Genomic DNA, 285741 nt, shown 5'->3' with positions numbered 1-285741 from the left:
GATGACATTGAATGACTTGAATTACAGAGTCACAATCAGGACGTGTGTAAGAACCTCCTTATCAATCAATCACCTTATAACTGGAAATATTGTAGACAAATCAATTGAACACTTTGAATGACTTTCTTACCTTTTGTCCCATTGCCTTTATTTTATGGAATGTCACATGTTAAGTCTTTTGTTAGTTTTGCTGAATCTTTTTTTATGGGTGAGCCAGCCAAGACCACACACAGGCTTTTTTTGGGATCCTCTGTGACGTGGACATATAATGGTTGTTATCTACAATAACCATGTAATCGTAGGGATTAAAACATGAGATTTACTTGAAAGTGTTCTTCAATAAACTTGAAGACAAAGAGAAGCGAGCTGCTGCTGTCTTTCATTGTGACTCGACATGACTTGTGCTGAACTTTCTTTAACCTGCTAAAGCTTCCTGGTTTTTTTCCCAAACAAGGATTAGTGTGTTTGTGGTGTGTCTGTATCACCACTATCTTATTTTTATTTGTTGTATATAATGAATAGTATCGTACAGCATAAATGTGCGTATGAGATCCGAGTTGACACTAGAGTGGCGTTGTCCCCCAGGTATGTGTGTGTAGGGAGATAACTATTTAACTATTTAAAAGAAAAGAATGAAAAGTGAACCTTCCGGAAGGGGGAGCCTCAGTTGACCGAAGCTATCTTGGCTGTGCATGCACGTGAGAGCTGCGAGCAGTCTTAGGGGCTTGGTCAGAGTTGTGTGAGGAGCTTGACCAAACATGGTCACATAGAGTAACAAGAGACTCAATGAAATGTTCTCCTGCTACTACAGTCTGCGGTCACAGGAACAGCAGCACCTGCACACAGATGCACCAAAAAGCAGCGGTGGCGCTGTATTCATTTATTTTCCAAGATTGCGAGAGCATCATGTACGTTTTCCACAGTCTTCCGTCAGCTGAATGAAGTTGACGTCTTCTCTTTCCCCCTTTACGAGTTCCAATGCGCTTTGAATCGGTCCTTTATGATAGTGTACTGCATCAGTTCATTTCATATACAAATGGATCAGAATGAGCTGCCTATTTCAGGAGGGATTTATGTTGACGCTCTTTTCCAGACTTGGAGAAACAAAAACAAATCAAGAATCAACAATTCCAGACATCACAGCCATTACAAACCCAGCTGATGTTTTACAAGGTGCTTAAAGCCCCCACCTGGCGTTTGATAGAAATAACTTGTTAACGACTGGCACCGAAGTGTCATCAGCGACCTCACCCTGGAGATGTCTTCTGTCAGGAGCCCATCCCATCCCAGCCTGCCAGCTGGAGGCTTCAAAAATATTTCTACCTCATGCAGTTCAAACTAGAGGCTGTTTTTTTTTTTGTTTTTTTTAGTACGTTGGTCAAAAGGTATTTGCAATAGTTGAAATTCTTAAACAGCTGAAGCAACAGTTGGAGTACAAATATGTTAACTTAAAAATGAGTACAACTTCATGGTGTGAATGCTGAAAGGTAAGCATGAACATGAATGTCATTCTGCTTTCTATTACAGGATATATACTATTGTGTGAAAAATGTGAAATGCTAAAGATTTTAACAGGCAGTAATATCAAAGGGAATAGAACCTCAAATGTTGAACACAACCTCTTCCATAGCCGGTTGACTCACAATACGAGTTCTAATTTCAATGTCATTGCATAAAATGCAATGCAAAATAATTCATTCCTTGCTCGAACTGTCACAATCGTAAAGCATGTACTAAACTGTAACAACGCTACAGGCCACGTTTTAGTTGTGGTGGCAGAGCGATAAAGGCGATGGACTTAAAATCCATACAAGTCTGCAAGCTGAGTTAAAAAGGCTGCCGACAACGTGGAACCTTTGCAGAACCTCTTTGGCTGGCGTCATTGACAATAATGTTGACATGAAAACGTTAAGGTTAAGGTTATTGTGGCTGAGTGGTTAAGGCGATGAACTTGAAATCCATTGCGGAGGTTAAAATCCTACCAACAACCTTTTGGGAGGTTACGTGGCTTCTGAAAATTTTCCGGGACCAGACTTTTGAAGTTTGTTCTGTGTGGTCTAAAGTGCCAGACTCAAGGTGTACCTCCTTCCTCCAGTCATTTGGGGCTTCTGGTCTCCAAATGGAGGCATGCTTTTGAAAATGTGAGTGTTTACTCGGCTGCTGGTACTTCAGCGACCAATTTAGTTTTCCGAAGATCTGAGAGTTGCCACATGTCAGCACAGCCCAGTATTCTCAGGCATCCAACGCAAGGTGTGACTCTTTCAATAGCAAATTGCTCCCTCAAGCTCCAAAGGGAGGCGTGGGTTCAAAACCTACTACTGAGAAGTGCTTTTGGATGTGGGATTATTGACTTGGCTGATGGGACTTATCAGGGACAAGACTGTTCTAGGATTGAGTGTGTTTCCCAAAATATACCAGCTTCTACATGGCAGGATGTCTGATTGCTCTAAGGTGCCAGACTCGAGGTGTTCTTCCTTACTGAAATCCTCAGTAAGGATGGCGTGTGTGACTCGGGGCACTCGCCATCCGTGTTGAAGCCTTTAAACTGGTTATCTTAGCTTAGCTTAGCTTAGCTCAGCTAAGCTTAGCTAGCTGCTAAGAGAAGAGAAGAGAAGAGACATGTTTGTGATCAACGCAATCGCTCAGCAGAGACCACGTGTGAGTAAAGTGTTGTGAATGTGATTGTAGTGTGAAAATGTGTGGACAGTAGAAATGCTGAGAGCGTTGTTGAATGTGCTGTTTCAGGCTACAGAGCAGGCTTGTTCACTATTTTATTATTTCGATGAATCGACCAAAATCCAGGTTTGTTTGAAGCTTCCTGTCCGAGCGCAACCGCCGGTAGGGCTTACGATGCCGTCAGACCTCCTCTTTAGCTGTACAGGAACTTGAGGCCTTCTACCATAAATAGCCAGGCAGAGCAGTCAGGAGAGGGATCGGTGGGTGGGGAGAGCAAGTTACTCCAACTACTGTAATCCCCCCCCCCCCCCCCTTTATGTCCTCTCCATTTCCCCATACAGTAGCTCTGCATCTTTTCACCATGGCTTCAGTCCTTGCATCCTTTTGTTCGCAATCTCATTCATCCTGTGTTTAATGTGGAGCTCCCAAACCATCTGAAGGTGTTCAGCCACTGATGTATCTGAACACTGAAATATTCCTTCTGGAATGTGCCATAGAAAGGAGAACATTTTCAAATTGTCAAAGAATAAGATCAACGGTTTTTGGGTTGCTGACATTCATGCCTTCAAAATTAGGCTTTTGAAAAATGCAACCTTATAAACATCAGTGGCTAAGTGGAGTAGTGTAATTATAAATACAACTGCCATTATCTTTTCACTTTCTATATTCCAATTAATAAAGTCGCAAAACATCCATCCATTTTCTGTCGCGCTTCTCCTCACGCGGGTCGCACTAGGCGTGCTGGAGCCCATCCCAGCTGTCATCGGGCAGGAGGCGGGGTACACCCTCAACTGGTTGCCAGCCAATCGCAGGGCACATACAAACAAAACAACCATGCGCACTCACGGGTCATTTAGAGTCTTCAATCAACCTAGCACGCATGTTTTTGGGATGCGGGAGGAAAGCCACGCAGGCACGGGGAGAACACGCAAACTCCACACAGGCGGGGCCGGGGATTGAACCCCGGTCCTCAGAACTGTGAGGCGGACGTCCGCCGTGCCGCCAGTAGCAAAATAAGTTCTTATTACTCACCAGCCATGCTGTCTGTGTGTGACACTGTAACAGTTCAAGTAGCCACAAGTAGCCAATTAGTTGAGACGTCAGGTGGAATGAGAGCCAACATAAACAATAAACCCGACCGCACAGTAAATATCAGACCGTACTCTGTTATTTTTAGTGTGAGGGATTCCTTTTTCACAAGACATTACTTCTTAGTCGGCAGAGCCTCTCTCTTCTCCCATCATGCCCAAATAAAGTGTCCATTCCACAAGTGTGCTGGCTCTTCTTCTTCTTCTGTTTGAAATGTTTATAGGAGCCTCGCTTAGTGTGTGTGTGTGTGTGTGTCTGTGTGTGTGCATAAATAAGTCAATAATGTATAACCCTCACCCGTTTTTTTTTTTTTTATTCAGCTCATTTTCAACAGCTTATCTCAATTAATTGTCACATGGATGGAATGTATCCTATCCGACTCAGGGACAAGGGGTACACTTTGTTCAGATTACCTGTCAGTCGTAAGGTTGACACAGCTAGACAGACAAACATCCCCACTCACTTCACTGAGACATTTGTGTTTCTTATATGACAGTCAATAATGTATGACGTAAATTGACAGTATGGTTCATACATTTATGGTCGAAGTTTGATCCTGGAAGTGATTATTTCTATTCCCGACCACCACTTCAGAATGCTTTCTGTTCAACCTTAGAGGCTCCACTGTACATGTTTCTGACCATTGGAGCTTGGAGTACCAAATGACAAGCCTGACTGCTTGTCAGTGAAAACATGCAAATAAATATATATACACATATATATATATATATATATTTTTTTTTTTTTATCCTGGGGCAGCATGGTAGACGTCCATCTCAAAGTTGAAAAGTTCTGGGTTCATTTTCCTATCCTCCCCATCCTTGCTTGTGGCTTCCTTGCACGTTGCCACAAATATGTGTTGGCTTCACTGCAAACGCTTCATTTCCCACAGGTGTGAATGTGAGTGTGAATGCTTGTTTGTCTGAAAGCAAACAGTTGTTTTTATTTTTTAAGAGCAATTTAACTAGGCCTGTGAGAGAAGCCATTAAAGTTTTTGCATGTTGAATTCTGTTGTATTCTAATCTAATGATTCACTCACAATTATGCAGCACGTCACTATAGGAAGGATCATTAAATAAAGTGTAAAACCTGTTACTAGTCATCCTTAAAATTGTTCATTTTTGGTTGCTAATGCTTCGTTACTTGACCGTAATAGAAAAATCACTGTTCCAAACATTGAAGTTGACTGTGATCAAGTTTTGGAATGATGCGCCTGAAAGAGGCATATTCATATTTGGTGTATTATAGGTAGGGCTTGACATTATCCATCCATCCATTTTGTGAGCCGCTTCTCCTCACGCGGGTCACGGGCGTGCCGGAGCCTATCCCGGCTATCTTCGGCCGAGAGGCGGGGTACACCCTGAACTGGTCGCCGGCCAATCACAGGGCACATTTAAACAAACAACCGGTCGCACTCACATTCACACCTACGGGCAATTTAGAGTCTTCAATCAACCTACCACGCATGTTTTTGGGATGTGAGAGGAAACCGGAGTACCTAAAGAAAACCCACGCAGGCACGGGGAGAACATGCAATCTCCACACAGGCGGGGCTGGGAATTGAACCCCGGTTCTCAGAACTGTGCGGCAGACAGACTAACCGGTCGTCCATCGTGCCGCCAGCTTGACATTAATGCCTGCCAAATGCGGGTGAATTTCCACCATCCATCTTCGCACAGCACTAGCCACTTAGGCTGGTTCGTTCTCTGGCCCGTTAGCTGCTAAATTACCCATGAGTGAAGCTACTTGCTTAAAACGGTCATTGTTAACATTAGCGTAAGGCAAACGATTATGATTTCATTATTTCATTGTGTTTGATGTAACATTGTAACCACCGATATGAATAAGAGGCAGGACACGCCAGCGCACTGTCGCGGCCCAGTTAAGACCGATTCACTGCCAGGGCTCCATGTTAACATGGATATTTGAGTTCAACAGCCGTCAATGGCAGTGAATGAGTTTTAAGCGAGACGTCAGCCTGGCGGCCACGTTGGTTTGCGGTCGGCGTTCCGTCAAAGGCGATGCGTGTACGTTGAAAATAAAAAGCGGTGGATAGAGTAGCCAAATATTGTACTCAAGTAAGAGTACTATTACTTGAGAATAATATGACTCAAGAAAAAGTAAAAAGTAGTCATTCAAATATTTACTGGAGTAAGAGTAAGAAAGTACTCAATGATAAAACTACTCAAGTAAAGAGTAACTTGTGAGTAACGTCTGATTTTAATTTTTTTAAATCAGAGCATGAACTTCAAATAAAATAAAATCAATAATATGATATGGTAGTCGACACAGACCTGCCACCATTTCAATATTGAACTGCCCAAAAACCAACATTACATGCATTGGGCCCTACAGAAACATTATTGACTTTATTCGCTTAAATAACGTCATGAAGAAGCTGTTTGCTCACCAGCCTTTGTGATGGTGTGTGCGTGTGCGACACCATAGGATAGGGCGAATGTTGCCAAAACAACAATAGAAACAGCTGCAACTTACCGCAAAGTGTTTTCTCAAGTTAGAAGTGGGCTGAAATATCCAAGTTTGGGCAGTCACAATTTAACAGCTGCATGACAAAGCTGTTGTTTTTCGGAGTCTGTAAAGTAAACTCAGTCGCGAGGCAGTTTTTTTTCCACAAAATGAGTCATTTTGATTGGCTCGTGAAGGCTACGTGCGCGGTCATGTGACTGCATTCTGTTGTCTGATTGGTGAATTGGAGTCAAATGACATACGTGATCCCGTTTGATTGGCGCAACGGGCGCCCTATGAGCAAGTCGAAGATGGAGTCTAAAAATAGTCGCGCACACGCAAGAATGGATAAATAAATGTAGCGAACGACATGTCGATCATTGTAGGGGAGTAAAAGTATCGATCCTTCTTCACATAAATACTCAAGTAAAAGTAGAAAGTACGGTGCATTGAACGTACTTTGACAAATACAGTTTATTGAAAACGTTATTTGTGTATATGCACTGCGTTACGAAAGCCCTCTGAAAATAAAGCACAACTTGCTCATTTAGCAACTGATTTTCCTTAGGTTGACTTTTATTGTCAATGTCAAATCATTTGCATAACATTTGAAAAAAGAGCCCAAAAATATTCTTAGTTCCCTTGTTTTGATTGCACGTGATTGTGTTGAGTTTTTGGTTCCATTTTAAAGTGCACTAAACATTTACAGCTAAAAATGAACTATTATCTCAATATCGTTGTTTGTTTTTTGTTTGCCTTAAACACTTCCCGATAGAAGCTAATGATGGTTATATAAGAGTGGCGGCTTGCTAGTGCAATAAGCTGCAATTTACATTTGATCCGATGAGTGGACTAATCGCAAAAATAATCGGTGACTAGTCGATTACCAAAATAATCAGCCCTAATTTCAATTGTTTCATCATCTGTTGTCATCCGGCATGACATGCTGATCCATCCCATGCTAAACGCTGCTGCAAGAAATGATGAATTGGATTTAGATGTTGAAGTGATTCGGTCACAAGACAAGTGCATTGTAAGAGAACAGTGAAACTTCCCAGGTTAGTGCAAGACTGCAGCGGTATATCATCTGAGGTCACTGTGTTTATGCGTGCGTGCGTGTGCACTCTCATTTTTCTTTGTGCCATCTGTCCATTCTGTTGTCCCCTCTCCGTTGGATTGGCATGTCGCCCGTGTGTCTGCTAGCGACACAAACAAAAGAGACAGCATGGGGGTGAATCGCGTTCTCTCTGGGGAGGCCTTCCCTCTGTCGCTCCGCTCCACAGACCCCCTGGATCTGCCGCATTCCATCCCCTGTCATCGGCCCGTGTGCGTGTGTGCACGAGGCACGGGGCAATAGAGAGAGATTAGGTGAGGTTAGGGTTAGGGTTTACTCAGTGGAAAAGAGGAAACAACGGAATTGAGTGATGTCAGCCTCTGCCGAGTCACTTCGACGCAAAATCCTACGCGTCAGGCACGCTACATTCCGAGAACTGTGAGTGCAGACATACGAAGACATTTGTCAGGACTGACGTTCATTTATATTGAAACAGCTTCTTATCATTTAATGAATCGCTTTTTTACATGTTGGAGGAGCAGTCGCACAATACAAATGCAGTCGCCATATCAAAACCAATTGACACATTTCTTCCGGATCCCTTCGGAGAGATTAGAATGCAGTTTTTTTTCAAGAAGATAATCGAAAGGAATACATCCATCCATTGTCTGAGCCTATCCCGGCTGTCTTCGGGCGAGAGGCGGGGTACACCCTGAACTGGTCGGCACCCCATCGCAGGGCGCACATAGAAACAAACAACCATTCGCGCACACATTCACACCTACGGGCAATTTCGAGTCTTCCATCAACCTACGAGGCATGTTTTTCTTTTTGGGATGTGGGAGGAAAGCGGAGTGCCCGGAGAAAAGCCACGCAGGCACGGGGGCGACATGCAAACTCCACACAGGCGGGGCCGGGGATTGAACCCCGGTCCTCAGAACTGTGAGGCGGACGCTCTAACCGGTCGCCCACCGTGCCGCCGGTTGAAATCATAATCATAATAATAATAATAAATGTCATTTTCTCAAGATCATCGTGATATCTATGAATGTGAGCTATCAGAAGTGCGACTCTTCCCAGAGGGCACCACATGGGCAAAGCCTTGGAGAGAAATGGATTCAATTCAAGAGGGAATCCCAGAACGGCAAACCTCGACTAATCTGAGCTTCATGGTGGGTGGACCCACAGAGACGCACAAAACAACTCCAGCACTCTCTCCTGGACTGTGAGAAAGAAGACCGGTCTCATGGGACTGAGGTGGAACCCTTTGACTTGAATTTGAAGCAGGACGTGCGGCGGAAGGCTTAGTTAGCACTGCTCGTCTTCTGGAACATTCTCACGTTTCCCCACATTATATCTGGAGCGATGAAAATTCCTTATCATATCCTCCTAAATTGTATGGATTTGAAACTGTTCATGAGGTACAGAATGCTATTAATTGATCTAAGCCTAAACAATGTCTATCTCTAATGTATAGTATGTGCTGACTTATGGTCAATGTCGCTCTTTATAGTTATTTCTTAATATGTCATTAGTCTATGATATGACTAATGGCATATTAATAGTAATATATATCATATGTTTGTTTATTTGATTACTGTCATTCAATCTGTTTGTATTTGAACGCCTTTATTTGTGCATCCATCCTTGCATTTTCAATGCTGTTTATCCTCGTGTTATATTGGTGCAGCTTCTCTTCGAGGCCGGCTGGTTTACTTGCACGCCAGTCATCATTTTCCGGGGGTGAGATGGAGCCGATCCCAGCTGAGAGGCGGGGTACGCCCTGGACCGGTCGCCAGCCAATCGCAGCGCACATATAGAAAAACTACCATTCACACTTGAGTCCTCAATGAACCTAACACGCGTGTTTTCAGAATGTAGGAGGAAGCCAGAATACCTGGAAAATGTTTACACAAGCACGCGACCTCTACACAGGAAGGCCAGAGCCCGGTTTCAAACTCCCAACCGCACGACTGTGAGGCGGAGAAGCGAACCACTTTTTCACTGTTTGAGTTGTTTGTTCGTTGATTTATTTGAAATATGAAAACAACATCTTGGGAAATGTTCATAACGGTTCATTACTAACGGAATAAAATTGTATCTTAATATAGAGATAGATACATTGATATGACTGTTGCTTTGGGGGGGGAGGAATTATTTATTCTCAATGACGTAAGAGAAAAGTGACCTAACTTTACCAAAGTCAGTGCAAAGCATCCCTGAGCAGCCTGGAGGTGGAAAAAGTGACTGATTGGACCTAATACCAAAGCGATGACATCACTGGCTTCGATGAGGAAGCTGCGTCGTGATTGGACAAGGGAGTGGGCCAATCACAGGCGACGCAGTTGGGAAGCGTTTAAAACGCATTCTCAAAAGTGTCGGAAAGTTGCTCGCACCCTGAATTCAGCACCAGGTCCAAACGGGACGGCTCCGAATAAACTTAAGATACTCGCGGATTCGTTGGGGACTTTCCCGTGTGCTTCCCTCGCCTTGGACTCCCAACCGTGACCCGGTCGTCCATTTTTAAAGCTCTCCCCTACTCTCATTGTTGTATCGCGATATAGACTCACCGGCACCATGTCACAACATTTCAGGAGTGGACCGGCATTTGGACTTTCTGCCGAGGTCAAGAGTAAGGTAGGTTGCTGCTATTGCAACCGTGTCTACTCGAGCAAATGTATTTGGACACCGAAGAGGCTTTCCGTTTCAAAGGGGCTTTAGTTGACTTTGTGCTACAGACGACTGAATCTGTCCAAAGTCGGGATACATTTGCTCGAAGTTTCTATTGCTACTGTATATTTTATATTTCCAGGTACGTGGTAAGTAGTTGCAGGTTTCAGGAAACCGTTCTGTTGGAACAGTCCTGCCTTTTGTTTGTTTGCAACCCCCCCCCCCCATCGTGAGAACCATGATTATGATCAAGTTGAAAGTTGAAAGTAAATGTATCTCAACACAACACAAGTGAATTTATTACAAACAAACATTTGACACGAAATGATGTGCCTGCCTCATGATCAATAAAATAGCTCACAGCATTTAAAAACAGATCTTGAAAAAAGTAACTGAATCCAGGCCCAAACCCAAATAAATGACTTGGATCACAGATCATCAGTCAGAGATAAAACAAGGCACATTGGCTACACCAATCGTATCTCTGGAAAAAAATAAAATCATGCAGTAACAACAGCAAAAGAGCAGGAATGTTGCAGCGCAGATCTCCGAATTTGGATCCAAACCCGATTATCCATCTTCATTGAAGGCGCTTGCTCGGCTGACGTGAAATTGGCGCGTATGGCATGAAGGGGCAACATCATTAAAGAGTAATGGGCATGCATGAGTTTTCAGATGAGAGAACTTTTGATTTATTGACCATCCTATTTGCTTGCATAGTCGTGCACTTGGAAGTCATTGCTAAGGCAGTTAGTTGCTAGTTTGACAAATAGACGTTGCCTGTCCAAAATTATTCGGACACTTTTTCAGTACCGTCATAGCTAATGTTCTAAATGTTGATTAGAAATTCCCTCGATGATGCCAGAAGTTCCCAGGATCCTTTTGACAAAAGATGGGCTATGGCATGGGAATCATTTTGAATTCTTATTTATTTCAACATTTTTCATTGCAGATCCCAATTCAACAAATAACAATTGACTGGAAATCTGGCCAGGGTGTGAATCCTCTCAGGCTCTTCCACATGCTATTTTGTCATTAGAATTCTTCTATTATCCGTTAAGGGAAATGTCAACAAAGTAGCCATACCTTTCTTTTTGTGTCATTTACTAAAATGGGTACTTCTAAGTTACTTACATTGCGGATGGGCTTAAAAATATAAACACTCAAATTGTTCAATATTGGAATAAGATTTCAAAAATGGGATGAGCATTTGGAAGCCTTCCATCAACAGAAAAGTTTGACACGAGACATGAGAGAGAATATTCCGAGCATTTCGTGTCATCGACTTCCACTAAGCAGGATTTGATGATACAGCAGGTTGCTTTGTTTCCCCTCTCAGTTGGCTATTGGATGTTGTGAGGAATCAGAGCAGCTCAAATTCAGTGTGCAGAAGCTCAGACTGGAGTTATTCCCACAACAGAAGATGTGCGCATCCTAAGCTCCAGATTCAGATTGTTTTCCTTGTTGGAATTCAGATACAGGATCATGGCTACTTTGCCGCCACGTCAGAGTTATTTGTCGTGTTGACCGAGTGCTCCTCCGACAGTCAGACGGTACGTTCCGGCATGGTGATGTCAGGGAGGAGCGCACGCATTTATGACAGGTACATCAGTCAGAAACAAATGGCCTTTTAAGGAGTGACCAGGGCCCTCGCTTGGAACTTGAGAAAGTGTGCTTAGTCATGGCAGAATGACAAAACACCGTCCTGACGGAGCACAGCGGGGCGCGAGCTCGTCTGGTCGAGGCGAAGTCGCGCCGGCGGATCCGTCAAAGAAATCCAGCCGAGCCTCGGAACTCGGGCGTCGTACGATCCCGAATGTTGTCGCACTTGTTCGGATTGGGGATGTATTTTCTTCCTCTACAACAATTGGTGGAAATAGAACTAACAGTTCCCATGCTGAAACTTTTACACTTTCACAAAGTTGTCGGTCATGTTTAGCATAGTTACTTGTCATATTGGTGATGAAAGAAGGAACTGTTGTTAATAATAAAACAGTTAAACGTTGTGCGCAACGTAGCCTTTGATGAGGACGAAGTTCTGTCGTTGTTTTCACCAACATCTCTTTAGTATATTAGCGCAGAAACCGTTATGAAAAGTGAACAGAGATGGAAAATTGCACACACAAAATGGAAAGTCGCTTTGTGCAATATTACACCGTTTTCATTCAGATTCGCAGTTCTCGTCTATTGGACTGCTTGCTTGCTTGCTTACCGCTGGGGGAGAGCGAGCCTGAGCCCTAGCGGGAAAACCGAAAAGCCTCCCTCAAGTAATTCATGCCCACCAAAGAACAACATTTTTTCCGACTCCAACTCCGTAGGTCCTTTGCGCCAAGAAGCCAAGAGATGGCAGCAAAGCACTATTTTCCTTGAAATGAAGCTCCTCACCTCACGTCAACGTAGTTCTTTGCCATCAAGATTGGGCCAAAGTAATGCTTTTGTTGCTTTGGCCTGTGCACAAAAGCAGGGGAGAGTTGCATTTTTCAGTGAATAACTGACGATGGTTTCCCTCCCCCCAAATCTGTCAATCGGTGAATTTGAGAATGCCAAACCACGTACGTGTATGTCAGGTTCCGCTTGAATGTTCACGTGCGTTTGATTGCTCTTTCGTGTTACAGCCCGCTCACCCGGACATCAATTGATTCTTGAAGGCATTCGGGCACAGTGTGCATAGGTGCTGCTCATTCATTCCGAACTAGTTTGCGATCAGAAGAAGAATGACACGATGTCATCCGCAAGAAATGGAGCTATTTCATGAAGATGTCTGCTGCGGCAGTTCCTCCGGGTGACATTTTTCGACGCGTCATTCAAAACATTCTGAGATTCTCCCATTTCAATGATTACAGTAATTACTCTTTTAACTTGAGTCGGAGCTCTCGATGATGGTTGTTATTTGGCTTTGGAGGAAGGAGGAGCTTCATGAGCATGTTCAGAAAGCAAAGTCGTAGGAATTTGTACATATAAGGATTGTGATTGATAGAAAACAGAGCCGGTTTTGTAAGGTTGCTTGGAAAGCCCGGCCGCCGATACATTTTCAAGAGCAATTCAACCTCCCAGATGACTTTGGCTACACCCTGGACTGGCTACCGGCCAATCGCACAGATCGACAAACACCCGTTCGCACTCGCATTCACGCATATGGAGAATTAACAGTCTGCAATGAACATAACGGGAATCGTTTTGGAATGTGGGAGGAAACCAGAGTACCCGGAGAAAAGCCGTGCAATCACGGGGAGAACACACAAACTCCACACAGGGAGGCCAGAGCCAAGGTTCAAACCCCAGAACTGCGAGGCAGGCATGCTAACCACTCGTGCCTGCCCTCCTTGAAATGGGTTGAAACTATGAAAATTTGACAGCGCCATTAAACTGACCAGAACTATCACAAGATATCAGTATTGCTACAAAACAAACCGAAACAAAACCCAAAAAATACAGAAATTGAATTGAATTTTGAATACAACAAATTTGAAAATGCAAACCATATGCAGTTTTTGCACTTGAGAAATTGGAACAAAAACATTTACAACAGTGGCGATAGTGATCATGGAGATCATTTGAATGTTGCCTCCTTCGCAGACTTTTCCCAGAATTTTCTGCATCGTGTCATTTTCCATCTGCGGTATTAAAAAAAAAAAAAAAAATCCTCTTTGTAAGTCAAAAATCATCAATTCTTCTTTTCTTCTTACTTTTTGCTGTAGCGCTGTGCACCAGAGGGGAGAAGCTGAAAAGTAGCCACTACTCTTTGAGACGGTCGTAACGATCATTCAAATTTGATTCTACATGCCTAATTCCAATGAAGTTGGGAACAGAATACAAATGATTTGCAAATCATGTTCAACCTACATTGAATTGAATACATAACAAAGACAAGATATTTAATGTTGAAATTGATAAACTTGATTGTTTTGAGCAAATAATCATTAATTTAGAATTGGATGGTTGCAACACGTTCCAAAAAAGCTGGCAGAGGTGGCAACAAAGACGGAGAGAGTTGAGGAAAGCTCATCAAACACGTGTTTGGAACATCCCGCAGGTGGAACAGGCTCATTGGGAACAGGCGGGTGCCACGATTGGGTAGAAATTGCTCAGTCATTCACAAGCAAAGATGGGGCGAGGTTCACCTCTTTGTGAACAAGTATGTGAGAAAAGAGTCCAACAGTTTAAGGACAATGTTCCTCTACGTACAATGGCAAGGAATTTCGGGATTTCATCATCTACGGTCCATCATGTCATCAAAAGGTTCAGAGAATCTGGAGAAATCACTGCATGGAAGCGGCAAGGCCCAAAACCGACATTGAATGCCCGTCACCTTCGATCCCTCAAAAACCGACATCGATGTGTAAAGGATATCGCCGCATGGGCTCACGAACACTTCAGCAAACCAACGTCAGTAAATCCAGTTCGGCGCTACATCCGTCAGTGCAACTTGCAAACTCTACGGTGCAAAGCAAAAGCCATTTACCAACAACACCCAGAAACGCCGCCGGCTTCTCTGGGCCCGAGCTCATCTAAGATGAACCGACGCAAAGTGGAAAAGTCTTCTGTCCACATTTCAAATTGTTTTTTGGAAATTGTGGACGTCGTGTCCTCCGGGCCAAAGAGGAAAAGAACCATCCGGACCTTGTTGGACTTTGACATGTTTGTCTATTTCGGAATAGTCCAAGGAATAACCATTCAATTCTGAGTCGGAAGTTATTTGTTACTGTTAATACGAATTACAAATCGGTATGTAGAGTGCAAGACTGAGCACTAGTTGAATACATGAGTGGTCTCGCCACGCTGCACTATTTGCATATCTGTTGTTGACCAATACTGGCCACTCATGCCAGAGTAGCATCTGCCCCACTTGCACACTGATTGAGGAGTATCTGCAACATTTGCACAATCGACATTGTCCCGGATGATGGCGCTACTCGTCACTTTAAACAGCATCCGCTCCTTGAAGTCTCGGCGCCCTTTGCACGATGGTCATTGCGCCGGACTATTGCGAGGTTAGTCATTCCAACTGTTCGAAGTGCAAGAGGACTCTGCATCTTTTTGCACAATTGTCCAAATTTGTTTTTACTGGCATTACCAGATAAGTAGCAAGCCTTTATTGCTCAGTGACTGTCTCCAAAGTGTTCTCTGTCAATTGACTGTCCGTCTGCTGTCGCACACGAGCGGCTCCAACTACCGGAGACAAATTCCTCGTGTGTCTTTTGGACATACTTGGCAAATAAAGAGGATTCTGATTCTGATGAGGTCCATGTTGTAGGTTCTTCACGTGATATGGTATTTATCTTTTTTTCTGTTTTATTGACCCACTTAATCTGAAGTCAAATCAGTTCGGACTCCACAAGGAAGTCAAACCATCCAACTCAAGCACCTTGGCTGGAAGCAGGACCTGTCTGCGTTGGCTCGTCTTTATCAGGCTGAATGCCATTCACTGTAAAAGGGAATATTCTCCAAAGGCCACACTGAGAGAGAGAGAGTGAGAAATGTGAGCTTGGCCAGTCAGTGGGAGGGGGGAGGGGGGAGGGGGGAGGGGGGCGGAGTGTCTGGGAAAGCTGTTTCTCCCAAGTTTGGTGTGATCAAGTGGAAGCTACACCATCCGCATCCCTCCGGCTTGGAAATGTTGCTTGTGTTGGCTGCTGATCTTAGACCGCCAATCCTGATCTGTGACACAAGGGGACAAAAGTAAACAACAAGGGTCCACAGACCTTTTCACGCTCGTCTTCCTGGCATGTCGGCATCCATTAATGAGAGTGCATTTCAGGTTTGTCATTTGCTGTCCATGTATTTGAAAGAGAGGATTGTTGTCTTGTCTGCAAGTACAATCACGTTTGTTTAATGTCAACTCTGTGACATTCCAGTTCATTTATATCGCTGCAGTTATTCCAAGGACACCCAAAGGACATGGAATTCGTCTCCCCCCCCCCTCCCCCCTTCAAACTGTTTTCCTGTTTCATCATCATAAATGCAAAGAAATAGTTGCTTTATTGTCAGTTATTTTTGGGACATAATACAGTAACTGTGATTAAAATACTGTTGGGTAAAAGGATTTTTTTAAAAACATTTCAAATGAACATTGCAGTCATTTTGATTAGAGGCGGTTATGGAATAGCAAATACAGATGCTGATCAAATAAGGGCTATTTGACCTTGCCCAGTAAATGGACTTTTCTGTTGTAAATGAACCCATTTGAATGATAACGAGACTCATGGCTCCACTTTTTCAAGGCTTTTTCGAAATTGTCCTCGGGTGTGAGTGTGCGTTTGAATGCTTTTTGTGTGTGACCTGCGATTGGCTGGCGACCAGTTCAGGTGTACTCCGCCTCTTGCCCCAAGTCGGCTAGAATAGGCTCCCGCACACCCGCGACCCGAATGATGTTAATTAAGCGTTATAGAAAATGGATGGACGGATGGATTTCAATGGCTACATGAATAAATCTGCTCGGTTCTTGGACTTTAGGTGAAGTTGAATGATGCCCAATCAAATGACCTTTAACCACTAATCTGTCCTTAGTTGGCAGGGAAGTATGACCCTCACATGGAGGAAGCGCTAAGGCTATGGATTCAGGACGTGACCAGCAAGACGATTGGAGAAAACTTCATGGAGAGTTTGAAAGATGGAGTTGTGCTGGGCGAGTAAGTGAGCTTTCTACTTGCACAAACACCAATATGATTCATTGAGCACATCTCCACAATGCAATTCAATCCAATACACTTTCAAAAGTTCTGCCTTACAATGATGTACTAATGCCATCCATCCGTTTTCTTCCGCTTATCCGAGGTCGGGTCGCGGCGCCAGTGGCTTTAGCAGGGACGTCCCCAGCCGCTTCCGAGGGGATCCCGAGGCGTTCCCAGGCAAGCCGAGAGACGTAGTCTCTCCAGCGTTTCCCGGGGCATCCCCGGGGTGGGACGTGCCCGGAACGCCTCACCTCTGGAGGCCGAGCCACCTCATCTGGCTCTTCTCGTTCTTTCGGTCGCGATCCACAGCTCTTGACCATAGGTGAGGGTCGGAGCGTAGATCGACCGGTGAATCGAGAGCTTCCCCTTTCGGCTTAGCTCCTTCTTCACCACAACGGACCGATACAAAGTCCGCATCGCTGCGGGCGCCGCACCGATCCGCCTGTCCATCTCTCGTTCCGTTCTTCCCTCACTCGTGAACAAGACCCCAAGATATTGGTACTCCTCCGCTTCGGGAAGGATCTCATCCCCGACCCGGAGAGGGCACGTCACCCTTTTCTGACTGAGGACCACGGTCTCAGATTTAGAGGTATTGCGGCTGGGATTCTTATCCCAGCCGCTTCACACACTGCTGCGAACCGCTCCAGTGAGAGTTGGAGATCACGGCTTGATGAAGCCAACAGAACCACATCATCTGTAAAAAGCAGAGATGCAATACTGAGGCCACCAAACCGGACCCCCGCTACGCCTCGGCCGCGTCTAGAAATTCAGTCCATAAAAGTTCTGAACAGAACCGGTGACAAAGGGCGGCCTCGGCGGAGTCCATCCCTCACCGGAAACGCCTCCGACTTCCTGCCGGCAATGCGGACCGAACTCTGACACCGGTCGTACAGGGACCGAACAGCCCGTATCAGGGGGTTCGGTACCCCATCTCCCTCAGGACTCCACGAGGGACACGGTCGAACGCCTTCTCCGAGTCCACAAAACACATGTAGACTGGTTGGGCGAACTCTAATGCACCCTCGAGGACCCTGGCGAGGGTGAAGACGAAAACCACACTGCTCCTCCTGAATCTGAGATTCGACTTCCCGACGGCCCCTCCTCTCCAGCACCCCTGAATAGACCTTACCGGGGAGGCTGAGGAGTGTGATCCCCCTGTAGTTTGGGACACACCCTCCGGTGTGTGTTTATACCTTCTGAAAAAGGTCTGCCAATCCAGAGGCACTGTCCCCGATGTCAACCAGGACAGCCCCACAACATCCAGAGCCCTTAGGAACTCCGGGCGAATCTCATCCACCCCCGGGGCCTTGCCACCGAGGAGCTTTTTAACCACCCGGGTGCCCTCCACCCCAGAGATAGGAGAGCCCGCCTCAGAGACCCCAGACTCTGCAGCTTCCCTGCCAGAGAGGTGACATTCCACGTATTCTAGAGCCAGCTTCTGTAGCCGGGGATCGGATCGCCAAGGTCCCCGCCTTGGGCCGCCGCCCGGCTCGCGCTGCTCCCGACCCCTATGGCCCCTCCCGCACGTGGTGAGCCCACGTTACCCTTTCGGGCTGCGTCCGGCCGGCCACCGGGCGCTCGCCTTCGAGCCCCGCCTCCATGTACTAGTGCTCATTTTTCATTGACGCTGTCAGAGTGGTATTTTATAGAACAATATGTTTAGTGTGTGTGTGTGTGTGGTGTACAGCATCATACTTGGAGCTGTTTGTAATATGTGCTCTTTCTATTTCAATGCACCTTGCAGTATGACGCAGTTGGGAATGATTGTTTCGTTTCAATCGTACGGGAACCATACTGGAATTTCACGATAGTGGGAAAAATACAACATAAATCTTTAAAAACATCCAAAACATTGAAAACCATTGCGCACAAAGAAATTCAAAGTACTCTATTCTATGACTGAAAAGGGAATAAGTTGAAGGATTCGAATCAGACAGAACAAGCTACCTGCAGCACAGAGGAAAATAGCTTCGGAACCACAATCATGGACAGTGTCAGTCAAAGATATTAATATTATCATCCAGCGTTCGTAAAGACCGAGTGCTTGATCCCGTTCTCATACAGAAGTATGGGACTGGGGTGTCTGGGATTGCAATTGAAGATTTTTTTTGTTCTGCTTCTTTGTAGACTCATTAATGTTCTCCAGCCAGGCTCTGTGAAAAAGATCAACCACTCCAGTCAAAACTGGCACCAGGTAATGTCAGCCCGAGTTGTCATGTGTTCTCTCGTCTATGGCACGTCAGTCTAGTAAATTCACCTTATCATACAGGGCAGGGCAGTGTATATCGGATGCCGTACCGAGTTCAGCTCGTTTCCTCACGCTGGCATTTTCGGAGCATGTCGCGCCACGAAAAGCTTACTTCAACTTACAAACGCACACGTTGGTTGAGTTGAAGACCAAATTGTCCATTAGTGTGGTGTCCCCTGCCATTGCGTGGCAACCAGTCCAAGGGTTTCCCCGCTCTGCACCCAAAGTCGGCTTGCTTGGATACCCTCCAGCTCACCCGCAAAGCTGAATAATGAGGTGGTAGGAAATTGACGGAGGCTTTAGAGTCGTGCTCCAATCATGCCTACATCTCAGAGTAAGCCCAATATTTAGTAACAAAGACAAATACCGATCCACTCGAATTATTATGAATGGGGCGGCAAATAAATAGGATACCATTTGTTGCCGAAAGTGTTTATTGTCATCGGATCATATGGGCAGCACGGTGCACTCGTAGAAGAAGTAGGGTTACATGCTGCTGCTTTTCGCGCAGGCGGCACCGGTTTGATTGACAGGCAGCACCCCGATGCCCAGCCACCGAGTCGACCCTTAAAGGGACAGGCCAACCGCAAAATATGGGCAGCAGGATGTTGAAGTGGTTAGCGCATCCTTCTCATAGTCTGGAGCATGTGTGTGTGTGTGTGTGAAGTTTGCATGCTCTCCCCATGCTTGTGGAAGTTTCCCGTGGTACTCCTTATTGTGGTCCCCGCCTCTCACGCAATGTCAGCTGGCATAGACTCTCGTTACGCAGGACCCGAAAGCGGAATAGAAAATGAACGACATCATACCTTCGATACGTCGGACACTTTGCATGGGAATGTCATTTCGATTTACATTGGTTTATGTGTGAATACTGTAGTGTTTTGAATCAAGATATTTCACTGAATGAAATGGGGGGGGGGGGGGGGGAACCATGGCTATTGAATAGAATAAATATTCCCTGTAATGACATGAATTCAACTTTCCAACTTCTGTTTTACCCAGATTGAATTCATTCTGAACATGTGTGTTCCTCAAGTGATTCTATTCTGCTGTCTTCCTCAGTTGGAAAACATTGGAAATTTTGTCCGTGCAATCACAGAGTATGGCCTGAGACCTCATGACATCTTCGAGGCCAACGACTTGTTCGAGAATGTCAACCACACTCAGGTCCAGTCCACTCTCATCGCTCTGGCCGGAATGGTGAGGAGAAACCTTACAAACACTCTACTCTTTTTGATTTTTGTTGCCCTTTGATTCTTACGAAAAGAAGCCAATCATAAGACGAGGGCAGAGCGGAGAAGATCTCTACCACTGAGAGCGGAAGACCGAAGGAGCAGACTCATCAGGAAACTTTTACTAACTGGGGGTATTCTTTTTCAAAACTGCCAGGAGAAGAAGGGACACTGTACCCGAGAGCCTGAAGATGGGAACAGAAGGCGCAAAGTGGTAGTCCTTTACGTGACGCAGCATACTTTTGTGTATCTTCGTGTCGTGAAGAGTGCGATGACTTCCACGTTGGGGAGACCGAGCAGCCCTTTCCACAAGCGCCTGGTACAACATCGGTCCAGAATCGGTAGTTCATTAGCATCTCCAAAAGAGGGGACAACCATGTCCAATTTCTTGATGGGGAGAACCGCTGGATTGAAAGAAGCCATTCATGTCGAACTACAAAAGCTGGCTCCGAACAGAGGAGGTTCGAGGCGTCGCCTATGATCCGCTCATGCAATGTCATTGCGAAGACCGTCTCAGTCCACGGGAAGAGGAGTACCAGCCGGACGGTCTTTCACCAGGCATGTCTGGCAAAAACGGCAACACGCGCCCATCACAGGCACACGACAACGGAGAACTCGAGAAGCCTTTGGGATTAAAGGTGAAACGTCTTCAACAAACCAAGAAAAATTGCCTCAATTCAACCTTCGCGGAAGACCGCCACTTGCAATTTTCGGGTATGACACTGGATCAGACTAAAAATGTTGTTGCGCAGCAGCGCTGCACTCGTCCCTTTATGATGATTCTTCATTACGTTCTGTTTTTGTGGAGTCACTTTGAAAAACGTAGAAACTAAACTGTCCCTTGACATGAAGTGCAGCTCTTCTATAATATTCCATACCTAAATTAAATCAAGACTATGGTACAATAACTGAACTAAAAAAATAACACTACCTAATACAGTAAACACACATTTTGATTACTACTGTCATTTTTCCTCAGGCCAAGTCGAAAGGGTTTCACTCCAAGTACGACATTGGAGTGAAGTATGCTGAGAAGCAGCAGCGTCGCTTCGCTCCAGAGAAGCTCAGGGAGGGACGCAACATCATCGGCTTGCAGGTCAGCGGCAACCTTTGGACAGAACGCTCACATTCGCCCTTCATACTACTTGCACAGGAGTCTTCTGAGTTGCACTTAATCTGACCTGTCACCTAAAGTAGCGGTCCCCAACCATGGACTGCTTTCACAGAAAGAGGTTTCGATAGAAACAAATCAAAACAAATGATTTCTTTTACAGCTCCCAATTATGTCGAAGCCCTTGCGCTTGTTTCCCTTCGACGGTCCCATCCTGGGGTCATCTTTTTTTTTTTCTGAAAACTCCAAAGGCTTGTCCTTTTGATGCCAGGTGCTCGGGCTCCATGTACCGAAACAGCTTTGACGGCTTCACCGCCTCGTTCGCGTGCCTGTCGTGACGTACTATGCGCAGCAATTTGGATGCACGTGAGTCAAGTAGCAATAAAGCCGTACGTCAAGTAGGACTGCCGTTTTTTTTTTTTCTTGGAGGTTTTAAGCGCTTCTTCTGTTTGGCCTATTCCCCTTTTTGAAACAACAAAATATTTTTTTGTTGCGTCTCTCTGTGCCTGCCCAATAAGCTGCCAAATGTTGGGGACCCCTGATTTAGAGGATGCATGTCAAACATCTTTCAACATGTTTGTTGTTGGTTTGCAGTATAACAATAATGCCTGAACATTTGGAGGAGAAAGTCTGTTTAAAAAAAAAATAAAATAAAATAAATACAAATAAAAAATCTTCATAATAATTCAAATACACAGCTAACTCAAATTGAACACAGATTTGTGGAAAGAGGGAAATTAAACTTTGAGACAATCGTCACAACAACCTGTTTTACATCGTCTCTTAGATGGGCACCAATAAGCTTGCCAGTCAAAAAGGTATGACTTCTTATGGCACAAGACGCCATCTCTACGACTCCAGGATGGGCATGGACAACCCAATGGACCAGTCGACCATCAGTCTACAGATGGGGACCAACAAAGGAGCCAACCAGGTGAGGACAGGAGAAATAATAATAATGGAAATAAAAGTACGGTTGAACCTTGCTTTTCGAATGCCCTCGTTTTAGTTCCGTACAATTTATGTTGTCACCGTCTTCGTACAGCCGCTCTGTTGGTCCAGTTGAAAATGGACTGTACCAAACTTGACCGCGCGACTCTGACACTCCTTTCCTGGAATCTGGCCCCCTCATAGAGTTTTCCTTTCATCAGCCCCAACATGCGCAATCATTGGAAATATTTGGAAAGTTTTTATGTGCGTTTTTTTTATTTAGCAACTGTTCAGTAAGCCACCACGGCTTACCACCAAAGAAAGTTCCAAGTGATTTAATAAAGATGACGAGAAACACCATAGAATTCAAGAAAGAACTCATAGGAAAGTATGAAAACGGCGGAGTCCCCTTTCAAACAACAACAACAACCACCTCCCCTTCTGCCTTTGCTCTCTTTCATATGCCATTAAGAGTCTTCAATAAAGGTAAAAGTGATGTTTAAAGTTTGTTTCTCCATTGCATTAGTCAGATTTCGTCTGTATGTTAAACTATATCTTCTATAAAATGCATTTTTGTTCATATTTGAGGTTGTCTGGAACGGATTAATTGGATTTCTGAAGGGAATATTTAGTTTTTCATACAATTTAGATTTTTGTCAGACTTTTTTTGGATTAATCACGTAACACCCGAGGCTCCACTGTAATCCTTTCATGGGGAAAACCTTGAGTAACAATACGGGCTTTGCTAAAACATAAGTAACATTCTAAAAATCTCAACTGTTATAAGTCTAAAAATGAGTTGACCATTGTTAATATTAGGCTTTACACGATCAGAAAGTTTAAAAAAAAAAAAAAAAACCATAACCGATCGATCACAAGATGGAGCAATGTGTCCACTTACATGACTTGTTCATTTATTGTATATACTTGTGTACTGCATCCATCCATCCATTTTGTGTACAGCTAACCCTCACAAGGGTTGCGGGCGTGCTGGAGCCCATCCCAGCTCAAAATTCTTCTCGAGCATTTTAGACAAAAGCTACATCATCAATGACCACTAGGGGGCGTTCCAGGATTGGCCACTGACATAAGTTTAGGTCAGATCAACATTACAACATGACAGAAATAATGTGTGCCAACTTACTGTAACTAAATTACTTGCATAAATACTGTTAATGACATGCTTACTCTAACTTTGTCACTGTATGGACGGGTGTTGTCCAGAGTTTGCGTCCGTTTGGCTTTTCCTTCCTCTCCCCTCCTCGTGTATATTCTTCAGGTGCTCCATCAAATTTGTTGTGTTGAAGCATTTAGATGACGTTCCCCACGACGTACTTCAGTTGTGCACAACATCAATATTGACGTTGAATTCGATAGCACCCCAAAACCTATTTAGCCATAGTAATTGGTTTTTGCAATTTCTCTCTCCAGTCTGGTATGACGGCGCCAGGAACAAGGAGGCACATCTTTGACAAGAAGCTGGAGCTGGAGAACTGTGACACCAGCACTATATCGCTGCAGATGGGCACCAACAAAGTGGCCTCCCAGCAGGGCATGACCACCTACGGCCTCCCCCGCCAGGTCTACGACAACAAGTACTGCGCCAACCCGACCGAGGCCTTCAACAACGGGAGTGAGGCTGAGTTTGATGGCTACAACCAGTACTCTGACTAAGAAACCCACAGGCAGCCACAAAGCCCGCCCTCCCACGTCGTCGTCTTTGCTAAATTTGAGACAACCAATCATGACTTTGTGATGAGCAACTCCCTCTCCCAGACTGTTATTTAAACACCAATTGGATGTCTTTTTCTCCACATTTTTACTCTTGGGAAATGTTTCTTTCCACGAGTAAAACGATAGTGTTTACTTAACATAACAACTTTCATGTTGTGGCCAACTTTATTCCTTCCTAAATGTATTCAGTCACTGCTAAAGACCCAGACACTCAAGAGGTTGATATTTAATATCTGTGCTATTTATACCTCATTTTAAAGAACATTATATTCCTACTTTTGTAATCAGACAACAGCGAATTTGACAGTTTCCGCTACGGACAAGTGACCATGTTGGTGCTACTGACCTTTTTGGAGTGCAATCTATGTCCACATTGAAACTTCACAGGCCCAAGGAATTGCCCCCCCCCGACCCCTTCTGCCCATGACTGACAAGAATGGAAGATGCAGGACGAATAGATTTACAGTATATGGACATTTTCTTGTGAGCACCTACATTGATTTATATCGTCATCCACCCATCAAATTACCAATGAATCCAGGTAAAGGCTATCCCGGTTGATGTGGTTTGCGGAGAACGTTACCTCGAACTTTGGCTGCTACGTATAATGAAAACTACAGAGAGGGCCAAGGCATGCATGGAATATGGTTACATGGCACGGCAACAAGAGCGTTGAAAATTGAAATAAGGTCACGTAATCCCACTGCATAGAACTTTCTTTTGCCTGTGAATTCCTCCCAGCTTGATGCTGTTGCTCCAATTGCTCTTTATCTGCCTTTGCTTACGTGTGCAGAAAACAAATTGATAATGTTAAGTATGCACGCGAATCTTTGTTTTTGTTTTGTTTTTGAAGATAGCATATCGTATTGCTGTACCTCACCAAATGTCTTGAATGTAAATGTTGCTACTAGTGCCACAGGCTGCTGCCGGATACGTATATGTTAAGAAACCGCAAATATGTGCAGCAGTCCCACCAGTGTTGGAGTACATATTTTAGATTCGTATTGTTGAGATTTACAGTCACTGTGGTAAAAATTGGTAGCCTTGCGGCTCGGCGTAGAACACCACCGAGTGTTTTAAAAGTTTCACACAAGACAAAAAGCGTGTGCCGAGTTGTCAGTCAAATCTTTGAACATTCCTTTAATTGAATAAAATGAATACGAGCAATGAAGATTAGCATTTTTACAGTGGATTTATTAATCTGTGTAATCTAAAATATATCAAAATGTTGAGTCAATGGTAAAATGTCACCTTTCATGAGTAGGCTGTGTTTCAACAATATTGTCTTTCTTCTATACTGGCTTTCACTCAACATGACATTTGTGCAATAAAAACACTTGAAAACAAAAAATCTGATTTGCTGTAATGATCTTAAAATGCATGCAAAATATAAATGGGAAAGATGTGATTCGAAAAAAGAATTCAAATCGAGAACTGGCGCGGTACACAGACAATACCAGATCTGCACACCCATCATTATATATAGATCTAAAAATCCTTCCCCCCGCCGCCCTTCACTCATCACTTGCCTGTCTGTACATACTTGACCTTAAGACATTGGCAGGTATTACACAGCAGCGTTTGTATCAATGATGGGATTCAAATCAACACTGAAAAAGATCACATACTAATGAGAACAAATACCAGTGGTGAGTATATATATATATATATATATATAACGTATAATAACCGTGACAGAAATATCATGTTTCATGGCTATTTGGTCCTAAGAGATAACAAATACCAACACCTACTTGCATAATGCTGGGTTTAATACACGGATGGAGTAAATACTAAGGGTTTAGAAGTCGAAATGAGCTTCAATCAAACAACACATTACATATTTCAAGAAAATATTTCATCGCGCTAACCATAGATATACAGGATACTGTATACATAGGCGCGTTGTTGCGTTAGGTCACTGTGTCTGCCATATTTGATGTGGAAGTTGTGCCGTGTAAACGAACGCAATTACGCAAATGGACTACAGAGTGCTTGAAGTGAATGCCTCCCGTTTACCCAGCCACACGCGCGCAAATCTATTTGGGAAACGGATAGAAAAACCTACGCAACTTTTTATCTGACGAGTATGAATGTTTACTCCGCTACCTCATCTGTAAGATACGGAGTTCCATACCCACTGGGGACAAATGTCCAAAGTCAAAATAGCAACTGGTTGTTGGACAGACTGTAGTGTGTGTGCTTTCTGGCTACTGTCCTTGAGCAAGACACCATCCCCAGCGCCCCAGCAGGCAATTTGTCGAAAGGAAAATGGGTCAGTACGGTATTCACACTGGAGAGGTTTGAAAATGTTTCGATTCATTTACATTTTGTGTGCAATCATTTTGCTGGCAAGCATGGTATTTTAGATAGTTTTTGTGTTCAAGTGTGGCCATTAGGCATTTATTTATCTGTCATTGAGCTTCCGTCACTAACAAATGTGTACAAGCCTTCTTACTCTGCGCACAAGTTGAGCTTGTACTCGGGCTGTGGGGGGAAATCAGTAAAACTCAGCTAAGTCGATTTAACACAGTCATGTTGGAAGGGGAAAGGCCCACTTCCAAACTGTTACCGCAAAGTTGGGAGCATGGAATTGGACATTCACTTCCTTTCACTGCCGAACCCAGAGCCATCCATCAGACTGCCAGATGGAGAAGCATCATTCGTCGCTCCGGAGAACGCGTCCCCCCCCCCCCTCCTCTAGAGTCCAGGGGCGGCGCGCTTTACACCGCTGCATCCGACGCTTTGCTTTGCACTCGGTGATGCCTGGCTCGGATGCAGCCGATCGGCCGTGGAAACCCATCCCACGAAGATCTCGGCGCACTGTTCTCGATTCCACGTGCAAATGGGTTTATTAAAGCCCGGATGCAAAAAAAACTCACCCTACATCAGACAAACAAATCGGCGCCTGGCAGGCAAAAGCTGAAAGTCACTTCTTTAGTGGGATGCAGACTACAAGCTAATTTGATACGTGCTAATAGTTGGAGAGGGCTTGCTAATTGTTTGTGCACACCAATGTTAAGCTCATATACTGTCGATTCTTTGTTTGCGTTTTCAGCTTTTGATGGCAAGCTACCGGGTGACTATTAAATGAGCAGCTAATTGAAGTTTCTATTCTGCACTTACTGTGGATAAGTGCCCCTGAAAATGGGCAAATGCAATGAAAGGTCCTTGTTCAGTCTCACCTGTGAACGGTAATCCCATGAGCGCTGACTTTGAATGTCAAACGATTGCAAAAACAGAACGACGCATCTTCGCCCGTCGCTCCGTTTTGCCACATCCGACACGGTGGCAAAGTTGGCATAGGAATCGGCGCTCGATGTGGCGTTGAAGTAAATACTGTGTAGCTACGGTGCTAACAAAACAAGAACTTGTCGTTGTACCAGTTGATTGGAGAGGAAACGATCACTGATTGGCTGCTTCACATGCATCGATCCAGTCACTGTAAACATCCACCGGTTCTGACAGATCTGTCGAAAAAAACTTAAGGAAATTTGAAAATACGACAATAAAGTACAGTTCAGCTTAAGGACCTTCTGTGGAAAGTTGGCATGTTCTCCCCTTGCTTGCTTCTCTCCGAGTCCTCCAGCTTCCTCCCACCTTCTAAAAACATGCATTTTAGTTTCATTGGCGATACTATAAATTGTTCTGAGGTGTGAATGGCGATCGGCCCAGCGTGCGCGTCACTTTTGTCCCAATGGCAATTATTTGTAAAAGCGGTGTGTTTACTTGCAGCAAAAGCCATACCAAACGTAGCTTCATGTTTATGTAGAACTGTCGAAAGAATCTTCTCCATTTTTCTGCAACTACAGTGAACCCCGGCATATTCGCAATTTGGTGCCAATGGACTACGATGAAGTGTGTTGAAGAGTTTCATTGATACAATATTGTAGCATCTTGGTGCAAAGGAATTCTGTTGAAGTGTGTTAAGGAGTTTCATTTCGACAAAAGTATTGCTTCGCAGCCATCTTGTGGCATCTATAGGCAATTGTAAATCTTTTAAGGGGGGAGTCAAGACTTTTGCTATTCACAGGCTCAGTCAATAGCAGGAGTTCACTGTACTGTACTTTGGTATAAATACTACAAAATGACTCAAAGGAAGTGATTTACATACATTTGCCCTGGAAGTCTGGAAAACAGCATTTAAAAATAAAAGATACAGGTTATAGGAGTCTGGAACTCCTCCAAGCAAACGCTGCATGATATAATTCCTGTGTTTCGGGTTCGCTCCCTGGAAAGAAATAGTAGTTGTCGACACGTGCTTTACATTGCGCTTTGCAGGCATTCTGAGCAGAACTCACATTTTCACATCGCACGACTTTTCGTGGTTACAAAACGGGCACGTGAACTGGGTGTCCAAGTTGCCGGTCATTTTTTTCTTGGGGGGGGGCTTTCTCTTGGATTTTCTGCGCCCCATTTTTCTTGTCCTACAGTTGAGAAAGCAAACCGAAAATGAGGCATAACATTTCACGTTCACTACCTTTCCAAACAATAACAGACCTCAATGTTTATTCCAGTCAGAAAAGGTATTGTGTTGAAGTTTGGAGGCGCTAATTTCATCTATCACTATAAAACCCAGAGAGATAGGTAAATACATCCACTTCACAGTTAAGCTTACCGAAAGCCGGTCAGAAATGAAGTGAAGCTTCATGTCAGTTATGCATTTCATTTAGAAGACAATAATGTACACTAACAGGAAATAAGGAGACTGGTTTGGGACCATTACAAATGTATTTGTGAATTTGTTGGTACAGCGAACTAACGCAAGTACAGATACTGAGTTCGAAGTGGCTCATGTGTAAACATATACTGTGACCAAGCAAGATTGTATGACTTATGACCCAACTAATGTTTATTGGCTGTTTTTTCCCCCGTTTGTTTTTAGATGCTTTTTTATCACGTGAAGCACATTGAGTTAGTTAGCGCGTTGCATTGCTAATGTCTGGTCTTGAGTTGCTTGAAATTGAGCAGGAACTGAATTTGCCTTGCTCGAAATTTGAAGGTAAAGACTTGAGCCATCCTTACGACTGGCACAGATGCGACGAATTCTCACCTCTGGATACAAAATGCGCATATAGTCACCGACTGATAAACTCGTTCAAGGTCGGATAACATCGCGAGACTAACACTATGACGACGGTACTGTAGTTACTGTAGCCTATGGTACTATACATACATAGTTACATATTACTTAACTAGTCCCTTGGGAATTGATGCCTGCATGTTATTTGTTTACATTAAAAGAAAAAGAAAACACGGTCCGAAACCCGAATAATGCATTTGACGTCATAAAATTGCTAGCCTTTAGCGAGCTAACTGACCAACAACGGCTAGCAACTGCAAATATGGAAGCATCACTACAATGGTGATTTTTTTTTTTTTTTTAGGTTTGGCTTGTCCTTTCTTTAGTGCATTATAAATAAAGGCTGTACTAATTCAATTCAATTAACCAATACATTTTCGAAGGTGCATGATACGGAGTAATACGGAAGCAAATACAATGGCGTTACGTTAACCTCCGTGCTATCTATCGCACGTGAACACTTCCCCCTGTTATGCTGGTATGATAATGATTTGGTTGTTTTTTGTAGAAATACACAGAATAGAGAACTGCATACATGGGTTTATGAAGCCACTAAAAGAGACAAGTAAAGCTCCCGTTATGCGAGAGCTAGTTTGCGACATTGTTTACCAAATACGATGAGAAAAAAAACGTACCTTCGAATATGTTGTTTCCCGTTCAAAGATGTTGTTCTGTGGCCTGATATTTTTTTTGTAAGCTGACTATTTCGTAAAAGCCACCACAACAACAAAAAATTTCTTTGAACTTGATTTTACGAAATGTTTCCCCGAGCGCCAGGTTTGCGCAGTGACGTCATCGCGTAGACCTCAAATCCCGAGTGTTGATGAAAACTGTTCATTTATGTTCCTCATTTAATAGTTGTATTTTACAACCCCTTGGATCCTTTTTATACGGTTCTATGTATTAATGACTGTGCTGTCTGTTTGTCTGATTTTGTTACTAATTTAAATATGAGATATGAGATCAAATTCGGGGGGAACCTGACAATGCGTGAGTACAATATTGAACTCCAAAATTAAAACATCTGTTAAAATTGGTTCATGTATGTTCTTCATTTATTTTATATTTGATTGAAAATCCCCCTCGCTCCTATTTTGTACTATTTTATACACTAATGTATATTTGTTTGTAAATTTAATATGTTCAATAAATTGTGAATGTTGAATATTGCACACAAAAAAACGTCTCAAACACAAAAGTTAAACACAATTAAATTCCACACTGTTCCTCTCTTGAATGTTACCATGTGTACCAAGAAAAAATGTGAAAATCAAAACTCATATCAGGCATATTCCGACGAAGAACCTTATACGCTTCAAAGAGGCAATGGTTCAAATGTCCTATCGCTAACAATAATTGAGACGAAAAAGCGTAACAACACATGACACATCAGTCACTTAAAAGGTGCAAAATATAATGTGTTTTCATATAAAATATATAATGTAAGTACATGCCATATATATATTTCCTTGTAACTAAGTGCATCTTTCGTAAATGGTGATAAATGAAGCGATGCAAAAGGCTGCATTGAAATCCAAATTGTCGCTCGGCCAACGTCACGGCGTGAGGGCGTCGTTGAAACCTTTTCCAAGAGTGCTATTGGTCAGCGTCGATGCTAGGGGGCGGGGTTGTGACGACAGAGGAAGTCAAAGGCAGCAGTGGGATTAGTCAGAAAGGCAGTATTGAAGTCGAAATAACGCTGGACAATAAGGTATGTCCCGACTTTTCCGTGCTATAAATCCTCATCATCATCATTATAATGCGTACTGTGCTTATGAAACAAATCAAATGATCTGGTGCTGATCATTTATCCTAAACGAAATGATCGAACCGATGTCACTGTGCAGGTTCACTGTTTGTCTATCAAACCTTTTCTTGGCTCGAAAATGTGTTTCGTAGTCGCTCGTAGATCAACTTCAAGCGTTCTTCCTTATCTGCGAGCAGCAGGCTGCGAGATTAACACTTTCTGTTTATCAGCTCGGAGCATCACGACTTTGACGTAAAACGAATGACGACGTCCGCATGCATGAAATTGTACTAACTGTCTAGAATTTTAATGCAGTCATATGACTTCATTTGATTTCTACGATGTTTCATATGTTTCCCATCTCGGCCTTGTGTTTTCAACCCTTGTTTGTATCTCTTTGTGCGGGTTGTAGTGTCACCATGGCAACAGAGGGGGATCCCCCCCCCAACTTGGTGAAAGTGTTCCACCTGCTGGTACTCTCCTTCTCCTGGGGCATGCAGGTCTGGGTCTCCTTCATTGCAGGTGAGAAGGCAGACAATTCGACTTGGAGAAGTTGAGAAGCTGAGCGCACTCGCCTTCTCCTGATGTTTTACTTCTGGTGTCTGCAGGTTTTGCTTTGGTGCGGCAGGTGACTCGGCACACCTTCGGATGGGTGCAGAGTAAACTCTTCCCGGTTTATTTCTGCTGTCTGTTGGGAAGCCATTTTGTCAGTTTGGCCGTTTATGCCGCGTATCACCTGAGAGAGCTGCCGGACACGCACGAAACGGCGCGGGTAAAGCCGAGCAGAAGCAAATCTGCGCCGCCACACACTTACTACTTGGAGCCGTTGTTTTGTTGACCTTTTTTTTTTTAGAATCTCCTTAGCCTTTTACATCAGCCGACCGCAACGTGACCATTTGAGACTCTCATCTAAACGAAAATCTTTTTTTCCAAAATGAGATGAACGCAAAAGTAATAATAATAATGAAAAAAATAAAATAAAATTCACACTGTCTGTTGTTTAACATGTTTTTACAGGATACAATGAATGTGTAAATATTTCTAAAGTTTGCACTGCTGAGTAATTTTTCTCAGAATAATGAAAATGGATTTAAATCCATTAGAACATGGCTCTTCATATATATTTTGGACTATTGCAGGTGTAGTTGTGGCCTAGATTGGCTGTGTTGAGTATTTAGTTCCCTAATTCAGCTACGTCGGCGGCAGCGGTATGCAACGGGTGGGTGGGGGGTTGCAATGGGGCATCCACTACTTTGCCCCACACCCCGTTGATACAAACTAATTCCGGCCCCGGGCAGCGCCACTTGATAACCACAGTAATAATTTTTAAATGTTCTTTTTTTTTTCCCAAAATGGTTACCTCTACGACAGTATCAATCAATACTCTATGTAAAGAAGTTCTATTTGCTACAGCTCTCGTATTGGCGCTCATGTGTCAGTGGTCGCCGATGTATGTGTGTGTGTGTGTGTGTATATGTTATGACGCTGGCAAATGTTCATGATGTTGTCTTGGATTCTGTTCTTTTGCAGATGGCTCTGTATTTTGTGGCGTTGATGATGGCGGGTCTAAACGCTCAGCGGTTTGGTCCGGCAGCGACTGAGATTATGTTCCTGATGAGGGAGGTGGAGAAGGAGCATGGTCTCGGTAACCGGGTTGGACTGGGCGCCGAAAAGGAAGGTTATGCCAAGCTCCAAGAGCAAGACCCCAAGTATAGAGCCTACAAGAGAAAGTTTGGCCGCTACCACGGGTTGTCCAACCTCTGCAACCTGATAGGAGTCATCTGCACCACAACTAATTTGATCTACACTGCTCTCAATCTATCTACAATTTAGACATGCCGAGGTGTCAAGCTTTCATTGGGTGGTTGGATTTGTCCTTTTTGTGACCAGTCTTTTCTTTTGCCCCTTTGTCAATGAACACTTTTAATTATGTTTGTTTGTAATCGTGCAATCTGACAAGAGCTTAACATGTTTTATCATCGCTGCAATGACTGTTAATGTGCCCGACCCGGGCAGTACGGTGCAAGAGGTCGATGTGGTTATCACATCTGTTCCACGTTCTGAGGGTCCGGGTTTGAATCTCGGCTCGTTCCTTCCTCTGTGGAGTTTGCATCATCTCCTTGTGCTTGCATGTTTTTTCTCCGGGTATATACCAAAAAGAAGAATATTATAAGTTCATCTGGGACTCTTAAGTTGTCTATAGGCGTGAGTGTAAAACGTTCTTTGGGATTGGCTGCTGACCACAGTCCAAGGGTGTTCTCGGCCTCCCGCACAAAGTCAGCTTGATATTGAAAAGCGTTCTAGGAAACGGATGGATGGATGGATGGATGTCCTCGAGCCATGCCTGGGCCACGTCTCCAGAAGGGGGCGAGGGCTGAACACGTTTAACAATTACTATACCAAAGCAGCTGTGATGATTGACCTTGTTTGAAAACGGCTGCGCTTCCACTTTAAGTGACGTTGGGAGAGATCATGTCGAATATCAGGAACCATACTTTGAAACAACATTCAACTTAAGCACACAGTTTGATAGTTTGTATTTGATTTCGCCAGCTAGAAGGCCATTTACATTGACAAGGAATTGTTCAAATGCTGTGATCTTAAGTGATTCATGAGCTTTGTACGGTTTTTGCTTCTAACAAATAAAACTGCACTGTGTGTTTTGTTTAAGTAAAGCGCTTTCTTTAGTGGAAAAAAACCCAAAGGAAAGACGAGTCAACAATTTTTCCTTCCGGGGAAGGTCGCAGTCAGGAATTCATCCCTCTTTTAAGCGAAGAACAAGTTAGTCAAGTAGTGAAATCATGTTTACAGGAGTAAGAAGCTGTGTGTTCATATCATCTGTCACAGGGTTGTTTCAAATGATAACGCGAGAAAACAAATACAACTGTAAGGTGAAAGATGAAAAACAATCCTTGACTGTGGGTGTGTGAACAAGAGGAAGTACAGAAAGAAAAGAATGTTTCTGTAACGTCATCCTCATTCCGAACACAAGGAAGTGGATTGAGGCGGGTGCAAGACCGTGGTCGCCTCAGTCAGAAAACAAAGACATCCAGGAAGAGTGGCGCGATTACACTGGAGCGCCAAAACTGGGCTGTTTTGAAGTCCAGCTCCGCTTTGCACGTAGGCCTACTCTGGACATACTGTGAAGTCTATTCTACACCCCTGGGCAAACGCTCGGGTTTTGTGATGTCAACAATTTAGACCAAGACAAATCTTTTCAAAACCAATGTTCACGTACGACGCAATGTTTTTGCGTGGGGAAGCCAAAAAGAAACAACTGCGAGAATGTTGCCAGAGTGCGCACCCTCTCTTTAGTTGGGCTTGCGGCCAAGGAACCAATCCGATTCAAAGCCGTGTTGACCGGGAGGGAGTCGGCGCACACCTGCCATTCAAGGTGCCTCTGATTGACCCCCGATTAAGTCAAGTTCAGCTCTTCTACTGGTCTTTTCCTGGCATTTTTCTATTCACGTGGTGCAGCACAAGCCGACATCAGCGGGATCTCGTTGTTCGAGGCGTTGAATATACCGTGGAAGTGAAGACGCTCATCATTAAGGGGCTATGGCTCAACAGCGACAGTGTGAAGCGGGCGAGTGCATGACACCTGCTGTCTCTGATTGGCTGTTCTTCCTCAGGGCCTCTTTCCAATCATGTGAGCAATCTCGAACGTCATCTCAATAATTGGTGCAATTTCAACAATATTATGAATCTGTGTTTTCATCGACAGTTGCAACGTAGAGATCACAGTCCATCTATTAACCGTATGTACCTTTCATAATTAGAAATCTTTTAAAAAGTACATGATGTTGTAGCTTGCATCTGACGAAAAAGAAGTGACTCCCAGCTTTTCCTTGGGAGGGGGGTCTCCACCACAGCGAGTCACTCACATGATTTGTCGGTCTGACGTCACCTAACCGTGTTCATCCGGGCTTTAATAAACCCATGTCCCGATTAACGTCACAAACTCATTTTTAACCGCACGTGATATAATACTTACATTGGCAGTGCTTCACACAAAGCCTCACTCTCTTACTGCAAATTGATTGGAGGCGTTTTTTCCTTCTCAGCTGCGTCCGTGTCACGTCACGCGACTCACAGCACTTCGGGTTCGATCGTAGTTACGTCAAAATAAAAGCATCGGTTTCAAAATAAGAGTCTAAATGAACTCAAACTCGCGCGATGGGCAGAACAGTGCCCGCGGGCCGGATTAGACCCCAAGACGGGCCGGTTCCGGCCCGCGGGCCGTGCGTTTGATACTGGGCAAAACTTGCTTTCAGAAAGAAAAACACCAAGTACAATTCAATGACGACAAACAAAACAAAATTCCATTGTCAACCCACAAGGCCAAAAATGGAGCCTAATAGCAATTGTGCTATTCTATCACTGCAAAGCCTGAAGGAAAACTTTGGGAAGAGGCTCAATTCTCACGTGAGTCAACAAAGAGGGATTGCCCCAAAAAAGGCCCCAGCATTGCTCATGGACGACTGATGAAGTGGTTTGGAGTCACCGCTGTGCCCGCCAGCCCGCCCGCCCGCCAGCCAGCCTGCCGCTCTTGGCGCACGCGCACGCGCAAAGCCACCCAGCCTCAGGTGGCTGACGGTTGCTGCGTTTTCTCCGCCACACGCGAGCAACTGGGAGCGGAAGCAGACTGCCGTCGTCTCGCTGCGGTCAGTGGACGTCTTGCTTGCTTTCTTTCTTTTTTTTTCTTTTACCGGGGGGGGGGGGCTACACCCGGCACATTTCTCCCAACGGCGCCGAGTTTGGTTGACTTCCTTATGAAGGTATGTCGTTCACTTCCTTCCTTTGCCCCCCCCCCCCAGGCTCAAGTGACTTTTGTCTCAGTACTTTTGTCTCATCTTATCCTGGTGAGGGTCGCGGGACCCCCCCCTCCCCCCCAATCTGACAGCCTCATTCGCAGGCAGCCGCTCACTTCTTTTGACCGCGTCGTGTTTTGTGGTCCCGGAGAGAACGGAGAACTCGCGGCTCTTTTTCACTTCATTTCTTGAACGCTCTTTTCGACTTGATTGCTTTCTAGACATCGAATTGGTTTTATTTGTCCTTACATTTCATTGTTGTTCTCGCTGTTGTAGTTTTCTTTTAAATCCATTCAAAATAATGAACCCGATGAGGCTTTTACAGGAGATGCATAGTTTGCGTTTTTTTTTTTACTTTTAGTAAGTCTAGAAAATATTTAGCATCCCACTTTGTGCTTGAACCCAGTCCACATTTTCAAAATGGATTTATGACACTCATTCTAGTCTCCCATTGGGAAATCCACAAATGAATGATGGATAATCAATATTAGCGGCATAACTGGGGGGGGCCCAAAATCCAGTTTGGCTCAGGGCCTCGTGTCGGCATGGACTTGCAAAAGTGGATCGAAATGTATTCGCCTGCGGGCAATGCGAGCGGTGCAGCGTCAACACGATTGACATGTGACTGGGTTTATACCTCAGGCTTAGGATGAGCTCCTGGGAATATAGGAATGTGAGGGAAGGTGGCTTTGAAAGTGCTACGGCCCTTAGGCATCATGTGATTGGGGGAATGACAAAGACTTCAGAACTGGAACTTCTATTCCATGCTCTTCCTTCTCAAGCAACTATTTCGAGGTCGCGTCGCTATGATCCAGACGGACGACGAGGAAGTGCAAACTGCCGAGATCGTTACGACGTCAGCCTGTGCGCAGGCTTGCACGGGCCGGAGTGCACCGAAGACAGCAGATCGGCCGTAGGAGCTCAACGTCTGGGCGGCATTATTCTGCTCGGCGCAACTCTAAATCCAAACGGGAGTTCACAAAATGCACCGCACATCCCAACAACCCCTCTGGGATGTGCATCATTTTCCGGATCTGTACGAAGCTCGATGTTTTTCTTGGGCAAAGCTCAAAGGAACTTGCTCGTGCTTGTGTGTTTGCACAAATAAAAAAAACGAGCTCAACGACATTACATGCGCACATTGTTACTTCCATTTCTCAGGAACAGCGATAATCATCTCGGATCATTTTGGAAGTTTCAGAAGCCGGAAAGCCAATTCATATGGATGATCGACTCAACTTGCACCCACCTGAAATGAACCACGTTCACTGCGAATGTGAAGTTTCACAAATAGGTCGCAACGTAACAGGAGCGTTAAGCCAATCTATCATGTCAGCATATTAGCGGCCAGTGAAATAAGTGAGCGGACCACATGCGCGCACACTAAGTGCTTTCGGCAGGTGGAGTTTCTCACTTCTGTGTGATACAGACATCGCTCTTGCGCTAGCGGCTTCCTCGTGGCCAGTTAAAAGCTGAAGCGACTCGCCGCTTCGACCGCTAATGGGTATGGTCTCCACGGAGACGGGTCCCCTCGGAGGGGCGGGCCGCGCCGATGGATGGGCCGTGTTTGTGCGGGGGATGGAAGCTACGATAAGCAGTGCGGATACTTTTCCTCCTCGCACCGCGCGCATAATAGGGCCTGCTGACGGACAGATGGCCGAAACATCCTGTAATTTGAGAGCACGACTACCACGTCACTCTCGCTCAAGTCCGCAGCAGCACGATAGGACTGTCGCCGAATCCCTAATGCACGGCAGTGTTTGGACTGCCGTCTGCAAGAGTGCATCGGTTGGTTGGTGTTGCGGTTGCATTTTGGAAGTAGGTCAGGAAAACGCTTTGTTTGGAATTCGTCAAACCTTCATCTTTACTACTCGAATGAGGAATTGAATATGATCAAATATACCGTATTGCTCACATTTCCAGAATACGCAGTTGAAAGCAGCCAATTGAGTGAATGTACATGCTAAAAATGAACGGAACAAATAATAAAAGGAACATTGTTGGATAATCAAAGGATGCTACAAACATTGTACAAGCATTGCAGACGTCTCAGTATAGTAGTTGTACTCGTGATAATAGTAACTTTAGCAAAGTTGCTTCTGCCGATGCAGATTTACTGTCATCCTTTGCTCGCCGGACTGAGGTCGCTCTTGAGCACGCTGCTGATTAAAACGAAGGTGAAGCGTGTTTTTGGAGACAAATTCAAAATGGTATTACTTCACCTTCAGAAGTTCCACAGATATTCAGGTCTCGCAAAGTTAGGTCCTCCGTATCAGTGATTGCAAACCATTGGTGCAAGGCGGAAGAGATCATCAGGGGCGCTGTGGGAAATTATCCAATTGCACTTATTTGCTCAACAATCATTATTTTGACAAATCTATATTTGTTGATCTATCTATGCCAGCGACGTACAATGAAAGACTCTTCCATTGGGAAGCTACAATCAGGATCAGGATGAACTTTATTGTCCCACGGGGACATTTCTTTTGAACGCTACAACATTGCTGCATATGTCTACAATCGTTCATTCGTTCATAAAGAGGACAATTCGCAACGTTAAAACGCTACATACGACAACCGACATAACCGCTGATCATATTGAATATGCTTGGACAGAAACAGGCGGCAACAATAAGGAAAGAAGTAATGCAATCAAATATGAAGTCAAACCCACCGAAACAATAAAACCATGTCATAACTCATAAATAGGAGGCGATAGTGATGACATCTCGCCACGAAACAGTTCAACGGGGCCTGGTTGTTCATCGCGCTCTACGAAGGAAGTGGAACCTTTGAGATAGTTTCGTACGTAGCAAGAATCGCATCTCAAAGATTTGTGAGTACTTCGAAGAGTCGGGCCGCTCAATTCGAGGTGGTTGGGCGACAACACCGCTCGAGATCCGTGTTTTCCCCCCCCGACCTTTTAGCGATTTGAAATCAAATGTCATTTTCATTTGAAACGGGCTATTGAGTGGGTGTTGATCTCAAGCCACTTCCACCAAATTCAACCATGTGCACCACCACCGCCGGTTCGTCATTTGAACGTTTCCGTCTGCCCTCTCCAGATGGCGTCAAATGATTCGCGCCTCCAACAGCCGCCGTCCCAGAAGGATGCCGCTGACCAGAACTTTGACTACATGTTCAAACTACTGATCATCGGCAACAGCAGTGTGGGGAAAACCTCTTTCCTGTTCCGCTACGCAGACGACTCCTTCACCTCAGCCTTCGTCAGCACGGTCGGCATCGACTTTAAAGTCAAGACAGTCTTCCGCAATGACAAAAGGATCAAACTGCAGATCTGGGTGAGGTTTTTCTCCTTCCGTACAAATAGAACACACAAACCGGTTTGCAATTTCAAACCTGTCTCAGCAAATGTTTTTTTTTTTTTTTTTAACTCTGTGATCCAAAAACTTCATCTGACCTTCTCTGAACTTTTGAAGGCACACGTGCAACACTTCAAATGTTTCGTACTTTTCGCACAACTTGAACAAGGAGCCGAACAGCAAAATTCTACGACTGGACCAATACAGTTCCTGGTTCATTTAGAATTTGTAGTTACACAATCGTTTTCATCACGCCGTTCCGATTTGGACACGGTGAGATTAAGACGACAACTAACTGTTGCAAGGCTTCAAACGGGACGTTTTCAGAGGGAAGTGGCACAGAATGTCCTCAGCGGGTTGCGGCAGAGACTGGAAGAGTCACAGAAAGGCACGGACATTTAAACACTTCTCTTCTGTTCAGCTCCTTGTTAAAGAACAGCAAGTTGTGTAAGCAGCGAAACATACGTGCGTTCAAAAGGTTAGAGAAGGTCAAATGAAGTTCCCCTCGAGAAGCTGTAGTGCTTTCTGAGCGCATTCTGAATTTCCACCCGAAAGTTGAATATCCCTAACTTTTGGTGAGAAGTGAATTTTAAGATTATTAGATGATGGAGATTCTTATTCTTATTCTTATTCTTATTTTGTATAGAACAGGTCAGACACAAGGCAATTGAAGGTGCTTCACACAAGGCATAAAAGGAATCAAGACAACACTTAAAATAGGCCCATTTACTGAACACAACAGAAATCCAAAGTCCCAAATGGAAACAAACAAAACCAAGATTATAGAATGAGATAAGATGAAAATGAAAACAATAAGACTAGTAGTACTTGAGTTGTAACTCGGGCCAGATGGCAGACCCGTCCTGAAAGGTCGAGGTCCATCCAGATCATTGCGTGCAATCACAAATGCACCCTTCGGCGCTTTTTTAGCCCGAGAGCAGCGGGGCGAGTCGGACGACGGCATTTCGAGACGACATCCTCGAAAGTAAAGCGCTCGTGGTTTTCCACGGACATTCGGTCGTACGCCACACCCTGGTCGGGCATCCAATACAAAGGTAGTAAGTTGAACCCGAGTCATGTCAGCCTTTTTTTCCCAACCTGAACCTGCTCGTTTGGAGTCCAACCCTCAATATCGCTTCTCGAAAAGAAATGTCCCGAGTTCACACCTTAGACACACGTCAATGTCCAATTGCGTCCGGGTATTCATTTCAGGAGTGTTACATTTGTCTGTTCATTTACATTGATAAGACTAATCAAACAGATGATTCACTTCAACTAGTAATGCGTGAGCCGCTGCAATGATGACGACGATGACGCCCGCACCAAAACACACACTCGCTTCGCTGGACACGAACATGTGCTTTTGTGAAAATGCATGGAGAGAATATGCCCAAATGGCTGCAAGGTAAATGCAGTTCAGTTAGAATGCGGGCTCACTTGTTTTGTCGGTTTCATGGCACACGGACCGGTTATTTCCCAAGTTCAGGAAGCCGAGTGAGGAAGTTCGCTGTCAGCGTGTGGCGGAGAGTAGACATCATGAAGATATACTGCAGCATATCCTGTATTTAAAGGGGCGTGGACGTGTTTAAATAGGAGCACGATCGAAATGTTCACCGTCAACTCTCACGGAACGCCGAGCCTGCCGGCTGCCAGGCTCTCCTTCGCGCATCACGGAAACAAGATGGACTGATAATGCGCCGCATGGCTCACGCGCACACGCAATGTTGACATGCCTTCTCTTCGGCACGGCGATCTCTGCGCAAACACACGCCTTTCACACACAGAGCATAAACAGCACATGCGGTTACTGGAAGGCGAAAGAAGATCTCTGCAATCCTACGCTGGTGGCGATGCCACCGGGCACCCTTCAATTGTATACCAAACACGATGTTTTTACGTACCCGAGAGTTCCCCAAAAGGCTGGCAACCGTTTCCATTGATTTGATGAACTGATTTGCGTGTTTTTCTTCTTCTAAGACCGACCGGCCTCCCCTTTGATGAAATAATATTGCTCCATGTTGAGCGGTGTGCTCAGTGAGGTATTCATTCAGCAAAATAGCTCCTTTTTGCCAATATTCTTTGCAGTCGTGCAGATCTGCTGCAGGGATAAACACTGGAAACGTTGCTTTCTTCTGGACTTAAGCCCTTTCTGACACGGGGACTCGACATTCTTCGACTAAAACCGGAGGTCATGTTTTTACACTTTCATATAGCGACAGCAAATGAGATGTCTGATGTCTGACGCAGTTCAGTTTGGCATCGCGGCAAACGCAGTAATGTGAATATTGTTGAATGGGTATACTTAAAACAATATCTTTTCAAGAATTGAAATAATGAATGAAAAATACCCTTATCGGTTCAAGTTCCAAATTCACATTCATTTGATAAAGATACAAACTCCAAATGTAATCTAATCGGTGGGATCCGATCTTTATTATTGTCGGCCGTGCAGCGATCCGAGGTGTTTGTGATGTTCGGGTTGAATGCCCCAATATGGCGACCGATTCTCAAATCTGCGCATTGTCATCAGATCAGACGCCTTTATTAGAGCTCGTGTATTGGATCTCGTGCAAGTATTGCGGGCGGCTGTGCGGCACATTGCGTATTGTTCTCTCCCGCGGGCGCTTTGTTGGGCAGCCCGTAAAAACACGCGTGACGTCGGGAGTCTCTTTACTTCACACGTTACATGGCAGACAAAAGCTTCATTTTGAGGAAAACAACGCTGTCGACATTTGCCCTTTCATATTACAGCTAAAGACTAGCTCAGAATCTGAATCAGAATCATCTTTATTTTGTTTTAAGTATGCCCCAAAAAAGGAATTTGTCTCCGACAGTCGGAGCCGATCGAGTACGACGATTGACAGAGAACGCTTTGGAGGCAGTAAAAGGTCGCTCGTGATCTGGTATGGCTGTATGATATCGGGGGGACGACACAAATGTCGCCTGATATCTCGGTGGGGGGATGGAGCCGATCTTTGTCTGACCACACCGCAGTCCTCACTGGAATTGAACATTCGTAACCCTGACCGCCCCCGCGGTTACCTGGACAACCCGCTCCTCTCCTCCGCGTCGGGAGACGTCAAGCGCACACGACCCCCGTGCAAATCAAAGGCGTTACTAAGTAACCGAGTCCCGCTCGGTCGCCCTTGTTGATCTTTATTTCCCATGTGCGCCCACAAAACCATTTGGAACTGGAAAGTTGCGTCGGCCCTACAAGACGTTTGGTCCTTATTGCTCGCAGCAACCGGTGTCTCAACAACACAGAAATGGCAGAAGAAATGAAAACATAGCCATTCCCTTAACACTTATCTATCGCCACGATATTGTTAGTGTGTACTATTTGTTTAGGTGCTACAAATGAAACAACAGTACGTGTAAAGCTCGCGGCAATAAACACAGTTGTCCACTGAAAGGAATCCCGGCTATGACCGTCGCCTGTCGGAGTGCCCTTGGGCAAAATGCGGAACCCCAAATTGGAAATGAGAAACTGTTCTCAGTTCCCTTCGCTGGTGACACAATGGAAATGAATACGCATTCGTCATGGTGAAGATTTGCTTTCATGTACATACATTGACAAGACGTACAATTCCAAAAATTGCTTTTCCGGAACAAAGTGGACAACTGTACTATATCGTACTGGATTAACGGCTTGGGCGCAAAGTTTGGACAACGGTGCTCCCTTGTGGTAAAAAAAGTCTGTTGACTTTTGAATAAACACTGTACAAAACATCCATCCCTCCATTTTCTGGAGCGTTGCCGGAGCCCATCCCAGCTCTCTTCGGGCGGGAGGCGGGGCACGCCCCCAACCGGTCGCCACCCAATCGTACAAACAAACAAACAACCATTCGCACTCGGATTCACACCTACGGGCAATTTAGAGTGTCCAATGCACGCATGTTTTTGGGATGCGGGAGGAAAGCTGAGCGCCCGGAGAAAAGCCGCGCAGGCACGGGGAGAACACGCAAACTCCACACAGGCGGGGGCCGGGTCCCGAGAACCGTGAGGCAGATGTGCAGCCTGTACATACAAATATGCCTTAGAAAAATAACACTGATTACCATCCATTACTATCACTACTTGCAGTACATACTGAGATGTGTTAGGATTTTTGTTAATGTACATTCAAGAAAAACAAACTCAATACGATACAGTACAATTTTGCAAACCACAAAAACAATTCTAAAAATAAAGTATTAAATGCACACCTCAAAACATGATGATCTCTCTCTCTCTCTCTCTCTCTCTCTCTCTCTCTCTCTCTCTCTCTCTCTCTCTCTCTCTCTCTCTCTCTCTCTCTCTCTCTCTCTCTCTCTCTCTCTCTCTCTCTCTCTCTCTCTCTCTCTCTCTCTCTCTCTCTCTCTCTCTCTCTCTCTCTCTCTCTCTCTCTCTCTCTCTCTCTCTCTCTCTCTCTATATATATATATATATATATATATATATATATATATGTGTGTGTGTTAAAATGCAGGACACAGCAGGACAAGAGCGCTACCGAACCATCACCACAGCGTACTACAGAGGCGCCATGGGCTTCCTGCTCATGTACGACATCACCAACCAGGAGTCCTTCAACGCCGTTCAGGATTGGTGAGTTTTGAGATTGCATATATTCAATAATTGCTTCTGTTCCTTTTGTTTTGGTTTGAAAATATGCACATGAACGTTTTGTTGTATTTTGTCGTCCGCTCGACAGGGCGACGCAGATTAAAACGTACTCGTGGGACAACGCTCAGGTGATCCTCATCGGTAACAAGTGCGACCTCGAAGACGACAGGCTCGTGCCCACAGAAGATGGCCAGCGCCTGGCCGAGGACCTCGGTGCGTAAAACTTCACGGTTGAGAATGTTGACCTTGAATGCACACCGCCACTCTCCCAACTGTCGCCATCAGGTTTCCAGTTCTTCGAGGCCAGCGCAAAGGACAACATCAATGTGAAGCAGGTGTTCGAGCGCCTGGTGGATGTCATCTGTGACAAGATGAACGAGAGCATGGAGGGAGACATGAGCTTAGCGTCTAACCACAGGAACCTGAAAGACTCTTCTTCCGAGAGCCGAGGGAGCTGTGCTTGCTAAAGTGCACGCGCGCGCGCACTACTGCTAATGTACTCCCCTCTGCCTCGACTCTCGGAATCGCTGCTCCTCTTTCTCTCTGTTCACTGTAGCCACGCCCGACACGATAGGCCGAAAGCTGAGATGATCATTGTCACGGACACTACTAGAGTCCCCCGTTGCTCCTCGCGGCTTCTTCTCTTCTCTTCTCTTCTCTTCTCTGACACCTGGCTGGCCCGTTTGTGGCCTCAACCGACAGCTCCCGGAAGACGGCCCTGTGCTCTGTCCGCCGCGACCCGCTGCGCTCAGACATTGCACTTCCGACTAATTCGTTGGCGACATGTGGGCGTGCTTTTGCAATGCTCATGTTGCTCAGTTTTCATTGAAAATTCTCCATTATTGTGGTCGCATTTGGCAAGAGGACTCAATTACGGAGAGGGCTTTGTAATCAGTTTCCCATTTTAGCTCCATGAGGGAACCGGTGTATTAGAAACAAATAACTGTTTAGCTCCAAGTGCAGAATTTTCGTGTGGCGGATGTGTGTCACAGGAAATCGATGGCAATGACAGGAAAGTGGCAAAAGACTGTAAGACCTCGTGTGAAGTTTACATTCTGACAAAATGTCTGAAATGGTTAATACCTTTTCGATATCGTAGCCCATATGCTTCATTATTTTGGTGAAAGTCTTCAGACTGACTTGTTTTCTCCAAATAAATGCAATTTTCCAAACAACTTCTCCCACTGCTTTTGCACTTGCTTGTATTTTCGGGAGCCAGAAGACACGTGAGCGAGCTTCGAATCCATCCCGCTGAGCCGTGTCGGAAAGGTAAAGGCTGTTTGTTTGCGTTGGATTCCATCGACGTGTACGTAATGCGGTGCCCGGTTCGTGTGTGTCTTTGAGTCGTCTCGAGTGTCATTCCGTTTTCCACGAGCCTTGAGATGGTTTCATCGGGACATTGCTCCGAAGACGCGATGATGAATCTTTGGCATTCAACGGGCCGTGCAAATACGTGCCGAAGTCTCCGTTGTGTGATTTTCATGGCGATTTTGCTTCTCGGGGTATTTTCCCCAGTTGAAATCGGCACGGAGGCTGTCGATCCCCGTGAGGAAGTCGTCGTACGCCGCTAATGCTGTCGCATGACTCACCGCTGGCTGTAAATCAAAGCGATCGATCACCTTTCGGGAAAGGAAATACGGGCACTTGTGCGCTTGTGATGCAAGCTAGCAGCCTCTGCGATGAAGGCCATGAATGTCATGGCGAGTGAAACGTGCACTCAATTCGGCACACTCTGACGTGAAAATGCCGTCAGAGAGCTATTGCTGTAATCATGAGAGTTGAACTGCGTTTCTGCTCATGTTCATTTTCGATTCTTTGGGGGAGCGCTTGGGTACACCCTGGACTGGTCGCCGGCCAGACAACTGTTTACACTCACGCTGCAATTGCAGAGTCTCCAGTTAACCGAAGAGCATGCAAACGATACACAAAACGGCCGAAGCCGAAAGTGAGCACGAAAACGTCTTGTTCAATTGCTCAATCGCCAGCCCTTTGAATGTCAATCAAACGCGAGCGGCATTTTGGAAACGACTCTTGTATCGGGTCACTGCTTTGAGCGCTCTTAGTTTTTTGGACAACTGAATATGAAAAGAACATCCAAACGCCATGTGATTTTGAAAGAAAGCGCCATAAAAGAACAAATCCCCCAAAAAGTGTTTTGGCTCAGCGTTCAACGCGCCATTGTGAAAGCAGCACACTGCGGTCTCGTCTTTTGTTGGCAACCCAAAGCCGTTCTCGATTGGCCGGTTCGGTTGCGTTCGGCCGCGTCGCTGTTCGTTGCTGAGCCTCGGCGTGTCTTTGTGCTTTCGGATTATTCAAAGCGCCATCTCACATCATTCAGTTGATTTGTGCTTCAAGAATCTCCTGAAATGTATATATTCAAATAAACAAGTTCAACCTTTGTCTGCAGCTGCTCCTTTGCTCTGTCGTACTCACAACCGACGTAGAGGACACGATATAAATGAGACAAAGTTATTAAACTGTTGGCAATTGAATGGCAACATTAGGAACCGTATTCACAAACCAATGAAATTGAAATCTTTTTTGCACATTACACACTGCAGTTAAAGTAACCGTGACTTCTTCGGCCGAAATAAAGTTGACATTTGGGATGTTAATAAAGCAAAACAAATAACGGGACCTCAATCCACTTCAACAATCAATACAAACGGAATGAACGCCCTCATAAAATCTTTTGGGGTTGTGCACATCCACTGTAGTCGTTATGTCGTGCGGTTAGCGAGTACTGTCCAATATTGACCCGCATCCATCTGAACATACCTTTTTTTTTCTCCTTGTTTTATCGAAAGAAGCAGCGAAACCACACTTGGCATTGTTCTGCTCAACAATACCGATTTCCACAGCTTCCTTTTCCTGTCACCAGTTCCCTCCGCGTGGCCTCCGCTTTCGAGCGCACGCAGCTTGAATGAGAGTTGCCACGCATTCGCTATTTTCTTGCCTCAGTATAATGCACTTGCCCTCCCTCTTTCCAATGGTGTGAGGAGGCACTGAAAGAGACCAGGATAGGTTGACAATCCCCCTCAGTTACCTATCGGGGCCAAGAAACAGCCGGGTCTACTGCTGTGATAACTTGGCCAAGCGAAGACAGCCAGGGTGGAGTACGGTGATAAGAAAGAAACCCTTTATGTCGGTCTGTCCCGTAAGGTAAAGAGCGCACCGTTTCTTGAAATCCTTCAACGCACGTTAGTCTGTGTGTCTATCAATTGACAGTACGTATTTAGAACATGTGTCTTTTCAAAGGTGTTTGCTAGGGACAGGGCTTTCGAGTTCTGCCACACCGAACTCGTTGATGGAAAAGAGCCTTCCCGCAAAAAGTCAGTTGGAAGCATACCGTAGTCCCGAAAGTCGTGTTTAGACGAAGGGTTACCGTTTCCGAGATCTACACGTAGTCAGTCGAAGGTCCAATCTATTCGGAAGGGTCTACATCTTCCATGTATTGATTTGATCTCATACCAAGAAGTTGGTGGCGAACTAACAAAATCACAGCAGTTTTATAGTATACTCCTATGATACATTTGAAACATGATTGGTAACTTATTGGACCGAATTCTATTGAGTTCAAAGGGAAGAAAATAGCATTTACGGTTGATCTATGACTGAAGTACAGTACATTATTTCCATGTCAAATGATGCGGCAGGGCAGGTAATGTACATTTCCATTTTTTGGACAAGGAAATTCGGAATTGGCTGATGTCGAATAGCTCTGGCCTTCATTTGCAATTACTGAAGGGGACTTTGTGGAAATAGGCCATTGCGATGAATGGCGTCGTGAAAAACCTCTCGAATTGGACCCCGAATGCCATTCGTTCACCCTGAAAATTCACGATTTTCCTTCAACTGATAGAAAATACACAAACATTCAAATGGAATTCTTTTTTTATTATTATTTTTCTTTTTACAGGTGCCCAAAAAATGTGTACACCGAGGCTGTCAAATTTGGCCCACGTCGAGTAACATTTTAGATTTAGATTTAGAAATCAAGGAGAATGGGACTCTTGAAACTATACACGCCATAAATGTGTGTCGAGCATTTTCTATGGAACAGTGGCAACAGTTTGAAAGAGAGAGAGAGAGAGAGAGAGAGCTTGAAAAAGCACAAAGACCTGTTTTCGGCCCACCGCATTTTGCACAGGATCCCGCGGAATTGGTGTTCAAAGGCTCCTGGGGGAATCGCAAAGCAGCAAAGGAGGAATGATGCATCCTAAACATGAGGAACAGAAGTCATACAGAGGTCAATGGGAGCCTTGACACACTTTCGCCAGTTCGACCTGCAAAAACAAGTCACTGCAATGTATAGATAGATAGAGATATATCATTGGCTCACGTCGTCTTAAATCGTCAGTGAGTCTAATTCCTTTCTACCGAGAAAAGAGTACATTCAAAAGAAAAAAGTTTTGGATGTGCGCTCTTGCCCCTCCTCCTCTTCGTCTTGGCTGATTTGAGGAGAACGTAAACAGCTCTGCGCACGTCTTATCAGCGAGGAGCAGCCTTGCAACCGTGTTGCCCTATCCGCGCTATCTCGGGCCAAAACAGGACGAGCCCCCCCTCGGTGCAGATGCGCGCCTCTGTGTTTCAGCTTGTTCTCATGTTGGGCACAACGAGACAACACCGGTCTTTGCGTTCATCGACAAGACAGGAGGATGACCTGTGATCACCTGAGACGATTGTTGGCACTTTCCATCATAGCGTGCGTCGCGAGCGTGGCCTCCGGCATCCCGGGCAGCCGAAATTTCCAGAGGAAAGGTAGGGCCGATCTTTAAATAACCATATGGCTCCATCGCCGGACGGCTATAGAAACAGATGGCTGACCGAACTGAGAGGAGTAAAACAAAACCAAAAAAAACCCCTTTTCTTTTTTGCCACGGTGCTAACCCGTGTGACGTGCGGCATCGAAACATCACCTCTCCAGTCGCTATTACGCTGGAAAAGGAGCCAGAAACCCCCAAATGCTTTGCAGAGCGCAAGAAGGACTTCACCTGCTTCTGGGAGGAAGATGAGGAGAGGGCTGGCCCTGTGGAGGACTATTCCTTCACATACACCTACCAGTAAGCACACGCCGTGTGATGTCAACATGGAGGGCGCGTGTTTCGTTTCACGCTTCTTTCACGCTTCTTTCAATGGAAATGACAAGACTTAAAACTCCAGCCTGGTTAACACTGAACTACTTTTCAACCGCTAACCCAAATTATTGAGCAAAGTATTTGGGGGAACTCGGATTTTCCTCAATAGTCAATGCCAACAACAGTCGGCATAATTCTCAAGTCATCAAACATTTGAGCATCATTCAAATATTGTTGAAAATCAGAGAAAAATATCATTTGCATCATGATTTGGAACGCTGTCGTTTTTTTTGTGGTATGCTCACAACTCAAGCAACACCATTGGTTACGCCCGCTCAGTCTAAAGAGATAGGAGCTGTAACAAATATTCAATGACCAAACATAATAATCAGCTTTAGAATAATAATCAGAGGCGTACTAAATGAGGACAAAGTATCGTATTAGTACAAAGGTACAAATATGATCGTGAATAGTCGTTTCGTTGGTTCTGCGATTGGCTTTTGCGGCCTTTTGCCCAAAGTCGGCTGGGATGGGGGCTCCGACGTCATCAAAGTACACGTTTGCTATTAGGAATACAGAAACCCATAGACACACCAGAACAATGCAGCGCAGTTCTTCATCAGCGCAAACTTTTCGGAATTGTGTTTCTGCCTTTGTGTGTCCCCGACAGAAATACAAACAGCAGCGAATGCCCACTGACAGCCCGCAATATGCCAGGGGGAAAGACGCTGTACAGCTGCCACCTGGATCAAGCTTCCATGTTTGTCCCAATGGACATTGAAATTCGTCGAGACGGAAACCTGATCCACAATCGCAGCCTTCTGGCGGAACTTTTCTGTAAGTCGGCAACATTTAATTTATCGGAAATTCCAGCATGTCCTCGGTGACATTGGAAGGGCTAATACTTTTTGGAGGTCCAACACAATCTGTTCTAGGAAGCTGGTCAACCTTAAATTAGTATATAAATAAGGTTACCATTCAAATCAAATTGATGTAGCACTTTGCATACGTTAAAATGCAACACAAAGTGCTTTACGGACATAAAAGCAGACAATTCAAATAGCAAGAATCAGAATCGGAATCGGAATGGGAATCATCTTTATTTGCCAAAAAACACACTAGGAATTTGTCTCCGGTCGTCGGAGCCGCACAGAACGATTGACACAGAACGCTTTGGAGACAGAGAGACATTGACAAAAAAAAAAACAGTCCCTCCCTACCAAGTCCCACATATAAAGGCGAAACATGCCCGCGCATACACACGCACACAGCACATATGGATGAATAGCGTAGAGACAGGCTGAAGGCACCGCGGATCCAGGTGAGAAAGAGCACCTGCGAGAGCCATCCGCAATTGGTCTCAAACTCTCAGCGTGAAATCTGGGCCCGTTTAGTTGAAATACAGCCCGCACGACGATCATTCACGTGAAGCGCTTGGGAATCGTTGGATCGGCGGGTGTGTCGACATACTTTTATCCGTAATAGTGTGTCACAGGACGAGTCGTGAGAAATAGCATTCCACGAATCGCCCTCCAAATCGTGCGGTTCTGCCACAGTTCTGCTGGACCCTCCCGCTAACGTGACTGTGAGTCGCACCGGCCAAGAGGGTCAGCTGAATGTCAGCTGGATACCTCCTCCTCTCAAACACATGGACGACAGCATGATGTACGAGGTCTCCTACGCCACGCTCGACAGTCATACGGCACAGGTAATGGCTATTTTATGAATGCTTCCGTTTTTGGAATCAGTGGGGGTTTATTACTGATCTGACAGTTGGTTTTGCAGGTCGAGGTGGTACAAGCCAGCTCCAGGATGATCTTGAGGAGCCTGCAGCCAGGCACTAAGTACACGGTGCGGGTTCGGGCAAAACTGGATGGAATTAGCTACAATGGCTACTGGAGTTTGTGGAGTGACCCAGTATTCATGGAGACACCGCCTGCAGGTCTGCATTTCTTAACAGAATACAATTGTGTAAGAGGGAACCATACTGTGCAATTGTAAAATCTTTCACGTAAGGGTCAATAATAGGATTTGTAAGAGGAATGCCAAGAGAAGGATGGCATATACAGTATACACGATGGCAATAATGGTCTGCATAATACAGGAAATAAGATTGATCAAGGTGAACAGATTTGAAACAATCAGCCATATTTCAAGGACAAGTTTGGTGGTGAGTGGAGCGATGCTAACAAAGTTCAAGTTTGTAAAAGAGCGCCTTGTTGCTCGAGTGGCGCTACTCACCCCGAGACAAACTATTCATTCATTTCCTATTTTGCTTATCCTGCCTTTGGCCGTGGGTGAGCTGGAGCCTATCCCAGGTGACTTTGGGTAAGAGACGGCCACTACCGTGACCTACTTGTTGGCGAGTGAGGGTCTGGGTTCTCATTTCAGCTCTGGCCTTCCCGTCCGTGTGGAGTTTGCATGTTCTCTCCGTGTTTGCTCACATTTTGCTCCGGATACTCCGGCTGCCTCCCACATTCCCAAAATATACACTATAGACTAATTGCTGTGCGACAAAAGTCAGGTGAGATAGACTCCGGCTCACCCGTGACCCTAATAAGGACAAGCGGTATTGAAAAGGGATACGAATGACAAAACGACTTCATTGCCAGTAGTTAATAAGGCTGCAGAGATGGTGACTGTTTGACACTGGAACTTTTTTCCATGGTCAAAATGTGTTTGGAAATTTGAACAAAATAGAGGTCCTTCGGTCTCCACACTTCAGAAACTCCTCTTCGTAACTCACTGATACTTAATGGGTCCGAGGGGGAGTACTCCTCATATTAAACTGGGTAACCGCTGCTGCCATGGAGGAAAAGAAACTTTCAAATGGCCTCAAAGCAAACACTTGGACTGTATACGATCTTGGAATTTTCATTTAATAGTGTTAACAAAGTTCTTTGGTTGACAATGACGAGGTATTAATGAAACAATATGTTCATTATTCCGAGTGTCGATTGCAAGGGTGTAGAACTGCACGACTTGAAGCTGAGAGCTGTTCATCTTTAATATACTGGAGTTAATTGAGGGAACCAAAACAGCGTATGGTATGGTTGTGGGTATTTTGTATCAAGAAAACCTTTTGTGGGAGTGTTTGCCTTTTGAGTTGCAAAGCTACTGATTTAGTTTTCAACGAGCAGTTTTCTCGGAACTTATCCATTCTTGTCGCTGTGAAGAAAAGAAAGCTCTGTCCGAAGCTAAATATTGAAACCATTGTATCAGGAGCTACGTTTGAGCTCTTTGCATGAACGACTTGTGGTTTTCCAATGACTCTTTACAGAACTCAACCCACTCATTGTGTTCCTAATCTTCATCACGTCTTTCATCCTAATGGTGCTGTCTTTCGCTGTGCTCGTGTCCAATCGCAGGTCAGGATTTCCCTACCACAGAAAAAGTACAAGCAGTATCAGTTGATGGTTGGGGGCGGTGAAATATTTCAGCCTTTGCGTTCTTTTCAGGTTTCTAAGAAAGAAGATTTGGCCAACTATTCCAACTCCCGATGGAAGGTTTCAAGGCCTTTTTACTGATTACGGTGGTGACTTTCAGGTAAGAACAAGGCGAGAGTCAAAGAAGAATATACTGTAGCACTGTGTACATTTTACATACATTTTAGATACATCATTTATTGTTTGATGTTGACCATGTGCATTATTATATACGTTTGCTATACACTGATAAGCCTAAAACACAGAAAGGGATAGCTTAAAGGCAAGACCCATAGCAGAAAATCATTCATAGCTGCTAAATGAGTCAACACAATCTTCACTCAATTGCTTTTGCTTTTGCAAAGGAGTGGTTGAGCCACACAACCGGGGGCTTGTGCTCGACCCCAGCGTTGTTCTACAACGAGGAATACCCCACTTCTCTGGAGGTTCTCTCAGAGCTAAGCCTGAAGCCCCCACTACCCCCTCCACCTCTACCACCAAAAATGTCGAGCGCTTTCACACTCCAATACACAGAGGAGGATGTGCAGAAGGGTCTGGATTTGGCACAAATGCCACAAAATCACTGGCTGATGGAGAACTTAAGTGTGCAGAACCAGCACCCAGTTCCTTGCTCCCAGTCATCTCGACTGGAGTCTCAGGATACCTATGTCACCCTCACTGAGAACAACCACAGCCAAGAAAATAACACTTTGCCCCTGGAGGTGCTTTTGGCCTTTAAAAAGACAATGCTGACTGAAGCTCACTGACCTGGGTCTGTACCACAGCTTCAGTAACCAAAGCATGGCTGGATACCCAAAAGACATGGGGTACACACTCCAAGTCCTCTGTGGAACATAGTCCCATGAGTAGAGCAGATTATTTATGCCTGTTCAAGGATGAACCTTCCTGCCAATGCAGCCATTAGCCCAGGATGACTCCCGAGTTGACAAAAACCCAGATGGATGGGACTGAGGCAAGCAGGAGACCATTTGGATCATCAGCCTTCTCATCGGCACCGCCACAATGACAAAGAAGTATCTCCAGTCTTCCGAGACCTGTCAGAGTACTTAGAAATGCTAATCTCTGTGTTGTTCTCGCTAAACACTAGTATTCAGGTTGGCATATAAATCTGGTGTCCCTGTAGAATGTGTATAACTTTACAACATTTGATTGGCCTTTCCTTAGAGATTCTTTTACTGTATATTCAAGAAATTGTAATATCCATCCATCCATCCATTTTCTGAGCCGCTTCTCCTCACTAGGGGCGCGGGCGTGCTGGAGCCTATCCCAGCTGTCATCGGGCAGGAGGCGGGGTACACCCTCAACTGGTTGGAAATTGTAATAATTGTTAGCAAAGAAAACACAGCTGAGACGTTGAAAGACTGAACAGAGAGCAACGAGCCATCAATATTTAAATGCTTCGCCGACAGATGATGGCGGATCTAAAAGTCCATTCATTCATTTGCTATGACTATTCAGTCAAGGTGTACTACATCCCCACTGGTCGCCAGTCAATCGCAGGGCGCGATCATGGAGCGTGCATAGAGGGCCACACCAGCGAAATGAAAATCAACCTTGGGAAACACTTCACTATATGGCTCTTCTTTTAAATCTGACAGAACTTATTTCTCTCTGCCATTATAACCTCATTGTCAGAGCAAAGGAGGTACTGTAAGTCCACTGCCATCCTCTGGGTGTTTTGGGCTACAGCTCCACATATTCGCCCACTAGCCATCCATCCATTTTGTGAGCCGCTTCTCCTCACGCGGGTCGCGGGCGTGCTGGAGCCTACCCCAGCTGCCATCGGGCAGGAGGCGGGGTACACCCTGAACGGGTTGCCAGCCAATCGTAGGGCACATACAAACAAACAACCATTCGCACTCACAGTCACACCTACGGGCAATTTAGAGTCACCAATAAATGCACGTTTTTGGGATGTGGGAGGAAAGCGGAGAAAACCCACGCAGGCGCGGGGAGAACATGCAAACTCCACACAGGCGGGGCCGGGGATTGAACCCGGGTCCTCAGAACTGTGAGGCTGACGCTCTAACTGGTCATCCACCGTGCCGCTTCACACGCTATGTACTAAGAAATAACGTCTGTTCCCATGCTAGTACCGTTTTGTGCACATCAATGCTGCCTCGACGAGTTGTGCCATACTGGAGGTCCGCGTGGAAGTAGTGCAACTTGCCGTAATTGGCATCATGTCGTTCTTCAAGAGACCACAAATGTCTTTATTAGACTGAATCAATAGAGCCTTTACTGGTTGCAGCCAAGTAGTGCACTCCACTCCATTTTTCCTCAATTGCTTTGAGGCATGATGAATCAAGAATCAATTATATAGCAATTCATTGATTACGACCATCCCCACTCAGAATCTTGGTTGCTACAACTGATTAGAAACACCCCATCTTCGTTCATTGCATTAGCATGTGGGCATGCGCAAAGTTGCGCAAAACACACAGGCAGAGGTGGGACCAAGTCATTGCAAGTCAAGTCCCAAATCCAGATAGGCAAGTCCCAAGTCAAGTTGCAAGTCCTAGACTTTGAAACTCCAAGTCAAGTTGCAAGGCCTAGACTTTGAAACAGGACCTGCGCCTTGACTCGGGACTTGCCTGTCTCGACTTCAAATTGCAGTCAAGTCGCAAGTCCTAGAAGACAATCATTTAACAAAGCATTTAATGGGACTTGGCACTGAACTCGGGACTTGCCTGTCTCAACTTGGGAAGTTGGGACTTGACTCGGGACTTGAAGGCCAAGACTTGAGTCTTGTGACTTGCAAAGCACTGACTTGGTCCCACCTCTGCAACTTTGCGCATGTCCACATGCTAATGCAATGAACTAAGATGGGGTGTTTCTAATCAGTTGTAGCAACCAAGACACTCAAAAGTCAAGTCGCAAGTCTTTTATTGGAAGAGAAAAAGAGGCTGCAAAAAGAAGAAAGCAAATGTTTGGTCATGTCAAAGGCTTGATGCAGTTATTGCAAGCCAACGATTTGGATCCAACGAGAAACTCACTGGAGGCTATTTTTCAGTCTCTTCGTTCCAATACTTTTGCTCACCTAATCATATGGTGTAACATAACAAATCATGCTAAATTCTAAGGTTTATATCAGATGTGGCTGTAAATACTGATCATTCTACTTCGATAATTTGGATGTCAAACCCATAGCTTTTAAGTCTGTCGTGGGAGCAAAAAGTATGTGAATTTTTTCAATTTCTGCATAAATTGGTCATAAAATATAGTCTGATCTTCATCTAAATCACAAGAATAAACAGAGTCTGTTGAAACTAATACCATACAAACAATTGGATTTTTTTCATGCCTGCGACCCTGGCGAAGATAAGCAGTTCAGAAAATGGATGGATGGATATCTCTATAGAGAATAACATGTTCAAATGTACAGGACATAGAGGAAAAAAGTAAGTACAACCGGTTGACTCTCCTTGGCCAGCAACAAGCTCGACCGAACATTTTCTCTGCAGGTAGTTGCAGATCACACATGCACAATCAAGGAGGAATTTTAGAGCATTGCTCTTTACAAAAGTGTCGCAGTTCAGCAAGATTCCTGGGATGTCTGGTGCGAAGAGCTCTCGAGGTCAAGCTACGGCATCTCTATCGGGTTGCGCTCAGAACTTTGACTGGGCCACTCCGGAACACTTCATTTCTTCCTCTGAAGCCATCGTTGTCCTGTTGCAACACTCATCCTCTTTAGATAGCTTCCTTCTTGGTGTTCTCTCATGAAGCCCATTCTTGGTAGATTTGTCAACAGAGATGTTGCATGTGCCAGTCATTTCTGTAAGTCTTCAGCTGCCACGCAAGGGTTCTTTTTTTTTTTTTTTTTTAAACTGTTTTGCACTTTTTAAAAACTGACTGTATTTTTTTCCTCAATGTCCTTCTGTCTCCAAAGTGTTCTCTGTCAATTGACCGTCTGTGGTCGTACTCGAGCGGCTCCAACTACCGGAGACAAATTCCTTGTGTGGTTTTTGGACATACTTGGCAAAATAAAGATGATTCTGATTCTGATTCTGATTGTGATTGTGATTGTGATTGTGATTGTGATGAACTCACTGAGCATTCTGCATTGTGCTCTTGCAGTCATCTTTACAGGATGGCTACTCCTTGGAAGAGAAGCAACATTGCTGAACCTTCTCCATTCAGACAATTTAAATAACCATGGACTGATGAACAAAACTTTCAAGATGCTTTTGTAAACTTTTCCAGTCATATACAAGTCTCCAATTCTTAATCGTAGGTCTTCTGAAAGCTCTTTTGAGCGAGGCATTGTCCACATCAGACAATGGTTCTCGACAGGAGACAACGCTAACCTTGTGTGTGGTTTCTAGTGGTCAAAGCACCTTCATGCCACACCTCCCATTTTGTCTCATTGACTGGACCCCAGGTTGGCTCACATCTGACTCTGATTAGCTCTTGGAGAATCGGTAGCGTAGAGGTTCACTTACTTTTTTCTCTCTCTGTCCTGTGAATGTCTACATGTTACTTCAAAATGAAAAAATAGGAGAACATATACTTGTTTGTGTGGGAATAGTTTTTGCCAGACTCTGTTTGTTTATTCTTGTGATTTAGATGAAAATCAAACCACTTTTTATGACCAATTTATGCAGAAATTTAAGACATTAAAAAGGGTTCACATACTTTTCCCTCTCACTGTAATAATAAAAAAAGGAATCGACCTCAATGTTCTAATTATTTTGTTGAGTAGTGTAGCTTACCAACATGGAGCCTATTTTGGGGGTCTGAGTCATTATCTTTCCACAATTCTTGCGATAAGAGTGATTCATTAATGTTGGCCCTTCGGACGGATGACTTAATACAAATAAATCGTGAACTACCTAACTATTCAAGTTGCGCAATAATGTCTATGAAATGTAAAGGAACCTACATAATGATAATTAACAAACACCCACTGTAGTGTAAATAATCTGTTTTCATCTCGATGTGAATGTTGTCCCCAACTGTTTGGAGGCATTTCCCGAACACACAATCCTACAAGACAAGTGGGAAACTTCCACTAGAGATTCTGTTGTGGGTAGAGCCTCTATGTATTGCTTTTATTTTGATTATTTTAATAAACTCACTACTGCCATCTGAAGAGCAGAAAATGTAAAGCTGACATTTTTCTAATGAACTCACACTAAATTTTTCTCTTTGCTTTTATACTTTTTCTTACAAAACTATATCGTGAAAAATTAGGCGGCACGGTGGACGACTGGTTAGAGCGTCTGCCTCACAGTTCTGAGGATCGGGGTTCAATCCCCGGCCCCGCCTGTGTGGAGTTGCCATGTTCTCCCCGTGCCTGTGTGGCTTTTCTCCGGGCACGCCGGAGAAACCGAAATATTGTATTGCTATCAATTTCCATGACTTGAGATCAAAATGTGATATGCCATTATCTACATATTACTTTAATTAGAAGCGCAGTGTGATACTTGATATACAGTAAGCATTTGTTTTCAGAGATTAAAAACAATATATTCACAATGACTTCTTATATATTTTTTTTTTTCATGATTATCTGCTACATTCTTATACACCCCCTCCAAAAGTATTGGAACAGGGTGGCCAATTGATTTACTTTTGTTTTCCCATGAAAACATTTGGGTTTGATGATTATGATGACGTCGAGATTTCAGCTTTTATTTCGTGGTACTGTATTTACAAATGGATCCGATATACAACTTAAAAGATGGCTACACGTATTTGTAACAAAACACCAAAAGTACTGTAACTCGTCGTGTTAAAATATATGAATTGAAATGTAATATTTGGTTGAAAATCATTTGCATCACCAAATGTTTTTCCAGGCTGTCACCGCAGCCTGTTTGAGTTTCGGGCATAACTGTACGGCGCTCCCTTCAGTCTCCTTTGAAGCAGTTGTTATGGTCATGCCTTTTTGCATAATAAAGGATTTCAAGATCCTAACCTTTTTGTGCTTTTTCTTTTCCTCAGTCTACCCATTTAATCGGTCTCTTCCTTAGTACACCAGTAGTTCATTTCTTCTTCAGGGGCCTCATGTACAAAAGGCGCATACGCACACAAACGTGGCGTCCGTTCTTTTTCACGGCAAAGTTCAGATGTATCGAGAGTGAAATGAGCGTGGAACTGTCCGGTGCCTCACGCCAACTTCATGACTGGCGTACGCACGTTTCTACAGCTTTTGGTGCTTTGGCGACACTTCGAGGTGATGCTGGGAAACCGTTCTCATAAATGTGCACATCAGAGACACATGAACGATTAGCACTGATGAACAATTCATGCCCGTCAACGTTTGATTTCAACAATGGAAAAGAAGCAAGGACTCGCAATTCACTTGTTGACCGGTGTATTTAATGAATGACTGACATTTGTGAGGACAGGTATCAAATTGATCAAGGTGATCATTCATGCCGCCTAGTGCCCTCTCAATTGCTTCTTGTGACTCCAGCACATGCACTGAAAAAAATGGGATTCAAATGACATAATTTACCCCTCTTCTCCGAAAAAAATTCAAGATTTTTTTTCAGTATGCGCGTCCTCTCCTGTGTGTTAAAATAATCAATTGAGTAATCAAAAAGGACTCAAAGTTTTTGATATCCTCTTTGATATGAATTCAAAAGATTGATTTTCTCCACTTCATTGAGCAACTTCACATTGAGAACAATTCTTTTTCTTCATGACCTTGCTCATTGCCCTTTTTTCCTGATCATGCAGAGATCAGGATCTGAGGAGCAGGGTTGATTTCAACACGATTTGCATATTTCAATGTGGGCGTGGACGGACGGGCAGGGCTCGGCTACTCCAACACGTGCGCTCATTTCCGCGTTGATTGGAATGTACGAAGGAAATGTGCTTGGATTCATGCGTACGCACAGATTCATACATCTGGATATTTTGGCGCGTACGCCATGTTTCAGTTGGAAATCCACGCAAGTCTTTGTACACGAGGCCCTCGGTCGTTTAAATGACGGTAAAGGCGATGAACACCGTTTGTGCGGTAGCTGGATTTTCCATCTTCTCTCAACTTCACAAATCCTTGTTTTTCACCCAGACAGCTTTTGGTTACACCTCTTCAATTAAGAAAAATGTAGAATCTGAGGTTATACCATCAGCACTATTTATTGTATGAATAACCAAGTAATGCTCACGAGCAACAGAACATACTTAACTGTACATGGTCCAATATTTTTGGTGCACATGAAAAAAGGGTGGGCTCAAAAAAACCTGTTATCCAATACAGACATAAATACTTGGAAATAAAAGCTGAAATGTCAATGTGAGGTCACGTATTCAGAGACATTTATGTCAGGTATATTGGTCAACAGACGTAGTCCTAATATCTAACATCTGATAGGGTGAACCTCAGACAGAAGAATGTTAATCAGGACCAGTATTATATGATAGACTTTACTATTAACGAGCTACGTCAGTGGAAGAAAGTGCATTAAATGATTGATGAGGGATCAAGAATCATTGCAGTTGTAACCTAGAAATGCTGAAAGTCAGAATGCAGAGGATTTCTTAAGGTTTAGTGTGAAATGTGCAATTTAGTGGAAAACAAATGTATTCTTGGGGTTACATAAAGTGCTCAAATAACAATGATTTGGAAATCAATGGTCTAACAGCAGCAGTTCAGGAGTCACACTTATGTCGCTGAATAAAGTCAGTCATAAACGTAAAGCTAACTACAAAATTCCAATGAGAGTATGTTGCTCCTCAGTTGAAGGCGCAACATAAAAAAGTGGCAATGAGATTATCCTGATCTGATACAAATGTGCTCAAACTAACTGAAACTCTATTAAACCACCAGGAAACATTAACAACTGCCACTCTTGGACGAAACATGGCCTGACCTCAGTGTCTTTGGTGCAAGGTTCAAGGGTGATACCTGTTCCAGAAAAGTAGATGTTCCACATCTCCTGCAGTCCAGCTGCTCCAGCTTTGTAGCTTCTGTCTTGGTCCAGAGTACATCGTACCTGAAAGTAGCGGTCAAGTGTGTCCAGGACTTGATCCGAGACAGAGGATTCGCCACTTTGCTCTTTTGGCTTATAAGAGGCGATGACACGACAGGGGGCGGGGCCAGATGTTTGCCGCTCAAGGATTCCTGTGAGGAAAGTCGCTGTGTCGCACAACAACGCTGAGAGGTGTGCGGCGCAGGACTGCTCCCCGGGGTGACACCCGCTGTGGCTGTCACCTGCACGTCCCCACAGAAAGTCCTCCAGTCTGTCTACGATGATCAGTGATGGAGGAACGGGGAAAGTGTTGGCGGACTCGTGAAGGCCTGCCACTTGCTGGAGCAACTCCTCCAATGTCCTCGGATAGCAGAATTTGATTTTCTTGCAAAAAAATGAATAAATACATTAGAATGGAACAGCTGACAAGGTATTTCATGCTCATTAATGTATTAACTATAGACATGATACAAACATTGAAAAAAAAAAAATGAATGATCATTTTTTTCAATCTAGATTACCTTGTTAGTGAGCCATAAATCCAATGAAATAATGAATAAACTGAGTTCACTTCTGAACATCCATCTAAAGCTAAAAGTATTAGTAATAATGAGACTTAATAAAAGTTTTATGCACAATGTGTGTGCATTAGGACAGTTTTCAGCTGTCACTCCAGATCAGGTAGGTGAACTTTCCTTTCAAGGTTTCCCAACCTGATCAGCTGCTTTTAAAGATACGTCACACCAGGAAGCAGGAACAGCTTTGACAAAAGCTGCAGCGAAAGCCGAAACTGTCAGCAAGATAAGCGATTTCCTCTTAACTGGAAAAAATTGTCTTGAACAAAATAATTTCATACATTTTTTTTTTTTTTTTAAACAAACTTAAAAGACGACGACGACTAGATGAACGCTTTTAGAGCAAGGAAACCCCATAGTCTATCAGCAACCTAAGATACAGCAGTAAAGTCCTGATTACAGTAAATATTTGAACGAAAAAACATTCTAGGCTATAAATATTCTTATGCTGCGTGACAACCTATTCTTATTAGTTCATTGTGCGTTGTTCATAAACTCGAAACCATGACGACCTGTACTCAAAAGTAGTGGTTGGAAGTAACAAAGTATAAATCCTACATTACTGTACTTGAGTAGATTTTTCACACATCTGAACTTTACCTGAGTAATTATTCTTCTGACAACTTAAAATGGGCTTATTTATTTTTCAACCTCTGCGGATGACGATGGTATGTAACATTGACATAATTAGAGAGAGGTCAAGTCAACTACAGTTGACATGTTGATGATTTCAAAATCTTAGTAATTTATGAGACTGCGGGGGGAAAAAGGACAACAGCAACATGAAGTAACGTGAACCAGGAAGCATTATGTCGACGGCAACAGATTTGGAGAAGCACGATATTCCCCACCCATGGCTGTATTTAAAACGCATTCACTGCCATTGATGGCTTTAGAAGTCAAATATCCATCCATGTTAACTGGGAAGGCTGGCAGTGAATGAGTTAAGAGAACTGATATTGTTGGCCACAAGAATGATTGGTGGTGGTGTTGTTGTGTCTTGTGCCAGCAAAAACAACAAGCTACTGGTGTTACAAAAAAAATTTTGTTAAATCTGGAAAAAAAACACAAACACTTTTGAACGTCAAGGCTAGCTAGCTAGCTAAAACATTTTTTCCCCTCAGTAAAAGCACTATGCAAGTTTAAAAAGAAAAGAAAAAAGAGGGACATTTTATTGTGTGCAGTTACTTTCAGCTGGGTCAAGCAATCAAAACGGGTATTGTTACACATTTTTATATATAATTGACAGAGGGGTGGGGGACCTAAGTATATTTTAGTGACTTTACCTTTTTTGTTTCTTCAACTTAAGGACAGTTTGTAATTAGTACTTCTCCTTTGAACATACTGTATTTATTGAAACACTTCTGCTTGAGTACACAGTACGTGTACTTTAGCTAGCTCTGTCCACAAGACGTTAAAACTGGTGTCTGGTTTTTATTTACCTTTAGACTCTCCGGGCTCAGACATGGTACACAATTCTGCAAAGACACTGGCAAGCTTTGGATTTGCGTTCGGGCGAAGAACACCACTCTTATGCCCATCTGAGAGGCAGCTGTAACAGCCGCTAGAAGCAACACGGAGCGTCCGAGCGCTTGCTCTCCGACTACTAGGACCTTGCATTGTGTCGGTGCTGGGGGAGTCACCCTGAAGTCCTTCTTTGAGTCCGGCTGTGACATAAAGTTTGTGAAAGTATCCGTTAAAACGTCTGCCATTGCCTAAGCTCAACTACAAGTCAGTAGTCTATTTATACGTTGCACATAGGTGTTTGTGTCAATCTAGTCCGTGTAGCAATCACTGCTTGATAAGCTGTCCGCTATTTTTCATTGTGTTGACTGGGATGCAATTTACGTTAATTTCTATGTCTATATTAATTCGATAAATGATACTGAATAACGTGTTAGATGCTGCTAAATAACGTTGAATACGGACATGTAACGACAGAAGCAGACGCGTGCTTTTGTTAAGTACTTCCGGTTACGCGCGGGGACAACTTCCGGATGATAACAGCATCAGCTGTTGTTGCCAAGATGGCGCATAACCTGGCAGAATTGGAGGTTCCCCTGGTAGTAGAACCGGCCGGCGACCGAGGGAAAGATGTCTTAAGGCGATGCAGGGGGCGACCCAGGCTTACAGACTCAGACCGAGCACAGCGACGCCTTGAATCCCGGAAGAAGTACGATATTCGGAGGGTTTACCTAGGGGAGTCGTACAAGCTCTGGAGTGAGCTCCGAAGGCGCACAAGTCTGAGTGATGCTGGACTGGCAGCCATGTTAATCGTGCTTCATTCCACATTTGGGGAGAAATATCAACAGAGACTCTCGGGGTGAGCCTCCGTGCAGTTTATTTTGACATTTTTATTGATTTCTATGCTTTAGCATCCTAACCTGTGCACAAATGCCATTCTCTTCTGCCACAAGTTTTTGCTTGTCATTTTTCTAAAGTATACTGTGCTATTTAAAACTGACCATCAATTCATCAAAAATAAAACGTACAATTTGATATTGCAGGAAAGCTATTACCCCAGAGGGACCAGATAAGTCTGCGCAAAAAAGAGAAGGTGAGTTTCAGTAATAATTACAGTGGCAGCCAGTGCATTTGTTACCTGGGCTTACATGACTTAATCCACCTCTTAATACCACCACTATCAAGAAGCAATAATAATAATAATAAAACATCAGAACAATACAAAAACACAGTAAAGATCGCTGTAACCGTTTTGCTCTGACCAAGAGGATTGTAAAATGCTGACTAGTTAGCTGGCCCTGCTGAGTTAATTCGCAATCTGATTGGTTAAAGAAGACTCAAGCTGTCTGTCACTGTAAAAAGACATTGGTAGCACTGAGTAATGGAATTCTTACCTTACTAGTCTCCCACCACTTATACAAACAATTGAAAATATAAAAAGAGAACACTTTTAAATAATGAAATATGAAATAAAAAAAAAATGATATAATGCGCAAAGATGCATTCATTCGACTATTGAAGTATTACATGTTGAGGAGGTGTTCCACAGTGTAAACATTCAAGTGAGCAGAAGAAAAAATATTGCACAGTGTTGTTCACAGATTGTGATGTAACTTGTTCGAGGAATCTGATGGTCTGTGGGTAGAAGCTGTTTTCAGTCTTGCTCCTCTGGCTGTGACGCTCTGCCAGATGAAAGAAGTTTGAGAATCAGAATCAGAATCATCTTTATTTGCCAAGTATGTCCAAAAAACACACAAGGAATTTGTCTCCGGTAGTTAGAGCCGCTCTAGTGCGACAGCAGACAGTCAATTGACAGAGAACACTTTGGAGACAAAGACATTGAGAGAAAAAAAACAGTCACTGAGCAATAAAGGGTTGCTAGTTGTCTGGTAATGCCGGTACATTATTATTATTATTTTTTTTTGACAATTGTGCAAAATATGCAGAGTCCTCTAGCACTTCGAGCAGTTCGAATGACCAATATTGCAATAGTCCGGTGCAATGACCATTGTGCAAAGGGCGCCGAGACTTCAAGCGAGTAGTGCGATAATCTGGACAATGTTGATTGTGCAAATATTGCAGATACTCCTCAATCAGTGTGCAAGTGGGGCAGAGGCTACTCTGGCATGAGTGGCCAGTATTGGTCAACAACAGATATGCAAATAGTGCAGCGTGGCGAGACGACTACAGCGAGTGCACGAGTCATGTAGAATTGGCCCCACAGAAATGTGTGTGTTGTGAATGTGATTTCCCTCTCTGTTTACTCCCGGCATTTTCTCATTGCAGTCAGGCCTGGCGAAAAGTTGAAGTCAAGTCAGGCCACGACCTGCAAAGATTGCCTGCTTAATCTGTCTGTCGTTTTCATTTGACTCATTATTACTAACACAGTCATGTGCAAAGATTTTAATTACTTTATGAAGCTAGCAAAGCTAATAAATCTATCTATCTATTTATCTATCTGTCTGTCTGTCTGTGTGTGTGTGTGTAAACCCTGTTGATAGGATAGGCATATGAAGGTGCTGTCTGTGCAAAGTTAAAAAGCCCGGACTCCTTTAATGATGATTGTGTTGTGGTAATGCTGAAGATTGAGTGGTTTTCCCAGGGGAAGAGAAATATTTATGTTCCTGCGATCCAGCTGGATCGATCCGTGCTCGGCAAGTTAGCTTTCCGGACGTAAATATATCGACTGAAATCATTTTAAAAGCTAATCAATCGATTAATGCGCCACAGAAGACTGGTGATTTAGCCATCAGATACATTTTTTAAAAAGGCAAAAGAAAATGTCTCTATTTTGTATTGAAAAATATCGAACCATGAATTTTGTCTACCCCTAATCTATGTATATTTTTTCAAAATTGTTGACCAGTCTAAAGTGTTAAAATTGACTTGCTCTCTTTGAAGATGCAATAATATAATAAAGTGAGGTTTCCTGATGCCACTGATCACTAACAAGTGGGGTCAGTGTGTTCTCAACAACCATGTATTTCCAGTTTTTCACGTGAGAAATAGTGGAGCACAGAGTCCAAAGTAAACACGGTGAAGCAGCATTTGGCTATTATGCTGCACACAAATGGGAGAAGTTGCCAACACAAGTGAGGTCAGCCCCAAGTGTGCATGTTTTGAAGTCCAGGTTCAAAACTCTTCTTTTTTCCCATTTCCACTTTGAAAGGATATTTCTTGCACTGTATGCTGTTTCAATTGTGCTCTTATTTTTTCTCTTTCTTTTAAATGTTTATAAGCTGTTCTTTGTTTTGAAATGCTTTCAATCATGTAAAGCACATTGAGTTATCTTGTGTATGAAATGTGCTCTATAAATAAATGAGCTTTGCTTTGTTTTGAGAATTTTCATTTCACTCTAGCACAGTAGTTGCAATTGTTTTGACAGCTTGATTCAAAAGAAGTTACAAGGAGTTAAAAACAGACCAGCCAGCGCTGCGAGGAAGCGGCCATGTTTTCAAGGGCAGACAGCACAGACCGACACCATTTCGATTCACTGTTTCCATGATGACAAGATTCTTCTGAACGGTTTGGCGAAAGGAATACTCCCCCCTGTTTATTCCAATTGAGATGTTCATATGGAGCGGTTTCATTCGGTTTGGGCTTCTCAACAATTCTAATCGGAATACAAGGCTCCATGTACTGCTAATATTGCCCTTCTTTCGACCATTAACTATGGTTGCATCAACAACAGACAGACGCGGTGTTGGTTTCAGAAAGCCCAGGAGTGCATGACATGCTTCCTTAATTGTTTCAATTCCACAGAATAAACAGTTCAACAATTCTCAATAGTAAATTATAGGGAAATCATCCATTGTTGTGCCCGTCCGTCCCTAATGGCCAGCTTTGCAAAATCCTTGACTCTCATGTGTCTTTCGCCTGTTGTTTGCCAGTTAAGAGGGAGCGTGAGTCAAGTCTCCATAGCCTGGTGTGTTGGTACCAGGAGCACTTACGTTCCTGCCCTCATGAGCCCCATCTCAGATCTCTGGAGCCCCAGCCCAACTTCTCTACCGCCGCCATCTGGCAATGTGACTCCGACCATTCATTTGTGCAACACCTTTTCTCCCCGCTGAGGGAGGCAAGCGACTCCGAGCGGGAGGAACGAGAAAACGGAGAGGACGATGTCGAAAGTGCTGCAAAAAAAGATGTATTGGTGCCGAAAAGGTTCTCAAGCCAGAAGAGAAAAACTAACGCTCTATTAAAAGGTGCATCTCGAGCGTTTAGTTCGTGAGTACCAAACTCCTCGATTTCTTGTCGAATAACATTTTTTTCTTATCTGCTTTCTGTAGATTTGGGAGAAACAATGGTTGCTTCCGAGGGTCAGCACACGATCACAAATGACATAGAACAGACTGAAGTTGTCGCACCCCATGCAAGTGTGGAGACCTCCTCCAATGATGTCTCTCTGACAGTCCCGCACGCGTGGGAAATGGAGATGGTGCTGGAGCGGCGACCGCAAGGCTCCCCTGAAGCAATGTTTCACTCCCTCGCCTCAGAAGAGGAGATTGAGGACGTGAGGCGAAGCCAAGCTGAAGGTGCAAGAGAAGAGCAAGAAGAACAACAAATTGGGTGCGATTACGAGTGCGTTACTGTGGGAGCATCTTTTGTTGATAAACTGCGGAACACCGATGAGGACTTAAGTAATTCGGTCCCACCCGCCCAGCAGGAGCTGTTGGTCCCGTCTCCCATTCAGGCGGAAGAAAAAGGGCAACTGTTTGATCCACACTCTTTGCAGACGGTGGTGACTAGTTGTCAGATCCCTAACCAGCAGACCAATTTAGAAGGCTCACAGGTCAGTATGTGTGTGTGCGCGCCGACTTTTCAAGTCGTGAGCGAAGCTGTTTTTTTTTATCCCTGCTATTTCCATTGATTTTGAATGGCGAGAGTTGATTTGAGATTACAAGCATGGTCACAAAAGGAATGAAAGTCTTAAGACTCGTTGTCGCCCATTGCATGTCTCAGCCTTTATTGAACGCCGGGAGAATAGTAAAACAAAGACAATGAGTTGCACAAAACAGAAACCGAAACTATTGCCCATACATAAACTATCCAATTCGATCTATCAGCAATGTTATTTGTTGACTGTATTATTGAATTAGTCTAAGGTTATCATCTTTCATTTTTGTCCACAGCTAATTATCATAACTGGCGCCACCTATGATGGCATTCAGCTCAATGTGGGTGCTGGTCATGTGGAGGAAGACGCCTGCACTGTCATCGGGGGCGTCACCTACAACCAAGTTTGTGAGCCTGAATCCAAAATGCAGCAAGCAGAATATGAAGACTCCATGACAGGTGTGTTACAGTGAGAGCCACTTCTCCCTCAGCCAGGTGTTAGTTTCTTTTGTGGGGTTCCCGTTCGGTCTACTGCTTCCCGCAGTCCTGTCAGCAGGATACTGAACACCCAGTAGCACCTGATGCGGTGGCACTGAAGTGTGCTTCCTTTGTAATGAGGCAACATTTGAAAAGTACCTTAAAGGTAAAAAGGTGTTCTTTCAAATCTTAGTATTAAAGTCATAGCTGTTGCAAATCTGTAAAGTGGCATTAGGGAAAGATTTATTTGGAGTTGGAATTGTGACCTGCAAGCGCTTGCTATGCTTACAAACAGCAGACAGTGCTAAGGCAGGTCGATATGGATTTGATATCATGCCTTGTACATAGTGTGGTATTATTTTCGAATGAGAATTGATCAATTGCTAACGTAACAGTTGGTATAAGATAGCAATCTGAGTAACTCAAGTGTTCGGGCAGACCGATAAGGAGTTTACATCTTGCCCTGTATTCAGGGACTATTTCTCATGAGAATGAAAAAAACCGAATATGCTACTTTACAGCACGGTGGCAACCTACCGAGAGAAAGTGCCAAGGCCGAGTGATAAGGGTTTTACGTCTTGTCTTGCATTCAATTTGTATTTCTAGAGGGAACTGTTCAAATGCTAACATGATAGCAGTTGGTATTCATACGGTAACCTGAATGCAGAGGGCACCGTGAGTCCCGAAAGACTTGAACATGGTTCCAATCGGATAAGAAATGGGCATTTATCAGATGTCTTCCTCCATTTGAGCATTTCCAAATACTATAAATAAGTGATTGCCTCTCAATAGTAGGCTTTCCACGATCCCGATTTTTAGGTTTGGGAAAAAAACGATAACCGATCAACGATCCGGTCGCAAGCTGGAGCAATGTGTCTGTTTCCGTGACTTGTTCATTTATTGTATATAGTTTGAGTCCGTTTGACTTTTTATTTGTATTTTTCCCCACATGCGTCGCTTGAACGCGACACGCTCCTCCTCGTGCGCATTCCTCAGGTGCTCGATCGAATTTGTTTTGTTGAAGCATTTAGACGACGTTCCCCACGACGTACTTCACTTGTGCACAGACTGCCAATAACTTGCGTGTTGTTTGTCCGAGACGCCGCAAAATAGTCCCACACCGACAACGTGTTTTTTCACAGACAAGATGAAACAACTTTATTGGCCGTCGGATAGTTACAGTACTGCGCAACAAGACACGCGACAAGGCTAAAAATAAACGAGCTTTCGGATTCATACGCGACGACGACGCGGAGTTAAAAGTCTTGCGCGGTCATCGGTCGGATCGGCGACTCATGACATGAAAGCCGATCGGCATCAAATGCTAATTATGGGCCGATAGCGACGACACCGATCGGATCGGCGTAAAGTCTACTCAATATATTCTATTGTGTGTAGGATTAAGTAACAAGCTGCTGCTACAGCCCACCGTTGACAATCTGGAGCTAAATAGCGACCGAGAGTTGCAGAGGCGTCTGAGCAGGTGTGTCGTCGGAAAACAAATCTGCATAATAATGAAAAGTGGGGATCTGTATTGTAAGAATGTAAACAAAGGTGTTTTTGTCATCGTCACGTCAGATCAAAGAGGAACAGGCGAGGTCCAGTCATTGAGGCTGACGGGATGCTCAAGATGTTCCATTGCCCTTACGAGGGCTGCAGTCAAGTGTACGTAGCCATTAGCAGCTTCCAGGTGAGAGAAGCCATTTCCTTCCTATTTATCATGGCAGCTTTCATGCGTGTTGTGTCTCGCAACACTTTTTGTAGAATCATGTGAACCTAGTTCACAGGAAAGGCAGGACAAAGGTTTGTCCGCATCCGGGCTGTGGCAAAAAATTCTACCTATCCAACCACCTACATCGCCATATGATCATCCACTCAGGTGGGTTCGCAAAGACGTGCCTATGAATTTTGATCACGATCACTAAAGCATCGATTTATCCTCTTACGCTCGCAAGAATATCAAGTTGCAAAAAATGACAAAGGGGACTTTTTGTCTCTAGGTGTGCGAGATTTCATCTGCGAGACGTGTGGGAAATCTTTTAAGCGTAAAAATCACCTGGAAGTTCACAGACGGACTCACACGGGAGAAACACCTTTACAGTAAGCTGTTCACGTTACCGGTGCACCGTCTCACCCCGATGTTGCCATCTTTCAGACAAGAGCATGAAACATCACCACCGACCACCACAAAAATTCAAATCATAGTTGGAGACCATTGCTTATGTTCCCTGGTATCCTCCAAAGTTATCAGTCATCAATGTTGATATGATACTGTTCCAAATTGCAAACAAAAAAATCAAATAGGCAGCAACGTACACGTTTTCTTTTAGAAACAAGAACAAAATAAACACTGAAAGATGAAATCTGTTCCCCCTGCTAAACATAATGCTAAGCAAAGTAAATGGTGTAATCCCATTTTAAAACAGTACCGATGATGTTCCCATAGTAAGGTCCTCTCAAATGAAACTGTTAACCCTCTCAGAGGAAGAAATGTCATCACTGAAGGAAGAGGTTCCATGTTTGAGCCACGTTGCGATCTCAAGTACGTTTACACACACAATATGAACGCAATCTCAGTCATGTTCTTGCACGAAACGCTCATGCTGAAAGCTCGAGGAAGATTTGCGACCTCACTGAATAATAACACAAAGTCCTTTGACCTTCTATGCAGACATTACATGCAGACTCCTCTCACAATCATCTTCAAATATTGTTCCAATATTGTATCATTGTCGATGTAATCATATTCTGGGGTCTACGGCGTTTATCTTGTCTTCTATAGCGTCTATCTTCTTTATAATAGTTGTTTTGGTTTGTTTTGAAAAGTGAGGGAATTTAACGCCCCACACATTTCTTTGTGCGGAAAGGGAAGCGACTGCAGATGCCGAACTTTTAATGAGAGTCAGCGGGGAAACCGGAAGTCGCGTCATAAAATGAGACAACAGAGAGGGATGAAACAATTGTATTCATCACTGTATACTATTTATTATTCGTCTAAAAATAGATATACACATTGTAAAATACTTTTATGATAATATAGAATGTTTAGGGCGGCACGGTGCGCGACCGGTTAGTCTAGCGTCTGCCTCACAGTTCCGAGGACCGGGGTCCAATCCCCGGCCCCGCCTATGTGGAGTTTGCGTGTTCTCCCCGTGCCTGCGTGGCTTTTCTCCGGGCACTCCGCTTTCCTCCCGCATCCCCAAAACGTGCAAATTGCCCGTAGGTGTGAATGTGAGTGCGAATGGTTGTTTGTTTCTGTGTGCCCTGCGATTGGCCGGCAACCGGTTCAGGGCGTACCCCGCCCGCCTCCTGCCCGATGATAGCTGGGATGGGCGACCCTGGTGAGGAGAAGCGGCTCCGCAAATGGATGGATGAAATGTTCCTTTTTTTGTCTCATTCGAGGTGACTCAACGGAGCAGCACAGCAGCAGGGTTGCTCCGCAGTGACCAGTCACCACTGTCGTGGGCTGAGCATTGGCTCAGCTGCAGGCCCACAATTCAAACGGCTTAGCAAAACGTCACTCCTACGCTCTCATCACTCTGCTAAGTTGTTCGCATGATCTGTCATCTGCATATTTCTTGCTTTCCATTTCCCCCTCAATATTGTTCCAAAATAGATGTGAAATCTGCGGCTACCAGTGCCGTCAGCGCGCGTCCCTGAACTGGCACATGAAGAAACACACTCCGGAGGCTCACTACAACTACCCCTGCGAGTTCTGCGACAAGCGCTTTGAGAAGCTGGACAGCGTCAAATTTCACAAGTTGAAGAGTCACCCGGAGAAGCTGTCCTCTTGAGGCCTTCACGCTGTGACGAAAAGCGAGCGGACCCTCGACGACGACAAAGCTGCGCAGGACGCGGCGTCTCGCGTGCGATCCTCTCGGCCTGCGAATTGAAGCGCTTCCAAATTGAGAAGCTCAATTTTGACCATTTATTCAGCTTCATTTCAAAAATGCTCAAGAATAATATTTGGTTTACTTATGGGAATAGGTTTATATTGTAAATATGTAAGTCGATATCTATATAAGTACATGCAGACTATTCCTTACTTCTACTTCAAGTTGAGTTTTTGACTATTTGTTAAGTATTTATTCATCAAATCTCTCTCTGTTAATATGATTTTGTGCAAATTGCAATTCCCAAGGAAAATCATGTGACTCTCATGGCTTGGTTTTAAGGCATATTTAAGTAAGTAAGTAAGTAAGTAAGAATATGTTTCCCAATAAAAGGAACCATCGTAGCTATATGTTGGGTTGTGTTTTGCACATCGTGTGAGCTTCGGTAAAATCATGTTGAACACGGCTGTCATAACTGTAGTTCTCCAACGAAAGAGAATCGTGTATTTTGTGAGTATTAAGCGCTTGATTTCAATAATGGCAAAAGACTGCGACAACATTGAGGTTCATTGAGATTCGGTGTTTCCCAAAATTCTTTTGTGCTGTGTGTGTTTTCAGAGCAGTCACGAGCTTCACTTGTTTTCAGTTTGATAAGTGAATATCGACGGAAGTCTTTCTCCGGGAAATTGTTTCCCATTTTGTCATTTTGTACTGTACTGTATATATTTTTGTCTCAGCAAATGCACTTTTTATTCCCCGTGTGTCCTCTCAACTGACGACTCATTCAAAGGTGTGGCCTCCATTCTTTAACCAAATGATATTTGCCTCGCATCAGTGGTGATTAATGTGCAACACGCCTTTTACGTAAGTAAAGGGCTCACTCGGTGTTTGTGATCAAGTGCACAAAAGAGTCATGCAATGACTGATGCGGAACCTTTCGCCGTGTGTGACGTTCGTCAGGTCTTGAGATACTGGTGTTAACACGGTATTGGGCACACTGACTGCATGTGGTATTTACGTCGCCCACCCCGCCGATAAAGAAATCCATTCAACATGTCGAACCGCCAACGAATTAGCTTCCCGCTCATATTCATCGTGTGATTTTCGCTTTAGTCAGGTTCTGTGCGTCGCTCGTGTTCTTTCATCACAGTGTGAAGGTCAATTGCATTTTTTTCAAGCTTTCTTTTCTGTTGTCATGTACTGTCATCACAAAGATAATGTTCGGTTTTGATTGACACTGTCGGTCATTTAAGGATAGGACTGTACTGTAGCTTATTCGAGTTTACAGTTATACCTAATGTTAAAGTATTGCCAACAGTAAGTTCATGGATGCCTGTAACCCTGGAGACCATTTTGGTTTTAAGAATCATAAAAATGCAGCAGAGACGATTATTATTCTTCTTCTTATTATGTTTAAATAAAGAAAATCAAACTGATTGTAATACTTTTATCGAATACTCATGGAAATACCTGAACAGACTCCGATTTCACCATCGAAAATGCAGTGGCCCCTCCCTGCGTATTTGCGGTTTAGCACCTGCGGATTCGCCTGTTAGTGGATTTATTATTATTATTATTATTTTTTATTTTTTTATTTTGGGGGGGCAACCTCGGTTTTTCGTGGAAAACTGTTATTGGCGATATCCCCGCTTATTCAAGAATTACGGGGCTTGCAAAAAATGGCCTTCAAATGAGTTGTGGGTTTTTGCTCTTGGCGGTCAGTCGTGTCCAGTCGTGTCCTCTGGTACATTGCACTACTTTGACTTTAGAGTGACTTTTCAAAAGTCCTGGTTGGGTTGCTATCTTCACAAAAATGATACTTGCTTTCTATTGAAACGTCTCTTTTTTTTGGGGGGATGATTATGTTCCTTGTGGGATTGGCTGAGGAATATGTGTGTGGTGTCCATTTGAATTGAAGTTACCAAATATGTTCCTCGCTGTATAAATGGCCATGGGGCCTTTTTTTATGGTCCATCTCGCTCGATTTAGTACTGGTGGTTGGCCTCATTATTCATCATTGTATAAATGATGGTACAGACCCAATATTACTATCATTTTCCAACAAAATAAAGTCATCAAAATGTTTTGTGTCTCAGTGCGCTGGTATGGTTTGTTTTTCGGGAAGAACAAATTGCAAAGTTGTTCAGTTCGCCAGAATATGGCAAAAGGCTCTCGGGGAAGCAGAGCTTGCCACTAATCCAAGATAGTGTATTTGTGTACATGTAGTTATGCATTGCACATAGCCCTTTGTTGCTCCAGTGAGTGGAAGATTTCCATCGGCCAAAATCTCTGCCTTCAACTTGAGTTTGCACAGGTGATCCCGCAGCCTCCTCCCCCGCCGGTAACCATCTCCATGGCGATATTCTATGCGGTGATTGTTACTCAGCTGCTTTGGTCACGCCCTCCTCTCCTCCCTCTATAGTGCTGAACTCCTTACAAATAAACTGGCCGGCGAAAAGCGTCTAAACCTCTTACAGATGTAACAGAGCCGCGGGCGGCATATCGGAAGGGATTTTTCAAAGACGGAATTGAGTCTCCCGGTCTTCACCCACCGTTTCCATCACTGCAGTCAAGGAAGAGCCTCCCTGTAGGCGACCCAAGCTCAGAGCACCGCCTTGGATTGTTTTTCTCAGAGGTGAGCAGGACTTCACTTGACTTCGTTGCACATATTTCCCTTTGTTTCTTAGGAATTGAGAAAGGAAGGAGAGACTCGTATGAGCCGCGTCCCACTTGAACATTTACGTACAGTACGTATGTGTGCGACTTGACTTGACTTTGCGTCGGATCGGAAGTCCGTGCGGTCTCATCTCGCTGCGTGAGGAGGAAGAGTCCAGTCGGAAGGCGGGGGGGCGACCGGGCAATTAACCTCTGACCCCCAACTGTATGATTAACTTGATGTGGACCAGCGGGCTCACTGAGCTGACAAGGCCTTTCCTGTTTTTGTTTTTGTTCCGTTGGTTCTTCGTGTGCGTTGGACAATCACACTGAGCGAGGGGACGGGGCAGCGATACTAAACTAGGTAGATGAAAGTCCGAGAAATAGGGCTTGTCTTTTCAGTTCACGTGTTGTCTAACAACACACAAAGGCCCATATCGCTCTTCACACGTGCGAAAGAGGTAATAACCGCCCGCCTTTGTTGTTTGGAATTGAATTTCACCAAATCTACGTTCAGCGATCGTAACTGGACTGTTGCGGTTGTCTCGGAAGACGTTTGGTTTCGACCGAGGAAGCCTGACCGGACGGGAGGCCAGACATCTTTTACGACAACCAGGACAGTCCGGTTGCGATCGATTCAGTGCCCTGAGAATTGTCGAATGTACGTTTGACTGTTTTTTCAAAGTCAAAGCTCTTTCTTACGAGTGCCAAGTTCAATGTGACAAAATAGCAGCACACATTGAACAGAAATCCTGTTAATGTTGTTTGGACTTTTCCTGAAAATACAGCAGGTAGCCTTCCTCCTCGGTTTAAGTTGAACCCAAAGAAACCGGCGGGCGTAAGGCGATACGCGTTTGTTGAATGGCATGTGGATGAATTGAAAGGCCTGATGTTTGAGTAGCAAAGGTTATGATGTTCATAAGCAGCAGGTGCCACTCCCTTTTGTTCGGTGCTCCCACTTGAAAGAGCTTACAGTCTTCTTCAACGTGAAGGAAATACATCGAGATGAATAATGTTACTTGTTACTTGCGCACACAGCAGTGCAATGTTGTTCTGTCGAAAGCTGACAGCGAAGCTTTCTTTCTGACGGTTGGCCAACGAGCTTTTTCTCTCTGCAGATCGGGGACGCAACTGCTGAGGAAAAACGATGGGATGCTTTGGATTCCTCAAGTTTATGATGTTTGCTTTCAATGGCATTATCTTTGTAAGTTGATGCCTTTCCTACGCCGTGATCAATGTGAAGTACACTGTAGTGCATCGAATGCAAAGCACAATCTCGCGGTGTGTCGAATGTGCCACAAAAGGAATCCTCGCCTAAATGTAGCACCTAATTCCATTCCAAACTCGATATTGGGTATTTGCCCGACGATAAACATATTCGAGACCCCCCACAAAAGCAATTGTACGAGAACTCGTACCACAATTGCACATGAAGTTCCTCAAATAATAGTGTAAGATGGAATATTTGCTTGAAGATAGATAGTACATGGGTTAAAAAGAAGCCAAACGTGAAAGTTGTCCACTTGACTGCCCCGCAGTTGGCGGGCGCGGCCATCCTGGGAGTTGGCATCTGGGCGAAGGCGGACAGCGGCTCCATCCTGGGCTTCCTCGGGACGATCGAAGGCGCCCCCGCCGAGCTCAGTCGGGTGCTCAACGTGGGCTACCTGCTGATCGCCGCGGGGGCGCTGCTCGTCGTCATCGGCTTTCTCGGCTGCTGGGGGGCCGTCAGAGAGAGCAAGTGCGCGCTGCTGCTGGTACGTGTCGCCAACTCGGCAAATTCATCTCTTGGCGCTGAGTGAACATTTTGCCCAACGAGAGCAGTCCCCAAAACTACTTGAGCATGCTGCATCTTCTTCTCCCTTGCGAATATGCGTGCTTGTCACACAAGATATGAAATGGACATGGACCTTGTCATATGAAAGTGGAATTGATTGTGTTTTACAGGAAGTTTAGGAGAAAGTCGACAGCACTCGCTCAATGTTCAAGTGTTCACCGGTGACTATCATATAGAAACACAATTGCTCAATTTGCCTGTTATTCGAGAGTTGATTGCATATTTGTCATTTAGCGACTCACCCCTTGAATATGAAATGAATATTAGAAGGCATACAAGCGACGGGATAAGATTATTGGGTCTTTGGTTTTGATTGTGACCTTCTTCTTTGGAGCTCTTGTCACTTGAACAATATACAATACTTTGAATTCCTTTTTTAATGGAGTTGAGACAGCAGCCGTTCTGTGGCTTGTAGGTCGCAGACCCAAATGCTGAAGAATCCCAGCCAGTGTTTCGCTGTGTCTTGAAGTCCACAGACTGCAGACTTTCTTTTTCGGGGAAAGGAAATATCATGTTTGGTCCATCCTTGATAACGACCACTTAAAGCGGATCGCCACAACAATGACAACAGTTCAAATGATTCCGAACGTCACAACCTATCGTCGCTTTGCCCTCTAACATTACAGGTCCAATAACATTGTGATATTGTGTCCTAGTTCTTCATCATAATCCTGCTGGTCTTCCTAGCGGAGGTCGCAGGAGCTGTGGTGGTCCTGGTCTTTCGACCTTTGGTAAGTTGGGAAAGGGGAAGGGGGACATCTTCCCAAGTGACTCGATGTTTGTACGATAGGCCGAAGACGTATTTCGAAAGTTCGGCACAGCGGCAGTCGGGAGCATCAAGAAGGACTATGGGAAGAATTCGGACATCACCGGACTGTGGGATACCGCCATGAGCGCCGTGCGTATCGCCGCTCAGCACCGCGTTTGTCCGAAGCTTTGTGTGACACGTAGCCTCTCTTTTTCTCAGTTCGAATGTTGTGGAATCGCCAACTCCTCGGACTTCGTGGACTCTCCATATTACGTGGCCAACGACAATCAGTATCCGCCTCTGTGCTGTCCACATGCTAACAATCAGCCCTGTAATCAAACGGTGATTGACGATTTCACGGTATGGGCTCCGATAATATTGTGAAAACCAAAAGTAGCCACTGCAGGACGATCCGCTCACTCTCTCCTCTCGTCAGGCGATCCCGGGTTGCTTCGTGAAGATCACGCAACTGATTGATGACAACACGCTGGCGATCGTTGCTGCGGCACTGGGAATCGCAGTACTCGAGGTAGGGACTCTCTTCAGGTTTGAGGGCGTCGCAACTCCTCATCGAATCTCAACGTACGCTTTCGCATTCAACTGGACTGAAGGACTCCAGCTAGCCGTGCATCTCAACCCATTGGAACGTTGTACAACAATTCATTTCTTGCAGTACAATACATCCAAGTCTTACGTACATACCGTATTGTTCAGGAAGAACAATTTCGATACTGAAATTCATTTTTAATTGTTTATTATGCGCTATTGCCGGCACGGCGGACGACCGCTTAGAGCGTCCGCCTCGCAGTTCCGAGGACCGGCCCTCGGAACTGCGAGGCGTTTGTGTGTTCTCCCCGTGCCCGCTCCGCTTTCCTCCCGCATCCCCAAAACACGCATTCATTGGAGACTCTCAATTGGCCGCAGGCGTGCGTGTGAGTGGGGATGGTCGCTTGTTTGTTGATATGTGCCCTGCGATTGGCCGGCGACCGACCGGTTCGGGGCCGATGACAGCTGGGACGGGCTCCGGCACGCCCGCCACCCGCGTGAGGAGAAGCGGCTCGGAAAATCGATGCATGGATGGATATTACGCAATATTCAAATCATCTGAGACGATGACATTTTGAATTTCGAAATTTTAGCTGTAAGCAGTAAAAAAATAGTTACAAAATGTCATTCATTCAAAAAGTTGAATCGACAAAGTATAATACAGCATACTGTACGGGTGTTACGTTATTTTATTGGTCTACTGGAACAAATGGGATATTCCTTTCTTCTTTGTCCTGTCAAGTAGAAAGGAAGACCTGCATCCCTTTTGGGCCGCAACCGTCGACTTTTTACGCTGCCACTGTGCTTTCTTTCTATTCCGATGGATATTTATTGAGAATGACAGCCGTTCGGTCAAACAGAAGCGAGTTTTAAAGGGGAGTGACGGAAAAAAAAAACTAAGCAAAAGAGAGAGAGTGAAAAGGTAACTCAATAATAATACAGGAAAAGAAGACAACAAAGGACAAAAGCTGGACAACTGAAGCGTGGTGTGGCGGGAGTGGCTCTGTAAACCAAATCTTTCACGTTATTGTTTAAACAGTTGAGTACAACAGTTGACCTTTGTGCAAGGGCCCTTGAAACGAGACCTCGCTCAAAATTCTCTATGGTGTTTACCATTCGATTTGCTCCTCTTACCGAGTGGATGTGTGTGTATTCTCCGCAGTTATGTGCCATGACGGTCTCCGTGATCCTTTACTGCAAGATCGATTCAAAGTCAACCTGACGGCAAAAGTCGACAACTCCGGAAGCACCGTTTGAATCGCCGGACGAGTTCTACTCACCGTACCGCCACTTAAAACACACTGCTCATATTTCGATTGAAATGTCGCAGCCGCTCGAGCGGCATGACAGGATTGCGTAACAAACCCATTTTTAACATAGCAAAGAGGAATCGGTGAATGTGAACATAACATTTATCAATGATTTAATGTGACAGAGTACTTCACAGCATTTGACACACAAATTGTGATTGTCATAATGAAATAGAGCTTACCATTTCTGTGACGATATATAGCAATATCAATGCAAAAGGATCGTGTTGTAATCTACGTGATCCATTTTGAAATAAAATGACCACATTTGTCGAGCTGGTTTCATTGAGGTGATCTTTACAGGAAATCAATCACTTGTAAAAACGATCAAATGAACATTCAAATAATTGTTATCAGTTGATCCGCAAGTCAAACAAACACACCTGCCTGCTCTGTATACGCAAGAACAAATGCTGACCCCGGAGTGCTCGGAGCCATCGAGCAGACGCCATACGATATCGATCTCGTGGCATGGATACGAGTCGACACTTACGGTCACACCCGGTTCAACTGAATTGACGAGAACGACGGCAATCGAGCAAGGGCATCGCTGTCAAACTCAAGGCCCGGGGGCCAGAGGCGGCCCGCGAAAGCAAATCATTTTTGCTCAAATTCCAAACGGTCATCATCATGAACAATAATGTTGAGCTCTGTTACCAAACCTTTCTTCTACAGTAACTCCAACAATACTTGAACAAACTAGGATCCTTGTCTTCCGATTTAAAAACTAGTTATCCCTCAATTAGTTGTGTCATGGTCATAATGTTTTGGCGATGAAACATTTCTACCCTTCCACTTTTCTAACAAAAAAAGTTTGACACCCCTGCTCGAGGGGAATTCAATTATCACATATGGATATTGATATAGTTTTAGAATACACTTTTAGATCTTTTTCATTGATATTTGTATTGCATTCCGCACAGAGAAATCTAAAGTCTAAATGAATGAACGGATTTCCAGTCCTGACTTGCGTTTCGAGTTGTTTGTGTCGTGTAAAGCAATGCGGAAGTGAGAAGGAAAAAAAAAAAAAAAAAAAAGTCAAATGAAATGAAATGAAAATCCTGGTGGATGTAGGACGCCGCAAGCCGCAAGCCGCAAGCCGCAAGCCGCAAACACCGCAGCATTTCCCCGCATTTCCATGCTCGTCTCCCGCGACGACAATATTCTTGTCGATTGTGTTGAAATGTCGTTTCCCGGTCGGACCGGTGACGTGGTCGAGGCTCCTCCCACTTCGCGTCATTTGCCTTCCTCGAACTGCCGAACTGTCCAACTCGGAAGCGGAGGAGGAGTTCTCGACTCGAAAACCGTGAGCCAGTCGATGTCAACACTCCGTGCGGAGCTCGGTTTCAGGGTGCAGACAAGTGGTCTCAATGCGACAAGTGCAAACCGGTCCTGGTCCTGGTCCTGGTCCTGGCTGACAGGGAACCTAACATGTCCGATGGAAAAGACGCCAATGCCGCTCGCAAGTGAGTACGACCCAAAAGAAAGAAACAACAACACTTTCTTTACTTTAGCGGAGTAAAAGAGCACTTTACGCACAAACGGCTCATTTGGCTTTGCTTTGCTTTTCTTTTCGAACACGTGTGCCACTCGAGCCACTTTGAAAGGGCGCTTCTGCCTCCAGGATTTCGGCGTGTTACCGCACGACAACACGTGACCCTTTGGCCATTTCCTACGTGTCAATGCTGACTTCCCACAATTGCAGCGAGTCCCATGACAATGGCGTGAAAGCTCAGGGCCGGCGGGTGCTTGGTGGCCCACGAGCGCATTTGCTCTCGTGGCCGTGCAATTCAAGTCACCAAATCATCATTTTAAACAAACCAACCAACCAACCAACCCTCAATGCTACCGTCACTTGTTCAGCAAGGACGAGAAGAGCTCAAGACTGACGAGGGCTTAGAAAACAGCAGGCACCAAAGTCAGACCCTCGTGGAGTTTGCATGTTCTCCCTATGTTTGCTTGGGTTTGCTCCTGGGACTTCAAGCTCCCGCATCCCAGAGACCGATTCGGTTGATTGAAGACGACATTGTCCATAGGTGTGAATGTGAGTGAGCGCGTGTGTCCAGAGGGTGCGGAGGTGGCCCCGAGCTGCATTTTTCTTTTTCTTTTTCGTTTTCTTTGTTCACGGGGCCTCCGATCCTTGGCATTGCCCCCTGGCAACTGTTCTAAAAAGCACCACCCTCACAAATGCTCATGTGATCTAATAATATCGATAATACGCAGAAACAATCAACAGTCATCGCGTCGCTTTTTTCATTCATTTACACATTTCTTGGAGATAAGATGGAGTCATGTTTTACTGCATACGCAAACTCCGCCCCGCGCGTGCGTGTGTGTTCTCTATAGCTCGCTGACAGCGCCAATCAAAGCCGAGCATGATTTCAACTCTCGCTTTGGATCTTTGATAGCGAACGTCACAAAAATGGCTTCTCTTTATCTTGAGTGCACATCATGTTGTTTGCCCAACGATGAGCTACGTTTCGAGTTTCCATCCTCACGTCCCACTTTTTGTCCATTTTAGCAACTCCTCCCTGATGAAGGAGAGCCTAGAAGAGAGCCTGGACGAGTGCATGGAGGCCCTGGATCTCTTCCTAAACAATCACTTCAGTGAGAGTCTGGAGAGGCTGCGGTCAAAGTAAAGGATGTTTTTAGTGTCCGACTTCGGGTTGGTGGTACAATGATGTGTTAGGAGGAGGTCGGTAGTTTTGGCCCCAGGAGAAGTCGTATACGGAGCAACGTGCCTCTTGTTCGCTGACACACGAGTGTAACTCGGCTAAGCTTCCGTTCTCCGGGATATTTAAGTGTTTGCTGAAGCTGACGCCTGAGGTCTGACTGTTTCAACAGCCAAAGAAGGGCAGCCTCGCTAAACAAACATTATGCTGCGAGATAGTAGCGCTGCTACGACACCGTCAAAGAAAACTACTCCTGATCTAAAAAGTTTCAAATAAGCTTTCGCTCACCTTTACCGTTTGAAGTAGGTTCCAGGGTTCCTGAGGACAAGTGTTCAAAATGACTAGAATAACACTCAGTAGAAAGCTGACCTGTGAGCACACCTTCACCTTCGTTACGCGTCCTACATATGCCGGAAATCCGTCATAAACGCACATGCGAATCGTTAAATAAACATTGCCTCATTTTAAAAGAAATAGTGAAAACACAGGGGTCCTTGGATTGCGGCGAAGTTGTGTTCCTATGGCGGCTACGTAGCCCGAATTTGCACTTTGAATTTCAGTCGAAATGCATACAATAGTCTATCGCTGACCTATGCGCTAACGCAGTACTTAAGTTGTAATTACAGTAAAAAATTGTTGGAAAAATGCTGATGGAGAAGTACAGGGAAGGTCAGAAGAAGCTGCATTGTATCTGTGGCTTTATAAAAAAGCATAAGACGGCATGCCGAGGGAATAGCTGTTGTATCATATGAGGAAATCCCGCATGGCCGACAAGCATATTAGACCGGTCTAAGACATGTATGATAACAGTAAGACGGTAATGAGGTGTGCTCCTGGAATCGTGGAAGAATTCAAGGTGGAGGTGGGCCTTGCATGGTGACGGACAGCTTGACACATCGAGTCAGACCGTAGTATCTGTGGACTATGATGCTTGCAGATGACGTTGTGAAGGTGGAAGGCCACCTAGAGAGGTGGACGTAGGCACTGGAAAGATGAGGAAAGACAGTTGCAGTACATGTGTGTGGATGGAAGGGAGGCCAGAGGTGGAGAATGGGCAGGACTTTGAGTACTTGGGGTCAATTGTGCAGAGTAATGGGGGGGGGGGTCGGAAAAGAGGTGAAGAGGAATGGCAGTGTCGACGGTGAAAAGCGCAAGCTAAAGTGAAGGGAAACGATATTGGACGGCACTGAGACCGGCGATGTTGTATGGTTTTGGTACAAAAGACGAGAGAGCGATCTGGCAGAGTTGAAGGTTCTGAGATTCTCTTGAGGAGTGGAACCAATGGGCGGCAGGGTCAAGAATGAGTTCATGTACTGGAGGGTTTGGAGACAAAGCTGGAGCGGCCGGATGGAGATGGTTTGGACATGTAAAGAGGATGCACAGTGGATATTGGACAGTGGACAAGCATGCAGAGGCAAAGAGAAAGTTCAAGAGGTTTCTGGAGGTGGGGAGGGAAGACTTGCAGGTATGGTACTTGGGGTTAAAGCAAGGCTGAAGGGAAAGAAGATTTGCACAAAAACACTTCTAGGCCATAAATCTAAAACAAGTTACTGAAGTACGGCAGTAACTGAGCTGAGTGACGACGTATTCTTCCGCTGCGACTGTTTGGCAACTCCAACTGTCATGTTTGTAAACCAAAGACCCCCCCCCCTGTACTGTAAACACAAATACGCCAATATTTCTGCACCATTATGGATGGATGGACGTCAATATGCTTACTGTATATGTAAGAGGTCCAGGACTGGCGTCACAAAAGATGATCTATTTCAAATCCAAACTCCAAGTTCAATAATCCCCCTGGAGTCCAAGACACTTTCCCAGCCTTCCTCTGCCACGCACCCCTTGAAAGAATTCTTCCGGCATCCTCCGTAGCTCCGTCGTTCTGGGCATCTCGATGTCATCCGTTTCTTCCAAAGCAGCCCCCTCGATGAGCCCGTGAGCTTGGAACGAGGAAAACTCAATCGCAGGGATCAAGGTTATGTGCTCCAGCACGGTGATGTTCTTCTCTACCGGCAACTGTTGGATGCTCAGGACGTTGAACAGGTGCGTTTCTAGAGTGAAGCAGCGACGTGTTGTCCCGCCGCAACTCTTGCCTCTTCTCGCACACTGAACGAAGCAAACGAAGCAGCGATCGTCCGGCCCACATTGAAGAGGGAAACTCCGAGTTTGTGGTCTGGGTTTTCTGGCACACCTTCCTCCTTGTGTTTTGTGTTTTTCCACAAATACCGCCACTGTTTTCAACTACTAACTTTGCGAGCCTTTTTCGAGGTCCGCGCTCTACTCGTGTTATTCAAGTTTTGTGTCGTTAGACAAAGACGGGAGAGGCGAGAGTGCAACGTTTGCCTCGTCAATGGAGTTGAATGGGATTTTTTTTATTTTATTTTTTTTTTTACACCAAATAGGAAATGCACTTTTGAATTGCTCAGTTAACTTCCAAAATTTGAGGGGAAAAAGAATGAAGACATCATCGATGTGAAACACTTCAATACTCCAGGCTCGGTTTGCTTGCTGTGTGATATGGGTGTCCTTCTATGTTTCTCGTGTAGAGTGGGTGAAAGCATGTACCACACTCTTATGTACGCCACAGTCCTGGAAATGCAGGCCATGATGACCTTCCAGCATGACGACATTTGCAATGCCGGCGCTACAATGAAGAGCGCTCAGGAACTGTGTCAGAGGTCCGTTTTTCTCCTCCACCTACAATAATATCTGCTTGTACGCCAATTGCTGCTTGTTTGCTCTTGAAGAGACCGCATTAAGAGCCACGATGTTCCTGTTTTAGGAGCTATAAAAAGCAAGTTGCACCCATGCACTTATTATTGCTCCAAACATGTCGCTGTTTGGAACACTTGGATGCATGGTTATTATCACTATTATCATCTGCCTGCTGTCACATTAGTTGACATACAGATGTATTGTGATAAAGTGGTTTGTTATCACGCATACATATTTTGTTGCTACGCTAACATTGTTTCAGGTTTCGCCGTAAATCTCCAAATTTAGGGAAGTCCGCAGGGGAGCCGCTCACTGAAGGTAAAAGTGAATTCAGTTACTTCATTTTTTTCTTCACAATTCAAAGCCGTTCCCATGTGTCTTAATAAACTGGATCTGATATTGCTCTGTCAAAATCCGTAAATGATAAAGAATGACAGCGCATATCAACGATCATCCTACCTGCATACGCTGCATACGGGGGTGCTTGTATCTCTTACAAACGCAAAGGGTTTTGTTTTGTTTTTCCTCGCCCTGGCGACCGCAGGCCGAGCGAGGATACGAGACGAGACGCATTGAGCAGCTGCTCATTGTTGCCGACTATCCGCGCCGCTTCTCCCGACGAGGGTCGCGGGTCGCGGCTGAGCCGGAGCCCCCGGTTATCCCTGCTGACTTTGGACGAGAGACAGGGTACGCCCTAAAAGGATCGCCAGCCAATCTCAGGGCGCATCTAGACAAACACATTCACACCTCGAGTCAATGTAGAGTCGTCCGTCTCCTAACCTAAGAAACGTGTTTTGTGACGTGGGTGTAAGCCGGAGTCCTGGAGAAAACCCACGCAAGACCTCAGAACCGCTCTACACTGCGCTGACCCCCTGGTGTCTTTTTTTGCCCCTCTCTTTGAAAAGTGTTGAGCAACATACGAGTGACTTTTGTGGCGTGACCGGAGACATCTGCAGACTCTGCCACATTGGCACTGCCAATGAGGGGTGCTTCTGCAACGTCATCACTGGCTAATTTAACTCCTAATAATAATAATAATAATAACAATAATATTGTGATGTCACTTCAATACAGCTCTCTCACCGACGCAGTTTACGAAATAGGCAAATAGCAAAAGCTTGACTTTAATTTCACACTTGATTGGGTGGGCGGGAGACTATTTTGATCTAAACAAATAAAAAGTCCATTTCTCCATCATGTATGTGTTGTCTCCACCCCTACACTTCGGAATTGCCCATTAACTTTTAAACATGGGTAAAATATACTCACTTGTATTTAAAGTAAATTTTCATGTCATTTGTTCGATTACCATAAACACACACACACACAATCTTGTGTAGCAGGTTTTTATGCTACCTTGCTTTTATCTGGGTAAATGCAACCCAAAAAAGGAACCGCGACGACACCAAGATGCGTTTGGGTTCGTTTTCATTGAAATCCTGTTTGTCAAAAATTTCCAACACCGAACGATAGACATTTTGGCATGAAAAGTTTGAACAATGTCTTAAACAATTCTGACCTTTTGACGGAAAACAACTGCCGATAATTCAAATACTCCTATCAGTAAAAAGAATAGATTTTCAGTGGGAAAATCATCTTGATCATAATTGTTTCAACGATATGAAAAGGACCCTCACCCTCTGTGTGGAAAAGTGAGCAGAACGGCCAACATTATTATTTTTGCTTCACTACATTTGCGAAATGTAGGATTTCTGGAGTCATTATGGCCAATATCAGGCCTACATCAAATTTTGGAACAGTATACAAATTCAAAATATGAATGAAGAGGAAAAAAGATGAAGCCCAGTAGGATATGCCTATTTGTGTTTCAATATGAAAATCAGTCGGTGTGCTTTGTAAATGATGCAAATGAATGGAAAGCAGGCAAATACTGTATGCCTGACTCACAGCACTCAATTCTGTTACCTTGCCTCAGGATTGTATACATTTTAGTACAAAATAAGTCGGCATGGTGAATGAAGCGAGTAGCACGTCTGCCTCACACTTCGGCGGTTTTCCCGTGTGGAGTTTTGTTCCCCCCCGTGCTCGCGTTGGTTTTCTTTGTGGACTCCGGTTTCCTCCGACGACAAAGCACGTTAGGTTATTTGGAGACTCTAGATTGCCAATCCAAATTCTGCATTCTGAAAAACCCTTCCTTCCAGCACGGCGGGCAAATGGTGGAACCCAATAGGAGCTGACCGGGACAAAGCACCTGTAGGAACTTTAAACGTCGACAATGTCTTTTGTTTCAAAGATGACAATATCCCATGTTTACATAGATCACGATTACACATGTATTGATTTAACTTTTGTCCGAAGACACCAGCCACAAATCAAACACAATTTGAGTTCGTTTGGCTTCAAACCGTGACGCCGCCGACCCGTAGCTACGCCCGTTAGCACAGCATACGCGGGAAGTCCGCTAACCTGTTTTTGGGGGGTTTGTTCGGGTGACGTTCCTAATATAGCGGCGTGGTGTGAACGGGAGTGTAATTGGTTGTTTTTCTGTTTGCATATACAGGAAGTGCCTTGCCATTGACCAACGGCCAACGTCTTGCCCAAAGTCAGCCGGGATAGGCTCTGCGGCCCTCATGCGGTTAAGCAATACAGAAAATGGACGGATAGTACAAAATAGAATATAGTCAGACTGAATTCAAGCATTTCAATGCTATTTGGTCATGAGGCGATTTGAATTTCGATCCGAGAATGTCGCCATATGAATGGCTACGCAAGTCATTTGTCTTTATCCTCCAAGGATTTCCTCCCATACCTTTTCAGCTCGATGTGTATTCGTGTATTGCAACAAACAAAGCGTTTGCCAAGAAAACGGTATGTGCTCGGTATCGGTGCTATAGGATCAGTACGATAGCAATACTGTGACTGACTTCCTGGCGGCCCAGTAAAAATGGACGCCTGACCTTTAAGATTTTGATAATATATATATATATATATATGTCTTTGTTTGGTCATGATTCTAACAATATTGAACGTTATTCCATGTATGTGCAGAGCAGCTCCATGCTGAAGTGTGTTACGCAGAATGCCAACTGCAAAGAGCTGCTCTCACCTTCCTGCAGGTACACCAAGCTTATTCACTGCAATGATGTCAAAGCAAAATGGGCCCTTGCGCTTTACAGCACAAAATATGTCTTTGTAGGATGAGAATATGGTGAGTTTTATCAAAGGTGGGATCAAAGTACGAAACAGTTACCTGATTTACAAGTAAGTAGCGCTACATGCTGTACCCGCAGTGACGTGTCGTAACAATATGTACAATGCAACTGTGAATTCTGGCCCGCACGATGATTAGAAACGAAGCTCTCGTCACATTTCTAGACTACTTCCACCTCTAATTGAAGAATTGATTCCAAGGGTGTGTCATACACAGTATCGCTGTTATTCAATCGCGTTAAAGGTTGCGTGACAAAAACACTCGAGACATGGGAAGGAGGTTGCCATACAAGAATTTGTCAGTTCCTGTCGCTCTGTGCTGCGAAAGGGCTTTGTCTGACATTGTCAACTTTGTTTTCCAGACAGTTGCATTCCTATGTCAAATCTCAAACCTGTTTTAAAGGACCCAGCCACAATCACTTAGAGGGCGGGATTTCTTTTGGAATAGGAGCATTTAATCTGGTATGTCGTCACTGTACTATAAATAGACCTTGTGTGTCGTGTATTTTACAGCTCCCTTCCTCTGTATTTTTTTAGACGCTCTCTTTATTTCCACCGCGGATCCTCAAAGTTTTAGAGTTTGCAGGCTTCTCGGGAGATAAGGTATGTGACGGGTGTACTCGATCGTGTCGACCCTCGTTTGCATATGAATGAACGTGTATAGATTGCACAGTGATCTCTTCTCCATACCTGTTTAAGGAGTACGGTCTGTCCCTGCTCGATGATGGCGCGACAGCATTAAATCTGCGCTCCATGCTGTGTGCTCTGCTGCTGCTTTGCTACTACACCTTTCTCACATTCATACTAGGTAAGGCGCCGGCCCGTAAACTCCTCGAACGTCTGAGTGATCTGTCAGATGTCCTACGTCTCCTCCTCTCCTTCTCAGGAACGGGTGAGGGACATGTGGTAGAAGCCGAAAGACTGTTGAAAATATTCAGGCTCCGCTATCCTCGGGTGAGTGGGATTGCACAATCTCAAAGACGGACAAATTCTAGCTTGTAGCGACATCGGCAGAACAAGTAACATTTTTAGCGTGACGACGAACGTGAAGAAGTACATACTGTATGATGGCAGAGTAGAACACTGTGCAGAATACGGTGTTCTCCCCCCCCCCCCCCCAAAAGAAAATTGGACATCATTTCGTAGTCGAATGACAAAGCCGGTTCTCGCTCAGATGTGAAATCTTAACAAGATGTGGAAAAACAAAGTCAATTATTACTTTATTCATGTACACTGAACACTTCGCTATATTGTGGTTCACCTGTTAAGGATGCAGTGCATTGCAGATTTTTTATTTCCCATATTCATATTACGCATAACTCGTCATATTGCGCGATTTGGAGTGTATGCAGTCATTTTTTGGGTGAGAGAATAAACACTTTCTAGCCTAAAACAAAACTGTAACCAAAAAAAGAAAACAATCATTAAAAGACATTGCAAGGAAAAAAGGCTCATAGTGTACAGTACTACTGTCGTTTAAAAGGTGTTTAAGAGTACAGAAAGTGTTTATCCACCAAGTATGCCGGAGGTTGATAGGAGTGTGTGAAAGATTGCTAAGGAGGAGGTTCATACAGCTTTCAAATATGTATAAATAATCCCCCCTTCATTGTCCTCCACAAAATGAGGAGAAGTTTCATTTCAAATTGGGCCTCCAGCTAAGCTGACAGCAATGTTTCACTCTAGCTGAGAGGCAGGGCTGAATTGCCATATGGACCAAAAGTTAGTTTTTCTGTACCTACACTTACGTGAGTTTAGCAGGCGAGGTCGTGGTTAATGGAGAATAACTGACAATATCGTTATCGTTATCGTTGTGGGACGGGAGAAAGGGTACCATTGGCAATACAATTCTAACAGACTGAATAAACCCCCGTATGCACGTTTCTATTCTAATTTGCACAAACATGTAATCAATTACGGCTCGAGTTGCTTGAAAATGGGTGCGTTTTCTGTCTACCCGATAGTATCCGAACTGAAAATCCAGAAGATTTCCGGTGGGATACGTTGCAGTTGTCAGCAACGATTCATTCCCAGAGTTACTTAAGAGAAGAGCATAGGAAGACTCTTGTCGATTTGTTGATGCGTCACGGCGGTTGTAAATCTAAGAATGGCTCAAATGATTCCTGTTTGAACATTGTTAGCCAATGTTTTTTTCCAACTTTCCATTTGACAGCCTGTGTCCGCTCCACCTAGCGCATACATGGCTGCCCTGCCCACAGAACAAACGCTGTGCAAATTCCCGGGAATGCCATTAAACACACGAAACGAGGCGAAAGTAACTGCTACCGGGCGTGTAGCGGATAAGGACGATCTTGAATAACCTCTTTTCTCTTTTTCTGCACAGGGAGCAATATTCCTCTTCTTTGCTGGCAGGGCAGAGGAGATGAAAGGAAACATCGACGAGGTGACTGTGTGCTTTTGTCATCAAGTCTTCCAGAAACCCTTCTTGAATGAAAGAAAGCTAGCGTTCACTTCCTGTTCCCGTTCATTCCCTGAGTGGCAAAGAGTCTGTTGTTCTCACAACTGAGGAATTATCCACTACCCGAGCTCAACGTTAGGTGACCGCACCCTAATGAGACATTGAATCCAAAATGTCAGCCTTTTGGAACGATGATGCTCAGTTTTGATTGAACGATGTGTGACGTTTGAGGGGGCCGCCGTGTCTGCGTCGCAGTTCTGAGGTTCCGGATTGAAATCTCGTTTCTGCGTTTGCGTGGGTTTTCCCCGGGTACTCGAGCTTCCTCCCACGTCCCCAAAACGCGCACGCTCGGTTGATTGAAGACTCTTTGCACGCAGACGTCAGTGTGAGTGGGAATGTTGTGTTGGCGAAGGCAGAAATGAAAGCTAAATGTCATCTTTTATAGACGTAACGTAAGCTCCAGGACAAACGCAATGTGGCTTTTGCATGTTACGCATGTCGTTCCGCTTGTGTCACCAGGCGGTGGCTCTATTTGAAGACGGCTGCAAGGCCCAGCAAGCGTGGAAGCAGTTCCACCACATGTGCTACTGGGAGCTGATGTGGTGCTTCACCTATAAGCGAGCGTGGAAGATGGCCTATTTCTATGCAGACCTGTTAAGCAAGGAAAGTCACTGGTCCAAGGTGCACGTTAGAAAAAAAAAAAGCGAGTCCAATTCTTGTTGTTGTCCTTTTATGCCAGTGATTGTGACATTGACTCGAATGTACGTGTAAGAATCCCGTTTGTTTCTCCTAGGCTATGTACATCTACATGAAAGCTGCTTATCTCAGCATGCTGCCTAAGGAAGAGGAACGCCCCTTTGGAGAGGATGAGGTGGATCTCTTTAGGTCGGTGATTCCCAACCAGGATGCCTTGGCGTGAGAGAGCTTATTAGGGAAGCTGCAGAACATGACTTTAATGGACCTTTTTATATGTACACTGATGAAATGCGGTACAAGAGCTGTAGCACGTCTTACTGTAAGAAAAAAATGGTTCTCATACAAATGTTCATTGAGCAACAAGTTTGAGAATTGCAAGCATGTTGTCGTGGTGCTCATCAATCAAAGCTGAGCGTTCTTGTCCTGCATCCAATTGCATGTGCTGTGGCCAGTGTAATTAGTCATAATGCATATGCACACTATTTGAAAAGAGTAGATTTAATCCAAGTGCATTTGTTTTTTAGTTGGGCTCTGACAAGATGTCTTTTTTTATTTAGACTTGCTTCCACTCATTCGTGGACTTTGTTGGTGAATAGTTCAGATATTCTACGCTAATTGCTACACTATTCCTCACAGTATTTTAAACCGCAATGTGTCAATAAAGCAAACTTAGCTGATGAAAATGTAGTTAGTTAGTGGATAAGGAGATGGATCAGTAGTCCCTCAGAAGATTCAGGCACTTTGTCCAACTCCAGACCCAGATCTGGCCCAAGTCTCCATGGAGCAAAATAGGATTTGTCAGGCCCTCTGTTTCTCTGTGTTTGGCTGGCAACCAGTCGAGGGTGTACCCCGCCTCTTGCCCGCAGTTAGCTGGGCTAGGCTCCAGCCTACCCGTGACCCTGGTGAGGAGAAGCGGCGTCGTATTATTTCTGCAAATAATACCGATACCGATAAAGCTTTCATAGTTACCCTGTTGTTGTTGTTGTTGTTGCAGCTCTGGCAGTGTTGTGGACAGAATCCTGGCCCGTCTAGTCCGTCAAGTATACTATGCATGTACTATATATATATTTGTTTTGAGGTTATTCTTTTCTTCCTAAATACTCCACCCACTCATTGAAACCTGTGCTTTTGTGGAGGCAAAGTCATTTAGGGCATCACCTTTGTTGGCCAGTCCACTCAGTTGTTCGCGTGCCTTGGAAGATCTCAAGCGATTCATCGGTAGTTTGAGCCCCATTTGGCAGGCGCTCATGACTTGTGGCATCCTCTTCTGTTTAGACAAGTGCCTGCCTTCAAGCAGAAGATAGCAGGCAAGTCTCCCCCCACTGAGAAATTTGCAATCCGCAAAGCTCGCCGCTACACTGCCCGCTGCCCAGTCAGGCTAACAGTGCCAGTGCTGGTAAGACTCGGGAATTGTGGAAGTAACCTCGAAAAGCCCTTTACATGTATCCACTGCTTGATTCCAGGAGATGATGTACATGTGGAATGGTTTTAGTATGATCAAAAAGCAACCGGAGCTGACTGAAGGCGTGATGCAGACGCTAGTGGAGGCTGAGCGCACCCTGTTGGAGTCTCCAGGTCCGCAGATGTCCCCTTCAGTGAAATGCAACAAAACACAAAACAGAAAATGGGACAACTCCGCTTTTTTTGTCTTCTCGCACCTCCACAGAGAACGAGTATACGCTGGATGACCGGTGTGTAATCCACCTACTGAAGGGAATGTGTTTGAAAAACCAAGGGCTCCTCCAGGGTGCTGAGGAATGCCTTCAGAAAGTTTGTTCTCGGTGAGCGCTTGTTCTATTCCTTTCCAGTGCAGGTAATTAACTCTCCTTCACCACACGACAACAAAGCAGACAACCATAACCAGAGGGCTATTTTTATCTGGTGCGAACAGAATGACAGACTGCGCTGTGGTTTATGGCCACACGCTATGTCACAAGGAGGCTTTTTTGTTTGTTTTTTGTTCAGGGAGAAGAAGCTCAGGTTCGACCACTATCTCATTCCCAACGCCCTAGTGGAGCTCAGTCTCCTCTACATTGAACAAGGCCGAAGAGACGAGGCCATCAAACTGCTCCACAAGGCCAAGTAAGTTGCTCTGAAACCAAGTTAGTCGTGCATATAAAGCATTAGATCGATACCGACATAAGCAAAGTGCGCGTGGTACGCGGGTACCCTCTAGTGGTACCAGAATGAACCACGGAATTAAATGTTCACATTGTATGTGATGTTCCAGTGGATTCTTTTTTTTTTTACATGTTTTTATTCCAGCACAGTACATTTGTTGAGTTCAGTTGCATTTAACTTTTAAGGAAAATACACTTGCATTTTATCTTTTACAACTGTTTAGACAACTGTTTTTCTTTTACTTTTATTTGCAATACATTTGAATTTAGTCATTTAAGCACAGTATTACTGTTCAAACTGTACATACTATTACAGTGGCTTACAATATTAAGTATACCTTTTAAGAATAAACCCTTGGTCCTCCTATGCTACTGCATTTACATTTTGGTCCTAATGACAGTACTTTGACAGTAAAGCCAAATATTTTTACAAGGTGGTACTTTGTAACATTTTTGAGAAACGCTGCATTGAATGAAGATATTATATTTTTTACAACTAGTAAAAAAAGAATAATAATAAATCCAATCTTGGTTAGGTGTTTGAGCGTTGCTCGCACCCTCCCCAGAAAAGAAGAAAAGGAATAATTTTCACTTTGCTCAAGATTAGCATGATTGATTTATTCATGACCTAATTGTAAGTTTGCCCAACTAATTCCAACACAAGTGGTGTTTGCCGCTGCGGCTCTTCGGTGCACTTGCGCAGTTCCGCTCGGGAACAGTGTAGGGCAGTCTCCGCCTGTTACATTCGGTGGCGTAGCTTTGTGGAACACAAAGTTGTTGCGATAGCATCATGGCTATTTCTTGTACATTGCTATATAAACTGGCCTTAGTGCTCACGAAGTACCTCAGAGCTCTGCTGCTCCTAGACAAAGTCAAAGTTATTATGGCAGGACTGCAAAGTCATTGCGCTGTAACGTAATGGTAATTGATTCAAATGGACTACACCCGGCTTATTGATTGAAACAAAGGGATGTTAACCCTTTCCCTGAACTCAACGGTCTTTCTTTTGAATTCTAGACACAACTACAAAGAATACTCTATGGAATCTCGTACGCAGTTCAGGATCCATGCCGCTCTGGCCAAACTGAAGGCTGGCTCTGTCGATGCGGAGGAAACTCGTCTGTAGGGAGACTGGACAGCCATCATTGGAGACGATCTTCATCTGTGGTCATCGTGACGCTCCCGGCGTTGTAGCGCAGTTTTATACATCTATACATTTTCATCAAGGAAATGCTGGGTTTCTATTCAGCTTTGCCTTTTAAGACCCGATTGGCCTCTAACAGTTGAAAAGGGTTCGATAGTATTGAAGAGAGCTTTACTTTTATAGAAGACTACAGACTTGTGTATAAAGACATTTCGTTTAATGGACGATGTTTACATTTAAATAACCTGAATCAACCGCTGATTAAAGTCACTCTAAATAACAGTCGCAGTCACTGCATCATTCTGCTGAATTAACATGAGAGAAGTATGGTACATTTTTATAATCGGAGGTCAATATGTGTTATGTTGTCAAAAGGTACAGTGGCTGAAATAAGTATTTAACACGTCACCATTTTCCTCATTCAATATATTTCCAAAGGTTCTATTGCCATGGAGTTTTTTCCCAGATGTTGGGAACAACCCAAGTAATCCATGCATAAAGAAAGTACAACAAATAAGTTGAATGGAATAATGTGAAAAGGTATTTATTTCATAGTTTGTACAAAAGCCTTTGTCTGCAATGATGGCTTCAAGACGCCTCCTGTATGGAGAAACTAGTCGCACGCATTGCTCTGGTGTGATTTTGGCCCATTCCTCCACACAAGCAGTCTTCAAATCTTGAAGGGTCCGTGGGCTTCTTTTATGGACCTTGAGTTTCACTTCTTTCCATAGATTTTCCATTGGGTTCAAGCCAGGTGATTGGCTGGGCCATGCGAGCAGCTTTATTTTTTGCCTTTGAAACCAATTGAGAGTTTCCTTGGCAGTATGTTTGGAATCATTATCCTGCGGAAATGTCCACCGTCATTTCATTTTTTCATCATCCTCGTAGATGGCAGGAGATTTTTGTCAAGAATGTCTCGGTACACTTTGCCATTCATCCTTCCTTCAATAAAGGTGAAGTTTACCAGTACCATTTGCTGAGAAGCAGCCCCACACCATCATGTTCCCGCCTCCGAGCTTCACTGTCGGTATTGTGTTTTTAGGGTGATGTGCAGTGCCATTTCTCCTCCAAGCGCGGTGTGCATTATGGCATCCAAACAGTTGAATTTTGCTCTCATCAGACCAGACGATATTCTCCCAGTATTTAACTGGCTTTTTCCGAATGTTGTTCAGCAAACTTGAAATGAGATTTGACATGCTTTTTTTTCCACCAATGGGGTCTTGCGTGATGAGCATCCATACAGGCCACGGCGGCGGATTACGTTACTCACCGTTTTCCTTGTGACAACAGTTACCTGCTAATTGCAGGTCTTTTGGAAGCTCTCCACAGGTGGTTCTTGGCTCTTGGACAACTCTTCCGATTATTCTTTGCACTCCTCTGTCAGAAATCTTACGAGGAGCATCTCATTGAGGCAAATTTATGGGGGTATTATCGGCTTTTCACTGACGTATTACGGCCCCAACCGTGCTCACTGGAACGTTCAGAAGCTTGGGGGGGGGGGGGGGGGGCACCTCCTCGACAGCAGCCAGCAAGCAAGCAAGCAGACTAACATCTCTGAAAAAACAACTAGCTCCCATTTTCAAATTGGATCCGCAGCGGGACTTTGGCCTCGCTTTAGCTTTGGAGCTGGAAGTTCCCAGTTTCAAGAGATGAGCTACTGCTGCCTCATTTAGTGTCAAGTTTTCAGTTCTACTCACTTCAATTTGTAATATTCACAATATTGCTTGAAAACAAACTGCAGTCTGTACAGAAATATTTATTACAATGACAGTTGAGGAATGAGACGCCATTGTGGAAAGTAACTCATTCTCAGTTAAGAAAATTGAGCTCTTGTAATTCCAGATGGTATTAGAAAACAAAATGTGGGCTCATTAAGTATACAGACTAACATTTATTAGTTAATCAAGTCCAAGTTTATGAGGAGGTAACAGGAGGAGTGACAGGGATTGCCAACTGTTCTTCTCTCAGTCTGCGTTTCATGAGTTTCCTCTTTTTCTTCTCTTCTTTTTCAATTTCAGCAACCATTTCCAAGAACTTGGGGCTGCGGGGGTCCACTGTGTAGCCAAAACGCTCTTTGGCCTCAGCCAGCAACTTATCGCGACGCGCCTTCTCCTCTTTTAACTTCTGCTTAGTTTCACGCTTCGCTCTGCGCCAGTCGGCGATCATCTTGGGCATTTTGGCCATGTTTTCTGCGATGAGCTTCTCCCTGCGACAGGAATAAAAACCATCGTTAGAACAGATGTTAATGGAGCTCATCACTTGATTGACAGTCCGCCACAGTGGCTCAGAGCAGCAAGCGTCAACTATTGGATGGATATCCATTGCACTTGGATGAACTGCGGCGGGCAGCGCTATTCACGACATAGCGGCATAGCAGCGTTTTTGAGTTGATCGACGCGTACAAACGAGTAGGAAAAGACAAACCCACGTTACAAAACTGTTGTGATGCACATTGTCTTGCTTTCTCAAATCATGTCTTTATATACATATATTTTTTACTATTAGGATTCAAGTGTGTTGCAGGTAACTTGTAGATAAGTGACCAGTGTAAGGTACAATTGTCTCCTGTTGTGAGTAAACCTAAGCACCACAGAGACGTGTCTATTAAATGATGTCAAAGTTCAATTATCGTTTTGGAAAACTGTTACTATTCAACCATCTGTGTGGTAAAGCCATGCACGACAGACACGGTGCAGCTTTAAAAAAAATATGAAAACTTCATATTATTGAATGTCAACAAATTTCTCTTTTTTTTTTTTTTTTTTTTAGAATTATGGCTTATTAAAATAAGAAAGACGAAAAACTAAATTCACTATATTTTGGGGGGGTCAGTCACCAGCAATACTATAAAAAAAAAAAAAAAACCACAGCTAACTCAGCATGGGTGTTTTTGTTGCATGTTAAAAGAAACAGTAAAAGGTATTTATTTAGCGTCCCGAGGAAAAAAAGTGATTGAAAACACATCCTCGTTCTTGAGAGAATGTCTCCAATCATGTTGTACCGAAAACTCTGCGCCAAGCTTCAGGTCGGGTTTATAGCATTTGCACAGAGTCCATGCTTGAAATGTGAGCGCGTGAACACAGACGAGGTGCAGCATCGCCTTCAGCCTTCCGCCTTCAGCGTCCACGCGTTGTCCGGTAAGAAAAGGCATCACTCACTTTGCGATGCGTTTTCCGGCCTCTTCCTTTTGCTTGGCCGCGATATTGTTCAACATGAGCTCTAACGGAGGGCGCCACTCCTTTTCCTCCGCGACGACGTCGTCCAGCTGTGCGTGGCTGGGCCACAACGAGGCAGGGTCGACACCCGACGCCGAGCCGTAGCGGCCGTATAGCTTGCCATCGTATTTGCTCGTCTTCTGCCATTCCGACGTCTTCTCGCTGCTCTTGTCTGGAATATAAGGAGCACGAAGATTCAGTTTCAGAGGTTTGGGGTTATACGAGGCTGTCTGTAGCAGGAGCCCGCTCGGATACTTCGCAGAATTGAGAGTTTGGGGTGTCGAAATCCCTCCAAAAGCGTTACGGACCATCACCAGCGTCCTTCTGCAGAGAACGGACGCGGCCATTTTCCGCTCACATCCGAAGGACCCCTGATAGGATAGGTGGCTTCGCAAGTGCCTGTTTTTCGCCGCGCAACTTTAGTGCAGACGTTAAATATGACATCGAGCTGACAAATATCCATTTTCTGAGCCGCCATCCCAGCTATCTTCGGGCGGGAGGCGGGGTCCACCCTGAACTGGTCGCCAGCCGATCGAAGGGCACACAGAAACAAACAACCATTCGCACTCACATTCAATTTCGAGTCTTCCATCAACCTACTAGGCATGTTTTTTCTTTTTGGGATGTGGGAGGAAAGCGGAGCGCCCGGAGAAAAGCCACGCAGGCACGGGGACAACATGCAAAGTCCACACAGGCGGGGCCGGGGATTGAACCCCGGTCCTCAGAACTGTGAGGCAGATGTGCTAGCCGTGCCACCCTGTTTAAATCCATCCATCCATCCATTTTCTGAGCCGCTTCTCCTCACTAGGGTCGCGGGCGTGCTGGAGCCTATCCCAGCTGTCATCGGGCAGGAGGCGGGGTACACCCTGAACTGGTTGCCAGCCAATCGCAGGGCACATCGAAACAAACAACCATTCGCAACCACAGTCATGCCTACGGGCAATTTAGAGTCTCCAATTAATGCATGTTTTTGGGATGTGGGAGGAAACCGGAGTGCCCGGAGAAAACCCACGCAGGCACAGGGAGAACATGCAAACTCCACACAGGCGGGGACGGGGATTGAACCCCGCACCTCAGAACTGTGAGGCTGACGCTCTAACCAGTCGGCCACCGTGCCGCCCCTGTTTAAATCATTGAACAAAATATTACCATTGGGAATCCCTGATCTCGTAGACGGCACGTGAAAAAGGGAGTTGCAAGTTTAGTGGATGTGGCAATTAGGAATTGCTTTGTCGGGAGTATTTTTTAGCGATTATGGACGCGAGAGAGCAAAAAAGGCTAAGCTTTTAGGAAAAGACACTTCAGTGTGCTTCTGAATGATTTAAACATTTGAAAGGTAAACAGAAAATGAACTCATTCTCAATGGCCAACATATTTTTGACATCAAATCACGTGGGAAGAGAACATGACCAAATGTAGGGCCTTCCCTGGTGGGAAAAAAGATTTGGCCTGGAAAAAAGCATGTTTGCTTGAATCCCTGAGGTTTCATTGGCTAAATCAAATCTGGGAGGGGACGCTTTTAACTTCTCCTCGTGACTGAACATAAACTACAGAAAAAGGGTTTAGCACATAGTGTGATGGGTAAAGGTCAAATGTTCTCCAGGGCAGGGCTCAAATGAAGTGGCGGGAGCCAGTGTTTGACTCTCACAATTAATGTTTTGGATTTTGGATTTTTTTTTTTTAAGTTGTGAGTCCAAGTGACATAAGGATAGGCCAGGCATCCTTTGATTTTTCCCTCATCTGCTCCACTTTGAGAAGCCACCACCACCCTAAAACTTGGATCTGCTCAAAACAACACCGATGTCCTCACTTTTTGTGTCCTGGGAGGAAAAAATAAAATCAACAAATAATGTTTTCAAGATTGAAGGTTCCCAGGATCCGGGTGCAGCGCGAAGCTGGAGGTGGCTGTGGGCGTGACACAGGCTTAATTTGTTTGAGGAGCAATCTGGTGCCAAGCTTGTGACTTAAGGGATCATATCAGTGTCAGTCATAGGCGCAAAAAGGCTCCTTAGCAGTTAGACAGGAGAGGATAGTGGCAACGTGACAGCTCTATTTCCGGCTGCTTAAGTAGGACGCTTGCGAGCTGTGTTGAACACATTTTCGCCAGCGATACAGAACAAAATCATCCGTCCGTTCATTAGCTAAGCCACGTGTCCTCATTAGCTGACTTTAGGTGAGCGCTATGGTATACCCTGGACTGCCCGCTTGGCGAAAGGCAAACAAACGTTCCCGTTCACGATTGTACCCGTGGACAATTTAGTCCTGCACGAACCCAGTGATTCCCAACCACTGCGCCGCGGCGCGATTAATCGTTTGCCTTGAGATCACGGCGTGCCAACGGGAATGATCCATTTGCACTTAATCGGGCCCCAAATGTGGATTTGTTCATCACGACTACTATATCTTTGTTCATCGAACGATGCCAGTGACGTATAGTGACGGGCGAAACGTGAACTTGCTCTTCCACCAGGTGGCAGAAGGGGCATAATGAATTTTTGTACCCACTTTTTGTGACATTTTTGTCTGATGGTCTGCCATGAGCTTTTTCATTCCACCGAGTAGGCATGCGTGTTTTCGGCAATGTTGGAAGAAGCTGCCGTGGCAAGAGAAAACTCGTGCAAGCACGGGGACATCGTGGCGGCTTCGCGCAGAAAGCAAGCTGAGGGAGTTGGGATTCAATCCCCGAAGCTCAGAACTGCGAGGCAGACATGCGAACCGTGAATTACATGTTACAATCGCAGATGGTAGTGACACTTGGAGCACGTATCAAACTGGTAGCCGCATTTGTCAGTACCAGGGGAAAACAAAGTTCTCAGTTTCCAAAAGGTGGATGACGGCGGAACGCATCCTCGGGTTGTTTTCATTGTGTGGCCTCCCTCCTTCGCAGACCGCAACCCTGTCAGGATGGAGAACAACTGGAACATTGTCAAGCAAAAGGTCGTTTTGCATCCGAACAACAGCTCTGGGAGGCTATTGTGTCATCGCGCAAAGAAATTCAAGCAGAAAGCTCACAATCCGCTTCAATCCACGTAGGACGTGCGACGCTGCGATCCGATCAGGGTTCCTCTATATTCGAATATAACTTGAGTTACGAACATGTTTTGGATGGATTTCAACCACAAGATGACCTCGTGATGCTGAAAAAGAATCAACGAATGACTATTTTCAGCTCTTCACAACCTAGAAAGTGTCTTGAAAGTCGATTGTGCGTTGATCGTTTGGAACAGCGCATTTCATGTTTTGATTTTTCAAAACATACTGCTATCATTGGGAGGTTTGTTAAAAACATTGGAATTATACCCTAACAGCTTGCATGATCATTTGGAACACAGTGTGCAAGCCAAATCTGGTAAGATACTCAGCCACGCATACGTAGGAATTTTTGCATGAACTATTTCTCTCTGACAGCCATTCAGATCTCAGTCTTTCTTGCGCGCATTGAACAGTTCCTTTTTGCGTGCGGAGGCGACACCGGGCGACGGGCCAGTGCATCAGGAAAGGTGGAGCAACAGCATTTTTGAAGAACATTTCCAGCTCCTTACCAAATGGTTGGACTTTCTCGGAATGAGGCTTGCTACTCTCTCCCATTAGTCTTAGGTAAGGCGCATTCCATGTTCGACTCACGGCTTGTATTGTACATTTTCTGTACCATTCCAGACTTTTCCAATTGTATTTTTGTACAAGAGCAGCCCAACCGCCTCCGCACGCGCACGCGCACGCGCAGAGGGCGAGCCAAGTCAATGAAGAATTTTGCCAAGCCAGCGTTACAATTTGCTGACACAAAGAAGAAATGATCATAAATCGAGTCCAATTTTGAACTCTCTTCTTGGCCCCAATCAAGGACGATGTTTTACTCACGATTTGGCAGAGACTGTATGATTTTCGACACCCAGAAAAGGGGATGAGGCCAAAATCCAAGTAAAAGAGAGCTGAGCCCTAAAATATCCCCATTTCAGAACCCCGTGGTCCCGATTACACTTTTCTCATCTCACAGAAATCGATATTCCGAACAAATGTTGTTCTTGGCAACAGGTGCATCCCCTTAATTACCCACAGACAACGTCAGCTTGTCGTCAAACACGTTGAAAATCGAAGCTTTGTCAGGGATTACCGATGCTGCGTTTGCGGGCGACAGAAAAGACCATCACGACAAGGTTGAGCCGCGATCGTTCACGCGGCTCGCCCAAACCGATGTCGACTCGTGTTGAACCCACGTTCGACCGAGCCCAACTCCGAACTATACGGCGCAGTGCGAGGCGGGCTGGATTTGGGGTCCCGTTGTCGGGGAGCCAAGCGGAACGGCGGATGTGCCGCACGGCGATGCGCTTTGCGATGGTAACGTCAGGTGGACTTTGGGAAGGAGGTCGCTCGCACGAGAGAGCTTTTATTTTCGGCGCCAAACAGTTCCCAAAGGCACCGCGGTGCATAACAGCTGTAACCTTTTAGCGGAATTGTCTCGCATCGCAAATCTTTATTTGTAAGCACCGTAAGTGGAAACATTATCGTGAATGTAGACACATTAGGCTAATGTAAGGATTTATTATTTGCTTCTTCGGTGAGAATAGCAAATGAGATTCCTCCCTGATAATGACTATGTTAAGATTTTACCCTGTGAATGGTCCAACGGCTTAGGGAATTGAACAGAAACAACAACAAATATTCGCACACTTGTAAACGGCGATGACCTGACCGCATCTGTGGTGGGTTTATGACGGCGCTAGCAGTTTCGCCTAACCCTCCCCGGGAGTCCGCAGACGCGCGCGGCCCAGCGCGGGCTCCTAATGAGATGATGAATGAGAGCACGCAGGAGCCACCGGTGACCGCTAATTCGAGGGGGAATTCATCAAAGCGGGCCCGTCCTCACACGCGACCATGCCCGAGTCCGGCGAAGATGAACGGAGGTCGTTTTCTTCATAACAGTCCTCTGCTTCTCTCACAGTCTGCACAAAATGCTGACTTTCAAAGAAAAACGCACCCAAAAAAAACCACTACACCTGATCAATCATCCCCTATTTTTGGAATGATTTCAACCCAATTGTTTTTGTCGTCACGTGAGTACGAATGCCAGAGCGGTCGGCGAACTCATGTGAAAAAGGCTCGTTGCTGTTTTGGTGACATTTGCGACACGCTGCTAACTGTCATTGGAGCTGCAGCTCATAACATTTGGACCCCTTGCGCATGCAGACGCATAACAAAAAATAATCTGCCTTGGATTATAAATATTATAATGCTCAAAGGAGTTACAGTCGATGGGAATCAAACGCAATCACAGGAAGGTATTCCTCTAACATTCTGAATATGGTGCGTTTAGATCGCACAGTGGCGTTGTACTGCATTATACCCGGAGGTGTTCTTCATGTTGTTATTGTTTGACGGAGTCCAAATGTTGGTTTCGGTAGAATGTAGTGCAGTTCTACACTCCTAACGATATAATAAAACATGTCCATCAAAGATATCTTCATAAATGCGGAAGATTTCCCAAACTGGATTCCAATTTATCGAAGATATTATCATCCTCAATATTCAATGTATTATCATTCCGCCCCATTTTTCTGACGTTGTTTTCTTTTCATCGGCGATTTCCAATGAACTGACCTCTAAATGTTCAGTTTATTCAGGAAAATAAAATGTCACGTTAATTCTTTTCCAAATAGTGGGTGGAAGGCAAAAAGAAGCACGAGATGCTGCCAGGGGCCTGTTGCCACTCTTCATTATTGCAGCATTTGTGATTGTACTTTGATCAAATGAATTCCCTTGAAGGCAACTAATGCTTCGTTTTGACTGATGCGTTCAAATCGCTAAGATTTGCTTTGTCTATCGTGGTGATGTGGAACTGGGCAGGACCCTCATGAGAAGTGGGCCTAAATTTCGCTGAGCTTTTTAGCCGCGTAAGGTGAAACCCATGACAATAATTGGATATAATACATCATCATTGTCCTTTGTAATTGCGGCACGGTGGATTTTCAATCAAAGATAAAAGAAGGAAAAGTGCCAGTTGTAATCTTTTCTTTCGTTCACCCTGAAGATGCCCGTACTCTGTAGACTTGCTTGCCATCTGCATACGACGAGGTTCCTTTGGCCTCTTCGTGTTGGATTCGCTCGTATGAAATGTGGCGCCTTCCCGACTTTCACGAGTCTCGGCATGTTTACACCGGCCGGATAAAGAGATCCCGCAGCAGACTCGGTGTCGGGGGGGGGGGGGGGGGGGGGCGGTTCAGTACGACGGGGAAATCAAGAGGCAGGGGGTGCGCGTGGCACCAGCCTGGCGCAGACATCCTTCCGTCGCTGCCTTGGCCGTGCGACCGCCATCTGTCATCTGCGTGAACATCTGCACACCCAAGGTGCCCTTGTCACCCGGCGTTAGAGCAGCAGCTTTGCTTTTTCTATGAAGGAAATGTGAAAATGTTGCGGCGAGCCATACGAGACCGCAGCGGCGTTGGAATCACGATAATCATTTGCGCTCAATTGGTCGTCACTCGGCTTTCGTAGCTTCTTTCAGCTAATCTGGCTAATCTTTGTGCAAAACAAAGAGTTGATATGTTATATGGCACAGTCGCCTTTTCTTTCATCGTATTTGATCATTACTTCTCACGCAGTCCGTTCAAGCTGGGATTGATCTGCCTTTTTTCTAGGTCAGCGTTGTGTATAAATATCAAAGGCGTGGAATGAGGGATGACTTGGTTGCGCCCCAAATTTGCCTTCAAATTTCACACTCTGCCTTGAAAGCAGTCGCCGTCCGACCAGAATTCGGATCTCGGCGCCGGCGTGGTTGTCTCACGCTGGCTCAATTTCCCACCTTTGCTGGATTCTGTGTGAAAAGCAAAGGTGGCTATTTTGCATGAGCTCTCTCTAAATACGACTGCAGGTGGGCTAGCAACAATTCAAAATGAGCCCAAATGTAATTTAGCGTGGACGCCGCCTCTCGGCCGAAGCGGGCTGAGGATAAGCGGTTCGGGAAATGGATGGATGCCAATTGACCAAACGCAGCCAACAGAAAAGTCTTTCTGTGCCGCCAATTGGAATTGCTTTTTTGTTTCTACGAGATACGGCCGTGACGTGTCTAACCGGAAACTGAGGAGACTCCGGCACCAAGACATGGTAAGAAGAAGATGGTGCCAAAGTACTACTTTTACATTAGACAGTTCTTTGGCTCGAGCACAAATCAGCCAATAGGCAAGTTTGTCAGCGACTAATGGAGGATAGCGCGTGCGAGGAACGCCGTACGCCCCGCCGCTCAGACGTTAACGTTCCGAAGCAACGTGGGAAAACCGTCGTCCGACGAAGCTCCCGGTGGAAAACTGCACCGGCGCTGTCTCCCCAAAAAGAAAAGAGTGTTGCTGTGTGTTGCATATGGCGCTGAGCTGGATTACGGCAACAAAATCACAACAATATGTTCATTGTCCATCGTGCGAGCGTATCATCCGAAGGATTATACGCTGATGAAACTAAAGGCTGCCTTTCCGTGTTGTGGTTTTCCATTTTGATCTTCCACACCGGTGAGTTTTACTTTTTGTTACGGGCGTGAAGCTGGATGCCGCTTTGCCACAGCTGCCTCTCCAATGAAGTGGACACACAAAAACACATTCGCACGTACCATCTGCTGCGGTGAATGAGCGAGGATGCCGGTTGTGTGTTTGAAACAACAGCTGAGAGGACACACTGCGCACTGACCACACACTACTGCTGCCTGGCACAGCCCTCTGACACGCTGATGGATGCGCGCACACACAAACCCGAGCTAAAGAAAAGATTGAAACGCTGCGTCAGCGTGAAAGAAAAATGATAGGGACACTCATTTGGAGTGTCTGGAAATAGGTTCAAGGTAACGAGCAGCCGCAGACAAAAAAGCAAAGAAGGCAAACAAACACCGTGAGAGCATTCAGCCCGGGCCAAGAAGGGCCTCCATTGAAAAGAGCACCTGCAACTTTCCGACCTTTCCCTAACCCTCCGCTTGTCAGGATAATGACGCGTTTCGCGCCATAGACGGACGGGACCCCCGTCGTTGGCTATTTGTCGCCGACTCGTTTACTTTTCCTTCCGCTCCGTTCCCGTATATCTTTGTCCTTAATTGGGTGAGTAGCAGTCGGCTTCATTTCAGGCGCGGCAGGTCAAAGGCCACGTTCTTAAATGGGGAGGATTCGGACGGAGCGGCCAACGGTATGGACGCTATTTTCCTTTGCTGTTTGACCGCAGCTGCGCTTCTGTTGGATTCTTTGTTTGTTTTGGTGCGAGCCCGTTTACAGTTGCGGGCACCGACAAATCCTATTATTGAGGACCGAATGTGTCCGGTATTCTGTATTCTGTCGTAAAATACATTGAAAGTGTGCAGACATATTGCAGTATTATGTACTGCACCGCGACCGTAGACCACTCTAGTATGAACTCTATATATACGATAGCACATCGTTTTAAAAGGTGGCGTGTAATTATTTGAAGGTGCACATATTGGCAGCAGCCTTGGTTACACATTGGAAGGATGTCTTGGCTCAAGTTTGTAAATGTCCTTATTTCCCAGCAAATAACATTTTTTTTTATGGTACTCTACAGTATATGTATATTTTTGCTCACCACACTGAAAACTGTTGACATCATTTCAGGCAATAGAAAATCATATTTATCTATAGTAATTAAGAAACATTTCAAATATGTATCATTACTCTTCTGAAATTATATTATATTAAATTAAAAAGAAAATTCAGCACATTGTCCTCTGAGTATACCGTATATATATATATATATATGGATAATTAACAATCATTTAGTTGATAATTGATTGATTTTACAGTCAACTGGTCTGCAACCGATTGTGCGGCGCCTTTGACAGAGCGCCGATTCGTTGGCAATTGTAAAAGAATGACACTGTACTGTGACACACGCACGCACACGCACACCCCCTTTTCCCATATGGATTTCAGTATGTGTCTCAAGCTAGGTGACTGTGGAAAACTCGGCTCATACAGCAATAAAGAGCAGAAAGATTTGATGAGGCCTGAGCAGATCTTCAAAGTCCTGCTCTGGAACTTTTTCTAGGCCGCCTCATCAATCCATCTGCCATCACACTTCATCCCGAATGCTCTATAAAGATGTCATACGTACAGTTAATAGCCTTATTTTGTTCTGTTTTTAAGGCTTTTTTTTTTTTTACTGCTACTGCTAAGGGTGTGTATCAGCACATGATGGTGTCGCAACGGCCTGATTGGTGGAAAGTGGAAAATAAGAGCAGGATGAATTGGGATCATACAAAGATTGGCTGTAAGCAGGCAGAGAGGGAGGGAAAAGTGAAAGCAGATGGCGGAGCTGGCACCTGTTTTACTTTTAAATCTGTTTGGAGCCATTTTCCCCATGTCTGTAGAAAAAACAAAAAAAAGCCCATATTGCATATGATGCCAAAATAATACTCTGCAGGTTTGAACCTTTTGTGACCATGCCTTCCTTCAGCTTTTCCGACATAATGGGACGCACGCCTCTGAACGGGAGGGGATACGAACAAAATGTGTCCACTTTGTCTCACCGGGGCGGCGGAGGCAACGAGAGGGGCCGTTCGCAAGATTTCAAGTGTTAATCTGCGGGCCGCATGGCGCACGAGAGCCTTCGAGCACCTTCACGCCGGTCGAGCCGGGCCCGGCTAAACATGGCGTAGATTTGCATCCGTACAGCGAGACCGACGGTGGAAAAACGCTTCTACCGTCGACTCTGTGGCTCACATTATTGTGCATTTAGTCCACACGGTACAACCGTGCTGTGCAAAACATTCCTTGATGCAGTCAAGATTTCTTTCTGTGGGCCATACCATCAGCGATGTCTTTCAGAGGGGTCATTCGTTGCAGCTGACGTCCTGCCGACTGTTTTCTTTCTTTCAGCCCCGTTAGTGAATTGTCGCTCGGATGCAGACTCTCGTCACGACGGTGTCTTTCGTCTCCTTGCATGTTGACGACCGATGGCGCTGCTATTGTGTGCCATGTTGTTGTTGTTTTTTTTTTTACAATTTCTCTTCTATATTCCTTGTTGTCCGATCAAATCATCATTCCAAAATGGATCTGTGTCTCATAAAATGAAATCAGTTGAAAGTAGCTTGAGTCTGTAATCCAGAACGTCATGTCGAACAATGTTCTGGAGTGCGCATGTATGATAAGCAATTGTGAATTATAATGATTGTGTTGCTGCATTGGTTCTCCATCACAACATAATTGAATGAGCAAACATTTTGCGACGGGGGGGAAAATGTTAAAAATGTGACGTATTTGAGGGCTTGCCTGAGAATCACAAAATATTATTCCATGATTAATATGCGTCTTGAACCGACAAAGCACAAGAATTCCATTCTTAGGTGTGAATTATGGTGGTTCTCCCCGCGCCTGTATGGACCTTGCCCAGAGACAAAGGTCACCGGGGTCAGCACGTGTGTGAATCGTTGCTGGGCTGCAGAGCCGATTGGCCCAAAGTCGGCCGTGATAGGCTCCACCGCACGCGCCAAGGAGAAAATAGCCCCACGATGCCATAACGGCGATGAGGCCATGCGAGTCAAGCAAGTCGCCTCGAAGCTGAGCTAACGCTCTACAACGTGACTTGGAAAGTCAGCCTTTTTCAGGCAGACATTGATATTAGTTGGAATACTTTGAACGTCGACGCCGCAAATGTTATTATAGACATATAAATGCATAAACGTTATCGAAGCAAACCTACAATTTTTTGCGAACATCGTTTTCGATTGTCAGACTGCAGACATGGCATTTGATGGAATTTGCGTGCTATTTGAATACAGCACCGAAGTTTTGCTTATTTTCTGAACGCTGAACGGCGGGACACACGCAAAATGAAAAAGGGAACTTCCAAATAGCCTTTTGAAAGGCTGTGCCATGAATATAGTGCAACCACGCAAATAACATTCAATTCAATCTGTCGAAACCAAAAGAAATGACTGGAACAATAAGTTACAAATATTGAAGATTTTGAGCTTCATATCGATTGCACTGAAAAACATTTGTGTATTATTCTAACATCATTTCTTTATTATTATACCATCACCACCATGCGTGTTTGCTTGTTTTTTGTCGCTATGGATTTTCCTAACGCTATGATGATCTGCGTAGATTTTCTGTGGAACTGCAGTCTAGTTCATTTGGTGAGATTATATAATGTATCGTATAACCGTGCTTTAATTACCATTGATGGATTATTCCTTACATGTAAACTAATCAAACAGCCACAATGGCGCGATGTCTGTGTAATTAATTTGACGAAGCGCTCATGAATCATCAGAGGTCATTCATTAGTTATCCATCTGTTAAGGGTGTGGTTTGTTCTCTCAGGGCCAGATTAAATTGTGAAAAGTAAAGAGCATTTTACAAACTAATGGCCCAAAAAAAAGACTCGCGCCCGACTGGGCGAGTGTTCCAAAAGGCACCAGCAGAGTGCAGCAGAGCACCCACCCACATGTCTGGCCTTTGGGTCCTTTCAGGAACGACGTACACAAAATGCCAACACCAAGTCTGAGTGTACACTTGTCAAAATTTGTTGTCACCCACGCATTTCACCTCCTAAAAAAAAAAAACCCAAACAACTGCTCTCCTGCTTCTTTTCTTTTTTGTCTTTTTCCATTTGCCGCCAAAGTAACCACAAATTGTACCCAGATTTGCACGCAAGCCAACTTGGTGTTTTGGCCCACAGTGTTTGGAATTGAAACAATTCCAAATAAACACGCGTGATTCCCTTTTCCCAGCTAATGGATTCGACTAGTTACATAAAAGAAAATGTTTTCTTCCCTCAAGTTGTTTTTGATTGCGGCCTCATTTGTTAATTCTGGTGAGCCCGAGAGAAAACCTTCAACCGTGCACGGCATAAAGTCACACTGGTACCACGTCAGTCCTTATCTGCTGATCTCTTTATGTTAGGGAATGACAACAAAATGTTTGCGCATTATGACAGGTTATCCAAACGGAGAATCTCCTGCACGTTGTTGCCCCGCACACAGGATTTGGCCTTCTTGCTATTGGTGGTGATGCCCAGAAGTTGTTGCCACGCAACTCTATCTGGCACACACGCATGCAGGGGAGCCAACAATGGTCTGCTTTATGAGGTGCCCACCGATACCATGGTAACCTCCTCGTTCTGGGCAAGACAGACCGAGCACTGTGCCAAAAAAATGCCACGGTGCCTTATTTTCCCGTTCTCCGACCACGTTGCCCAGAAACCTTTTGAAAGTTAATAAGGAAAACCAGTGGGCAGACAAATTACGACGGGCGTGCGTGAGGGACGGCAAACGTTATGCTTGGGAGCCATCTTGCATCGATGACATCTCGAGTGGAAGCACCAAAATGTTAACGGGATCGGACACTGCAAATGTGTGTATTTGTTGCAACCGAACTCTCGCTGGGGAAATGCAGCTGTGGTAAATGTACGCCACGTGGACAACAATATGAGAACATCGCTCGTTAAGCTCTGCGTGCACTACCGCTGTTTCCCAACCTTTATTTGGCCAAGGCACATCTTTTGTACATTCGGACCAAATCTCACAGAAAGCGGATACACGGTTAAAGTGGCTTCATGTGCCCTTTCCTGGAGCACCGTTCATTGTGCCACCTGTCACTATACGTCATTGGCACAAATAGATGAACAAAGATGCAAAGATTATTTTGTAGCAAATGAACCGAGGGAAATTGGTTCATTTGGTGATGGAGCCCAGCAGCACAACCATAATGTGCCACGACACGGTTTGCACGATACTATTTCGCAGATGTGTTGGGAGAGCTTTGCTAATGTGCTAAAAAATGCACCTTGCGAGCGATTCCACTCCCATTATTGATACCGCTTATCAATCCAATTCCATTCCATATCGTCCAGGTGTCAATCAATCAAGGCCCGGGGGCCAGGTGCGACCCGCCACAACATTTGATGTGGCCCGCCAAAACAAGGTAGGTGCATAAACTTCCACGCTTCTCGATAAAATCTCTTCCAAAATTGCAAAGGTTAAGGAAAAATGATCTTGGGTTTCACGCTCTGTTCGGTTTACTCACAGTCTTGAATTTTGTGCTTTTTCTCGCGTCGCATAAACATCATTAGCTTCGCGCTTGAGGTATCTTTGCGTTTTGCCTAAAATGGCCGCCGCATCCCACAATGCAATGGGAAAGCTGTGCCGCCTTGCCGGAGGCGGTGGCCATTTTGGGTTAGCGGTAGCCGCACTGAACATAAACATGAAAAGGCTCACACGCCGCTGACTTGCTGTGATTGCATCATCATAAACGGTCTTTTCGCCTTGCTCCGTATTGCACAGTATTTCTTTTTGACCCCACAACGATCAAAATAAGGCAGCTATAATGGAATGGATTAATTGCGTTTCCATGAATTTTAAATTCATTACCTCGGTTTGCAAAACGTTTCAGTTTGAGAGCGGGGTGATGGAACAAATGAAATGCTTGAAATACCCAAGTTCCCAGTATGGAATAATAATAGTAATGGTGAGATATTGCATTTGTTTTCTCTCTCTCTCTCTCTATATATATATATATATCTATATAGAGAGGACAAAAGGTGATTGGAGCAGACACAGAAGTGGCAAGCCACAAGTGTTGATAGACTACGAATAATGACAGCGGGCATGAATGAACGACACTCGATGGTGGTGGGAAGTGATTGGCTGGACACGAGAGGCCAAGGCGGATCACATGCTGGAGCTGCACACAGATACAGAAACCCAAACAAAGTGTAAACTTAGTAAGTCAAAAAGAAAAAACCCAACAACCCCATTTGTTATTGTGACACTGCAAGACACCGCGGTGTGTCTGGTCTGCAGAGGCATGCTGGGGAACAAAAGTGCTTCAAGAAAACAATATGCTGTACTGTACCTTTACTACATGAAATTGCTATGATTGCACATTAACTTGATGGTCCGTATGTATATATATATATATATATACACGCTAATGCCTTGGTGTGAGTGAGCGGGTGCGTCCGCGGGGGGCACTGAGCGGAGTCGCTTCCAAGCATTTCCATATTACCGCGGGTCATCTGGGCACAGCGCCAATCCCGGCGCTTTTCGACCCCGCCGAGGCCTAGCGAGATTAAAAACAGCGCTGAATCACGGCTGGAAGCTCCAGACTGATGGGAAGTGTGGAAGGAAAAGGCGGAGAAATGGGCTGGGTCACACAATAGGTCGGCTCGCGCTTTTAAAAAGGGCATTCCGTGCCAAAAGCGGCGCATTGAGCTGGCTATCGGGCCGTAAGTGCCCTTTTGAATTGCCACTCGTCACACATTTCATCACCTCTCGTCAACCGCCGCGGATGTATAACTCGGAGACGAGTGCGACACGTATCCATCGCTTGGGAATACATGCAATGATAACAGCCCTATGAAGCTGTGCGTCGGGATGGAGGAACCGAAGAGCGAAGTCGGCGAGCGAAGCACACGCGCTGGCAGCGGGCGACGCGGCGAGCGAATAGATACAACGCGTCGGATTGAGCACGGAACGCGAAGCGAGGGGCCTCCCGATGCGGCTCTCGGACGTTTCTTTTTTCATTCCGGCTCTTTACAACCACCGCGGGAAAAGATTTGTATTATGTTATCAACAACAGATTGCCCTCCACTTTTGGAATGCATAACAAGTAAGAGAAAGCTAACTGGAGGCGCCAGGGCCGATTTGTAAACGCCACCTGGCGATCAATGAATGTTAAATCGATACCATTGCGGCATAAAAATCGATTCGGAACTCTGTCGTGTGTTTGACCAAATCATTTGTATGAATGATGTGAACGTCGGTTTTTTGGAGGTCGGGCCGCTTTGGGCTTTTCTCCATTTGCGGGTAACGACTCTCACCGTGGTTCGGAAGCTTTCCGAATAGCTTTGTGAGCCTCTCGTGACTGCGACATGTCGATGACTTTATTGCTCGTCTGTCCTTGAATATCTTTGGATGGTGGACTTTGGTTTTGAGCTCTTGCGGCCCGCGGGTCCGGAGGGCGCGAGGCTCGGCTGCGGTCCGTCAAATGAACCAAATGCGATGAACCACAATCCTGTTTTAAGAGGACTTTTCCCACGCAGGGCCAGCTCGCTTTGCATTGTTTCTTTTTTTTCCTTTAATAAATAAAATCATCGTTTCAAAACGACATTGTCTGCTATTATATTTGAAATACTCCAGGAATAATACGCACACAAAATGTTGAATTTCCAACTCCATGTTGAATTTGCAGGCGAATGTGCGGAATTTCCGAAGCTGAAAAGTTTTGCTGGTGAAAAAAACCAAATTCAGTGTCAGTAATTGAGATTCCAAATCTGAGAGCGCAGACATACTTCCATATCATTTCTTGGTGTCCGAATTATAGGAATTATCGGCGAGTTAACGAGTGGCTCACGAAGCATCGTGTTCCATTATTTACGCCGCAAGGTTCTAGGAGAAGCCGCTCGGTCGCCGGGCCAAGACGAGAATTTCCTCGAGCCTTTCTAATATAGCGGCGCAAATTCAAGCTTCACAAAATGGTGTCAAAAGTCTTTCCAATCCGCAAAGGCCGCCGTGCGAACAATACGCGTCGCCGAAGGGACGTCAGAGTCGGTGGCTCGGCGAGAGTGCGCATGGCAGAAGATGCGTTTGGACCAGCAAAGCGAGAAGCACAGCTGCTTGGAGAGGGGGTCTGTGGCATTTCTGTGTCTGTGTCCCCCTCTCCATCCAAACACACACACACACACACACAGTATATACCCATACATACACACACTCTCTACCACTCGAGCTGTATAGCAGCATCGTACTGTCGCAGCTCTTAAACAGTGTTTTGTTTTGTTGTTTCCCCCCCCCCCCACTGACTTTGTTGACATATTCATATATTGATCAGAAGCCGCAGGAAGAGGATTCTGGCGTGGCAGTGTGGAATGGCGTGGGAAAGGTGGCAGCTGTGTTATGACTTCTCTGCCAGGTCATGGCGCATGGTAGGACGGATGCCTCGTGTCTCTCCTTCGCTCTCTCGTCATGCGTCAGTCTGTTTGTCTTTCCTTCCTCCTTCTCTGTTTTGAACTCAAGCGCGACCCGAGTCCTTTTCGATTTGGATGCTCGAGAATACGAGAACACAATGTGGGATTTTCTGTTTCGCGCTGGACTAAAAAAGGGGCTTGCCGAGTCATTTGCTCTGCTAAGTATTGAATGGTGGCTTGAAGACTTTTTCAAATTGCAATTGCAAACATCTAAAGTCTAGCTCGCTGAGGTGAAGATGGCGGTTGTGAGATACTTTTCCCTTAAACCCGAGTCGCTAGATACTTTGGATGATTGACGACATCAAACATTTCTAGGATGGGAGATTTTAATTGAAACCCAGCGGAGCAAATCCATTTGTATACACTCGAGAGACAGAAATCCATATTTGAAGCGGTTTTGACCAGAAATTTCACCCGTTGTGTCCTTTCTGACCCCAACACACCCGACGCCGTTGCGCCGTTGCTTCTCTATTTGCGACCTTCACGTCATTCATCCTCGATTCCGCATTGACAACATCAATGGTGCCCATCGCTTGCTGTTTTTCTTTTTTTTCTTGACTATTTCCCTCCGCGCAGCACGTAGTGTTGATCACAGAAGCGTCTCGAGGCCTGACACAGTTTGGAAACCCGAGGGTTCCCTTTCGGTGCCAGCCCGCCGCGCTCGCCGCTATATAGGGCAGAAGTAGACCCTCTGCTCGGATGGGCGGGAATGTGAAGGGGGGGGGAGAAAGAGAGACGGGGGAGTCACGGAGGGATGGCAGCCAGAATTGGGGCCCCGTGCAGGGACGCGGGAGATGGCGAGCAGGGAGGAGGGGCGGAGGGGTCGCAGGGTGCTAAGGGGCACAAAGAGGGGCACAAGCTGGGCACGGGCAGCCTGGCAAAAAGAGCAGCCGTCCATCTGTGCCACTCACCGCATCAGCTCCATGACATACACGTTGTGCCAGTTTTGGGCGCAAGCCACCGTGTGCAGACTTTATTTGAGCAACTTTTGGGCTTGGTGCTTTCCAACTGAATTTTTTGACCGTTGTTTTTTTTTTTAGTCTTGTAAATTATTCATCGAACGGGGAGCTGGTGAGTATAGAAAGATGACGAGGGTGGTGCTGGCGGGCAAGAGAAGGTTTGTCCATGTGTGCAGGGCTGTAGGAAGACGCGACCATTCCAAAAGGGCATTGGTGTCCTTTCCTGTCGATTTGGCTGACTCTCGTGTAACTCCCGTAGCACGGGCTGCTTTTCAAATCGTTGACTTGGGTTGCGTTTGAATGAATTGGCTGGATCCCTTTCTTTTGACTGGAAAACATTCATTGCCATCTACAGCCTCCTTCTTGTCAGAGCGCAAGCTGCCGATCGCGGAAACGGATCTCGCCGCAATGCGCTTCAATAAACAAACACAAATCCTTTTTTTTTGTCCGCGTCTTATTTGCGGGATAGCGTCTTGTCCGCTGCATGTGGCACAGGCTCATCTTAGCAAGAGTGAGCCAAGTTCTCCAATTGATGATGTGATTCCAACTGCCATTTATCATGGTTCGATGAGGGCAAATCCGATGTCATTTGCTTCATGTACGGCGGGAAGCTGTAAGTTTCTGCCAGATCGCATTTGGTAGCAATTTAATATTGTATATCTCGGACGCATCTTATCAGATCGGCTTGTCGTTTGTCATGCTTCTGACGCTACAGAAGTAATCCAATGAACCCCCTTGTAAGTATTCGGATCCTAAGTTGTTGCGGTTCACTGACTGCGCTGTCTGGCTGATGTTTTTTTGGAGCGCTTGGTTCGTTTGATTTTTGTGGCAGACCTTCCCGCATTTGGGTGGATACGCTCCATAACGATGACGCGTCCCTGCGTCTCGCTCTCTTTCGTCTTCCGGCTCGCCGTCTCTCTCTCCAGCCCTCCCGTTGGCGGCCATTCCCCTCGGTCCTCACAGCCGGGTGGACCCCGCCGCACCGCCGCCTCAGAGTGTCTGTCTGTCCGCTGTGCGTCCTCACCATCATATTTCATGGTTATCTCCTCTGCTCTTCCGACTCCATCTTTGTTTCTCACAACGCAGATGATTTGCTTTTCTTTCTCCTCTTTCGGTGCACAGATGTCTTGCTCGGCCTGCAACACCTGTCTCGCCATGTGTTACTACCAAGTGTTGCCTTGAACTGCAGCGCCCCGTGTGTGTGTTTGGGGAGGGGGGAGTCGGATCCACAGAGTGGATTAGTCATGAATATTAATGTTCTCGTGGATATAGCCCCACGTAGAAAACGGTACCGCAGACAAGACTCCACCCATTGGGGAAGAAAGGAAGGCGGTGAGACTCAAGGAAGTACACGCGGCCGATGCGGAAGAGAAAAAAGGTGAAAGGGAGAATGAGATTGCAGTAGACATTTTGTTGAAATCCTCATCTCGCAACTTCAACCAAAATGAGGAAAAAAAAAGGCAAATTCACACTCAGTTTCCTGGGTCGACGCAGGAAAAGACCTCTGCTAAAGCGTGGCACAACCTTACCGATTCTTCATATCTTAAGCCATTTGCAACATTTGGATTTGACATTGCTGGACTCGAGATGAGCAACGTAGCACACCGCACACGCGACAATGTCTCCGAGATTGACCTGGCAGGCTTCTGGCGAATACCGTACAGAGAAGAAGAAATAAAAGAAGCAATGCTAACTGTTAGCTTGTCTAGTACTGTAACTCCATCGCAGTGGCAAGCTCTTTTCCTTTTCCAACCTTATTTACGTTGTGGTTGAATGACTTCATCGACATGTTAGCCAAACTCTCAACACAACCATTGATGCAATGTGGCAACGGAACGAGCTTCCGGTCGCCCCCTCGTTGGCCATGGCTCCGTCCACACGCAAGGATTTCAACGTCAACTTGTTCAACATTTACGACCGTTTTACGAGCAGATCGTGGAGGGGAATCCCTTTTAACACGGGATCATCTTTACGGACATCTCTTCATTGGGCTTTAGCTGACTTTGATCAGAAATGCGTCCCGATTGTCAGCAAACACGGTATGCAACCCTTGAACTCTTTCCTTGTTTGTGTCAGCGGTCTTTGCAGTTAGCAAAGTGTGTTCTGACTACAACGCGGCCTTCATAAGCAGTAAAAAGGGCTTTTATTCCCAAGCCACAGTCAAATGGTAACTTCAAGCTGCTACTCCAGCGCGCCGTTCAACTGTGTTGGCTGGCAGATTGTAGAGAGCTACGGATTTTGCAGGTGCTGTCCATCTGCGCTCATTGGAGCCCGTATAAACCAGGGCGGAGATGGAAAACCGTTCCGCCAGGTGCGACAGTTCGGTGGAAGGACTGCAAGCGACACGAGAGGATAAGTGGATACATGCGCGCGCGCGCCGCGAAAAGTCTCAAATATTTTGCACCGAGCGAAAGCTAAAATACGAGCGAGACAAACTCGTCGCCTCAGCTATCACAGGACGTCGTCTGCTTTTGGCGTACGTTCGACACAACTTCAATGACATTATCTTCCGCAGAGCGCACCTCACCGCCGTTGCCCGCCTAGCCAACGACGCTCAAGTAATTGTTTTCTGACAGAGCCCGGAGCCGAGCCTGTCGGCTTGCCTCGTCTGCTCAAAACTAAGTTTCGAAGTGATCTTCACTCCCAACCTTGTGTCACAGCAGAGCTCTATGCCTCGCAAGTAAGGATGACCGTGGTTGTTTTACTGTTGAATTGTTATTCCCTACACTGATAAGAATGCTTCACATTTGGGCTTGAAAGCATCTGGCAAGTAAAGGTTATCTATTGTTTTTAAAGCACTTATTAACAGCAACACAGCAAACGGCAATCAAAACTCAACGTCTCAGCGTTGGCGGACTTTTGGCGGATGCAATAATCTTCATTGTAACGGGGAGGCTCTTCTTGTGACTTTGCGAAATGACACTCAAAACTAAGAGAGTACTCCAAATGAGAAAGTGCGATATGTTTGAGACGTAGGTTGGAAGAAGGACGAGGAGCATCAAAAGCAAGGAACATACAGGCAGAAACAAGGCGGGAAAGAACCGGTCGGGGTGAGGGGCAGCGCATCTAAGTGGACCGAGGCCCTCGTGGCTCTTCCTCTCCCTTTCATGGAGTGCCAAAAAAGGGGATTAGACCAGCTCGGCTTTCTCCTACGGTGTTGGCGGAGGATTTCGGGAGGGTCAGCGGACCCGTCCCTTCCCCGCCTCCCCTCGTTTCTCTCCCCCACAGATGACACTCTCCGGTGGTATCGGCTGCACCCCGAACCAGAGCGAATCACATTCATTCTTCATTCTCTAAGACAGTATGTCAACGATTTGGAATGACCTGGATTTCTGGATCGATTGCTCACGAAGTGTGAGCTGATCTTCATTTAAGTCGCAACAACAGACGAACGCGGTCTGCTTGGAACAATACCACACAAACGGCACATGCTTATAGTTTCGTTGGACACACCACGCAAGCATTCACAGGCTAATATTAGGCTTCTCAATCTTATTGGAGTCAGCCATCCTGGAGTCCAATCGATGTGACAAGACTGGAGGCGTTGGTGGAAGCTGGAAGGAACACACAACCCGAGCCGACAGTACGTGCGGAGAGAAAAAGACACGCAGCCGCCCAACATCAAAACCTCATCCCAGACGTGAAGTCATGGTTTAGGACTGCTTCGCTCTGTCGGGGCCTGGACACATTACGATTATTGACAGGAACAATTTACTCCCAAGTTTATCAAGATATTTTGCATGAGCACTTAAGATCATCTGTCTACTTACTGAAGCTTGACAGAAGATGGTCGATCCAACAGCCCGAGGAGCCAAAAGAGATAAGTCAACAACAGAATGGCTTCAGGGGAAAATTCCAGTCCTCGCATCAACCCGAGACAGCGATTCGCATCAGATATCCCAAGAATATTGCTGAACTCAAACAATTTGGCGAAGAGGAAATTCTGACCTGCAACGTTTGGGTTCGGTTATTGCTGCCAAAGAAGGGTCAACCAGTTCTTAAAAGCACCTCGCACTGTGACGTCGTTGCGTTCGGTTGTGTTCTGTGCAAATGTGTCATTTAAGAAAGTTGTTGTTTTTTTTTTTTTTTTTGGTCTATTGTTGTCACTTAAGATGACATTTTACAAACAATTTACGCAGAAATCCAGGGAATTCCAGAGGGCTCACCTGCGACACAGAGCGAGTGTTTGAATGCTCGGAGCTTTGCAATACACTTCATTTGGGATGCACTTCAAATTAGCGTTTGACGTGTGTCAGAAATCCCTTACCAAAGTACACCACTACACTCTTCACATCCACTAAAACAGACGTCACGATGCGGACGGGCATATCTACAATCACAATTCCACACCGCTTCTCACTCTCCCGCCCTGAACGAGGCAGTCAAACCGAGAGTTCATGAGACCTGTCGCGGCCAGATAAAGCGCTTGAGCGGTAGCGGTGCCCCGCCGAGAGCGGCGCTCCTCGAGCGGGGCCTCGCGGCCGCCTGACGGGACACCCCGGGAGATCCAGACTTGCGGAGGCTCCTCTCCGTGTCATTCGGACAGATCCTCGACGTAGCCGATCGGCCCCGGGCTCGACCGATCGCTCGTCAGGGCGAGAGGCTCTCCCTGGGCAACCTGTGAGGCTCACATGCCAAGCGCAACAGCGCCTTGCCGCCACTGAGGAGAAAACAATATGTTCACTCTTGCGCTTACACGGATGCAGAACTGCGCCGCTTCATCTCTTAAGATGCTTGGAATACTCCACAGTATATTTAGGCATGCGCAGATACCGGACATCGGTCCTCGTGAAAACCCTCCAATACTACGATATCTGATAGCAGCCTGTCGTATAGCGGGGACGTACTTTACTCTTCTGTCCTCCCTCAGGGTGCGTGTACAGTTTGGCGGCTAGCAAACAGTTCTGTAAAAAGAGTCAACTCGGCTTCCTTCAAGCTTTTTTATTGACATTCCAGTTGAAGTTAACTGCAAAACCAAACACCCAATAAGTACAGACCCTGGGGTCCCCACCAACACCTTCTCCAAAAGGCCATCGGCATTGGTGTCGCAGTGTAAGCCTTCGAAGAATGACTATTCAAACACAAACGGTGCAGCAACATCCACACACACACACACACACACCAAAATCATATCACCATACTCACAGGTATATTGTGTCTTCTTCCTACTCTGTGAAAAAAAAAAAGTTCTATTAGCGAAGCACAACGGCTACTCACGTCTGGTGGTCCAATGTGTGTGCGTTAGCTTCCTTTGCGTGCAGCACACGGCCCCCTTGGAGGCCAAGGCCGAGGTGCGCGCAGCGGAAGGGGAGCATATTCCTCCTGCCAAGTGGAAGAGTGGGGAGAAGAACAAAAATGCGCTTGACCAAAAATAACCGTGGTCCCCAGCCTTAGAAACAATTTGTATTTATGTTGTTTTGCTCCCTTAAATTCAAATGAAGCATTTGTTGTTGTTGTTGTTGTGGGATTAAAAAAAAAAAAGATGCAAGTAAAGCTCCGCTGTGGGATTGTTTTCCCCAAACTTTGCTCCCCGCTCAAGTCAACATTTCGACTTTTCCTGCTTCATTACTACTCCTGCTGGTTGCTCTTTTTGCCTTGCCTTTGTACAAAGGCCCAGCGCACTTAAAAAGGCGATTTCGAGAGTCTCACGTGAACTCGTTAAGACCTGCGGTGCACTGTACAATGAAGGATAGGCACATTTGGTCAAAATCGCAACACTGGAAATGATTCGAAGCGAAGGAACGTGTAGAACGAGCACATTTCAATCTCCCAAAAACACCCAGCAATGGAAAGCGGTTGTCATAACAGCGTGAAACGGCTGCTTACGTCGCCATCTCGGCTCACCTGTAGAAATCATAAATCACACAATGCAATGCGAGTTATACACGCAGCTTCAATTAGCTCACGTTCAACGATCGTGGCAGTCATTTTCAGTCAAGTCATGCAATCTGCACCATTGATATATCACATTTCCAATTTGATTTGGCAATATCTGCCTATATGCAAATCGTCAGCAGAGTTGACGACGTCGTGTTCGAACGTCTGGCGGATATCGTGACTGTATCATTTCAAAATGACTAACCAAATAGAAGAGAAGAAAAACATTGCAATATTTCCAATATTGAAAAGTGTTGATTTGTGTTTGTCCCACTGCAATGGCCCCGAAACGAACCTGCTGGGAGACGAAAGTCCGAACCTCCGGCCGAGAGCGCGCAGATGCGGCGTGCACGCGCATGAGAGGCAACTTGCTTGTTCTAACCTTCTAACCTGACGGCACCTTATATGATCGATTCGATTCTATTCTATTCTATTCTATTTTCTATCCGGGCTCGGCTGCGGCCTGCTGCAGAAGTCGAACGTCGGCGACGACGATCAAACGGGAGCGTTTGGATGCCAAACTTCCGGTCATGTCCAAAAAAGGAGAATTTGGAGCCCGGATGAGATCCGACAGGATTTCTCGGGCCTGGTTCGTTCATTCGGCATCGAAGAGGCTTTAGCAGACGAGTTTTCTCGGCTTTAAACGACAAGAGCCGCGTTCATTTCTCACCATTACAGTCTTCGCGGATAATTGCGGCCTTTTTTTTTTTTTTTTTTTTTCATTGAAATGAGTGTGGATTTGTACAAAAAGACGCACGTGGATAGATTTACAGGATTTTTATGGAGCCGAATTCTTTTACACAATGTTGAAATATACACAGGCGTTTATTAGAATTCATCAAAATGCCTTTTGATCGATTGTCGTTTTTAGTATTTGCCTACGTTTTGAATTCATTGTGATCAGCTCACCATCGAGGCAAATATGTCGTGTGTGACGTCCAATCGTATTTAATCAGCTTCGAACAAAAAAACAACCGCTCGTCGAAATACACCGTTTGAATATAGAACAGAAACCAAAAACAAAAGCGACAAATAGAACGGAGCCCAATGGCAGAAAACGACACTGATCAAAATAGAAGCACAATAATAGAAAGGTTTCGAATGAAATGTTTCTATTCAAACGAGAAGTAAAGAAAGTACATGTTGGTGGAACAGATTTTCCAACGTGATCGAGTATCGAAGAGATGTCAACTTGCTCCTTTTTCTTGCTGTCCTTCAAATGGAAATGTGCTCGCCTCCTATTTTGCTTCTGCTTCTGTTTCTGTTCCAATGTCTTTCTTGCCTGTCAAGCGCGCGTGTGGCTGCGGCAAATGCAACAGCGGGGATTTCGTTGCAGCAAGTTGGGCAAGCGAGCGCAAGACCTTTGCAAGGCGAGGCGAGGCGAGGCGAGCATGTCTCTCTCTGCTTTTTGCTTTTGTCAAGCAACCAAATCACTCAGATCATCGAAATCCGAAAATGGCATCCGATTTGCTTCTTTTAATTGGCGAAACGACCGACTTCCTCCTTCGACTGCAGGTCGGTCGCCGTCCGCGTCCCGGTCCCGGTCCCGGCGCAGGCTCGCTAATCCCCCCCCCCCCCCAACCGCTTGACTCTGAGCCGGTGTTTAATCCCCTTAAACCCCGCAGCTGCCGCGCCGCTTCCTCACTCCTTCTTCCTTTTTCCTGCGTTGTCCTCGAGCACAGTCGGCCGCCCGCGAGGCCCGTCGACGCCCGCAACTTTGGCCGCGACACGCGGAGCGAGCGGCCGAAGTTGGCCGAAGTTGGCCGGAAGCGGCGGGCGAGACTCGGCGCGAGTCCACGCGAGAGACCGCAGCCCAAACCGGGGGCGATTTCCACGGAAATAGCAACAAGTCCGCTTGGATTACATGGAAAAACAACAGCCACGGTTGCCGGACCGGGGTTGCTTCCGGTTTTATAAGGCCGAGCCCGGTCTCTTCTTCTTCTTCTTCTTCTTCTTCTTTTTTTTTTTGTAAGAGTGGAAAATGGCTCTCTGAGAGGGTTTTGGCACCTTTCCCTACGCCACAATGGTACGTGCTGTGTAAACCAATCATTTGCTTGAAACCTGATTGTAGCAGTTTGGGGTTTATTGCTAATGTGTCCGTGTGCGTGTTGGTCCCACCGCCTCGCGTTGACGTCACGTCATCGCTAACGTTCGACATGATGTGACGTCATTAGCCAATTTCCCATCTGGGTTTCTCCATCTCTCTGAGCGGCTTCCCATATGCTCCCAGCCGACGATTCACAGGTGCATTTATTATCTCATACGGTCCGAAGTTGCGTAAAGGTTGTTGGTAACGTGCGAAGTGCTTGCAAAATCCAAATGCACTTTGGAAACTTTTTGTGTAATTGTGCAAAATGTGTCCTTTATGCACGTCGGTTAGTGGTGCAATTCGGGGATATTCCCAAACACCGCCGAGCAAAGTTGGCGAGACCCCTTTGGGGTCATTTCCTCGCCTCCTTTGACCGATGCCACGCCCGAACCCGTTCGCACAAATTGTCAAATGTATTGATGCGAAACCTTCCCGCAGACTTTCTGCCACTGTCTAAAGAAATCTGTGCAGTTCACAGATGAACCCTCGGATGCGTTCTATTTTCTCTCCTTTCTGACGGTCAACTTGAGCATACAACCTTGGCGCTTCTCAGATACCAGAAAGCCATCTCGTTCGCACACGAATACGGGAGATTATTCGTACGAATCGTTATTTGTTGACAAGAATCCGAGCTAATGTGGCAGCCGTTCAAAAAAAGATTATCTTGACTTGCGAGTCTCCTGCTACGGCGGCTCGTCTTATTTTTCAAAGTTTGCCACAAATAATGTTGCCGCGTGACCAAGTATGCGCGCAGAGTGAATCTTCCTCGGTGACACGCGAACGCCGCTTAGACGATTTCGATCTGGCACTAAAGCGACTTGTGCAAATGAGATGTTGAAGCTCTCGCGCGGTTGCCCTCGATAAGTGTTGTGCGGAAAAAGGGTCAAATTGAACAAAGAAAACACGTCTTTCCATGCAACTATGGATGCATGAACACAGACGGCAACATTTTGGGCCTTATTTGTGTTTCTATATGCAGTGCAACACATGATTTGCATCATTTGGAACATTTTGGATTGTTTTGCCGTTGAAAAAAAAGTTAACCCCGATGAATATTAAGATGTCGAAGCCATAAAACACCCACCATTTGAACGGCGAAGGCGCCTCGCACTTTGTAACCTTCTGAATGTTCCCGTGTAAAATAAGCTCACGGGCTGAGGTCTCATGACATTTGACGCGTGTCTTGTACCACGGCGGTTGTAACTCCCTAATTCCAAGTTGTGTGGCTTCAGGGGCATCTCTGTGCGTGCGTGGCCTGCTTCGTGATTAGCGCTTCGTGCGTCGCGTTGCGTGATTGCTGTCCTGAATCCTGAATCTTTACTCTTGGCCTTCCTTGACATTTCCCTGGAAAAAGAAAGCTTTCATGCAAAAGAAGTCATTGAAAGGTGAAAACTGTGTGTTTAGCATTTTTGTTTGAGAAACGATAGGAATCTTTTTAGGCCGATGCCGATTCCGACATTTGACAGAAAAAACATCGGATTCATCGGTCGATGAATTAAAAAAATATATCCATCCGTCCATTATCCGAGCCGCTTATCCTCACGCTGGAGTTTATCCCAGCTGTCTTCGGGCGGGAGGCGGGGTACACCCTGAACCGCTCGCCCGCCAATGGCAGGGCACGTAGAAACAAACAACCATCACACCTACGGGCAATTTAAGAGTCTTCAACGAACCTAGCACGCATGTTTTGGGGATGTGGGAGGAAAGCGGAGGGCCCGGAGAAAAGCCACGCAAACTCCACGCAGGCGGGGCCGGGATTTGAACCCGCAACCTCAGAACTGTCAGGCGGATATGCTAGGCAGTCGCCCACAAAAGCTTCATTGTCGAAAACGGTGGGAAATGGATAGAGCTGGACATCAGCTCTTATATGAAACCTTTATGGGCTGTTTTCATTGTGGTTATTATATTTGTTCAAACAAAGATACCTTGAGTTTACCTCGGCACGCACCGAGGCTAAGTTGTCCCACGCCATCGATGCTATCCATCGCCTCCTCGGAACTCCGAGTCTCGTATAACAGCGACTGACTTTTCTCACGTAGCCTCGGGAGCCGCGGACTCTGAGGTTACGTCCCGGTGGCCGACGTTAATGCGTGCCGATGTGTCCGCAGGAGAGAGGACCTCGTCAACGCGGCACTCTCCAGCCATTTCGTACTTCCGGCTTCCACGCGGTCGCGCCCGCACAACTTGTCGGAAGACAGGCAGTCCTCGACTGCCGGCCTCTAAAACACCGTATGAGCTGTCGCGGACGTTTTTGTTGAGTTTTTTAAACTACCGATACAGGGGGGGGGGGGTGAAATGATACCGTGCCGTTTTTCTCACGTTAAAAAAAATACCTCGGTACGGTACTGGTATCGGTACTTCAAACCAAAGTAATTTCATCAGAATATTCATTGAAGTCATTTGAATGAAGGCATGTTTGGCCATCCCAACATGCGATATGATGTTCCTCCTCGATGGGGCCCCTGGAGAGCGCAAGAGCAAAAACACCCAAATCTTTGGGAAAATGCGCGCTAGGCCAGATTTGACAGGGAGCGCCCATATCTAAAGGTTGCTCCACCCAGAGCTGTCCTAACTGTCTGCAAGGTATGCAAATGGCAGATTTAAGTAGACCTCACGAGGCCACGCCCCCTTAAAGGCACAGTTGTGACTTTCACGCCTTACAAGACAACCAGTTGACTTATTTTCATGGTCTTTAGTCAACTTTGATGTTTTTACACTTTATACTAATATATTTAGGAACATTTACACACACACGCAAAAATTGTCTTTTTGGAATTTCAATTCATTTCAATGGGGAAATGTGATTTGATATGATATATGTCCCGTTTATCGCTCCAGAGACCCAACTATTTGCATACAAGAAACCAGAAAGTAAGTCTTGTTTCATCCTATGTAACATCATCATTCTAAAGGAACAAATATTGCCCAAATTGTACAAGAAACTAATAACTATCTAATGTTAAACATTCATTGCGTCAATAACAGAGACGTTATAGTACTTGAACATATGAAATAAAGACACATGTTGCACCGTGTTAAGTAGTCTTAACTCTGTCTTAGCGAGTCTCCCACTGTTAACGCTCTCACAGCGACGCCTGCTTCAATTCTTCATGAGTTTCACAGGACATCCATGCGACGCAGCAGCATTGCAGCATTGGAATCGGCGCCATTTGGGAATGAGTTGCCGTCTGACTGCTGTGTCCTTTTCATTTGGAAATAAAATCACAGCGACAATACATGCCCGTTCTCTCTTCTCGCTCCTCTTTCGGGCCTTAATGAGGAATTAGAGCCAATAGCATTATTCATTACGCAGAGCTTGCCAGCTATTTATCACTGCAACAATATTAGCATATTTCCACCCCTTTTTTTAAGCATTCATAAGCAGGTTTAGCATTTTTAATAATCTGGCATCAAATGCGTCTCACCAAAACAGGACCAGTGGCGAGCCCCAGAAACATCGTGAAAAATCCTTTTAAACACACGCACGCGCGCGCACACACTCTGCTCTAATTACCGCTTCCCTCCCTGCGTCCTGCCTTGTATTCATCACCCCTTAGATACAGGTGTAAAATATCACATTTTCCCAGCATTTCCCCCCGAGGTGGCGTTGGCTTGGGCTCAGACAACACCAATTTCCCCTTTCATTTTTTTCAACAAACAACATCCTCTTCCCATCCTTCCCATACTTTGATGTGCTTGCCACATCTGCACAGGTTTGTTCGCTTGTTAGCAGGTGAAGAATGAGGATGCAATTAGGGCGGAATGAAGTGGGACGAGGCAAGGCGCGTGCCACGTCCTCACGGAAGCTCTAGAAAGCGCGGAGCTCATCGCCTCCAAACGGCGGCCGAGCAAGCGGAGGTCTGTTCGCTAATTGTGAGGGGGCCTGCCTCTCACGATGGCTCGGAGACCGCTGAGACCCAGGTGGTTTAGGAGCTCCGGTGTGCGAAGCCTGAGAAATGGCGACGGCTGGGCCATATGTATACGTGCTCTGTTTAATCCTACGCCATGAAACCGGGCCAACTTCAGCATCCCTAATTAAGAGCTGTCGTCCTTTATGAGAGGTGGAGATAACTGAGCAGGCAGATGAGGAACTCCACAAACCAAGATGAATACTTACTACACACTTTACGGTACTTGCTTTACTGCAGTAAGTAAATGCTCACTTGCTGACATCTCTGTACAGTGGCTGATGGGGGATTTGCCGCCCAAAGAAATCATGTCCTTCCACTATGCGCCCTATGCGGAAGGCCTAGAATCTTGGCATGGTCACGTTTATTCAACCGCTCCCTACTGCTTGTCGAATCCACTGAGGTCTTCATCTTTGGAGTCGGAGTTGAAGAGAAGCGGAACAACTTTGCAAAGCACATCTTCGTATCGGTCCGAATGCTTTAATGTGTTCAGATTTGACTGAAAAACGTGAACTGATTTTGGTGCACGCTCCAGGGATTGGTAAATCGTCACGGCTTATCGGCCGAACTTTGAGTAGGCCACGTCTCACTTGACAACACAAACCGTGCTTGGGCTTGCTAGATTTGTCGAAAGCGAGCGTTCAAGCATCGTAGGCTTTTCCAGCTTCAGCGCAATTGCAACACGTACGCTAGAGCGTGGCATTACGTCTTATCCGTGAGCCGGCCAAACTTGAAGCCCGAGTGTGCTTGCTCCTGTTCCTCCTGCCACTTTTGAATGATAACCACCTCTTTGCACAACAGAAATAACCAGAACAAGTGGAAATAGTCCACAAAGTCAGGACAGCTGCAGTCACGCAGTATTCTATTATGATCAGAGCAGCGCAGTGTGAACGCATCGCGACTTTGCTTACAGGAGAAAATGATTATTCGCTCATTACTGCGCAGCGCTTAGACTGACAATCCTGTTGCTCAATCTTCCTGGTCGCTGTTGCGTGCATTTTTATGAAGTACTGCATAATATTTATAGGAAGCTCAATTTAAAAAGAAACTCGATTGAATTGGCACGAGATCGGTGACAAGGCGGACGATAGCGTTTCACGGCACCTGCGGGTGACACTAAGAAGCATCAGGCCCGCCGCACACCGAGCGCCACGGCCGATCGCGACTGAAGTGGAATATCTTGAAGAAATGACAGTTGGAAACGCTTCAACTCACACCAATCTACAGGTGCGTTGCAACGTAAAAACCGCAGCCCTGTCTCAGCTTTTGAGGCTCCGCATACAATGTGCTGCGCTGAATTCGTCTTGTTTTTTGGAACCACAAAAGCTTGGCGCGGTTGTCAAGGAGGAAGCCAATTGCCACAAAGAAAGGAAATGGGAGACAATATATATAGGATATAGGAGTGTGGATATTTTAAGAGGCTGTTGGCGACATTCACTCATGTCCGGCACCTGTGCATTTCGGCGTTAGCATCATGCTGCTGATGATTCCAGTTTGTTATGTTTGTATTCTTATTATGAAATTCATATTGAGAGAATACGCAAGCGGTAGAGGTTTGACAGAGCCAGGTTACTGTTTTGTCTCTTTTGCTTGCTTTAGGCTCGTCAATTCTCGTCTCGAACTAGTTTGTGTCCCTAAACTGTCAGTTTGGGCAGCATATCATTACCCAAAAAGCTGTTGTCATAGCATGATATAAATCCGCCTGCAAGAAATAGGATCAAGCTGTGAATGCCCGACACTGGCATACTGTATATCCTTTTATCTGCTTATCTGGTTTGATAAAGGTCAGAAAACATTCAACTATTTCCACTCTCAGTAGAAACACAACGTTAACTCAACTCCACTTTATATTAGTGCACTTTCAAAAACAACCGCAGCCGTAACACAGTGCATAGCGAATCAAGATTGAACATAAAACACAATGCAAGCTGCTGATTGGGGGGGGGGGGGGGGGGGGGGCATGCTTTCTTTTGGTTTAAGCTTTTATTAAACGGAAATCCATGTTGAGTCTGAGCCAGAAAAGGCCACTTACACGTGAGACGTATTGCTGTGTGACAGAATACTAATGTTGAACTTCTACAGTGCTAATATGCCAAATGCTGCAAATATATTGGGCGACATGGCAACAGCAAAACCCGTATTCCAATCTGTTTGCGTCATGTAGTACGCTTTCAGCCCCGGTCAAACGTTCACATCTTAGAAACACTCAATGCTGACTTTTATGTCAATCCTCTGAAAAACAGCAACTCTTGGTCATTGCAAGAGATCCCATACTTGGCAGAATGCGATGCCATGTGAAACGTCAACATCCAAGGATTCAACTCCGTGAAAGACGGACCTGGCCGACGGGTTCGCACATCTGCCTCACGGTTGCGGGGACCGGGTTCAAAGCCCGGCCCCCCCCCGCCTGTGTGGAGTTTGCGTGTTCTCCCCGCGCCTGCGTGGCTTTTCTCCGGTTTGCCTCCCAGAAACATGCAGAGGTGGGGAGGAATGTGTTGCCTTTACTCCAGTAACATTTTGGACTAATTGTTCTTGTCAGAGTAGTTTTAATGAAAGCATACTTTTGACTTTTACTCGAGTATTTATGTTCAGACGAAACGGTCCTAATTGCGTGCGCGGCCTACATTTTCGACTTCCGTCGCTCCAGTCCACCGGGATTACCACAGCTCGTCGATCAAACGACACGGGTCACATGTCCGCGCACCAAGTCTTCTATTGGGCTTCACGAGCCAATCAAAGTGACTCATGTTTACATTACAGACTACGAAAACCAACAGCTTTAACGTACAGTATGAAAGCCTCGTTAACGGCATCATTAACAAGCTCCGTCTTGTTTATCCGCACAAGTTGCCGCTGTACAGCGGCTGAAGGCGGAACCCAGGCGGGCGTTCACCCGTCTCGTTAGCATGAGGCCTCGCCGGCCAGGACCGCTGCTAGCTAACTCCGTCAGCTAGCCAACTAGCCTCCTTCAGCTTCCAAGCGGATGGGCTCAGGCGGACGAGTCTATCCATCTGTCATGCTGCGGTGGATCCTGCTCCACCTTCTGCCCCTTCGTCTTTTTTTTCTTCTTCTTCTTCTTCTTCTTCTTCTTCCTTAATCTGTCCTTTTCAGCTGCTTGGTCATGCAGAATGGAGGATCAGGAAGCATTATATACTCCATCTGGGGTTATTTATATTGTAATGGGTGTTTATTGGAACATGCAGGCGGGCAGAACATGGTTTCAGAGGGGACAGACAGAGAGAAAAGGAAAAAATAAAAGACGGAACAATAGAAGTATGAAATTATAGAGGAATACAATACAAATGACATGGGTTCTATATTTATGATGAGGACTGCGAAAACAGTGTTCCACCCGGTGAGGAAGCGATGAAATGCAAAAACAATCGGACAGGACAGGACAGGACAGGACAGCGGAAGTGTGAACAGCGTGTGGTGGGAGTGGCTATACGGGCCCTCAACACCTGAAGAAATTGAGCACAAGAGAGAGAACAGACCTGGAAGAGTTGTGCATAGTGATCCGACACCAAGCAACAAGTGTCCTGGACTTTTGCTGTGCAGGCATCAAAAGGGAGAGTGGATTCAGTGTGAACCATGGCACCCGGCAGGCAGGACAATACCTAGACTACGTGATGCGCACAGGGAAGGTTTCCACGAAGCAACAGCGAGAAAAACAACATCCTAGCCTTCTGTGTTAAAGCCAAGACTGTTCGTGAACCGAGGCAAGATTTCTTTGAAAACAAACCAAATTGTTCACAAACCAAATTGTTCATGAACCGCGTTCAATACGCTGTATGACATACATCAGTACCCTGACTTGTGCCCGAATTCAAAAAGTTGTTTGTTTGTTATGAGCTGTCGCTTGGTGAATTTTTTTGCTTCGTCTTTGAGCCCAAATTTGCATGACGAGCAAGCTTCGTATATGCCGTCGCTCAAGCGAAGTGGGAAAATGGAGAACAGGACAAACAGTCAAACACACAAATAGAAAAGGAAAACCCTTGCGAGGAGCACGGGGAAGACGCTAACGCTGAACCAAGCACGTGATAAATGGCCGAGCTGCACGCCCCCTTAAAGGTACGCATCAACGCACTCATGCCAAAGTCAGATATAAATAGCGCACGCTGTGAACTCACGGCACTGCTCTGTCATCGGTCAAATCGGCATGGCGTGTTTTATGGGCACCCTGTTGTTACCCCGCGTCTCCGTCCCCCCCGTAGACGTGCGGTTAACTGCGGCGGCTCTGCCCGGTTCTCGTCCGAACGGTTTGTCGCGTGGCTGTCGGCTGTTCCGCTCGTCCCAGACCGGCCGTACAGATGCATGGCTTCCCGACAAACCCAGAAAGCCTACGTAACCCTTTTACAAACGCAAATAAACGGATTCTCTTTTTCCCATGTGAGGCTCTTTGTCTCTTTATGGTAAGTAGTTTGCTACTTGACGTGGAATATTCCTCACGTTCAATTGTTTTCGATTGTTTTAGCTCGTACTGAACGTACTTCGACGTTGGCTGCGTCGACGTGATTATTCAAGCTAAGTACTGCGCACGAAAGCTGTATAACAAGAAATGTATTCGATATATAATTGTATATGGGGTTAACATTATACAGTATTGAACACACTGAAGTGTTTATTTAAGGATATTGGTTGGGATGAGCTGATAGTTTGGTCATGCAATCAACATTTGCTAACAACATTTTGCGGGCCAGACTCTCTTTATATCCGACTTTGTGACTTTGTTTCATTGTGCTTCATAAAAGCAGGTTCTTTCTTTCAATTGTCCTTCCATTCATTGTCGCCATCACTAACCGTGACTAGGATTGCCAGCCAATCGGAGGGCACAAACAAGCATTCACACCTACGAACAATGATCGAGTCTTCATTTAAGCTAAGAAACGTGCCTTTGGAATGTGTTAAGAAAGCGGAGTGCCCCGAGGAAACCCACGTGAGCGCAAACTCAGCACAGAAAGGCCAGAGCCCAGAATTGAAGGCAAAACCTCCGACCTTCTGCCTTCTTATATGCTCTTTGTATTTCTAGTTTACAATAGAACAGTCCTCTTGTTCTTTACTAAAAAGGGGATAATCATTTTACAAAGGGTTAATGGCATTTGAATTCATTTCAATATATTTCTTGCTCTTTCTCATTGGTTTTTTTTTTGTAGCTCTTTTGTTGCATTCGAATGTATGAAAAGTGCTCCGTAAATAAACTCGATTTGATTTGTAAGCCTTTGACGGCGTGCGCCGCAACGGACGGACGGACGGCTGACCGAGGATGGCCGCGCGCTGCTGCCGGGAGCTGCGGACATCAAACCCTAAGCCCAAAATAAACAATGCCACTCTACGTGTGTTGCTCGATAGATGGCGAAAGAAGCATTAGCTTTTGAATGGGTTCTTTATTGTCAGTGTTTTCCACTTGAACCCGATTTGATTTCTCGGTGTTAAAACTCTTAACAGAAACAGGCACTTGGAATTGCCAGTCTGCCTTCTTTTGCGCTACTCTGTGATTATAAGCAGAGTAAAATATATCCCTCAGCTGGACCGGCCAGTTTAAGAGCTTAAAAGAAAGCCCAGAGAAGTTGACAAGGGCACCATTTAGCGGGACAAATGGTTTCAAATGGTTTCCCTCCGCTGTTATCCCACCAATTGACGATGACAAGAGAGGACGGATGCCGAGGCCGAACGCCACGAGCGATGTTGTCTTTGTCTTAGTCACTGGGATAATTCCGATTCTGAATTTGTGCGAAGCCTTCATGTGGCTTGCGCTCGGCTCGTAACGTGCTTAACGAAACCGATGTTAATCTCGCCCTAATCGGACCTTTTGCCCAGCGAAGGGGCAGTCAAATCACACGAGGAGGAGATCGCCCTTCCCGTGTTGCAGTGTTGCAAGGCAAAAGGCTCGAGCTGCAACCTCTCATTCAGCACGATATGAATAGCCCGAGTCTCTCTCTTTCAAACCGCAGCTCGGTCGGCCAAAGTCTGGGACTTATTATAGTTGTGTGTTTATGTATGTGTCTGTTCATGTATTTGCTCAAGTGCAATCCCATGTCATAGTTTGCACATGTGTGTGTTTCTGCATATGTAAAAGCTTATGTGACCTAATGTCTGTTTTGATTCCATAAAAATGTGTTTATCTGAAATGCCAGTTCAAATCGCGTAGCTTTACATTGTGTTGCTCGCCGCGAGATATATTTGGCGAGTGTATTCGTTCGGGTTTTAGGCTCCATTTGTTTGTTTCTGCTCAAGATGTGATGAAAGATCGCAAAATACAGATGTGGGAAATAGGCTTAGATGCCTCCTTGCCCTCTGCCCAACAACTACATCAAGAGCCCTGATCTAAACTTGCTTTCTTTGGAGTTATTTTTATCACCTGGCAACTTCAATATTTTTAGAACAAGTTCAAAAAACATCCATCCATTCTCCGAGCCGTTTATCCTCACGCGGGTCGCGGGAGTGCAGGAGCCTATCCCAGCCCAGCTGTCTTGGGGCGAGAGGCGGGGTACAACCTGAACCGGTCGCCGGCCAATCGCAGGGCACATTGAAACAAACAACCATTGGCACTCATATTCGCACCTACGGGCAATTTAGAGTCCTCAATCAACCTAGCGCGCATGTTTTTGGCATGTGGGAGGAAAGCGGAGCGCCCGGAGAAAAGCCAGGCGGGCACGGGGAGGACGTGCAAACTCCACACGGGATTGAACCCCGGTCCTCAGAACTGTGAGGCAGATGTGCGCTAACCCGTCGCTACAAGACAACATTCACATTGAATAGATTCTTCTCCTTCAGACTCCAAGTCTCACATTTCTCACAACACACAAATTGCTTTCAGGTCATGTCTACAGAAATAGTATTACTTGTAAGTAACTCACTTAGTTCACACCAAATGGGTTTATTATAATATACTTTTGGTTTGCATAGGTAGTTCAAAAGTAATATTTGGCAATGTTGAAACCAGATGTTTATATAAAAAGACGTCCACTTTTTTTTCCTGACATGAAATCGGACGAAGCTTTTCTCGTTTTAGGATTGCCCAAAGTATTTCAGAATAATGAGAGAATGATTATTTTTGGTAGCATTGCCTTGAAAGTGTATAACTTGGGTCAAACATTTGGAAAGTTTGGAACTGAAGCCAATGCGTCTGTTATGATATTGTGTTTGTACAAATCTGGTTTCAACTGTATAGCCGTAAGGGCCTTTTAGTCAAACCCAAGCAAAGAGGAAATCGTTTCAGGAAAAGGCAAAAATGAAGGTAACGGATTTTGGAAAAGAAAAATCCCATTTGGATTCGCAAAAGGACCAGGCACAATTCAAAGTATATTCCTAGCTATTTCTAATGTTGTGAAAGGCCCACCCCTGCTCCTGAATTCAATCATTGAATATCAAATTCACAAAACAATCCGCCAATAAACGCAAAAGCCCACAGTAGCGGACAGACTGAACATCTGTGTTCTGTTGGCAGTTGGGATGTGGCTTAACAGCACACCTTTTCTTCTTAGTAAGTCATCCATTTCAAGACAACAACAACAACGGCAATGGTACTTGGCCCGTTGGACACGGCTCAGTTAGGTAGTTTTGGAGTTGGCCCAGTTGTTAACTGACATACATACAAATGCTAAAATGCAAACAAATGGATTAGCTTTTGAGCTGCCAGAGTTCAAAATCAGCTCAAATAAGGAAATAACATCGCTCACCACCAGCGAAAGCACATTTCCCCCAAATCTTGAAATAACTGCCGCAAATGCTTGCGTTCTAACTGCGTGACTCCAAGACCACGATGGATTGCTTTATGGGTGACCGGGGTCCGAGTGTATTTCGGGCTTCTACGCATGTAACGGGAGTGTGTGTGTGTGTGTGTGTGTGTGTGAATGATTTTTGCTGAATCAGAGTGCAATGCAGGTGAAATGGCAGCGACAGGAAATGCCATTGTGCTGGAGTATTGTGTGCTGCCACCACAGCTAAACATTTTGCTCCCCATTCAAGTTGCAATGAGTGATGGGCTTCGGGCCTGCACAACACATGGGCTCGGGCAGGCGACACACGCCATTCGGCATCCGGAAAGCGAGCGAGAGAGAGAGAGAGAGAGAATGCCTTTCAATCGAATGATTTGAATTCGATGCGATTCGATGCGGTGGGACCCGTTCGTCACGTAACAGTTCCAAACGGACCACGACGTAACGTTTGTCGCGATGTTAAAAACAGCTGTTGAACAGTACGAGGAAAAGCTATTTGGCCGTCATTAGATCTGTCGTCGTAGCAATGCTGTGATGAACCCGTAATTATAAGGATTTCACAAAATACAATCCGGAGAAACACACATTTTACATGACATACATTACAGAGTTACACTATCGTACGGCGTACAGCAAAATGCACCTCTGAACCGTTCCTGAGAAGAAAATGAACATCTTTATCGGTCATATTTCATGACAAAATGCCTGCTGGGAAAAAGCTCGTCAAAACAAGCACACAAGGGGTGGCCTAATGCTTTTGCACAATACTGAATAGTTGTCAAATTATGAAGAAATAACTGTTGTGTTATTATTTCAGGCAACCGAAAACTTTCTGTTGAATGAAGAACCCTCCAGAGGTCCTGGGATGCCCGAATGCTTTGTTGTGTCCGATTCATACAGGGTATGCTTTATTATTCTCATTCTCATTATTATTATTGTGAGTCATTTGATTCATTACTCATTAGTACTATGTCGGACAGTAAATATTCAAGCTCTTGGTAATTGCCACAATCATACAAGTCAGCTGCAAGCCATTGCAATCATTATTTCGCATGTTCAACAAAAAAAGGGGACCTTTGCGACTTTCAGAAAATCCCCCTCGCCGTCAACACACCCAGGAATGAAAATGATGACCAGAACGTGCGGCCAGTTGTATGAAATGTAAAAAGAGCAGATGATTTGCACAGCGTGATCAAAACCAAAGAGAAAACGGGACGACCGGCAGCGTGATTGCGAATGAGACGGGAGCCGCAGGTTTTGGAGGCTGTTTTCGCGGAGTTAAGACTCGCGGGGAATCTGCTTTGCTCCAGAGTATCGCGTGTCCCGGGGTACAGAGACGGACGGAGCACGGCGGCCGTAATTGAGGCGCACGGCTGGCCGCGGCGTTTTTCCGGGCTAAGAGGAGGAGTGTCGATGTGGCTCTTTTGGATTCCAGGGGCAGCGAGTTCAAGAACATCCACATGAGGGGGTCTCACCTTCTTCCACTTGTCCGCACCGCGTCCCCCTCGTGGGCCGTGCTCCCCTTTCCCCTTTCCGAGGAAGACAGTGCAATTGCTTTATGGGTCATAAATCCAGAGCAAATTGAGCTAGCAATGGCAAATTCCTCAGAAATTGCTTGTAGATATTGTTCCACTAAAACGCTGGTCGACCGCTGCATATCAGAGCAAAATCCAGATTTGGCCCCTCGAGGCTGTGAGCCAGACCTTTTTTTTTCCGTACACATCCTTAGCTGTCACACGCCCTTAAGACGCCCAGCATTTCAGATTTGTACGCAATTATGAATTGTGAATGCTGAGGAAACAAAGCAAAAGAAAGTAGTATAGCGACTAAATGCTAATGCTTTATGAGTGTGGTGAAAAGAAATACTTCTTTATATTCTCTCTCTATATATTTATAACTCTAACACTATTGCATACATCACTGCATATCATAGCGATTGTTGGCTATTATTAGGCTCTAAGCAGGATGGGGATCGCATCAGAAAGTAATGCTATGACATCATTGCTTTAACGTCCATTAGTTTGCCTGCAGAAAAAAACGTACGTATTTTAGAATCGGTCCCAGATGGACCCGGTGCTCACGGCTGTCGGCATTCACACACAAACAGTACATATCTATCCCGCAGCCATCCATTTTCTGTACCGCTTATCCGCATGCCGGAGCCTATCCCAGCTACACCCTGAACTGGTCGCCAGCCAATCGCACCCACATTCACACCTACGGGCAATTGAGCGTCTTCAATCAACCTAGCACGCATGTTTTTGGGGATGCGGGAGGAAAGCGGAGTACCCGGAGAAAAGCCAGGCAGGCACGGGGAGGACGTGCAAACTCCACCCAGGCGGGGCCCGGATTTCAACCCCGGTCCTCAGAACTGTGAGGCGGACGCATATCTATCAATTAGCTTCAATTAAGGAAGTCGATGCAGCCTCATTGCTAATATCTGTGCCGAACTCATTATGAGAGAGAAGTTTGTCGCGGTTCAACGTCTTCATCACACAATTTTTACGATCGTTCGAAAGAAACAAAGCATCTGGTCACATCATAAAGTCAGGCAAATGTACCACGACTTCCTTCAAGTGGAAAGAGAAAATAGTAACGATTTGTAAATTGAACGCTGTCAAGCGAGGTATTCGTTGAACAATGTGTGCTTCTCGTTATGCTCGGCCTTTTCAGTGCTGTAGAATTCGACTGCATCGTACACACAGCTCTTTATATATATATATATATATTTCTATATATATATATAAAGACAATACAGTTATGGCTAAAAAGTGTTTTTTGTTTTTCTGAACGTTTTGATCGAGATCATTTTCTTCATTATAAGGAATTCAAATGCCATCCTTTCCCGTCCCGAAAGAGAGATCACCCTTTTTTTTGGCAGGAAGAAGTAAAATAGTGTCTTGTAAAACCTAACAAAAGAGAATGTAAAGGAATAAACTTCATGAAACATAATGAAGCCACAAACACACCCTGTAGTATTTGTGTGATGTGTGTCTTTAAGGCCGCGGGGGAGCGCCGACTCCGGGTTAGGGTTCACCGCTGGTTAGTTCATCGTACGCTGAACCGCGCGCCAATTGGGCAAATGGAGACGCTGCCCATAAACTATGTGACGCCCATTTAACCGCTGACAGAGCAGCGTCCGCTATTTTGATTTCCCGCTTTTCCTGGTTCGGGTCGCGGGCTCGTGAAGCCCAATAGAAGACTTGGTGCGCGGACATGTGACCCGTGTGGTTTGATCGACGAGCTGTGGTAATCCCGGTGGACTGGAGCGACGGAAGTCGCCTATCCCGGCCGACTACGCCCTGAACCGGTCGCCAGTCAGTCGCAGGCGGGGCACAAGCGTCGGCGCTCACATTCACACCGTCACTGAGTGGGACGTGAAAACCCACTTCGCTCGAGTGACGGCCCAGGCCCGCTCATAACGCAGAGCGACAAAATGGACCCGTGACTCGAAAGACTCGTACCTTAGGGCAATCGTGAGTCAAAGCGTGCAGCGGTGGAGAAGAGCACCCTAAAAGCACAATCGTAAAGATATCCTTCCCTGAGAGATTCTAAAAGCGAAGCATTCTTCTCTATCTATCTAAAGTCACAATTTGGAGAATCTCGCTCGCTCTGATTGTGCAAAGTCCAGCCGTCATGCGTTTGCCACCAAAGCAATTCGGATATCATTCAAATTCGAGGAGTTTTCCCCTCGGAAGTAACCCAACTGAAGTCCCGACACCCTTTCCCAGCCTTCTCTGCCGTGCCCTCATCCGCTCCCGGGAGGGTTCTTCCGGAATCCTCCGCAGCTGCGTCGCCGTGGCCACCTTGTTGTTGTCCACGTCTTCGAACGAGGCCTCCTCCTCGATGACCCCCCCCCTCGTGTTCGGACACTGAGCCAAGGTCGGCCAGCACGGCCGATGTTCTTCTCGGCTAGGGATGGCGCGTGGGCACGGCGAAGCGATCGCGGGTCTCGCCGCAACTCTCGCACCGAATAAAGAAAACGGCGCAGCGTCTCTTTGTAGCACGTCTACGGTTGATCATCTGGGCCACGTTGAAGTGGAAAAACGCATCGTTGGTCGTCGGGGTTTGTGACACCGGGCCTGGAATATTTCTGAAAGAACTTTATTGGGAAAACTTCAAGTACTCAAGTTACAGACACAATTGACTTGAGAAGTCAAGACTGCAATTTGGAGCGGTCGAGAGTCTTTGGCGGGTCACGGCTCCGATATTTGGAGCCAGATAGACGGCGTATCGCTTTCGGGGTGTGCTGTTATTACTGCCTGTCATATCGGACAGCGTGTTCGGAAAAACTTCGGATTTCCATCCCGAAGCGAGCGGTTTCCTTCATTGATATCGTTTGATATCAGCCTCGGTCCCGCTAAAAGCGCACGTTTGCGCTGTGAAAAGCGTCTGGCTCCAGCGGGTGCTCCTTAATGACAGATGAAGTCACACGGACGGCTAAACGCGCGGCTCGTTCGGTGCTAGCGGCCTCGTCTCGAGGCTTACGATCGCCGCTCTCAAAACCTTTTGCACCCGTGCTGCTGTTAAGAATTTGCATGAACTAAAAAAGGAAAAAGAGTACAAAATCCGCTACGGATCCCCTGTTGCGCTGTCCGGTTGTTACGGTGGCTTTTGTTTGTTTGTTTGTTTGTTTTTTTCTGGCGGGGGGTCTTAGGCTACACGAGCGCAACAGAGTTTTCCCCTGTGATTTTCTGGCTGTTGTGAGCAGTGATTGGTCACTCAGAGCCCAAAGCTCTTTTTTGTTCGACCTGCGCAGGCCTCATACTGTCAATCTGCTCTTCTTCTTTTGAAAATGACTTCACTGCCTCCCAAAATTCGGGATCTCGTCCAAGAAACTTCCGTTTTTTTGAACGGGACGATTTTTATCGGTCGCTACTGTGTGTGCGACAAAACGATCCACACATTTCTACTCGATGGTATTTTGCTACCGCTTGATTATACGTCTGCCCCTGAGTATTTGGCACGCCGTCCCCTTTCAACTCCAGTCAATTCCGAGCGTTTGGCATGAAAAGTACAGACGCGGCCTCCGGACGGGGTGCAAAACGGTTGAGTGGCTGGACAAATAGTCTCGGCCTGATGAAATAATGCGTCCATTCACGCGCCCTTGAATGGACGAAGGTGTTAAACGGCGGAGCGAAACGGAGCCCGGCTGCAACGATCGCGAGGGAACAGTTGAAAACAACATGTGACATGTTGGCGGCTCGTCGTTGTCTTCCACTTTGAAGCTTTGCTCGGCCCAATTCGCCTCGCAGGTGGCGGCTCGGTTTTCATGACGCGTTTACGTAGCACGAGTCTCAAAGGTGCCCATTTGCTTACACGCTGCAAATCCGAAGTGTCAGTGAACGCAACTGGAGCGCATGACACTAGCGTGTGAGGAAGCGATGACCTCGTCGTTCAATGGCCGAAATATGCGCGCGATTTGATATTTCCGAGTCCAATTGAAAGTGTGCAGCGCGGCGTTAGACGAGACGAGGAGAGGGTGGGAGGCAAACTTTTCCCCCTGAAAGTTTGTGTAAGCGTTCTAGGCGGGGTTACTGCGAGCTTGCGGCACGGAGCGAGAGAAGCAGGACGGCGAGCGATTGCGATGCAGCACCGCGCCGAGCTTCCATCCCGTTTCCATCCGATCTGCGCTTCTTCTGTGTGAAAACCAAACTCGACATGTACTCCCCGTACTGCCTGACACAGGTAACCCGCCTCCTCTTGTTTGCGTCGCTTTCGCCGGCTTTGCTCGCGCTGGCCGTCCGAATTCGACTTGGCCCGAAACAATTGCGAGTCTCACTTGCGCTGCCATACTTTTTTTTGGTCGCGAGTCATACGCCGTATTTTTCTTTTCTTTTCTTTTCTTTTCTTTTCTTTTCTTTTCTTTTCTTTATTTTAGAGGAGGGAGGGAGGGAGGGTGGGGGAGAGAGAGAGAGAGAGAATGGCGCTTATCCCCAAATGTATTTCATACAAAAAGAAGGAGGAGGAAAACGTCAAACTGAATTTGGGAGTTGAATATTAGCGCCGGGCGCGAGGGCTGAGTGTGTGTGTGTGTGTGTGTGTGTGTGCGCGCGCGCGCGTGCTTCCTAAATAGCTTTGCATCTTCTCACATTTAATGTTGACTTTTCCATGCGATGGGACACGCGCGGCCTTTGCCTCGTTCAACGTTTCGCACTTGAACGCAACACGTGATCTGTCTTGCAGAGGATCAAGTTGACGGTTTTGTATCTTACACGCGGGGGTTTTGTCGGTGAAAGACTTGATCCAAACTGTCATTTTGTGCACATCTGCGTGGAGGTTTTGCTCGTCAGCCTCCGAGATGAGTCGAGTTTGATGAACCTCGAAGGAGCGAAGGAGTCTGAACCGCCCCCCCCCAAAAAACACGCCAAAGTTGCTCCTTGCTGTTCACATCCTTTCAATTTCCTTTAGTTGAAATTATATCGTTTCATGCTGCGACAAAAAAAATCCGAATTTATAGATATAAATATATATATATAGAATATCAGAATAACGCAATAGTATTGATTCTGGAGTGTAGCTATAATACTTGTGTGTGTGTGTGTGTGTGTGTGTGTGTGTGTGTGTTTCCCTCCAGCTGACTGTGATTAGTTTTAAAAAATATATATTTTGAATTTTTTATCCATCATCGATCTATTTTCTGTCCCGTTAATCCTCATCAACATTATTATCCAATTTTGGAGACAGTCACACCAATCCAACGTTCCTTGCTGAACATAAACATACATCAACTACTATTACAATACTAACCTTATCTTTTTTGCTGTTGTAAAATAATGGTTCCTATCGTGTTTTGCAATTTGAAAAAAAAAAAATATATATGTAGATATATATATTACAAATGTAATTGTTTAAAAAAAAAAAAAATGTATTGCTTTTGTGTTTTGAGTGAAAGCTCTCCTTTCAGGTCAATATGATTGGAAGTATGTTGTGCATTCTTGTGCTGTTAAAAGGCTTCCTTTCATGGAGTCGACTCGGCGGCGTGAAATGCATTCCTGATTTTTGTGCACAAGTTACTGTTGACTTGCTAACCGAGGCGATCGCAGCGTCTTTCGCATACGGGCGATCGATCTTAGGTCTGCTTTCCACTTAAGAATATCACCAAGGAAATCTCTTGGTGACAGCGCAAAAAGGGAAAGTTGATTTATTTCCCCCAAAATCTTTTCCCCACTTTAAATCACAATGTTACCGAAGCAGATAGAATTGGCTGTTAAGTGTTTGGACCGAGTCGAAGGAGGGAGAGTCGCTCCATGCGACCTTGTTATGAGCACCGAAACATACACAGAAAGGTTTGCAGTTTTATGCTTATTGCCTATAAAATGGCTGTTGTTATGAAATCATTTATTTATCTGTAGTCCAAATCAGGTCATGTTATGTCTTTTTAAAAAAAGGGCTTCATTCCGACATTTACCATTGCTGGTCAACAAATTGCATGTTCTATTCCCTCAAACATTAAGGCTCATTTTTATATAGGCCAATTAATGACGGTAAAGACCCTTGTAATTATTATTATTATTATTTCGTTTAAAATTCAGCAATTTTGGGGGTATCCCACCGTGTGTAAATCTCTCCCATGCTTGAAGACAGTCCTATTTGCAAAAAGTTCTGGATTTCAAATTGATTCCATCTCGATAAAGACAATCAAGAGATAAATACACGAATTTCATGGCAGTCCAATGCAAATGTAATCGGACCAAGATTTCTGGCATTTGTATGGGAAAAATCCTACACGACGATAAGGACTTCAATCTGAGTTTATGGAACCCATTGCCAGAGCAAACGGCGGTGGCCCACTGAAATGCACTTCTTGCATAACGGTAGAGACAAGCAGCTTCAAAGCAAACATGTGAGTTGCACAATTTACACGTGTCGCCCTTCAAACGCTGCAGATACAAATGCAGACATGATCCTAAATAACTACTCATTAAACCCATTACGGTCTTGGCTTTTTGCATTGATAATAACGGTAAAGACGGTAAAGTCATAAATTCTTACATAGCTCAGAAATAACAACGATGACTGCTATTGTGTGAATGCAAAGTGTCTGCCTCACCCTGGCACTTTAGATGACAGATCCCTCTGGTGTGTTGCAACAACCTAATGAGGCGGCCTCATAACGCTAAAGACAAGTTGAGTGACAAAGAAAGAACTACAAAAAGGAACACGGCATTTCATTTGTCTTAGTTTTCTTTGAAAAGGCATATTAGAGCAACTATGTATACTGAACACACACACACACACACAAACCAAAAGGTCATTGCCATCTTCAGAAAACTCAGGAAATTTTATTTGGGCTCCATAATGTTAAAAGACATTCATTCTGGCATTAAAGTGTGAAAAATATCACTCATGAACATTTTTTTTCTTTGACGAAATGATTACCCGATGGGCAACTGCCAATCATTCAAATACTCAGATGAGTAGAAATAATGGATTTTCAAAATGAAATTCAAATATCCTGAGAAGAACCCGTAAGCTTCATTTTGCTCTTCTTCCATGCAAACAGCCCCACCCAAACACGCGCGCGCGCACACACACACACGCACGCAGAATCGTTTGGAGACAGACAGACAGCACATTTTGTCGATTTCATTTTTGTTAATAATTGCAGCAAAATCAAGCTCAGGCGTGTAATATTGCGGCAGTCACCGAAAGATAAAATGATGAGCAATGACGTACGATTGCTGGAAAGTGGGCCACGTGCCGTAGCGCCGTCTGTGGAACTGAAAAGTGGATGCGTGTGCATGTGATTTGGATTCAAAAAGTTCAAACCGTATTTCCAGCTCGGATCACACAATGTCCTTCATACTTATGTACTTAGAAATTCATGCTGCTATAATTATTATTTTTTGGGGTCAATTTGTGTCACTTTTTCAAAATGCGTCACCTGTCGGCCAGAATGCTGATACAATTTGTAAAGCTTGTGATGTTGTCATTGTCACACTATTTTCCCCGGTGCGACATTTTTAACTTATTCCTTCCCTCTGCCCCCTCTGCCCGCCTGGACGCTGACCCCTCTGCTCTCCTCGCCTCTTAACACCCTCTCAACACTAAAGTATTATCCTACTCACCTTCTAAACAATGCCCTAGTGGTAAGTCTTGTCCCTATTTATTCAGCATTAGAGTCTTTTTTTAAATATTCTATCTTGACAAAATGTTTTTTTTGTGTGTGATAATCACTAGCACAAAAGCGCTAACATTTTGTCTATATTTGCTTGAGCCTGTCGTCTTACTGTATAGGGTTTGACCACATTGCTATTTGGCATTCAGCATAGAGTGCAAACAGAGTTGAACTTGGTTGCCGGTGTCGTCACGTCGCCGGAGGTTCTTCATAGACATGAAGTTCATGGTTCTGACCCATTCGAAAGTCATTTCAACACACTCTGAAATGATAATAAAACCCATTGGAAATAAAACCGTAAAATAGCAGCGTATTGTAATAAAGCCTTTTGATTCAGAATTTTACTTTGCGGTTGTGTAGCTCTGCATTGCATACAATCTCAAAAATCCAAATATTGGTGAATGAAGACTTCTTGCTAAAGCTTCGTAGCGGGAACATTTTGGCTCCAGGTGCAGAGGTGGGTAGACTAGCCAAATGTTACTTTAGAATCATATGACTCAAGTAACAGTAAAGTAAAGTAGTCATCCAAATATTTACTTGAGAAAAAGTAAGAAAGCACTCAATGAAAAAACTAAATCCAAAAGTAAATAGTAACTTGTGAGCAACCAGATTTGTTTTTAAATCGGAGCATGAACATAAAAAAGTGTGTATATATTTAAAAAAAAAAAAATATATATATATATATATATATATATATATGAGTCGACACACACCTGCCACCATTTCAATTCTTAACTGCCCAAAAACATACATTGGGCCCTACAGAAACATGATTTGCTTTATTCACTTAAATAACTTCATGAAGAAGCTGTTTGCTCACCAGACTTAGTGCTTGTGTGTGCGTGTGCGGCACCATAGGATAGGACCAATGTTGCCAAAACAACAATAGAAACATCTGCAACTTACCGCAAGGCGTTTTCTCAAGTTAGAAGTGGGCTGAAATTTCCAAGTTTGGGCAGTCACAATTTAAGAGCTGCATGACAAAGCTGTTGTTTTTAGGAGTCTGTAAATTAGTCATTTTGATTGGAGGCTACGTGCGCAGTCATGTGACTGCCTTGTGTCGTCTGATTGGTGAATTGGAGTCAAATGACACGAGTGATCATGTTACTAAGGCGCAACGGGCGCCTTATGCGGAAGTCAAAGATGGAGTCTAAAAATAGACGCACACACGCAAGATTTTATAAATAAAAGTAGCGAACGGCATGTGGATCCTTGTAACGGAGTAAAAGTCTCGATCCGTCCTCACATAAATATTCAAGTAAAAAAAGTAAAACGTACGGTGCATTTAAAGTACTGTGACAAATGTGACACGAGTAAATGTAACGGAGTAAATGTAGCGCGTTACTAGCCACCTCTGTTTAGATGTTGATCTTAAATTGCCATCTGGGCTTTATTATTTTAAAAATTAAGTTAACATACAGCGGCAGGGTGGACGACTGGTTAGCACATCTGTTTAAATGTGCCCTGCGATCGGCTGGCGACGGGTTCAGCGTGCGCCCCGCCTCTCGCCCGAAGATCGCCTTTGTGAGGACAAAGCGGAACAGAAGATGAACGAATGAATGAAGTTGATTTTCATTCATTCTTGCAGCAGTTGCAGATCATTTGAAACTTTAGACTTTGCAGCTTCTCATCATATACGGCACACTGTAGTGTATATACTTTCAATATTTACAGCATACATACATGGAGATGAACGATTGCTTTGTGGTACCAGTCCGGTGCAAACCCTTCTACGATGCTCCGAGAGGATGTATTGTATTTTTGTTCCATCCCCACCGGACGTTATCACCCTGTTAGAGAGCAGTGTTGTGAAAGAAAACAGCAAAACATTATTCAGAGTGGCAAACCTGAGAACGCATGAGAACACATAGTTTACGATGGTTTCGAGGAATAGAATATACGTGATGACTTTACAAAAGCTGTTTTCATACATGTTCAGGTGGCCTCCAATATTCACACAATTGCTGTTTAGACCCGCAAAATGAAGTTAACAGCACATTAGTGGATTCTAATTGATGGAACGGAGCCATAATACGAAATAAATCGTCGTTGTTTTTTTTTTAATGACTATGTCTGCTATTTTCTCAGTTGTCAGTGGATCAGCCCCCCTTTATTGTTCTTGCTCCAAATGCACAAGGTAGTTTTTGTGTAACGTCATATGGTTCACAATAAAACAGACCCCCAGAACACCAAATTAGACACACTTTTAAGACCTTCGGTGCCAGTTTCCAACCTCGCTGGCGAATATCATTGGTTTCACTTTGAAAAGCGTCATTAGCTGCTTGCTTAGTGGTAAGCTTGAGGTCGAGTCCACATCCACACCAAAACGTCCATGTTGATATCTGTGTGGAAAAGTGGCCCATCAGCTTGTTTTTACACACTAGACAGACCAATCAACTCATTGTCATTTTGATTGACAGGTAGGGCTGAGCAATTGCGCTCCCTCGCAGCCAAGCTGCGTCCGAGTGGATGGGTGAAATCAGAGTCCCTGATTGGTCGTGTTGCTGTTGATTGGCCTCCGTGTAGCGCTGTATCTTTTCCCCTATCACGGGACACCAGGAGGTGGAAATGCCAGAGGCTGCATGGGACAGCAAGCTTCCTTCGACTTAACCATTCCTGCCACATCCTGCGCTCGCTGTCATGCAAAGATCACCGCATTTAAACCATGCGTTTGTCTGTTGGCCTTCAGCTCTTGTATGTCCTGCGTTTTGATTTGAGAATTCTGTCTATTTAAGAAAACCACCGGGCATACTTTTATGCAAATCATTCATCAACTCCTTTATGCGACACATTTAACGAGGGATGTTGATAGCAAATGATTCTCTTATGAATTGATGAAGAGTCTTGTCCATTGTGCGGCGTGGAAAAGGCGTTGCAGCAAGGAAAACGAAGCGCATTCAGGGTTGGCACGGAGTCACGAAACTTCTCAGCCGATGTGGCTCAACGGGATGAAAATCTCCAAGCCTCGCTTGTGTTGCCACAAAGTCACGCTAAACCTTTAGCCACACTTAGCCAGTCCTCGTCACTGGGAAGCCGATAAGCCTTAACCACGTGGGCCCAATTAAAACCCGGTCATCAATCAGGAGTAGGGCTGAGCGATCTGAGAAAATACTCTTAATTGCCAGGATTTTTTCGTTTGTTTCTTTTCAATAAATATTGCCGTTGTGATTTAGCATGCAGTTTTGTGAGGAAGTTTCTTGTGGTCAGAAATAAATTCTATAGTCTGACCAACACAACATTGGATATAGCCAACAAATAAACAACTCTTTCCTGTACGCCAGGCCTAAACGTTACGATAAATTGATGTAAAGAACAAATTGTAAAAATCAGAGTATTGACTTCTTGATTTAACTTGGTGCTTTGTAAAATGTAATACTGTATAACGATGCGCTTGCCAACAGAAGTAGCACTGCTGTCAGTGTCAGCCGAGGATAGCCACTCAGTCAGTTAAGAAAATCTAGCTAAATACCCATCAGCATCTGTGGCTTCTTTGGAATTTTATTAAATAACATACAAATGAAACTCTATTTCAGGAGTTGTACTGATTAATGATAAAAACAAATAGCCTATCGAATTTTACTTTTCAGTACTGATGAAAAATGAAAAGTACATGACGGATGTTAGCTTTGCTATTTTCGGTGACTAGCACACAGTTCTGTTCTGCCATATACAATAGGTGTTCACGAAATGCATGCCTGACGACATAAATGACCATTGTCCTGGCCATATTCTCATTGGACATTTTGCCTGACAACCACGGATTCACCGATACGTGGATTTCTTTTTCCATTTCCTAAAAAAACAAAAAGTTTTTCCTTTTTGTATATATATATAGCAGGGATCCACTGTATATATACGTTTTACTCATGATAAGGACTCAACTCTGGTGTGTACATAGTTTGCAATAGCCCTTTTGTACCATTGCCGCCATAACGGGCTAAAAAAGGTAAAATGAGATAAATGAGCATACAATGACATATGCATGTTCCTGTTTCTCTGATAAATGTGACATTTGTAGCATCCATTTTCTGCTGGGGAAGGAGGCCCGCTTGGACTGAATTCATGGCAATTGTTTGCAAAGAATCACAAAAAAGACAAAGGTGCGCTGGGTGCTTTTTGGCAGAAGGCGCTATAGATTTGAATTAAGTGGCATGTAGTTTTTATCTTGAACTGCACACAGCGAAGCAGAACTCACTGCGTCTAATTCAATATCGGCACAGCTGTCCCAGCATCCGTGGAGAATGGATTCTTCCCGCTATTGCCACGGGAGGCTCTAGCCAAAGTGAATGGGAGGATATCCAGTGTTGTGTGCTCGCGTTGTATGAGGCAGGCGACTGAGTGGAGGTCGTCTCACACTGGTTTGTTTACGTGTGAGATTTTGCATGTGTGTCCCTTTCCCTTCGTTCCTGTCACCTCTGGCTTGGATTAGTCTTTGGCACAACCCTTGCACTGCCCACAGGCCCGGTGAGGCTCTGCGGTCGGCGATATGTTGTGCTGTTGCTGTGGCAACTGAACACACACACACACACAAGTGCTATATTACATAATTGAGCTACAATATACAATGGCGAGCGTGCGCAATACGGGAACAGTGAAAACAGAGGTTGTCAGCTCCAAAAAGCGGCCCAGTACCAGAAAATAGAAATTCAGCGGTGAATATTTGAGCGCTTCGTCATAACTGAGTAGCAGCCGCCAGTACAGGATGTTCTTTCCTCAGATTTTGAATCATAAATCTAAATAACAGTGCAGCCATTATGCGCGTATTTGGAGCGCCGACAGAGCGCTTGAGGACAAGGTGCTGGTGGCGATGCGCACGTGCTGTTTATGAAGGATGGAATCATCCGTGGTTGTGTGAATGAGGGAGGGGCAGCTTGGATTTCTGACAAATACACTTCACCACGAGGCACATGCTCCTATTTCAGCGTGGAACCCACAACCACCCCTTGTTGTGTAAGGCTTTATTTCTGTTTGTTTGTTGGATGTCATTATTGTATCAGAGTGACTGGAGGGGAGTAAATGTGTAGTTTTCTGTAGCTCACTATATCGTCCACAGTTAGTTTGGGAGCAAGTCCCACAGAAGTGTTGGGAGAGCCGTGAAGGTGACCCTGGAAGCTTGGAGACGATGAGATTAGTGTCAACAGTTTTATTACAACTGGAAAACACGTGCTTCATCTTCATCTTCATCTGCTTTACTCATCGTTGGCGTCGTACCTCCAAAACGATCACTTTTCAGGAAACCCCATTACACCGTATGGTCGAAGACTACAAGCTATTTTTAACACTTTAGATCGCTCAACAATTTGTAAAAATAACACACACGCATGGTGACTGAGCAACGGTATTGATTTGTGACAAAATATTAAATTGACCACATTTGGACATGGGTGTTAGCCTCATGCCAGCGATTTCATGTTTATTGAAGTCAAGAAAAAATCTGAAATGAAAATCACTGTGAACCCACTTCAGGCTGTGCACAGGTTCCTTCAAATCCGTTGCTCCCGAGATGGACCAATAAATATAGCTTCAAAAACAACTATGATAGTTAGTGATGAACATGGCGAGGAAGCTGATTTGCCTTGAAAAGTGTGGACCAATTCCAAATGATTGGAATTTAGATGTCCCACAGAAATTGACAACAAATTCCAATGACGTTGGGACCTTGCGTTCAACGTCAATAAAAACAGAATACGATGATCTGCAAATCGTGTTCGACCTATATTTCATTGAATGCACGACAAAGACAAGATATTTCATGTTCAAACTGATCCACTTGATTGTTCTTCGCAAATAATCATGAACTTCGAATGTTACGGCTGCGACACGTTCCAAAAAGTTGAGGAATGCTCATCCGACACGTGCTCGGAACATCCCGCGGGTGAACGGGCTCGTTGGGAACAGGCGGGTGCCGTCATTGCTTCCCTCAATTTCCCAGTCATTCGCAAGCAAAGATGCGGCGAGGTTCACCTCTTTGTGAGCAAGTGCGTGAGAAAACAGTCCAACGGTTGAAGGACAATGTTCCTCAACGTACAATTGCGAGGAATTGAGGGATTTGCAGAATATCATCAAAAGGTTCAGAGAATCCGGAGAAATCGCTGCATGTAAGCGGCAAGGCCGAAAAGCAACAGTGTACAGTATTTTGATGACCTCAAGCTGTGTGCTTGCACTGCATTCCCATTGGCAGATATGTGTATTGCACGTCTAGGAGTTGTATCCACATTTGGGAGATGGAATTCCAACGTGACGATTTTCAGATCCTTTTCTCGTCTCACTGCCACGACACATCTCGGAAGTGCTGCGCTGGAGAGCAAAAATCGCAATTGTGTCACGTGAACCGTGTCGTGTAAATCCAATCTTAAATACAATTTTATGGAATCATTGTGGCATTAAAAAACATGTTGCATTGTGTTAAGGACAGCCTGGAAAATGCTGGTGAGCATGTTTTGTTCTCGCTTTGAGTGCATTTGAACAAAAGCCAGTACCAACAAATGGAACAAATGTTGACAGCAATTCACCCTCTGTGCTTTCTTTAATCAGTCACATTTCTGACAAACTGAATGTAATTGAATTTTAAAGATCCCCCCACACACAATGAAGACAAAGGGTTGACTGTGCACAACAGGGAGCGTGCTGTGTTGGTCTGTCACAGGTCGACAGAAATAGATGGAGTTGTTGTTTCAAATCAATGGCGGCCCATCAAGGTCACTTCAGTGTGGGCATACGGGGATGTTGTCCGGCCTGGCTGGCCTGTCTGTCTGACCTATATCTCCCTGCGACAGCTAAATATATACAGTAGACCCCTCATTACAAAGCTTCCAGATTAATCTGGATGACATCTGAGCCGGAGTCGTCTCCGGGAGTCCGACTGCCGTTGCGTTCTCGTCGCAAGTTTTGTATAGGCTCACGATATCTTTATCAACCATTCTGTCTTTAACACGCATCGATGATATTTTCTTCTCGGGCCCAACCGTTTTAGCTTCTGTCTCTTTTCGGCCTTTTTCTTCTGATTTCTTCTGAACTGTAAATGTATGTATTACAGTTTCCTAGTCTTACTTCTTATTTTCAACTCTTGTTAAACATACTGTACTTCTAACCACAATGTAGGCCTATTACTCCCAATACAAAGCAACAATACATAGTAGTTTTACCTTGAAATACAGTAACGGTCTTGTTGCTTTGCTAATTAGTGGGACAGCTACATTAAGCAGGATTATGCAAAGAAAAAAATACAGAACCAATTTGCATGAAACCTGGTGTAGTGGACGAGTAAAGAAAGAACTCGACTTTACACGATCTGATCTGCTTGATGGGTATCCGCCGTTAATTAACATTTTATGCCGATCGGCTTTAACGTCACGATTTGCCGATCTGATCATTGATCCGCATCGCCATCGGGTACAGTATATTTGAATCCAAAAGCTAGTTTCTTTTTAGCCTTGTCTTTTGACGTGGTACTGTAAATATCGGACCGCCAATAAAGTTATTTAAAAAAAAAACAAAAAACATGTCGGCGTTGTGGGACAGACAAGACGTAATGCCCGGATCAGACTACAAGACAAATTTGCTCTTTCACGATTGCACTGTCAGACTACTGCAATAAAATCTTGTAGTCCGATACCACCGCATCCCATCTTTTGATCTTTTACGATCACTGGGCTTTAGCTTGTCAAATCAAACGCGACCGGATACACTCGTTACCATGGCGACGACACCGACAATGGACCGCGCGGTGTGTGTTATAAGAACAAAATGGGGGAAATAGTGTGGTGGTGGTGGTCATCGGTGCTCGCGAGAAGACTTGAATTCAACGATTGCTTGTGGTATGCTCACGTAATTTTAATATGATACGGCTCGCAAGCAGGCAACGAAACGTTATGTAGCCTTGCAAGCTAGTCCTAGCACTAACGGTTGTACGTAAACATGCTGGCGTTCTGTCGAATCATGCGCTAAAGTTTTGGTGTGTGTGAAGTAATTGAATTACAGTAAGTTAGCGCCCATAATTTCTGTCATGTTGTAATGTTGGTTGGACCTGACTGACGAGAATACATGACACTGAATCAAGAACACTTTTGAAGATACTCAGTATACAGTACACAAGTATATACAGTAATGAACAAGTCATTTAAATAGGCACATTGCTCCATCTTGTGATCGGATCGTTGATCGGTTATCGTTTTTTGGAACTCGGTGATCGGTGATTGGCCCCAAAAATCCTGATCGTGTAAAGCCTAGAAAGAACCAATTACATTTTGGTGAGGATTTGGATACAATTGCAGATTCAGGGGTTGATTTTCCCCGTTTAAGTTTGTGTAGCATCAATGAAAAAGCCTTGGCCGCAGGTCATCTTAGCATTGTAAAAACAACAAATTTGACATTGATGAAATACTTTTGCACAGTCGTGTACTTTAGTTGTCTATAATATGGGCGAACCATCTCAAGAGGCGTGACCTAGCTGGGACGTTACTGTTCAGTACTTACGCGTTTTAGCACATACTGTATTGAAATTTTCCATTTTTATTTCAAGACCTGTTATGTTATGTTATGTTATGTTATTGTAATACAGTGCAGCAGAGAGTTAAAAAAAAAAAAAAAAACCCATCAAACTATTATTCCACGTTCTTTTAAATATGCTATTCTATAATCAATGCAGAGCAGCAAATGCATAAACACACCCTGAGCTCCACATAGAGCTACATATTCTATAGTGGGCGATGCATTTGTGCATCAGCTTTGGTTCCAGTGCTCTATCGACGCATATCAAACAACTATGGTTGCACTTAGGTGGAATATACAAGGAGTACGGCACCTTTCCAAAAGCTGATTCTCCTAAAAGCACCTACATGCACCCGGATTGGTTCCTGCACACCTGGGGAAACCTGCAGAGGCAGTTGCAATCATTTTGTGCCTCAGATTGGGAAGTCATTGCAGGATGACATAACCCATAGAGACCGACAATTAATGTCAAAGCATTCATCATCTTTTCATCGCGTCTTTGTTTCCAAGTTGAAGTTGAGGTCGGAGAAAGAGGCATTGATTGGCTCGCTGATTGCGTTTCGACTTTCCAGACGTTTTCATCATCATCCTGCATTACCTCATGTGTCCGTTCCAAAACTCAGCCCGAGGGTGTGTTGAGCCACACGTGCGCGGCTTTTAATATACACTGCAAAAAACACGTAGACTCGTTATCAGATGATGGAAACAGTTTTTAAGTCATACCTTCTCAACTTATCATCTTGGCTTCTCTGTCACTCAAAATATGAGTGAAACACAGTGACTACTAAAAGGCATTTATTGGGTTAATGTATGAAGGAAAATCTTTTCCTGTCTTGGGGGTGGGTGGAGGAACGTTGACGCTTGGAGGCTTATGAACCCGCAAGTCAAACAGTAATGAAAACAGTTGTGACCTGATTTAGAGAGCAGGCAAACAAGACGTAAAGTGGATAGGGAAGGGAGTTTTGTTTTTTGTTTAGTTTTTTGGGCAAAAGGCAGGACAAAGAATGACATGGAACACTGTCACTGCATGCATGTTTGCTTTTTGCTTTCTTAGGCTTGGTTGTTACCTCCCCTCTCTGTCAGTGTATCTAAAGGGGCCACCCTGTCCGGTAAAGCCTCACTGTCACCCCGTGGAACGAAGTGCTAGCGCCGGCCCTTTGGAGCAGGAAGCTGCCGTTGGGCCAAGGGTGGAAAATCTATACTCTGTTGCATAATAGAACATAGCTTTACCTCGGCTGAACTGTGAGGAGACCCGGCAGCCGAGAGCAAACAGAGGCTACCGGGAGCGTTTGCACTGTTAAATGACTGTCTGTGGAAGTGTGTTTGTTGGGCATTCTGAGTGTTCGTTTTACGGTTCTTGTGACTTGCCAAATATACCCTTGTTTTTTTTTTTGTTGTTAAGGATCTGAGTGAGAGTTGTGTGAAGGAGGCCAAGGAGGGCTCAGGGTTATACTCAAACACAACTCTGCGGCTTCTCCCTCGGGCTCAGGCAGCCAGTAACTACTATCCTGCTCCAGCGGCACCATACGCTGGGCCCGAGTTCAAATATGAACTTTCTGCTCTGTTTAGGCCCAACGAAATAGATTTAAGATCTGTGGAAAGTTGCATTTTTTTTTTAATGGAAATTTGAATTTGGCAGCAGTGTTGAGATAAAAAACACAAGGATTGATCAGATTTCTCTCTGTCTTGAGAGTCTTTGCTTCTAACATTCCAGTTCCTGCTGTCGACTACTTACTCTCCTTATTTACTGAATGTGCAGAGGAACTTCCAGTGTTAAAGGTCCCAAAAGTGGTAGAATTTGGGCTTCAACTGAAATGTGCCTCAAACATCACTCCTGTCACTGGAGGTTGAGGCGTCATCATAAGTGAAAGTCATACTCGTCATCAGGAGATCCAGAGAAACTTGACAACAAACGGCACCTTTATCTATTTTCATGTATTATTCATTCTTTTCTTCGATTTCATAGCGATCCGTGTTGGGTACAAATCTCTTAAGCACACCATGCAAATTGAGAAGTGTTCCTTAATGTTTCCTGCAGACAAAAAAAGTATTGGAAAAGTGAGCCGAATTCCTTTATTTGTGTTGACTGAAAACATTTGGGTTTGACTATAAGACAAGCGATCAGTAGTTCATTTACTTCCAGGTACTGTATTTACATCGGAGACAAATCTTAGAAGATAGAACCTTTTGTTTAAAGTCAACCCATTTTTCATGGGAGCAAAAGTAGTGAAATGTGACGGTTGTTTTGGTTCCTGCCCCAGTGTGTCCTGTTACAATGATCATACAAACACAAAAAAATGGTGCTTTCAGAATTGGGGTTTGGCTATGACTACATTTATACTAGTTCGATGGTGTAACATCATTAAAACACACAGAGCTGTCTATGAGTGAAAAATGTAACTAACGTAAATTGCGAGGTTAGAGAGGACGGAATATAAATCAGAGCCTTTGCACAAACGTTGGCCACAGCCAATACCTTGAACTCATTCGCTGCCATGCCTATATGTTAACATGGATATTTGAATGCAGTGATGAAGAATCCGCTGAAGAACATTAACAACAACTCAAAAAAAAAAACCCACCGGCGAACACAAAACATCCTGATAAAACAAAAAAAGAAGTGGAAGGTTTTTGACTGGCCAAGAAAATCCCAAGACCCTATAGAGCATGTATTTTACTTGCTACGTAAATGACTGAAGCGAGTAACCATCCAAAATAAACAATACCCCAAAAAAACTGCGGCAAAAGCATCACAAATGGAAAAAATGTAAACTTTTAGTGAGTTATTGCAAGCAAAGGATCTGAAATAAAATATCAAGTTCTTCATTTTATTTGAAGTCGATCTGTTCCAATATCTTTTGGTTGCTGGAAAATGTGGCTTTTGGTTACAAGTAATGCTGCCTTCTAAGTTGGCTGTCAGATTCAGATGTAAATACCTGGAAACAAAAGCTGAACTGTTGAGCTCCTGCCACATATTCCTCGTAATTGATGTAAAACCCAAATGTTTTCAGTCTCCACCCAAAAATATTGGATCTCAATGTTCCAGGACCTTTGGATGTATGCATTCCCGTATTACCTATAAAACACCTTCCTGTTACCTCGGCATTACTTCAGGGTGTGAGTAGTTGTATTAGTGTGGTTAACTTCTCTTCCAAAAAAATCACTTATGATGGCGAAGTTTAATCCTGGGACAAATACTGTAAATGTATTCACTTAACGTTAAATGTTATATAACGTTATGTAATTGGAATCAGATGAACTGGAAAGTCGGCCAGTGTCCGGGAATGGATTGTGTTTTACTGTAGAGTTTCCACTGTACATATTCTCGGAAGAATATTCACGTTCAATGTGGATACGGAGAAAAATGTGGGGGACGCGCATTTGGCGGTCAAACAAACATGTCAAGTCCCCTCTGCCGCCACATCTTATCTTGATCAAATCCTGGTGAAACTCAAAGTCATCATCATCCACCACCTGTGGAAAGCGCTTCTCACAGTTGCAGACATCGAACCCATTCATCGCTTTTTGGGTTTTGTCTTGTTTTTCCCTTTCAATGTACACACCTGAATAGAAGAATTTCGGAGGAAGGAAAAGTTAAGAGTCACGTGGGGACCACAAATTGACCGTATATTGCAGCCAGGCTTCGGAGATTTACGATGAAAGCGAATAGGGATGTGTGGGCGGGAATTCAAAGGTGCATGTTTTTTTAATACTTGGAGGAGCTGAAGGCCTTGAGAATGGAGTGGAAAAACTTTAAAAAAAAAAAAAAAAAAAAAAAAAAAGTGGCTGTTATTTCTCTCCCTTTCAGCTCAGGAAAAAGAGATGAAAAAAGAGGGAATTTGGCGGGAAGGAACGAGGCCCACTCTCTTTCATAATCATATTAAGACTTTTTTGTTTTCTTGCTGCACAATTAGTGTGAGTTTCAATCAATGAGCGCATGACGTGTTTAAACACGCCGTTTGTGTTCTCCCTTTGCTTTGAAGCGGAGCGTGATTAAAACACACGATATAGGCTAGGCGTATTGTATTTCCTGGGGGACTGGAAGGAATGCAAATGCATCATAACTATATTATACTAGTTTGCGTTGCCAAGACTCTGGAAACAGGAGACACTTAAATTCCCTTAAGTTACACAAAAGAAACGTCCGTCCTGCAAAGAGGCAGAATCCCACAACTGCAACAACACAAAAAGATATCTGACACTGTTGGACTACATTTGACATTTCATAGAATACACAAGTAGCAACGCTTTTGCTGCATATTTTCTTCTCCCCTTAACAGGGGAAACAACCGCCACCCAAAAAAGATTTCTGCCCCTTTGTTCGTGTGTGTGGATGTGTGTCCGAGCTCCGCGGAACCCGTTTGGCATTTTTGTTGTGAGGGACGTATGTTGCTGGTGGGACTTTGGCCCGTACAATCCCTTCTCTGTTGAAACAATGCAGCAGTTGTCCTCCCTAACCTAATTACTCCCTCCAAGGGGAGAAAGGCAACAGCACCAAATCCCATAGTTAGGAGTTGTGATCTGGGCCCTCCTGCAAGGCAAGGCCTCATTCAATTCATGTATAGTCACACACTTGATGTGTTTCACCGCTGTGCAATTTCACCGGTATAGATGTCAAATAGGCTCTTAAGTGTATTCGGCTATATCTTTTACCATCTGTGATTATTGCTGCCGATGACATAAGTGTTGCTCAAGTTTTGGACAACATCGTGAAAGTCACAGTGAGATGAGTGAAATGTTTTGTTTTGTTTTGTTTTTGATTCCCACTCGTCTTTCCTTGCATACTTCTAATCTTTCTTTGCTGCATGCTGTCACTTGTTGGCACTAGCATTGCGTTTGTTGAAATGTTGATACTGTCAAATCCATCAAGGAAGCCCACATAGGAAGGTGAGAAATGTTTGTATGTGTGTGTGTGTGTTGGTGAAACACTACACAAAGAAAATGGGTTTTTTTCTACTCTTTTTCTTTCCCTGGAAGATCTTTAAAGCTAGTCTATAGAGGCTTGTGAATGTTTTATCCTTTTTTAAAATTCTAGCCGTTGTGAGGATAAATGTGGTTTCTCCAAAACAGTTCCTCATGGGGGTGCCTTTAGTATGGTTCCACGAATGTGAGCAAATTAGAATTACAATACAGACCTCGACTGAGTACAGCTCAGCAGGTTTATTAGGAAACGTTGAGTTTCCCATTTAAACAACATTTTCTATGGCATACCATACTATAAAATACTTCCGCAAATGTGGACCATTGATTGCAAATGAGATTTGTCATTGAGCACACACAAAATCATTAGTATTGTTTCTAAGAAATTCACTTCATCTTGCATTGTTGAAAAAAATAAATGCCTGATGAGACCCAATGGAAGACTGTATTCAAAATCTACCTTTTCAAAGATGATGCCAAATTTTACTACTCGAACAGTATCTTTATTCATGTGGCTGCAGTTTTCAGTTGTGTTCAATTTCTAATATGTTGTGCCTAGGCCTGTCGCAATAGCAATCTTTTGAAGACTATATATTAGATATATATCGATAGATAAAACTATCACGGAAAACGATATTGTTGTTTTTTTATGCTTCTGGGATCACGAAAAATAAGGCCCACCCTTATTATTTATTTTTATTTTGTTTTGTTTTGCTTTTAAAGCAGTGTTGTTGTTATTATTATTATTATTATTATTATTATCCATCAATCCATTTTCTGTACCGCATATCTCCAGCTATCTTTGGGCGAGAGGCGGGGTACACCCTGAACGGGTTGCCAGCCAATCGCAGGGCACATATACACAAACAACCATTCGCAATCACATTCACACCTACGCTCAATTTAGAGTCTTCAATTAACAATATTATAATTTCTTGTTTCTCTATTATATTGGTTTTCTTTACTCTATGATATGGATCTGAAATAGAGAATAATAAGCTGCAAGACGAGCCCTTCACCTGTCAATCAGATCTACTGTACGTTGACTTATGCTGTTGTCAACTACTGGCTGAATAACGTGCCACTAAGGTTATGCTTCATAAACAGTTAACTTACTCAGTTAACTCGGACAAAGGCGCTGACGTTTGAAATGACATTGCCGCGGTGGAGCAAGCTGTTTAGGTCCCGAACCCGTTAGCTCCAAGGCTAGCTCGTTAGCTTGCGAGCAAGCTCGTTAGCTCCCGACAACAAACGCTTAACTTTCCATTCAGTGTCTCTGTTGTGTGAATCTACGCGCAAGACACGGAGCGAGCCTCACCACAACAATAACTATTTATCGTGTCCGGAAAAACTATTGTGTCCATTTTATTTATCGAATGATAAGTCGATATAGTAATTATCGTGACAGACCTAGTTTTGCCTCTGTATGTGGTTGGATAACACATAAGGATCTCAAATTGGATCCCAATATTCTGCGGTGTATCTCATGAAACATCCAGTGAGTGTAGCAATTAGGGTGTAACGGTATGACCAAAATCAGGAATTGGTTACATTCCTTGGTTTTAAGCTAACGGTGCCGTTCCTATTCGGTGAACAAAATGCAAAACAGAAAACTGCTTATCTCTCTCTAAACAGGAAAAGAGGAAATATTGTAAAAAAGAATAATTTAAATAGAAACATAAACAAATGCAAACTTTAATAAAAAGATTTTTTTTTCTTAAAAAAAATGATGTATTGCGTAAAACTATTATTTAATGGTAAAGCAGGTTAAATATTTTTTGTATTTTTTTTTTTTTTTTTTCCAAAAATGTAACACCAATCGTCTTCTTTTTAGGAAATGAATGACGCAGGCACGTGCAACAGGTCAACTTTGACCGTGTGTATTATTATGCCAATAATAATAAATAAGCAATGCAATTTGTTATTACTATTGCTCAACTGGAAAAACTTGGGAGAAATGCTGCTGGATGTTGCGTTTGCACGTTGCTATTTAAAAACAAAAAAGTTATTTTAATTCATTTATTTTGGTTCTCACGTTGAATTGACAATTTGGACTTAGTGCCAAAAGCATATCGCTAGCCATGACGTCCACGAACCAGAGGCTGAGCTGCACTGTATTTGTTTGCGGAGGAGCCCTGTGGCTAGAGCATGAGCCAGTTAGAAAGTCCTGTCCCTTAGTTCTGTACTGAAAAGTCATAGTATGAGTACTGCGACCACTTAGGATCGAACCAAAGCCCATTGAAAACGGGGGGTGGCAAATTGGCAAATGTTCCAACCAACCAACCTTTGGGGTTTGTTTATTCCATAGTGAATTTAGCTTGACAAAATGGCCGGGAGGAAAGCGGAGTGCCCGGAGAAAAGCCACGCAGGCACGGGGGCGACATGCAAACTCCACACAGGCGGGGCCGGGATTTGAACCGCGGTGCCCAGAACTGCTAACCGGCAGCATTTGCGTATGCGACACGTGTATGTGTTCACTGTGATGGGTTCAATGCGGAGAACAAATTCCGTGTGCATGCATGCATGTTGATGATGATGATTCTTCTTCTTCAATTACAATGCACATCCCTATGACATGTATCTGTATCAAAGTGGCCCGCGGCCCTAGTGAGGAGAAGCGGCTCAGAAAATGGATGGATGGATGGATGGATGGATGGATGGATGTATCAAAGTGCTTATTAACTCTGAAGTGACGCAGTGAGGCATGATAGGAACGGCTCTGAACCTAATACATTTACACATAGTTTTGATTGACATCCCTGAGTTGTTTGTCATATTTGTGCCTTATTTGGCTATTTATCTATTAATGAATTATTATTGTACGGATTTATCTCAATGTATATAATGAAGAAATATCTACATATTCGTTAGTTGTCTAAATATAGTGCAGCATATTGCCGATCATATTTGTTCTCATTATGTTATGCAGCTGTATCTTACGAGTGTACTGAGAGCTTTTCCAATATTGGACTGGACACAAGGTTTGTTCAGCTTCTTCCACGGTTGTAAGAAAATGTTGAAATGCTTTTCAAGAGACGGGCGCGATGGCGTGCGTGTTTGCGGTGTGCGAGTGCGGGTTCGTGTCGCAGCCGGATTGCGCGACTGGCCGCGTGGCAGAAGCGGAAGCTGTGCTTCCAAATGATTAGTCGGCCTGCTGTATTAGCACAGTAAGTTTTATACTGTCTCGTGCTAACGTCTTGCTCTGAAAACCTTTTGGCTCCGTTATCCTTTTTGGTTTGACCAGTACAACTCGAGTCCAAATGCTAAAAAAAAAAGATATTTCAATGATTGTAAATGTATCGCAATTAGCTGTGAGAGCGTTTCTTTCGATTTCCCTCTCCCCTTCCTTTTCGTGCGCTTTCCCTCTGGCCTTTATCAGGGCTCGTGCAGACACATGCAACCACACCTCTGCTAAATATTTGCCCCCGGTTGGTGTTTTGTACAAGGTGATGGCCTACAGGCTTCACATTGAGCTTCCTGCTCTCGTCAAGGTCCGTGCAGGCAACATTTGAGATGCTTCCGACGTTGAATTTACAACCGCCCTTCGGTTTAAAGCGGCCTCAGATAGGAAGCTTTTTAAAGACGGGAGGCCGTGCGGCACAGACGCGGATGGTTGCGAGTTAGAGAAGCATTTGCATAAAGGGCAGGGCAACATGCCCAACGGTGGAAAAGGTTGGCATCACGCCTTTCAGACTGGCACAGAGGAAAGACTGGAGAGACAGACAGAAAGAGCGGGGGTGTAGTCAATAGTGCATCCCTTGTTCAGAGAGAGGTGGTGCCTCGTTGTTGGCAGGAGCACAGGGGAAATCTCTAGTTTGATTGTGTGCTAGATTGTCTCTTTATTTGTCTGATTGCAAAGCATTCAACGCTGCATTAGTAGTGGACTTTATTTTCCTGCAGCTTTTATTTTGCTTTCTCCCGCCTTGGTCTGCCATTGTGCTTTTGCATACGTCTCTGCGTTTATGGCCTGTCAGCACGGCAGGCGTTTTTGGGGAGGACTTTCGACTGTCTGCCGGATCCGCTCTGCTCTCACGCGTCCCAATGAGGTTAACGGAACGATTTGATTTCTCCATACGCAAATGTGCTTGCGACACCTGCAAACGAACACGGGGTGTACGTATAAATACGGGCCTCGAGACAACCACGAAGAGGCAGCCGTATGCGCGTATGCGCGTGTGTTGCATTGCGCTTCTCCGAGCGCACGGGCCGTGCACGTGTTACGGTAGTGTCAGACTGACAGGGCCGAATATTTAGTAGGGCCCCACCCGTATGTTTGGATAAACAATTTCGATCAACAATTCATCGGCTTATTAATTTCGAGACTGTACAATGAATAAAAGAGTGTGTTTTTTCTTCTCTGAACGCTTACAACAATAAAGATAGGAATTGCAGGCAGAACATGTGACTGTTTTACAATACTTTGTCTGATTCTTTGTCGATAAATCGGCCGGCTGACTGATTAATCGGTTGGGTCTCAATATTTATTGTTGGACTGCTTCATTTGGTATTTGCCCCAAAGTTAACAAGGACCGCATCCAGTAGTCTGTGCCGACATTGCTATCGCGTCGACACATCGGTGTAACGCGCCACCGAACCCGCTGGCAATTGAACCCGTACAACTCCAATTGAGCCTTTGAATTCTTTTTATTCTTCTCTTTAATAAATGACTGTAAAGTGGGCTAAAATGGATTTGATGACTCACGGAGGGCGCCAACACAGGATGCAGCAGCGATCGTGGGTTTTAGTGGGTGAAGTTGCTTTCCATCAAGTTGAATATTTCCGAGTGATCGGCATGCAACGAACGGTAAAAGGCCGGAGCGAGAAAATGCAAACTTGAATGAGGAAAAGCATTTTCCAATGTTAAAGCTGTTCTTAAGAGGGGAAAAGCCCAATAACAACAGCAAGCCCTAAGTATCCGTGCATCCATGTGATGGAAAAAGAAGGTGTAATGTCTTTTAGTCGTGCTAATAGGGTGTTAATGCTTGCTCATAAATCAGTCAAACACTGTGCACCTTGAGTGGGGAAAGGTGGCGCCAACGCCATATTACTCATTAGAAAATGCTCAAGTATGCATTTTCCACACGTCGCACAATGTGAGAGATCAACACTTAGTGCACTTTCCCTATGAAACTGACATTGGCATTCCTAAAAAGAGAATGGAGTTAATACTTGAACGTTGACATCTCTTCCTTTGAAAAATGGGAGGGCTTACGTTATACGTCAAACATCGCCTTCCTTCGGCCCGTTGACGAATCAGCGAGCAATTCTGCGCGAAGTTCATGTCAACCGAACGTCAGACTTTGATCAAAAGTAAAGCGAGGTAGTAAAGACGAGCACTAACCGTGGCCACACGAGCTGCCTGCAGCGGACTCTCGAAGTAGCGTGTCTTTTGCTTTTGTTAAAAAGATATCACCTTCGATCAGGTCACACGCGGACAGTAGAATAAATTCGACGCGGTTCTTTGTTGCCGCTCGACCGCAACGTGTTTACCGATTGCACGGCTGCTTTTCAGCAGAGTAGAAAATGAACGCCCACTGACGGCCAAATGCTGCTAAAAGCCGCCCGCGGTTTTTGAAGATTGTCACATTGTCGCGCCGCGACCAAAGAAGCTTCGATTCGACGCGTCGGTTGTCCGGATGATATAACGAGAGCCGAATCCAAAAGTTCAGCTCTTCCAAAGATCACGGTCTACTCGGCTTGGATCGATACTGTTGAAGATGTCGTTTGCGGCGTTGTACAACTCAACTGTATCTCATCAACATGTCTTTCTCACGTCATGTTTTGGGGTCTCGCGAGGCTGTCGGAAGGCAAAGCTGCCATCCGAACGCTCTACTGGCGCATCACGGATGTGGCTCCAATGTTTGTCCTGGTGTGCATCAACACTGCTTTACTTCTGTCTGCATGTCTACGCGTGCATTTGAATTGGAAAAAATGGCATCGATTCTTTTGGTCGGCAGTGATGTCATCACAACGGGAACAGCTAACGATAGTGGGTTGCAAATGTATCCGCATCGCTTCGTTTGCCTGCAATGTGCAGAATGTCACACTCCCGTTGACGGAGATGTCAACGGGACAAAGTAGGGCGGTCAGATGCAGAGGTCGCAGCGAGAGCCTCTTTGTCGGTCTGGAATGTGCCGTGCGGGCCTCTTCCTCGCTTGGTCCGACCGTGGACCACCTTGGGAAAAGTTAGCATGAGGCCGCCGCAAATTGCTTGCAGATTTTTCACACATAGCGAGATGCGGCTTTTGCGCACTCAGATGAGTGCAAGCCGTTCAGGATGTTGATGCATAACTCGCTTGCCGCAGCAACAAAGAGTGTGGCTTGTTCTGGCCTACTTTTTTCTCCTTCATTTAAAATGTAATCATTTGATGTCTAACCGACGTAGTAACTGTGGCTAGGTCAGCGCTAATGCCAGCTTTGACTGTACGGGAAACCAGTCAGCGCGCATTCAACCCGTTTCCCTCCAAAGGTCAACGGTTTGTGGAAATGTGCAGCGGTCGGGTCGAGGGGATGCGGCGTCACGCTCTGGCCGGGGTCAGGGTCGCTCAGTCGGGCAGGAGAGGACAGCGGCGCTGCGCTAATGAAGGACCCGGCGACCGGCGGTTCCTCTGCTCATGCGCGCTGCGTTTTAATTGGCCCTAATGAGATGCGGCGCCACCTCGGCGAGGTCACGTAACACGGGACTAGGCGACGCGACGGGCGCACGAGCCCGGAGCCGGCCATTGTGGGCCGGCGAGGCTTTCTTCTGATTTGCGCACTTTGGCAGTGGCCAGATAAGAGCACTTGCACAGAATGCTGCAATCCATTCGAAATTGGTTCCATTTTTTAGCAGGAACAAAAATCAATGTTCGCCTACCTGAAAGAAAAAGAAAAAAGGAAACACTTTTTTTTTTGGAAAGAATTCATCGAGGCCCGTTTTAGTATTGGGATAGTATTTGTTGAAAGGATAGCATCTTCTGAGGAGGTTATGATTACTAATGGCAACGCCCTTTGATTTCATAAACACAGATGCAAACATATTTCAATATTTTGAGCGTAAGCTTCGGTTTGGTTCCATATGTAAATGGATGGGAAAGTCATGACAGAATGTATACAAATACATTCCATAATAATAATAAGATTTTGAAATATCCCCTCAATGTAATGAAATGAGGCGAGCGCAGTTTGACGGAATGGCGCCGCTTTTCCGTCCACAGCGAAAGAGTTCATCTGAATTGGCAGCCGCCGGTCGCACGTGCACACAATTGAGACAAAGGCGAGAAATCGCGTCGCGTCTCGAAGTCTTCGCAGAATGAAACGTGGCTTCGGCGCAAAGCACATCGCAGCAATCCTCTTTGCATGCGCGAGGCAGACCCGATGGACACGCAATTCTTTTTCTTGGCACACACACACACACACACACACACACACCCGGGTGCGCGCCGGCCTGACGAACGCTTTTATGCGCTTGCACAAATGACGACAGGTCCTTTAAAGAAGATTGACGACTGTTTGTCTTATTTCTCGCACTTAATCGATCATGTGCTATTTATATTAAAAAAAAAAAAACAACAAGATTTTGTGTATTTAAGTTAGTTCATGTGTTAGTTAGGTTGTTTTCCTTTCTGGGCGATGCACCCTGACTAATTAAGAGACGCCTGCGAGTGCAATGACTTTCCAATTATGACTACATCGATGATACAATTTCTATCTTTTGAGTGTCTTTTTTTCTGCCTGCCTGCGAAAACGAGCTCAGTTTTTGTCTTCAAACCCGGAATTAATCATAAGCAGTACGTTGGCTGTGTTAGTTTAGGCTAGAAAAAAATCCTCGCGGAAAATCACAGATGTGTGTTTGTAAGTGGAAATCTGAAGTCCAAGTGCGTTTGGCCTAATTGACTTCCCGGGTAAAAAGGGGTTCACCTCAAGTCACCTCCCACGCGCCGCTTGCTTTCTTTGTTGAGCGGATCCGTCCGTTCGTGTGAAGCGCATCTGCCGGCTTCAAGATTTGGCAATTGAAAGCTATTCCTAGAATTGTACCTCCAGAGGCAAATAGTATGACGAAGGAGAACGAGCAATTTTGGTGACATTTGAATGGTGGTTTATTTGCATTTTGGCAGCGTCACCCGCAAAGCCGTCATTTACTTTGAAAGGCGAACGCGTCCAAGTGCCAGTTTATCTCATGCCGTCGAGTTTCCGGATTTTTGTTCCCAAAAACCCAGATATATTTAACTATGAAGCCACCTTAGTTTCCACACACGCTTAGCACAATGACACTTGTGAATCCCTTTTCCTTTCTTGGCTTCTTTTGTCGCTCGATCTCGTTCGGCCTCGGTCAGACGAGAGCGAAGAGCGAGGACCAACGCGGAGGTGTCGGGAGCGCGAGTCAGTTCAGTTCTCCTCCGGGCCCGCGTTGCCCGCGCGGCCCCCGTGATGAAGCTCCGCACGAGGTTTTCGTAGCGCAACAATGCTGGCTGCGTTGCTGAATGCACATTTGCATTGATTACATGAGGAATTCCAAGCTTGATGCGAGCCACGACATGTAACCTCAGTTTTTGTGGGGTTTTTTGGGAACTTGGGTTTTACACGAGTCAGCGTAGTCTCATGAAAATGAATCACGGGGGTTTTGATAGCAGCACCACGAAACCATCGAAATGTCAGATTTCTTTTCTCCATAATTATTGGCTGCAGCAGTCTCATGATTGTTTTTTGTTTCTTTGAGGTGGACAGGGCGGCATTCCAGCTATTTGCACAGTTGACCTTGTGACGAGCTGCGTGCAGCGCAGGTGCAACCCGGAAGCGGCGGCCGGCGCCACTCGCGGACTGGTTTGGGAGGATGTGTGTCATTTGAGGATTCATAGGCGGCACATCACACTGTGTCGAGCGTTTATCTTGTGTTGAAACAGCTGAGGCCGTACATTCGGTTGCCCCTCCAAAATCTGCATTGGAGCGCCCCGACCGACCGTATCGGTGCCCGGAAATCATCTCGCCGTTCGTGCGTATGCGCCCGGGCTGGCCGGGCTGCTGCGCCCTCCTCTTTGTTTGCAGCGGCAAACGCACGAGCGGCTGCGGGCGGTGCTGGTCAGGAGGGATTCTGAAGCCGCGCGTCCGTCGCTGTGCCATCCTCTGCCAAGGTGGCATTATGCGAGCGGAGCGCCTGGCTGGGCCGGGGGGGGGGGGGGGGGCGATGGCAGCCGTACTAAAGACGGAGGCAGTCTGAGGGCTGCGGGGGATTGGTGCAGGGGAAGACTTACTCCCCTGAACTTTGTCTCTGTGTCAGAGTGGAACTTGTGGATTTGGCAAATTGCGCGACGTTCGACAAGGCCGCACACTCTCCGGCGGCCGCCCCCCCCCCCCCCCCCCCTTTCCTCTCTCTCCCTCTCCTTGCCACCCTCCCTCCTCCACGCTCTTCCTCTGTCTCTCTTCCCTCCCTTTCAGCTCTCGAAGCTAACGCATTGGCTGAGCTACGGGCGTCGTGTTGCCAAATAGGTGGGCCTTCCTCGCGCTGGCAAAGGCTCAAGCGACGGTCGGGGAAAGAGCGCGGCGAGGACGGGAGACGGCGAGCGGGAAAACAGAAAGAGAAAGAGAGAGAGTTGGAGAGAAAAGGGGAAAAAAGAAGCGACACTCGGCTTTGCCAGCGGTCGTATGCGCTCGTCCAACATTGATTCGACTCTCCCTTTTTCCCCCCGTTCTGTGCTCTGCTCTCCCTGCCCCCACCCCCCACCCCACCCAGCCCACGGCCCGCGGCCCCTCTGTGTGTGTGTGAGTGTGTGTGTGTGTGTGCGACTCTTGCACCGGGCCCAGGGATCAGAGCAGACACCACTACCAAATAACTCCTTGCCAAGGATTTTTTTGTCAAGGTTTTTTTTTTGGGCCGCGGGGGGGATGCACAACGGAGCTTTTCATTTTTAAGTGCATCATCTATGTTGTCCTTTTTTTTTTAATTCTCACAATTCAAATCCAGTTAATAATTGAATTTTTTCTGGACATTTTTGTTGTTGTTGTTGTTGTTGATGTTTTTTTTTTTTTTTTTTTTGCTTTTGCCTAATGACCTGCTGGCCAAGTTCCTATTGCGGTGAAACCTGAACTTTTTCCTTCCTGATTTTTTTTGTTGACAAAATCTAACCCACTGCTTTTAGTAAGCAGCTTATTCTGCTAATTATTTTTGACATCCCATCCATTTTTTCCCTCTCCCCATTAGTTCTCCACCCTTTGCCAAACCAGTACTCGCTTTTACATTGGGGAGCGCAGGAGGAAAAAAAAAATACTGTTGCAGGAGATTTAGAATTTTTTTTTTCACTTTAAGTGCTGTGCCAAATTTAGGATGAGAGTGCAAAATGGTAACTACCAGGCCGTCTGTCTTCTTCTAGCTGCGTGGTGTTCTGTGACCATTTCTGTCTGCTTTCAGTTTGTTGTGGAAATGTGAGTCTGCTTGGAAGTCCTTTGCATGATAGCAGAGACAGGAAACGGTATGGCCGATCTTTTAGCAGCGCATTTCAACAGTGGTCTCGCGGCGGCAAAACCCGGCGACGGTGAGCGAGCGGTGCGTGGCGAGCCTGGCACTGGATCGCTATGGCGAGATCTGGGCTTTGTTTCCCACAGATATGTAGCGAAGGTATTACGGTACAGCAGAATGACTTCTCTTTGACTGCGGAAAGTGGCGAGAGTGCTCAGCTTTTCCACATTTTGTATTTGCATCCTGGCGTGCATTATTCGTGTGAAAGGAGACAAATGAAAACTGTTCTTTTTTTTTTTTTTTTCAATTGAAATTGTTCCCGTTTTTATTTTTGCTTACATCATATTAGAATATACATTGGTGCCGTCATTTTGACTACGCTTACAAAAAAAAAAAGAGTTGTGTTGTTAAATATGTAGTAGTTTCAGTTGACTGCATGCGGTTTGTCTCGGATAGAAAAGCACATTTGAAAGCCCTTCTTCTCTCTCATTCCCCAGGATGAATTTCATCCCTTCATTGAGGCCCTCCTCCCCCATGTCCGTGCCTTCTCGTACACCTGGTTCAACCTGCAAGCCCGTAAGCGCAAGTACTTCAAGAAGCATGAAAAGAGGATGACCAAGGATGAGGAGCGCGCGGTGAAGGACGAGCTGCTGGGGGAGAAGCCCGAGATCAAGCAGAAGTGGGCCTCGCGCCTGCTCGCCAAGCTACGCAAGGACATCCGGCCCGAGTTCCGCGAGGACTTCGTGCTCACTATCACGGGGAAGAAGGCGCCCTGCTGCGTGCTGTCCAATCCCGACCAGAAAGGAAAGATCCGCCGCATCGACTGCCTCCGTCAGGCCGACAAGGTGTGGAGGCTGGACCTGGTGATGGTCATCCTGTTCAAAGGCAGCCCGCTGGAGAGCACGGACGGGGAGCGGCTGGTCAAGTCGCCCCAGTGCTCCAACCACGGCCTGTGCGTCCAGCCGCACCACATCGGAGTGACGGTCAAGGAGCTGGACCTCTACCTGGCCTACTTTGTCCACACGCCAGGTATGTCTTGCCGGCGTAGCGAGCGCACCTCTTGACCTTCATACACAAAGTCACGTCCTCACACGTTAGCTTGTTGTTCAAAACTCGACCCAAACTGGTGACCCTACGAGACAATCTCTCCTGTATGATCTTAAACATGTTTCTGAGATTGAGGTGCATTTCCGGTTGGAAGAATTGACAGTGAGGATTAAAACCTGTGTTTACCTAGGGACGTGTTTGCATCAGTACATTTGTTGAAGTATTTGCATGCAAATTTGTCTAAATCCAAATGTGCACGCTTCCCAGCACCATCAGTAAACATTAGCATCTGCAGACCTGCCTGTTTATCTGCGTGTGCATGCATGCGCCCGTGTGTACGGGTACATTTGTGTGCCCGCGCGCAACAGTATGTCATGTGTCTATAATCCATGTGAATGTTTTTATGAGATTGGTGTGTATCAGTAGCAGTGCGCTGTGCGTGGCTTTCTTTTTTGTTTTTTTTTATTTGTGTGTGTGTGGCGGTCTAGAGAACGCCGTGACAGCTGGCCTGATCCCAGGTAGTTTAAGAGAAAGGGAGAGTGTCCGCCTGTCTGCTTCCTCTGCCTGAATGAATCCAGCTCAGCTTTCTTTCCTCTAAAACTCAACACACACACACAGAGCACATCTCTCCTTCAGCTTCCATCATTGACCATTTCATTACGGTCATACAAGCAAGTTGAGACTTTAGTTGTTGTTTTCGTGCTCAACTGAGAAAGATATGGCATTAATGCATGGAAAAATTGCTGGAATTCTACAGTAAGAACATGAATGAATGCTTTGAAATTTCTAATCGTATATTTTGCAGCGCAACTATTGGCTGATCAAACTTTGAACATAATTGCCTTATTTTCTATGTATTAGTTTGTAAATAGTAATCTACATGCAAAAAAAAAAAAAAATGTACAAAAGACCCATTTATTGATAAATGAATAAAAAGCAAGATATAGCTCATTGAAATGCCAGTCGGGTATCGATTGCATTAGTCCTGAGACGTTATCATTTTGACTTAATGTGCAGCTTCAACCCAAGCAGAATCAAATGTCGTCATTGAAATGAATTGAATACCGTTGTTTTCATCAGATACCTTCATGCTGTTTCTTAAAGTCAATGCAATTGATCGAAATAATGGATCATTGATTATTTTACATATTGTATATTTCAAATTTGTGAACTATTTTCAGTCACAGTTTAGATGGCTTCGTTCCATTGGAAGGTGTAAATATTGACGACGCACGCACGCACGCACGCTCCCTGCCTTTTTATTATTATCCCAGTTTCATTTAGCACAGACTGGCCTGCAGTTACTGGGCCTTAATTCTTCTAGTTGGCAGGGAGGCGCAGCCTTCCTCTGTTCCAGCGAACCCCATGCCAGGCTCTTTTCAGCCTAGTGTGTAACACCGCTTGAGTTTGCCGGGCCTCCGCGAGCGCCTCTTCCTCAGATTAGCTCCCGGCGCGGCCCGGTGCCCCTCGCGGTAAAGCCTTTGTTTACCCGCCGGCCGCTCGCATGCGCTAGAACCCGGTTCATTTATCTGCTGTGTTTGTGCTTACGTGAAATGTGTTCCGTACATATGTAAGCATTGCTGCCTCAAGAGCTTCATTGTATTATTTATGCATATTTGTAAGGACAAAAACATTTTTCCACATGCGGGCTTCCTCTCCTGACCTTCTTTTCCTCTGTTGCACCTTGCACCGACGAGAGCGGAAAGTGACTCGAATGACTTTTTTCCCTTTTCTTCCTTCGCTATTGTGCCGTTCGGAGCCCGCGGGGGTTAGCTGGAGTTTACAGAGCGTGTGTCCGTTCTAACCTTTGGGGTGGCAGTTGAACACTTTTATTCTTAGCCCCTCGTCGCAGGGTGTCGCTTGTCTTTGCGGAAGCTATCGGTCGCCAAGCCCGATGATTGGACCGGCGGCCGTCTCACCCCCTCCCCGCCCCGTGCCGCACTCTCGTCCCGCTGATGTCCCTTTCGCCAGCTGCAGGGGAGGCTCTGCGTTCAAGCGGTATGATTGACAGAGCAGCCCCTCGTCTGCGGCTGCTTCTCAGCTGGACATTGTGTGTCTCTGCTTTTTTTTTTGTGTGTGCAAATTTCAAGACTCAGGCCTCCGCTCTGTGCCTGAGCAGCTGAAAACAGCATTTGGATCAGCACTTCTGTGCTGCAGCTGCAACCTTACACGAGCAAAGAGGCTTTTTCCCTCCTCTTGATGAATGCACACATTGTCTGGCACTAATGATTTATTTTCTCCTCACTCATTCTGCATTTGAAGATGATTTAAAAAAAAAAAAGAAAATCATTCCGCAACGTGTGTGAAATGTAGAACATGAGGAGGGTGGGTGGCTGAGTTTTCTCTTTGAACACGTATTTGGCTCCCCGCTTTGGCCTCGCTTCCACCCGGAGGCTCGGATCGGGTCATGTTCTCTGAGCAAAGTGTTCCGTATTTGTCATTCTTACTCATCCACCGAGTTCCAGCATGAGTCACGTTTAGAGTCCGAGATGTCTCGTACGACTTTCGTTACTTGTGCCCTTATGATAAAAAGAGAGTGAGGTCTGCTTTAAACCAAAGACATCCCAAAACCCACAGAGAGTGTATGTACCGAATGCGTGTGTGTACGCGGTCACCGCATCCGCACTTGCTGCTTCTATGAGGTGTTGGGTTCCTCATTATGTGTCAGGAGGCATTCTCACGTGGCCCACAGATTACCCTTAATCCAGATGACCAGATTGAGAGACAAATCAAATCTATCTTTTTGAACCCAAAGTGTAGATAATATTAGCTGTTGCAGAAAGGAGGAGACAATGCAGGTCCTGCTGCTGCATATTTGTAGGAAAGATTATTTGAGAAGGTGAACCAAATGTTTTGTGCACAGCATTTTGTGTTGTTGTTGAGAAAAGAAGAAGAGTTGTTCCCTCATATTCCGGCATGCGTCCGTAACCGGGGCACACATACAGATAAAACATCGCTCGTCCGACGCGTTGACGGAAGCTTTTTCACGCCGTTGTCATTTTGAGCGTCGGCAACCTCCTCGCGTGGCGGGCGAGTGACAGTGGCGCGGTTGGGTTTTCAGAAGAACCGCGGCGTAGGGCCCCTCAAACTTGGCCCTTTTTCAGAGCGGTGTGTGTGTGTGTGTGTTTGTCTCTGTTGAAGGGGGAGTGTGAGAGAAAAGGAGAGTGCAGTGCGCAGCTGGTAAACACATTATTCCATTACAATACATCGTCACCATCTTCTGAGCCGCTCCGTCGAACGGCTCGACACGCTGCCGGTAGTCCAAGCCGCTTTCCATCCGCTGCAATTATCCAGTTTCGTGGCGAAAAGAAGACACCATACATATCATGCTGTGTGTACCATTACATGAAATGAAATTTAGAAACAAAGGTTACGTTTCGTTTTACAAATAGAAAACCCGCTGCAGCAGAAAGTGATTATTGGATTACTTATATTTCCTAATTTCACTGTACAGTAGTTTCTAATTGTTTGCATAATTCATGCTAATTAATAAATGCTATGCTGTGCACATCTTGTTCGGCATTCTTTTTTTTGCCATACTCAATGAACAAATGCTTGCTAATGTGTTTAACAGCAATGTATTTATTCCATTGATAAGCATAGTTAACACATTCAATAAAAGAGATGGGCTTACTCCATTGTTTTATACTGCTGCATTTATTGGAAAACGGTGGCAAAAGGCTTGCTTTGTCTGGTCTGCGCGTGTGAATTTCAGTGACGAGTCTGCTCCTTCACTGTCCAGCGTCTGAAGACATACGTAGACCCGCGGCTCGGCTCGTCCGCGAGCAGGCCCAGACGAGGGGTAGAAAGCGGACAGCGACGTCTTTTGTGGGGGGCTTCCCAGCAGCCCCTTTCCAATCAGGCTCCCTCTTCCCTTGTTCTCCCGGAGCACGGCGACACGGCCTCTGGATCTCTGCATCCAGAAAAAACGCCGCTCTTCTCCTTTCATCTGAAATTCAGGATATTTTGGAAAGGTGAATATAGGCAAATAATAATATCGTCATCATTTGTAGTGCGTCCAACATTTCTTAACAGCAATAAATATCCGTCATTGGATTTAGGACGATGCCGAGCGCTGATGTAAGGTAAGAAGAAAAGCTTGGCATCAAGCCGATGCAGAATGCCACGCTGAAAACAAAGGGAGAGGGAGGGCAGATATTCAGGCTAGCGGCGCCGCTTGGCAGCGGTCGGCACCCGAAGCTGCGGCTCCGTTTAGAAGATGCCAGCTTTTCGAAGCGACGAGTCTCTGCCAACTTCTCTCCTTCAGATCCTTTCTCTCTCGCTTGCTCGCTTTCCCTCTCATTTGCACACTTCTCCCTGCCACGGCGGCCGTGTTGACGTTTCACACCTTTCCCCCTCTGCGCATCCCTCGTGCCCCTCCACCAAGCAAATCGAGCGACTGGACGTTAGAACCATTTTTCGTTCAGTTCTATTGCGAAGAAAGTTGAATTAAAAAAAAAAAGGCCTCGTTCCTATTTTCCTTTGCATTCTCGAAATATTCCACCAGGTCTTGTCGTTCAAAGCGCGCCGTCGGTAATGGCGCCGCTGTACATACATTCATCTGAATCGTTTGTTGCTGCAATTTCGTAAATGGACCGGACAGGTGGGTGCCCGATGGACTTCCAGGAATGGAAGCAATGCGCATGATTATTGCGGCGCCAGAGACTATGGATCCTCGCAGGACGCGAGCAGCGATGAGAGCAAGCGTTAAACGCCGGGTTTGGGGGGAGGATAAAATGACTCAATAATGATCCGAAAATTAGAGGCATTATTGAGGGAGAGTAAACAGGCCTCTCTAAGTGTGAAAGGACCCCATTCAGACGGACCGGGAGCAGGACTCCTTTCTTCTTTTCACGGATCCACCCATGGCCTCGAGAGCCCGCCTTTTGTTTGCTGAAATAACAGCGTGGGTGGGGGTTCTCTTCCCAGTATGGAATAAAGCCTCCGACTGTAAAGCACACCCCATATATAAAAGTCCTCGTTGGCGTGACCTCTTCACAAAGCGGTCCACGGATACCCTTGGAAAAGTTGGAATCGGCCTCGCCTACTTATTTCTCGTGACGCATTCAAGAAATTCCGAGACTACGGAGAGCGCGGCCCGTCGAGCGCGACGTGCTAAAAGTGGCCGTTGGGCGGAAACCTGGCGCTAATGGTTGTTCGACACGAGAAATAAACGCAGTGCATTTCCGAGCGGCTGAACAGCGAATGTGTTCCTCAGACGCAGCGCATTTTGCACTTTTCTTATGAACGATAATGTCACAATGTCTGCAGTAACTTTGTGTTTTTGATAGTTGATTGGTTCTTCTTCTTCTTCTTCTTCTTCTTTCTGTGACGGCCATTAAATGCAGGCAGCCGCTCTCGGCTCTTGATCCAAAACAGGTGGAGAATTCCCTCACTTCTCTCCGTTTCATAAGGTTGGCCGGCTCCATTTCACAGTCGCAATTTTGGAGGGCGGCGCGCTTATTATACCGTCGACCGTCGGCGCACCGCTCTCATCTAGGATTTCACACTCATTGGAAATCTTACTGGCAGGTTCTACGCATACATTTCATATAAAAAAAAAAAAATAGAAGACAACATTCGATTGGTTTGATGAATCATGTTTGGATTTGTTAATCAGGGTGACACGACCTATTTTATGTGGCGCTTTTGCATGAATGGAAAGAAGGCCGACACTTGCAGTCATTTTCCAAAGGCTCGCAAATGAACAGAGCTCCAGCGGCTATTTATACCGTACTTTCTTTGGGGGGTGATCACGTTTTCCAGGATGGTCAGCTATTGGCCCGATTGGACGGCGGCCGACAGACACCAACAACGACGCGGCCCCTTTGCAGGCTTCCCCGCTCCCTTGCAAATATCAGATACCTGTGGATTAAGGAGACTGAAGCTGCGGCATCAAGATTGCGGTCAATAATGCACTTTACAATCATCAAGACCATTTGGAAGATACAGTCATTAGTTTTCAATGAAAATAAAGACTAAAGATGCACCTTGCATTCATATCCGAATATATAAAACCTTGTCCTTATTTGTAAAAATCAGGCTGTCATTATTTACAACAATTGACATGCGATATTAAATGAGACTTAAGATTAGTAAATGATCAATAGTAAGCAACAAGTAAATGGACCCTTCTGAAAGACAATGTATTAAACACAATCAATAAATATTCAGGGAATAATAATGCTAATAATAATTACAACAATGACAACATAGGAACACATGACCAAAAACAAGGATTATCGACAAGAAAAGAAGAAGATAAAATTGTGCAGAAATAGCTGTATAAATTCTGGAATTGTGGTTTTGGGTGTGTTTCTTAACCTGAACCTGTGACCATCCGTCACTGGTCGTATTTCAAGACGTGTTGCCGAAGCTTAAGCGAGATAGCCAGACCGCCCGAAACAAAGCCTCTTGCTCGGAATCATAAAAGGCCGAGCTCAAGGTTCCCGAACATACAAGGCCTTCGTTGGCGCTTGTGCTACACACCTCCGCCGAGTTTGTTGGAAATGACATCCTCTTGCAGGCAGACAGACAGACAGACAGCAAAAGTCGCCCCGAGACAATACTCTTCTCAGAACCTTCTTGGCACGTGAGATGACGAGCAAATCGGCCAGCCACTAAAACAAATGTGTGTCTATTATAGTTCCAATTGTTTTGGATGAGTTCATTGCTACAGTATCAAATGATGAATGTAATGTGAGGTGCGTTTTGAAACAAAGACTGCTCGTAGACTGGTGCAGGTGCGCAAGCGGCGCCACTGTGGTTGCTGTCAAATTCAGTGTTAATGAATGATGAAGCCGCTTTTGGGTTTGTTTCGAGAACTAACAACTTTTGTTTTTTGTCACACACAAAATGGGTCGATTATTGTTCCCAATAATATCTTACTTTGATGACCTCCCCCATGATGAAGAGTTCGGAATTATCTATCACCAGCATTCCCCAGTCACTTCATGTGAAGTCCCAAAGAGAATCTTAGGTCAGAGCTTTAACACCAGATATTAACTTACGGTATAAATACTCCATCGACATATTCATCCAGCCGTTGCATGTGAGTTGTACTCGAAGTAGCATTTACGGGCGTAGGCCTGCATACCCCTCTGCTTTCATTTCTTTTACACAATCTGCTTTCCCTCTTAAAAGATGAAGCCGAATCCCGCGGTGGCTCCCTGTAAGTCCGCCGGACTCCAGCGTGTGAAGTATGCCTTTTGAGGTGTTGCGCACGGAGAAGAGTCTGTGCGCCTCCATGCGTAAACATCACAGAGGCGATAGAAGCTGGCCGAGCAGCAACAAACACTTTGCATTAGAGCGTGTGATGCTTCTCTCTGGACCGCCCCTCAAGCGCCCGGCACCTGAACCCACTTTGCACCTGATGCCCACGCACGAGGCCCGTGTGTATACGTGACGAGAAAAGACTACATTTGCAAGGAAACATCGACATGCGCTCGCATAGGCCACCTGGAACCACGCAGCCTGTGAATGTCGTGTCAATTAGGCCCTCGTTCGAGACATCAAATCAAACCTTTTTAGATGATGAAAATCCCTTTTACAAATGATCTGTTGAATGCTTAGAATTGAGGAGGAAGTGAATGTCTTTGTTTTTGGCTTTTGTAGCTTTTGGCACTCCGTCATTATTTACTGACATCAGCAGCAACGGCACTGATGTAGTGAGTGCTCTTTGCCCTTTCAGTGCGACCATCTGATTGCTTTATTATAAGCATCCCTACTTGAGTTTCTATTATTCTGTATGTCGTCCCCCAGCAAACATATAAGCCAAACACACACAGATGCATGCCAGAAAAAAACAGAAAAAAAGGCTTGTTATGTGATAGGAAATGAACTCTCGCGCTAAGAAATGCTGGACAACCTGTCAAGACATCGCTCGCCATTGTTGACGTGGCGCCCGAATTGACGGCTTTTTCATCAATGAACTTAATCCAAGACCACTTCGGTAGCAGCTCATGCGTATAGCGCCACGTGTACGTCGGTGGAAAGGGGATACGCGCCGCGCGGGGGAAAACAATACTGCCGATCACAATGAATTCTAGCAACCGGGCCCTCATTGCGCGGGAAGATTTGGATCCCCCAAATGTTTTCTCCAGACTTTGCCTTTTTTGGGGGGGGGTTTTGTTTCTGTCTTTACTCTCTATTTTGGTTCTGACTGTAAAGCAAATCCAAACAAGATCGTATTCACAGCAAAGGCATCGGGAATGGAGTTCTTTTCCTCTCTACCGTGATCTTAAGGGGTTTTCCTCTAGCATGACCTAAACAAACTTGCTAATGTGATTACTACAAAACCAAGATTTCTGTTTTGGATACATGCTTTGAAACATTTCCGCCATCTTCTGATTGACTGAAAGATCGTTTTAGGCCGCAATCCTGGCAGTTACTTCTGCGAAGAACCACGATGATCCCAGCAAAGTGAAGATGGCTTACGATGAGATGTCTTTTTTGCCACACCTCTGACAGCTTTTTTTTGGCAGCCATCAAATTCTCAGTTCACGATTATTTGCTCAAAACAATCAAGTTGATCAGTTTGAACATGAAATATCTCGTCTTTGTAGTGCATTCAATGAAATATAGGTCGATCATGATTTGCAAATCAATTGTATTCTGTTTTAATTGACGTTGAACGCAACGTTGGAATTGCTGTCACTCTTTTCTCTTTAAAATGTCTCTTTGGGATCTCGGGTTTTTCTCGTTGCATGTGACAAGCTTGTCCAACAACCAGCTGCGGGGAAAATACATGCGAGTTCTGATTTTGTGCCCAAACAATCATGCCATAACTGATGTTTGCCTTTGAGTATTCATGGAGAAGAGAACAAAAAAAACATGTTTAGTGTTTGAGATATGGCATAACATACTTTTCCAGCGACCAATTACAGTTAATGTGGCATGAAAGTGGAATAAAAAGTGGTATTATTTGTTCGAGTTTTTGTTTGGTCTGGCTTGAGTGGTAGCTTTTACAGCAGCCGGACAAAAATAATACTGATTTGGGCCATGTTTTTGTTTCAAACCAATTTCTCGGATACATCTTCCCTTTGAAGTAATATTTCTCCCACCGCCTTTATGTTTTGTTGGCTAATCAACAGACTAAAGTTAACATAAGAGTGTCAAGATGTGGATCATTTTTTGGATTTGTTTTTTTTAATACCCTACTTGACAACTTTCATCCATTAAAAAAAACCAAAAAATGGCACGCCAAACTGATCTTGTTGGTTGAAAGGCTGCATGGATGATATGGAAAATGTACTTTACGTATGTCCATGCAGAGCACGGTTAATGTAGCCAGTTAAAGCTCAGACTGAACAGCACAAACAGTCACACACGCTACCATTCACGCCGGCATGTGCTTTGTAAGCCTGTTATTAAGAAGAAGCCTTGATGTGGTCACTGGGTGACACAGCGCTGTTTTACGACTTTCACTCTCTAGGACTACAATAGTCCCGTCCCGTCTTCTCTCCTTCTTTATTCTTTTTCCCGCGGACCCCGTCTGGATCGTCTTCTTTCTCTGAATTCTGCCTCATCCGAACCCACGTCCCTTTCCGGTGCTTTTTCCCAGCTTGTCGCATTTGCCCTGCGCTTATTGCGATGCGGTCGGGACACTGCTGTTCCTCCACCTCTGCACCTGCCAAGCTACTGTTTTCCAATGAGGATTTACAGCATCATATTATGTAGTTAGTTAGAATTCATGATTCCTTTGGCGGACACCGAGTACAGCGGGTTGACTGAAGAATATGCATGAAAATAAAAGTGTTCATGGAAAGGTGTGCGCTTCCATTTCAGTCTGTTATTGTCTGAGAATTGAAGAACTCGAGATGAGAAAGTGTACAGAAGGAGATCAATTCTGCAACAGCCCATGCACACGTGTTGTAATTAACAAGGTCTTTGGGTTCTTTGGCCTTGCGGCACTGTTGAGGGAAGAGAGTCAACTCCGGGCAGCAACAGGTAAATCCTGTTTAGATCAGGCCCAAGGCCGTGCTCCTTTCTTATTTGGCGTGTGAGCACACCTCCCTCTCTTCGTCTTAGCTCAACCAGGTCTCCGTCTCCTCCTAACCTTGTGCGAGCACCCACCGCACGCCGATGTCGCGGGGTACCTTGCCAGATGCCCTCTATAGTTTGGAACTTTACGGCACACATAAACTCAGTGAATACCGCTTTCCTTTCTGCTCCGTGTTATCTTGCAGAGCGGCCTGCAAGGTCATTTAAGTTGACTATTGTGACGCAGAAGGGCAAGGTGACACTGACACTGTTATGCCAACATAAAGTGACACACTTTGCCCTTAAAGTCGATGAACTAACTATTTTCCAGCACTGGCTAGAATTTTGTGGAGACACGGGTGCGTTGACACTTAGAAGATTGTGGCTATTTCCCCTGGCCCATGAAAAGTCTCAGAACAATTCTTCAATATGATCTGTGACTTTGTTAGCACATAATTAGATTTGTGTTGACCATCCTATGGCCACACACTCAGCATCATCCTTCCACTTGGAATTTTCCAAGATACGCAAACTCCCAGAATCTCACTGGAACGGCAACATACTCTATAATGGAGACATCAGCATATCTCACCAGACTTCAGCTTCATGACCGTCTGAAGGGTTCACCCATTCTGCAAGTGTCCGGTATCTTTGGCTTTTATGTGTTATTTCGGAATACGCGTGTCGTCCCTGTCGGGCAGGAGCCACCTATGTCCAAATGTGGTCAATTTCACATCTGTATCATCAATCTATACTACTGGTTAGTCCCCACACGGGTCTGTTATGGGTTTTTGAACTTTGAAGGTGCAATATTAATAGCTCAACAAACATGCCATTTTGGGGGTTTCCTGTATAGTGATGTTTTGGGGGATTTTTAGTTTAGTCTTAATATTAACATGATCCACATTTCTGTCAAGTGCACATGGCTTCTCATGCTTATCAAGGTGACCCGTTTTGTATCGCCAGCCCTGGAGCTTTTCTGACAGTGCTCGGATGATGACATCTTGAATTCCAATGTATCCCCATGGGAAATATGTCAAAAATCTACGAGATATTACGTTATGTTACACGGTGCATCAGATTGGCCGATGTTTACGACGGTCTAGCTGCAGTGCGTCTTTTTTCTCACATCGTGCATTTGGAGGCCAGAAGACCGATAGGGTTCCAGTGTTCTCTCCCGAGCCATCTGTTCTCCTGGTGTGAGTATAACTTACAGTAGCGTGGAGGGTCTCCTGAGGTCAGAGAACAAAAATCACAAGGACATGTGGAATGCTGAAAATTGGCCAGCACAAACAGGCAGGCCTGGCTCTCCATCCGTGCAGAGCTCAGTAACCACCAGCAAGCCCACCGCCGTCCGATAGTCGGTACATTGATTTGAGTCGGTGCCGTGTGGGACCTTGAGCCTCCAGAGGGCAGGTAAACAAGTCCGAGTTTCAAGGCATAATGACAGCTAAGAAGAGGTGAAATGCAAATCCATTCCAGTCATAGCAAATGTAGGAAGACGAAAGAAATGTAGTTTGGCCTCATCAGTCATAATTCAGTGCTTCTCAAAGTTGCCGTTATTCAGGGTTGTGCCAGCTAATGTTTGCAGCTTTACAGAATATAAGGAGTTGCTACTACTTGTCTCAGTCATGCGAGTGAAACGGATTTCTGGTCATGATTTGTGTGATGAGTTGCTTGACGACAATATGACAAATAGCAATGTCACAATTTTCACGTCTCGGCGCTCCCGTTGTATGTAATCAAACTATTATCGGGCTCACCGACTGAGAGGCAATTTATGAGGCTCGATTTCTCTCTTTGGCTTACATCCATGACAATGGAAAGCATTCGGGTCCAGCAGGGCTCCAAATCCGCACAAAAGGAACGGAGCAGTGAGGATTTCACTTACGAGCTGCAGAAGAGAAAAGAGAAAAGAAACCCAGTGAGATTGTTGAATTATGGGTAAAGACAGCTGAAGCTGACCAGCTTTGGCCTCCATACTTCAGTGGGGGGGGGGGGGGGGGGGGGGGGGCTTATTGGAAAAACAACAAGTCCATGAGTCAGTCTCAAGGCTGTCAGCTTTCTTACCCCAGAAATTCTCCCAAAACGCATGCAGTTAGATACAAAGTAGAACACCTTTAAAAACATCAAACTCCGGGGTTCAATATGGTCATGCAAATGTTCCACGTATCCTCAGTGTTATTGCCAAAAATGGAGGAGGCGGAGAACTGCGGTAAGACTGAAGGGAGCAAAGAGTGAACGAAAGGCGAGATCTCTTCTCACATTTGCTATCAATTTAGGGCACTGAAAATAAGCACCAGGTTTCACTGGAACCGTGTGGAACACCAGGAATGTTTTTCTGTATAAAATCTTAGGGGGGGGGGGGGGGGGGAAAGAGAGTTTGGAGGAGAGCAAATGAAAAGAGTGCTCTCAAATCATGACATAAACGGAGACAAGGCAAAGGTTTCAAAACAAAACAAAACCAACAAACATGCTGATTGTGGTTGAATAATAAGCACCTTGGGTCCAGATGTGGAACCGTGATGTTTTTCTAGATACGGTGACCCATTTGACCTTGGAAGACAGAACCTGGTAGGTGAATCAGCGTAAAAATGCCACATACGGCGAACGCCTGCAAACTTGCAGTTTGGTTCGCCATCCGCGGATTCACCGACTAGGCAGATTTCTTTTTGTTTTTTGGGGGGAGGGACCAAGCCTCAAAACGCTTATTGGTGCTTTATTCAATATTTTGGGGGGTTTAAACAAAAGAAAGAAGTGTTTTTCCAATTCCAATTCTAATCAATTATCCGCAGATTTTTGCAATTCGGTGCAGCCTGGTCCCGATACCCCGCAATTAGCGGGGGTCCGCAGTATTTCCATGACATGAGCATCAATCCCGCTCTTCTTTTTTGCAGCTCCATTGGCGGTGTACGCGACGGTGTCCGTGGGCCCGTTGGAGCGACAGGAGGGGCACGGCAGAGGAGGAAGCTTCTCTTTTGAGAGAGAAATCAATACTTCCTTATCTCTCGTGCATTTAAAGTGCAGGAGATGAGTGCCGAAGCTCCGCTGCCTCACCACGCTCAAGCTCGAGACAACTCCGTCATCCACCGGTGTTGGATAAACAAATGGTTTTTGAGGCAGCGAGCAGTTTGTATACATGGGGTCGGTCGGGGGATGCAACAGAGTCGGACTCGAGCAATTGAGCGGTTGGCACTGGAGCAAATCAGTGTTCCTCTAATGCTGATCGAACCAGCCCAAAAGGACGAGAAACAAGGAGAGTTTACAGAGCGACCAGGCGAGAGCGGAGAAGGGGGGGCAAGAGACAAACCAGATGTGCCTTTTGTTTAGATTTGAACACAGCGGAAAGGAGGGGTGTAGGAGTTAGGAGGTATAAGAGAGAGGGAGTGAAACCAAGCATTCATAGCTGAGCGACCGAATGTGGGGAAAGGGGCTTTGCCACGCAATGTGGTGTTACCTACCAGTGAAACCACATTCATTATACTAATTGCTGCAATGGTCTCGGTGGCTGGCGGCGAGAGGAGAGCGGGAGGGAGGCTGGATTTTGAACATTCGTTGGGCTCACTGACTGCAGAATTCCTTACATCTGTCATTCTAGGTTTTCTTTAGCAAGATATCGATCAGCCGGAGTTTGACCTCTAAATCGCCAGCGGGTCAACATCGGCAGGCGTCGGGCACGCGTAACGCCGCATTCCTTTGCAATCGCACGCAGAGGCCGTTATCTGTAAAGAATGATTCAAATGGTAGGAATGGTTCCTGCGCACTATAGTCGCGCTCTCAGCGGCTCGTCTCAATATTTCACTCCGTATGCATGTGGCCAATGTATGCGTAGTTCTTTGAGCAGACGAATGCGATGACAGTTCCAACATGTGTGATGGCGAACACACACACGGACGCTATCACAGCTCAATCTGCTGAGCGGTGGGCCCAAATCAAAATCGTTCCCCCCCCGAAACAGGGAATTCTGCCAGTTGCGATTGGCAATACGGCCAGCAGTTGTTTGTAAAACATTAGCAGCACATTGCTGAATTCGTACGCCATCCTTCACGGGAACTCGAGTACTGAGCGACTTCAGATCTGACAACGCCATCGCCTCTCGCACCGTCTCTTAGTGATGTATCGGTTGCGTTGTTTTGCTGTGCTATTATACAGTGGTCAACACATGTGTTAGATGGCCACTCAATGTAAGGATATTGCCGCCGCCCTTGAGAGCTTACTGAAAATGTCGCTCTGCATTTAAGTGTTTCATGATGTCGGATGGTCTCTGAGACCAATATTCCCAACGATGTCATAAATTTGTTCAGCACTGTATTTTGGGAGGTGAAATGAACAATGGTCTTTATTGTTAACTTTTGAATGAGGGGTCATAAAAAAGGACATATCATTTCATTCAAACCCCACCAAGGTAAAATGTTAGTTTTCCCTTTTAGCAATTCTCCCAACTGTTGAAAGTATTTGCGAGACACATTCCAGTTCGGGTAAGTTTCATTGGAAATTCAACTGAGTGCATTGTGTTGATTGATAGTCATCCATTGCAGATGTTTGTGTGAGCACAACCCCGGTCACACTTTTATTTGGGTCACGTTCAATGTTTGTTTGGTTTGATCTCACAGTACACGAGACCTCGGCCAAAAGTCATTTCTTCTTCTTCTTCTTCTATTTTGAAGTTGTGGCATTTGGTTGGTTTGTTCTTCTTTTTAAAAAAACATTGAACAGATTTATTTTTAGCATGCATTATGTTACAGAATTCTGTGTTTTGAGTTCATATACAGCGTCATCAACAACTGCCGAACACCTGGTAAGTTACACTGCGGTCCTCAACAACCATGCAATTGAAGTTTTTCGCTAGAAGCAAACTTAATTATCACTGTGTATTGTTGGATCCACTTGAAAAGTGATCCTATTTCCCCCCGGAATTAGAGTAATGATCGTGGCATCCCGAGCCAGTAATGCAATCTTCCTCTTTAGAGCGGTCGCTACCTTGTTTCTGCTCCACGGGCCAGAAGAAACCTAGGAAGACTCTGGTCTGGCTATGTTAGCCTGTTTAGACAGCCAAAATAAATGCAAAACCCTCCCTCCAACCTCAGTCTTGGAAGTGTAAGCGAGTGTGGTAGGAGACCAATGTTTGAAGGGAATTCCTGGATGTGGACTGGAGTACGCATGCAACACTTACTGTGCATTATGTTAAACTGTATATTTACACAGGGCGAATGGGTGCTTCATCATGATGATTGATCACAGATTCCCGTCAACTGTCAGGTGGATTTGACGTCGGTTAGTAATAGGGGGGCCGCAGTGAAATCAACTGCTTTGAGATGATGTTGGCCTGGCAACAGCGCTCTGGCTCTGCTTTGTCACTGAAAGTTGACAGCTCGCGTATGATATCGCGTTTCCTCGTGCCGGCGTGTCCCCCGCATCTCCGCCCGCTCATCAGCCAGAGGGGTCCCGCCTGCGCCACATACTCGCTGCGTTGGGACTAAACTACAGGGGCTTGACTAATCAGACCACACACGCTAAGGCAAATGCCAATGGCAAAGACTGACACGGGATTCTGTTATCTGTCATCTATCTCGCTGCGGGGCAGAGGGGTGGTGGGGTGGTGGGGCGGGCGGGCTTGATGTTGTGGGTCAGAGTGTTTGTGTGGAAAGAGTTGCCGCACTGTGGTCAGACTCGCCCCAAGAGCGGGAGAGGCAGGAAAAAAAAGGAGTAAATATGTCTATTAAAGTAGCGAAAGTGCCTGGCTGGAATGAACCTTGTATTTTCCAATACATTGCTAGTAAACGTGTTATTACAAACTTTGTTATAGCGCTAATCAAAATGGAAGCTCAAGACATTTAAGGCAAATAACCATTTTGGTTGCATAATGATATCATGATAGATAACTTCAGCAGAACCAGAGTTTCCTTGTTGTGCGAGCTGCCTTCTCACTGTTTCCTTTCCTCGGTGTTGCTGTGGCACGGGGGTGGGGGGGGGGGGTCACATGCAGGGTGCATTTGAAGTGGCTTTAGGGAGGCCCTGGAGCGTGCCAAAAGGTCAGAGGTTACAACAACTGGGCCTCCCTGGACCACCCTCCCTCACACGTACACACGTGCGTGCTTCGTCCCAGCCACCTCCTCCTATCAGGGTCACAGATCACTTCCAGATCTCCCTGACAAATTGGACAGCAATCAATTCAACGAAGGAATAAATGAAACCAAGCATTTGCTAGTGTTAGCCTCAACTCACTGCAACCCAAGTCCAAAATGGCAACTTCAATTTTTGTATACTATACAATGCTCAGTTTTGTTTTCCAAATTTCTCTCTCCGACCTTCTACTGGACAATACACATGAAACACCCGCACTGTCTAATGAGAGCGAATGCAAACGCTGTTTGATGATGGACACTGTCGGAGACCTATTAAAAAACTGCGAAGCGAAGAGCCAAACGTTGTCATTTGTATTGGATCTTATCAGATGTCGGGCACACTCAAAAGCTCGACACGTAGCTTTGATTCTTTCATCCTCCGCACCGCTTCTCCTCGCTAAGGACAATAAACATCTTCCACACGATTGTGTTTCATCACAAACATACCGTCGTGTACAATGCGGTTGGTTAGCGCAACCCACGCTTGCACTGATTATTGATTGGCTTTTGTGCACATTGTCACGAGCACGGGAGAATTGGCCAAACATGCAGCAAGCTGTGAAATGTCTCTGTCATGCATTTGACCCGTCAGAGAAAGAGGCGTCAGAAGGATTCTCATCCTTGCCCAGTCAAATTCGTTCATTTCTTTCTCCTTTTGCGAGAAGATGAGCGTGTCTGTGTTTGACTCTGAAAGATCAAGCGCCCCCTGTCACCGCTGCCCCTTGCCCCCCCCTCTCATCTTAACATCTGTTTTCAGGAAGGAGCAGTGAGGGAATGTCGGACTCTTCAAATGAATTAGCGTATTAGCAAATGCTTGAGTGGGAGGCGGCCTGGTCAGACTCTTGTTACTCTACCCTTGTTCCACTAAGCCCCGGTGTGCCGCAGTCCCAAGAGAGAGGGAGATTGTTTATCACGGGACCAATTAGAGTAGGACCTGAGGTCACTGACCTTATGTCTGGCCTCATCAGCTCCCGTGTTGCCTAACACCGCACGGACGAATGCACAGAGAAGAGAAGGCGATGTGACTGACAAAGACAAACAATTCTTTCACGCTACTTATTTGATAGTTATGCGTTTCAAGCGTCGTATTCATCTGCGATGGGCGAGCCTCACAAGCGTTTGCCTGAAAATAAACCAGAGGTGCGGGTTCATGAGTCCGGCTCCCTCTCACGAACCATCAAACGATGTATCGATCTCAACTCTCCTTTTTCTGTGTCAGGGGATCAGCCCACCTCTGAACTTTGGTCAGCCGGGACAGACTTCATCCTCTCGTCGGGCCGGGCGTTGTTAAGAACCTCACGATTGGATTCGATTTCGATGGGATATCCATCCTTTAGGGTTGCAATTCGATTCGACATTGATTTAAATGTTCCGAAAAAAAGTACACAAATCATTATGGTAAATGTTGAAATCTTTATGTACAAATATTTTTGAAGCAATGAAACATCTGAAAATAAACATTTGCACATAACTTATTGGTGCATATGGAGTACAAAAAAAAAAAAATACCGCCGCTGTATAGAAACACTAAAAAGGTCAAGTGCATGGGAACTTAAATTGTGTTTATTTCCTCATGCACATAACTTAGTTCATATGGAGTGCAAAAGTGAAAAGACGGTGACAGCTGTGTATTGCAAAAGTAACAATCTTGAACAATCTTTCTTGACCTATTCGGGTTACTATTGTTATTTGCAGGGTATTTAAGTAATACCTAACGTTTGCGGCATTGTGAGCTAATTTGTTGATTGCGTCGGCCGCGTTGGCCCTTCCCTATGTGGCTGCTGCGTCGCGGGCTCTCATCTGCAGAGAAATGAAACGAGAAGTGGTAGTTACGTACGTAGCGGTTAGTTGCGCTTTCTGTCAACTTCAATGACTCCTCCAAAACCGCTGTCTTAACTTAACTTGGTGTTTCTGGTGAGTTTTCGTGTCGGAATTGCGTCTGGCGGTTGGAGTGTCTTTTGCTCATTTCTGTGTTCCGGATTGACAGGCCAATAAATGAGCCCGAACGTCAGATTTAAAATGGAAGTAGCTGTCGCCGCAGCCGCTGTTCGCTCGAGTGGCCGTCGTGTTCGGCTTCCGTCCAGACAGGAAGCACGCGCGCAGCGCCTCACAGTGGCTAGGAGGGGAATCGATCCAGCGGCTTTGCAGCGTCGAAAAGAAAAATGGCAACGCATTGCCGAATGGCTATTTTTACACACCCTTATCCCCATGTGACCTCGCAGGATAGAACTTATGGATGGATGTGTTCAGAAACATGCTAATAAAGGCTCCCTCCGTGTTTGTTCTCCTGACCTTCTGCCGCGGTTGCCCCCGTCGTCCTCCAACAGGTAAGAGACAGTCCCACAAAGCTGACCTTTTCAAATGCATTTCTCACCCCCTGAAACCCAGCTTGAGTGTTCTTCGAGCATTTTGGAACAAGGCCCCGCTATTGTATCGTCGTCGCCAAGAATACACGCAGACAAATGTTTGAAGCGCCCACTCCTCCTCTCCTTCTGTCAAGTTCCGATTACAATGCCTTAATTTGTTCACAGACAACATTTGCCACCCTCGGCACCACCGCCCGCCCCGTCGTCCGTCCCCCCTCCCGCTCAGCCTGCGCCATTCCCTTGTCTCGCGATCGAAACTCTCGCTTTCCCTCCTCCTGTCTCCCATCTCTCCTACTCCTCCTTTTTAACATTTGGCCTGGCCCACCCCATCTCCCCTCAACTGCCTCCTTTTCCACCCTCCTCTTGCTCTCAGCCCAGTTCTGTTTGCGTCTGTTTACCTCCATCGTTCCACCAGATGGTTTGTGTTAAGACGCTACATTTGACAGCTGGGCTGTTATTTTTTCTCTTTCATATTTTTTTAACACCACACGGATTGCTCAAACCTGTAGAAACACACAAGAAAAGCAAGCAGGGGTTACAAGGAAATTCAAATATGAAAAATCCGGCCGTATTAATAATTCTCTCTGCAATTATTCTGTCAAGCGAAGGGCAGTCGTCGTCGCTTGATGCCCTTTGAGTGTACTTTTTTTTAAGACAAATATAAATGCATACACAGTAGTTTAATATTGACTTAAATCACATCTGTGAGGGTGATTTCGTCCAAGTCCTCTACCCTCTCTCTTCCATGACTTTTGGAAGCGGCCAGAAATCGTTGCTTGTTTGCTGGTATTGACTTCAAACTGTCAGAGACGGAAAACGAAAATGAGTCGCTGCAAGAGAAAAGACAGACCAATCGACATGGATCCACATCCCTTCCTTTTCTACACTGCTTATCCTGTTCGGGGCTGTGCGGAACTGGAGGCTATCCCGTAGGACTTTAGGCAGAAGGCAGAACACTTACAGTACAGAGACAGACAAGCATTCGCACTCACGTTGTCACCGTCGCCGAGTAGGAACTCAACGTGCACTCAAGGCAGACGAGTGAAGCGTCACACTGTCAGCGACCCTACATGGAGCAGTGGCTGTCATTTATTATCCTGCTACTGGCAAAGTGTTGTTGCGCTCCATTTTTTATCACACGAGCATATTATATTGAAATGAAAAAGGGTCCTTCAGTCAACACAACATAGTAGTGAAAAATGTCCGAAAATACTTTGAAATCCACGCCAATTCCATGTTGGATGGATTTTGCCACAAGGATCACATGATGGTTCTGATCAAATCAAGAAGATTATATAAAGCTCCAAAACAATTCTCAGCAGAGTCATCCAAACGTTTGCTCAAACGTGGGGCTCTTCTTTGTACAGACCACATTAGCCATCCATCCATCCATCCATCCATCCATCCATCCAACCATTTTCCTCACCGCTTTATCCTCACGCGGGTCACGGGTGTGCTGGAGCCTCTCCCGGCTATCTTCGGGCGAGAGGCGGGGTACACCCTGAACCGGTCGCCAGCCAATCGCAGGGCACACATAAACAAACGACCAGTCGCACTCACATTCATACCTACGGGCAATTCAGAGTCGCCAATCAACCGAGCATGCGTGTTTTTGGGATGCGGGAGGAAACCGGATTACCCGGAGAAAACCCACGCAGGCACAGGGAGAACATGCAAACTCCACAGAGGCGAGGCTGGATTCGAGTTCCAAAATTTGTAAATGTTGTTGTGTGACTTTAACGAGCGCTCCGCTTGACTGACTGGGAGCATTTCCTGCCGACACGCTGCTTAGATAGAGGAAGGCGGACGTGACCGAGGACAGCATGCGGACGTTAAAGGGGGAGGGTGCGCGTGACAGAGGACGCTAAAGACACGCCCCCCAGTAGGTATATAGTTCCGGTATGTGCATCGGTTTGGCTCAGGACCCCCGAAGAGACACGCTTACGAAGCGCAGTTTAAACTGCAGGCTGTCAGTTACGCGGAGGAACATGGGAATCGAGCAGCCGCGAGAGAATTCAAGATCGACGAATCCACGGTTCGCCAAGTCAAGAAGACGAAGCTGAGTTTCTGTGGGGAAAAAAAACAAAAACAAAACGCAGAAGCAAGGCGAGGTGGCCCAAGTTGGAAGACCTACTCGAGCAATGGATTAACGAGCAGACAACAGCCGGGAGAAGCGTCTCTACAGTCCCCGTTCGACTGAGTGCAATAACTCGGAGCTTTCCATCATTCCGGGAGGCTTGACGAACCGCCGGACATCGCTTTAAACAGGGCGTTCAAAGTGAAGTTGCGAGCGGCGTGGGAGCCATGGATGACAGAGGGCGAACACATCTTTACTAAGACTGGGAGGCAGCGCCGGGCGAGTTACGCCACAACTTGTGAATGGATTGCGGATGCTTGATGCTCGGGCCTACGTGTCCGCTTGCACTGTTGTTCGAGCTTCCGTAAAAGCCGGCATGGTTTCTGAGGAACCGCACGGCAACGAGACTGACTCGAACCTGGCGTGTTTGATGGAGAACTTGCCCAGCTGTTCATTTCGGACACAGAACATGAGGACTTTGATGGATTTGTAAATGAGGAATGATAAAGAAATAACATGAGTACGTTGTTAAATACTTCAATAAAGTACAAGCGAATTCAGTTTTGGCTCCCGCTGCCTTTTTAAAAACATTGTATTAGCGTGCATGCATGCATGCTCGCGTATGTTTGAAGCTATAGCGTACGTTTTACCATGCCTGCGCCCAATAATACGGTGCGCCTTATTTATGTTAAATACAGAACTAGAGACTCCGTCACTGAGACTGCGCCTTTGAATACGCTACGCCTTATGGTGAATTCATCAATCAATGACGCATACGTCCATCTATACATTTTCCATACTGCGCGTCTTCATTAGGGTGGGCTGGACCTTGGGTGTCAGTCAAAAGTAGGGAATTCTTAACTCAATCAATCATTTTGACCTTCTCAAATATGTCCTATGCTCTGATTTTGGGGGCATCCATTCTGTCTGTGAATCAGATTATTGTAGAATAATGAGCGCTGAATATGCTGTCAAATCACTCATTTGAATGTTTTTCTAAATATCATTGATTTAACAATTCTTTTCAAATGCCAGATAGCAGGAAGCGATAGAGGTGGGTGCAATTTTATATGACGAACAGGATCAGGGTAACCCTCGGCTTCAAGCAAAGCTAATCACCTCTTGGCTCTCGCTTCACACTTAATGGATAGCCTCTCTGCAAACATGCCAAAAAGCACATTCCCTCGGAAAAAGTCTGCAAAAGTTGCCAAGGAGATTGCCAGCCATCTGGCTAGTTTGTAGTTTGGAAATCCCTCTCATAGACAAGTGTGCACACTGGTTGTGTGTGTTTCATCTGTAGTTGATGAATGAGTGCAGTAGTGCATCTTCGTGTGCTTCGTGTGTTTTAGTTCTGTGCTTTGCATGATTTGCACGGCTTGTCCTGAGCAGGACTCCATCGTCGCACCTAAACCACAGAACGGATGGATCATTTTGGCATCAATCCTGCAATGTGGGACTGTTTCTGACACATTCACAATCATTTTTCCGAATAAGATGTAGCTTAAAAAAACAAAAAAATGCAGTATGTTGTAAAGTTAACAATCCTGCTCGTCCAACCGTCACCAAAGAGGTTGAAAAAGAGTGATCTCATGTAAGGGGTTAATTCTCATCGTAAGATGGGTTGACTTTTAATGTCAGATCCAAAGCAAATATGACATACTGTAAAGATTGTTTTTTTTCATCCCTCGACTGTCATGAGTGGAGATGAATGAGTCGAGATGTTTACCTACTAAAGCAACCGTAGGTGTTAATCATTTCAAACAAAGATTCTCAATCTTTTTCTTGACAGCACTTTAGAGGAAGAAAAATATCCATTCGGCCCCACATCCGCACACACAAAATGGGTCAGGTTTACTTTTCAGTTGAAAATAACAACATTACACCTATTGCTTTTTACTTTCCTTTGAATAAAAAAAAAAGGAACAAATACTTGGGTGTCATCTTTGTAAATCAGTCTTGGTGCCCGTGGGCACTCAGTTGCCCCATCAGACTGCTTTTATACAGTTACCCTGAGAAGTGTACATCCGGTCATGCCATGTTAATTCGGCTTTGGATTGTTGAACTGCTCTTTTTCCTGAACTGAATGACTTTACAACGCATCATTTTTTTAATCCCCGAAAAGTTTAGTTTTTCTACTCCACGCAGGTCAAAATGACACATAAGAGGCTCAAATGCAGTTATACAGTACATACCTACCCCCTTATATGTCCCTTATCAATTTGACCTGTGCCAGACGCTCTTTATCGCCATCAGCAAGCTCTGGGAACATTTTAGCTGGGTATTTGACTCTCTTTGGCAGGAAAATGGATTGGTTTCCTGGTAAGGACCCCGCTTTTAAGCTTTTTTTTTTTTTTTTTTTTTTTTTTTGGACCAGGGTTGAGGTCAGGGATTTGGGAAGAGCACCGCAGAAGCTTTGCGCTTTGGTACAGTGTTCTCACCTTGACGCCTTCAAACATACTTCTTGTCATTGTCATTGCCAAACAGTCTCGGTCTTCTGTGCCCACAAGACGTTTGTCCATGTGGGCAGCGTTTGGAACCATTTCTTCACAGTCACTAACATAGAATGTACTTCTTGTTCATCCAAATCACCTTCGTTTTGAAGGAGGCTTCCGGTCTGCAGACGCATAGTGAGCATGACTGCCCTCCATTCTGTCCTCCTCCTCTTCTACTCCCATTACCTCCGTTCTCCCCCTTCGCCCTCCCCGAAGAAGCACAAACAATAAACCTTCTGTTACATTTAACCCCGTCACGTCTTTCACTTTTCCCCCTCAAACTCTTTCTCTCCCTCTCATTGAATGATAAATGTTTGGTTTCTGTCCTTGTTTGCCCACTCATCCCTCTGGTGTTGTTTTGTGTTTCGTGTGTGGACTTGACTATAAATGTGGGTCAAAGACAACACACACACACACACACATTGACATATTCTGGCCTCTGCTTGCTTTCCCGCTGTAAACCAACGACAGCAGAGATTAGTATCTGGTAGCGGCTCGGATTGTGTGTAAAGTGGTTGTGTTTGTGTGCATGTTCACTGTACAATAGCCTGGTAGTGGCATTAGCACTCATCGCGGCTCCACTGCAGCGGCGGTAGTGGCATCGGGACAGCAAACAGATGTTGGCCTAATCTTTCCCTAATGAGATCGGTCCCTCATTCCTACATCTTTATGGGAGCAGCAAGCTGGCAGGCAAACAGACTGACACTCGCTCTCTACGGGAGAATGGACGCAAACACTGAGTGCCGGTAGCCGGTGAAAGCCACAAGTGGCGTTGAGTGAGTCGCTTGCAAGGCTAGTTAGCCGGGGCTGGACAGCCAGGTCAGAAGGTCACGGGTCAACCCTAACCCCTGAATCTTACTCCTATTTTTTTGAACATGAAGCAGTTTAGCTCGGAGTGTCATGTTCTTCTGCCTTTACGAGACACGTTTTCTATATTTAAATAACCCAGTTAAGAGCGCTGTTCGATTGATGGATTTACGTATATTTTGTTTCAAATCAGGATCTCGCCCTGGAAAAACCCGCCTTTATAAATGTTGTTCGTTCGCCTTTTGGATCATGGCGAAGAAGAAGACAGAGGAAAGTCAATGCGCCAAAGTTGATGGTTTCCCAATTTGGGGCTAAGCCCTTTTCTCCACTCCTGAGGTGGATGTAATATGTCGGACTGCAGGATGTTTTTGGCCTGTGGTCTATATGTACGCAATGTTCTTGTCAGCACAGGCACACTGCTAAGTTTGCTCATTTCACTCAGTCGGCCACTACTGTGACCGACTCGTGGGCTCTTATTTTTTACTATCGCCACTGTGTTTCATGTAAGGCTTCTCCTCTGTTCTTACCCTTCAAGTTGAAGGCATCTAATAATCTTTGGCCAAGACATTTGTCTGGCACCTATGCAGCCAAGCAACATCAGGAATGAACACCAATCACAGCGTTTTGGAGTTGTCATTGATTTTATTTCTCTCACATACCTCTTATGCTATTTAAAAAAAAAAAAGAAAAGAAGGAATTATGTGCTTATTTGTGCGTACATATTGATAATGTTAGGATTATAGTTGTGTAACAACCACTGCGCGTTGGCCTGAGGGTTAAACCGCAGCTTGAAAAGTCCTACTGCACGCTGCGGGCTAACAGAATGTGCCCAGCCACGCACACACACATTTATGCATGCACAGTATGTGGCAGATACAGGATATGTATGCACACACACACACACACACACACACACATATATGCAAAGACACACTGCTTGGGGTTACTGGGTACATTCTCCTAAAAGAATGACCTCACTTGAGTTGCAGGCAGAATTGAAAGCAGACTGAAAGAAAGGGAGAGGGGTAGGCATAGGGTGAAAGTGTCAAATGAGAAAGTTTGTCACGCATATTAATGTTCCTGGAAGCCGATAGGTCAGCTAGTGATCGGGTTTCCGCTTTTGTGTGTGTGTGTGTGCGCGCTAACGACCGAAGCAAAGGCACTTAATACACATTATTAAGTGCAAGTTTACACAAGTTCAGAGTTGGGGCTTCAATGTGTGCATTTTTGCACAGCAGTGAGACCTAGCCAGAACATGTGCAGGTCTCAGCCTTGGAATTTTATTATTGGCTGACAGGATCGTGTTATAAGAAGAGATTCTGCGCTGTAACTCAGTTCGAAGCAGTGTTTAGGCTACACACGGCACACGAACGAGTCTTTAAGTGCATCATTCCCATTTTTGTCCTGTCACTTTTAATTGTAAACATACGGCACGTCCCGCTTGCTCCCCCTTAGCCGGATTTATGATGAAGCGATACGGAGTCGACTGCGTAAGGCGATGACGCCTGGACGACTGTCTCGGAAGAGTTCTTCTGGGACACCTTATCCGGTATGGCGTCTGCCGTAAAAATACCCCTCTATTATCCTTCAGGGATACACTGAGCCCCACTGTGGGTTAAATTAGCTCCAGATAATCATCTCCTTCTGGACTATGGCGTACTAGGGCTGTTTTACACCCCGACTCGCCTCAATGACCCCTGTGCTTTCAATTCATACAGCCCTCAGCAAGAACACAAGTTCCTTCTGCTATTTCTCAAATTAACACCTACAATTAAGCATATGTGAATAATCGTGTGACTCTAAAGTATGTGGACGGGAGAGGATGCAGCTGGAGCTGGCTGGGAATGTCGAGTAACAGCAGGATTGCACCGCACATAGGACTGTACCAAGAAAAATGGCTGCATTTCTTGTGAAGTCTCTGAAGGGCGATAGATCACGAAAGACCCTTGCGTCGTCTCCGTGGCCTGCTCTCCCTCGTTGGCATTCTGTTCAAGCCATATCTCGACTGCCTCTCAGGCTCCCACACTCCCCTCCCCCTCTCTACCCACTGCCATTGTGTCCGCCGGATTTTGCCTGAAAGTTGAAGGAGTAGGGTCTCGCTTTAGGAGACAAAGCTTTTTCTACAGATGAAAGGAGGTGCGTTTCATCAGCAAATAACGGAATGACATGGCATAAAGTGGGAGAAAGCACTATGCGTTCAAATATCTCATCCGTAGGGGGACATGAAAAGGAACACGCAAAAAGAAAGCCAATGAATAAATGTTGTGAAACAAATTGGAAGTCCAGGTTTGGTACATGCCTGCGCAACTCGCAGCGGTGTCCTGAGCCTGTGTGGCCCAGCCAGCGCTGGGATGTGGAGTGAAGCAGGAAATGTGTGAGCCATGAAGGCATGTGTTTATGCTGGCTGCAGTCGCCCGTCACCAGCCAGAGGGAAAACAGACACCAGCGCCGCTCCGTTTGCTGCCGGACTCCTTCTTGCTCCTTCTCCCCCAGGACCCCTTTTTTCTCCAACATGCCTTGCCTCACGTTAGCTTTCCCTTTATTTGTATTTGATCATGTTTTCTTTCCCCTTTCACCACATGGGCAGTAACTTGCAAAACATTAGGCTTGATGTATAAAAGCAAAGACAACGGACCAAGTAACTCAAAGCGAGTCTTTAATCTTCTTGATGTGGTTCTGACCAGGTGTTTCTGCAGCAGAAGCGGACTTCTGACGGTGTCTCTGACGGGCAGTAAATACAGATAATTACACCTATAAATAAAAGTATGAACTCATTTGCCAAATTATTACTTATGTGTAAGATGTCAGATAAAACGGTGCACAGCAGCTTTCCAACAAATCCTCCCTTTCCTAAATCTTTTTTTATTGAATCGCTTGAAGAGCGCCGTTAATGGGCCTTTTGTGTTCCTAACATTTTGCACATTTGCTGTATTTTTAGTCAAGAGATTGAAAAAATAGTGAAGCTGGAGTCTGTGTTGCTAAAACTGAAAACGTAATAAGCCTACTAATAATATCCAAATAAATCAAAGGCCGACTTGCAGATCCTGGCTCTACCGCTCAGTTTGGTTGGCCTGGCCCCCGTATCAACAATTCAGTCAAGGTTTTCCTTCAGCATTAGACATTAAGGCTTTTGGACAAGAGAAGGTTCCGTCACACAATTGAATGGATTTCAGTATTTCTGTGTTTGTTCGACGGCTGCATTAGCTTAATCGTTGCCCGATGTTTCCTGTACCCTGTGTGTGTGCGGTGCACTTACCCAGAGGCGGTGTCGGAGGATAGGTGTTAGAGCAAGATGGAGTAGCGTACTTAGCACATATACAGTAAGCCCTTCTGCGTTCTTCTGTACTTACGTCCAATCGAATACTGTTATCGATCCAATCACGATCCAGGTCTTTCAACCAGTCTCTTGAACCACTTGCAAATCGTCATCTGTCGATATAACAATAAAAACCCTCGGTATTCTCAGATACACCTGGTCTGCGGTTGTGAGGCCCCGTCAGATGTACTGCCAAATTGTCAGAAACGGCTTACGGTAGAGAAATGGACATTCGATTCACGGGCAACAGCTCCGGTGGTCAGCATGCCAATGGCGCGCTCCCCTCAGAGCTTGCGACATCCGTGGCATTGTGCTGTGTGATAAAAGCGCCCATTTCAGAGTGGCCTTTTATTGTGGCCAGCCTACGGCACACCTGTGCAATAATCGTGCTGTCTAATCAGCGTCTTGATATGCCACACCTGTGAGCTGGGATGGATTATCTCGACCAAGGAGACACATCGGTGCACAATATTTGAGGGAAATTGTCGAAAAAGTTTTAGATCTTGGAGTCCGGCTCACGAAAAATGGAAGCAAAAACAAAAGTGTCGCGTTTATATTATTGTTCAGTGTAGTTGTATTCATTTCTCGTTAGGGGTGTCTCCTTCTAGCAGTGAAAATAGGTTTAGATTGGCAGAGTTTTGTGAGAAGACCGAGACACTAAAAGATGTGTTTTGAGGTCCTCCTTGCTTCACATTTATTCTTCTCTTCGGTCTGAACAAGTTTTTGTCAGTCGTAATTGCAGCTGGAGTTAAGAGCTTGTAATGCTGGACCGTCACTGTCCCAGCACCTTCCCCTCACTGCTTAATATCGTCATTCATGGCAAGCTGCTGATAAGGGTGCAATATTGGTCAACGCGGATAGGGATACAGGATCATCAGCGGCTGGAGAGGTCAGTTCTAGAGCAGATAGATTTAGCGCTCCAACCACGGTCAATGTCAGTGGGATCTGTGAGGCTAAGTCCTTGTGAGCGGGTAGATCCCGGTGATTGAGTGATTGAGCGCTTAGTGTTTGAGCCTGCGGACAGCCCAAACAAGTTAATCCCAGCCACTGCTAACCCGCCTCCCTCACGATCCCTTCACTAACTCTGTGGGCTGGGAGCAAATTTAAAGGACAGGGTTTTAGTAGGACTAGTCCAAAAAAAATCTCCTTAATGATTTAATCAGTGGAGAAATTCATTTGCTGTAATTCAAGGGTGCCCTGTTACACTCTGTACTGAGCTTTGAGGCTTCTGTCCTGATGGGAATCAGAGGAGCATTTGTGATTATGGAGCTGGATTAAAAGACTAGATTGTGCTTTTTGATTGGGGGCACACTCTGAGCCTGAGGTCACCATGGCTCGTTGAGAATTGGATGATCCTTTATGGAACGATGAGACGAACATAACTTTTGGGATCTCTGTTTGAGTTTGATTGGGGAGAGGTCTGGGCTCTGAATAGTACAGTCAGTCTAATATATACAACCCCAATTCCAATGAAGTCGGGAGGTTGTGTGAAACATAAATAAAAACAGAATACAATGATTTGCAAATCATGGTCAACCCATATTTAATTGAATACACCACAAAGACAAGATTTTTGTGAGCACAACCCTGGTCACACTTTTATTTGCGTCATGTTCAATGTTTGGTTGGTTTGATCTCACAGTACACGAGATCTCGGCCAAAAGTCATTTCTTGTTCTTCTGTTTTGAAGTTGTGGCATTTTGACATGTCATTGTCTTTTTTTAAAAAAACATTTCACAGATTTATTTGTACATTTTGATTGAATTCTGTGTTTTGAGTTGAACAGCTTTTATTGTACAACCCCAATTCCAATGAAGTTGGGACGTTGTGTTAAACAGAATACAATGATTTGTAAATCACGTTCAACCTATATTTAATTGAATACAATACAAAGACAAGATATGGAATGTTCAAACTGATAAACTTGATTGTTTTTAGCAAATAATCATGAACTTGGAATTTTATGGCTGCAACACTTTCCAAAAAAGCTGGGACAGGTGGAAAAAAAAAGACCAATTCATGAATGTTTTTGGGACGCGGGAGGAAAGCGGAGTGCCGGAGAAAAGCCACGCAGGCACGGGGAGAACATGCAAACCCCACACAGGCGGGGCCGGGGATTGAACCCCGGTCCTGTGAGGCTGACGCTCTATCCGGTCGCCCATCGTGCCACCATATATATATATATATATATATATATATATATATATATATATATATATATATTATATTATATATATATATATATATATATATATATATATATATATATATATATTTATTTTTTATTTATTTTTTTATATATAAACCAACCTTGCCTTGGTGGATCTTGCCCTTTTCACGGGGGCCAAAGTCATGGTAGAACTGAAAACGGGCACCTTCCATCTTTATGCTCATGCCTTGGAGGACATTGAAGTCAGTCTGCAGAGGAAAATGATGGTTGCAATAAGGAGCCTGGCCTACAACACTAAAATCTAGTTTTAGCCGGTGTTTCTGGGAATAACGTCATTGAAGACTGTGTGATTATAAGAAAATACCAGAACCCTAGTCTAAACACAAGCACAGAGGCAGACGGGTCCAGTTACATTTGAGAGAAGAGCCACAGGAGGCAACGAAAAGTACCAATCGACATCTGATGCAACTGGGTCCCAAATACCTTACCTTACCCAAACTATTGTCTTTGTAGTTGCTCACTAGCGCCCACATGGAAAACAAATGAAATATCTTTTTTTTTTTTAATGAAACAGATCTTTGCTTCTCTCATTTGTGACGTATACTGACTGAACCTTGTGATAGGGATAATCAGGGCCCAGGGTTCTCACCTTCAGTGTCAGTATTTTTCTTCAGTTTTGTTCTCTGCTAAATGAAGGAGACATATTGAGAAAAAAATAATGCCTTGTGCCAGCGCGTTTCCTGTAGTTTCAAGGATGAAGGAAAGAGGAGTCGAAAGCGCAAGTGAGGAATAAGAAGAAAGAGTTGGAAACAGATCGCACCAATGACAACAACACTGGGGCCAGTTTCTGCAGAGAGCTTTAGCAGCCGTTTCCCAGTCTCTTCCCATCTTCTGCTGAGTCCTTCGCTTGCAGTAAATCCCCCCCCCCCCCCATTTTTTTCCACTTTGTCTTCCGATCCCAGCGAGATTAGTATTGCTGAGTTACTTCCTGCAGTAAAATTTCCTTCAGCGTGTGAGTACTCACTGAAATCACCTAGGGAGCAGTCAATCAGCATTGGACAATTTTCAGAATAGCTCAGCATAGCACTTTTTTTTTCTAACCCAAAAACAATGGACAATTTAGCAAGTGCTTACATTCCACACTCTTATTTTGTATTGCTGAGCATGACTCACTTATGAATTAGCATTGGCCAACACTAGAACAGTTCTGCAATTGTCCAAAGTGTCTTGGTAGAGCTGAAGGAGATTCAGAACATCTGATTGAGTAATAGTCCATCAATCCACCCATCCATTTTCTCTACCGCCAGGTTTGCGGGGTGCTGGAGCTTATCCCAGCTGACTTTGGGCGAAAGGCAGACTACACCCTGGACTGGCCATCCGTGCAGGGCAGATAAAGAGACAGACAACCATTCACACTCACATTCACACCGTCATTGACTGGGAACTGAACCCACGCTGCCTACGTGGAAGTCAGGCGAGCGAAGCACTATGCTGTCACTGTCACTCACGTGGATGAACTGATTAAGAGAAAAAATATCCACGCTTTGTATGAGAACATTTTGTCCTCGGAGATCCTCAATTCCTGAGTGCACAAGGGAGGGCAACCTTCAGTCCTAAGAAGAATACCCAAGAGTGTGACTTTAGCTATCCATAATGCAACCAGTGCAGTCCCATCGACAGTGCTTTGGGAGGAACAACTACAGGTCTAGCTCACCTAAAAATCGTTCAAAGAACCACTTAAAACAAGACGTGCGATCCAATAACTGAATATTTGTCTCATTCTCGTCTGTCTTCTCTCTCGTGGGAAGAATCGTAAAAGCTAAATTCTTCCTCCCTGCTAAGATTTCATTTGAATGCATTTGAAGTCGAAAAAGCCTGAAGGACGGTCGGCGTGTGCTCTTTTACGTAAAATTCCGTCTCCAGAATAGATGGTATTGCTCTCTTTTTCCGGTTGTTCCACTGATTTAGCCAAGCTTTTTTTGCGATATTTTGACCCCTGACTGAGGAGATGATGTTTGATACAGATGTGGGCCTCATAAATGCAGTAAAAGGATGAGCCGGAGGGAAAGCGAGATGACAGAGAGATGACAGAGTACAGACGAACTCTCTGATCACGATCACAATGCTTTGACAACACCACACTCTCTTTGGAGCAATAGAAAGCAATCAAGGATGCGGTTTTGGCTGAGATGACTGACATAGCTGCTATCTTTACAGTGCTGACTTGGCATATTTGAACATGTGGAAATAGCGTATCTGTGTAGGCCACAAGGATGTTGTCAAACCACAAAGCCGTACGCTATACTTGAAATGCGTGGTCATAGCTTTGACTCGGTATACTAAGTACACAATACGGCTACGTTATTCAATCTTTCTCAAGGTCAGGTACAGTCTAGTCATTTGTGGCCCATGTGGGATGAAAGCGAAATGACAGCACCTTTCGTCAAGAGCCACAGTGAGGAAGGACACCAAAGACACATCGTGTATGAGACCCGTGTCATAATGGTAACGGATAACTTTGTGGAGAGAGGAATTGCTTGAATCGGAATTGGGTCATTTGGCGTCGTAGTTCACAAATGTCTGCAGGGATCTACTGTGTTGACAAATAAACTAGTGGCTCTTCCACAGAGAATACACATACAATTCTTTCTGGTTCTGACTGGATGTGTTAAATCGATTGCTGGCTATGGAGGACGTTTTCATCTTTGATCATGTATTTATCATTACAACTCGGGGGCGATAGCCCGCATTCATGATGTCAGCGTGACTGTGAGGCATGAGATGGGTCACGGGCTCCGAGTGATTGACATTGTGACGCGGGTCCCCCGTTGTCCGTCAGTAAAGGAGTCGGAAAACAAAACAGTCTGCGAGACCGCAAGCGAGTGGCACAGCGTGAGCAAATCGGAGATCAGAGGACTTTTTCAAGGGCCTCCAAACCTTCCGAACTCTTTTCTTAGTCTACTGTCATTTGTACCATGCTTGCCTGCTGACACAGCGCGACACTGATCCCCTGACTTCAGCGACATATCCCAACAGCTCATTTTACCTGACGTTACACAGCAAGCACAGCACAGAGAAAGCCTCTTTGCTTTTCACAGTCCCTTTGTTGACCGGCCTCCTCCTGGGTGGCAGCCAATGACACGGACAATGGGAGCGATCTCCACCATTTAGCCACCCCTCCTTGAACCTAAGCTTCTTCGTCTTCGCCGTATCCCTCTCTCCTTCCTGCCGACAGAACTCTAATCCGCAGCGAGGTATAATTCAATCTCTGGTGCCAGTGGGAATACAGGCTTGGTTTCATTGTGATGTTTAATGGGCATAGCAACAGACTGGCTTACATGGCTGCAAGGCCATGTGGGTGCTGTTTTGGGGATGGCTCAGTGGGGAATTCATAGACTGAAACGATCCTTTTTTGTCCTTTTCCGTTTCCCCGGCCCCGGCCCCGGCCCCGGCCCTATGTGCACTACGGGCTACGGGGATGAAGCCCTTGCACCGCACAGTGTAACGATGACTTATTGCACGATTATTTGTTGTTGTTATGTATTCCATTGAGCTTATCAAAACACAGTTTTATATATATATATATATATATATATATCCACATTTGTTACCAGCCTACTAAAAAGAAGGCTCTGTCTTTACCCCCCAAAAAAATAGTCATTGTAAAGCCTGTTTGCATCGTTAGACGTGGCCTTGCATCATGTAATGTGATCACAACATGCCTTATCCGCCTGCGTACACATTTCAGATTCATACATACAAAGGCTGTGCTCAGAAAACATGCACGCTTCAAAAACAATGTGCAGAGATGTGAAAAACAGTGGAGCTTTTGTGGTCATGCTTCCCAAGGGCTTGGATTTGAATTCATATACGATATGTGGGTCCGTTTCTTTCTGGCCCAGGAGGTTCAGGTGGACAGATGATGAATTCAGAGAGTTTTGTATTTCCATTTAGTTCATGTTTTTGGCAAGAGCAAAAACATATCCTGCGAGCCCCATCACTGTGTTCAAGGGAAGACGGGAGAGAGGTTAGGTTCGAGAGAGTACATTCCTCCAACAGAAATGCAGTGTTGAAAGAGACCTCGTCTCATTCGTTCCCCTCTTTGAGTTCCCCCTTCCTTTTTCCACGACTCCATCCATCTTCTCACACCTCCTTCTTTTCATTTCCTCTTCGTTCCTCCTTTCACCAGACCCAAAAGTCAATTTTCTTCAAATGTCTTCCCTCTCACCCCAGCTTGTATTTATCCCCCCCCCCCTTCGCAATTACAGTAATATGTAACATCAGGCTTGGTGAGATTTAGGACTTTACCTTACATAACCCCAGGATTTAGCTGCAGGGTTTAAGGCCTCGCTGAGCTGCGGAGCTGGGGGCAATCGGGCCTCTTAAAAATATTTTCAAATGGCTGAAAATCCCCAAAGGGCCTATGAGCACGTGAAAGCATCATTATTTTTGTATTAGTATGGAGCCTGATCTATTTAAAAGAGGGCCTTCTCTCGGTTCAGTTGCAGTGTTGTCTGTTATGTGACGTAGGTTCCTAGGAGTGGACTTGACTGACAGGTCGCGCGTCCTGCCGGGTCAGGTTTGCAGCCAGACTCTTCTCACGTCTTCTTCAATTTGATATTTATGTCTCCAAATGTAGGCCATATAACCTGTAGTGTCAACCTAACCATTCACACAAGCATTGATGCGCACACACAAGCTCATTAACATATGACAGTCGGAGTTATTTCTTGAACGATTTTGTTTTGACATGCAAGTTTGTACACATTAATATAGTGCACTTGTCGTCATGCGTGCCGTTGTTTCAGTAATGCAGAGGTCCTTCACACACACAGGAGAGCCTTTTGATAATTTATCGGTTACGTTTAATGTGATATAACTTTGGATTAAACTGTAAAAAGAGTGGAAGCGGGAATTTGGGTTTGGCCCCAGATCGCATCACCAAGCAAAGCCTGATTTGATTGAGGCAAGCCAAACAGACGGGCCGTCAATTTGAAGTAAGGAACTACCTAGCCTAACTCGGTGATTTGATCCAGTGAGGAAAGTGAATTGCTGCGAAGAATTTTAGTCCCACCCGACAGACCGAGCGGCAACTTCAAGAGAATGCAGTGGAGCGAAAACAGATGGAGGTAAACAGTGTGTCAGAGTGTGACTTGAGGACAGGAATTTGCATGGGATGAAGCAGACAAGCATATGTGGGAGGAGCCCACGGTGGCTGCGATGCGCTCGCCGTTCGGGACCGCGTCGTGTCAGTAGGTTTAATGTTATTTCCAAAGCCGACTTCTGCAGCGTCTTAAGGCAGTACATTTTTAATTTCTCTTTGGGTCTTGTCCTGAGCTAGCGGGCGAAAGTTTTAAGATGTAAAGCCGCAGGGATTAGGCCTGCATGAGGAGTCGACACGGGAGGAGAGGACGGGATGAGCCCCTACGGGGTCGAAGAGACTGCGACCGAGCGTTTTGCTTGTCAATTTCAGACGGTCAACAAGGGGCTCAGTTCTTACGACACACGCAAAGGAGGGATGAGGAAGGGATGACGACAAGATGGACCGATTAAAATGCGGGATGGCCGAGGATGCGGTTTCGGCCTCGTTGTAGCACGCGAGTTTGCAAACCTGAGTTTTCGTCAATATATTCACGGTTCAGTTCAATGGGATTTCAAGAATGAAATTCTACTGGGTACAAGTAGAACTGATCCACTCCGTGCCACGTTTTGGCTACCACTATGAAGGTCGTAGTCATTTTAGTACAATAGCAAATGGGTCAACCTGGACACAGTGCGACTGACAATCCTCACTTCTTGTACGGGAAGGGACTGTAAGGCAAACGCAAACAATGCTCATCTTCTTGTTCTTCAGAACAAATATACCTCCTGTATTGTGATGCATTACTCTTAGCACTTGAATTCCTTGCTATGATATGTCATGTTGTGACGCAGATCACCATCCCGCTCAGGTAGCCTGCTTCAAAACTTCAAAAGAGAGCAGGAGGCGCTGTGGCTTAAGGTTGAATTGAACTTTGTGCCTCAGCTTCCCTCCTCCAATTTTCACTACATTTTACTGGCCTTCCTGTGTTTCAAGACCTTTTTAAACCAACTCCAGCTGCCAAATGGACTTCTAGAAGAGTACAGTAAGGGAAAGGGCTAGTTAAAAAGGGTGGGGCAGTTAAAGGAGTGGAAATTGAACCGTGAAACGAGGGCCATAGTTCCATACTGGCCTCAAATGTGAACCTTCCATTCGACTTCTCCCTTGACCTCTGCCATCCGACCGCTCTGTGCAGCTGTTGGACAGTAGTTGTCTGTTTGTTTCTCTGCCTGTCTCCCCCACCACACGCCCTGTGCCTTGAGCTCATGTAAACTTTGCATTTCGTCATGCTTTTTCCACAGCAGGCATCTTCTGCTTTTGATCAGAGTAAAGAAACTCAGCATATTCCAGTCTCTCCCTCCTCTGACAGAGACACCATTTGATTCCCCGCAAAAAGTTTGTTTAAGCCACGCGGCTCAGCAAAATCTTGCCATGTTTGTTGAGCTTTCCACCAATTGCGTCTTTAAATGTTAAGCTTTCCAATGACCAATGGAAAACAGCTTCCTGTGCCAGCCCGAATGTATGGGCATTTAAAGACTCAATCTACTAAATGCAGGTTAATGAGAAATCTTTGTCTTTTCTATATGAATTTGCATTCTAAATTATGTGGCGGAGTGGCGGAATTGAATTTGAAGATCGGAGGTTTGCTTCTCATTTCCCCGTAATCTCGCATCCTTGATGAAAAGAGCAACGAAGGCCCAGTTGCTCCCGATGCTGATGATATCTTTAGGGTGTCAATACTTGGTTCATTTACCTTCAAAAGCAACAAATGCCAGCATGGAAAAAGAATTTACTGTTAAAGCATAGTAAAATGACGGCGTGCGTTACTGTCCTGTGATTGGCTGGTTCCGGCACACCTGCAACCCAAATATAGAGAAAGGATAGATAGTGTCACTGGTTTAAAATGAAATCATTGTTACTGACTCGTTTAGCGTCAAAAGTTGAAACTGCACAACAAATGCTAGAAGTTAAAAGGAAGAAGCGACGAAGACAAGTAAGGTGGACATGTGTTACGGTGTCATTTATCTTTCTTCAAAAAAATATGGCGGGAGATAAATTTAGCCACGGCGCGTATATTTCTGCCTCGACAGAGCGGAAAAATGGTCCTAAATTCCCATAAACACACTCGTAAACCTCGTGGAAAGCCTTTCCAGAAGAGTTTAAGATGTTGAAGATAATTGCAGAGGGTGGATGGACCGATGTCATATTGAACCCGATGGATTAAGAACGTCACTGATGTCACTGAAAATTCATTGGTGAGTCAAGGCGGGCGAGCGAATTCTTTTGGCAATGTAGTGTATCTTTAGACCATCTTTTCCAGCATACAACTGAAGTCGAGCATTGGCTTATAGTGCTGAAGTTCTTCCGCTGCAAAGGGTAGGGATGGGCAGATAACAGCATATCGGTAAAACAATGATTAATGGCTGCATGTAGTGTAACCGAGAAAGAAAAAGATGTGCTAGAACCTGCCTCAGATGATACCAGATGGGTCGGGATGATTACATTCGCTTTGGGTCAACGGGGTCGACAGACAGACATAGGAGTAAAGTCAATTATGTTCTCAATTCTTTCTGTTCATCATGAACTCTTTTCATTCGGGCTCAAGGTATTATGATACGATTGTGTATTCGCAATTGGTACAACAACAGAAAGTCTACTTTCATGGCATAGAGTACATGGAAAAGAGGATTCTGTGAGTGTGCAAATATTTGCTCTCCCATCCTGATGACTATGGAATGTGCATTCAATTTCAGTGTGACGCTCACGGTTTGGTTAGGGGATATAATGATAATGATCCTTTTTTGACCACACAATTAAACTACCGGTATGCATTGTCGTAGACCGCCACAATAGCCCACAGAATGTCTTCCCGATGCTGTCATTCATCCCAAAACACAAGTGGATAAATGCGGAATTGGTTTGTTTGTGGTTTCATTGCTTAGGTGAAAGAGAAACCATTTCTAGTCCATTGTTAGATTTTCATTACTGTTATGTATCGGGGAAAAAAAACACCTAAATGTCAACATGTTCTCCAAAAACATTTGGCACACACATAAATATTTTCCCATCCGTTTGCTCAATAAATCTGGATGTGTGACAAAGGTGATGGTGACCAGCCACACATGATGAGGTTTTCGGGTTTAATGCCTGAATTGACAATTTAAAAAAAAACAAGCCCACTCCTTTATTCCATGTAAGCTGTTATAAAGAATTGTACACATTATTGCACGCATAGCCCGTTTTACACCACCGTCCATCGATGCAAATTTCTGTTGGTCCTCTGTAACTTGCCTGTGTGCGCTTTAAATGTCAGGTTGCACCTGTTCTTCAGCGAAATTCCCTAACGGATCCAAGCAGGGCCCTCCAGGCTACTCGGGGGCCTCGGGAGAAGCCAGTACAAATACGCACACAAGTAGATACACGCTGAAGGCCGAATGGAAAACACACATCATCATCCAGAGCAGTTCCCTCTCTCATTTCAGCCATTGGACCTCCTCCTTCTCTGCTATCTCTCTTTTTCCTGTCCTCTCGTGTCATGCAGCTCATTTTTCTCGTTTCCCTGCCGCGCCGTCGTTTCGTTCCCACTCGTTCCTGCTTTCTCTGTTTTTCATAAAGTTCTGGCTGAGCAAGCCCAGTGATCCCAGAGGCACGGCATGAAATACTAGACATCTCTGAGTGAGTGCCAGACAGATGCAGGCTCCTCTGGTCTGTCCCTCAACTTGAGCATCTTCTCTGGCCACAGGCAACCATGCTGCAGATTCCTAAACTCTGTGTTGAAGTAGTACGTTTGTAGTATGTTGAAGTCCTGCCAATGTATGTCCCATTGACAGATGATTTTATTTATTTTTGATTGTTTACGTTTGGGCGGCACGGTGCCCGACTGATTAGAGCGTCTGCCTCACAGTTCTGGGGACCGGGCTTCAATCCCCTTTGTTTACGTTTGTTTGGATAGTGTTTGTGTTGCAAGACTACTTGTTGTCCTGGACCGGGACACTCTTTTGAAGGAGACTTTTAATCTCAATGAGGGATTTCCTGGTTAAATCATAATCCTTAACAAAAAATGCACACTAACATACATTACAAAGTACGAAGACATTATGTCACCTACAGGAAGTAAAACATATGAGACGATTCAATTTGTCCTCACATCTGCTTCGGGCAACTGGCTCTGGCTCCGTATCCTTTGTAATTCGCCCCCAAATTTGCATGAATGCACTGACAGCTTCGTCAAATTACAGTGGGGTGGGGGGGGGGGACAATTAAAGACAATCGAGTTTTGTCTTGTTTAAGGCACATTATCGCATGGCGAAAACATTTTCATGAGGAAAATTGTCAAAAACAGGTTGTAATGATGACACAAATGTCTCGTATGCGGTCTTTGGGCTGAGGTAGCTTCTGTTTTTTGGAAAACTCTTGCCTTGAAACATTTCTTTAAGCATCTCAGCATTGCTAGTTTCGAACAGCAGAGAAAACATGACATCAGAGCACTGTGATGACATTTCTTGTAAAAATGGAGCAAACAAAGAAAGTTGAGCTGATGTGAGTTTCCCATTAGGGGCTCCGTGCCTTTTTTTTTTACTGCTCGCACAATAATCACCCGTTGTTGCTCGAACTGCATCATCAGGTTTAAATTTCAAGTGGAGCGCAGCCAGTTTGAGTCTGTCTCTCCGTTTGCAGACAGATGGATGAAAAACAGCAAAGGTACATCTGAGGCTCACCCCAGATGTGACCTCATGACTGTGGCTCTCCATGAGACCATTTTATTGATTTGTAGTATTTATTGGGGGGGGCTGTATGGATATTCTTTGCACGCATATGTTTTTCTCTAAGCTCCTATGGATTTGGGCGTTTTGTATCTCATGTTAACATGCACCTCTTGCCTGTTCTCAGATAATGAGGCCGTTTGGGATGCCTTATAATCAATATGTTTATCCGCATTAGATACTGTAACTCGTTAAGTGGATTGGCAGTGTTTCAATGTTGCTTGGATTCCGCGATGAGCGGGTGGAAGGAAGGTTTTATCTTGGTTAATAAGTTAATAGATGGATTGATAGATGTAAGAATAAATCTCCAATCAGCTTGACCGAGAGTGAAGCCTTAAGCTGTCCAAACTAGGCCAATCCTCAATGCGCAACATGTATAACAAGCCTTCTGATTACGTCGGTTTGTTAACTCTTTGCGTCAGCATCCGGACTGGTGTCTTTTAAAAAGGGAATACGGTATTCTCTCAATCCGCCTTTTGCATTTTGGGCCTTGGAGAGTTGGAGAGTTGTCTCCTCCTTCCCTGACACCGGCGACCATGTGGCGAGGGCAGGAGGTCGCTAGCATGCCAGGGACGGGAAGCCCGGGGGCAGCTGTTTACTTACCTTATCTGCCCGAGAGATAAAGCCAGCTTTGACACACATAGCAGACGGCTCCCGCGCATGAACGCAGCGACACACGCGGGCAACGCGCACAAACAGCGGCGCGCGCCGGGAGCCGCTGACACTCGGACTGGGTTCGCGCGGGGACGCAGACTGACAAATGCGGCTGGGCGATGACTCCCAGACAGCTGGCGGTCAAAGGTTGCTTTTCTATCTGTGCCCTCATTTTGGCGGCTGGCTTTTATTTTTCTCAGGCCTCCTCTTCTGTCTATACCAACAGTTGACGGTGTAGGTATGCAGATCTGGCCGTTCCCTTTCCCACCATCCCTGCCTTTTGGACCGCTTAACATTTGTCTTCGGAAAGCCCCTCCATCTGTGGAGATGTATGCGCATTACATGTCGTCTTTGCTGCGACACAACGGAATGTTCTTCCACTGTGTGTGTGTGTGTGTGTGTGTGTGTGTGTGTGTGTGCATGTTCCACGACAGTACTGTGGATAAGGTTCTGCCATATACGATGTTACAACATTTGGCCCGATTTTGGACTCAAATCAAGGGGACTCCAATCGCAATCTGATTATTTCATTGCTGTTTTGTTTTCCCACCATATACCACATTTATGATGTGAGTCACACATCCTAATTGTGTGTTATTTGAGCGAGCAATTCATTTCCCCCCCATTGGACATTTCCGAGTACAGCATTTGGATAGCTTATATGGGTGACACAATGCTAATACAGATTTGGAAAATAAAGGTGGACACGATTAGTTACATTACGTGAAGTATACTGAAGGAAGGTTGTGTTACTCGAACACGCAACGGAGAAGGTGGAAAGCCAAAGCGTGCAGACTTACCGATGAATGATGCTTATCAGGCATGTTGCCTCCATCTTAATCGTGAAGGGAGGATGTGCAGCCATTCATTGCTCCCCCAATTCATTAGTCCAAATGAGCATTTATGCAGTGCCCACATTATTTTTACAGGCCCGCTTTATGTGATTCTGTGGAGTTTTACAGCCCTCGTTAAAGATGTCCTCCAAGCTCCAGATACAGTTGGGAGTGTTTATTTGCTTAGTTCACAAACCCTAAATAAATTGTTAGTGTTTTCTGGCTCAGGTTGGATTAGACTAGAGGCCTATGGGTGTAAAACAGTGGGATTCCAAAGCAAATTCTACCCGTTGATATTTTGCTAATATATATATATATATATAAATATGATCTCTACTGGGATGCCAGAATGGGCAGCATGCGGCCTAGTGGTTAACACGTCTGCCTCGCAGCTTTGAGTTCATGAGTTTGGAGTTGATGTGTGAATGGTTGTTTGTCTATATGTTCCCTGCGCCGCCGCCTGCCTGGCAACGGGCCCGGGGTTCGCCCGCCTCTCGCCTTCAGTCTGCTGGGATAGGCTCCAGCTCACCGGCAACCCTAATATGGAGAACGGTTGCAATCTTTTGCTCTTTTGAACACAAGCAAGAGTTGAGTTGCGGCTGAGCAGAGGCCTTCGTTGATGTGGCTCTGCTTTCTAGAGCTAATAGCATGTTTTGCTTCTGGAAACTGCAAACAGCCAAGCATGCACTACATTTTGTAGTCAACAATTGCACTCAATTGACAGAATTCCTAATGATCAATAACCCGAACCCAATCTATTAGTAGTCCCACTATACCGTAATAGGTGAAATAGCGACCCACGTTTCTTGTGGTGATTCACACATATGTTCAAGCTGTATGAACCTCCCCGGACTCTGATTAATGTTCCCCACACTCCCTTTAGCCTTTAGCATACTCTTAGAAACACTTTCAAAATGATGCAAGATATGAATATGAAAAGAAATCTACAATGCATTGAATCCGCAATCGGTGAACCGCGATACAGCGATGGAGGACTGTATTGTTCCAATGTGTCGTGTTGTGGGAATAGTTTGTGTGTCTGATAGTAATTCTGGTGTTGTGTGTTTGCTTTTCTTTGCCACTAATGTTCTGCTGCTGATCTGATGCCCGCGTACGAGCTGGTGCCCAGTGTGTACCTCCCCCCCCCTCACCCTCCACCCGCTGCTCTCCTCCACTGCTCTGCCAACAAGTCTCTTTCTTTCTCATGCCTTCTTTTATCCTCTCTCCCTCTCTCGTCGTCTCTCTTGGCGGGGCAAAATGTTCCCACAGCTCTCACAATACCCCCCCACCCTCTTTTCTTCCTCTCTCATTCATTCCTCTTTCTGTCTTTTTCTTGTCTCTACTTCTCTATACTGTCTGTCTCTACTCCCTCTTTTTCTGCCGCCATTTTTTCCCCCTCACTGTCTCCCTCCCCCTTCATTCTCAGCCTCTCTCCCCACATTCCCTGGCAAAGCCTGGCATCACATGATGTGCCCAGACCATGCCCCTCATAAACACACATGGACAAATATCAGCTTTGAACCTCTGTGTTATATATTTTGATGCATGGAACATACTGTAACATGAGTGTATTTTTCACTGGACACAGCCCAGGTCACCTCTGCTTCTATTATCGTCATAAAGTTCAGAGAGGTATTCAGAAACACAACAATCCTCAAATAATAATCATTTAAAGAATCGGTTTGCATGAATGCAGCGGTTCAGCGGGATGGAAATTTGACAAACACTTGGTTTACGCTTGCATATTTGATTGAGTTTAGGTGATTTTTGGCATCACAAATATTTGGTCGGATGAAAGTTAAATATGCCAAAGTGCTCCCCCATTCAAAAAAAAGAAAAGAAAAAAACCTCCACCGCCCTCCTGAAGACTCCCACAACTTACTCTTTTGGAGGTTGATTGACTTAGCATGTGTGTCCCGTTGCTAACATGGGACATCTGCTGGCCAAACGGCAAAATGACACCCTCGGCATTATGGAAGAGAGTCGCTTCAAAGCAAATATGCAGGAAAAGGCTTCAACCATTCTCACAAATGTGTTTTACTTGAAAACAAAGCATCATATTAATGTGCCATATAAGCCAAGCTCGATGACATCAGGAAAGCCATGAGAACAAGCAGACGTGTCTCCCTCCTTGCTTCCCCCTGTCCAGCTTCCCCTGTACATCACAGCTCATCAGCATAGGCGCAGATAAAAGATAAAAGAAACAGGGTAGGGGGTTGGGGCGGGGGGGACTCACGGGCAGCCAGCCAGCCAGCCAGCCAGCCAGCCACCCCCTCCCTCTCTCCCTCCACTCGCACACACTCAGCCTTCCATCTTGCCATCCCTTGCCCTCATGTCTCTCCCATGGTTGAGTCCCTTTAGGCCCTTCTCACCCCCCTCCTCCCCACTCTGTGGCATTGGCACCGGGAGGGTGCAGGCGGCACACAGACGGCCACGCAGATGGGTAACGGGCAACGCGAGGGCCGCCTCCCCACACCTGCTTCTTGCCGGCACAGGGCTCGCGCTTCGTCGTGCGCGTGGACATACTCATACATGCGCACAAAGCAAAAACGTAGATGTTCATCGATGTGAAGCACACGCACACTCGTAAGGGGCATGCGCTTACTAACCACGCTGGTGCGCACACATGCTTTTGTGTCTCCCTCAGCCCTCAGTCACAGATGTTTACATGCTTATCTCCAACTGTGCCTCAACATGTGCTCGCCAGACATTTTTTCTTCAACATACACACCAGTCATAAGAGACAATATCACATCCATGTAAATCAAGCGCCATATTTTTAGCCGCACACTCCCACACAGTCACACTTCAGCAAAGCACGGAAAAACGTTTCGCATTTAATCACCTCGTGTTGTCGTGTCACATGTAATAACATACCAGCCTTCATAAAGATGTACTCATGTTGATTCTACAGCAATAAAATGATGACGTTGTCTTGGATTGGTGTTTTAAGAGATGGTAATTGCTACTTTGTTTCCTTTAAAAAAGGGGAACTGTTAGGATGTGAAGCTGCTGGTTTAATAGTTAGGGAGTGGTGGCCAAAATAACTTTCAAGGAAAGCACCAAAAATAGTACAAGGGGGAAATGCACCCTAAAGCAGAAAATCCCCGTGTTAGTCCCTTCAGAAATGGTCTTCATTTGTGAGCACATACTTCTCTCGTTGATATTCATCCGTCACGCCAGTCTTTGAATCGTGTCATATTAGTCGTTTGCCAGTGGCCCAGCTTCAGCATCCTTACTGTCTTCCTCCAGACGTGAAAAAACAAGACCCCATAATGTCATGCTACTGCCAAGATGGATAATGAACACTTTGAAATGTCCTGATGGCTCCACAAGGAAATGACCATGCACATTGTTACTCACATACACTGTTATTACCTTATTATGATAATACAAATTGGATTTTTCGATCATATTAGATCAAATGTATGTCAATATGAAAGGAAGACGCATTTGAGGAACATATCCTCCTTTTGCACAGCCACTTGTTTAAAACAAACCAAAAGTACAATACAATTAACATGAAGACGATGGTGGTGACTGCTGAGGATGGTGACAAATGTGTTTTGAAAAAAACGTCCCTAAACTGGGAAGGAATCCCTGAATTGAACCAGGGGAGGGAAGAGAAGAGGTAGACCGTGAGGATGTGAAGGAGGAGAAGAAAAAAAAGATAGTCCAATAAAAGAGCCGAGTGAACATCTGTGTGGGATAGCCGTGGGGATTAGGAGGGTTTGGAACATTTTAAGCGCATTAAAGATTTAAAAAAAGGGTCAGAATGTTTAGCAACATACTGATAAACCTCTTAAGCGAAACCCAATTGGGGAGGCTGCTTTATCCAGAGGCTAGTAGATGGGTGGGGGTTCAAGAGGCTGAGAAAATTGAAACATACACATAAATGTGATGCTAGGCACTCGTTAACGAGCACATTAGGTACACCTGCATAATCACGTGAGAGCCAATGCAAGAGCCATGTCAAAAGTTCTGTCTATAATCTTCCATTTCGATTGACTGTCTTTCCGCTTGATTCCCTTAATTAGCTCGCGGCAAAACACTCCAATCACCTTCACTGCAAACTACATGTGCAATAATAACTACATTGTTCGATACCCTTGAGAGTGTCTTCAAAACGGAGTGTCACGGGTTTGGATTATTCGTCATCCGTGTGGCTTTTGGACCATACATGTACTGTATATCTTGCTTTCATTTGGACGGATGGAGTGCATTTTGTGTTTATAGTTGGCAAAGTCCACCTTTGCAAATGCCCAATTTTCAATGCAGATGTTGTTTTCGACCTCTGCGCACTTGTCCTATGAATGCGCATGCAAAATTCCCCTTTGTGCTTCAAAGTTTCCATCACATCTGGCCGTAGACGTGTGGCCACAACACCACAACTGGATTCCCACGTTCGCCCGGCCGGGTCTGATACTGAGCTGTTGCCGGTAGCCACACACTGTAGCTGGAATGACAGGGTTTGGAGCGGCGCTGCTAAATGCCATAACTCATCTAGACGGATGAATAGGCAGCTGGAGATAGTGGCAGAGGAATGACAGAGATGGAGCGGGTGAGGACAGCGGCGGACTCGTCCGCAGAGCTTTCAAGCAGTCGGACGTAGCGGCCCCTATCATTTGACTGTGAAGTGAACCGTGTCTACCTCTGCACGGCTAGCCCTAAATGACACTGTACACCGAGAGCGGAGGCGCGGTGACAAAACCGAAAGCCGACAGCCGCAGCCTGTTTCTATGTTAGCGTTTGAATACCGAAGGCCTCCGGTGCCTCGCTGATGTCCGACTTTTTCGTATCGCCGTGCAGTGCTTGCGACAGGTTTGGGAACAGGAATAGTTCGGTGACGATCCAGTTCTGTGCCCCGATGCAAAAAAAACAAACAAACACAAAAAGGGCCATAGGTCATACTTGAATGAGTTTGGTGTGGAAGAACTTTCGAGCCCTAACCATTTGGGATGAAACCGGAGAGAGTTTCAACACAAACAATCGTTCGAATTCAATAAGAAGATTGGATTTTAAATAATACAGTTTGATCGGAATATCAGCTAACTCCATCAGAATGTGTCAAAAAAAAAAACTGTCACCGTAAAGGCACATTATTTCACAGAACGCTTGTTGCTGTGTGAGTCCTGGTGATGCGCAGACCTTCAAGAAAAAAAAATGAAAGGCCATTTGTGCCGTCTGTATGAATGCGTGCACTCTAAATGCCTCCCTCCGTTAGGGGGAGAAATGGCTGCTTGTGAGTGTGGCTGATTGTTTTTTACAAATTCAAGTGTATCTTAATGATTTACTCCTGCACGTGTGTGCGATTGAGTGTGTATACATTTACCTGGGTAGGAGTTTTGTGTCGAATTTGCAACATGAAAAATGTATCGCCAGTCTTAAACCTTTGTGTACAAATGTAAGGAGTACATCAGTTGGAGTACACTCCATTGACCAGGCAGCATAAAGCGTGTGGTAAGAATGATAACATGGTGTATTTGGTGGCCTGCGTGTGTTTGTGTATTATCTTTGGAGGGGCATTACCATGGGGCCTTGGGGCGACTGTGTGCACTAGATAAGGGTGATTCATCTGTGCTTCAATATGGGTGTGTGTGTGTGTGTGTGTGTGTCATCGCCTTTTTGCAAGGAAATGAATCGATGTTGTGTATGTACGCGTGAGAGTCTGACCGTGTTACTAAATGCTCCTGGGCTTATGCACCGCAGTGGCTTGTGTGTGCGCGTGCAATAGGTGATGGGTGTGATTGTGGGAATGAGACGCTTGTTGGCAGCGCTTTTGCCCGGCTGGTGGTCTACAGAGCATCAGCAGGAGCAGGGGGCTCATCACAATACATAGACTCGCCATTGTTCAAAAGACAGCGGAGTTTCTCTACCTCGCCCTGTGACGCCCCTCGTACGTCTTTTGCAAGGTTCGCATTCAGTAAATCCGCACTGGACCATACTTGGTGTTTCTAATATTTTGGATAGCTGTACATACCCAAGGGATGCGAATTATTACAAACTCCTTCGGTATGATGCAGGACACTCCCCCCACACACACGCACAAAGAAAAAGCAGAAAAATAACGCAGCCACATTCTTTTGTGTCTTGTTCAATTTGTAAATCTCCAACATGCTTGCAAAACCTTTTGACTGTGGACCAGTTAGTGTAGCCTATGACAAACCTTGTCCTTGCAAAAGTGGTCAACTCTTTCACAGAATTGCAATTGGATTTAGGTCTGGCTTCTGTCTCGGGTGCTGTGTTGAAGCTGTTCATTTGTTGACTTGGACGTTGGCTTTTATCTCAAGTAGACTTGACTATTGTAATGGTCTTCTGACTGGACTCCATAAAAAGAGTATTAAACAGCTGCAGCTCATTCAGAATGCTGCGGCTCGGGTTCTGACCAGAACAAAGAGGTCAGAGCATGTTACTCCAATTCTAAAGTCTTTACACTGGCTTCCAGTCAGCTTTAGAATAGATTTTAAAGTTGTGCCACTGGTCGATAAATCACTAAATGGTTTAAGTCCTGAATACATGAAATAAATGCTAATGGAATGTAAACCCAGTCGGGCTCTGAGATCAATAGACTCGGGTCAAATAGTGGAGCGCGACATGTCCAAAGCAGCATTTGGTTATTATGCTGCACACAAATGGACGAAGTTGCCAACACAAGTGAGGTCAGCCCCAGGTCAGTGCATGTTTTGAAGTCCAGGTTCAAAACTCTTCTTTTTTCCCATTTCCACTTTGAAAGGATATTTCTTGCACCGTATGCTGTTTGAATTGTACTTTTATTTTTTTCTCTTTGTTTTCAATGCTTTTAATCATGTGAAGCACATGGATTTACCTTGTGTATGAAATGCGCTATATAAATCAATGTGCTTTGCTTAATTGATCTCTTTCCTCTCCTGTCCCTGTACGAGTATATTGGATATAAGTTTCTATAAACTCGTACTTTTACGGCAAGACGGCCTCGAGTCAAGCATCCCGCTGCACTCCATTAACGCGACATATACGTTGTTGTTTTTCACTTTTGTACAAAGACCATTGGGTCTGTGTGAAAGAAAAGCAGCACGCTTGCATCTGTGTGTGCGTATGTGTGTTGGTTTGGGGGTGCCGTCAGCTAGCAGGAATGCATGGGTACCGCCAAACCTAAAATGGCTGCCAAGCGCTAAGATGGCTGCCAGGACGCTGTGGAGCGACAGCATGATAGATAAAGAAAAACAGAGAACAACGGCAGGCGATAGGAAATGAGGGAAAGTTTCACGAAGATGGACCGGAGGAGGGGATGGCGGTCCAAATATTGCCAATGTCTTCTCATGTCTTCTGTCTGAGGTGATTATGGTTGTCTCTTTTTGTTGTGTTGTTGTTGATGGGCAGCCACGGTGAATGGCGCTGCGGTGGGCTGGCAAGCCGAGCATTAGTGCCACCCGAGATCAAGGCACTTTGAGGACTTTGAGATTCGGGGGTAGCGTAGCGGCTGCAAGGGGCCGTATTCTGGCCCGGGCCAAGTTTTTCCCCTCTTGGCCCTGGAAGGCCTCAATGCCACAGCTCTGTGTGCTAATGGGCTTGAATGGTACAGACCGTAAAGCTCCACGAGGCTGCTTTAAGTAGGCCAAACCAACTGAGCCGAAGCAGGCAACCCTCTGCCCGCCTGCCCCGACACAAGTTCACATAAACACACAGCGATACACTCAAAAGGCACATTTTGACAGTCGCCCCTCATCTCACATACCGGCGTCGGAGAGGCCGAGGTTGCTTGAGACCGCGACAAACTTCAAATGACCCAGGCCTTTTGCTCAAATCGTTAAATACAATCCAAACCTTCCCCCAAATGTATTATCCCTTGACTTAAAAGTCACCATTGGGGAGGCTCAGGACACCTTCACTGCTCTGGAACTAAACTAGAAAAAACACACTGTAAAGAGGGTAATGCACTGACACATTTTATTGTCAAATGTAAGGTTATAATTTGCCATTTTAGTAAAGTCAGCTTCAATTGTAAACCTGGGTAAAATTGCAATATCGCGTCATTCTCAGTGGAACGATGTATACGTGGATCCTATTCTGTTGACCTTTCCAATTGAGTCCATGTTGCTTCAATGTACTTGACCTATGGCACTTAGTCCTCGCTGCGACTTAGTCAGTCATGTTTTTTATGCACATTTCCTTCAGCTCAGATATTGAATAGTCAAAAGAGCTTGGCACAAATATGTAATAACAAGGGAGTGCAACACATCTTTTTCGTCAGCGTAGTAATAGGTTTGTAGCAGATCACATCATCATCGCTGACAGCTATAGGTGGAGCCCTGAAGCAAGAAAAAGTCAATCAATCAAAGGCCCAAAAAATTGCATGTCAATCAATTCAACAGACCACAGAGACAAGTATTTTGGAGCCAATTCCCTGGGAATATTTCATGACTTCTTTCAGACATGAAGCTGCCCAAGGCCCGCTTTGCTCGCAGACCCCTGTCCGCCCGAATAACCTCGACGACTTCGCTTTTTGTCATGTTTCAGAACAATCGGGACAATCGGACAACTCGAACCAGCAAGGAGAGACAGATGTCAAGCCCCCGCCAAATGGTAAGTATGCATTTATGTCACACACGCTTTCAGAAATGCTTTCAAATGACTGTCAGCACGGGCCTGCATGCGTACTAACACACATGTGCATGTACTACAGCGACTGGACATACAGTGTGTCCCAACAGAGTCGGGTAGGTTTATTATGGTAAGGAGAGCTGATGGTACTGTAGTGCGGGGATTGCGGCGGGCCGCTCATAAATCACACTGACGTTATTAGAAGATGGGAACCACATGGCCGCTGCAGAGCTCAGCGCTGACCTCATACGCTGTCGCCGCTGTGGTTAACCCTGACAGTGCTTGACTGAAATGAAATGAGGAAGGGGCTTGTGTTGTGGAGATAAACAATGCGAGGGGCCGAGATGTGATGATATTCACATTGCAGAGGGGGCGCAGCATTTGGTACATCAGGACAATTTCATGAGATCTAATTGTCTCACCCTCTCATTATGAAGAAGTAGAGTACTAAACCACTGCTAACCGCAACTAGAATTGCATCTAGAGAGCAAAGTATCCAGAAGTCTTCTTAACTCATTCACTTCAGTGGATGTTTACATTCGTCAACCCGAAGCCCACCGTTTACTGCCACCGACGTGTACATGTATACATCAAGTACGTTCTTCTCGGTTTGGGTCTCTCGTCTGTGAAAATCAGGTTTGTAAACCACAGTAATGACTAACAGATTCGCGTAGATGGCGTGAATGTAAAAAAAAAAAAAAAAAAAAAAAAAGTCACGGACGTTCCACTCGAGCCGTGCTGTGAGTCAGTGTGGCTGATGGCGTGTTATATAGTTGTATATCTATGGAAAAAAAACCAAAAAAAGCATTTTCCTAGCAAAAGCCCTTACTCAGTCTTGTTTTTGTTTTTTTGTTTTTTATAGTTTGAAACAAGGTTATGTCACAAAAGCAAAAAATGTTAGCGTTCTGCTTGCCATTGCTCTTTTTACAAAAACATTGTTTTCCCCACTTTTGGGCCACAAACGGGTGGTTTTAATGAAGCCAACCCATGTTCGACTTCTGATTACCAAGGAACAGAAAAAAGTTTACTTTTTCTTCTGGTAGCTTCAGTGCTTACTTTGTCAAAGAACACAATATTCTGCGGTTCTCGTAAGATGGTTGGAAATGCTCTGAAATGAATTCATCAATTCAAGACATTGTAGACGCGATGCAGCACGAATGCTGTTCAGGACGAATGAATCCGTGGAGGCATCTATGAATAGAGGCCCAATTTAATCCAATGCAATCATAGTTGATGGCATTTTTGGGAACTATTTCCCACGGTGCTAACATTAGTGTTACTGAGTTCTGCTGTGCTTTTACACACTTTGGCGCGCACACACACACACACACACACACTGAAGACATACAATCGGACACTGCTTATTTCAAGATGTGACTTCTTCTTCTTCTTTTTTTTTTTTTTTTTCTTCTCCACGCCGACAAATCTTGATTGCGTTTAGCATGTGTATTTATTGTCTTGGCTTCTTTCTTCTGACCATGTCCCGGTCACTTAACAAGTATTGACTGCTATATATTTGTGCTCGCCACAGCGTAAATTATACTCTACCTCCTGTCTGCAGGAAGAACATAAGACACACAAACACCATTGTTCTCTACTGCTACTTCAGGGCTCAAATCTTATGCTGTATATACTTTCTATATACTATACTTGCTACTGCCGTATATAATATTGTTAACGATCATCTTCTGCATGCAATCTCGTCTTAGCTTTAGAATTCAATTTCGAGCGCGCCATCATCACTTGGCTCTCTATCATAGCATAACCTTGTTTCAATAACATTATGATACACGATAAAAATCGAATCTCAGAAATCTGAGAAACGGAGAAACGTTCAGGGCGTGTGCTTCCTGCAGGTGTCGCAGTTCTTCGGGCTTTTTGTGACGGCGTTACAAGCGAAGGCTATGCTGAATTGCATGTCTTATTGTTTCTGCGCTTGCACAATTGCAAATGATTCGAGAATGATTACATATATTTTTATTGCCTAATGAATGCGCCAAAAATGCTACATTCTCAAGTCGAGACCTCATCTTTGCTCCTTCCACTTGTGTATACATTGTAGCGCTGTCCTTGCGGAGATTTAGCCTAATCGGTTGTGCATGCCGAGCTGTCAAAGGAGAAAAGAATAACATGCCGTATCTTATAGAAAACACGTGTTCCACTGTATGACACCGGCCGCGTGTCAACCCTTTTGCACTTTCTTTCAGCATGTTCACGTAGAGTAAAGTACAGTAGATGTGTGCGTGAATGTCCATATGCACATCTACTCTATGTCCACAACATAGATATGCCACGCAGCCTGCTCACTCACTCACTCACTCACTCTCTCTGGTTTCTACACAGGCCACTTGAGTTTCCAGGACTGCTTCGTGACTTCAGGGGTGTGGAACGTAGCCGAGCTGGTCCGCGTGTCACAGAGTGAGTCACAACTATAATTTACCCTGTCGATGTCTCCAGAAAGACACACTGCTGCTATCATTTGTAGCACACTGCGCTGCGTCCGCTGCTGAAAAAACCTTGTAGCCGAGTTCAGCGCAGCAGCAGCTCTCTTTACAACAACTGGTAAAACATTTGCACATTTATGACATGAATTCCAATTTTTAGTTGACCTCACTAACTCGTTTCACATGTTCGTCCAAAGCCCGATATAACTTGTTCCATTCATTTTCTCTGTCGGCCATCCACACTGTTGAACCGGACCGGGTGCTACAATGAAAACTAGTGTCAGTTCTCAATACTGGCACATTGGAATTGGAAAACTATACCAAAGAACAAGTTTTCTGTTCGGTGCTCTCATCCCAACTTTGAGCTGCTTGCTCAAACATGGAAGTTGTAGGATCTCATGTAATCAAGTCCAAGAAACACATTTGAAGAACAATAAACGATGGGGACTGGCTCAGGTGGTAGAATGGTCATCTCCCAACCCATAAGTTGTGGGTTTGACCCTGAGCCCTTGTCACCATGCCAAAGATACTGAAGCCCCAGTTCCTTCTGATGCCATGTCATTATGAGGTGAACGAGAAGAAAGCGTTCAAGCGCTTTGAGTGCCCAAGAGGTTCAGTTGAAAGCTGCAACTGAGCTCCACCCTGATAAGGAATACGCACTTTGGTTAGCACGTCTGCCTCACAGTTCTGAGGCCCGGGGTTCAATCCCCGGCCCCGCCTGTGTGGAGTTTGCATGTTCTCCCCGTGCCCGCGTGGCTTTTCTCCGGGCGCTCCGCTTTCCTCCCGCATCCCCAAAACACGCATGGTAGCGTCATTGAAGACTCTAGATTGCCCGTAGGTGTGAATGTGTGCGCAAATGGTTGTTTGTTGATATGTGCCCTGTGATTGGCTGGCGACCGGTTCAGGGTGTACCCCGCCTCCCGCCTGAAGATAGCTGGGATAGGCTCCGGCACGCCCGGTGTAGAAAATGGACGGATAATCTGACTTGTCACCACCGGCGCTATCTTGTTCAGAAGATGCAATCACATCACTTTTCCTTTGTTCGGCTTATAAAATATCGAAAAAGGGAAAAGGCTAAGTTCAGTACGAAGCGTTTCTCATGTTGGGCTTTTTGTTTTTGGTGTGTGTACTCCCGTTCTGCAGCCCCGGTAGCTACGGCGACCGGCCCCAGCTTCTCCCTGGCTGACCTGGACAGCCCCGGATACTACAACATCAACCAGGTCACTCTGGGACGGCGCTCCATCACCTCCACTCCTTCCACCAGGTACCCAACGTGTGCTCTCTTACACACGTACTACAAACTTGCTAGCTACTCGATCCAAAGAGGTGCAATAGGAAATCGTAAAAACATATTTCACTGACATTATCAATCGAAACCGAGTTTATCGTTCTCCTGTGTTTGTATTGATTTATGTTACGTTGTTTGTTAGCAGCTTATCCACACTCCTCTCCAAAAGAAGAGGAACAATGAGACGGTTCCTTTGTTGTAGTTTTAGAATGGAAACATTTGGGTTTGACCTCAAAAGATCAACATGAGACAAGGGACAGTTGTCAGTTCAGCTCTTAAATGCGGGTATTTCCATGGATATTTGTCAGACAGCAGCACATTTTTCGGTGAGCAAAGGTATTGGAACATACGACTGACGTGTGTTTTTGGGTCTGCTGTGGTCGTCGCCTATTCCATTGACTCGGCAAAGAGTAAACAGAGCTGCGTGTCTGTGCTCTGTCTTACATTTGGGTTTTTGCTGCGAAGGCAACATTCATACTTGGTCATACTTGTGAAAGCTCAGAATAGATGGGCCAACCCGAATCAGAGTTTCACTACTGGCCTACTAATGTTTTACCACTGTGCTAAGTAACATCCTCTCCTCTAATATGGGGGCATTACGGTTGGGCCATGGCTTCGCCGTTATTGCTGCAAAAATAGCCGTTTTGGGTACTTGTGTATCTGATGTCGTGATCACACATGCGCACGACCGCCCTCAACAGCGGACCTACGTATTATTGCTCATCATTTCCTAATTCTTGAACATCTGAACTCTGCTGTACTCTGCTTTTTGATTGTGGTTTCTCCTCCCCCTTGTTCTGCCTCCATCACTAATCCTTCTCATTTCCTTTCATTTTACCAACCGATCCATCCGTCATTCTGCCTGATGTTTGGCTGTCTTGTTTTTCCTTGTCGTCTTACGCTGCAGGACCGAAATGGAGCTTTATGCAAGTCTCCCACGGAGGTACTCATCACGGCATATCTCCCTTGATACTAATGTAACACAGGCCGCTTCATCACACACACACACAAAAGCCACACACAATTTGAAGCGCTTGTACTTGTATTTTATTGTTCACAGATGTGTGAGTCTATAAGAATGCGTAAACACATACAGAATGTATCCCAGCATCACATAACATTGTGCCTTTGGTTTCTAGTGGTAAGCTGAAACGCGATACAGCATGTTAAGTACAAATCCGCTCCTCCGTGGCATGAAACATAATACAAAATGGAACTTGAATGTCGCTCATTTATTTATACTTAACCAGTGCGAGGCGAGTACCCGTTCGACATACTCGAGAGTCAAACAACCTCCTCCGTCTTCCTTCTCAGCTCCAACAAGCGCAAGTCCATCGACGACAGCGAGATGGAGAGCCCGGTGGACGACGTCTTCTACTCGGGCCGTTCGCCGGCGGCTGGCAGCAGCTCGCAGTCCAGCGGTTGGCCCAATGATGTAGATGCAGGTAATCCATCTTCAACCTTGACCATATCTCGATTCTGTGCGCTTTTGAGATGCTTCTCCTGAGGTCCACTTCAAGTCAGACAACCGTTACCATATTCAAATTATTTCATTTCAACATCAAAAGGAAATGAATCATTTGATTGATTGATTTGCTGTAGCATTTTCTCGCTTTTGTTGCGCAGAAGTCCGGTTCGGTGCGATACTGTACATCCCGTGCGCTGATTCTCCCATGTCGGGAGAACCAAAATACACAGCAGTCTCAGTTTCAGTGAATCGGCACCAAACGAGAAGGGGAGCAAAAAAGTTGTGCCTACAGCATCAAAAACATTTCGAACTTCTAAATTGTTGCAGCGGAGGTTGCGTCCATCTTGAATGGAAAAACCAACGGAGACTAAACTAGCCTGCGTACAAATGACGTGGCAATGCTCGTTGAATTGTCATTGTCATTCTCCTTTTTTTATTGTCATCCCTTATCATAATCGGCAAACACTTTTTGATCAATTTAAAAAATGGATATGTTTGTTTAAAAAAATCAATCAATGGCAATGTGGAAGAATATCTGCAAATATGAAACCATTCATGAAAAACAAATCAAAGAATGGATGCACAGTACCATTGTTCATCGTGAAGACTGTTAACATCGATGTGGAGAAAATAAGGGTCGTGGTAAGAACTCAATGTCACGCTGCCAGGCACCATTTAATCGTTAGATTTGGGCTACTTGAGGGGGCTCCAGTCAAGACAGAGAGAATTTTGAATAACGTAGTCATCCCCCCGCCATCCACGCGGCATACGGACCAAGCCCCGCTGCGAATAGCCGAAAACCAAGTCATTTCGATTCAAACGATTTGTCATTGCGTAGACATGCGATAAGATGGCAGCAAAGGATTTAGCCTAACTAAGTAAAGCTCCTCACCTCAGTTCAACACAGATGCATGGCACTAAGATGCCTCCAAAGGCCAAAGCTATAGTTTCATATGAGCACAAAAACATAAGTGAGTTTTCAGTGACTAACGGAGGATGACTCCGTTAGACGAATTTGCAACTGCTGAACCGCTTTATTGAAAGCTCGATGCATCCGCTAGAAAGCTGAAGCTGAAGACAAAATGTAACCTTCCAGCACAAATCTCCAAAACATACGACAGTTTTGCTTTGATTTGGCCCAAACGGAGCCTAGACCTAAATCCAGTTGATCTTGATGGTGACCAGAAGATGGCTGTGCAAGAGATGCGCTTGCTACTCGAGTTTTCTCTTTCCAAAAAAAAAAAAAAGAGTGAGTACACTTGTTCCAAAATGTTCCCTTCTGTTTTATACCAACCGAAAAATACGAAAAGCTGTGCTTCCAAACGTCTACATTTTGAAAAATAACGGACTTGAAGTGGACCAAAAACTGTTCCTCTCCTTCACCATCCGCCCCTTTGGCCCAACAGTATGCATTGTTAACACTTGTACTTTAGCTCGTGCACCCCCTTACGTTATTTCAATGATCTTTATCACTCTGTTTCCGTCGTACACTGACAAAGATCCCAGCCCCGTGTCCGCCGTTCTGCGTAATCACACGTAGCGACCTTTTGTAAGAGCAGCAGGCATCGAAACCTTTTGTTCCTCTGCTCCTCCTGTTCTCAACGGAGCGGTACATTTTTTGTTATGTGGGATTTGAGCTTTCTTCGAGGTTCTCAACCCTTTCCCACCAAGTACTAGCATGAAAGATTCTCAGCTCCCCAACTACGTCAATATTAGAGTACTGTGGAATAGTAGGCCTAGGTGTTCCCCAAAAACGAGGCAGTGATTTTATTCCTAGAAAGTATATTGAATGTTATTGTAAGCCACGGTAACATTATGCACTGTTTAATCAATAAAACGCTCTTAAATATTGATTGATTGATTGATTGATTGATTTTTTTAATGTACAATAAAAATGTTTTGCACAGACTCCAAGTTATATACAAAGTATACCTAAATCAATGTTGGAAAACAAATAGTTTCAATGTAAAAGATTCAATGTAAATGCGTTGTACTTAAAAGTTCAATACAACTGAACTGTACTTGACAAGTGGACTGGACTGGACTGGATTTAAAAGAAACAAAACCAAAAAGCCATGGTACAATTCTGCAAAGTTTGAACATTTAATTCCATGATTCTTTCTGTACCACTCGAGTTATCGTGTGTACCGCTTGTGGTACTAATACCGCACTTTGATTGTATTATTTAGTGTTAGTTGCATAGTTCGAGCAGGAGGGCAACAGGAATGGCTGCCAACTGACGAAAGGTTCTTGAGACACTTGCGACCAGTAGCTTTCGCCAATGTTGATGCGTAGCTTGATCAACAGTCCAGATATTGCGTATCTCGGAATAGATGAAAGTGTCGCATGCAGTTCTATTCAGTGGTGTTGTACAGCTCAACGTCTTGGTATACAAACTTAAAAACACCATGGCATTACATTCAATAATTGTCTTAATTAGGTTTTGAATGGTGTTCACGGAGTAAGTAAAGACCAGTTATCGACGAATGAAATAATGATTTCGACTTTGGGCATTTTCGCCATATTGCATGCGAGCAGTCCCAAATATGCGCACGACACGACAGGGGCAAATAAGTGCTGTGTACATCTTTTCATCTTCATTTCTTTTTACGGATTAAAACAGACTCGCTACTGGATTTCGTATTGTACTCTTTTTCCAAATGATGTTTTATTTTCACGCCAATGTCACTGTCACGCCGCCATTTAATAGCGATGAAACAATTTCGTAGACACATAGACACTTGCTGCACCCTATCACGTAAATCCCCTACTGTCCATGATTTAAGCACCCCCTCTCATTCTTTCCGTCTGTTTCCTTCTCTGTCTACTTCTCTTCCATTGTTAACTCTTCCCTTCTCCCCTGTTTGGCCTTTCAGTGCAGCACCATTTGGCCAGTGTGCAGGAGAGGAAGATTAAGCATGAGAGCGATGGAGTGCAGTTTCCTTACCATGGTTAGATTCACATTAAACATTATACTGTGTACATGTACTCTATATTTCTCTCTCTCTCTATATATATGCTCTACTTTGGCTCCCAGCAACCTCACCTTTCATCCTTTCATCTCTCTTTTCTTTGACCATGTATGTACTTTTTGCTGTGATCTCTTCTCTTTTCCTGTCTCCGTCACTCGCGTGTCGTGTTTTCTGGCTATGCCGCCGCTGGGTGGGGTAATGTTTCTGCCAGATGTCTGCTGTTGTCCTCCACGGATTGAACCAAAGCCTTTTGGTTGCCCAGTATCTCCCTGTAGCATTCACCGCCAGTCTGTCTGAGTGGCATCTGGGGGATAAAAAACAAAACAAAAACAAAGCCCTGGTGCACCATTCACATTTACTGACTGTTCAAATAAAAACAAACCTGAGTGTGTTAAATTTAAGATGAGCACTTATACGGTAGTGTGCAAAAGTACTTTGCCCGCCGCGAGCTAGGTTGCTTTAAGAGCCTTAAAGGACAGTTCGAGAATGATACAAATAACGATTTCCGGAGAACTTTGGCATTCAGGCCAAGGAAGAATCCCTTCAATTTAGGTACCGTGAGTGTATGGATGACAGCGGGGACACGGGAATTTATTGACACCATTTGAATCACCACGGCTTCGGTGCAAGAGAATCATAAGCTGTTCATCCCCCTCCGTGAACAGGAAGCAACAACAACAATGTATTACACTTTGTTTGAACAGTTTGGCTCAAACAAATGCATTGGTGACCTGACCAAAGGCTAGCGCAGTACTGTACATATCGCATCACGTGCAAAAATACAGTCGACGAGATGTAGCTCAGTGCTTCGGGTGTTGCTAGAAAGCGGTGCGTGAGCAACTGTGGAATTACGCCGTTTGGGACTCTCCCGCTCCGATCGTCTAAACAGAGCCGTCGAAGGGCAACCCACCTGCCGCAGACCTGCCTCTGAACCATGGCACGCGGCCCAGACAAACACCGCTAAAGACGCCCAGGTGTATCATCAGCGCACTGATCATGTCTTGCACTTTTACAAAAGGCACACGAACGCACGTGCACAAGCGGGATTTTAGCACGCTCTCTTTCTGTGACATGCATTTACACATACACACTGCCCAATCTGGAGAGGAGCTGTGTTCCAGTCCAGATGGTGCCTCCATGTGTCTGCAGTGAAGGGAGCTACTGGGTTACAGCAGACATCTGCTCTGGCGGTGGGAGTGGAGGACAGGAGGGTGCGGGATGAGGGGAAGGCCTCCGCCCGCTCTCGAGGTAACTCTCCACCTGAATGAAAAGCTCAGAAGCTTAGCAGGTGATCACGTGATTCATCACATGACACGACTTTTGCTGTGTGCTGCCCTGCTCTACTCTCTCTCTCTCTCTCTCTCTCTCTCTCTCTCTTTCATTTTGCCTGCTTGTTCCTGCCGCTCAGTGGTGGGGAAATCCTTAGGTACAGCTCAACTGTTGGGGGGGGGGTTCCCACGTATTTGTGGACTTTGGACAATTGTGTTGGGATGTGTGTACAGTATGTTGTCAAGGTGTCCTTGCATTGCCTGAAGGGCGATCGATCCCTTGCTTGCCCTTTTTGAGTGTTCATAATGTGTGAGCTAGTCAGCTAATGAGTGACGCGATATTTGGGCCCGTTGTTTTTTTCTTTCTTGCAAATTTGAGGTTGTGCCTTTCTGCTCTGCGTGCGCATATGCGTATTCTTGTGCTAGCGTGTGTGCTGGGGACCTGCGTTGTGACAGTTGGAGGTTTGTGTGGTTGCCAGCCTGGGAGCAATTGGCTGCCAGTCTGCTTGCTGCAGAAATGTGTCAAATCCAACGATGTGGCCCAGGAACCTACAGTAAATATCAATATCTATATATATTGACTTCATTTGCACCCAAATGCAAAACCACCATATTGCATACCACGTAACAGCACTAACTGTATTTTTTTTACATTTTATTTTGTATTCATTTATTTATTTGTATTTATTTATTGATTGATTGATTTTTACTCATATAAAGCTTGGGCAAAGAATGAATCATACACGTCATAGCTGAAATATCTGATTTAGTGCTACCATAGATAAGCTAATGTTATACGATGTCTTTACCGACTTAAACTACACAGAGAAACGACGACAACAAAGGTCAACTTACATTTGTTTCTCGTCCATTTGAATCAATTACAATTCTGCTTCTCTTTCATGAAATGCGTATTTGCTTAACAAGTAACGTTTCAAGTCCCATTTTGAACTCGTGTAAATGCGCAGTACGATAGCCACTGTTAATCAAATGGAATAAATAACACGCAGCTGACAAAGACAAAAGAAATTCTTGGACGAGCCAGTAGCTGTCATCTTCGGTGCTATTTGGAAACAACCAAGTGACATTATTTAAGATGTGTACTGTACACAGCGGCACGGTGACCAACTGGTTAGAGCGCCTGCCTCACACTTCTGAGGACCGGGGTTCAATCCCCGACCCCCCCGGCCGCGTGGAGTTTGCGTGTTCTCCGCGGCCGTGCCCGCGTGGCTTTTCTCCGGGCACTCCGGGCCAAAACATGCACGGTAGGTTCATTGCCAACTCTAAATTGCCCGTACGCCCTGTGAATGTGAGTGCGAATGCTTGTTTGTTTGTATGCGCCCTGCGATTGGCTGGCGACCGGTTCGGGGTGTACCACGCCTCCTGCCCGATGATAGCCGGGAGAGGCTCCGGCACGCCAGAAAAAAGCGCGACAGAAAATGGATGGATGTCAAATTGTTCATTGCAAATGAATTCCATTTGTAATCCCCGAGCAAAACAATCCCAGAAAGAGGCAATTTTAGCGAAGGAGATGCCTTGCTTTAAGCTTAAATAATTAGAAGAACAGTATGACTAGTATTATAAATAATTGACCGTTTTTGCATCCGATAATTACATTACATTATCATTAGAATGTTTAAGTGTTGCCAAAGCATCGTATTACATAATTAGGTTGCGTAACCATGCCATCAACTCGCCGTGGTAGTGCCGCTGCCTTTCATGGAGACTCAGGTTCGATTCCCAGTGAGTGCACCTACAACCTCCGCCGGTGCGCTCCAGTGGCGGTCCCGAGCTCAGATAAGCGGAAGGGTTGCATAAGCGGTGTCAAAACGGTGCCAAACAAGTCACACGAGTGAACAATATGCATCAAACTCCCGTAGTGCACATTTCCTTGAGTTATGGAATTAATAAATGCCAGAATGCAGCAGTTTTTGTCCACTGGTGGATCTTATGCTGATTTGAGAATTTGGGAAATACTGGCAGACTGAACAACAACCAGCATTCATTTCTTTATGGTTATGATCATGCTTTTCCAAAAGGCCGGACCGTTGAATTGGAATCCCATTCAAATCAAATGAAATGTATTTCGCCTGGCCCTTCAAGTTTTCCTGCAAGAATTGTACCCGTCTTACAAATTCTGCCTGGGTAATCAAACGTATGAGCACAACTGTGTGTTTTCTCATTTACTAAATAAAAGTAGGGCTGCGAATTTCAAAAAAGAAGAGCAAGTAAATACAAAAGAAAGTATGAATAATAAAGTGCTTAACTTGAGAATAATTATTTGGGGATGTTTTGATCATATGGGTGGAAGCAAAATCATGCATTGTAAAAATGCATGATACATCGGAAGAAGGGTTTTCCCGAATTTGACATGGTTGCGCATTCTACACGAGAAATGACGGCACTCGGATTGGCCACCGCTTAAATGACATCTGCATGCATACAGAAGGGATGTCAGCCTCCTCCTGTGCTCCTCCCACCTCCGTGTTCGATCACACACCGCCAGCCGCCTTTCTCTAGATTTCTTAGTTCCCATGCAGCCCGTACCGATGAGTACTGAGCGTTGTGAGAGAATAATTCCCAGGAAAGTGTTTTGTTTTGTTTCGAACAAAATGTTTCATATTGTTTCAGATGATGTGGTTGTATTGGTGTGTGAATATTGTGTCATGAAATGCAAATGTGATAAAAGCCAAACATGCTGCAGGAGAAAACAAACAAAAAACCAAACATGTGGTTCAGTGTACAATTCTATACTTTTCCTTCCCTATTGCTGTCTGGCTTTGTGGATTGTTGTATTGAGTGCTTACATTCCAGCAAGAAGTCAACACTGCGGTACGTTGCAGAGGTCAAATGCGCTTTTTGGGTCTGGCCCTCAAACCTTGAAATTCTAAATTGCACCTTTTGGATTACCATATATGAAAATAAGTCACACGAGGCCGAGATCACAGCAGCAAGCCTCTTTTATCTGTAGCTCTCACACTTTTGGCCATGTTTCTGGTCCACTGGTGAGCTGGGCCTAGAATTAGCATGGCCATTTTTACCAAAATGAGGGATGTTTCATCCAGGTCTTCCACCTCAGCTGACATTTATAGACGGGAGGGGGGGGGGGGGGGGGGCACTTGAATATATTTGCACGTGCGTGCTGGCCATGCCGTCACCACCGCTCTCCCCATTAACTCCTTCCATCCATCTGCAGCCTTCTTTCAGCCTTTAGTGGCACCTTGCCCAGCGTTCACAACCATGCCTCAACAGCCTGTGTGCGTGCGTGGGTGCGTGCGTGCGTGTGTATAAAAGTAAGACTTAACGTGATACATAACGCCTTTAAGCGGTATTATTAAATACCTGATATACTTGGGAATTGTCTGCTGTCGCATGGCTCATGCCGGCTCGCTCAGTCCCGCCGGCCAAGCCAAATTCCTTTCCCAAGACGCTAAAGGTAGATGCTGTTTGTGTTGTGTTCCCGCATGTCTCTTTGCCCCGGATGGACCTTTGCGAGGAGGTTGTGGAGATTGTCTTCGGATGTGACATTTCTAATCTTCCATTCCGCTAAACGCAATCCTATTTGGACGGCCACTCGATTTCCCGGCTCTCCTGTCTCCTGATCCTCTGCGCCCAGCCACGCTCCTCGCCCTCCCCGTCACGTCCCTTTTTTGGACTCTGAAAGCCTGCTGCTTCAACATGGCCTCTCACCAAACCCTGCCCCGACATCCCACGCCCTAATTTGACAGCCAGGGTACAGCTCGCCAACTGTACACAAACATTAAGTAACGAATAGTGAGTCTGTTAAGCCAGTCTACTCAAATCTATGACGATTCAAATGAGCTACCGTGAATTTCCGTCGACCATTTGATTCTTGGAATCAAGTTCAAGAATCCTTTTTTTTCATAGAGTCAAAGTAAGCAACGCAGCCATGTTTCATTAAAACCTCGTCTCTGTTCTGCCATTTTGTTGATCCCCTTTTTACCAGGACTGTCATCGCCTGGTTCTCTTAAGAAGCCGGGGAAATTCGATTTCAGCGCCCTGTCCTCCCAGACGAGGTCCCCTCGCATGGCGTTCACCCACCACCCACTGCCAATGCTGGCGGGAGTGAGACCAGGTGAGACCGACCCAGCTCCAGACGCTAATCGCTCCCCTCCTCCTCCTCATCACTCCCCCCCCCCCCCCACCCACCCCACCTCCCCTTATCCTCCTACCCACTCCCACCACTTGAGCCCGACCCCCAAAAGCAAAAGCGGGAGCAGTGTTTCGGGGAAATGAGAGCGCCTGGGAATTTGGAATCTGGCAGCTAGCTCTTCTCTTCTGCGCTCGCCTCAGCCTCCTCGTTCGTCTGTGTCTTCTAACCTTGTGGGCTTTTGGTCAAACTGGTGACGGCGCTAGCGGGTTCTGGGCATGCGCTTTTCTGTCGGTAGTCGGTGAAGGGTGGCGAACCGTTTGCCTCTATGCCTACTGCTGCAGTGCTCGAGCTCCCTCTTGCAGGCTCACCCGATTGTCATGCAGTTGATTGTGTGCGAAACGAGGTGTTTGAATGCGCCTTAAATACAGCTTCTGTCCCGCGCATTTTGCAGTGACATTCCTTTCTGAAATGCCAAACTATACACGTTATATCTCGTCATGTACCAGGTGAATAGGTAATCACACTAAAAGTTTGAAAAAATGGGTCAAGCGATTAATCAGTGCTATCAGCGCCAAATGCAGCAATTCAAATGGCCCAGGGACAATCCGATTTGGTGTGATCAGTTCCTTTCATATGTGAGAAAATGAGGCTGACGGAGTTGTCACAATTGTACGACTTTTGGACTGTTGTTCATCTTTTACCCTTCAAAAAGCCTTTCGGATCCCGCTGTCCGTTATACCCACTGGAATCTCGCATTCATCCATTTTCTATCCCGGCCGTACCCTGGATTACTCACCGGTCGATGACGAACGGGGCATCGAATGAGAATTTTGCCAGCTGTAACCAACGACCTCCTCTAATTTGAAAAGATATCCATTTATTGCGTTTTTTTGGAATCAACTCTGTCACTTCAAACATCATGAACCAGATGTATTTGGATATGTACCCATGTCTACAAATCATCAGCAGCTAACCGAACATCAAGAAGCTAGTCGTTAATGGGTTGCTGGAAACATTTTTACGCCGTGACCCTGAAAGAGGTCAACCTTTGACTGTTTGTCCAGATGCTTTGCTCTCATTTTTCACTTAGCATTTGGATGAATTTGCCTTTATTTATAGAGCCGCTGATTGATCCAGTGATCACATCTGTTTTATTCAGACTAGCAAGAGCAGAAGATTAGCACTTGGAGTGAAATGCTTTGTGCAGCAGCTGGTCCTCCACCACGCTCAAGCAAGAAGCTCATGATAACAGCAGATATCAAACAAAGCCTAACGAGTCCAGACAATTAATCGCAGCTCTCCTAATTTTATCGCCACTGCACAGATAAAGTGTGTGTGTGTGTGTGTGTGTGTGGGCGGGGGCTTCTCCTATTTGGAAAGGCTACATGTGTGACTCGAGCCAAAGAAGAAGCTCTCTGCAGATCATTTTCCATGAGCTTTTTGTGTAGTTTGGCTACATGAAAGGCTTATCAAGCCATCAATCCAGCATGAAGCAATGAGGCTGCTCATTAACTGTTGATTGGCTGCAGCCGTCCCGATAGCGTATACAAATTTGCGTACATACACGACCATGTATTATTCAGATGTGATTTCATTTCTTTGTCTCCAAAGCGTCGTGAGTAGGGTTCATTTGGATGCTTTTGCCATGCTGACATAAAACGTCCACCACATCATCGCCGTAGTGATATTTGTATTGAATAAGATCACCTCTAAGGAGATGTTGAAGTGGGATCGAGCTGTCCGCACGCAGCAGTGGCGCTCTTGGCAATGTTGGTCCCTTTATTCCCATTCAGCTGAGTAGAAGGGGGGGCGGGGGGTAGGATCCAAAGTGTACCCTCTCATCACCACCTCTACCGCCATAACCCTTTTCCCAACCCACCCGCTATACTCCCAGATAGTTTGGCCTTCACCCAGTCTTTAATGGGATTAACAGGGAGGCAGCACCAACGGGGTGCAGGCATCCTGGCACGGGCGCAAGGTGTTGCCGGGCTCGGAGACATAGGCCCCTTTCTGGGGGGTAATGCAGAGGGGTCGACACTCTGATGAAGTACACTCGCACGCACAATGTATACGACGTAACTACCGAAGAGCGTTGGCAGCCGCACATGGGCAGCTGGGGGCTCGGACTGGCACAGTTAAGAGAAGAATGGGCCTCTAATATAAATCAAGTCGATTTAGTCATGGATATAGATAGGTCTGGCAGAGGGGGCTTTGTGTGTCTGTGCAACTGCCCCTCACTCACACTTCACACCAATATTCTGATCGCTCTCTCTCTCTCTCTCTCTCTCTCTTTCTCTCTCTCGCTTGCTTTTGTGCAATGATGATGGATATTGCATTTCCTACCGTAGATGCATCCACACGCGTAGTTTTGGCTACGAAAGACCACTAAAAGTAAAGTCAACCAGCATATTTGGAAGGCTGTGTGAAAAAAATGTATTCTGTCATACCCAAAAAAAAAGCAACAAGTGAGTCGGATCAAATATTGCTTTAGGATCTCAATGCCAAGTTGCACGGATGCCAATGGCTCCCACCTTCAAAACGGCTCACAGGCGTGCAGGCATTAAGAGCTGCTCATTTAAGACAGTTCTCAATGATCTCTTTGTGCATTTGCTTTTTTACAGATTTCCAAAGTGTGCATGTTTATGTCCTGTGCTTGTGTGAACCATGTATGACTTGGAATTTTCCTGGCTAATATGAGTGTCTACATCAGAGAGCAGTGTGTGCGTTCGTGAGAGAATGAGAGAGAATATCCTCTGCGAAGCTTTATAATTCGCCGGGGTGATCATCAAATGTTACGAGCATTGACCATAGCTATTAACCTAAAACAGCTTTTCATGAGAAAACCTCATTTGCATTTTAGCTTTGCACTTCAACTCCAATGATTCCTGTTGTGATGTGATCATCTTGCAGGCATTATTCACATCATTCGTCGCGCCAATCTCTAAGAATGAGCACGGCCGTCGCTTGTCCCTTGTTTGGCTTTCTGCGTGCGCTGGTATAACGCAAATATCTCCGTCTGCAGGGAGTCCTCGTGCTTCTGCGTCAGCCCTCCACTTCCCATCTCCCTCCATCATCCAGCAGTCGAGCCCCTACTTCACCCACCCGACCATCCGCTACCACCACCACCCCGGACAGGATCCCTTGAAGGAGTTTGTGCAGTTTGTCTGCGCTGATGGCCCGGGACAAGCCGGCGGACAGGTAAGCTTCACGACCTGTTGTCCTTGCCAGTAATGCTTTGATGACCTGAAGAACTTCAACTTGTGCTTATCAGGAAAATGCGGCTCAATTATCTGCCGCCAAAAATTGCGTTTGAATTGAAAATGAATACAAAAGTCAAATGTTATTATCGACAAAGGAATATTAATCACATGATCGGGATGGTTTAACCAATGAGTAGTAATTACAGTGAAAAGAGAAACAACGATGTTTGGAAGCAAAAATCTTTGTCATTATGAACAAAGACACTCCAAAGCATGCCTTGTTTAGGAGGTCACGGGTCCGATCGTTGTCATATTCATTTTGCTGTTTGGTGATTGGATTTTTTTCTTTGGCTCCACCCACTCACGCAAAATTTGCAGACATCAGCACACTGCCAGTCACTCACAATACATGTCAGTCCTGTGTTCTTATTTTTGTTTCCATCACTTGCTGTGTGGTTGTTACCCTTTGAGTTGGACTTTGGTTCTTTGACACGGGTATCATCGGTGGTGCTGTGCTTGTGTAGAAGAGTATTTTCTCATGGTTTTGATTTCTTGCCATCTTCTGGGTGAACGCCGTGAATAATTTGCTCACTTACCTCCTCTACACTTCCTCCACCCGCCATGGACCACCCTTGTGGAACCTCACACGTCCAGCTCCAGCTCCCACTCCTATCAAACCCTGTGGTGACTATTATTTTTCACACCTCCATAAAAGATGCCGTCCACATACGTCATTCCTTTGGTTGTTGTTATCCACCACCTTCCTCTCCCTTCTTCCACCATCGCCCCCCTCTCCTCCCACCTCCGTCATGGATATTTTTGGGGACCTGGGCTCCCGAGCTGCGTCCTTTTTTTTTTTTTTTTTCCATCCCGTGTTTGCGGATTGTCGCATGTCGCCCTCCTGACCCTATTTGTGTTGTCTGCAGCCAAACGGGAGCGGCCAGAGCAAAATGCCAGGCTCCTTCTTGCTGCCTCCACCTCCCCCAGTGGCCCGCCCAGTGCCCCTCCCTATGCCCGACTCTAAACCCAACAGCACGCCCCCTGACGGCGGACTCTCATCGCCCGCATCTCCGTGTAAGTGACCCCACAAAGACCATTTTGAAAACCAAATCAACATCAAAAAGTCTAAAAAGAATTTGAAACCAACAGCCCTCTTTAGAGAACAACCCCTCCCCCACCCCCGTTGTTCTTCCTCCAACTTTTTGCCACCGTTGTTCATGTCTAACCACAACTCACATCCCTTTACCCTTGGAAGTGGGGCCTACACAGATAAAATAACTTTGGAGATCATAGCAGTATAATCAAATGCTCCAAAGGTTGAAGAACAAGCTGAGAAATGTCCCAGTGACCTTTGCGGCGTGCACCTGGGTTCCGTCCTCGGTCCCATCAGTTTGCGTGGCTCGACGTGTTGAGCCTCATGCCCTGATGTGGATTGTTCCCCGCTTGACTCATCAGCAGAACCTCAAATCAATGAGATCAATACTTGATTTAGTCTGAAGAAGGCACAGATTCAGAGTAGGTAATATAATGTCTCCCGAGGGTTGGTATTGGTGGAATCACTCCATTTGTTATTTCATGATGAACCTGGATAGAGAATTTTGTGAAGTTGAGTGTGTCTGGACTTTAAGGTGTGAGGTCAGTTGGCAAGTGGGACTACTCGCAAATATGTCCCATATTTCTCTTCCTCACCTGTGACTGGAGGGGCACTGGATGGAGCACCTTTTTAATGTAGTCGTTTTTCAAATCTAGTACGTATTTGTGTTTACCACAGTCAGTGTCTGAGAGTCCTTTATGTCCTTTGTATGTTATCCTAATACCTAGTCAATGGATGTCTACTGTGTCCATGCCATTGAATTATGCTTAACCTTCTGTCTTTCTCTTTCTCGTATTCATGTACTTATTCAGTCTTCGTAGCGAGTTGTGAAATTCTCCAAATCTGGAGTCCCAAGGGTATCTGAACAGCCCCATATTCACACTCTGATGCCAGTGGTCTATAAATGTCCCTGAATGGTCCTCAGTGCTAGTGTTTGGATTGCTGAGTTTGTCAACGGGATTTAAAGAGTTGTGTTCAGAGGTAACAGTCTAGGGCTCTGGAATAGCGCCATAGTTGAGATGATAATAATAGACTGGTAAATGCCAGCTCTCCTTGGCTTAAACAACTCTCGGAAAGACATTTGTACATTTCCACGACAAAAGATTGGACCTTCCAATATTATCTGTTCAAAGCCATGCTTAATCACAAGTGAAATGAAAGTCTCGCCTCGACGCAACGACATTTTCAAGCATCTCAAACTGCGTATCGTCCTCGCCGAAGAAGCCTCTTGCCACTACTGACACTGTCAAGTCAACTTTTAAAGCTGCTGACCATTTGGACCACGAAAGGAATCCGACAAAAACTGATTTCCATTTTGCTGCTAGTGTAACTGCTACATTGGATGGAGTACCAATGCACTCCCTTTGAATTCTTCCAAGAAAGCCTCAAACCTCGAGATAGCCCTAACAACGAGCACTGAGCTTTCATTTACAAACCTGCGTCCAGTTGAACGCTAACGTTAAGCTTTGGGTAATTGGGAACGACCTTCCGAAGGTCTGCGTCAGCCACCCAGTCAAAATGCTCCCCTCGTTCCGAGAAAGAGAAACAAATCTAATCTCTCCCGAGTCACCCCTCGATTGCGGTCATTAGGTGAGAGTAGTATTGACGGTTAAATTGGTCGAATGCAGATACATTTCAAAAAATGCTTTTGCGCATGGACACAACAAATAGTGTTGCTATTTACGAACAAGCCTTTGTCATGACACAATATTTGTGCATACATATGGACAACTTGTACGACTAATATTAGGGCTGCCGCTGGACGGATTACACAATAATAGATTTGCTTCTTTGCCATGATTCAACCTTTGTCCCCCACTTTGTGTGCACTTATGTCTTTTTGTCCTCTTCTGTTTCGATAGCATACTCCACGGCAGGCACCGCAGCTCCCAACAGGTTTGTCGGCATCGGATCACGGGACAACAACTTTCTGAACATCCCGCAGCAGACACAGGTGGGACTTCGGTAGTGTCAAACGAGGGCAATTCTGATGTTCTCCTACCTAACCCCTTACGCTATTCGTTCCACATCACACGTGTGCGTATTTGGCACGGAACGAGCCTCTGCTTCATGCTCCAGGCACTCGCCTGCTGCCTATTTCATTCCCCCCTCGTTACCTCTAATCTGAAGTATTTGTTATCGAGCCATACGCACTCCATTCTTCTTCTTACGTTCTTCTTCCATTTGCTGTGCTCTGTGCAAGAATGTTTTCCTCCTCCTCTGCCGTTCCCATTGTGCCTGTGTCACCTTCTTCATTCCACCACCGGTCGTAAGCTTCTCCCATTACCACCAGTACTTTTCTCATTAGTACATAACCGCACCCGCCTGGAGCCAGCTCCGCTCCGCTCCCCAACACATGGAAACCATCGAAACCTCCCCCTTTTCCTTGCCCTCCATTACTTTCACTCATCTTTACTTAAACCAATCATGTTCTTTTCTGCCCTGTCGTTCTTTTGATTGTCTTCTTTTCTTCTTCCATTGCATTCCAAAACTTTGATTTATTTTCTATCCCTGAAAGACATACCTTAACTGTTTTTAATTCCTTACACACACACGGAGAGGGATTTTATTTCGGCTGACCTAAGCCCGTTTGTTTTTTCCAGAAACTAAGTATTAATTCCGTTGTCCTAAAGTTTTACTAATTGCTCCCATTGTATTTCATATGTATCTCCTTCTCCACAATCTCCAATGTTAGTTTAACAATGTGTTCTAAACCCTCGCTAAGGTGTGCCCCTTTGCAATGATTGGGTTAGGGTCTTTACAACAACACGAGGACAAACGATGCAAAATGAATCTCAACGGCCTTGCTAATAATTACAGTCCAGGAAGGACTTGCTATCAACAGTAAAAAAAAAAATGCTATACTGTCCATGTTGAACACTGGGCCCCAGATGCCCTCTAGTGGCATGTTGGATATGTGACAGAAAAGGGCAAAGGTCAAAGGAAAAGGCGGGTGGCTAAAGCGTTACTCCCAAAAGATCCCTTGACACAATTTGCGTTGAGGGCTCTAAACAGGCGTTCAAAAAAAAGAAAAAATAAGGAGGTCTGTTGTTTTTTTGGTTTTGATTTGTTTGTTTGTTTGTTGGTGTCTTTTTTGGGTTTGTTTTAGTTTTTGTCCTGTTCGGCCGTTAGGTCCAACAGAAAGGAGGATCTGTTCGTTTTGACTGTGCCACAGCGGAGTTTTTCAGATCCCACTGTGGTTCTTTGGATATTCTCAGGGAGAGTGACCGAAAAAAAAGGGAGGGGACAGACAGAAACGATCCAAACAGTAAAACGTTTAAACCATTTGTAACAGCACTGATCCTTATAAGTTGCCGAAAAGCCAGCACTGAGCATTAAGTAGGATCGCGCAGGTCTCGGCAAGCACTCAGTCAGCACCAACGGTAAACTTACTGGTCGTAAGGAAACTATGCATAGAGAGGGCAGAGCGTATCCTGATAGCGCAACGCACTGCTTTGCGTTCTACTTTAAGCGACTCCAGAATAGCGGAGAGACGCTGACGCGGTGGAGGTCTGCTGAGACTCAGTGCCAACCGAGAAGAGCGGGAGGGGGGGATGTCTGACCAGACAAAGACAAAACGCTCAGGAGAGTTTCCGAGGCGAGACTTGTAGAATGTCGGCGGTACATGCTGCTCGACCATCAGAAATGATTCACCGATTTAAGAAGGGAAGAAAAGATATGCAAAGACTCTCACCTTTGGCAAAATCCAGTTAACACATGCTTGAATTGTTGTAGTTTGGAGAGATTTATGAGGCGTACTGCAGCAAGCCCCCCCCCCCCCCCCCCGGGGGGCAGTTGAGATTATTTGTGTTCACTTTGGGTGAGCTGTGAAACTCTGTGCATCTAGATGTTCAGGGTTCCCAGAGGAAGATTCCTAGCGACTGCCCCCATGAAGCATTACTTTATGTTTCTGTCCAAAAACCCACATCCTGCAACTAATGAAATGTTGTCAGCTTTTACTTAAGGCCTAAAACCTCCGTCTTCTGTGTGAACGCACCATTTTTGGAAATGTTCATTGACTGAAGTTATTCTTTGAACACAGTCAAATGCATTTATTTGTCGACTGTTTCGTTTCGCTTATTTTGGTAACTAATTGTATTTCGGTAATAAACAATGCAGTAGATGCCACAGCACACCACCGCCAGGATAAACATCGCTGCAGTTCTTGTTCATGTTTATACATGAGCGTATCGGAAAACAATTTGATACAGATCGGGTATTGTACCTCATTGCGTCGCGCAAACGATCACGATGTTTTCGAGCTTTCGAGCTCAAACTGCTCGTTTGAAAGTTTCCAGAGCCAGCTAAAGTGTTCACATTGTGCTCGCTAAGGGGCCAAGTCGGGTATATCGTGTCCCCATTTCACAGATTGAACTCTGATGATGACAAATGATCTCATTCCTTTTTTATCTCTCTTTCAGTCTTGGTTCCTCTGACAAGATCTGTGTGAAAACCAGCAACTCCAATTCTTTCTTTACAATCCCAAATCGATAATTCTCCTCCAATCAACAGAGCGACTGGCCATTACAAAGGCAATCTTACAAAGGCAAAACCCAACAAAGCACAGCAGGACAATTCAGCAGCGTTTAGAGGAACTCTGGGCTCATTGCATTCAGTCAGAGGAGGGAGCCGTACGGGGCGAAGACGGCAAGACGGAAAGCCGATCGGACGGACGAGAGGACGACGGGACGGCGAAGGGTAAGGCGGCGGCGAGCAGCTCGGGGCCACGCCTCCCGAAAAGAAGGCAGGAGGATGCCGCGGACGAGAACGGCGTCAACTTCTTTGCGAGGACGCAGCGGCCTCAAAAATTGAAGCAAAAGCCATCGCGAAATACTCAATTCTGTTTCCAGTGAAAGCTGCAGTTCAGACTTCACCCAAAACGAGTCAAATTGACCAATGCGTCTCTCGAGGAATGACCAGTGACTCGACATAGGCCCCCTTCCGCCCTCCTACTAACTCACTAAAGAGACGCGATGCCAAAACATAGCTCGAAGGCTTTGCGCCCACAGGCCCAATCAATTCACATGAATCCTATCGATGTGCACTATTTCCCTCCAAGCGGACTGGCCCGTTCCCAGTTTGGTTCAAGAGGAAAACGAGAAAAACAAGGCTGCCCGCGCGCGTCGTCAACAATCGGGAAAAACACGAGCGCAGCATTTGTATACATTTGAAAAAACACATCGTGTAGTATTTCGTGTAGGAGGCGTGATGTGGAGTCACAAAGTACGCCCAGCGAACGGCGATTCATCGATTAGCAATCCAAACCGACACTGTCAAATCAAAAAAGTGTGTACCGATATAGATAGCGGCTATTGGTTCCCCTCCCTTTGCCCTCTTGTCATGTAGATGATTGCTTTTGGTATCTCGTGCGTGTTCTTTTTATTTCACTTCCTTTTGGATTTGTACTATTTTGTAATTGTTTTGTATTTGAATGACAGCACCTTATGAAGAAACACAGTAGGACGTCGAAGCAAGGTGGCGAAAGCCTCGCCCGCGGTCGCGTTTCCAAAACACATTCAAACATTTTGGGAGCGTTTCGCTTTCTTCCCGAGAGTTCGAAAGAACATCGACGCCGTTCGTGTCGGTGTGGCAAACGTGGCAAACGTGGCAAACGTGGCGCTAGGGCCCTTTTTAGTTGAGCAGAATTTGGGAACAAGGAGAATTGTTAGCTTGGCCCTGAGCCTGCTAGCACCTGCGCAGCTCTCATCTAATCTCATTTGTGGAATCGAGCGTGAACATGGCAAATTGCCATTTTACCGGCAAGGAAATCCAACAATTGTTTTCCGTTTGAGAGCGTCAGAGGCACAGACACGGATTTTGTCACCTTTCAAACCAGTTGTTGCACTTTGATGTGGACCGTGCAAACATTTTTCTTCTTCATGCCCCAAAACAAGTCAATCGGCCACCACTAATACAACTAGTGATTGCGTTGCCAGACAAATGTACACGGTTCACGCAAACACGTGTTTTATTGTTCTGCTCTTAAGATTAGGAAGATGCTCAAATGCCTTTGAAAATATTCAGTAAATGTCGAAACGTTTCGTAATTGCGACGACCGACCATGACACATGGCTTTATAACTAAATGTTGAGGAATGATCGGATCATGCTCATCCCTAGTTTCAAAAATCTTCGATTTTTATTCTTATTCTTTTGTTTTTTTTCAACCCCTAAAAAGGAGTATGAACTTCTTGCAAAAATAATGGCGCAAACTGTAAGAATACAAATGAGGTTTTGTGACAATCCAAAGAAAACCTTTTGTGGAAATGTGTTTGTTGATGGTGGACAAAAGTGGCACTACTTGTACTTTTTGGACCACGTTAGGCGGGTGGTGTAAGAGAAACGGAACAGAAGGGACAGGTTGCTGAACATGGGAAGGTTGCTCTTTTTCTGTCTCCCTAAAACGTTTACCCTGTTGTTTACACTCCCAGATGGGCCGCTGCTCCAAGAGCGGAGGGAACCACGCTGCGGAGCAAAATGAATATGTGACATATCGTTCTGTTCTCAGTCGCCATGTGCCCACTTTTTTTTTTTTTTTTTTTTTTTTAAAAAGCTGATTTCAAAATGGGACGCGTAGGATTAGTTTGTAGGTTAGGAATGGTGGCTCTGGTCATGTCTGCCCCTGTATATTGTGAATTGATGAGCCCTTATTGATCAAAAATGCACTAAAACAATCACGCCAGCCAAACTTTTCTATCACCAATTAAAAATCAGTGTTCACACGCGTCTTAAATGCTAACACACACACACACACACACACACACCCTGCCCAACGGAAATCTAAGAGGGAAGTCTTAAATGTGGACAATCTGACGAGGCCTTTACGCTTGTAATCCTTTTATATGAACGTCATGATATTCCCAACGGTTGATTTAGTCTCTGATGGACGTCCGGAATGTTCCATTGAAAGCACCCACCCGCTCTCACAAAATAACTGGACTGCCTGGCCGCGTTCCTCACTGCGGGGAAGCGCCGTAGTTGGCCAACCATCTCATAGAAAGCGACTTCTGCTGACTTCACGGTGGCTTCTCTCATTTCTTTTCCAATCTAAAGGAAGTGCCTCTGTATTCCCATTATGCAATTTGTCAAACATGAATTCAGGTTCTTTTTTCATAAGCTATAGTGAATGGTGGAGGGAAAAAACTATGTCAGGCGAGGGGGAGAGAACAGTTCACTAGATAATCGCAAGCATCTTTATATATATAATACACATATATATATATTTATAGATATATAATTTTGTTTTTATTTGCAATATAAGCTCAGTGGCAGTCTAGTTATTTTTTGAAACATGGCAGTCAGAAACGGCTGATTGGAGCTAAGTAGCAGCCTCTCAATTGCACAAAATGGCATGATAGACGAGAAAATCGATGGCAAACACAGTAGTGACAAACAATCGGATCATGTAGATGAGTTGGAAAAAAAGATCAGCTAATGTTTAGTTGTTTTCTTTCTTGTTTTGATGGGAAGCATTGTTGTTGAAACGCAACGATGTGTGTTGATTGAGCCATGTGCAATGCCTTGGTAGAGGATTTGTGTGTTTGCGATTGTTTTAGGGTGTTGCGAGAAGAGACAGAGAGAAAAATCTCTCTTCTTTTTTCAGTTGTTGTTATTTGTGTTTCAAGTCCATGTGCTCTGGGACTCTAAATATCAGAGTGGCGGGGGGGGGAAAAAAAAAAAATCCAACTCTTTGTACGTACGGAAGGGGGGAATTGTTTTGAACATTTTGTGTTTTGGTTTTTTGGAAAAAAGAAAAACTTCCTCTAATTATTTGTTTTCAACATGTGGGAGGGCTGAAGGAACAATTTTGCAACTCACAAAATATATATTACGATGACAACTGGTGCTTCCTCACAAAGAGTGTTACAGCCATACTGAAAAGGAAAAACATTGATACCATAAAGATACGTTCATAGAAATCTGTTAAATAAGCATTCAATAGAATACATTTTGCTCGATGACATTTGTGATATTATGAGAATTTAGGCACCGGTTTTGCCACATCAACACCATGATCAGTATGAGCATGTAATCCTTTGTACGATCGTGTGTGTTTTTAACAAACATACGTATTGATATGACTCAGCGAGGCAGTCGTCAAGAGAGTGAGACTGTCACATTCAAATTTGGACTTTTTTTAATTCTCATAATGTTATAAAAACAAATGTGAATTCCATTCAATAGAAATTTTGAATTCCATAAAGTTCCATTTTTCATTGAAACTTTATTGTAATCCGAGGGCTTTTATTCTCGTCTGATTACAACATTTATCTCATCATTTGATGATTGTATTTTTCAGTGTGGCTGTGCTACTTCTTTGTGGTTTTCGGACTGAAGTACAGTCACTCTACTCTCGACCTACATCCATCGGTAATAGTACACACGATTACGAAATGATCGAAAAGAAATTTTAGGAAAGCATGGATAATTCTGTTTGTGGTTTTGTATTTACCAAGAGGGGGCATTGTTTGGAGAGAAAAAAAAGAAAAAAAAAAAAGGGTTGTAACAAAAGGCATTTTTCCCCTCATGAACTTTTGACATCATATGGATTGTATCATCTCATATCCAATATCCTAATATGGAACAAAGACAAGCTCTTCCCCATTTGGGAGATGCGCAAAAGATTTGTTTTCTTGTCTGGGAAGAGTTCTGTCTCATTTGGTGTACAAATTCCGTCGGAAATTTGAACCCCGCCCCCTCTCCCCCATCACCCACTTGTAAATGACTATAAATATTTGTTTGGTGAAGTAGTATTCTAGACTCAAAGCATCTTCAAGGTTGTCCCTAAAAAAGTGCCTTTTGTTCACAGATTCCATCTTGTATACTCCTGAGATCCCATCTCAAAAGGAAAAATAAGTCCCCTCCTTCATCCTTCTATATCCACTTGTTTCTCTTCTTCTCCTTTTTAAAGCAGTATACATTGTACTAAAGGCAATTGGTGTGATTTAGTTCCTGTTTTTATTGTTGAATAATTAAAAAAAAAAAAAGCTGAAAAACACAGAAAACTGACAAAAAACAAGCTTCTCTTTCCTCTCTATCTTGTCTTCTGTCTATCTTGGACACTGGAGTAGTCTATAGCTGCCCCTCATCCTTTTTCCTTTTTCCTCTTTTCTCCGAATGGTGGGGTTTTAAAAAAAAATGTTTTCTTTGTTTGTTTGTTTGTTTGTGTTTTTTTTTTTGGTCTGAGCAGAATGCAGTTAGCTCACATGTTATTCTTGTCTGTATGCTTCACATTGTATTACCATACCCATCTTCTTCAGCTTCTCCATTCAACCGCTAATGTAAGTGAACAAGTTACACCAGGGGCTCTGGGCTGCGTTGAGGATGGAGCGGGGCTGTCGTGGGTGGGGAGGCGGGAAGCAATCATATTTGGGTTGGAACGAGGGAGATGTGCTGTGGAACTGCTAGTAAAGGTAGATTAGTTTGTAATCTTTGTTTGTGTCTATTTATTTTTTAGGATCACATTTGGACTTGATTACTGATTTTTTTTGTTTCCATTGCACCTGCATATCCTTGGCAGCGCTTAAAATGCTGCACTCAATTTTGCACCTTTCAAGTGGTTGAATAAGAGCCACTTTAAAACAAAACCCTTTTAAAAAAAAAAAAAAAAAAAAAAAACCAATTTTTTTTTAAAACGCACCTTATAAACAGAACAGTTCCATGGTGTTGAGGCTAAAAGGCTCATTTAAGCACAATCCAAAAAAAAAGTAACTCACTGCCTCACAAGATGGAGTCTCTAAATTAGCAGTGTGTTGCAGACGGAGAGACCGAAGTGATGTGTACAGACTTTGGCAAGTGTAAGAAAAAGCACCTTGAAAACATACCAGCAGCAGCAGTATTATCAAGCGCCGCAGTTGAGAAGCCATATTGGAGAGGGGCAGGTTGCACAGGTCAGTGGGGTTGCGGGAGGGGGCGGTTCTAGACACCCACCACCACAAGTGCTTCTCCTCCTCCTCCTCCTGCTCCTGCCTGCAAAGCAGTGTCCCATCCTCAGACACACTTCCAAGAGCCCCTGGTGAAATGCATGTGTTAAAGTTTCTTTTCCATAATAATGATAAAAAAAAAAAAAACAGTTTGAAAAGAGCAACACTTGATTGAATAAAAGGATGTTCTTAACTGTACCTTGTGTTTGTCTTTGATTTTTCTGTTTGGTACTTTGTTTTGAGTGAGCTTTTATATGCAAAACAATGTTGAGGCTGCTGCACAATTGGGTTGCAGACCCAATCTGGCTCGTGAAAAATTCTAGTCAAATATGGAACAGAAATGTGCTTTTAAACAGTCATATCTGTGATATGCTTCCATCAAACTAAACCCAAGATCAACATTTGTATAACACACTTTACACACTCTATTTCTTGTTGTGCTGAAATTAGCCCGTTTTAAGGGGATAGACCTGACTTATGCAAGTTAGCATCTGTATACCCAGTCCCAAATACCGCTGGGTCAATGCTGCGTCCGGCTTTTCATTACCACGACCGGGAGGCTGGGCTTTGCGCAGCAGGCTAAGTTCACACGGCAGGTCAATTCTTATTTATTTCATTTAGTTCACCCCACGTCCGACCCACGCTTTTTTCGTATGTGGCTATAAATCAGATATGTATTATCTGGAAGCGCATCAAATATACATCAAGTGTCAAAATTGTTTGACAAAACTGACAGGTGGGAAAAGCAATGGCGGTCAAAGGAGCAGAAAACACTCAGTGGTGAAAAGAAGATGCTTCGAAACTGATAAAGATGTAAGGGGACTGCTCAGTTCAGGCAAAAAAAAAAGAATCCTTGAAATTGTCACAAATGCGTCAGGACTGGGACCTAGTTATGTCCTTAAATACACTGCGCCACGTGACATTGTCTTTTTTGCACACTTCGTGGATGCATTCATGTTAAAAGTCGAATTTGTTATTGCAATGTGAACGACTACAAAAAAAAAAAAAAAAAAAGATTGGATTGAATACAAAATGTGAATGGGGCATCGCATCCAGCAGTGCAAATGAACGTTGCATAATGATCTTTCTACGAGGGGCAATCCAAAAGTAATGAGCCCAATTTAATTTAACCTACAAATAATAGATTTTTTTGACTGAAATGTTCACCGTTAGTAGTTTAAACACTTATTTTAAAAGGTGTATTTATTTATTTAAGGTTGTTATAAAATACATCACACTCACCAGAGATGCGAATTGTTAAATGTATTATTGCTACTGAGGTTTTTGCTAGCTAAAGAAATAGTCTCCTCGCTAATATTTTTGAAGTTACTTAAACCGGCCACCACTAGCGGTTGTGAAGGCCCCGCGTGGGCAGATTAGACTGGCACGACGATACAGAAGGCCTTGAAAGAATACAGCACACGCAATCTGCTTGGAGCAAACAATTGACATCCACACATTACTGGAAGCAGAGCAGCCAAGAAAAACATCATGAAATGAAGACAACGGATTGTTGAGAATAAATCAATACAATTGCAGATTGTAAATGCAGGTCGTTTCTTCTGATTGTCTTTTAGCCTGTGTACTGTTTGAAATTGTTCAAACAGTCTCCTTTACTAAATGATAAGTCTGTGGTTATTTAAGCAAAGGTCCCGTCAACGTTACAGAACATTTATATATATATATATATGTAAATATATATATTTTTATTTTTTATTTTTTTTATTTGGGTCAACTATTGCCAATAAACATAATTGAGGCCTGGTTAGATTAAGAGTCGAGTGTTTGGTTTCTTATCTAAAAAGTTGTTGTGCTGCCCTCTCGTGGCAAAGAAAATCGAGTCAAAGTCCGTCCTCGTGAAACCAGAGAGAATCTGCACTTCAATGTGGGAAAGAAAAAACGGAATTAATTAGATAGAAATTGGACCTGAATAGAGATTTCAAAAGAAACAGTTGGCAAAGGCAACCGTGGCCCAATGGTTGAGGTCATCGCCTGCCACCGTGGGGCACCTAGGTTCAAGACCCCGACCGGACCATCCGCCGACATCCCCCGGACTCACGGCTGCGATACCCCGAAATGCTCCCCAGGTGCTTCGGCTGCTCCCTGCTCCAGTGTGTGTTCCACTCACACGTGTATGTGTTCACTGTGATGGGTAAAATGCAGAGAACACATTTCGTGTGCATGCATGCATGCATGCATGCATGTTCATGACAATAAAAGGTGATTCTTCTTCTTCTAAAAAAAAAAAAAAAAAAAAAAGTTAAATGTACTCAAAGTATTCCAGCTACTGGAAAGTTAAATATACTGTTCGGGATTAAAAGAAAATAAATGAAACCGCTGGACCATTTCATTTCGGGATTCTTCGCGGAGCACTCGTGGTAAACTGATAGCACACTTCGAATCACTGCTTTAGCATATTTCCGACATTAGCGTGATGCGACACTTTGTATATCTTCAAAAGTGGAATTTGCTCGACTGGAGACCTTGATTGATTTCACACAGTCATTATTGTAGTTTCTTCCAACTTGAGTGCTTCGTGTGAGCCATTTTTAAAAACATTGCGCGATCGAATCGTCGATGTGGAGTTCTGCACGCTACTACAGTAAATGCTAATGTAGCTGTCCGACGTATTTATCCAATTGAAAGCTTTCAAAGGATCCACACAGACACAAACGCCTGAAAGACTGCTGATATTTAATGTAGCACAGCGTAGTCCAAGATCATGTCGATGCTGCAAAGACAGCCAAGCACAAACTGCCCTCACACATACAGAATCACACCGGGAACATTTGCTCTTATCTGATACAATGTGTTCAACATTAAGAAACAAATAAAACCACCACGCAACCTCATTCCAGAACCTGGCCAGTTTTACAGTAATTCCACCTGGACGGGACAGTAGGACAACCCTACAGTGGAGCGCTTTCCGACTAGTTGATCTTCAAGATGAATTTGGAGATTCAGAACTGTACTGCACTTTATTCCAAACTGGGTCAACCTGAAATGAAACTAATTCTAGTTTGATGTCTCTTTACCACATATTGTTCTGAGAAGGAGAACTGATAAAGTCAATTATTACGGAAGAACCTTTGGGACAGAATAAACGTTTACCTTAACTATTACAATTAATGAGGTGTCGCGTGTCACGGAACTTACTGGGCCTTCGCTCTAATCCGGCGGTTCTCGACTGGGTCTATTTTTTGGTGAATTAAAAACAGCCCCTGAAAACATGCAAGTTCTCTTTTTCAAGGCCGTTTCAAATCAGTTCGGCAAAACGCCAAAAGCATATCGCTAGCCAGACGCTGAGCTGCACTGTATTTGTTTACGAAGTGAACTCGCTTGTGACGAGAGCACAAGCGAGTCACTTTTCTTGTCATTGATCGAATATATTCCACGTGGGAACTTGCTTCCCCTCTGTACTGTAACAAAAAAATCTGAACGCGAACACAACCAACGTACTTTTTTTTTTTTTACTAGCCGTCCGTGGCCCACTTCTGGGTCCTGACCCAGCAGTTGAGAGTCACTGCTCCAATAGGTCCAGTTAATGTGTAATAATTCTATATGAAATGTCATATTATGAGTCTACTCCGGGCAACCCATAGAACGGGATCTGTTGGTTGAAATGGTCTCTTACTTACATCAACTGCGGGTGGGGGGGGGGGGGGGGGGGGGGGGAAAGCAGGTTTCTAAGCATTTACTAATCGTTTTAAAATGCAATGAACTTGCAGTGTAATTTTAGGAGATGAAACCGTAGAACACATTTTAATTTCACTTTTTAAGTTGCAGAGTAGCTTTTCCTGGACTTTGTGTGCACCAGAAGCTATCTGCATAGTTCATTTGGGTTACTGAAGCAAGAATTCAGATTGGCTGCCGTCTTTCTTGCTGGCATGGCTAGAATTGGACATACAAGAGAAGATCAAATATTGTCAGTTGATTCCGCGCCCCCCCACAAACGGGGTGGGTGCTTAACATATGCTGATCATGTTGTAGAGGGGACGAATGTGCTCAACTTACAGCATTAACGAACTTAGGCAACGCAAACTGATTACTTCAGCGTATTTGTATCACATCTGCACAGGCACGCAGACATGTATACACGCACGCACACACACACACACACGCACGCACGCACGCACGCACACACACTTAGCGCAGCAACTTCAGCCCCCTTTAATGTTCACAAAGCGCAACTAAAATCAAATTGTGGATGTCCCCAAACAAAGCCCACACATTCCATTGGAATTCCCGTGGATTTGTCCACTCTCTTTCACACGACCTTCCATGAGCTAACGTATCATTAAGTCTGACCTTCCTGCACACAACCTCCATCTTGTTTAGTCCTAACCTGACCCCATCCCATCCCATCCCACCCCACCCCTCTCCCTTCTGGCTCCCCCCCTCCCCTCCTGATGAGTGGAGCTGAGGTTGGTGGCGGTACAGTAAATTGGGGGTGCAGTCTTTGAAGAGGGGAGGGGTGGGAGGGGAGCAGCAGGAAGGCGGCCGTCATCTCAGCTCTTCAGTCGTCTTCCAGGCCCTGGTTGAGGAGAAAGTTGGCGGCCAGATTCTCGTTCTTCTCGCAGGCAAAGTAGGCCTGGATGACGAGCGCCTCGGGGAAGCCGAGCGCTTTTAGCTGCCCCGTGTCGAGAAAGAAACCGTAAGGAAAAAACCTTCTGCATTTATGAATGTACATCACCGACAGACCCTCACCCTTTCGATGGCTTCCTTCTCCTGAGGTGTGACTTGAATATAGTTGACAGGCGCACCCTCCTCGCCCGCTGCCCCTATCTCGCCGACCTCTGGCGCCTCCCCGCCCTCGCCCACTGGCTCGTTTAACATTTGGATGAACAGCTCCTGGTGCTGACTGATTTGCTGCAGGAAGGACAAATGAGACAAACCACGGGTGAAGAAGACATCATCTGCACAACTACGCAGCAACAAACTGAATGACAAAACTCATTCCACGTCTTTGAGGAGTCAATTGCATTTTTCAACAGGGATGGGCGTGGGAGGGTCTGATGTTGCTCCTTTGTTAAAGGTCAGAGGACAAAGATGTTCAACATTTTCTTGATAACTCTAGAACCCCTTTGTAAACCACATCTGCCATTTGTAAGTGATTATATAGCGATAAATGTGATTCTGCTTTTTTGCATCCAGCGCCTTCTGGTCTTCGGCTCTCTCCGGGCGCCGTGACGTAACACGAGCCAAACACCCTGTTCATTCGGCGTCGTGTGCTATTGTTCCACGCTGTTGTAGATTTGTTGTCGTAGTATGCTTTAGCGATGTCACGATGGTTTATTGTGTGGCATTTGGTTGTACAAATGGTTCAGAGGGTGGCAAGAGCTGGGTGGGCTTTCCAAGTGAAAAAGGAATACGTGACCAGTGGATAGGGAAAGTCAACCGACGGGAAGAAACATGGTCAGCCATGAGTTCCTAGCAAGGATTCCAAACTCTGTGCTGATCACTTCGAACCGCCGTGTTTTGAGAAAGACTTAGCAGAAACCATTGGATACACAAGTGTACTTAGTTACTCTCCATTTTTTGTCCCGACTTCAATTGAGCAGCGGCAAATCTCAAACTCGCTTGTAAATCAAATTTTGGCTCGCAGGACACAGCAAAAAAAACTCGGCCGAGCGACATCTTGTAACCTTGTAAGATTGGGGCACTTGTAAGTAAAAAAATAACCCCATTTTGGTCATTCAAATTTGTGATATGGCAAATGAAGGCTAATAAATGTTATAATGTTGACATTGAGTACATTTGATGAATCAATGACCTATTTTGTGTTTAACTACCTTTCTATTTAAAATATGACCATATTGTACAAGCCCAATTCCAATGAAGTTGGGACGTTGTGTTAAACATCAGTAAAAACAGAATACAATGATTTGCAAATCATGTTCAACCTATATTTTTAATTAATACACTACAAATACAAGATATTTAATGTTCAAACTGATCAACTTTATTCTTTTTAGCAAATAATCATTAACTTAGAATTGTATGGCTGCAACACGTTCCCAAAAAGCTGGGACAGGCTCATGTTTACCACCTTTTCTTTGACCAACATTCAATAAACGTTTGGGAACTGAGAACTTTTTGGGAACGTGTTGCAGCCATCAAATTCTAGGTTAAGGATTATTTGCTAAAAAGAATAAAGTTGATCAGTTTGAAAAGTCAGTTTGAACATTAACTATCTTGTCATTGCAGTGTATTCAATTAAATCTAGGTTGAACATGATTTGCAAATCATTGTATTTTGTTTTTATTTATGTTTAACACAACGTCCCAACTGTCAATCAATAATTTGCAGTACAACCTCTGACAAATAGAGGACAAGTTGGGCCAAAACACACCCGTGATAGTCATGCGTGCGTGTGTGTGTGTGTGTGTGTGCATTACCTGCAAGAGTTGGGGGTTCTCCCTGCCAAGCTGTTGCAGGAGAGCTGGAAGCATAGCTGGGTTCTGCTGGATGGCCTGCCTCATGTGAAGAAATTGGGGCTGAGTCCGCAAGAATGCAAGGGGGTTCTCTCCTGATGACATACAAAATAATAGAATTATCCTACTAAGAGGGAAGATTAAAACATCACTACAGTGAAATAAATATTGACCTGCACTTCATTTTGTATGTTTGCTCCCATCAGATGCCAGCCAAGACTAAGTATTTTTTTCCTCCCATAAATAAAACCAAGCGCTTAGTCCGATGATGCTCCCTCCCACAGATCCTTCATATCTCTGGAACTCTACTGGAGTCCTCTACGCTCGTCTTCCAAAAGAAGTACTGTAGCCTCGTTCAGTGGTGTATCAGAACAGGCCAGCACACAAACTGGCCGTCCCCCCAAAAAGTGGAGCATTCTGTTGAAGGGTTCATTGCTGATCGAGCTGCAGACCATATACTAACTCATTCAGTTGTCTCTGCAGAAAAGTAGTCATGAAATATCTTAATATTTAATATTCTTGGTGTGGTAATCGCAATAAGATAGGACTCATGGGATGCATTTTGTTTCTGAGTCACAAACTGCATGTGTGCGTGTGAATGTGTACTGTGTATTTTATAAGTAAATGAATTATGAATTTCTTAATTATATTTATAACTGGGCTATATTTATGTAGTTCTGTTCCAGCTTGAACTACTTGGAATAAAGGCACTCAGACAGGCAGCTACAGGTGTTGACTCACAGTTAAAGGAACATGGGATATTCATTTTCAAGGACATTTCTTTCTATAATTCAGTTTCCATGACTGGAAAACTAGTTAACTACTAGCATATGTGAGGCTGCAGGATCTTATTCGTGCATGGAATGGAAAACTGTTCTAACTGATATTTGAATTCCATGTGAGATAATGATTCAGTTAAAGGGACTCTAAGTAGATATCCATGTTTTGTTTCCAAATACATTAAATATATTTCAAGTGGGCGGCACGGTGGACGACTGGTTAGAGCGTCAGCCTCACAGTTCTGAGGACCCGGGTTCAATCCCCGGCCCCGCCTGTGTGGAGTTTGCATGTTCTCCCCGTGCCTGCGTGGGTTTCCTCCCACATCCCAAAAACATGCATTAATTGGAGACTCTAAATTGCCCGTAGGTGCGAATGGTTGGTTGTTTGTATGTGCCCTGCGATTGGCTGGCAACCAGTTCAGGGTGTACCCCGCCTCCTGCCCGATGACAGCTGGGATAGGCTCCAGCACGCCCGCGACCCGAGTGAGGAGAAGCGCGACAGAAAATGGATGGATGGATGGATATTTCAAGTGCTGAAAACATGCAAAGACATACTATAGCGCTGAACTGTTGAGATATAGCTTAAGCATCTTTTTCCCCCTTTTCAATTTGCCTGATTTTGTGGGCGGAGCTAAAACGCTGGCCCGTGACATCACGGGGCTGAGGCGTATACTTTGTAGCGCGAGTTCTCTCCCCCACGATACAAAGTGAAGTCATTTCGTTTGACTGCTCAGTTGTGAGTTAGCTGTGCTTAACGTCCATAAGGCCCATTTACCACTTCAGCTTTCGGTTAGCAAACTAACAATCGTTACACCCTGAAATTGTCTCTTTGCTTGATGCCTCAATTTACAGAACAGCTCGGTGACAGTGTTGGGTATTAAATATTTTGGTGATAGTCCTGTGTTGTACAGTTTATACCAACGGCAACAAGTTCAAACCATTACTTGTATAGAAAAAAAATAATAATGGGCAAGCCACATGGGCATATGCGGAGTTGCAAAGCCACTATTTTCACTAAATTCCACACTGTACGAATGTCTAGATGAGCATCAGATGAATGCCAAGCATAAAGGTCCCATTGAATTTATTGCATGAGCGTCTTCTACATCCTTCATGAAAGCATCCAAATGTGTCACCTTCTGCTAGAGACGGCGCTTCTGTGGGTCCAGATGCTGGTGTGTGCGCTGGGGGATTCGTGTCCTGGATTGGGTTGCTCGGGAGACCCTGGAAATACAAACACAACCTTACTGAATGCAAGTTTTAAAGATGATAATAATTATAATAATAATTTAACCAAACCATTAAGTTTTGGGACAATAAAAGATTGACAAGGTAAAAAGCTTAATCGGTTCTTAGTTTCAATTTAAGACTGCTGCAAAATGTATACTGTGTACCAATTTGGGAGGGCAGGAGGACTGTGATAGATAGACCCGGAGCTGAATAAACGGAGTTTGCTTTTTTGTGTGTGTGGAAACCTCCCTCTTAAGAAACACGTGCCAATAATTGGCCATATTTGGTCCTTATTCCCCCCATTCTGATCAAATTCACCAAAGGTCCTATTATGTCTCTAAAGATTATCCTGTGGTGTGGGGTGCGTTAAGAGTGATTTTCTGTGCTTGGAAAACAGTCTGGGCCAACAATAATATAATACAGACATACACAAAGAAGAGTTTCACAACCAAGTGACTCAGTAAACTACAGTACTATTACTGTAGTTTCTCGTGTATAACACGCTCAAGAAAATGCGCACCCCAAAATTGACTCCAAAAAAAGGAGGAAAACCCTTCTTCCTATGTATAATGCGCACCCATGACGTTCTATTCATTGATCTATTTTTAGGCAACAAATGTAAGTGGTGATCCCCCCCTCCCTAGTGAGGATAAGCGGTACGGAAAACGGCCGTACGGATAATTTAGTCTGATCAGTATTATTATTAATACTAAGGTTTGCTTGTTCTTTAGTAATGTATGTATTACTGTGGCACACCCTAGATAGAACTAGTAACCCATAGTATTACTAATAATACTGCAGTGTCAAAACTATACACTAGGGTGCATCACATTAACCCGTGCATCACGGGTTCAATCCCCGGCCCCGCCTGTGTGGAGTTTGCATGTTCTCCCCGTGCCTGCGTGGGTTTTCTCCGGGCACTCCGGTTTCCTCCCACATCCCAAAAACATGCATGAATTGGAGACTCTCAATTGCCCGTAGGCATGACTGTGAGTGCGAATGGTTGGTTGTTTGTTTGTATGTGCCCTGCGATTGGCTGGCTACCAGTTCAGGGTGTACCCCGCCTCCTGCCCGATGACAGCTGGGATAGGCTCCAGCACGCCCGCGACCCTAGTGAGGAGAAGCGCGACAGAAAATGGATGGATGGATGATGGCCTTCCTAAAACATATTTACTCATATACTTAATTTAACTGTGAGGACAATTTCTAACTTTTACTATTTGGAGGGAAAAAAATGTGCATTACACACAAGAAATGATGGTAGTTTTTTTGCAGAGGATAACGCATATGCCTGCGTATTATGATATTGTCTGTCTACATATGTTGCAGCAATATTTGTATTCAAATATAAATCACTTAAAGGGTTATAACAGAGACCTCGATGCTACTTTTGTCAGCCTTTCTAAGGCGTTTTGCATTGCGTGTTAGCATTGAGCTAGCAAGTGAGTGAGTGAGTCTTACAGTGAGAAGGTACTCCACAGCTCTGTGAGGGTTGTTGAAGCTGGCCCGTAGTGCTGCCACCACTCTCTCCCTCTCATAGCCCATAGACATGATCTCTTTCAGCATTGCTTCATACTCTGCTCCAGTCACTGAAAACATAACACAGAAACAACGCTGGCTATTGTTTTTAATATTAGCGAAGCTTAAGGTTAATATTTTGGTTTCCTAATAATGTTAATGAGAATTTTACTATTGATTCTACCATCTGAACTGAAAGTTTTTTGAAGACTGCATTAGAGAAGATGAGAACTTAAGTCTCATCTGATGATCTTTTCACTGAATTTCACCAACTGACACACAGTGGTCTTAAACAGTAGAATGACAATGGCATGTGTATAATCTGTGAGTGGGCCCAACAGGAATCCGTTCCTAACTAGGACCTCATACTCGAGGCAGCTTTTGTTACTGCTTAAATATAGGTATGATATGTATTGCTCTGCAAGCCTGTAAGGTCCCTGACAAATGGCAGCAGTGTCTGCCATACAAAGTACAGGTCTAAGTCCTAATTTTAGAAAAGGATTCTGGTACATATTTTACTTTTATTCTAAAGCATATGCTCTCTGGCAAAAAAAAAAAAAAAAAAAAAAAAAAAAAACAGACCATACTACAACAGTCATCTGACGAGTCACTAGACATTGAGAAATATATCACTAAACTCAACAAATCAATTGTTACCTTAACGTTTTTTTTTTTTGTGAACAGCAGTCAAGTTTGAAAAGTCATGGTGAATGTTGTAGATATGCTTTTTTTTTTTTTTTTAAGCCAACCAATTAGAATCAAAGAATTGCTACTAAACAACGATACAAAAAGAGCATTTTTTTATACAAACAAAAATGTATTCAATGCAATTCAATATGCAGACAGTCAAGATTTGAGTTCATTGTTATTTTGTTTTAATAAAAGAAGGGCTTGGATAGTGTACAAAGTTTTGAGCGGATAAGTGATAAATAAAAGAAAAAATAAGTGCTTAACAGAGTCAGACGCAGGCAGTTAATGACAAACTTTATATTAAACTACAGTGGAACCTCAATTTAACAGACTAATAAGGGCGGGGGCTCATCCAGTACAGCAAATTGGCCGTTATAATTTAAGTAATTTTTTTGTGGCCATATGCACCCATTTGACTATACAGTACAAAATTGTTTTATACTTTTTGTGGCCGAAACCACCCAGTACAATACAAACTTATTGTAAATAAATATAAAAAAGCTTGAAAATTTTATACAAAAGTCACCACGCTGGTGTGGTTGATGGTGACATTGTCGACGTACTCATAGGCAAGTCGAGGCGGGTCGCTTTCATGAGCCACGGGGAATTAGTGTGCGTCCTATTTCCAAATATTTTGCCATGCATGGACGAACGGCTTGACAAAAAAAATTTATATAGCGCCACAGCGCCAGGAAACAACAGTGGCCAATTTTGGAACTAACAGACTTTGTCAATGCCGGTTTAACAGTCAACTGGAAGCTATTTTTGGATACATGTACTGTTTAGACGGTCCGTTACGTCCGATATCCGTTAAATCGGGGTCCGTTAAAACGAGGTTCCACTGTACGTGTTAATGTAAAATCTAAATGCCTCGCAATGCATCGATAACACATTGATAACACGGGTTTAACTATCTATTGTTGACTGAGAGAAACAATAGGAGACTCGCGACTTACCAGGCTGTTCATCTGTGTGTGCATTCGGAGGCATAAGTCCACTTAAAAATTTTAAATCATTAAATGTACATGCACAACATACAATGACTACTGTGGAAATATGGATTGGCATTTGTGACTAAGTGATGATAGTTATTGTTCTTATAAAATACAGGTGTCAATCTGTTTTTGTTCTGGGGGAAAAAAAAAATCCATTGGACAGCTTTTCATTGGATTGGAAAGTATTTAGTCAGCAAATATTTCAATTCTTGAACTGGTACGCATGCTTAGCAACGGTTTTCAGTTTTGCCCTCTTTAATTACATAGATATGGTGATGATGTTCTTTCCCAAAATATTGATTATCACATACCAGTAATTGCTATATCGTGGCCTACTCTTAACGTTGGCCAAAAAAAAAATTAAAAAAAATAACGGATCTCGATTAGTTACTCTGCAATTCCCACACCAGGTATATACGGTACATTGAAAGTGAGGCAATTATTGAGCGATGACATACCCAGTGCAGAAGAGGCATCCAAACCCTGGCTCCCTCCACTGGAACTGCATAACAAAAACAAGAAATTTGAAATATGCATCTTCCCTTCCACTTCTATTAAAAACAAGCATATGAGTACACCATCTACAAATACAAAGAGGGAGATGCAGTGTATTGATATTGAGGGAAACCAAGTAGATTGCAGTAGTACACTTTCCTTTTTAGATGAAAAATGTATCATTTCAATCGATTGGGATAAACAGCTTTTCGATGAATGAGTTTTTTCTCAGCAAGCAAACATCTCACGCTTCCAATTACAAAACAGGCCAGAAAAAAAATGAACCCACAAGCTTGAAAACAATATTAATGAAATAATGTAATTAATATGAATTCAACCCCATGATAGAAAGACCAAAAGGGATCACAGTACTGTACTGGAAAACGAAATCACTCAGTCAGTGGGACAACCCAAACACTGTAATATCTTATGTTTGTATCAACAGACTAACAGAACAATAATGATTTATTTCACACACAGTTTCTGCAAAATTGATGCATCAAAAATGCCACAGACGAGCATTCATCAACCTGTGCGTAGAGAACCCAAAGAAGCGAGATAATTCTGTGTCTGTGTCACGTTCACATAGGCTTCCCACAATCAGATTAGATGTGTGGCGATATCGCCTAGCCAGTCTCTGGTGTGACACGTACAATAATTGTCGGACAGTGATAATATACAATACAACAGGAAGTGAGTCTCGAGTGTAAAAGTCCAAGCGTTCCACTATACCCTTGAACACAGCTGCGGTCCCACCTCTATTAAAGGTCCCATATTTTGGCTATTTAGACCTTCATAGAGTGACTCTCTAACATGGACTTAGTATAAAATTGTCAATTTAATTTAAAAAAAAAAAAAAAAAACCCAAAACAACCTGGTTTTGTCATACGAGTGTCCAGAAAAGGCCCCTGCGACAGCTACTTCTGTTTGACCCAGTTTTGTATCCGCTTTGTCCATATTTGGCTAAGACCGCCTCCTTTCCTCTGATTGGTTGCCTCCATGCAGAAGCCCCACTTATGAATGTTATGTTGACAGCTCAGGCTCGAAAGCGGATTCATATTTCACATTTATTGCCAATAATACATCCCAAATACTCGAAAAAGTTGGTTTGGTAAAAACTGGCACCTTTAATACCACCGAAGCAGGCATATTCATTGGTGAAATTTCATGTCAATGCTGTCTGCTGACACAGAAGTGACACAGGAAACAGCTGGGGACAAAGGCAGTGTGAAAAGGGCAACTGAGTACTGTACCTATAGCTGGTCACCCTTCTTCAACATGCTGTACCTCGATCTTTGATTCATCTGCCTGGCTAGAATGCCAGCTAACAATATTATATTGTAAAAGTAATAGTAATATTCTTTATTGTTGTCGGTGATGTTTTAGTTTCTCCTTTTCCTCATTTATTTACAGTATTTACTCTTTCGCACACATTAGATTGATTTGCACAACGAAGGGACATATGTATGGATTGGGGATCTTCTCTTCTTGACCCTGTGGTTGCGGTGCCAGTCTATGGGCTACTTTAAGGGTAGGGGGGGAGGGCGTATGGGTGGTGTCCCGTCCACTGGGCTGCTTTCAGGTGGGCAGCCGGCTGGTTGCGGTCGGGTCCTCGGCCCCCACGGTGCAGGCGCAGCAATTGCTGGTCACTTCTGAAGGTTGCGAGACGGTGTCAATTCGTTCGCATGTGTCCCCACCTCTTAAGACTTATTCGCTTGGTGTGGGGCCACTCACTCATTGCGATAACTACGCGAACGTCCTAGGTATCCCTTCACTTGCACTCTTCTAAAGATATTTAGAATTTAAATTCTCTCCCACTCCCACCACACTTCAGTTGTACAGCTGGGTCCATTACCGCTGTCCAGCACGCTTCCCCTCCTGTCCAATCCTGTATTGTCCAATCCTTCCTCCACAGGCTGCAGCACTACTGCCCCATAGAACACTATCTAATGTGTCATTGTACTAGGCATTGAATGATTTACTTTCCTCATCTTTATTGCAGCTAATGTCCTGTCCTTTATTTAGTTCTCTTTTCACTGTCTCTCCCCTTTGCTTTTTCTGTCACTCCCCTTTAAAACTTTGTTCTGTCCGACTGAAATTTTCATTAAAAATCTATCAGAAGGCAAAGAACTGGCACAGTAAAACTGTTCCGGCACAAAAGGGATACAGATCCTTCTTTCTGTTAGACCTAACAGCCGAACAGGACAAAAAAAGAAAGAGAAAAAACAAATAAAAAAAAGACATCCTGTACCTGGCTGATTGCGGGGTTTCTGTTGCCGTATCACTCGGCTCCTCCTTGACCGCCTCGGGGGGTGTGAGGACCGTTGCAGGGGTGGATGTTGGGGCTGGGGCTGGTGCTGGGGTTGAGGTTGAAGTGGGAACAAATGTTGATGTGGAACCGGAATCCTGCGCAGGAGGTTTGAGTGCTTCCGAAGCAGGAGGTGCCCCAGCAGCAGCTGCAGTCTTAGCCTTTGGTCATGTTAAATAGAGTTGACCGTGAGACTAGGTCTTTCAATGAAGTTATACATTGTAGCAGATGGTACAGTACGAATTCTATCCATATGCACACACTCAATTTTAGATATATCTGCACACAATCACGGGGCATCAAATACAAGAACAGTGTCAAAGAAATGCCTTCAAGTAGACAGCTTTCCATTAACAATCATAATCATGGGGTATCAATTTAACAAAGTTTATTATTGCAGTTGCTTTATGCAGTAGTGTCCAAATGCACTGCTTCATATTGAAAAGATGTTTTTACTCCTTTTTATGTTACCAAAATATTAAAAACACCCCACAGTCCAGTGGAACCTCCAAAATGGAATGCTCCTGAGATCGAGCAATTCACAAACATCTGGGACATATAATAAAAACCATAGAACTGGAAATTTAACATACTGTGAGATAGAAATATATATATATATATATATATATATTTAAATATTTGGCTGCTCGGTATAAAATGAGCGATACATTACAATTACAAATTCATTTTACCGAGCAAATGCTAATGCAAATCCACGAATTATGCAGTATACACTGACTACACGTTTATTAATTGGAGATCGCATGAAAATATTCGGATACTTGCATTGGATGGCAAACGATATGGCAGATGTACCTAAATGAAATCAACTGAGCATATGTTAAATGATCCCACCTTGGACACCATGACTACAACAAAATTTCTCTCATCAATTTTATAGTCCTTAATTTGCGTGTCATCTTGAAGAATTTTTCCAGCATATATCAGCTTCTGCCCAGACACAGGAAAATTGTCTTTTCCTCTCTCTGCTTCTATCTTCTCTTTTAAGGCCTTCACCTAATAAAGGAGACAAAAGCACACTAAATAACTGATGACATGCAAGAACTTGAACATTGTTAATCCTATGAAGCAAAGCACAGACAGCAATAGCCTGGTTTACATGGACCCTTGAATTCTGATTAGAATCGGGTCAAAAGCCCAAACCGAATGAAAATGCTCCATATAAACACCTCAATTAGAATCAAGAGGCCACATCTAAATGGAATTGCATTAGGATTTACAGGGGTGAAATATTCCTTTTGCCAAACCAATCAGAAGTCAATTTACGTCATATAAACGCTGAATCGGAATGGTGTCATGCTGCACATACTCTGTCTTGATGCAAATGCACAGTGACATTATCGTTTACGTACTTAAAAATATGGCGGCTTCCAACCAGAGCCGATTTGGGATGGAGATGTTTTTAACAACTTTAAGCCACACCGTTGCCACAATAAAAGTGTCAAAACTACAAAACTACTATGCTAAATAGACGACTGACCTCCGTCTTGATAAATCGTAGGCTGTTTACATCAATCTGCACGTCACATGTCTGTAAAGCGGCTATTCTAATTAAATATAGTGGGACATGTAAACGCCAGATTGGAATAGATCACGTCATATGTAAACTGTTGACCAGAGATCCTCAATCAGAATGACAAAAAAGTCAGCATATAAACACAGCTATTGTGTGAAATTTGACCCGTGGATGTCACATCGAGCCAAATCTGCGATGCAAGACCACAAGATGTCCACACCAAGAAATAGGGTTGGGCATCGTTTGAATTTGAGCGATTCCGGTCCGATTCCAGTTCCTCGTTTCGATTCCGGTCCCAAACGATTGCCGATTCTGATTCTTTGAGCTTTTTGTGTGTGTGTGTGTGCGCGTCATCGGCTCTTACGTTGGTTTGAAGACTAAAATAAACGCTAAAAACTATCAGTGCAAAAGTGCAACCCACCGTGTACCTCGTTAGCTGCCTCAGTGTTGGGACAGACGTATTTTATCGTTTCACTCACCCAATTGACTGAGAGTTGACTTCACTGAAGCTCCGCACGGTTGTAGGCTGAGCCTCTGAGCGGGAGGGAGCACGTCAGACTTTTACACATCGTGAAAGCCTCCTTTGCACGAGATAATCTTATTCCAAGTGCTGCACTGAGACGACTGGTAATTAATTTTAACAAAGTTAAGACAAACATTTGTTCGCTGCCGCCATTGGGCACAAGCTCGTCTTTGTGCGCGTTCTTTTTTGTTGTTTTTCGCCACTCTTTTCTTCGGGGTCGGCGGACTGGAGGCATTGAAACTGGGAACCGAAATTTTTTTATTTGAGCGATTCCGGAAGAACCGGAACATTAGTCCCGGTTCCAATCGGTTCTTGATTCTCGATGCCCAACCCTACCAAGAAACAATCAATAATCCTCATGTCAGAGAATCAGACATGGAGGTGAAGGTAATGGTGTCTAGTACGTGTAAAATATTAGGTATGCGTGTATCCGTCGCTGGCTGGCTGTCAGAAGTGGTCACTCTTGATCGAGCAATTTGAGTAGCGATCAAACTGCTATTTTCCATGTTTCACTGCATTCATGTTATTGACCTTACCACTACGGACCAATAACGATGACGTAGAACATCTGTTGTAGCTGGAATCACGACTTGGAAATTTCTCGAAAGAGCAAGTATACATGTTATAATACTCTGACAACATTTCCCAAATGTATAGTTGACAACCCCCCCCACCCCCAAAAAAAATACTAGGTGAGGAAGGACTTTTTTTTTTTTTTTTTTTTTTACCATATACCTTTCTATGCTTCTGCCAAATGTGACGTAAATTGGTCTATCTGAACACATTATTTGGACCCACCGCTGGCCACGTCCTATGTGATGTTTCTCTGACCTGCCGTGATGGCTCATATGTTGCGTCGCTTCCAACGCTAATTTCATGTATTTTTGTCAACTACAGATATATTCCTTACTATATATTTTAACAACTTATGGAGTGTTGATTCATTTTCTAATGATTTTTTTTTCCCATGCATGTTTGACTGCCAAATTAGATGACATCACCTAACCGCCATCTGTGAACTCTTGTTTGGCCAGAATGTTTTCCATTTTCAGCAGTTTTGAAGGAATGGTAACTTTCTTAGTATTTGTCACAGGAAAACTAATATCACTGGAATCGTCTTGAAAATATCTGCAGATATCTGGTAATGCTGGTCACATGTAAAGCAATTTCTCAGTGACATTTTCATGTGTCACATTTTCTACAAGCATGAGAAGTCGTGTGTTGGTTAAGTGCGTCCCCCATGTTGTTGGCGTTGGCCTGTCAGACTGCACATTAGGGCTGCGACCATGCTAACAAATGTAGCCTTCCACTTTGTAATGCTGCTACACCAGAACGGTCAAAAGCAATTAGCAGTGTCATTAGCTTTAGCATCACTGTTGTAAACATCGTATTTGCTCAACTACTTTATCCCATTTAACACAACAGACACAAATATATGACCGTCAATAACCGACATTTCTACAGCATGTGCTCAAAACGCCAGCCATGACGGCGGACAGACTTTTTTGCTGGCTTTTCAGCTAGCTAGGTGGCTAAAGCCAACAAGTGAGGTTTCGCGTTGTTCCCACCCCGAAGCAAGCATGCGGAGGAGCAAGATCCAAACGCACAACGTCTGCGGCACGTGACAATAAGCTCCAACGGAGACACATGCGCTCAAATAGTCACTTGAACAGCGAAGGCTGTAGCTAAAGTTAGCTCCGACGCTACTCACCGTTTGTTCGGGGTCGATCTCAATTTGAATGGTCTGCTGTTGCAGTGTTTTTAGTGTGATTTGCATGGCGGCGGTGGCCAACGTTGTTCCCGTCGTTCTTCCGACGATGAAGTATGAGCTCGATGAGCAGTTAATTTGTTTGTACAGTGGACGTCTGTGGCAGGATAAGGGCTAGCCGTAAAATGTGTGTATCCATGAGCACTCAGCAAATCGCCATCTTTGGTGACAAGTTGGTGGTGCGGTCAGAAGCGGAGCCCGAGTCGAACGTGCGAGATCTCGTTTAGTGCTGCGAGAATTGGCCAGCACCGTTCACATCTCCCTCGTCTAGTTTTATGGACATACAGACAGTGCATTGCATAAAAGCGCTCACAGAGCTGGCAACAGCACATAAGTACAAATACAGATCGGTCAAACTAGACGCACTCGTTTAACTCCTTAGTGCAGATTTTGGAATGGACTTCAGTCCAAAGGTGAAAATATACGACAACACCCAACACTGTCTAAAACGCTGAACATAAGCCTAAAAAACTGTCCGAAAACCGCGATCAACAATCACCTAAATCTCTACTTCAGTAGTGATCCATAGAGATAGAGATCTCATAATTATGCCCACTTCAACCCACTATTGCGCCTACTATTCTCTTGACCAACCATTGGGGAATATCTTGCTTCTCTGAATCTGTTGCTGCATCGTTAGCTCCTGATTTGTTATATCTATATATTGAAAAACAGGTCATGTATATGCTTGTCAATACAATTTCATTCTTACGTTTTTGCTCAAAAAGGTGAAGTTTTGACACTTCAAACTGCCCGTAATGACCTGACAGGAGAATATTATGAAAAGGATCTTTGGACAAATCCGACCCTCTCTGGCCCCATCTAATGCCTGTCGTTTAATTGGACCCATTAAGTTTCGAACGGAATCGTCACAGCGCGACAAGATCGCCAATCGCGCACTGTGGAGACGGGGGGCGTGACCGAACACTGTCAATCATTTGCCCCGCCCCGTACAATGCTCACATCGACATCTGTGAGGCGCAATGGTCAGAGACGCGAGGTTGGTAGCAGCTTGAGAACCGCATCGAGCCATGGCTGCCATGGATGTGCAGCCATGTTTTCAGCCATGACTGTAGTCCTTTTACATTTGCCTGTACTTCTACTTGAAGGATTCAAATCAGTACTTCTACATTTACCTGTGTCTCATTGTTATTATTATTATTATTATTATTTTTAACACAGCTACCCGTACTTCCACTGAAGTACAGACTGTAACTAGTTTTGACCCCTCCGATCAAACCAGTCAGTAGCAGCATACAGTACTGCGTTTGAGATTTGTTGTTGCAACTCTCAGCTTGTCCCGTCAGGGGTCGCCACAGCTGCGCTCACGATTTGATTGGCAGCTCTCAAACCGAATGTCCTTCATGATGCAACCCACCCATGTTGTCTTGTTGTTAAGCCCCCCTTTTCCCGGACTTAGGACCTGCCGTGGCTGGGCATTGGTGGCACTGGCCGGAAATCGAACCAGCGCCGATGAGTTGGCCAAAATACAGCCAAACTAAGCATGTACCTGGGCTGAAAGGTTTTCTTTTTTTTTAAATCTATACATTTATTTCAATGATTGTCTTGTTATTAGTAGCAATTATTATTATTATTATTATTATTATTGTTATTAATAATAGTTACATGTCATAGATTTACATTTTGCAGTTGTTTGGGTGTAAGTAGTGGAATGCATTATAGTTCGGATGAATAGAAATTGTAATATAATAAAGTACTTTCAAATGACAGTTCATAAGAAAAGATTTTGAAAGTGACGTGCAGATGTGCATCCCAAAATAAAATCCAAATCAAATGGATTTTACAGTGGTTGAAAGTGAGTAGTGCATCCTGCTGAAGGCGTTCGTGATCTATGCAGTTTCTTTACGTGGCCGCCAGATGGCAGAGTTCAACCACTTTCAGATCATACTGCTGCTTGAAAATGAGCAAAAAGTACAAAACATAAAAACAACATTGTACATATTCAGCTTTATAACTCGATGGCGTGTAAACTCAACATGAAATTCACTTCCGCTCGCTGTCTGTTGTCCTCCTTTCTCCTCATGTTCAGAAAATAATACCTTACGTTGCAAATACAGATGGAGCATCAATACTGCATGACATTCTTTTTAACCCGAGGAACTCTAACATTGAAGGCTGTTATTAGACACACGTTTCTGTGGGAGATTCTGGAAGTTGGAGACTGGACTTACTGCATTCCTAGCAATCGGTTCTCATCAGCAGGAATAGATACCCATTTATTTGGAATGTAAACAACAATCTTTGTTTCACTTGAAATTGTGTCAGCATTCCCCATCATTAATGTATACACGTACTGTATCCTGTGTACATTGGTCATCAGTCAAAACCTTCTGCAAAATCTCCAACATGAATGTTTTCTAAACTTGTGCACTGATCCATTGCCAAATGGCGTCTTTGGCAGGGTCTCCCAGTCATGTTCATTATTTTTGCTTTTTTTTGCTCTCGCCGTTACTTCCAGATTTGTATTCACTAACCAGACCAAGCTTCATTCTCAGTCACTTTCATGTATCCGTCTGCTAGTATCCCATTTGCCATGGACTATCCTGGTTTTTTTGGGTGTTTTTTTTTGAAGTAGTCAAAACAGGGAGATGTTGAATAAAGCAAAGGACAATAACAGCATGGGAAAGTCTGCAAGAAATAAGGCAGAAGAAGAAGACGACGATGTCGAAGGGGGAAAAAAGTGTTGCATTCTTATCTTTGATTGAAAAGAGAGAAAATGGATTAAAGAAGACAGAGAAAAAGAATGACTGAAGGGGGAGAACAAGAAAACGAGTTCCTGCGTGGTGCCCTGAATGTGTGTTCAAGTGGGTTAATTCTGAAGGACAGAACTATGAAAGATTAACACCGAAACATCATATTTTATTGAGACGTCCTGCATTCACGGGCATATGGCTCCAAACAGACGGACTCAAAATGGTTGTGTGCCTGAGCGTCCCGCTTGCTTCCACACAAAAAGACTGCCTTGTCGGTACAGCATGTACTGTGGAAAGTGCTTTCGCTCCAAAATAGCGACGTGGCTCGTCAAATCTCAATCAGATAAGCCTTAACTTAACAGATGACTACTACGCTGACTAAATGCTCGCATGCTGGGTTTTCAGCCACTCACTATTTAATGACATGGGTAACCAACGAAGTCAAACGGATGCACTTAGATTTACTGTATAATTGGAGCAAATCCTTTTTTATAGATCTTTGCTGTACAAAAGAAACATTTTGACATATTTTGTGACAACAAATGGACATGCAGAAACCTCTGGGAATGTGGCTGTCCTCCCAAAAATCATTCAACAGTCAAATATTATGGGGTGCCAATAGTTTAGTGCATAATGACTTGACTTTGAGATCAAATGTTCACGCATGCGACTGACTAGTCGTCGAAGAGTTAAGAGGCGCCGAACCTCACGAGTACGGACGGGTGCAACGGCATTGAGCGGACGTTTCATTGTAACTTGACCGCATGCTTTTCATTGGGTCGTTAGTCACTTGAATTTCACAGAAACATTCACTGTTCCAGGCCACAATAAGACCTGAATTTGACCCTCGAACATCATCATATTTTGTGAATGTCTTCATCGGAATAGCATGCTTCATGTTTCAGCACTGTAACAAGCTGAGCTAAGCTGAGTGATGCTGTTACTGAGGGCAAAATAGATTTTTGTTCCGTGTGGGTGTGACACACTCTGCTGCTGCATATCTGCCTGACATTGCTTGTTCCCCTTCAACAGTCCATGCGTCCATCCTATAACATTTCTCTGACGCTTATCCGAGTCAGTGTCATGGGGGGCTAAAATCTCGCCCGCATCAATCGTCGTCAATGAACGTTCTTGAGCCCTCTTGAGCAAAACCTTGAACCCCCCCCCCCCCCAACTGCTTGGGTGAAAAACGCCATTGCTGCATGACCTTCACTTTGAAATTCAGAAATTTCCCTTGACGCTCAGAGGATTGTGTTATGGAATGTCTGTGACTTGTCTGTGTCATTGTTAACACCCCCCCAAAAAAAAAAGAAGAACTATAGTACACGTGACAGAACCTCTTTCTTCTATTGCTGGAATCAGTCTGTTCCCATAAGAAAATGACAATAAAAGCCTTTTTAATTGTAGATGACACGATATATATGTGCGATGCTTCATCACCAAGCACTCAACAAGTCAAGTCAAGTCTATGGGCTCTATCTTCGTGACTGGCGTAAATCCGCCGCAGCGCGTGGCGTAACACTGAGACGGTGTTGGTAATTTCGGGGATCAGCGCACCCTAGCACATTCAAAAGAGGGACGTCTGCGCCGCTTTTGGGCGTGACCACAGCCAACTTCAATCCTGTCCAATGAAAGCGTCTCATGTCATTTCCTCTAAATGTGGCACACTCACAGTCTCGCATGGATACCTCTACCGGCACGGTACAGAAAATGGATGGATGGAAACCAAGTGTATATAGACAGTATAGGCTATGTTTCTAAAATAATATAAAGTGTCATTAAGACAAAAGTCACATGCACGCTGTAATACATGAATGTGCCTTTAAGGGGCTTTCCCTAGTGTGTGACGTCATTTGCCACCTGGTTAGTTCAGTGTTAGGGTCTTCTCCCTTCTCCTTGCGAGTGTTCTCATTTCGTATTTCTGTGTATGACTGTCCTGATCGATAAATGGCTGTTGCAGCTCTGTCTTTCGACAGGTTTCCTTCCAGCTTTTAGTTTTTAGTCAAGTGTCATGTTTACAGAATATGGGAATTATTTATACTGTAATTGATATCATCGTCCATGTGGCTCAATCTTCACACATGTGGTAATAATTGTATTTGTATCGCACATTTCAAAGCAAAGTTACAATGTGCTTCGCAGTGCAATCGATAAGGTGCGACACAAGCTTTAGGATTCAAAGTTTGCATTCCACTCATCTGATTTGTATGCTTAACAGATGACTTCTTGCATCTGTTGGTTGCCAAGGCAATGAAGAACATACAGTATGGCTACTGCAGTGACAGCTCAAAGGCAATGCTGGGTAAACAAGGACTCCCCTGAGAGGACGACAGAAGGTAATGACACCATGGAGAAAAGAACACACACACACAAACTCTCATGGGCCTGGGGTGCTTTAGCGGTTAACAACCCCCGCGCCGACGACCGTCCCGCTGCTTTTCTCACTTCTGTCTACAGTGTATGTGTCCTCTCTCAGCCCTGCATCTTCATCAGGCCCAGCATTCTGCCTTATTCAGTCAGAAGTGGGCCACGCGCCATAGCCCACCCATGCACACGGTCACGCACGTACAGGCACATGAGGGACACCATGCTAATTAGCTCAACTGACGGGTCCCGGCTTGTTCTGCTGTGTGTTTAGGTGAGCCAGGCCGAGCGTGCCGGTAACTAACGAGCGTGTCAGGGTTTCTTATTCTGTCCGTATCTACGGAAATGAAGTTTGCCCCACGAGCGACCCGAATCTCCTGACACCGGGAGTCAAGAGAGGAGAAGGAGGCAGCCGAAAAGGAGTCATTTTATGAAGCTTTTCTACATTCAGTAGCCAGAGTTAGACATTCAATCTCAGATAACTCAATACTTAAACATTGCGGCTGTATATTTCCTTGTAAGGAAAAGGCATGAGGCCACATGCACCCGATAAAGCACGGTCGCAGTCCACGGCTCAGCGCCTAATTCTCAATCATCTCCATCTTTTCGTGCCCTCCATATACAGCAATGGCTTGTACAGTAGAAGCAGGCTTCCTCTTTGTGTTACTAATGCAGCCATGTTAGCCTGTAAAAGCTACAGTGTGCCCAGTACTTTTACAGAATGCTAACATAGCGTTTCAAGTCATTTAGTTTTGCTACAACCGATGTACAATCACATTTCTTTAATTTCATTCACATTATCCATAATTCCCATCCCTAGTGACTTGTAGATAAATAAATACATCTGATCAAGGCACGGTGGGCGACCGGTTAGAGCGTCTGAGCGTCTCACAGTTCTGAGGACCGGGGTTCAAATCCCGGTGGAGTTGGCATGTTCTCCCCGTGCCTGCGTGGGTTTTCTCCGGGCACTCCGCTTTCCTCCCGCATCCCTCCCTCCCAAAAAAACATGCGTGCTAGGTTCATTGACAACTCTAATTTGCCCGTAGGTGTGACTGCGAGTGCGGATGCTTGCTTGTTTGCATGTGCCCTGCGATTGGCTGGCAACCGGTTCAGGGTGTACCCCGCCTCCTGCCCGATGATAGCTTGGATAGGCTCCGGCACGCCCGCCACCCGCGTGAGGAGAAGCGGCTCGGAAAATGGACGGATGGGTGCTACGCTAATCTAAATCCGAGCAGAAATGGTCATGCTCAGGACACTGACACCCATTTTGTGTTCACATGCACGGGCACAAACATTCCAGGGTGACTAATGTGCTTTTGGACGTGCACATGCATGAGCAGATGCGCTGGCATGTGCGTTTCTGAGCGTAAGAGTGTAATCTGAGTGTAAATTGGGAGTCAGAGGGCCATTAACCAGCGCATTAGACCCAACTGAAGGCAGACAGCGAGGAGACGGGTGATGTGTGTGCGGGAGAGGATTTCAGGGGCAAAGGGACAATGGGCGTGTGGATTTAGCAACATGAGGGCGAGGAGGGAGGAGGGATTGAGAGCATTAGTAGGCGGAAAGTGGCAAAGCGGGATTGTGTGAGCTGACCCATAAAAAGAGGGAGCTGAGCTAAACTCAAGATGTCCGTCAGCTCAACTCTGTCCAACAAACGATTTGACACGGTAAACAAGAATTGAAAACAATGACGCTTTTACCATCTACGGGGGAAATAAACGACGAGCTGTCACTCCGACTCGTCCAGGGGTGTTTTCTGGCATTTTTACATTGTTTTTAAGCATTTCACACATCACAATTCAATTAGAATACATTTAGTAAGAGAAGAGACGAATAGTTTGTTGAAAAAAATAGGGCGAGAGGGGCGCAAAGCTGCAACAACGGAACTGCAGGGCACGGCTCATCATAGAAATCCTCTGTATTGTTTTGAATTTTGCTCAACAAAGCAAAAATACTGTTGAACACTTGTAAAAAAATAGATAGATAAGTGCTAGGCCTACAAGTATGAAAAAAAACCCATACATTTCAACAAGGTTTTGTGTGCAGCGCTGCTGTAACCTCAACGTACGTCATGAAAAAGCTGTCACGTGTTCCTGTCTCTCAGTCGTCGGGCTACGGTGGACACAGCACATGTGCTTAGTTGAGTCCCGACTCCCTAAAAAAGAAGACGGTCTATGAAAGTTCATCTGAAACACACCATTGTTCTTTCTCTTATATCTTCTACCTGCCGTTTGTCTTCTTCTTCTTCTTCCTCTTACGCTGCTTCTGTCTCTCTGATGGTTTCTATCCCTAGTGAAACTTCCGGAACCAGTGCTCACTGAACTGGCTTCTGTCGGTCTCGTCACATCCTTAGCCGCAAGTGCGATGCATTTTGAGTTGCAACATCTGCGCTTTTGAATTGAGTTTCACTTTTGCTACCTGTGCTTACCATTACGCAAGACAAGTGGATCAGAGGGCGACATTGGTTTTAGTGGGTGGAAATATGTTTGCAAGTTGTGTCTAGCTAGGTGAAAAGTGCTTGAGGTTTTTCCAAATTCAATAAGACGATATGGTTTTGTGTTTTACCAAATGTAAATCACTAATACCGTGATAGAATCGACAGCACCTCGGCCGGTCGCAGCTCCACGGCGGACCCCATTTTGCTTCAACGGCCGCAAATCTGTTGCATAATCAACAGTCAGTGAAGGCAATCCATTCCAGATGTATCTTTCAGCATCTTATCGATCGACTTATTTGTACCGCGTCGTATACCATTCCTTTTTCCTTCCGTTACGTAGCTTCACTTTCATTTCATAAGGGATATTATTGAGTCATAATGGAGCTGGTAACAACTTTTCTTCTTTATTGATGCAGTATGAGCGAGACTGCTGGCTCCCCCTTCTTCTCAACGGAATCCCCAAGGAACCAGGCTGCTGTGTTTAGTTTTGAAAATGAAGCACACACAAAACAACAAACCTCTCTCAAAATCTTCGACTTTATTTAACAAGAGAAATGTTTTTGCCAAAAATCCAATAAAAAAATGATCATGAATTTATTGCTTGCCATCTTTATACTTGGGCTTAGTCTGATGCATAATAGGAACTCCAAAGCACTCTCACAAGGAATATGGCTAGCTAGTTAGACACAAGTTAATTCTGACATTATAATAGAAGTAACATACACACAGAGGCGTTCTGAATATATGAAAAGAAACTAAAAAGTTACAGTAGTCAAAGAGAAGAAACTTAAAACGAGGGGCAGGTTAAGTAAATCGCATTTGCTGCTTTTCCAGCGCTCGTGTACATGTTTGCTCAATTCAAATGTCGGATAAGAGACCAAACGTAGAATTTCAAGATCGGACTCGAAAGCTCCACACGGAGCTCCGAGGTTCTGCGCAGCGGAAGCCACTTTGAGTCCCTCTTCATGCAGTGAGGGGGGGAAACAGCGCTTGAACGTTCCATCCAATCGTAGAGCTAGGCTACACAAGTTTTCAACAGCTAAACTAATCAAAACATTCAATTAAAAATGAAACATTATTACCTCTCAGTGAACTGTTTGAGGTACCGGACCCCCCCCCCCCCCACCATTTGTCTTTCTTTTAGTCACACAGTTTAATAAATAGGTACAGGATTTTATTTCTCCATTTGCCTTTATTTTAGTCACACAATTGAATAAATAGGACCAGTATCTTTTTGATCGGGTGTTCCTCTTTTGCATGGAGGTGCACTTTTTACAGTACGGTAGGTGCTCCATTAGTTGGCAAATCCCAATTAATTAGCACATCATGGACTACTTTCAATTAAATATTTGCAATGAATTCGTTGTGCAAAAGTCACCCAATTACAGAACAGCCTTCGGGGAGCTGGGTCATCGAGAAAAAGCGATGATAATGAGAGTCATTACAGTACTGCGATGATGTGAGGTTCCCATGTCGTCCTTGTCCTCCTCTTTCATCATTCTCACTAATCGGTGTGTGCGTGCGTGCGTGTGCGTTTTGTTGATCTGTTCAGCCGAGCTGTATTCCTGCAACCGTGTCTCATGTCAACGCTCACATGAGCCGCAATTATACACACAAGCGCACGCACATCCATACCGGGGTCAGCGTTGAGGTCAAGGGTCATGTTCAAACCTTACGCCAAATGTTTGCGTTCTGACAAGAAAATTGTGTCAAAGGCAGCAGTTGATCTGACAAGGTATTGCGGCGTGCGATTCGGTGTTATGAGGGAAACGGAGACAAAGGAAATCAAACAGGAAAGTGAGAGCATTCATCATAGAAAAAAGTCCTCATCAATAAATAAATGGAGCGGAAAAAAAACAACGATTCATAAATGAAAGGGGTCTGGCTGTACATGTCTGTCGAGACAGCGTTTGTATACTGAGTTTGTGTTTGGGTTTGTGTTGTCCATCGGGACTATAGGTAAGGAGCAGATGGAGCATTGAACTCTGGAGAAAACCCGAGCAACAATAAACATACACTCTGACCTAATAACACTTAAGAACGACAACATGCAGTTCTACTGTATAATGTGAAATAGGAAACCCATGCTTTAAAAGTTGTATGAAGCCAGAACTATTGTGGGATGCTAACTTTCAAAGCTGTAAACGTGTCTACGTTTGCTGTCACGGTAAACATTTGTTCCTTCCTGTGATGGGAAAAGGCTTTGGCTTTTGGTGGTCACTATTCCAGGCAGTGGGATCGTTTTGGTATCCTGGGGAAGCTCAACTATTCTATTGTCTGCAAACAACACCGAAAGAAAGAGTGGACTGTTCATATGCTTTAAAATTGGCTCTTTTGTGTCAGAGCAGAATCTATTGATAACAAGTGGTAAAGTTGCAAAACAACTAATCTATATATATCTCTATATAGATATAGAGATATTGTACTTTTAAGTGCTGTGTTCTAATTCTGCCACAAGAGCTTGTGGCTTACATATTGCAGTTCATTGAAATTGCCAATCCCTCTTAGTGTTCATTTGGAACAGTCCAATAGTGTGCCAGCGGAAATTGTGATTCACATCGTAGTAAATATTAATAAGCAACACACTTAGAACTGGGCCTTACTTAACATCACTGGAAGTCACGCTGTCACATTCATGTTTGTAGAAAAGGCTTGTACTTTCTTTCCTACAAGTACCCTAAAGTGGATTCCAAATGTCCCAAAAGGTGTAGAAGGAAGTAGACAGTCCACACGACAATCTTCATGAAGCCTTCACATGGCGTATTAATTCAAGCAAATGAGGGGGGTTTCAATTATTATTCATGCTTTCTGTGAACCAAGAGAATGATTCAGCATTGATGCAAATAATGAGCATTTGCAACCGTAAGGCATCATGTCAGCCACCAAACTAAAGAATCGGTTTACTTTCGAGTATAAAAAGTGAGTTTCAGCGAGCGGCACGTAGTTCAAACTGTGTTTCTCATTGCAGGCACCGAAGTTCGGTGCCTGACAGTGCCAAAGCTTAGTAGCGCACATTAGCTCATCAAGCACGAGCAAATGAAAGCATGTTCATTGCAAAGACGGGATGAAGCATTGTGCCTTGCGGCTGCATAAGTAGCTTGTCGTATATGGGGACATCTAGTAGCCGTATTGATCATTGTCGAGTATTGAACTTGCCGTGAAAAGTGTGGCGGTCAAAAAGTGTGTGTTCGTGTGGCCTCGACGGGGTGCGTGCGCTTGGGACTGTTATACATTCACGGTGAGAGGTTGTGTGGCAGAGTCCTGGGGTCAAGGGGCATCTGGAGGTCCGGAGGCCTGCGCCGCGGGCCAAGTTGCAAGGGAACCGGCTGCTGGGTTCTCCTACAGAAGGATGCACTTCCCTTTCTCCACCCACGGGTTGTTCTTCATTAACTCAGGATTCAGAAAGGGATCCTCCGGGACGCCGTCCTCTATCCACTTCACCAAACTTTGGAGACAGACACAAACATGTTTTCAATTCCATAGCAACTTCATTACCACATAAATCCTCTATGGACTTTCCATCCTTTCCATTTATGGTAACAAAGCAAGGATGCCACACTGGCTTAGAAGCAACTGCAGCAGATGGCAATTTTCTTTTTTGTAACTTTTTTGCTTTTTTTTTATTGGACACATTGTTCTACTGTTTCCTGTTTCACCATATTTAATCTTCAATTGCAGATGCACCGCATTGCTTTATTTTAATAATGTAAAACCGCACACACCTAACAACCTAAAAACTTTTTTTTTTTTTATCTAAATGCTCATTATACCTTCACCAACAAGAAGAACAACACAATATTCTTTAATGCATTCAATTATAAGCATTCTCTTCCAGGACAGAAAAGACAAAGCACACCATGAATGTACATGGATATAAAGTGTTCATATTTTTGTATAATACTCAGAAATAAAAATGTGTATAACATTTTCAAAAGAGTGGTGTTTTTAAGAGAGCTGTCCGATATGAGTTGGTGCCGAACTCGATGATATCATATCATCAGGAGAGAATGTGTCGTTAAAAAAAAAAACCTCTTTTCAATATGATCTCAATGGAGATAAGAATGACAAATGATTATTTCAAACATTCCTCTGAATATTCTTCATCGTCCATGTCATTGAATTCTCAGTTGCCCTGAGAATGTCATTTCAAACGATACTTGGACTTGGGTAGACCGCTCTTCTTGATGCTTCGATTTTCGTACGCATATTTGACACTATGCAGTATAAGACACAGCAACGCAACTTCACATTGACATTTAGGTGGGTTTCCCCCCCCCCCCCCCCCCAATAGTAAACGTATTTGATCAAACTGCTGCTGCACGAACTTGTGATGATCCGAGCGTGTCGGTTGATTGTCGACCTCGAATGCAGCATCTGACAAGAGCAGCTTCCGGTCCACTTCATCTTTCTTTGTGCCCCTGAGAAATCCGCCAATCTATGAACCTTTTAAGAATTATAACGAAATGTTCGAGAGTGGAGATTTACAGTTATTGTTTATTATGTGTTGTGCCAAAGGTCAAGAGTTAACAATCTAACTCCAATTACAAGGAAGAGGCTTTTTCAGTGAATGCCATGTGACTTATTGGGAGGGGGCAGATTCTTTTGACCTGCGATATGCTGCTTTTACACATATTGGAATCTTATAGTCACAATGACAAAGGTTACTTCGGTGTTTAACTGGCACGGTGTGTTCATTTTTCCTGTACAGAACAGGCGAATACAGTTACATGTTTTCCTGCAAGGTGTGTTTTCGGGGAGAGACGTTGATTTGAGCATCTGGTGATTAATGGAGGGATGGCGTCTATTCAAATGGGGTCGCCTATTCTTTTTCCATTGACTCACTCTGTCACCGTTTTGGAGGACTTCTCTCTTTTGAAAGCCAACTGGTACTTGAGGCTCTCCACCTCCTTCTTCATCTGGGGAAGGTCCATCTCATCCATGACTGCAGTCCGGTTTAGAACTTGTCTTTCTGTACACAGTGCACACAAGAGCATAAATATAGGCAGACAACCACTTCAGATGCAAAGAGCGCACCGCGGACTACATGTGATTTGTTGTTGTGTCTACCCGAAGGAGGGAGGAAATGGAGGCTGTCAAATGTATTGAGCACAATCGAGCTAAGCCAGAAGAGGATAACCCACTTAACACTCCTGTACAAACTCAGCAGCTCACACAACCGAAAGACATAAAGCTGACAAGACTTTGGTTCGTTATGTTTCGTTGCAGCTCAGTGCATCATCATTTGTTATGGTCGATTCATGTGATTATTCTATGATTAAAAAAAAAAAAAAGAAGAGTGAGAAAATGTGTGGTGAGAGAAGGACAGAAAGAATAGGATATGCCACACATCCATTTTTTTCCCTTCGCCCTGGACCGCTTTCCAAAAGAGATGTTAAGAGACGGGGAGTAACTCGGAATACAGAGTGACCAGTGAGAACGGGAAGATGTTTCAAGACATCTAATGAACGCAGTGTCAAAATAAATGGACTTAAGCCGAGAGAAATGTCAATAGCCGCCACCTACCCTGGTACTACGGTTCCCAGGTCCCCGACCGGCAACCGGGATCGTGTGTCTTGGGGTCACGGGGCAATGGTGACCCGCAACCGTCACGCCCACCCGGGCCAACCAGGGTAGGCTCCAGCAGCACGCCCGCGACCCGCGTGAGGAGAAGCGGCTCAGAAAATGGATGGATGGATGGATGGATGGACTTGAACCCCCCATCCCAAGTACATGCTTCACCTCTTGTCGTGAATTGTTTCCGGACCATCGTGCGCAGTGATACTTACCCTCATGTGTGCTCTTCCGCTTCTAGGATTCCTCCCGTGTCTCCAGCTTCGCCGCCACCGTCTCCTGACCGTTCCTTGTTCCCGCGAGCCACCATTACACAGCTTGAGCTTCCTTCAAGTAAACTATTTCCATCTACTCCTGCTTTTGGCTCCCGTCCTCCATCAGACGATAACCAATCGCGACAGAACACACGTTTCTGCAGGATCACTAACGGTGACGGATAACTGCAAGAAATGATTTGTCCTCCTCAAAGAAGGCCAATAGCATTGGGGTACTGCTCGATGCGTCTCGTTATCCGGCCAAAGCTCTCGTATTAAAATAGCAGTTTGTACCCTGATAAGTGCTTCCATTTTGACATCTTGGCTCCATATGCAGAAGACCACTTATATGAAGGGGCTCAACAGGAAATACAAGAATAGACAGTGTGCGCTTGTGTCTTTTTTGAGGCACATTATTATACAACACGTCTCTTACCAGTTAAAAAAAGAAAAGAAAAAGGCAGCGAGTGGGAGGGCGATGGCTCGTCCCTGCCTGAGAGCCTGAGATCCAGTTTGAGCCTCCAGAGTCCTTCGAAGATGACAGGAGGATGTTTTCTTCTTTGGAACTCTGTAGCGCACCATCTTTTCCATCTCCACTTTGCCTTCCTTCATCGCTTCACTTTCACCTCTGCACGTCTGCTCGACCATCTGCTTTAACACTCAATCTAACATCGCATCCTTTTCCTCAGACGTGCTCACTTTAGAACTTTTCCGGCATATGTAGTGCACAGCATCTCATTATCAACAGCATCTGCTAGTGTGACCAATGACCAGTGAATGTATTCTGTGCCAGTGTCTAATTATCTGCCACGTTGTTATTTTCCCCCCCTCCTCTAATTAACTGTCTCAAGCTTGTTCAAGTGTTCTCTCATTCTCAGTTTCTGTGGCGGCCTTTTTCGAGGAAGAATGCCAATTTTGGATTCAAGAGAAATGTGGTGAGGAATGGTCGGGAGGGCGTCGGGCACTGCTGACTTGCCAATCAGCCGATAGTGTTGAAATCTCTCGGTCGTTAGATTACAATAACATTTGACCCCAGCCATCTTAAAGGTCCCGTATTTTGGCTAATTAGACCTCCATAGCGTGGCTCTCTAACATAGTGTAAAAGTGTCAATTTCATTTCAAAAGAGTCTCCGGGTCTGTTTGAGCCAGTTTTGTATCCTTTTGTCGCTATTTGGCTAAGACTGCCTGCCCCCTTTCCTCCGTGGAGAAGAGCCACTTGTGAGCGCGCACGTGATTATGGTGACGGCGCCGGCTCGTGGGCGGAGATCTCCACTGGTGACGTAGATAAGCTCGAGGAATCCGAATGAGCTGATTTCAGGCCTCGGCAGAAAAACGTCTGGAACTCCGGAATGCGTGGACGACTTGAATTCCTATTTTCAGGTCAATATTTCAGAGACAATCTTTCATTCCAAATGCTGGAAAAAGTCGCTTTGGCACCTTTAAGCATCTTGTATTGGTTATCGTCACTGCAGCTCTGTCTCGTTCGAAGGTTCAACTGCCTTGAACTGGTTTAGATGTCAGCTGCTGTCTCTTAGCAGCACAGAAACAGTGGTGACAAAAGCAAAGATCGATTATCGCCACCAAGCACAAGATGTAGCATTAATGCTTTTGACAGTGAGCACGATGACATTCCACCAATTTCCCCTTAACTTGGCTGCAAATTGGCCGATTAACTTTGGTGGCTGATCAAGGAATTTATTGTCACATTTTATTGTGAGAATGGAACGATCCAGTCCCAATCAAGATGTCACTTGGTAGCGGCCGACGCCATCCGCCGGGAAGTTGCCTGAACTGAAGAACTGACAAAACAATGGCGAAACAAACCAAAACAGGACAATCCACAAATCCATCTTCTGCTCCAGTTCAGTTTGGCTCGGTAAACGCCGATCAGACTTTGCTGACGTTAATCATGGACAAGAGACAAAAATACTCTCGCTTAAATTCCACTTTCCATACCAATACCCAATAATTACGTTCAATCGTAAGTGGACAATTCTTCATCAACAGCAAGGTGTCTCGTTCCGCGATACATAAGTGAGCCGAATGGTACGACCGCAACCCTGCTAAAAAGGCTTTCCGATAAAAGGCTGATAAATGTGGAGCATCCCAAACCAAAGTCAGCCTCGCAACTCGGCGGAAAGCGGATTCATACTGACTGCCACGATTCCGTCAATGGGGGCCATGCAATCCATTTCAACAACGTACACCAACAGTGTTGTATTTCGAGATCTTATAGTTCATTTTGAAATAACTTGTTAGCCAAACAGTGGAACTGTAAAAGCTCATCTGTGTGGGCACTACACCCACCGATCAGGAATACCTGCGAGCTTTTTGCTGTTCTGTGCGCCGATACTCACAATTGAGCATGTTTGGGTTCACGCCCAAGTACAAGGCAAATGGACAATCCGCCGTGTGTGCATATTCGGCCTCGGTCTGTTATCGGAAAGCAAATGTTCTCGGCTTGAGGGTTCGGAAAATCTATTCTCTGACCTGTAACCTGGATTGCGAATGTGCGGGATATGTCGTCGTCTTGTTGGGTTGTGTATTATCAGTCGGAGTTGCCCATTCTCTTTCATGAGAGCTGTTTTCTCCCTCCTGCTGTGACTTACTCACTGAAGGCTCCTTGTCTATTTTTAGTCCTTTCAAACTCCACAGAAGCATTTTTTTTGTATTCCTCTTCTTTGTTGTTGCACAGATCGGACGTTGCTGCTCTTATAATCCATGGAAGTAACACATTCCTGCTTAAATCCATCGCCAGCGAAATGTGCTATTTTGAAGCTCTTTTTTCCAACTCAAGAGCTTCACACATTCACTTGATTCTCACAACATAGCCCAAAATGTTTGCATGTGCAGATGACATCCTTTACAATACGTACAGTTAGGTGAGAAAAGGTGGGTTGTTTGAAAATTCTCATCAGTATCATCAATTCTGAGCTCGGTGCACATTGTTGTGAAGTGCCACCAGCTACTGTGACATTTCAGGGAACTGCTTACGCTGAAGCCAAACGTGCTGGGAGATATTATGCTCTACGTATTGTTGAGCAGCACTTATGGTGGAGTGGTACATTCGCCTGACTTTGATGGAGGCAGTGTGGGTTCAACTCCCGCTCATTGATGTTATGAATATGCGAAAGAATGGTTGTCAGTCTCTCTATGTGCCCTGTCGCTGACGGTTGCCCAGTCCAGGAGGTCAGCTGGAATAGGCTCCAGCTCCCCTGGACGCGAAATAAGAAGGAATTGTGCTTCCAGCTCCTGGAAAGGCCATTATGAACCTTTTCGAGGGGGCGTCAATTACTCACAGATTTTGGCTATTTGCAGCAGGACCCCAGCAAATAATGTGGGTTGACGGCATTAGGGGCCCCGCCGTCTCCCCGCTTGTGGGGCTGGAATTGATTCCATTTGAATGGAAAAAAATGCCTTCGGATCTCCTGGATCGTGCCGGATCTCTTCGGGCGAGAGGCGGGGTACACCCGAACTGGACGCCAGCCAATCGCCGGGCACATAGAAACCGACAACCATCCGCGCACACATTCACACCTACGGGCAATTTGGAGTCTTCCATCAACCTAGCACGCATGTTTTTGGGGACGCGGGAGCAAAAAGCCACGCAGGCACGGGGGAGAACATGCAAACTCCGCACAGGATTTGAACCCCGGTCCTCAGAACTGCGAGGCGGACGGGGTCGCCGAAAAAAGTGTACGTTTGTGATCCAATTGGACTGTAATTCGGCAGCTTGGTGACGAAGCGCTAACTTCATTTGCTATTTTTAAACTACCCACCCCCTAGCTCCACCCCTTGTTGTCATGGTAATAAAATCCGTACGCAGCAAGTGCTTTAAATGTGCCTCGTTGAATGCAAATTAGGGAACGCCCAGAAGTTTAGTGTTTTATGCGTAGAGATATTGCAGATCGGCATGCTAAATCCTTTATGTCTAATGCATTGGAAAGATAATGCATTGGGAGTGGCTTATGGGGAATGTAGGGTGGTTATTGGATCGGGGGTATGTAGGTCACGTAGTGATTTGGGTTAAAAGCATCCAGAGATGAACCTCTACGACCCCCTTTCTATTCGCCGCAACACACTATGAGAGCCGTCTTTGAGTGCTTCATGTGTCAAATCACATCGACTTTAACGCTGGTAGAAAGGGAGGGGCTTTCAGTGCTAACGCAGTGAACCGATGGCGGATGTGATGCGAACAGGTGCGAGTGAATGAAAGAGTTCAAGGCAAAGCAGAGTGACTCAAAGGAGAGAAACCGAGTGAAAAGATTTGTCTTGCCTCTTGTAAGTGGAGACTAAAAATAGAACGGAACAGGCAGAGCTCCTCTGACCAGCTGAGAGTGGACATTGAGAATGAAGAGGCTCCTTGCTGTGCGAACCGGTGCACAATAACCACTGTGTGCAACTGCTGCTGCGTGACGCCACATCGGTAATGCCCACGTGGGAAAAAGGTCCAGATCGATACGCGTCATGGAAGTCGAGCGAATCCGTCAAGCAATGTCTGTCCTCCTCCCTCGTCGTCTTCTTCCAAAAAAGAAGGTGAAGATGGAAGAAAATATGGACTTGTTTCCTGTTTGCCTATGTACGCCAGATAACAGCTTCCACTCATTTGGAAAACCGCCGGGAGTGTGCCTGTGGTTCTCGCCCTCCCCCACCTGTTCAGAGAAGAAAAAGGGGGTCTTTTCCAAAGCCTTCCCACAAACCTGGAAGCACACCTTGTACAAAATGTCTATGTAGTCTTAATACCCGCAATTAAGGGGAACTGAGAAAGCCCAGAGTCCGATTCGTTAAAAAATGGCTACTCTGTGTTTAGCAGTTGTTTTATAAAAAGGTTTTTAAAAAATGGCATCATAAAGTCTTTGTAAATCATTCGATGACAGTCTGCCACTATTTGGCTAGTTCAAGCCACACCCACAGTGTATTTATAGTTCTGCGCTCCTGCAGTCACCAAGGCTATTTCAAATGGGCAAAAGGGAGCCGTTTGGACTTGAAACAAACAAAAGCTCACCATTGTTTTCGAAGAACACTTTATCAAGCCTGTACAAAGCTGAAAAACAACAACAACAGTATAGAAACCGTGCACACACTTATTATGATGGGAAAAAGGATTGAAGTGCATTATTATATTCACTCGGGGTCCCAGCTGACTTCCCCCCGGACGGGTCGTCAGCCCATCGCTGGGCACATTCGAGACAGACAACCACTCACCCTCACATTCACGCTGTCAAGTATACTTGTTGTCAGAATGGCCGAAATCACCGTGTCGGGCGACCTTACGTATCATGACCGTTTATCTTAATTTGATGGTTCTTTGCCCATAAAGCAGCGATTCCCAACCAGTGTGCCTTGCATGCACGTTAGTGTGCTTGGAGTTATCATCACTTTGTTCCACTTGTCTATGCCAGCAATGTACAGTGACAGGCAGAACAATGCAATGTTCTTCCACTAGATGGCAAACAATTTGTGCATCCGCTTTTTGCACCATTTTTGTTTGCTCGTAAGCTATGCAGTGAGATTTGTACAGTATATGTAGGCCTACTGTACCGTCGCTCAATCGAAATTGGGAAGCACTGCTCCAAAGGGTGTGTCCCAATAGTTTTGGCTGTGTAGTACAAATATCGCAGGAGTTATCTCACAACAAAGGACCGGGCGAGGACCAAAAAGGACTTGGCGGGGCAGAGAGTGCAGAAAGACAAACACATACACAGCACACGCATGCACGGTCAAAGTGTCCACACATCTTCAACCTCGTCCACTTGTCCTTGATTCACCTCTGCTGGAATAAGCGAGGATGGCTACGATTCTTCCCAAACAATGCAAGGGAAACGTGCACAAAGTTCATTTGTGCAACGACTAATGTCAGCATGTCTATTGTTCATTATCTGCAATTCATGACACACATTAATGGTATTTCCCCCCCGTGATTTTGTGGTAATTTATCAATCAAAAACCCGCATCTTTAGTCACAGGTGCATGGTTACCTCACTGATGCTCCGCCAGAGGCTGTTGCTCTTCTCAACTCGGACCGGTGCAGGTACTCGAAAGGGAGGCCACAAGAAAATAAAAGACTGTAGTTGCCGATGTGAAATGCAGTCCAAGCGGGTTTAGTGTCAGATAATTACGTCCGCTCACAAGATCCCCGCGAGGAGAAAGGATAAATCCGCAGCCACCGGCGTAAACAGACGGTCACGAGCCGTGTGAGGAAGTCTGGGCTGGGAGCGGAAGAGTCGCTGGGATGTCAGTAGTCTGGGTTTTTGAGGCTGGAGCTGCTGGAGAATGAAGGAGAAGGACAGGAAGAGGACAACTTAACCAGCTGGTGTGCTGCTGGATGCTTTGTGCGTCTGCGTGTGCGTGTGTCGTGTCACAGAACGATGGAGAGCGAGCGAGCGAGCGAGCGAGAGAGAGAGAGAGAGAGAGAGAGAGACAGACAGAGCAAGGTAAAGAGACAGAGTCAGTGTCTCGAGACAAGTTCAGCTGTCTTTCATCAGTGCCCGTGTGTGCGTGTTACACTACTGCCACACACGAGAGTTCGGCCCAAATATGGCCACTCGAAGCACTCGCACAATAAAAGATCCAACACAGAGCTGTATCAAAAGGCCTGCCTTTGCAAAGACAATATTGCTCACAGTTTCCATCCTAAAGTATCTTTTGACTGCAATGTGTGCGTGTGCAGGCAGTAACATCTGCGTGTCCTGAGGCAAGACCCTTCACGCTGTATGTCGACGCCTCTGCACCCTGGACTGGACCGAGTCCAGACACCCAGTGCCAGAGTTTACAAAATAGCCCCGGAACATAAAAGCGCTTTGTCCGTGTTTCACAGATGGGACAGTGTTCGTTTATTGCTATGCTTCATTTTTTGCATCTGTGAACATAGAGCCGATGTTCCTTGCCTAAAGGTTCCGGTTTTGTCTCGTCTGTCCGGAGGACGTTCTCCCAGAAGCTTTGTGGCTTCATTCTGTCCAGTCTCGCTTTTTTTTTTAATGCTTTATTTTCTACAGTGGAGGCCCGTGAAGTCCACTTTGACCGCTGTCACTGATGTACCTTGACCTTGAAGTTCACCTTTGATTTCTTTGTAGGTTGTTCTGGGCTCTTCGGTTTCCATTCCTATTAGCCGTCTCCTCAATTTGTCATCAATTTTCCTCCTGCGGACACATCCAGGGAGGTAATTTCTCATTATGTGCCACTGTAGTCAGTCAGTATGTTTATTTCCAAAACACAGAAGCAAATCAACAACAGACTGTCTTCAGATGAAGAAAATTGAATTGGGATTGGAATTGGGATGCTGCGGCATGTGAAAAACGTCGGGACACCCCTGCCTAAGACGATTCACTCGTAAATAGAACATAGCTCCGTGAAAGTCAGTCATGTGAATTACTCGACAACCCAGGTTTTGTCCGTTCATCCAGAAGCGCATTTGTCAGATCAGAGGTCAATCATGTTGTACAGACAGGTCACAGACTCATTCTTTATTGCCCTTTTTTGTGCACTTCGGCAGGCCAGTCATGTGATGGAAGATTAAGATTCGAGAGATTTTATTTTTAGCCAGTTCGTCGGCTATTTTTATTTCGAACATGTACTACAAAAAGTAAGAACATATAAAAGAACCGGTACAGTAATGGACAAACATAGAAATGGAAACACCTGCACACAATAAGTTCAATTTTACAAAACTTATCCGAAAAGCTTTAGTTTATTCTTGCATGATGGAGAGGTCGATACCAATACATGTACACTGTAGATCGTGTCCATGGCTTTGCAATGATCATTTGTCATCCGTCCTTCCATTTTCTGCACCGCCTATCCCCACGCGGGTCGCTGGCGTGCTGCAGCCAATCCCAGCAACTGCGGGCAGGAGGCGGGGCACACCCTGAACCGGTCGCCCGCCAATCGCAGGGCACATATAAACGAACAACCATTCCCACCTACGGGCAATTTAGAGTCTTCAATTAACCAAGCACGCATCTTTTGGAATGTGGGAGGAAAGCGGAGCGCCCGGAGAAAAGCCACAGGCAGGCACGGGGAGAACATGCAAACTCCACACAGGCGGGGCCGGGATTTGAACCCCGATCCTCAGAACTGTGAGGCCGATGTGCTAACCACCGTTGTTCATTGTAATTCAAATATTTCAGAAATAACGTAGCGCAAGCGACTTTGGATCGGGGCTGGTGTGCAGGAGAGGTTTCAACACTGACGGATGATGTAATGTCAATGTCTCAACTGAGTTAAATTCATCCTGTCTCATTTATGAAATTGTTGTTCCATTCTTATTCCGTATCAATGATTATCTGAGCTTTTCGCACAGCCATTTCTAATGACAGTGTTTGTCACCTTTTCCCTCTGTGTCAGATATTTAGTCTTAATTTAGCAATGCAATAGCTACAGTATTTGAAGGCTCAACCGTGTCCACTTGCATTGTAAAACTGGGAGTCTCCCACACAGAGCGCTTGTCTTACTCAGCACTGATCATTAATTCATGATGCACAGCTTCATGGATGTTGAGATCAGAAACCTCTGCTATGAATGACCAACTAACAAAAAGCCAAGTCCGAGTCCGTGTTGTTGTGCACTGTACAAATTGATCCTGTGTGCGGAAAATAGAACAATCAATGAAAGTACGTGGCAGATTTGCTCACTTGTCAGCTGTGAAAGCACCGACAGAAAACAACACTTTGATACAAATATCACATTGTTCAATTCCACAGTTTTTGCTTGTTTCCCGTATTTGATGCACTCCAGGCCCCACCGGCATGACCCCGCTCCTCTATTGTGTGTCTCTAATCTCGTGCCCCCCTTGTGCCTCGGCTGCGCTTCGGCCCCTAATGGACCCAGTTACGGTGGCGAGCTGCCGTCCGACTGTGAGCGAGTGTGTGCGCGTGTGTTTGTTTGGCTGCATCTGTGTGCATGTGTGCTTTTGGAATGAGGGTGTGGAATTGTGCAAACGTATCATTTCAAGTTCCTTCCATATACTACTTCAAGAATGTAGCATGAACGTACATACGCGAGTGTTGCGTAACCAGGAACCTTCGTGCTGACAGCAGATAACGGTGCTTAGGTTACGCCTTCCATTTGCCATACCGCTTGTTTTCATTCGGGTCTCGGGTGAGCTGGAGACGACAGTACGAGAGCTGACTTTGGACAAGAAGCTGACTGGTCGCCAATCAACTGCAGGGCGCGCACTGTACAGTACACAGTCTACCGTTCACACTCACATTCACACCTCGAAGCCATTTCAAGTCTTCGATTAACCTATCGTGCATGTTTTTAGAACGTGGGAGGGAAAGTAAAGGAAGGTTGCCGGGATGCAAGAACCTAAAACTAGTGCACCGCTGCAAAGCGGTTTTTTTAATTATTGCAATTATGTGGATGTGAATGTGTCGAACATTGAAAAATGTCATACAACCTGCGTGTCTCACATACTTTGAATTGTATTCACGATATCTAAAATCATTGCTGGAACAGCACCAAACGAAAGATGTCTTGAAATGGGCCCAAGCTTACAAGAAATTAAAAAAAAGCCAAGAGAATTTGGAATGGGGTATGGATCAATGTGTGCTTTGTGTGATTAAGCATTCGCTGATGATGTAATGTGTCCGACTACAATTCTAGAAGTCCAAACAGGCTGCCACATGCACTGTAAATATACTATGAAGGGAAACACTATAATAATTGCTGCACTGAAAAGAGTACAAAAAAAAAATATATATATATATATATATATATATATATATATATATATATATATATATAGGATCCTTTAATGAGGCAATTTCAATTTTGAGGGATATTAAAATTAGATCATTTTGCACATTTGACAGTGAGGCAAATCACAGTCAGGTGTACTGTTCATCTAGTAATTGCATAATAATTACAAACTTGAGAAATAAACACTCGTTTCTATAAAGTGGAAATATAAAATGTTTTGGCAAGTAGGATTAATATAAAAGGGAAATAGTCCGCCATGGGATTGTTTTTGTTTTTTATGCCTGTTCCGTTCTTCTGCTCACATCAGAAAGACAATTTCAAAGTAAGATTCTAATGAGGCGAGGTTTTGTTCTCAATAAGGGGGGGGGGGGGGGGGGGGGGGAAGGAGATAATGTTCTGCAAAGACTGCAGAGACGCGACACAGTTCAATCATTCCGTAAATGCACATTGCAGAAAGACTGACAAAGATCTATGGTCCACACAGTCATCTGTTTGGGGGGCGGGGTGTAATCCGCATGAAAGCAGTGACTGCTTTTTGAAAATGAAGCTGTATTAATATGGAAGGGCATCTCTCAGCT

General features: G+C 44.9%; 14 protein-coding genes and 2 long non-coding RNA genes across 48 annotated transcripts in view; 9 read left to right on the top strand and 7 right to left on the bottom strand.

Moving 5' to 3' along the window:
- The window catches only part of tlcd4b (TLC domain containing 4b), a 23302-nt gene extending 22941 nt beyond the window's left edge, over positions 1-361 (top strand). For both annotated transcript variants that reach the window (XM_061749069.1, XM_061749070.1), the window contains one exon: positions 1-361. This exon is cut by the window's left edge and continues 4946 nt beyond it. The gene's annotated coding sequence lies outside the window, so the exon portion shown is untranslated.
- Positions 362-9639: 9278 nt separating this feature from the next.
- cnn1b (calponin 1, basic, smooth muscle, b) lies at positions 9640-25229 on the top strand. Of its 2 annotated transcripts, none has more exons than XM_061748905.1 (7): positions 9640-9922; positions 16460-16581; positions 18751-18817; positions 19934-20071; positions 21083-21199; positions 22002-22148; positions 23576-25229. In XM_061748905.1, the coding sequence occupies exons 1-7, from the start codon at positions 9863-9865 to the stop codon at positions 23816-23818; spliced, it is 894 nt and encodes a 297-aa protein (XP_061604889.1). In that variant the 5' UTR covers positions 9640-9862; the 3' UTR covers positions 23819-25229. The 2 variants fall into 2 exon arrangements, with proteins under 2 accessions (XP_061604889.1, XP_061604890.1); XM_061748906.1 differs by lacking the exon at positions 9640-9922 and adding an exon at positions 15544-15710.
- Positions 24987-29782, bottom strand: elof1 (elongation factor 1). The gene is made up of 4 exons (XM_061748907.1): positions 29597-29782; positions 28180-28305; positions 28039-28109; positions 24987-27348 (listed from the first exon to the last, which is right to left on the bottom strand). The coding sequence occupies exons 2-4, from the start codon at positions 28293-28295 to the stop codon at positions 27284-27286; spliced, it is 252 nt and encodes an 83-aa protein (XP_061604891.1). The 5' UTR covers positions 28296-28305; positions 29597-29782; the 3' UTR covers positions 24987-27283.
- A 786-nt stretch (positions 29783-30568) lies between these two features.
- On the top strand, positions 30569-33383 carry tmem205 (transmembrane protein 205). The gene is made up of 4 exons (XM_061748081.1): positions 30569-30672; positions 31121-31230; positions 31317-31480; positions 32239-33383. The coding sequence occupies exons 2-4, from the start codon at positions 31128-31130 to the stop codon at positions 32539-32541; spliced, it is 570 nt and encodes a 189-aa protein (XP_061604065.1). The 5' UTR covers positions 30569-30672; positions 31121-31127; the 3' UTR covers positions 32542-33383.
- A 1794-nt stretch (positions 33384-35177) lies between these two features.
- On the top strand, positions 35178-44621 carry rab3db (RAB3D, member RAS oncogene family, b). 2 transcript variants are annotated; one of them, XM_061748073.1, is made up of 5 exons: positions 35178-35372; positions 38585-38821; positions 43310-43428; positions 43535-43659; positions 43732-44621. In XM_061748073.1, the coding sequence occupies exons 1-5, from the start codon at positions 35193-35195 to the stop codon at positions 43911-43913; spliced, it is 843 nt and encodes a 280-aa protein (XP_061604057.1). In that variant the 5' UTR covers positions 35178-35192; the 3' UTR covers positions 43914-44621. The 2 variants fall into 2 exon arrangements, with proteins under 2 accessions (XP_061604057.1, XP_061604056.1); XM_061748072.1 differs by having other exon boundaries at positions 35324-35486.
- Positions 44622-47322: 2701 nt separating this feature from the next.
- On the bottom strand, positions 47323-62455 carry swsap1 (SWIM-type zinc finger 7 associated protein 1). 3 transcript variants are annotated; one of them, XM_061748075.1, is made up of 3 exons: positions 61913-62455; positions 59832-60279; positions 47323-47665 (listed from the first exon to the last, which is right to left on the bottom strand). In XM_061748075.1, the coding sequence occupies exons 1-3, from the start codon at positions 62180-62182 to the stop codon at positions 47616-47618; spliced, it is 768 nt and encodes a 255-aa protein (XP_061604059.1). In that variant the 5' UTR covers positions 62183-62455; the 3' UTR covers positions 47323-47615. The 3 variants fall into 3 exon arrangements, with proteins under 3 accessions (XP_061604059.1, XP_061604060.1, XP_061604058.1); XM_061748076.1 differs by lacking the exon at positions 47323-47665 and adding an exon at positions 49606-51904; XM_061748074.1 differs by lacking the exon at positions 47323-47665 and having other exon boundaries at positions 59044-60279.
- Positions 47843-54402, top strand: epor (erythropoietin receptor). Of its 2 annotated transcripts, XM_061748071.1 has the most exons (8): positions 47843-48207; positions 48374-48509; positions 49195-49361; positions 50081-50232; positions 50310-50466; positions 51805-51892; positions 51983-52070; positions 52315-54402. In XM_061748071.1, the coding sequence occupies exons 1-8, from the start codon at positions 48105-48107 to the stop codon at positions 52714-52716; spliced, it is 1293 nt and encodes a 430-aa protein (XP_061604055.1). In that variant the 5' UTR covers positions 47843-48104; the 3' UTR covers positions 52717-54402. The 2 variants fall into 2 exon arrangements, with proteins under 2 accessions (XP_061604055.1, XP_061604053.1); XM_061748069.1 differs by having other exon boundaries at positions 47843-48509.
- Positions 62362-73162, top strand: znf653 (zinc finger protein 653). 3 transcript variants are annotated; one of them, XM_061748041.1, is made up of 10 exons: positions 62362-62793; positions 62978-63027; positions 65825-66136; positions 66221-66723; positions 67064-67226; positions 68643-68727; positions 68823-68934; positions 69009-69123; positions 69245-69344; positions 70647-71002. In XM_061748041.1, the coding sequence occupies exons 1-10, from the start codon at positions 62468-62470 to the stop codon at positions 70648-70650; spliced, it is 1770 nt and encodes a 589-aa protein (XP_061604025.1). In that variant the 5' UTR covers positions 62362-62467; the 3' UTR covers positions 70651-71002. The 3 variants fall into 3 exon arrangements, with proteins under 3 accessions (XP_061604025.1, XP_061604026.1, XP_061604024.1); XM_061748040.1 differs by having other exon boundaries at positions 62363-62793; positions 70861-73162; XM_061748042.1 differs by lacking the exons at positions 69009-69123; positions 69245-69344 and having other exon boundaries at positions 70861-70999.
- A 148-nt stretch (positions 73163-73310) lies between these two features.
- Positions 73311-78445, top strand: tspan34b (tetraspanin 34b). Of its 2 annotated transcripts, none has more exons than XM_061748077.1 (8): positions 73311-73712; positions 74851-74936; positions 75271-75486; positions 76223-76297; positions 76357-76464; positions 76534-76674; positions 76751-76843; positions 78023-78445. In XM_061748077.1, the coding sequence occupies exons 2-8, from the start codon at positions 74880-74882 to the stop codon at positions 78080-78082; spliced, it is 750 nt and encodes a 249-aa protein (XP_061604061.1). In that variant the 5' UTR covers positions 73311-73712; positions 74851-74879; the 3' UTR covers positions 78083-78445. The 2 variants fall into 2 exon arrangements, with proteins under 2 accessions (XP_061604061.1, XP_061604062.1); XM_061748078.1 differs by lacking the exon at positions 73311-73712 and adding an exon at positions 73942-74193.
- Positions 78446-79401: 956 nt separating this feature from the next.
- On the top strand, positions 79402-93386 carry zgc:158403 (tetratricopeptide repeat protein 39A). Of its 8 annotated transcripts, XM_061748061.1 has the most exons (18): positions 79402-79636; positions 80692-80805; positions 83389-83520; positions 83820-83875; positions 86567-86634; positions 86715-86779; positions 87091-87190; positions 87266-87331; positions 87428-87536; positions 87615-87682; positions 89070-89129; positions 89664-89825; positions 89938-90029; positions 91116-91236; positions 91304-91415; positions 91507-91621; positions 91806-91922; positions 92978-93386. In XM_061748061.1, exons 1-18 carry the CDS (start codon positions 79602-79604, stop codon positions 93084-93086), a joined length of 1701 nt encoding a protein of 566 aa, XP_061604045.1. In that variant the 5' UTR covers positions 79402-79601; the 3' UTR covers positions 93087-93386. The 8 variants fall into 8 exon arrangements, with proteins under 8 accessions (XP_061604045.1, XP_061604046.1, XP_061604047.1 ...); XM_061748065.1 differs by lacking the exons at positions 80692-80805; positions 86715-86779 and having other exon boundaries at positions 79409-79636; XM_061748062.1 differs by lacking the exons at positions 83820-83875; positions 86567-86634; positions 86715-86779 and having other exon boundaries at positions 79405-79636.
- Positions 93387-93632: 246 nt separating this feature from the next.
- On the bottom strand, positions 93633-98900 carry gadd45gip1 (growth arrest and DNA-damage-inducible, gamma interacting protein 1). Of its 2 annotated transcripts, XM_061748080.1 has the most exons (3): positions 98825-98900; positions 96263-96491; positions 93633-95310 (listed from the first exon to the last, which is right to left on the bottom strand). In XM_061748080.1, exons 1-3 carry the CDS (start codon positions 98883-98885, stop codon positions 95019-95021), a joined length of 582 nt encoding a protein of 193 aa, XP_061604064.1. In that variant the 5' UTR covers positions 98886-98900; the 3' UTR covers positions 93633-95018. The 2 variants fall into 2 exon arrangements, with proteins under 2 accessions (XP_061604064.1, XP_061604063.1); XM_061748079.1 differs by lacking the exon at positions 98825-98900 and having other exon boundaries at positions 96263-96705.
- A 21872-nt stretch (positions 98901-120772) lies between these two features.
- On the top strand, positions 120773-244045 carry nfixb (nuclear factor I/Xb). Of its 16 annotated transcripts, XM_061748046.1 has the most exons (15): positions 120773-121135; positions 133642-133725; positions 141881-141916; positions 166285-166816; positions 215995-216060; positions 218422-218496; positions 219666-219786; positions 220718-220753; positions 221125-221255; positions 224155-224229; positions 229486-229614; positions 232655-232830; positions 233759-233906; positions 235788-235879; positions 238347-244045. In XM_061748046.1, the coding sequence occupies exons 1-15, from the start codon at positions 121133-121135 to the stop codon at positions 238359-238361; spliced, it is 1719 nt and encodes a 572-aa protein (XP_061604030.1). In that variant the 5' UTR covers positions 120773-121132; the 3' UTR covers positions 238362-244045. The 16 variants fall into 16 exon arrangements, with proteins under 16 accessions (XP_061604030.1, XP_061604032.1, XP_061604034.1 ...); XM_061748048.1 differs by lacking the exon at positions 141881-141916; XM_061748050.1 differs by lacking the exons at positions 141881-141916; positions 220718-220753.
- On the bottom strand, positions 170248-173585 carry LOC133465360 (uncharacterized). Its single transcript, XR_009784613.1, has 2 exons — positions 172572-173585; positions 170248-170783 (listed from the first exon to the last, which is right to left on the bottom strand). It is a non-coding gene; the product is annotated as an uncharacterized LOC133465360 (long non-coding RNA).
- LOC133465361 (uncharacterized) lies at positions 192292-194827 on the bottom strand. The gene is made up of 3 exons (XR_009784614.1): positions 194214-194827; positions 194033-194111; positions 192292-193403 (listed from the first exon to the last, which is right to left on the bottom strand). It is a non-coding gene; the product is annotated as an uncharacterized LOC133465361 (long non-coding RNA).
- Positions 244046-246522: 2477 nt separating the features above from the next.
- On the bottom strand, positions 246523-262380 carry LOC133466044 (UV excision repair protein RAD23 homolog A-like). The gene is made up of 9 exons (XM_061749359.1): positions 262068-262380; positions 259152-259313; positions 258240-258457; positions 255952-255995; positions 253752-253879; positions 252197-252284; positions 250246-250376; positions 248555-248716; positions 246523-248477 (listed from the first exon to the last, which is right to left on the bottom strand). The coding sequence occupies exons 1-9, from the start codon at positions 262131-262133 to the stop codon at positions 248364-248366; spliced, it is 1113 nt and encodes a 370-aa protein (XP_061605343.1). The 5' UTR covers positions 262134-262380; the 3' UTR covers positions 246523-248363.
- Positions 262381-270157: 7777 nt separating this feature from the next.
- On the bottom strand, positions 270158-281835 carry gng13b (guanine nucleotide binding protein (G protein), gamma 13b). The gene is made up of 3 exons (XM_061749754.1): positions 281443-281835; positions 274482-274608; positions 270158-273084 (listed from the first exon to the last, which is right to left on the bottom strand). Exons 2-3 carry the CDS (start codon positions 274577-274579, stop codon positions 272979-272981), a joined length of 204 nt encoding a protein of 67 aa, XP_061605738.1. The 5' UTR covers positions 274580-274608; positions 281443-281835; the 3' UTR covers positions 270158-272978.
- Positions 281836-285741: the final 3906 nt, after the last annotated feature.

Source organism: Phyllopteryx taeniolatus, chromosome 16 (genome assembly GCF_024500385.1).
Source record: "Phyllopteryx taeniolatus isolate TA_2022b chromosome 16, UOR_Ptae_1.2, whole genome shotgun sequence".
NCBI classification, from domain to species: Eukaryota; Metazoa; Chordata; class Actinopteri; order Syngnathiformes; family Syngnathidae; genus Phyllopteryx; species Phyllopteryx taeniolatus.
This window is presented reverse-complemented; position numbering and strand designations above follow the sequence as displayed.

Bases quoted from the DNA above. Each gene is read 5' to 3' on its own strand.
- cnn1b (XM_061748905.1), top strand. From the start codon at position 9,863: ATGTCACAACATTTCAGGAGTGGACCGGCATTTGGACTTTCTGCCGAG. The intron at 21,200-22,001 runs GTCAGCGGCAAC...ATCGTCTCTTAG, and splicing joins GCAACATCATCGGCTTGCAG to ATGGGCACCAATAAGCTTGC. The intron at 22,149-23,575 runs GTGAGGACAGGA...TTCTCTCTCCAG, and splicing joins CCAACAAAGGAGCCAACCAG to TCTGGTATGACGGCGCCAGG.
- zgc:158403 (XM_061748061.1), top strand. From the start codon at position 79,602: ATGTCCGATGGAAAAGACGCCAATGCCGCTCGCAA. The intron at 83,876-86,566 runs GTAAAAGTGAAT...ATGTATGTGCAG, and splicing joins AGGGGAGCCGCTCACTGAAG to AGCAGCTCCATGCTGAAGTG. The intron at 89,826-89,937 runs GTGCACGTTAGA...TGTTTCTCCTAG, and splicing joins AGGAAAGTCACTGGTCCAAG to GCTATGTACATCTACATGAA.
- gng13b (XM_061749754.1), bottom strand. From the start codon at position 274,579: ATGGATGAGATGGACCTTCCCCAGATGAAGAAGGAGGTGGAGAGCCTC. The intron at 273,085-274,481 runs GTGAGTCAATGG...CTGTCTCCAAAG, and splicing joins TCCTCCAAAACGGTGACAGA to TTTGGTGAAGTGGATAGAGG.
- nfixb (XM_061748043.1), top strand. From the start codon at position 165,779: ATGATAGCAGAGACAGGAAACGGTATGGCCGATCTTTTAGCAGCGCAT. The intron at 165,947-166,284 runs GTATTACGGTAC...CTCATTCCCCAG, and splicing joins CCCACAGATATGTAGCGAAG to GATGAATTTCATCCCTTCAT. The intron at 220,754-221,124 runs GTACTCATCACG...CTTCCTTCTCAG, and splicing joins TATGCAAGTCTCCCACGGAG to CTCCAACAAGCGCAAGTCCA.
- tmem205 (XM_061748081.1), top strand. From the start codon at position 31,128: ATGGCAACAGAGGGGGATCCCCCCCCCAACTTGGTGAAAGTGTTCCAC. The intron at 31,231-31,316 runs GTGAGAAGGCAG...TGGTGTCTGCAG, and splicing joins CTGGGTCTCCTTCATTGCAG to GTTTTGCTTTGGTGCGGCAG. The intron at 31,481-32,238 runs GTAAAGCCGAGC...GTTCTTTTGCAG, and splicing joins ACACGCACGAAACGGCGCGG to ATGGCTCTGTATTTTGTGGC.
- epor (XM_061748069.1), top strand. From the start codon at position 48,265: ATGGCTGACCGAACTGAGAGGAGTAAAACAAAACCAAAAAAAACCCCT. The intron at 48,510-49,194 runs GTAAGCACACGC...TGTCCCCGACAG, and splicing joins TCCTTCACATACACCTACCA to AAATACAAACAGCAGCGAAT. The intron at 50,233-50,309 runs GTAATGGCTATT...TTGGTTTTGCAG, and splicing joins TCGACAGTCATACGGCACAG to GTCGAGGTGGTACAAGCCAG.
- gadd45gip1 (XM_061748079.1), bottom strand. From the start codon at position 96,666: ATGGCCGCGTCCGTTCTCTGCAGAAGGACGCTGGTGATGGTCCGTAAC. The intron at 95,311-96,262 runs GTGAGTGATGCC...TTCCTGTCGCAG, and splicing joins GCCGGAAAACGCATCGCAAA to GGAGAAGCTCATCGCAGAAA.
- tspan34b (XM_061748077.1), top strand. From the start codon at position 74,880: ATGGGATGCTTTGGATTCCTCAAGTTTATGATGTTTGCTTTCAATGGC. The intron at 74,937-75,270 runs GTAAGTTGATGC...ACTGCCCCGCAG, and splicing joins CTTTCAATGGCATTATCTTT to TTGGCGGGCGCGGCCATCCT. The intron at 76,844-78,022 runs GTAGGGACTCTC...TATTCTCCGCAG, and splicing joins TGGGAATCGCAGTACTCGAG to TTATGTGCCATGACGGTCTC.
- rab3db (XM_061748073.1), top strand. From the start codon at position 35,193: ATGAAGTGGTTTGGAGTCACCGCTGTGCCCGCCAGCCCGCCCGCCCGC. The intron at 35,373-38,584 runs GTCAGTGGACGT...TGCCCTCTCCAG, and splicing joins ACTGCCGTCGTCTCGCTGCG to ATGGCGTCAAATGATTCGCG. The intron at 43,660-43,731 runs GTGCGTAAAACT...TGTCGCCATCAG, and splicing joins GCGCCTGGCCGAGGACCTCG to GTTTCCAGTTCTTCGAGGCC.
- elof1 (XM_061748907.1), bottom strand. From the start codon at position 28,295: ATGGGGCGCAGAAAATCCAAGAGAAAGCCCCCCCCCAAGAAAAAAATG. The intron at 28,110-28,179 runs GTGAGTTCTGCT...ATTTCTTTCCAG, and splicing joins AAGTCGTGCGATGTGAAAAT to GGAGCGAACCCGAAACACAG. The intron at 27,349-28,038 runs GTATCTTTTATT...TTTTTTCGACAG, and splicing joins GTTCCAGACTCCTATAACCT to ATCTGTCAGAACCGGTGGAT.
- LOC133466044 (XM_061749359.1), bottom strand. From the start codon at position 262,133: ATGCAAATCACACTAAAAACACTGCAACAGCAGACCATTCAAATTGAG. The intron at 253,880-255,951 runs GTATGTCATCGC...TTATGTTTTCAG, and splicing joins GGATGCCTCTTCTGCACTGG to TGACTGGAGCAGAGTATGAA. The intron at 248,478-248,554 runs GTGAGGGTCTGT...GACACGGGGCAG, and splicing joins AGAAGGAAGCCATCGAAAGG to CTAAAAGCGCTCGGCTTCCC.
- znf653 (XM_061748040.1), top strand. From the start codon at position 62,468: ATGATAACAGCATCAGCTGTTGTTGCCAAGATGGCGCATAACCTGGCA. The intron at 66,724-67,063 runs GTCAGTATGTGT...TTTTGTCCACAG, and splicing joins CCAATTTAGAAGGCTCACAG to CTAATTATCATAACTGGCGC. The intron at 69,345-70,860 runs GTAAGCTGTTCA...GTTCCAAAATAG, and splicing joins ACGGGAGAAACACCTTTACA to ATGTGAAATCTGCGGCTACC.
- swsap1 (XM_061748074.1), bottom strand. From the start codon at position 62,182: ATGGCAGACGTTTTAACGGATACTTTCACAAACTTTATGTCACAGCCG. The intron at 60,280-61,912 runs GTAAATAAAAAC...TTTTTTTGCAAG, and splicing joins TGAGCCCGGAGAGTCTAAAG to AAAATCAAATTCTGCTATCC.